A 247,513-nucleotide genomic window follows, 5' to 3' on the forward strand; every position below is an offset into this window, starting at 1 on the left:
GAGAGAGCACAGGCATCAGGGAAGGACAGAGGGAGAAACAGGCTCCACGATGAGCAGGGAGCCAGACATGGGACTCGCTCCCAGGACCCTGAGATCATGACATGAGTGGAAGGCAGCCACCCAACTGACCACCCAGGTGGTCCTCAAATATATATCTTATATCTAATATAATAGTAGCTGCTTCTGCTAGAGTTAGAAATAAATTTGTAACAAATACTCCAACTATGGGTTGGCATAGTCTCATAATTTTCCAGAAAGAAGTAAATCAATTCATAAGAAAGTAAAGTACATTTTATAATCTCCTTTTTTCCTAAACATTGAAATAATGAGTCATTAAGAAAGGTGCCTAGTGATGTATACAGAAAGTGACTAAAACATACAATAGAATTAGCAAATCAAACAGGATTTTGGACTCCTTACTCATCCCTACAGGCCAAAGCAAACAAGGGTGTTTTGTATTGTGCTTTAAAGGTCAATAAGTTCAGACTTGGCAAATTCAGGAGAGGCAGAGAGATGAAGAAACCAGGGCCTTTAGAACTGAGCCGCACCCCAAAATTCAAACCACAGAATAGGACTCAGATGTAATTTGTGTTTCTGCTGACTGGAAGGTGTCTTGGGGAAAGAACAAAACAAAACTCCCCACCAGGTGCTGGGTTTCAGAAAACTATTTTACCAGGCCATTTCAGGGAGAGCAAGTTTGATTTCAAGTTGTAATCGGAAGACAGATATCATTGTTTTTTGAAAATGACCAGAAAGCCTGTAAGGAAGTATTCTAGAGGCACCAGTAAACCTCGGGGCAAGAGGGAAGGAGGGAAAAAAAAGGAAATGCTGGGGTTTTTTTCTTTTCTTTTCTTTTTAATTTAATGTTATTTATTTGACAAAGAGAGAGAGAGAGAGAGAGAGCAAGGAGGAGAGCACAAATTGGGAAAGCAGCAGCAGAGGGAGAGGGAAAAGCAGGCTCCCTGCTGAGCAAGGAGCTGGAGGCAGAGCTCCACCCCAGAATCCAGGGACCATGACCTGAGCGGGAGGAAGGCAGATGCTTAACTCACTGAGCCACCCAGGTACCCCTCCTTCTTTCTTTCACTTAAAAAATGTTTTTCCTGATTATCCAAGTAAAACATGCTCATTGACTACACAGCTCAATGGACAGTTCTTATTTTGATGATCCAACAGCTTTGCTCTTTTCTGGGTGCATCATACTAACCATCTGGCCCTGGTGGGTACTGACGTCTTAAAAAAAAGAAAGAAAGAAAGGAAGGAAGGAAGGAAGGAAAGAAAGAAAGAAAGAAAGAAAGAAAGAAAGAAAGAAAGAAAGAAAGAAAGAAAGAAAAAGAAAGAATTCTGCTACAGCATGTGTATATAGGTTTACTTGCCCCAAATTCAAGCAGAACAGCCTCTGTCATCTCCCCTTGGAGCTGTCTTCTTTCATAAGCCTGCCTCCCTTTCCACAGTGATTGGTTTAAAAATAGATAGCGGACCCAAGTTGGTCAGTTCTCTGGTTACACACATCGTGGCCACTGTGATTGGGCAATGGCTGGACATGTGATCTAAAATCATCAATGAGAATTTTTCACTGGGATTGCTTTTGCTGAATCTGTCCCCTCCCAGTGTACACTCCCCACCCCTTGCCATCTCCCAGCACACACACACACACACACACACACACACACACACACATCCAAAAACTGGGGGGAACATTTTCTAATAGCAAAACTAGAAAATGTGAACCCAGGAACTATTGGCAGTAGAGTCGTAAGGCTTATGGAAAAGGCAGATATTTGACCCCAATGTGCAGAGATGAGCAGACAGCAGAGATGAAGAGGAGTCCCTTATTCCACTCATCTTGCAACTGGTTCAATGAGATGGTAAGTTTTCTTTTAATTAAGCTGGTTGGATTAGGGTTTCTGTCACTTACAATCAGAAGAGCCCTGACTGATACCAAACAAAAAAGTAGAAAGAAGCAGAGTAATACAGATCTATGATAGGCTATCCCCAGTGGCAATAATTGATAATGTTCTATCAAATGTACTTTTTTTTCCCTCCCTTTTGAGCTTTTCTTTATGTCATTTCCAGCATCATTGAAAATTTTAATGAGTAGTTGTAGTTTCTGCAACTGTTCCCATAATATTAGACTTTTAGGTTATTTCCAAGTTTTTGATGCATGTGGGCATACATTTTTGTTTGTGTCTCAAATTATTTCTTTGGGATATATTGCTACAAAGAGAATTACAGAATCAGAGTATGAATAGTGACTTTTGAAGTTTTTTTTTACTTTTGCTGAAAAAGTGATATATGATAAAAATTAAACAAGTTAAGATATTATAAAAGCAAACAAGTTTCTGTCATATGTGAAACTATTTGCCTTACTGCATTTTTGTCAGCATTAAGCATCATCACTATTTTATTTATTTATGTCTTAAATATTTTATTTATTTTTTTAAGAATTTATTTATTTGAGCGGGGGACAGAGGGGGATAGAGAGAGAGTCTCAAGCAGACTTCCCACCGACCACGGAGCCTGACATGGGGCTCAATCTCACAACCCTGAGATGGTGACCTGAGCTAAAACTGAGTTAGATACCCAACCTACTGAGCCACCCAGTCCCCCCCAGATTTTATTTTTAAGTAATCTTTACACTCACCATGGGGTTTGAACTCATGACCTCAAGATCAAGAGTCACTTGCTCCACCAACTGAGCCAGACAGGCACGCCAACATTATCATTATTTTAAATCTTTACTAATTTAAGGGCACCTGGGTGGCTCAGTTGGTTACACATCCAACTCCTGATTTTGGCTCAGGTCATGATCTCAGGGTTGTGAGACTGAGCCAGCATTGGGCTCCATGCTGGGTGTAGAGCCTGCTTGGGATTCTCTCTCTCTCCCTCTGCCCCTCTACCCACTCTTAAATAAAAAATAAATAAATAAATCTTCATTAATTTAATAGGAGGTAATAGTATCTCCTATTAAAAGCTTGCATCTTATCCATTCATGCAATCATTTGTTATCCAAGCACTCACAGTGTGGAGACAGTCTTCTGATCTTCTGACAACAGCGGTAAGTCACTTTCTTTGTCCTCACGGAGCTTTCATTTCTTTGATTACTAGTGAATCGAAACACTAAAACAGGAGCAGTTTCAAGTTATATTTTAGAGGAGGAATTGTGCATTGTCTCAAACTGTATTTATTTATTTACTAAGTAGGCTCCACCAGGAAGGTGGGGCTTGAACTCATGACCCTGAGATGAAGAGTCTCATGCTCTACTGACTGAGCAAGCCAGAGGTCCCTTATTTATTTATCTATTTGTTTATTTAGCTTTGTCTCCAACTTTTTAAGGAGACAGGAGACAATGGTAATTTAGAGATGATGTTGGGGCACCTGGGTGACCCAGTCCATTACCCATCTAACTCAAGTCATGATGTTGGGGTTGTGAGATTGAGCCCCAGGTTGGGCTCTACACTGGGCTTAGAGCTCGCTTAACATTCTCTCTCCTTCAGGGTGCCTGGGTGGCTCAGTGGTTAAAGCCTCTGCCTTCGGCTTGGGTCATGATCCCAGGGTCCTGGGATCGAGCCTCACATCGGGCTCTCTGCTCAGCAGGGAGCCTGCCTCCTCCTCCTCTCTCTCTCTCTGCCTGCCTCTCTGCCTATTTGTGATCTGTCTGTCAAATAAATAAAAATCTTTAAAAAAAAAAAAAAAAGATTCCCTCTCCCTCAGTGCCTCCTCCCTTTTCCCTCTTGAAGTAAGTAAGTAAGTAAGTAAATAAATAAATAAATAAATAAATATGATGTTTCTTGGGGCTCCTGGATGCCTCAGTCAGTTAAGCATCTGACTCCTGATCTGGGCTCAGGTCTTGATCTCTGCTCAGGTTTTGATCTTGGGATGGTGAGTTCAAGCTGCCTGTTGGGAGCTTACTTAAAAAAAACCACAAAAACGGAAATGATGTTTATCATTCATCTCTCTCTCTCTCTCTCTTTTTCAAGTAGGCTCTGCACTCCATGTGGGGCTTGAACTCACTACCCTGAGATCAAGAGCTGCCTGCTCTGCTGACTGAGCCAGCCAGGTACCTGGATGATGGTTATCATTCTGATTGGAAGTGGGATCCGTGGATCTGGAATGGAAAAGCGGCATTTCCTGACTCATTTTTATGACTACTTCCATTCTACTGCCAGTGTCTTTTGTCACCTTTAAGGAATAGGATTATCTCATTTTTTCCTAGGACATATGGCCACTCACCTAGAGACTATGTTTCCCTTGGAGAAAGGTACTAGGCTTGTGACTAGCTTTGGGCCTGTTACAGGTAAGAAGTGATATAAGCCATATCTTGATTGTTTCTTAGGAGGAAGCTCCTACTCCAGACTTCTTTTTTTCCTATGAGTGGGAAATGACAGAGATTGGAAATCAATGTTGAGGGTCACCGAGACCACCTGCCGGCTGGGGATCCTGGATGACCTGAGGACGTAGAAGTGCCTTGTCAACCTTGACTGGTCATCTCTGGATTGTTACCTGAAATAAATAAACTTCTTATTGAAGTCACTGTAATTTTGGGTCTCTGGACCAGCAGACTGGCCTGTACACTAATCGGTATACTTAGATAATGGAATATAGTATAAGTGCTACAGAGGCCTGAAACATCTGTTCTAGGTGGCCTGTACAGTGCCTGAAATTTGCTCGTTAAAGAACCCTCTTTCTGAGTTAAGTTTTCACAAAATAGCTTCTCAGATAATAAGAGATGTTGGGATAGTGCTAAAATTAAAGGGTTAGTGTCAAACTAGGATTGGGACAGGGAAGGTGCTATCACATTTCTTTACCACAAGCTTTCTCTAAGAATCTTCTATGCTTGTGTGCATTATGAAAATTCAAGAGTGGCATAAAATAATTCTTTGGAAAATACATTTCCAGAAAAAGCACTTCCAAAATTTAAGTGGTCATAATAAGTGACAAAAATTTAATCAATTTTTGTGGATTTTGTGAGAATTTCAAAGGACTGATATTCTTTGAAACACATCTTAGGAAAAGCAATTATCATATGATATTCCAAGAACCCTTTTTAAGGGTTCTAAAGGTGTGGTTTAAAAAGTAAGAGTTCCTGGGCATGAACATTTTTCTCTTCCTTCCTTCCTCTCTTTCTTTCCCTTTCTTTCTGTCTTTCTCTCTCTTTCTCTTTCTTTCTTTCTCAAGATTTTATTTATTTATTTGACAGAGAGAGAGTGAGTGAGCGTAAGCAGAGGGAGTGACAGGGAGAGGGAGAAGCAGGCTCCCCACTGAGCAGGGAACCTGATGCAGGGCTCAATCCCAGGACCCTGGGATCATGACCTGAGCTGAAGGCAGAGGCTTAACTGATTGAGACATCCAGGTGCTGAGCATGAACATGTTTTGTAATAGATTTAGGAAGTTTTTAAATTTGACAGTAATATTAAAAATGGAGCGAGCTTATAAATGGATTTGATAGTTTGGAGGAAGGATGGTAACAGGCTTGGTACTTTGGGGTTTCTGTAAACTGATTAGGTTACTGGAATATGTCCAATAAATCTAAATGTCTCGTTTCCCTGGGTACCGTTCAGTTATAGTTACAATAATGTTGCATAACAAATAAACCATAATATCTTAATGACTTATAAAACACATATTTTTCTGATGCCCAGATCTGGGGGTTGGCTAGGGTAGCTCTGCTTCGGACTGTGAGTTGGGTTCAGATCTGAACCACATGTTCTTCATTCCAACAGGTACCAAGGGCATGTTATTGTCATGACAAAAGTATAAGAGGGTGGAATCTCCAAGGGAACAAGTCAAACCATAATAGGCACATTTAAAGTTTTGGTTGATTGTTATATCCAGTCACATTCTATATCGGCCAAAACAAGTTACACAGTCAAACCCAGTATCAGTGAAGCAGAAAGAAATACAATCACCTCAAGGACAAGATGTTCAAAGTCGAAGAGCAAAGGATGTGGGTATATATGTATTGAAAGATTTGGTTATCTGCTTACCTAAGTGATTTCAGTTATAAGGATTAATTTTATTTTTATTTTTGTTTTTTTTAAAAAAGTTTATTTTTTTTTAGTCATCTCTACACCCAAAGTGAGGCTTGAACCCACAATCCTGAGATCAAGCGTTGCATGTTCTTCTGACTGAACCAGGAGAGCATTCCATGATTAATTAATTAATTATTTAAGCAATACGGATACACCCAAAGGTGTATGTCATGGATATACCTACAAAGATATTCTTGAAAGCATTTCTCATATTAAAAAAAAAAACCACAAAACTTGAAACAAGTAAAATTTAATAGTAGAGAATCAGTTCAATAAATTTTAACACACTCAAACAATGGAATCCTATGCAGTAAGTTAAAAGATTATTAGTAATAAGTCGCAATTATTATGTGCTTTGCGTACATCATATCGTATAATCCTTGTGAAAAAAGGTCTATGAGGCAGGTTGTATAATTATTCTGTTTATGGTTGAGGAAACAGATGAGAGGGAATTGGAAGTAATCTGCCCAGGGTCACTCAAATCCTAAGTGGCACTGTGTGAGGATGTTTTTTTGTTTTTTGTTGATTGTTTGTTTGTTTTAAGTAGGCTCTATGCTCAGGGTGGAGCTTGAACTCATGGCCCTGAAATCAAGAGAGTGTCATCCAGGTGCCCCTGTGATGGTTAATTTTAGATGTCAAGTCGACTGGGTCATGTGATGTCCAGGTGAAACATCATTCTGTGTGTGCCTTTGAGATAGTTCTGGATGAGATTAATATTTAAATCAGTACACTAAGGAAAGAGGATTGCCCTCCATAATGTGTGTGGGCTTCATCCAATCAGTTGAGAGCCAGAAAACAATAAAAAGTCTGACTTTTCCTCTCAGTAAGAGAGAACTCCTGCCTGGGGCACCTGGGTGGCTCAGTCCATTAAAGATCTGACTCTTGGGCGCCTGGGTGGCTCAGTGGGTTAAGCCGCTGCCTTCGGCTCAGGTCACGATCTCAGGGTCCTGGGATCGAGTCCCGCATGGGGCTCTCTGCTCAGCAGGGAGCCTGCTTCCTCCTCTCTCTCTCTCTGCCTGCCTCTGCCTACTTGTGATCTCTGTCTGTCAAATAAATTAAAAAAAAAAAAAATCTAAAAAAAAAAAAAAAATAAAAAAATAAAATTAAAAAAAAAAGATCTGACTCTTGATTTTGGTCAGATCATGTTCTAAAGGTCATGATCTCCGGGTCATAATCTTATGGTCATGAGATCAAGCCCCATGTCAGTCTGGTCTCCAAGCTCAGCGTGGAGTCGGCCTGGGATTGTCTCTCCTCCCTCTGCCCTTCCCCCCACTCTTTCTCTCTTAAATAAATAAATAAATCTTTTAAAAAAGAGAGAGAACTTTTGCCTGATGGTCTTTGAACTACGACATTGGCTTTTTTTTTTTTTTTAAAGATTTTATTTATTTGGCAGAGACAGAGAGACAGCACAAGCTGGGGAAGCAGGAAGGGGAGAATCAGGCTCCCCACTGACCAGGGAGCCTTATGTGAGGCTCAATGTGGGGCACGATCCCAGGACCCTGCGATCATGACCTGAGCCAAAGGCAGATGCTTAACCACTGAGCCACCCAGGCACCCATTTTCTACTACTTCTATACTTAAACTGAAATATTGGCCCTTCCTGGGACCTAAATCTGCTGGCCTCCAGACTGAAACTATACCATCAACTCTTTTGGTTCTCAGGTCTTCAGACGTGAGACCTAATCCATTGGCTCCCCTGGCTCTCAGCTTGCCGAATCCCCTAACCATCTTGGGACTCGCTGATCCTATAATCAAGTGAGTATATATATATATATATATATATGGTGATGCATTATAAGGAATTGGCTCACTTGATCATATATTATATATTATAATACTTGATTATTGGCTCACTGTGTGTATACATATATATATATACATATATATATAGCGATTGAGCAAAAGCTTTTGTGTGTGTGTATATATATATATATATATATATATATATGGAAAACTTCGCTCAATGGAGAAAGGGCAGTCTCTTCATCATACAGGGCTGAGAAAACTGGATTTCCCCTTCCAAAAAACAAAAACAAAAACAAAAAAACCAACAAAATGTTGGACTCTTATATTCTTATACAAAAAACAGTGCAATATACTGAAGACCTACATATAAGACCCCAAACTATAAAACTCCTAAAAGAAAGCAGAAGAAAAACTTCACAGTATTGCATGTGGCAATGATTTCTTGGATATGATGACAAAAACACAGGCGACAAAGGCAAAAATAGACAGATGTGACTACATCAAACTTAAAAACTTTTGTTCATCCAAAAGGCACAACAGAGGGAATGTAGTTAATGATATGTATAGTGTTGTATGGTGACATGTGGGAGCTGTGCTTGTGATGAGCGTATCATAGTGTCTGGAGTTGCTGAATCACTATGTTGTACACCGGAAACTAATGTGACATAGTGTGGCAACTCTAATAAAAAGAAGGAAAGAACACTTAGTTCATCAAGGGACATAATCAACAGAATGAAAAAGCAGTCTATAGAATGGGAGAAAATGTTTGCATGTCATATATGTGAAAAGAGATTAATATCCAAAATATATAAAGAATTCCTACAATTCAAGGCTCCCCTGTGCCTGACTGCCTCAGTCAGTAGAGCATTCAATTCTTGATTTCAGGGTTGTGAGTTCAAGCCCCACATTGTGTGTAGAGATTACTTTAAAATAAAAAAAATGAAAAGAATTTCTACAATTCAATAATAAATAACCAGATTAAAAAAGGGGCAAAAGACTTGAATAAACATTTCTCCAACGATGATACACCAATGGCCAACAAGAATATGAAAAGATACTCATTATCACTAGTCATCAGAGAAATGCAAATCAAAACCACAGTGAGGGGTACCTGGGTGGCTCAGTGGGTTAAGCCTCTGCCTTCAGCTCAGGTCGTGATCTTGGGGTCCTGGGATCAAGCCCTACATCAGGCTCCCTGCTCAGCGGGGAGACTGCATTCCTCTCTCTGCCTGCCTCTCTGCCTACTTGTGACCTCTGTCTGTCAAATAAATAAATAAAATCTTTAAAAAAAAAAAACAAACCTGCAGTGAGATAACATCTTACACCCAGTGAGATGGCTGCTACCAAAAGAGCAGAAAATAAGTTTGGCAGGGACACAGAAAAATTGGAACCCATGTGCACTGTTGATGGGATGGTACAATGGTGCAGCCACTATGAAAAATATGACCTTTCTTCAAAAAATTGAAGTTGGTAAGTTTTATGTATTTTTTTACCCCAATTAAAAACTTTAAAAAGAAATTAATAATTTTTTTAATTAGACAAAAGGAGGGTCATGCTTTGGAGCCAGCTCAGCTACTTACTTGCTATGAACATTTAGGACAATTACTTGTGTCCTCTGTGCTTCAGTATCCTGCAAAACTGGGATTGTAATTATACCTACTTCACAGGGTTATTTTAATGAATAAAGGAAGCAACACATGTAAGGGCACTTGGAAGCGTACTTAGCAAATAGTAAATATATATTTAATGTTAGCTGTTATTATCTCCAGGTGATGGGATTATGTATAAGATTTTTGTGTCCTGTGTTTTCTAAAGGAAGTAATCTTTCTTGCAATAATAAAAAGAGAAGTTTTTTTTAATAATGCTTTTCATGATGACCCATTGCCTTTGAAGTTTAAAATCCTTCTTAGAAAAGCTGTATCTCCCATCTAGAACATTCTTTCTCTCTGCCCTGCCAGACTACTCTATTTTTCATTTTTTATTTATTTACTAAAAATTTTATTTATTTATTTGACACAGAGAGAGCACATGTAGGCAGAGTGGCAGGCAGAGAGAGTGGGAGAAGCAGGCTCCCTGCTGAGCAGGGAGACGGTGTCTCAGGACTCGATCCCAGGACCTTGAGATCGTGACCTGAGCTGAAGACAGATGCTTTACTGACTGAGCCACCCAGGTGCCCCTTGAAATACATTTTTAAAATACAAAATATCTCTGAATTTTGGGTCTTGTACAGTGCTTCTGGATATGTTCTACATACTTCTTTTGTAGTTCTTTAGCTGGGATAATTTGTAAGTCCCTATTAATTCACTTAACTTAGTTCTTAACTTTTAGAGGGTGGCCTCTCCATCTTTGAGTCCCCGGTAACGAGCCTAGCACTTGACCTGTGAATGCTGAGGTTTGGTTTAAATTAAGTAAACTGGGGGCACCTAGGTGGCTTAGTCAGTTAAGCATCTGCCTGGATTTCAGTTCAGGTGATGATCTCAGCGTCCTGGGATTGAACCTCACGTTGGGTTCTGCGCTCAGTAGGGAGTCTGCTTGAGAATTCTTTCTCTCCCTCTCTCTCTGCTTGTGTGCTCTCTCTCTCAAATATATAAACAAGTCTTTAAAAAATTATATAAACTGATTCAAGCAGAGCTTTGGGAGCTTTTCAGGGTTCCTGATGTTTCCAGAGGCTGAAAGTGGTCCTTCAGCACAACTTTGGCCTTTGGTACAGGAACTTGGGCCCAAACCACAAGCTTGGTCTTATGTTTATATACAAGTGCATTGTCATTGCCAAGATTTGTACTTCATCGAATTGGCACCCGGAAGCACAAATCTCTGCTGAATGTTGCCATATTCTTCACAGCGGTGAAAACCAACAGTGGGCATCTATGACTTCTGTTCCCCCAGACCTCTGGGGGGAGGGAGTATGCATGTAAGGTAACACAATTGTTAGGCATATAAAGTAGTATTTAGGGTATTATATCAAAGGTTGCACTTAACTGTTTCCTTTTCTTTATTAAAATTACCTTGGTTTACAGACACATCTAGCAGTTTTCATGGAGAAACCTAACTAGCAAAGACTGAAAAGAGGTCTGTTAGTGTGAATTAATGAAAAATTTGGAGTACAGGAAAAAAAATTTAAAAGGCAGCTTTATTTATAGCCCTTATAATAGCTTAGAAAATATTTTCTTGTAGGAGCCATACGGGGATCTGCTGTGATAAACAGAAATGCTTTGTATTTAACATTTCAATAGCTCATGTATTTTAGAGTGCTTCTTAGGAATTTAAAGTGTTTGATAGTCTTTCACCTTCTTTCACCTTCGATACTTTACCTAGAGACCCAGTCTTGTTCATTCATTTAATTTACATTGTTAATATGCACCATTAAAATAAAATAAAGGCAAATTCTAACCTGATTTATTCCTCCTTGGAAAAACACAAATCCTATATTAACACAGCTTCACTCATACTAGGAGCTCAGTGTTACAACACTATCAACTTGCTACTGATGTGAAAATCTGTGCTTGTCCTTGGGAAGAGAGATGCGTGTTTGTTAAGACAGTAGAATATGACTGTATAGTGAGACTAGAAGTAAGGGACTCTTGGAGACTGTATGTATTCTGATAACTATTATGTGTCTATTGGAGAGATTTTGGAAAATCGATCTGGGATGATTGAGATAGGATCCTTCATCACTTTAGAATTAAGAGCACTAATGGTTATTCATGCAGGGGCAAGATTTCAATCATCTTTTTTCTCCCATTAAATGCTAACAAAATAAATTTGCCAAGGAATGAGTAATACATTTATAGTAAGATAGTCAAGGCCATCCATCTTTTAAAGAACACAGTAAGAATGTATTTATTAAATAAATAAAAATGAACACAAACTTGTATTAAATTCCCTAATTTCAACCAAATGTATATTTTGAGTTTTCTTTGGCACATCTCCTATATAGCTCACATCTTTTTTTTTTTTTTTTAAAGCCTTCTTTATTTTAGAGAGAGAGAGAGAGAGCGAGAGAGAGCGAGAGCGAGCCTGCTGGGGAAGGGGCAGAGGGAGAGAGAATCCTGAAGCAGACTCCCCAAAGAGCACGGAGTCAGTTGTGGGGCTTCAACCCAGGACCCTGAGATCATGACCTGAGCCAAAACCAGGAGTCAGTCACCCAACTGACTGAGCCACGTAGGTGCCCTCCTCTTATATTCCCAAAGCTTGCTCTTTATTTATTTATTTATGAGAGAGCAAGCAGGGTGGGGCAAGTGGTGTAAGAGAGAAGGGGCAGAGGGAGAGGGGGAGAGAGAGAGAATCTTAAACATGTTCCACGCTGAGTCTGGAGCTGAATTCTGGACTTGATTAAGACCCTGAGACCATGACCTGAGCTGGAATCAAGAGTTGGATGCTTAACTGACCGAGCCCTCACAAGCACCCCTATAGCTCACATCTTAAAAAGCAAAACAAAACAGGAAAAACCCAGAACAACCTTTGTTTTTCTATAGCTAATTTTTATGGTTTCACTACAGCTAATGACTTTTCAATGCATGAATTCTCTTGAAGGAAATATCTCAAGCTCTGGATAAGATGGGTGTGGGGAAAAACTACACTGTTAATTGTTGTCAGAGAATCCAACAGCTCAAATTCCACTCTCTAGTCCTAGATATCCAGTAGGGAAATAAAGCACACAAAGAAGAGAAATGGAGATATTCTCTCTTTTCTTCTGCTCATCTATCCTTCTCTTCCTATTCCCAACTTCACACACACACACACACACACACACACACACACATCTACTGCTCTTAGAAAAAGGGAACACCTTGCTCAGTTTTATTAATCTGAGATTTATCATTTATGATAAATATGATAATATCATTTATGATAAATATGATAAATAGCTTGGCTCTTTTGTGTCTTTAAAAGCCTTCGTGGGCACCTGGGTGGCTCAGTTAGTTGAGTGACTGCCTTTAGCTCAGGTCATGATCCGCGAGTCCCAGCATCGAGTCCCACATTGGGTTCCCAGCTCCATGGGGAGTCTGCTTCTTCCTCTGACCTTCTCCCCTCTCATGCTATCTCTTACTCTCGCTCTCTCTCAAATAAATAAATAAAATCTAAAAAAAAAATAAATAAATAAAAAATAAATAAAAGCCTTCCGTAAAATGCAAATTCCCAGAAAGAGGGGAGAAGTTTAAAAAAAAAAAAAAAAAGTTGGGTGCCTGGGTGGCTCAGTGGGTTAAGCCGCTGCCTTCGGCTCAGGTCATGATCTCAGGGTCCTGGGATCGAGTCCCGCATCGGGTTCTCTGCTCCGCGGGGAGCCTGCTTCCTCCTCTCTCTCTCTCTGCCTGCCTCTCTGCCTACTTGTGATCTCTCTGTGTCAAATGAATAAATAAAATCTTTAAAAAAAAAAAAAAAGCAAAATCGTGGGGGTCAGGGGGTTGGGTTCATTTTATCTTACACTGTTAAGCACCTACACCAGGGTTATCACTTAAGGTGTTTGGGGAGGTAGGGCAGTCTGTGAGAGAAGGGCAGAACACTTAGGGGGCAGAGAAGATACATGTTAAGAATGTGGAAGTGTATAGAGCCAGACCTGCCTCCTCTCTACACCTCTAAATAATCCTGGAGGGTCGCAGGTCATTGACCTTAGTAGTCATTATTTTATCTTACAACTGTAGTCCTCTGCAGATGACAGTGTATTTTTATTCTGTAATTGAGTTGATCTTCTTAACATGTGCAGTGGGGGAGGAAATACATTTTATTAACCTTTTTCTTTTCTTAAAGTGACATGGATCTCAAATATAAGGATACCTAACATACCCATTTCAATGGAAAATAATAGGTTCCATAGTGGTGAATTAATGTTTCCCAAATCTAAAAGCTAATCAGAATCCAGATTTCCTGATGTCTAAAACTCTATGTTCCATTTACTATTCCTCATAGACTTTTTAGACATCTACTCAGTTCACATACAAGTAATAGGAATACATCCACAGAGAGAATATTTTTAGAAGGTATATCTATACATAAGTATAAATAGCTTTTCTGTACATCATGGCTATTTTGAAACATTGATCTAAAAAGGCTTAGTGACTGTATTTTGTGCTAATGGCCCACTTGTCTGTCAAACTTTAGCCAACCTCTATCTTCTGGAACCCAGCCTCCGTTTGGAAGTAAGTGGAAAAAAACCTTGGAGCAGTAAGGAAAATAATGACCATAAAGACCATCCACTAATGCTAGAAGATTCAAAGAACCACTTTTGGGCCCAACCCTTCAACGTATTGATTTATTTTTATTTTTATTTTTTTTGTGTGCTCTAAATAGGGATAATGCTTTAACTAGTTTAGCAATGAAGTTTCTTTTTTTTAAAAAGATTTTATCATTTTCTAAGTAATCTCTACATCCAATGCGGGGCTTGAACTCACACCCCCAAGATCAGGAGTCACATGTTCTACTGACTGAGCCACTCAGGGGCCCTAGCAATGCAGTTCCTTGTTCCAGAGCAAGTGAAATGATTTAAAGGAAAGGATAACAGAGTAACTGTTGATTCAACAAATATTTTTTAAATGCCTACTCTTCTCCATTATACTGAATGCCAGAGAAACAGAGACAAAAGTGCAGAGAAGCAAACTCATAATAATGTTTTGATAGGTGCTACACTAAGGAAGACATAAATCCTTGTCAAATCACAGAATGGGCCACACAACATTCTGGTTATGGGGGTGAGACGGAGCTTGCTGGAGCACTAGCTCTGCTAGTGATGTCTAGTGAGTCTTGGAGATTGGGTAGAAAGGACCTTGTCCCTTTGGGCAACAGATGTGACTAGACAGAGAGGGAGGGCCTGGATCTTGGGGGCTTTGTATCTAAAGGGGTTTGGTTTTTTACTTTTTGGAAGATTTATTTATTTATTTTAGAGAGTGAGCGAGAACAAGAAAAATCCCAAGCAGACTCCGCCCTCAGCGTGGAGACTGATACGCACCTCGATCTCATGATCCTGAGATCCCCACCTGAGCCAAAACCAAGAATCAGATGCATAACAGACTGGGCCACCCAGGCGCCTCTGTTAAGGGGTTTAAATGGTACTTCAGGGCTGCCTGGGTGGCTCAGTCGTTAAGCATCTACCTTTGGCTCAGCTCATGATCCCAGGGGCTTCATGATTGAGTCCCGCATGGGGCTCCCTGCTCAGCACCCCTGAGCTCTCCCACTCCCTTTCCCTTTGCCTGCTGTTCCCCAGCTCATGCTCTCTCTCTCTGTGTCAAATAAATAAATAAAATCTTTTAAAAAAATAAATAAATGTTATTTCATAGACAGTGGAGACCATTGAAAGTTCTAAAGTGGAAAGCAAGGCTGAAATAGGTCTTGAATTCTGAAAGTTGCAACTGAATGTGATTGTAATGTAGCCTGGAATGAGGACCAGACACTGAGATACCAGATAGGAGGCAGTTGTAATAATTCAGTCAAGAAAAGGTAAATGGCAGCACGCCTGGCTGGCTCAGTCAGTGGAGCATGAGACCCTTGATCTCGGGATTGTGAGTTCAAGCCCCATGTTGGGTGTAGCGATTACTTAAAAATAAAACCTTTAAAAAACAAACAACAACAACAAAAGCGGTATGTGCCTAAACTATGGCAGTAACTCTAGAAATGTAGGGGAAGGAATTGATTCAAGAGACAGTAAAAGAGCAGCCATGGAGAGATGTAGTGATCTGGTGGAGGGGGTGGGAATAAAGGGAGAGAAGACTCCAGGGTGAGTCCCAGATTTTTGACTTGGCCGGTGGGTAAATAAGTGCTGCTATAGAATGAGGAGCACCGAGTGAGAAACAGGCTTAAAGCAAAGATAATAGTTTAAATTTTTCACATGTAGAGTCATAGATGACTGGGACATTCTGAAAATATCCATTAGGGAACTGGATCTACCAGAATGGAGTTCAGGGCACAGGTTCAGACTGGGACAATCCTAGCAGGAAACTGGCAGCTTTGGCTAACAGCGAGAGGCAGAACAGACAAAAGGCTTCAAGAGCACAAAATTCTGGAGACATTTAGGAAAAAAACTGCCATACATGCTTCAACAGCTCCTGAAGTATTTCCTGTCCAAGAGCTTAGGACAACATGACATAATTTCCTAATTCCTTCCCTCACAAGAATGGCTTCGGAGAACACTGTCTTCCGAAAAAAAGGCAGAATGACATTTTAAAGTGTAAATCAGGTTATAGCAATCCTTGGTTCTCTGACTCAAATCCGAACTATTTAGCACAGACCAATAAAGTTCTACTTGAGATCTGGCACCTACTTGCTTATCTCTCTGGCTGGATCTCCTTCTAAATGACCCCTAGGGTTCACACTGTGATCCAGCCACTCTGCTCCTCCCTCAGGGCCTTTGTACCTGCTGTTCCCTGCGTCTGGAATGCTATTTTTTTCTAAGTCTTGTGGGCTGGTTCCCTCTCATCATTCATACCTCTTTCTTGAAAGTTTACTTCCTTGAGACTTTCCTTGACCCGATGAATGTAATGTGTGTCTCCGCTTCCACCATTCCCCGTGCTCAATCTCATTACCCTGTTAAGGACTTTGTAGTACTGGCCATTATCTGAATCTATATTTATTTACTATCTACTTTCTGAAAATGTGATGGTGTAAAGATAAATTTCCACATTTATTATTTTTTTCTAAGTAAGCTCTACACCCTAGGTGGGACTTGAATTCATGACCCCAAGATCAAGACTCACATATTCTACTGACTAAGCCAGCCGGGCACTCCACATTTATTATTTCTTTAGGGAAGCAGGAAGAGGGGGATGAAAGTCTTGAATTCCCCTTGAGGGTTTTTATTTAGTTTGCTAGATTCTGCAGAGCCACAAATGTTTGAAGTAGGTCAGTGACCTGTCAAATGTTTTAAAATATTTGTTTGGTTAAGATGTTATAAAATGTAACCACTCCACAATACTCTGACCCTAGACTCACTGAGACACTATCCACTTCAACTGGTTCAGCTACATAGAAAATCGCTAAAAAAGTGAAGCGAATGACAAGAACATAAAAAAAGTTGAGACATACCTGAAATTAATTTGATGCCTTTAACTGGTTTTGTAACACGATTGTACAGTTGGTATCAATCTCCCTTATCCAAACCCCTCTAATTTAGTGTGGGAGGCACACCTCTTCAGAGATTATGTAATTTTTTTTTTTGAAAATTTTGTGTGTGTGTGTGTTTAATATTTTATTTATTTATTTGACAGAGAAAGCGAGAGATCACAAGTAGGCAGAAAGGCAGGCAGAGAGAGAGGGGGGAAGCAGGCTCCCGCTGAGCAGAGAGCCCGATGCGGGGCTCGATCCCAGGACCCTGGGATCATGACCTGAGCCGAAGGCAGAGGCCCAACCCACTGAGCCACCCAGGCGCCCCAGATTATGTAATTTTAAAGGTGGAATCAAATTGTAGCAGGACTGAGTCTTCAGTGGTGCAGCAGAGTCCGTAACTTCAGGTCAGTGCACTGGTGGACCGAAGGGCAGTGTGACCAGACTTCGGCTGATGGGAATGTTTGAAAGATGCATTATATCGAGCTCATCCAGTAAGGGTAGGAATAGAAAGGCCTTTGGATCATGGAATTTAATTCCACTACACCTTATAGAGTATGAGAGTCAGATTGTGGAATATCCAGATGAATAGGAAACATTTTTTTACATTAAAGAGGATGAAATCTAATCATTTAGCTTGGGGTAAGCAATACCATTAAGCAAATTGCATAATTTTGCACAAAAACCAACAGAGACTGTTCTAAAATGACTCCCGTTGTCCTTGGGCCTGCTAGTCTATGAAATGTTTGTGTGGGTTTTGTTTTTCTTTTTCCCTTCTTTTCTCTCCTCCCTACCCCCCACTTTTATTTTTTTTTAAAGATTTTATTTATTTATTTGACAGAGAGAGATGACAAGTAGGCAGAGGCAGGCAGAGAGAGAGGGGGGAAGCAGGCTCCCTGCTGAGCAGAGAGCCCTATATGGGGCTCGATCCCAGGACCCTGAGATCATGACCTGAGCCGAAGGCAGAGGCTTAACCCACTGAGCCACCCAGGTGCCCCAGGGATAAAGAACTTTTAAACACAATGTATGTATAAATATAAAGTTTATTTAGCATAGTGTTTAGAAAAATAAGTTCACATCATTTCAGAAAACAAATAAAACACTTAATTGTCCAGGCATAAACCCCTATTACAGTACAACATACATACTTTAGATCTCTTTGGTTGGGTAATTAAGCACAGAAATGTTCTGGGACATGCTCTGTGTGCCATCACCTAACAGTGCAGTAGAGAATCTGTTACCCCACCCCGTGATATACATTCTGAATAGATTTTCTCTTTGTGTAAGGCACAGTAAAACCATATTGAGTATATAACCGGTCTCCTCTAAACATACAGTACATGCAACAAAAGAACAAAAATTGAGAACCCTGAAAGCCAAGAGAGTCACATGCTACATAATTTTGATTAATAAAATGTATGGTTGTAATATTAAATTAACATGAAATGTATCAACTAGATACAAAATAACTCTTAGGCTCTATCATCTAAGTTCTAGGAAGACTTAGAAACATCTTTCGTAAAATGTAATTCTTTTCCCCACAAATGTCCTGAATTATTTATATTTTTATGATGAGATGATCTGTCCAAAACATTGTAAAAGAATGAATAACTTCTGACTATGTACTAATGCACACTTGCCTAACATGTAGCAGGCAGGCTGCAACACATGCCCAATAATCCAACTTTTGACATGCAAGATGCACGGGCATATACAGGGAGATTTAAGGTCAGTGTGCAATTTAACTACACATTTTTACCTATGGCTATAACGTCTACTTGCCTTTCATAACACAAGAAAGGCACTGAAACATGTGTACGAGTCAGTCTTTTCATTACTATAAATATACACGAGCTAGGAAACACTACAACACAGGTGTTCTTGCTTGCTTGAGGAACAAATGCACCGCCTCTTTAAATGATAAAACTGTTCTTTACTAGCTGTAACTAAGAGCTAAATGCCACATTCTGGCATCGAGTGCATCGAGAGCCTCACACCAAAAATCCTACAGCCAGCAGCAGGGGTTGGGGTTTGTAGGGAGAGTTTTTACCCCATTCTGATTCCTCTTTGGGGATCATTTGAGGGTCATTTGCAGCATCTTCAAGCATTGGTTTATGTAAGAGAAAGTCTGCCACATGAACTCCAAGGGTTCTAAGTCTGGCCCTTGGTATTGCAAAAAAACATTTGCAATTCTGTGCAAGGAGATCATGGGGTTTATCTTATTTCATTCACATATGTATGGGCTATAAACCAACTGGCCCTTATTTTACTGAAAGAATAGAAAAGAACAGTAAGTTCTTTATAATGTGCATTGATTCTTACCTGGTATATTGTGTAGCTACCTGGAGTCATTGTAGGGGTATAATTACATCATGTTAGGAGTATGAATGGATTTCCTAGGTAAGTCTTAAGCTTTGTGCTATCTTTCCTTTTTCTTAAGGGAAAAAAAGAGGAAGAATTGTGAATAAAAGAGAGGCTTATTATATTTTTGGAAGACATATGAAACTTTTCCAGTTATTTATATGCTATATATATAACTTTTTAAATCTTCCTGTTTCCCTTATTAGATCAGTATTGTAAAATAATGAACCAAAACTCTCGATATCTGCAGCCATCAAGTGAAAAAACATCATCTTCATGTAAACTACACTACAGAGCCATATAATTAATCTCAGTAACATGATCAGCACACACCTACAAAAAACAACAACAACAAAAAACAAGCTGAGTAAGGAGTGATGGAGTGGAAGAGAACTCTAAAACACCTGACTGTTAAAAAAAAAAAAAAGACGAAAAACTGTAGTTTCAGCAGTTTAAGAACATTCACTAATTCCATAAAAAAAGGGGGGGGAATCTAAGTTCTTTAACGAAACGATGGGAAGAAGTCTTGATAGGGCTCTTCATCTACGTCTGTGATTTCCATTTGGAATAACAAGAAAAGCGAAGTCCTCTATGGCCCTTATTCAACATGCTTAGCGGATGGGCCTGTTGGGATCAAGAGTATACTCTTTGTTCTGATCTTGAAGAGAGCAAGACTGGTAACAGCTTTATGTTCGATGACTTTAAGTCATCTTCGAAGACATCATTTTCTCCCATTTCTTGCTTTGCAGTCACCAAAAGACTTCACTCCCTACCTAAATGTATTTGCATTACTCCATTTTGTGTTCGGTCCTGATAGACAGAAACTATAACCACAGCTCACAACATTATCAAGCAAGCTTCTCAAAGAAACCCCAAAAGATTTACTTTTAAACAAGACATGATAATATAGTGCAAGTAACCGTTGTATGTCATCATGTAACAACTGATTCAAAACACCTAGAACTAAGTTTCATCAGGGCAGAGTTTTGCTCCAGAGAATTTACATAATTCTTTCTGTAGTTTAAAAAGGCTGTTTTCATAGTCTACAGAATTCATTTTACATGGTAATCTATGATTGTTATTTTCGTCGTAATGAAAAGCATCAACAATGTATCAGTTGATCATCCATTTACATCATAAATGTATGTAATTACATAAGCGAAACTTAATTCTGCAGATTTAAAGCAATTTTGTGGTGAAAATAACCCTGTTAGATAGAAAAGAGCCATCAGTGCTTTTGTTGACACTTCTGTACCTTAAGAATAATTAAAAGGCCACAAGGTAAAAAGGCACATAGAATTCTATAGAAAACATATTTAAATGAATCAGAGTTGCTAAATAAAGAACAAGGATGTGAAAAAAAGTACCAAAATTCCAATATTGGAAGTTAGATTGCCTGTTTCAGTGTTATTAATATTGACCATAATAGACTCCTGATAAAAATCATCACTTTTAAAATCCTACAAAAAGTAAAACTTTGTTGGAAATAACTATGTTCACTTCCTGTTCAAGCAATAAAAATAAATTAAACAGTAAGAAAACATTTTTCTTTTCAGTTCATAGTGTCTGAAGTATAAGAGAAACATATACAGCATAAATAAAATTCACTGTAATTCCTCAAATCCTGGCTTAGAGGACTAATATATTTACACTCATACTGAAGTTTGTTTCAGCGTTTTTAGTGGAGTTGCAAACTTTCTCAGCCCCACTGGACTATTAGCAAGCACATTTGGAAATGTGTAAAGACAAACCAAGACTTTCACAAAAAAGGCTGAAAAACAGAAATGCATATATTCAAAAATAAACCCTTACAATAGTGCGGAGTACCATTTATGCTTCTTAACCTCATCAATGCCCATGGAGTAAAAGTAAACAAAAAATAACTGTATTGTTTCTAAAGCCAATGTCAGGTGTATACAGTTTAAATTTAAAGAACTATAGAGTTCCATTTGACCTTAGAATTATATTAAGTCAACCAAATGATACTTTGACTTGGTATATTTCATCTTGTTCCTTTGTCTCCATCTATTTAAGAGAGAACATTCGTGAACGAAGCAGCTGCGGCAACGCAGTTCTACTCTTGTATATTTAACTGTGATCTTCATGCAGATCAATCCAGTCCCTCGAATGCATTTACTCACAAAACCAGTGTTTCCCTGTAAATGGGAAAATGCTTTATGTCCTCAGGGCTTCATGAAAAGATCTGTCTGCTGATGCCAGAAAAAAAGGGCGGGGGTGGAGGGGTGGGCGGGAACTCAAGTTTATAAGTCTTGCATATCTTCATCCAACTGGACAGTTTGGAGCTTGGCAAGCTCTTTTTTGTCTGTTTCCAGCTCTTCACAGACAGTCTCGACCATGCCCTCTAGGACATACTTGGATTTTGAGTCCAGCATCATTAAGTTGCTTGTGGCTTTGCCCTCAGAATTTGTTAAGAAATTCTCTTTTATGTTAGCTACTGATTGCAGAACCAAGCGATGTTCTCTGACAAAATCCTGGTGTACTGCTGGGGAAGGGTGACCCACCTGGTCTTCAGCCGTAGGAACAATTTCCCCAAGGGCAGCCTGGGTCATGGGGACTGACAACAGATCTTGACCAGCAATGAGGGAACAGTTCTGAAGAGTTGCATAGTTAGTGTTGCTGACAGATGTCACAGTAGACTTGCTTGCCACAGGTGCAGACATTGGCTGGCTCTCAGCAATGTCAGGGTTTAGCTCAGTGGGATTTAGTAAGGTAGGGGGAGTCAGGGAAAAATTATGAGTTGGGGATACGTTAACTAATGAGGAGGCCAATGGATGGAGGCCACTCCCCGAGATATTTTCAGAAGACAGGTTTGCATTTATTTGTGGATTCTGATTGACAGGCATCAACTGAGAAAATACCAGGCTCCTCTCCAAGCCCTCCTGTTTAACAGATCCTATAGTCTGGCCTGAATTAGGAACAGTGTATACCACTGCACTGGGAGCAAGAGAGCTCAAGAAAACCTTTCCTTGCTGGACTGTGGTAGACTCACTTGTAAATGTGCTCCCATCTGAAGTGCTTGAATTTACTGAAATATTACCTAAAAAAAATAAAGTACAGATTATCATTGATGAAATTGGTAAGGAAAGGGAAAAAAGGATACTTTTTACACACACAATTTTTCTCAGGTTCAGCAGAATCACCTTGAGCACTTAAAAGTACAGATTCCCAGGCTCTACTCCTGAAAATCTGACTCAGTAAGTCCTAGAACAGGTGTATTTTAAACTCCCAAGTCTGATGACACAGTGGGAGTGAGAACTACTGGTTTAGAAACCAAGTGTGATCCCCCCCTTTTTTCCAAGTTCTAGTTTCAGTCAAGTTTCTGGATCATTATTACCAACTTGATTTCTCTCAATCAGTTGACAGTTGTACCTAGCTCTGCCAGTAAGAACTAGAAAACACAAATGCAAAATAAAATGCCTTTGTTCAAGACAAGCTCAGGGGACGCCTGGGTGGCTCAGTTGGTTGGGCAGCTGCCTTCGGCTCAGGTCATGATCCCGGCATCCTGGGATCGAGTCCCACATCGGGCTCCTTGCTCGGCAGGGAGCCTGCTTCTCCCTCTGCCTCTGCCTGCCATTCTGTCTGCCTGTGCTCACTCTCCCTCCCTCTCTCTCTCTGACAAATAAATAAATAAAATCTTTAAAAAAAAAAAAGACAAGCTCAGTAACCGACATAAATAGAAATGTAGAAAATCCCTGTAAAATGAGTTGCCCTGGGGCTTGAAGTTAACCATATAAACCTGTACAGACAAGTTTCAAACTTTCACCAAACTAACCATAAAGTAATGTCAACAAAATATTCAATAGCTTTTTCTTTTGTTGTGCCAGTTCTGGATTTTCAGGATTGTGGTGATAGGAAAAATTAATGATAAAGTGTACTTCTAAAATTACAGATTAATGTAAATAACTAGAGCTAATGCTTCTCTAAAAGGTTCGTATTTTTGGCTCTCACTATAGTGGTCTACAGAGAGCAGAAGCAGAAAAAGAAACATAAATGGAAAGCTGAGAAGATGTTCAAAAATGAGGTAACTCAGACCATGGAGATGAATTAGACCCTTCCCCTCACTCCTGCTATGAAATAAAACACTTTTCTTTTTGAGTCTTTACACAGACACAGTAAAATGATGGCAACGATCCTGCCGCTATAAGAAAGGTGGACCTGAGGGAATTTTGTGACAGAATAATTCGGATGGGTTGTTTACTCTGATCTCAAATTAGATGTTCAGTAAACTATTATTTTGAGAAAACTGCTCAATATTAAAGGTAATTCACCTGAAACATATCCCTTCTTGAATTAGAATAACTGTTACCAAATAATTAGAACAATTTTTAATAATATATTACCACCTATATTGATAAATGTCACAGGGCTGTTTATACGTCTTCCAAACACTTTTTAAGCATCTTAAATTCAAAGAAATGTCTTTAAATGAAAAAAAAAAAAGAAAAGATTGCATTTAAGCTTTAAAAAAGATTTAACCACTAGAAAGTACTCTTCGTGGAAATATTGGTGTTAATAAAAACATTTCTATGTACGTCTGGGCTCTTCCCTAACATAAATGTTTGTTCCAGGCCAAACAAATGAAAAGGCTTTTATTTGACTTCAACTTAAGTATGCTTTAAAATTCCTGCTGGCTGCTAAACTGTAGCAAAATCATCTGAAATATTTATTTTGTTATGTGTTACGCATTATGAAAGTATTTGCCTATGTATATGTGAACAAAATGATTAGTTATTTTTTGAGAACCATAAATAATATGACAGGACATTTTCCCCAACAGCTACTGAAATATATAAATAAAATAATTTTGAACATGTAGACATTATAGCATATGTGAATGAAGGAAGAAAAGCAGATGTGATCTAAAACTTGATATTTAAGTGTAACTGCACCTGAATTATAACCTGGACAATAATTTCAAAATCAGTTAAAAAAATCCAAATGAAAAAGGACATAGGTGAAAAGCCTAACTTTGTAATGATGGTAAGGAAAACACCCCTTATTTTCTGAGATTATAAAGTGAGTAAAAGATGTAGATATTCTGGATTTCCATATAAATACTAATTATTGAAGGATAATCTCCGTTGTCTGCACATTTTAAAGCAAGCCTCAGTATCCATTTTTGAGAAAGCCTGAATCCCTAAATGCTTTATTGAGACCTGCAGTCCATAATTACTCTAAAGGAACGTTACTTCCTGGACCCATGTGGTTAAACTTAGGCCTTTAATGCACACAGACAGTCTAAGGATTGACAGCTCTGTCATTTGATCTTAGATTTTTTAACTGAAAATGCTATTCTTATTCACATTAAATGTCCCATTTTAAAAATTAGCTGTTAGTTTGCAATGATTTTCTATGGTAGCATATTTCTAGATTACGTATGAAAACTATTTTTGCTTTTTTCTTCTTCCCCAATGTACATCTCATACTTTTTGCTCAAATTTGTTGTCTTTAAAATGTTACCTACTGTTTTGGAAATTTCCTGAAAAGACAAAAAGGGGTTAGATCCACATTAAATTACTATAAAATGAAGCACTTTGACTTTCCTTGTGGTTTCCATATTTTTGCCTTAGGTCAGATAGTGACTTGACTTAATCCTTTCCAGAACTTGGAACAATGAATAAATACATGTTGTGCTTCAGGAGTTTTGTGTTTTTACTGCCCTTCTACCTGATAATTGATTCTACAGAATGAAATGTGTTCAACAACATTTTTTCCATTAATGCCTCCTATAAACTGAAGCAGATCATAGTTGTGAAAACAAAAAAAGTTGTGCATAAACGGTTATTTTTTTGGATAAAGCCATTTTATAGGAAGCTGATCTTTAAGGCAAACAACTACTTATTTTGGTTTCATAAAAGTCTGGACATTCAGATTCGCTTACAGGAAGCCAAACCTGCATTGACATCACCTACTCCTAAGTTTAAGGGCCTCTGCCACCTCCACTGAGATTCTAACCATTCCTGTTTCTATACACAAAAAATGACACAGAGTCATCAGACTTGCTTAAAGTCAGTGAAGAAGTGGCCTATCAGCTTCAGGCTTCCTGAATTTCAGATCAGTGTTTTCTTTAGAATACTGCCCTTGGTCAAGTCACAAACATATATATAATAAGGCTTATAGTTGCCTTCCTAAATAAACCCACATATTTAGGGGGGTGGGCATACATGCAGAGCAACAGACTCCCAGTCACACATTCCTCTGGTTTTCCTTTAGTTAGTTTTTCAGTTAGTTTTAATTATAGGAGGAACATGATTCAAACACAATTGATTCAGTCTTTTCAGCTTGCTCTTCTAAAACACTTTTTGGTCAAACAGAAAATGCTTAGGTAAAGTGTACACATTTCGTACCAATTGCTTAGACTAATTTTGTGTTCTTAGCAATATCATTAATTTTTAATCTTAAAATGTCAAGCAATGGGTTATTCTGTAAGCACCAATTGACTTATCATATTTCTATAATTGTAGAACTGGCAAGATTTGCTCTGAACTGTATTTTTCCATTCAGTTGTTAGGAAAACAAAAGCCCATCTCCATGATGCCAGAGAGCCAAACAAGCAGGATATTACACTGCTGTGGCAGAGGAGGAGAGACAGACCGAGGCTCTCTGCAGCTGTGGCGGCCAGTAAGGTACCTGAAGAGTAACATCAATCTATAGCTCTCACCAAACGCGTCATTTACAGCAGCTGGCTAAAACAGTCACTGGTGCATTATGGTACCGAATGAGACTTTTACCTTGTGAAGCGGCTACGGAAACAGAAGGCAGCTGCAGTGGAGAGAATCCAATGCTCCCATTAAGGAACTGGCTGTTCGTTCCGGAATTGGGGATCTGGACAATGCCATACTGGTTAATCTGCACGGGTGTAGTAAAAGTCACCACAGAGCCTCCGTCCTGGGAAGCCACTGTTTGAACACCTTCTCTTTTTACCTCAGTGCTGGGGATGAGCCCTGGGAATGACACAGGGGCACTGGAGCTGTAAGACGTGGTGGCTGCTGAGTTAGCTGAAGAACTCTGGAGGACTTTGAATTCCTTCACATCCTGGGAGGTAGACCCAAGTATGTCACTCATGGATATACCATTGCTCACAATGTTTGAGGCCATTTTTGGTGGGTTCAATGACACAGTCTGTGTATTCCCCACATTTAGTCCATTAAGGATGACTCCATTGGGTCCCTGAATGAAAGAATTACCATTAAGAAAGACAGGTGAAGTACTAGCGGGCACCAAGCTTCCGTTCAACAAAACTCCAGAAGAGCTTAATGAGATCTTAGCATTTCCAATTTGTTGCATGTATACTGGCTCCATGTGACTGGGAAGGCTGAGGTTGGCAACACTATCCGAGGAACTGGAGAGTGGATGAGGAGACAAGTCCTCATGGCCCTTGCTGGATTCATCTTCAGTGCTGGGATTGCCATCTGACTCACTGCAGAGAGAGGGAAAACCAAGACATTCCAGAGGTGAGAGGGATGATGTTCTACATAGTGCCATTTGTTTAGAAATCCAGCCTCTAACCCCATTAAAGTCAGTATTTAAGGAAAGCAGAGCAGGAAGCCTTTGGTTCTGTTTAAGCTATGAGACCTTCCAGCAGATTCGGACCATCCAGAGAATGTGGGAAGATAAACTCTCCTGTGCCGACCATTTTTACCAATAATAAATTCAGGCAAAGTCCAGAGATCTGGAAGATGTAAATTCAGCTAACAGGATTTACTATGAGAATTGTATATACATTTTTATAGCATTGAAGTTATTCCTTCCTGTTAAATTCGCTGCTACCTACACCACAGAAAAAACTCCCTAGATGAGGTAGGTGGTCAGTGGTCAGTCTTTCCTGTTTAGGAACTCCTTCCCCTCCCCTCAAAACCAATTCAGATTAGTGTGATCTTGGAGGGAAATGAAACTGCCAAAGGAGCAGGAGGTGGGAAGTGTTTTGTTTGTCAGTTAGTTAACAAGAGATCATTTTCTCACCTGCTCCCAAACTTCTACTCCACCATACTGACAACTCTCTCATTCAACAAAGTGGCTGTCCTTGATGTAGGAAAGGCACTTTCAACCCAAGAACTGTTATGTGCAGTCGCCTTTGAATCCAAAAGAAGCCATAGGGGCCTATTTAACATACACCATCCAGTGCCCTGGTGAGGTGGGAGGGAAAGGGTGTGGGTCACTCAGCAGCCTTGTAACCCCTTCCCCAGCACCCTCATTCCTTCTGCTCCAGGCTGGACTGTGTTCCTCACTCCTTCACTTAAGGGGAAACACCAAATCCGGGAAGGGGTAGTGGTGGGAGTTCCCATTTGGTCTGAAGCTGGGAGGGGGTGAAAGGGTCAATTAGTGGGCTGCTGGGAAGCGTGGTGCGACTTGGCCTCGTAGAAGATCCACGTCCCTCGCAGTGCCCGGCGGTCGGTTCGCTTTCAAGGGGAGGGGAGGGGATTACCCGGGCTTTGGGCTGCGGGGCCAGGAGCGCAGAAAGCGCTTTGATTTACGAGCTGAGGCTGAGCCGCCGTCGCCGTCTGCGAGGGTGACTCACCGGGGGTGCGGGTGGGAGGTAGATCCGGAGAGGGGCCCAAACCAGGCAACTGGGCCGGGGGCGGGGGTTGTGGCGTTGGGGCGGGGGGACGTACAGAGCCGGCGGAGTGTGGCTAGGGAGACGGGGAACGCGCTCAGCCGGGGAGTGGGGGCTGCAGGGCAGCTGGCCTGCGTGCCACGCCCGCTCCCCACCCCCTGCCTCTGGCCCTGAGGATTCCGACGGAGCTCCGAGCGACAGGATCCGCTGCCACAAGCTGGCGCGGGGTGACCAACAGGCCTCCTCTGGGTCTCCTCTAAAGTCTGCGGAAGGATGCATGCAAGTCACAGTGCGCGTTTTGTTTTGGTTACCGCGAGGCCCGGCTCGGACACAGCGCCTCCCTCCCTGCCTCAGGCGACGAGCGCCGGAGCCGGCCGGCCCCGGGAGGGGCGCAGGGGCAGGAGCGGCAAGGGCGGACCGCGGCGGACGCTGGAATGCGCGGGGTGATCACCTTCGCTCGGCCCGGACGCGCTCCGCGGCTCCCAAATTCCTAACCTGCGCAGAACCTCGAGCTGTAGGGTTCTTTCTGTTCTATGCCCGCGTGGCTTGAGACACCATCTCTTTAGGCGATCTTCTCCATAGTTCGCTCAACAATAAACAAAATATACCCTCCAGGTGTCTGACTCGAAAGGACGCACCAAAGAGGTGGAAACCCTATTTTCTACCAGTTGGGATCCAAAACTCTGCCAGCCCAAAAGTTCAAACCCGCCAGGGTGGGCACTCTAGGAGGTGTGGAGCTGATAGCGCCCCCACCCCCAATCGCTGTCCCAGGAGGGAGCCACGCAGGGTTCGGGGGCCGAGGAAGCAAGCCCTCCAGCCCCACTGCCCCGGCGGCGCTGAAATCCGATCCGAAGGAGTTCAGAATCAGGTTTCAAAACACGGCAGAGCCCAGCCCGCACCATCACCCCACGTTGCCGCGGCCGCGAAGGGAACCACAGCGGGCCGGGTGAATGATTAACTCTGTCACATAAAACCTCGACGTCCCCAACCCCCCTTCTGAAACGCTAGCCCCCACCAACACCCTCATTCTTCTAGAGCGGCCAAGGCGACCTCTAACGCAGGTTGCGGCGGCGGGGCGGGGTGGGGGGCGGCAGCCGAACCCGGGGCGCGGGGTGAAGGAGCTCGTGCACACGCCCGGCCGGTGTAACCCGCTGGAGGTGCAGACCCGGGCCCGCGCTGGCAACCTCCGTGGGCCTCTGGCGGCAACCAGAGCTGCCTTTCCGGCGCCTACACACGCTCCTGCGCCCCGCCAGAACCCGGGAGAGAGTGGCAACTTCAAAGCCAGCGGGATGGGGGTGGGAAACTGGGCGGCAGTGACCAGCCGTGGTGGGGGCGGGGACTGAGACCTAAGCGGGCGACGAGAAACTTCTGGGGGGAGGAGGGGGAGGGTAAGGAGGGAGGTTCCCCCGCCTCTCGCCACCGCCGCCCCCCCATCCCCCGGTCCGGGAGAGGTGGGGGGCGGGGAGAGGTGGGCAGCCGGACCAGGCTGGTGGGGAAGGTAAGCGCCATGTTTGCGAGCACTTGGAGGAAAAGAAAGCTGGGAAGGGGGTGGGGGAGAGAAAAGGGGAGGCGGAGGAAAGTTGGCGCTCACCTTTTGGACTGGGTCTCTGAGGGGTTCCGATCGCGCTGCCGGCGGTTCTTGAACCAGTTGCTGACCTGGGTGAGGGAGAGGCCGGTGATCTTGGCCAGGTGCCGCTTCTCGGCGGGCGAAGGGTAGCGATTCTGCTTGTAGAGCTCCTTGAGCGCGTTGCGCGACTTCTCCTTGAAACAATACACCGTCTCCTCGCCGTCCCAGATGGTGCGGGGCAGGGGGAATTTCCTGCGCAGCCGGTACTTGTCCACGGCGCCCAGTGGCCGGCCGCGGGCTCGCTCGGCCTCGGTGTAGCGCGCCTTGTACCAGAGCTGCTGCAGCAGCGGGTGGTTGGCCGACTCGAAGCTGTGGCTCTCGAGGATGCTGTAGAGCTCGGGGTAGATGCCCTGGTGGAAGGCCACCAGCGCCCGCGCCTTCAGCAGGCTCTCGTTGCCACGTAGCAGGTCGCTCTGGGGCAGGGACCACAGGAACCGGGCCAGGCGGTCCAGGTTGCCCCCCTGCTGCAGCGCCTCGCACACGCAGGCGACATGGTCGGGCGAGAAGGCCAGTGGGGTCTGCGCGGCGGCGGCGGCGGCGGCGACGGCGGCCGCGGCGTGGTGGTGCCTGCCCAGAAGTTCCGAGTGGAGTTGTACCTGATCCGCCGCCGCTGCCACCACTGCCCCTTCCTCTCCGCTCACCCTTGCGGCGGCGGCCGAGGCGTCCCCCGGCTCCAGGGGGAAAGGGGCTGGAGCCGGGGGGCTCAGCCCCGCCGCCGCGCCCCCCGCCACTTCTCGGGGCGCCTCCTGCCCTTCCGAGGCGCTTTCCATCCCATTCTCCTGCTTGATGTCCGCCGCACTTGCAATCTGCCCGGTGGGGGAGGAAGAGGACATTTTTTGTTGTTTATTTTCCTCCCTCCCTCACTCCCTCGCACTCTTTTCCTCTTTCTTTCCCCCTCTCTTACTCCTCCTTCTTCTTCTCCCTCCCTCCTCCCCCCCTCCGGAAAGCCCACTCCCTCCCTCCCGGTTTCGGCTGGATCTGGCCGATCAGGTTTCCCCCCGGCCACGCAGTCACCATTAAGATAGCTGCTAGAGCAAAGTAGTGTAAAAGGATAGCTGCTTTCTGCTGTTCCCCCAACGTGACTCCTCGGGTTGCTGCATACTATATGGCACTGGCGGCCGGGCCGGCCCGGCCGCGCTACCTCATTGGCTATTTCACATTCAGAGGGAGGAGGAGACACGGTTTCTATCCCTGTCGATCACCCGCCTCCCACTCCACCCCTTGCCTTTCCCTCTCCCCCTGACCCCCAGGCACCTATACCTGAAGGGAAACACCGACATTCTTTTTAGGCCATGCTCCTGGGCGGGAAATTACCTAATGTGGCCTGAAAACTGGACAACAGGCTTTTTCAAAGAGAGTCCCTAGGATTCCAGCGGGAATATTAATTGTGTGGCCTTGAGGTCCAGATGCTGAACTCTTAACAAAGAGACCACCGTCAAGCATCCTGATGACAAAATTTCAAAGGAGACGATTGAGAAGCTTTTAAATGTTCCTGTTTCCCCTTTACCTCCCTTTCCAAGATGACTTTATCAAGGATTTTGTATTCAAAAGGGTCCAGAATAGAATGTCACTAGGGAATATTCCAAGGGGAAAAGGTTTATGATAAACTAAAAGGGGGGAGATATTTGAATATCTTAGAATAATAGATGTATAAAGAGCCCACTGAAAGGACAAAAACAAGAAACCTTCAAAAGGCATTTAAGGTTCACTCACCTGGAGGTCTGGCAACACAACAAAGTTGAACAGGGTGCAACTAAGGATATAGACTGTTTAATCAATGTGTTTATCTCAGGGAATAGAGTGGAAGAGATCTAAGCTTTACATTATAATAAAGTATGGAAATTTAAGTCTTCAGTATGGACATTTTTCATGTAAATGTATGAATAGTTCTCTGGTGGTGATATTCTTGGTGGAAGCACCAGTTCTAAGTGCAGGTGTCTTCCAGGAGATCAATGCAGGATCAGCAGCCCTTTCAGCAGCACAGACAGATGGAAGACTGCCCTCTGGTTTGAGGTGAAATGCCTGGGGGTGGAGTCTGCTGCTGTTTGCAGTCATGTCTCTTTTATGGTTTGCATGAGGTCTTAACACAGAAAAGGATGAACCCATCTCTGCTTCTGTGATTTCTTTGGGTTAGTTAGGTCCATCTGCTGGTCGTCTTTCTCAAAATCCAACATTTTAATGACATCGTCCTAACATCATCTTTCAAGGTGGCTTTGTGTTGTTTCTGCTTCCCAGTTACCCGTAACTGCCTATTTCAGCACATTATAAAGAAGCTGTTAAGGTTACCTGCTGTCATGATCAGCTTGGTGAGATTTTGTTTTTGGTGGACAGGTTTGTTTCATTGCTGTCCAACCAAGATGTCATTCGATTTTGGACTTGCTTTTGTACTGTCCTAATGAAGACAGCACTGAAATCTCTGGCAGATTTAAAAATTCATAGTTATAGAAAAGACCATGGGTCTGTACCCCATGGAAATACGCAGTTAGGTATCCAGCTTTAGGACAATATCTGAGATTCACAACTTCCTTGAATTAAAAAAAATTTTTTAGAATAATTTTGACTTACAGAAAAGTCACGAAAAGAGTTGGAGAGTTCCCACCTACTCTTTACTTAGTTTTCCCTAATGTTGACATTTTACATTACAGTGATACATTTGTCCAAACAAATTAACATTGCTGCAATATTATTAACCAAACTGTAGACTTTATTTGGATTCACCAGTTTTTCCATTGATGTCTGTCTTCTATTTCACAATCCAATCCAAAATATGACACTGCATTTTATTCATTGAATTTTTAAAGCATATTTATCAGAGCAGAGTAGACAGGAGGTAGGATGGTTTAGTGGAAAAAATGTGGACTTGGGGATCAGCTAGCTAGATGTAGGTTTGGTTTTTTTAAAATATTTTATTTATTTATTTGACAGAGATCACAAGTAGGCAGAGAGGCAGGCAGAGAGAGGGGAAGCAGGCTCCCTGCTAAGCAAAGAGCCTGATGTGGGGCTCCATCCCAGGACGCTGAAATCATGACCGAACCTGAAGGCAGAGGCTTAACCCACTGAGCCACCCAGGAGCTCCTAGACGTAGTTTTAATCCTAGTTCTGCCTTTTATTAGCTACTTGATATAAAAAGTTGTGATGATTAAATGAGATAAGGTGTGCCAAAAAGCACCTGGCACATGATTAATCTTTGTTAAATATTTGTTTGTTAATGTTTGTTACCTTCCTCCTGATAGTGCAAAGTAGGAAACTTTTTCAGTTGCATATATCCAATGAAAACTCATTTGGCTATATTATAGGATGATCCAAGTTCAGTTCATAGGACTCTTCTTTATTTGGAAAACCACTTACTGGGTTTCTGCATGTCTTCTGAGCATATCTTTTGCCTCCAGAGCACCAAGTTCAACAGATCATATAGAAGTAACAGTGACCTTTTGTGAATTTGCAGCCTGTAGCTACAGTGGTATTGTATAGCTCCAGGAGGAGATTCCTGTAGAACCAGAAGTGAAATGCAACCCCCAGCTCTGGATTCCTTTAGCAGGCTGAGCCTCAGGCTCATTCTGGCAGCCATTCGAAGTGGGACCGGAGGTCCTCCACTTCAACAGGGTCAGCTTCTTGGGAACGGAAAACACCAGACTTGGCGTCAATCTCCGAGCACTGGTTTACAACTGATTTGTGAAATCGTTGACTGCTTCTATTCCCCACGTCTGCCATGCTGTAAACACTTGAGTCTGCTGTACTGATATGCTGTCCAAAGGGGTGTTATGACTTGGGAAAACAGAATTGAGGCTGGGGTTGTGTGAGGGTGAAAACCAACCTGCTTGCTTCTGGATCTTTTCCTTCCAGCCTGAAGATAGCAATGAGCGAATATGGAGAACTTTTGCTATTTTAATGTATTGAAGAAAATCTGGCTTGGCACAAATTTTTACTCTTTGCTTGAGTATATTTAATGGTGTTGCCGAGAGTAGAGATGTCCTTTCTCAAGGCTGACTTTGGCTGCCTTGGTAGAGGGATAGATAGAGGGAAGGCCTATATAACTGTATGGTGTTGGGCTCTTTCCATTTCTGAAGCTCATGTACTGGTACTATTAAGAAGTTAGGTTGGAAAGTAATTTCCCAGGTAGAGGGGGCGATCTAGTGTTATTTAGTGACCGATAGTTGGTGATACGCAGTCAGCATTTCTGAAGGATCATTCATTTGCCAAATATTTATTTGGTCCTGATTAAGTGCAATTTATTATATTAGGTACCAGATGATAGCAAGATGAATATTTTGGGGTCTCAGAAGGGCTTAAAATCTGGTGGGAGAGATAAAATACATCCATTAGGAAATACAGTAGAGGGTATGGGAGTAGTGAGGATAAAGAGGTTAATTTGGGGAGGATGAGGGCAATAGGGAGTGGATTTTTTTTTTCAGGATTTTATTTATTTATTTATTTGACAGAGAGAGAGAGAGACAGTGAGAGAGGGAACACGAACAGTTAGAGTGGGAGAGGGAGAAGCAGGCTTCCCGCGGCTGGAGGCCTGATGGGGGGCTTGATCCCAGGATCCTGGGATCATAACCTGAGCCAAAGGCAGATGCATAATGACTTAGCCACCCAGGCATCCCTGGGGTCTGGATTTTTTTGCTAGGTCTTTAGAGACAAGAATTTTGAGAGGACAAGGTTAGAGATCGATAGAGGAAGAGGGAAGTAAATGAGTAGAGCACGGAGCCATGAAAGTATGTGTATATTTCTGAAAATATTGAGTAATTCAGTCTGTCTGGGTTGTGGGGTTTGTATAATTGTGTGGTGGGAGATTAGCTTAAAGGGCATCTTGGGGACAGATTTTGAAGGCCTTTGAATGGAATGCTCAGTTTGCTGCGGCATGAAGCACCCAGTGGTCCAAGTCCACAGCAGGCTGTGTGTAATGTCATAGCCATGACACATAGCCAAAGTGTCCAGGGATGTACACTTTCCACAAACCAAAGCATTCAGAATCCTTTTTCTGGGGTTTTTCACATTTTAATGAAGAAAAGAATTTAAGACTGGTAGAGGGAGCCTTGGATGTAATGCTTGGAGTTCTTAGTAACCAAGCTATCTACCTGTGGAGAACATGGATGAGCAGTAGGTAGGAGGGAAGGTGACCTAGTGAGTCTCATGGGTGATAGTGGAGGGAGAAGATCCTGGCAGAGACTGAGCGAGTGCCCGGTTCTAGTCCTCTCCCAGGTGTAGCAGCATTCTTGCCTTTTTGGTGGTGCTGCAGATTTCTGTAGGAGCCAGAAACCCCTCCTTGAGCTAGACTCGACAAAAAGATGAATTTATTGGAATCTGATACCAAACAAGGTGAAAACCTGGAATGCAACTGGTTGAACTTAAAAGACTTGTTGTCCCATGTCACTTGCCCCTTCTCTTTTGTCATCAGGTTAGTTTTAGCCTTTCAAAGGGTTTTACCCAGAAGTTGGGAACCAGGGCTCCCAGGATTTTTCAACTCACATTTTCTGTCTTCTTACAGGGGTTCTCCTGCTTTTCTTTTAATGCCAATTTGAAAAATTCTAGGGAAGATCTCTGATTGGCCCAGTAAGGGTTGTATATCAACCCGTAGGCCAGAGGGCCAGGACTATGATTGGCAAGCCCATTAGAAACACAGAAGCCTGTTGGGGAGGAGTTGTTTTGCATTAGAAGGGGGGAGGATGCTATCTTTAGTCAAGGGACAAAACAATAAATAAATGTCACCTGAAGATGAGGTAAGCCCAGTCTGGATCCATAGCCTGGGGGCTAGGAAAGGAGGGTCTGCATTAGAGAAACATTGCCCCAGGAAGACAGCATCTGTAGACATGGTAATGCTAGAAGATGAGCAGATATGGGAAGAGAAATAGTGGGCCAGTTGGTTCACTGTTGGGCTGCTGCTGTCTTAATATCTGTAGGAAACCTGATAGTTTAGTAGTTTTTACAAAGGCTGAGAAGTTCCATTTGAATCAGAAGTCAGGTGCTGTGAAGGCTTTCCTCTTCAAAGCTTTCTGATCATTCTTAGTGAACCCTACAAGTAATAATGGTATACATTTCAGAGTTTCTATTATGTACAAAGCATTGCAGTAGGGCCACATGTTATGTAATTTGATAATTGTAGCAACCTCGTGAAGTGTATTACCTGGAGGAAAGTAGCTGAGGTAAGGGAGGGTAAGAAATTTGGCTCAAAAACAGGTCTGGGTCATTTAAGAGGAGTCTAAGTTCTTCCCATTACATTACCTCTACTTTATCTACTTTAGATACTACTACTCTTATAGTACTGTTAATAAAGGCTAACAGTTATTGAGCTCTTACTCTGTGCTAAGCACTTTAAATGAAATAACTCATTTAATCTTTACAAATACTGTCCTTATAGTACTGTTAATAAAGGCTAACAGTTATTGAGCTCTTACTCTGTGCTAAGCACTTTAAATGAAATAACACATTTAATCTTTACAAATACTGTCCTTGATTTATAGTTAGGAAAACTGAGGCCTGAAGCCCTGCAACTAGAAAGAGATGAAGACCACACTTGAATCCAGGTCTCTTGGAGGCAGAGGCCAGATCTCTAAGCACTACTTTCTACTGTCTCCAGCTGCATGAACGATGCTTGTCCAGTAAGAGTTCCAAGTCAGCCGTTGCTGCCATTCTTCTCTGATAAGTAGTTCACAACGTGGGAAAAGGATAAAGCTGGTGGCAGTGTTTCCTCCCACAGTCTTCAGTGCTTTCTTTGCCTTGGTGTCAAGATTTGTGCTAAAGGCAAAACAATTCACAAAGTGATTAGGGTCTCCTTTTCAAGGACATGATTAAAGAATAAACAAGAATGCCAACTTAATGGATGATGTCTCAGTGTAGTATTAGCTAAAAAAAAAAAAAAGAAAAGAAAAGAAAAGAAAAAAAATTTAAGAGAAGCGTAGAGGGCAAAGGAAGAGGGAAAGAATCTTAAGCAAGCTCCATGCCCAATGCAGAGCCTGATATGGGCATCAATCTCACAGCCCTGAGATCATGCCCTGAGCTGAAATGAAGAGTCAGGCACTTAACTGACTGAGCCATTCAGGCACCTCTTGGCTAAAAATTTTATTTGCTCACTGACCACATTTACTCTTTAACCAGAAGTTTCCTATTCTTTTAAAATATAAAGATCAAAAAGCTGTCTTTATTTTTATTTTATTTATTTATTTTTTAAGATTTTATTTATATATTTGACAGAGAGAGAGAGAGATCACAAGTAGGCAGAGAGGCAGGCAGAGAGCCCGATGCAGGGCTCGATGCAGGACTTGATTCCAGGACCCTGAGATCATAACCTGAGCCAAAGGCAGAGGCCTAATCCACTGAGCCACCGAGGCACCCAAAGTTGTCTTTATTTTTAGAGAGCTTCACTCTGAGTCATGTATCTGGTTTGGATGTGGTCTTTTTCAATAAGACAATAGCCGCACAATAAGCCTCCAGGTCAGCCTAGCATTTGCATTGCCTATTTTAGTAAACTTACATTTGGTTAGCTCCTGTTAGTGGACAATACTATGATCAAGCAGATGATATGATTTGTTTATTAGGCGAATCCCTGATGTCTACATTTTAATATAAGCGCTGTGCTGCTGTAGCTTGCTTTGGTCCACTGGTTTCTAGATGTGGTATCCAGCTGTTCGTCAGGTTCCCCCTCCGTAACCCATGGAAACCCTAACTGTATTACCACACCATGGGTTTTCTACTGAGTTCACCGTTTAAAAAAGTGGGAGTTGGAATGTTCCTTTTTATGTTTTTATTGAAAAGAGCAAAAGTGCTATGAAAAGGTAAAATGACTGTGTGTGTATATAGCTGATATTCTTTGTATGGGTTAATTCGAAAAACTTTGCATTGCCTACTTCTGATGGAATTTGGGTCAGATTACAAGATAATGCTTGGCTTAAAATTTTTTTCACAGTAAACTAGTATTTGATGGTCATTCATTCTTCACTGTACTTACTCAATAAAATATCAACAAATCCTTATTATGTGGTTGAACATGTGTCCCTTATGGAGGGAGGAGTTTATTCAATAGAGTTCTTTATAGACTTTGTTTTGCAGTCTTGATAACTGCATTGAATGTGGCTTACAATTGTCAGAGACATTCAGGCTCTCAGATCCTACAATTGCTGAAATAAAGTGTATACTCCTGGAGGTGTTGGGAGGGGGGTGTAAGAACCAGGTGACGCGGTTAAGTATGCTGGACAGTCTTGAAGCAAGTGGCTATCTGCAGAGCAGATGCCAGATACAATGTATAGAAGTAACTGACATTTAGTGAGAATCTGTAATATTTAGGGTCAGTGTAGGGGCTTTTGTTCTAGATCATTTTCCCAAACTTCTACCTGCCAATACATAGTATTTTCTGTGCTTGCATGAGTGTGCAAGTATAAAGGAGATTATAGATAGCACAGGCTATCGAATTGTTCAAAAGAAAATGCCAGTCTAAATTATTGATTATGTACACAGGGCATAAATTTTTGAAAACATGATAATGTTTCCAGACAGTACAAGATGGAATCTATGTCTTAGATTTCCTTAAAAAAATGCTGCTGGATGCATGGAGATGGAGCTTTGCGTACAATTTACCATTTTAATAACCCCAGCCGGAGATGTAAGGTAGTGTACTGGCCTACGGAAGGTAAGACAGAGCACCGGGTGCAGGACCGGAAAACTTGCTGCCGGAACCTTTGTGCTGCAGTGTCTCGCCTCCGGCCGGTGCTCATTCTCAAAGGGACCGTCTCAGCCGAGTGCCTGTTGGTAGGAACCCGCTTGGCGTCGGGTCTGTGGAGGTTTGGGGGTGCTCTGGCTGTAACTGAAGCAGGCGTCGGAGAGAGTCCATCGGAGAGAAGACGCCATGGACGATCAGGGCTGCCCCCGGTGTAAGACCACTAAATACCGCAACCCCTCCTTGAAGCTGATGGTGAATGTGTGCGGACACACGCTGTGAGTCGGGAGACCGTGGGTTCCATGGGGGGCGGGGGTGAGGCGCGCAGGGTGGGAGGAGGGAGCAGGGAGAGGCTTGGCCTCGGCTCTGGGGAGGAGAGAGGGCGTCGTTCGTTCCGACCCTGAGGAGGAACACGGGACCAGGAGCGTTGTTTCTGTGAACGGACTCCAGCCGCCAGCCCCTGAGCCGCGCCGGCCTGCTTGGGACTGCTGGTGCCCAGATGTCGTCCCCAGCAGTTTGCCAGGCTCCCCCGCTCCACAGCCCATGCGCTTCCACAGCGTGTTGACAGCTGGGGTCCAGCCGTGTCGCTGGCGAAGGGGCGGCGGATTGGAGTGTTTTCATTTCACGCGCAGTATTTTTATTGACAAGGGCGAAATTGCTCTGAAAACAAAATTCCTGGGAGTTTCTACTTGTGTTCATTATGGGGGTTGATTTGAAAACCCCCGTCTGTAAACCCGTTTGCCTTGACGGAGTTGGGTCAGATACTCTCCTCGCTGAAAGGGAGAAAGTCTAGATTCTCGGCAGTTAATTTTGGAGAGAGAATGATGGCTGGCGTTTAACGAGGCCACCATGTGTGCCAGGCACTGTTCTAAGCTTTTGCCATGAGTTGTCTCCCTTCATTCCCTCAACAGCCCCGTGAGGTGAGTACCCGTCTTACTCCCATTTCACAGAGAAGGAGGCCGAGACTGCTCAAGGTCCCTTATTCAGTGGGCCCTGCTAGAATTGGAACACACCATGTTTGACGGTGGAACGCGCATTTTGGGGAAGGGACAGGAAAGAGGGAGGTTGAGTTTGCGTATTTTGAAGAACAAGTGCAGGAATTGGTCAATATATTTCTTGTCACATTTTTTTTTTCTTTAAAGATTTTATTTATTTATTTGACAGACAGAGATCACAAGTAGGCAGAGAGGCAAGCAGAGAGAGAGAGAGGGAAGCAGGCTCCCCGCTGAGCAGAGCGCCTGATGCGGGACTCGATCCCAGGACCCTGAGATCATGACCTGAGCCTAAGACAGAGGCTTTAACCCACTGAGCCACCCAGGTGCCCCTCTTGTCACATTTAAAAAAAAATACATTTTATTTATTTATTAGAGAGAGAGCGCGCCCGCATGATGGGGGGCCGGTAGGGGCAGAAGTTATGGCGGCCAGTGTAGGGGGAGCAGACTCCTTGCTGAGCAAGGAGCCCCATGTGGGACTCATTCCCTTGACTGCTGGATCCTGATCTGAGCCTAAAGCGAAGACTTCACCGACTGAGCCGCTCAGGCGCCCCTTCTCGTCACGTCTTTATGGTCACATGTAGTATAGTAAAGGTGGTTTTATAAAGCACTTTGGGATTAAAGGTGATATATTATGGTGAGCATATATATATTCCTGTAATTTCTCTGAGGTTTCTTAGAAATAAAAAATGACATATAAGCTGCAGAGTGATAGACTAAGTCTTTGAGTAAGCAAAACTTGCATGATCAGTTGTAGTTATTATAATAAGGTTTATTAACTTGCTTAATTGGTACTTTTTCTTTAATTTTTTTTCAAATATTTAATTTATTTGATAGACAGAGATCACAAGCAGGCAGAGAGGCAGGCAGAGAGAGGAGGAAGTAGACTCCCTGCTGAGCAGAGAGCCCGATGCGGCCCGATCGGGCCTCGATCCCAGGATGATCCCAGGACCCTGGGACCATGACCTGAGCCGAAAGCAGAGGCTTTAATTCACTGAGCCACCCAGGCGACCCGGTACTTTTTCCTTATTTTCATTTTCTTTTGCTCTATCCAGTAAAGGGAATGCAATAGAACTGTGATTGAATGGTTTAAGATTAGAAATAAGGTAAAAGTAATAGAATGCATGGAAAAGGGGAAGTGAGATAAACAGTGTATAAAGACTAATAGGTTTTTAGGGAGATTTCGTTCAAGTTCTCTTCATTTGCCTGTAGCAGGTGTGTTGGTGCTCAAAGAAAGTGAATATGCTTTTTTGAAGGATACTAAATGTAATTTTCTGCCAGATGTTTCCCTGCTGAGCAGAGAGCCCCATGTGGGGCTGGATCCCAGGACCTCGGGATCATGACCCGAGCCTAAGGCAGAGGCTTAACCCACTGAGCCACCCAGGTGCCCCTGAAATAATTTATTTTTAATTAGAGATTGCTTTTGTTGTTTCCTTAGTCCTTCTTGTTTTCTCATAAGAGTTAAGAATTATCTAAGTTATTCGGGCCTGGCTGGCTCACTTGGTAGAGCATGTGACTCTTGATCTTGGGGTTGTGAGTTTGAGCCCCACGTTGGGTGTGGAGATTACTTAAAAAATAAAATCATTAAAAAATTGTCAAAGTTATTCTTGTGTTTCATTTATTTTGGTTTAGTTACTAACTTGTTAGATATAGCCCACATTTTATAGTTCTTTTTTGACTTGATATATGAACAAAATGAATAAGAGTATATAGAGTATTGGCTAAGAGAATAAACTTATGATTTTGAATTCTTTGCACGGTCCCTATATAGGGCTTTGGCTTTGGGCAAATTACTTCTTGTACTCATTTTTCTTATCTGTACGATAGAGGTAGCAGCACTACCTATATTACAGTGTTTGAGGATTAAATACTATATGCAAAATATTTGGAGGTGTTTTATAGAGTTTCTGTCTCTACTGTCAAAGATAGTATTTGTTTAATATTATCTATGGTATTTGACGCTATCATGTTCTTACTTGTGGGTGGTATATGTGCTAAGCAGAAATGAAATTGAAAACAGGAGTCATTTGGGCTACTATGAAGGACTTGCACAATAATGATTATATTTAAATGAATTCAAGAGACTAATAATATGCTAAAATGATAGGTTTAATTATAGTGACCCTATTGTGATAGAGTGAGTAGGAGTAGTGATTCATGAAAGATATGAAGTGTAGGATTATGGAAAGATTAATTAAGGTGTATGGTTTATGGGAGAAAATACAGGAGCAAAAAGGAGAAAGGAGGTGAAACATTCCGAAAATACTCCTCCCTTACCTGCTAGTAGTTGAGGAAGCATATTCAGTTCAATTCAGCAAATACCCAAATGAATTGATTACATGTACATGAAAGAAGTTTGGATTCCATGTTCGTTTGTTTTTCAATTCAAGGATGAGCTTTGTTTTAATTACAGAAAAGTGTGATTTTTTTCTTTTTCTTTTTCAGGACCACTTGTTTTAAGAAACAGGCCTTTCGTAGAAATCTTTCATAGAATTCTGGAACCATACTGATTTAGATCGAGTTATAACTAATTTTCATTCCACCAGGTCTTTAACAATAATTTAATTTTAATCCCAGCCATTCTTGACAAAACTCATCTCTGGAAACTTTAGATGTATTTGACTTTACTAAATCCACTTTTTTCATTTTAAACATGCATAAGACACAGAGTAGTAGAATAAACAAACATGTCCTGATATATAAAAGTCAGCATTTGGCCATATTTACTTAAGACCTTTTTCTCTTCCTTTTCTATTCCTGCTTCTCACCTACTGGTGAGTTTCTGAGAGTTACTACTATGAATTTTACTGATTGCATCTCTGTGGTATTAATATGTTCCTCTGTATTTTCTCTAAATTATTAGTTTTATTTATTTATTTAAAAGATTTTATTTATTTATTTATTTGACAGAGAAAGAAATTAGTAGGCAGAGAGGCAGGCAAAGAGAGAGGGAAGCAGACTCCTTGCTGAGCAGAGAGCCTGATGCGGGCCTCGATCCCAGGACCCTGAGATCATGACCTGAGCCAAAGGCAGAGGCTTAACCCACTGAGCCACCCAGGTGCCGTTTTAGTTGTAATTAGAAGCTATATCAGGTTAAAGCTCAACTTATTTATTGTTGGAAAGAATGACTCATAAGTGGCATTAATTTCTTTGTTCTAACTGATACTCTGGACTAACCTTTATGCAAATTAGGAAACAGTGTCTCCTTTGGGCAGGAAAAGTAGGAAAAGGGACTCATTCTTGGTAAAAGAATTTGAAAAAGGGGACTTTGTAGATATATTATTGTTAATTTCTAATTTTCTGTTGTGGTAGGAGAAGATTATTAAATTTCAGTCTTTTGAAATTTTCTGAAAACTTATTTATGGTCCAGCAAATGGTCTATTTTGGTGAGCAGTCAGTGTATATTTGAAAAAAATGGGGGGACCTGGGTGGCTCAGTAGATTAAAGCCTCTGCCTTCAGCTCGGGTCATCATCCCAGGGTCCTGGGATTGAGCCCTGCATCAGGCTCTCTGCTCAACATGGAGCCTGCTTCCCTTCCTCTCTCTCTGCCTGCCTCTCTGCCTACTTGTGATCCCTGTCTGTCAAATAAATAAATAAAATATAAAAAAAAAAAAAGAAAAGAATGTTCTGTGACTGCTGGGTGTATTATAAATGTCGATTTAGGTCAACTTGGTTGGTGGCGTTACTCAGATCATCTATATTTTACAAATTTAATTTGTGTATTCATTTTATCAATTACTCCAACTAGATTGTGGATCTGTCAGTTTCTCCTTTTAGTTCTGTTATGTTTCATGTATTTTGAAGTTCTCTTATTAGGTGCATAGATACTTAGGATTGCTGTGTTGTCCTGACGACAATCTCCTTTTGTCATCATGAAATGTCTCTTTTTGTCTCTTGAAGTATTCTTTATCCTGCAGTTTTTGTCTGAATTAAATAGTCATGTCAGTGTTCTTATGCTTACTGTTTGATGGTATATCTTTTTCCATCCTTTTACCTTCAACCAGTTTATATTACTAGTTAGTTAACATCTTGCTCTTTTATCTGGCCTTCAAATTTCTGCCTTTTAGTTGGTGTATTTGTCCTTTTATATTTAATGTGATTATTGATCTCATTGAGTTTAGGTCTACTTGTTTTCCGTTTTTTCGTTTTGGTTTTTGTTCTTGTTCCTTTCTTGCCTTATTTTGATTAATTGCATATTTTAAAGTATTGGCCATTAGCAATAGCTCTTTGTTATTATTTTAATATTGTAAATAGTTTTTGAGTGGTTCTCTATGTATAACAATGTATATCTTTATCAAAGTGTATTTAGAGTCACTATCTGACACTCTCCATTTTTCACTTCCCATTTAGCAACTTCTCAAACATGAACAATGTAATTCTGTTTACTCACCCATTTCATCTTTTAGGCTGATCATGTATCTTTTACTTCTATAAATGATTAAGTATTGTTATTTTTGCTTTAAATAGTTGTCTTTAAGGAAAAGTAGAAAATGAAAAAATAGTCTTTTTATTTTTATTTTTATTTTTATTTTTATTTTATTTTTTTTTTTAAAGATTTTATTTATTTGTTTGACAGACAGAGATCACAAGCAGGCAGAGAGGCAGGCAGAGAGAGAGAGGAAGAAGCAGGCTCCCTGCCAAGCAGAGAGCCCGATGCGGGACTCGATCCCAGGACCCCGAGATCATGACCTGAGCCGAAGGCAGCGGCTTAACCCACTGAGCCACCCAGGCGCCCCAAAAATAGTCTTTTTAAAAACATATTTTTTGAGATGTAATTCACATACCACAAAATTCATCCATTTTAAGTGTAGAGTTTGTGGCTTTAAGTATATTCTCCGAGATTGCTTCTATTACCACAATCAACTTTAGAACATTTTTGTCACTTCATAAAGAAACCCCTCGGTCACTTAGCCATTACCCTCCAAACAGTCCCTCTCCGCCATTGCCCCCCTCTAGCCTGAGGGAACCATTAATCGTTCTTTCTCTACGGATTGCTGTTTGAGGTAATTCACATAAGTGGGATCATTCAATATGTGGTCTTCTGTGATTGGCTTTTTCATTTCATTTCATTTCATTTTTAAAAAGATTTTATTTATTTATTTGACATAAAGAGAGAGAGAGAGAGCACAGGCAGGGGGAGTGGTAGGCAGAGAGAGAGAGGGAGAAACAGGTTCTCTGAAGAGCAGGGGAGCCTGATGTGGGTCTTGATCCCAGGACCCCAGGTTCATGACCTGAGACGAAGGCACTTGCTTAACCAACTGAGAACCCAGCCCTCTCTGTGATTGGCTTTTACTTAGAATTAATATTTTTATGGTTCATCTATGTTGTAGCCTGTATCAGCACTTTATTTCTTTCTGTTACTGAGTAGTATGCCATTGTATAGATATATCACTTTTTATTTATCCCTTCATTAGTTGATGGACATTTGGGTTGTTTTCACTTTTTGGCTCTTGTGATAATGCTGTTAGGAACATTTCATGTACAAATTTTTATATGCACAAATGATTTTATTTCTCTTGTACTTAGGAATATATATATATATATATATATATATATATATATATATATATATATATAAAAGATTTTATTTATTTGACAGAGAGAGCTCACAAGTAGACAGAGAGGCAGGCAGAGGGAGGGAGGGAAGCAGGCTCCCTGCTGAGCAGAGAGCCCGATGTGGGGCTCAACGTGGGACTCGATCCCAGGACCCTGAGACCATGACCTAAGCCGGAGGCAGAGGCTTTAATCCACTGAGCCACCCAGGCACTCCAGGAGTATAATTTTTGGTTCATATGATAACTAAGTTTTACTATTTCAGGAAGTGTAAGACTGTTTTTCAAAGTGGCTGCAGCATTTTACATTCCTGCTAGCAGTGTATGAAGGTTCAGTTTCTCTACATCTTTTGCCAGCACCTGTTATTTAACTTTTTTGGGGTTATAGCCATCCTGCTGGGTATAAAGTGGTGAAAAGTAGTCTTTTATATTCACCTACTTATTTACTGTCTTTGGTGTCCTCCTTCTTCCCTTTGCCTGAAGAATTTTCCATAGCATTTCTTGTAGGTCTGTTGGTGAATAATTTTCCTAGATTTTGTTTATCTGAAAGTGATATTATTTTGCTCTACTGTGTGAAGGATTATTTTTGCTGAATATGAAATTAGAGGTTGGCATTTCACCACAAGAAAGATACTGTTTTCTGATCTCCATTGTTTGTGATAGGAAGTTGGCTGTTACTCAGGTCTTTGGTTCCATTTACATAAAAACCTTTTGGGGCCGCTTTTAAGATTTTTTTTCTTTAATTTTTGTTTCTGGCAGTTTGAGTATGTTCTAGTTGTATTTTTGTTTGTTTGTATTCATCCTAGTTGAGGTTTGCTGAGCTTAGTAAGTCAGTATTTTATATTCTGTTGGAAAATTTTAGTGATTTTGAACTATTTACACTTTCTTTTTATTTTGGAACTCGAATTACATGTATGTTGGACTCTGACATTCTCTAAGTCCCAATGGTATGATTTATTTTTCTTCAGTCTTTTTTCTCTCTGTTCTTTAGTTACTTTCTATTGATCTATCTTCAAGTTCTCTGACTCCCATATGCCATTTCTAATCTTCTTTTAAGCTCGTTCAGTGTAATTGTTACTGTACTTTTTGCTCTAGGGTTTTCATTTTATTCTTTTTTGTAATTTTCCTTGCTTTGATTGGATGTCTTATTCATACATTCATTAAGACCGTATTTTCTTTTAGTTCTTTGAATGTATTTTCCTTTAATTCTTTGAACATATTTTGTGTTAATACTCTTAAAATATTTATAATAGCTGATTTTAAAGTTTCTATTTGCTAGATCCAACATCTTGGCTATTGCAGGGTTGGTTTCTATTGACTGTTCTTTTTGACCTTGGGTCACTTTTTTCTTTTTCCTTTTATGAATGTTTAGTACTTTTTTCAAATGTAAACTGGATCATGAGGCTGCTACATTTTAGAGATACTGGATTTTATCTTTCTCTCTGTGTGTTTTTGTCTGTATGTGTGTTTTAATTTTGTAGGTAGATCACTTACTGGCTGATCACCTTGAACTTTGTAAGCTTGGTTTTAATCTTTGCTAAGACAGATCTGCAGAGATCCCAGTGTGTTTCCTTACTCTAGTGGGACTCAATGTCCTAACTTTTAATTCCTTGCAAAATTTGTTGTGTCCTGATTTTAAGCTTTGTTAGGGGAGTCTGAAATAAGTCTTTTTCTAGGTTTTGGCCCTTACTCTTATTTGGTACCTTTTTGGTATTTCGGCTGGATGTCTAAAATGTTAAGGTGTAATGCGGTATCTCTACTCTGACTGGGTGGGAACTTCACAGAATATCCACCACTCCCTTTTTAAATTTTTAATTTTATTTATTTATTTATTTATTTATTTGAGAGAGGGAGGGAGAGACAGAGAATGAGCTGGAGGAGGGGGAAGGAGATAGGGATAAGTAGACTCCTTGCTGAGCAGGGAGACTGATGCAGGGCGTGATACCAGGACCATGAGATCATGACCTGAGCCAAAGTCAAGGGTCCGATGCTTAACTGACCCAGCCACCCAGGGGCACCTCATATATCCACCACTCTTAACTACCTTTTATTCCTCTCTCATCCACTGTTCTTTAAGCCTTGATTGGTTTTTCCCTGCACAGGTATAGCCTTTTTGGCCAAGGACTTATGGGGGGTTTCCTATATAGACTTCTGTACCTGCTGCTTTGCAGTTTTCAGCCATATCAACTGCACTGAACTCTGATCTCTGACTCTTCAGTTTACCATAACCACTGTGCCCTTCTTAAACTCTTACTTGCTGATCCTGGTCATGGAAATTGTGCCAGGTAGAAAACCGAGGCAATTGTAGGGCTTGCTTTGTTAGTTTCCCATCTCTGAGGGATTATAGTGTTTGTGTTGCCTATTGTCCAATGCCTGTAAACCTGTGTCTCATACATTTGTTTGTTTTATGGTTGCTTATGGTGAGAATACTAGTCTGGCATCAGTTAACTCCATCATGTTTTTAAGGAAATGCTGGCCTTAACTATTGTTGAGTCATTTGCTTCCTTAGTCTTAGTTCTATATGTACATGTTCATTTTCTTACCTCAAAATTGGCAGTTCCTTGTACCTATTTAACATTTCTTTTGTAGTTTCTAATTTTTTCACTACTTTAATTTTTCCCCCAGTACTTTTCTAAGCATTCCTTTTTCCTTTTTAGTGGAGAGAATATTTTCAGTTGATTAGAATATAATATTGCAGAACAGCTTCAGAAAATTAATGTCTCATATCTTTTGTATGACAATTGCAATAAACATCTCAAGATTATTTTTGTAGGGGTGATGGTTTTTGTTTTCAGTATGAGTTGATGTCCTATATTTTTCATAATCCAAATCTATTGAGTAGCGGAAAGAACACTGAGTCACAAGTTAGAAAATCTAGGTTCTTGGTGCACCTGGGTGGCAAAGTCTTTTAAAGGTCTGACTCTTGGTTTTAGCTCAGGTCATGATCTTAGGGTCATGAAATTGAGTCCCACCTAGGGGCTTCTTGCTCATTGTGGAGTCAGCTGGAAATTCTCTTTCCCTCTCCTTTGCCCCTCCCACTTGTGTGTGCGCTCTCTCTCAAATAAATAAAAAATTTTTAAATTTTTAAAATTTATTTGACAGAGAGAGAGAGACACAGTGAGAGAGAGAATACAAGCTGGGGAGTGGGAGAGGGAGAAGCAGGCTTCCCGCTGAGCAGGGAGCCCAATGTGGGGCTCTATCCCAGGACCCTGGGATCATGACTTGAGCTGAAGGCATGATCGCTTAACCAGCTGAGCCACCCAGGTGCCCCACAAATAACTATGTCTTAAAAAAAAAAAAAGAAAAAGAATATTTGTGTTCTTGGTTTGCCATAACCAGCCAGTTTTATGCCAGCCATTTAACTTTGAATTGTTTATTTGTTTGGAATAGATAATTTTTTTCCACCTTTAATCTCTTAAAATTTAGATAGTTTAGTCAATAGTTAATTAGAAGATTATTGTGGTCAGTAGTTTTGGTCTCTGAATTCACATCATTAATAAAACTCAAGATACAAAAGATTTGGGGCGCCTGGGTGGCTCAGTGGGTTGAGCCGCTACCTTCGGCTCAGGTCATGATCTCAGGGTCCTGGGATCGAGTCCCGCATCGGGCTCGCTGCTCAGCGGGGAGCCTGCTTCCTCCTCTCTCTCTGCCTGCCTCTCTGCCTACTTGTGATCTCTGTCTGTCAAATAAATAAATAAAATCTTTAAAAAAAAAAGATACAAAAGACTTAGTAATTTTTGTTAGTTGTGATTATTCTTTTCCAATATGGAGGAGAGTGCTGATCATTCTGTTTACAGAATATGATTACTTCAGTATGGATTGATTTTGTTTTATGGCTGTGATACATATTTTTTGGTTTGATGAGAAGTGATTATTAGTGTACTTTAGTCTTTAAGATGCAATATGTACTAATATATGTAGTTCCTTTTCTTATCTAGTGTAACCTAATGTTATAGTTCTTTAAAACTACAGTTACTAATATTTAGTAATTATGTTATTTGTAATGTGTCTCTTTGTATCTTATCTCCATGCTGCTTCTCTTCTTAACTTATCTCTGTTCTGTTCTTTTCTAATCCTTTTCTTCTTCCTGGCAGTCCTTTTTAAAGATTCATTTTACCTGGTCTGTGGCTTATATATATATGTCTCTCTCTCTCTCTCTCTCTCTCTCTATATATATATATATATATATATATATACATATTTTTTTTCCCCCTCCTGTTTTGGAGGAAAACTTTTGTGAAATTTTGCCTGTAGGTATCAGAAAATTGCATAGGAACCTTGGCTTCATGAATGGACATTCTTTGATTTCTTTCTTTAGAAGTTGTATTATCAAATTTGTGTTGTAAGATTCAAACAGGTAATATGAAGCTGTTTTTGAGATGTTCACACTCATTTGTTAAACTACAAGTTATTTTTTTCTGCAAGAACCTGAAATAGTAGCATATTACATTCCTTTAGGAATATAAGTATAAACAGAGATGGAATTATTTTCTTTTTTTTGAAAGTAGTTCTTTTTTAAAATTTTATTTTATTTAGTTATTTGACAGAGAGAGCATGAGTAGAGGGAGTGACAGGCAGAGGGAGAGAAAGAAGCAGGCTCCCTGCTGAGCAAGAAGCCCGATGATGCCAGGCTTTATCTCAGGACCCTGGGATTGTGACCTGAGCTGAAGGCAGATGCTTTACTGACTGAGCCACCCAGGCACCCCCAATTTATTCTCTCATTGCTTTTTTTCTGCTTTGGGCATAAACTATTAAATCTAGTTTATGGTTAGTGATTTCTGCCTAGGTTTGAATCCTAGGTTTGCTACTTATTAGCTGTGTGATTGAGGGAAAAGTAGTCATATTCTTTAAGCACTTGATTTCTCACCTGTACAGTGAGTTTACCAGTAGCCTGTACCTCACAAGATTACTGTGATGATTAGATTACACACAGTTCAACTAAGTTTAAGAATTCAGGTAAATTTAAGAGTAAACTTAATTTGTAATCAACTATAAGGAGTTGTTTTTAGTATTATGAATGTTACATAACACAGTTTTTAGGTTAAGTGTCAATCTTTTTGGCAGTTTGCTTCCTGTTTACCTAGTAGCTGGTCGCTGAGATAGTAAATAGAATGAGAATAATTGAAAATTTAATCTGCAATTTTAATGGTTTCATTCACATTTCAAACGTGTGAAGTCTGTTTTCAAAGAGAAAGAAGACTCAGTAGTAATTTATTAGTTGTTGTTTACTATTAAATATAAGTTTGTAGTCTTTCTTGTGTACACTCAGTAGAATTTCCAGATGACTGATACCCAAACTTGCCTCATCCTAAGAATCATCTTGGTTGCCTAATTAAATTGCAAATTTTTGGGCTCCACATAGATCTTTGGGGGAGAGACCTTGTATTTTATGCATCTATCTAGGAGAGTCTTGTGTTCAAGCAGGGTTGGAAAACAAGGTGTGCGTGTACAACAGTGAGTGTGGCAGACACGGTTCCTGCCTGAATTAGTTTTACAGTGTTTGAGCTAAAGGAAATTAGTTTTTTTCTCTTTGCAAGAAAGACAAGGGAAGTTTAGAGTTATAAATATATATTTTGTAACTAAGGTGTGAAAGTGAGCTTTAACAACTATGCCTCATATTTGTTAAACTATTTGTGGAAAAAGTACTATTACAGAAACAGAAACCAGGGGCACTAGGTGGTGCAGTCTGTTAAGCATGGTACTCCTGGGTTTAGCTCAGGTTGTGATCTCAGGGTTGTGAGATGGAGCTCTGTTCTGCTCTGTGTGGAGTCTGCCTGAGATTGTCTCTCCTTCTCTTTCAGCCCCTCCTGCTTGTGCTTTCTCTCTCTCGCAAATAAATACATAAGATCCTTTTTTTTTTTTTAAAGATTTTATTTATTTATTTGACAGAGAGACTGTGAGAGAGGGAATACAAGCAGGGTTGTCAGAGAGGGAGAAGCAGTCTTCCCGCTGAGCAGGGAGCCTGATACAGGGCTCAGTCCCAGGACCCCAGGATCATGAAGGCAGATGCTTAACGGCTGAGCCACTCAGGCACCCCAATAAATAAAACCTTAAAAAACAAAAACAAAAAGCAGAAACCTGAAATCCTGGAACCTGATTGTCACCATTCTGCTGATTTTTAGGGGAAGCACATATTTTTTGTGGATATATCCTAAAGTTTAAGAATTTTTCAAGAGGGGCTCATGGGTGGCTCAGTGGGTTAAAGCCTCTTCCTTTGGCTCAGGTCATGATCCCAGGGTCCTGGGATGGAGCCCCACATCAGGCTCTCTGCTCGGCAGGGAGCCTGCTTCCTCCTCCCTCTCTCTGCCTGCCTCTCTGCCTATTGTGATCTCTCTCTGTCAAATAAATAAATAAAATCTTAAAAAAAAAAAAAGAATTTTTCAAGATTAGCATTAAGTGAACAAAAATGTTTAGATGGTTAAAAATGCATAAATGTTTTTGTGAAGTAACCACTGAAGAGGAAAGATCTAAATATTAGCCCCATTAGGAAGGTGGAATGTGATGTCTGATTTGGCTGAACATGGAAGCCTGTGTAAAAGTACATCCCTCAAAGTGCTATTTGTTTTGTCAAAAGGATTGATAGGAAGTTGGCAAAGTCAGTTAATTTAAAATTGGGAGGAGTCTAGTAATCATCTTTTTAGTTCTTTTATACCTCTCTCCTGTCTTGTTTTATTTTAACAGATGGGAAAAACAAAGCCTGTTTAAGGTTAAATGGTTGCATTGCCCACCTGGTCAGCTCTACTTTTTTCTTTCTGTGTAAATCCTAGTTAAGAATCATTCAATTAAATTTTAATCACATTTGCTAAATAAAATTCTTTTTTTTTTTTTAAAGAAATTTATTTATTTGACAGACAGAAATCACAAGGATACAGAGAGGCAGGCAGAGAGAGGAGGAAGCAGGCTCCCCACCGAGCAGAGAGCCCAATGCGGGACTCGATTCCAGGACCCTGGGATCATGACCTTAGCCGAAGGCAGAGGCTTTAACCCACTGAGCCACCCAGGCGTCCTGCTAAATAAAATTCTTATTGATGTATTGCAACTAGATTGCATGTCAAACCCTTTTATTTATTTTTACTTTTTAAAAAGATTTTTATTTACTTATTTATTAGAGAGAGAGAACGCACAAGCACACAAGCAAGGAGAGGGCCAGAAGGAGAGGGAGAAGCAGACTCCTCCCTGAGCAGGGAGTCTGGCACTGGGCTCCATCCCAGAACCCTGGGATCATGACCTGAACTGAAGGCAGATGCTTAACTGACTGAGCCACCCAGGTGCCCCTCAAACCCTTTTAAAAAATGAAAATACAACAATATTATCAAAATCAGTTGGACACACTTAGAACAATTTTCTTTTTATATTTTAGTTTCCAGGATGTTAACATAAAAAAAAAAAACTTTAAATGTTCAATAATGATTTTTCTGCCAATCCTATATTTTGCTATATCATTTTATTTGAATGATAATATATAAACTCATAGTGACTCAAAGTCATAGTGTTTGGCTTTTGAGATACAAATGTGCAAATTGGGAAGCCTAAATGTGGTATTTGTACAATGAAATGATTTATTTATTTATTTATATTAAAAAAAAAGATTTTATTTCTTTATTTGACAGACAGAGGTCACAAGTAGGCAGAGAGGCAGGCAGAGAGAGAAAGAGGAGGAAGCAGGCTCTCCGCTGAGCAGAGCCCAACTCAGGACTCCATCCCAGAACCCTGAGATCATGACCGAGCCTGAAGGCAAAGGCTTAACCCTCAGGCGCCCCACAATGAGATGATTTAGAGGGTAACTAATTTTATAGTAATTTTACTTTGCATATTTCATTTTTTTTTTAAAGATTTTATTTATTTATTTGACAGAGAGAGATCACAAGTAGACAGAGAGGCAGGCAGAGAGAGAGAGGAGGAAGCAGGCTCCCCGCTGAGCAAAGAGCCCGATGCGGGACTCGATCCCAGGACCCTGAGATCATGACCTGAGCCGAAGGCAGCGGCTTAACCCACTGAGCCACCCAGGCGCCCCTCATTTTTGATTTGTATCCTAGATACATGCTTGTACAAACAAGTGTATTCTCCACAAAAAGAGAAGAAAATATAATATTCATGGACTTTGTTAGAACTGTTTGGAAGTATTAGGTTTTCTTACATTCACTGTTAGAATATATAGAAAAACAGAATTTTGAGATGAAGAAGAATGGTTGTATACCTCATTCTGCTTTCTTTAGAACATAAATATGATAGTGGCTATATCATTGAAAATTAATGAAGTCTCTATCAATATGGTGCAGTGCCTCTGCATCACTGATACATATATATTTAATGAGTCTGGTATTGTAATTTCAGGTAACCGAAGCAAACTGCATCTAACTCTGATTTACTTAAAAAGAATTCATTCCAGGGGCCCCTGGTGGCTCAGTGAGTTAATAAGCCTCTGCCTTTGGCTCAGGTCATGATCTTAGGATCCTGGGATTGAGCCCTGCATCATACTCTCTGCTCAGCAGGGAGCCTGCTTCCTCCTCTCTCTCTCTGCCTGCCTTTCTGCCTGCTTGTGATCTCTCTCTGTCAAATAAATAAATAAAATCTTAAAAAAAAAAAGTTCATTCCATTAAAATATAAATGTCTTAAAATCTTCTAATATTAAGTATAATTTCTTCATAAATAATTCTACAGTGTTTGCTTTTAGGCTATAATTAAGTTGTTTCTAAAGAGAGCATCACTTTTTAGGACTGTTTCAGATAATGTAACCAAAACGTGTCATTTGATCTTACTTCTTGTTACTGATCTGTGGACTTAGAATAGAAAATATGGGGGAAAAGTTTTTAAAAAGTTATAGGATTGTGGTGTGACATGGAAGATGTTATATTTTTGAGATCTGTTGGAGGATATATGAGGAACATTTTAAGGGTATATTTCTATATTTGATGTTAGGAATATAACTATATTTATATTCAGTCATATCTTAAAATGCTTTTATTTTAAAATGTGTATTACATTAGTTTATTGAAAAGATAATATTAAAAACATTTCTAAAAATTAAAACATTTGTGACAACAGAAAAATAGTTGTAAATATAATACTTCTACAGAGAATTTATTTTAATTTTTACCTTTTGATTCTTGTGAGTGATTCTACTTAGAAATCAGTTTTATATAAAGTGTGGTTTTCATAGAACTGGAACTTGCTGAACTACATATTACTTTATTTTTTAGAAATGTTCATATTGCCAGTCAAATGAATACATAATTGATATCTTACAATTTAATAAAATATTGTGTTAGCAGATGAAGATTCTTTATCCATTTTTTTTAATGCCTAATCAGATCATAATAAAAGGAGTGAGTTTCTTTAGAAAGTTGAGGCCAATAAGCAAAGTTTTAAAGACAAAAAGTTCTTACTTTTAAGGTAGTTTAAATATATTTCTAGGATCTAAACTATAGTATGTTACAATAGATCTCTGCATTATTTGGATTATGAATGTCTTATTTCTCATAATTGTATTTGGGATATTCATTAATATTTAATTCCTTATGGAAGTTAATTGCAAAAAGTAATCTATGTAATGTGTTGCAACTAAATACAAAAACATACAGTTTAAAGTAGGAATGGTGTCAATAATAATAAATTGCTACAGCTAGTATAAGTTTAGTGCTTGTAATTTCCCCTTGGGAAATACATTATTTGTGCCTCCTGTTTGCTTTATGTATTTTGGGTTTATATTATTTGGAATTAGCATAGAAGCTAACATGTTATATGTAGAAGTTAGAATGTAGCAAGCTAGAAATTACTGAACTCATATAGGCCAAGTGGATTGATTACTAAAATTCCTCACAGAGGATAATTAGTTACTTACGTAAATACTACCAGGATGTTTTGTTTTGTTTTTTTTTGTCAAAAGGAAGAGCCAGAAATAAACTAGTGCTTTTTGGCTATTCTTTTTACTAGCACTGTTCCCAATTATTGTGTTCATTTATGGGTTTTTGTTTTCTAGATTTTGCTTATAGAGACATTTTGGTACAGTGGTTAAAAGCATCAACTTTGAAATCAAAGAAACTTGAGTTAAATCCTTGTGCTACCACTTACTAGAGACCTGCAGCAAAGGCTTTTTTGACCCCTTGATTCCTAAATCTTAAAAATGGTGCTAAAAATAATGCTACCTGATTTACAGGCTTCTTGTGGAGATTAAGTAAAGGACAACTTGTACAACATTTGCTTGGCATTATTATTGCCTGGCATATAGCAGCTAATATTTATTGAGCACTTACTGTTGTTGTTATTAAGAGCAGTAATGTCAGTCTTAACTGTTATGTAATGTTTCTTTCTGAAAAGTTATAAAATAGTTGTCATAATAGAGAATCTTCAGTGTGCTGAGGGTACTGGTCAACCAGATGTAATCATAGGTTCTGTGCATATGTATTTGTTTTTTTGAAAATTAAATACAAATTGGATTGTGTTACATGAATTTCTGTGCAACTTAGTTCATTCATTTATCAATATATTTTGAATAACTTACGTTTGAGTATATAAATAGGTCCTTTTTCATGGTTGCATCTTTTGAAAATGCATTGATCACTGTAACCAGTCCGATATTAATGGAAGCTTTGGTTGTTTCCAGATGTTCAGTATTCCAGTTTTTCAGTTTTTCATCCTTATCTTTGTGCTTCCAGTTTTTCATCCTTATCTTTGTGCGTAAGCAAGTGTATCTGTGGAGTAAATTTCTAACAGCAAAATGTGTATTTAAAATTTTGTTAGACATTACTAATATTTTATTTATTTGTTTTACTTATTTCAACTTTCCTGAGGTGGAATTGACATTCATTAAAATGCATATATTTAAAGTGTATAATTTAATCGGTTTTGACATATTAATAGACCCAGGAAGTGATCACTGCAATTAAGATAACAAATATTTCTATCATTCCCCAGATTTGCTTATGCCTTTTTGTAATTTGTTCTTCCCTCTGCTCCTATCCCCAGGTAGCAACTGATTTGCTTTTTCTTAGAGTAGTTGGCATTTGCTGTATTTTACATAAAATTATAGAGTCTGTTTTGTTTACTTTTTTTGGCTTGGCTTCTTTGACTCCATTATTCTGAGAGTCATCTTTTATTGTATCAGTGGTTCATTCCTCTTTGTTACTAAATAGCATTCTTGTGTAGATACATAGCTTGTTCATCCACTTACTGAAGGGCTCGTTTCTGGTTACTTGTATTACAAAAGAGCTGCTATGAACTTTCATGTAAAAGTTTTTGTATGAACATGTGCTTTTGTTTCTCTTGGGTAAATACGGCAGTATTTACCATGTCTGGCTTGCATAGTAGGTATATGTTTAACTTTTTAAGTTTTATAGTTTTAGATTTTACATTTAGACTGTGATCCATTTGAAGTTAACTTTTGTGAATGGTGTGAGGTAAGAGTTTTGGTTGGTTGGTTGGTTGGTTGTTTTTCCTATGAGGATATCTAGGGTATCTAGCATTATTTGTTGAAATGCTTCTCCTTTTTCGTTGGATTGCCTTAGTGTTTTTGTCAAGAAGCAATTGACTAAATAAGTATGGGTCTGTTTCCGAGCCCTCTGTTCTGCTCCATTGGTTTATACCTATCTTTGCTAGTACAACTGAACTGTTTTAATTACTGCAGCTTCATGGTGAGTCTTGAGACCTGGAAGTGTAAGTCTTCCCACTATGTTTTTTATTTTAAAAATTGCTTGGTTATTCTAGGTCATTTACATCTCTGTATAAATTTTAGTATCAGTTTGTCAACTTTCGGTAAAAATGCCTGCTAGAATATTGATTGGGATTGTTTAGGGGAGAATTGCCATCTTGACAATATTGAGTATTCAAATCAAAATTTGATATATCTCTTCATCTATACAAGTCCTTAATTTCACTCAGCAGTGTGTTAAAGTTTTCAATTAGAGGTTTTAGACAAGTTTTATTATATTTATTTCTAGGTAATTTTATTTCTTGTTTCTACTATATGTGTCATTTTTTAAAAAAAACCTCACTTCTTAATCATTTGCTATTAGTATGTGAGAATACAGTAGATTTTTGTATATTAACTTTATATCCTGCAATCTTGCTAAATTCTTTTATTCTAATAATTGATTTGTAGGTTCTCCAAAATCTTATTTATTTATTTATTTATTTATTATAATTTCTACACCCAATGTGGGGCTTGAACTCACACCCCCAAGGTCAAGAGTTGAATGCTCCTCCAACTGAACTGGTCAGGCCCCTCCCCGCTAATTTTCTGTGTAAACGATCATGTCTGGAAAGGAAGGGCTGTTTTACTTCCTTCATGCCAACTTTATTTATTTCTTTACTCACTTACTTGGCTGTGAGGCAATGCCAGAACTTCTCCGATAATGCCAAATAGAAGTGCTGAAAATGGCATTCTTGTCTTGGTCTTGGGAGGATGAAGTTCAGTCTTTCACCATTAGATACGATATTTTATAGATTTTCCAAATATTTCCTTTATTAGTTTTAGGAAGTTCTTTATTATTCCTAGTTTGCTGAGAATTTCTCTCTTTTCCTTTTTAAATCATGAATTGGTTTTGAATTCTGCCAGTGCCTTTTATGAATCTGTTTAAATGACCATGTGATTTTTTTTCTACTTTATTCTGATAATATGGTGAATTACATTGATTCATTCTTGAATGTTAATTCAATATTGTATTCCTGGCTTTAGCATTAACATATCATGGTGTATTATTATTATTATTTAGCATTAACATATCATGGTTGTTATTATTATTATTTATAAGTATTAGATATGGCTTGCTAGTATTTTGATAATCATCTTTGCCTGGATATCTTAAAAATTTTTTTTGTAATGATCTTTGTTAGGTTTTAGTATTAGAATTACTGTGGCCTGGGCACATGGATGGCTCAGTCATTAAGCAGCTGCCTTTGGCTCAGGTCATGATCCCAGGGTCCTGGGATCAAGGCCCATATCGGGCTTCCTACTCAGCGGGAAACCTGCTTCTCCCTTTCCTGCTCCCCCTGCTTGTGTTCCCTCTCTCTCTGTGTCTCTCTCTGTCAAATAAATAAATAAAATCTTAAAAAAAAAAGAATTATTATGGCCTCATAAAACCAGTTGTATTGTATATTAGCTATTTCTTTGTAACAAATTATTTCAAAATTTAGTAAGTGAAAGCACAAATGATTTCTCACAATTTCTGTGAGTTAGGAGTTCTTTAGTGGCTTAGCTGTGAGATTCTGGCTCAGGATCTCCTACAAGGCAATGATTAAGGTATGGACTGGGTTCTGTAATCATCTGTAGACTACTGGAGAAAGATCAGCTTCCAAACTTCTGGCATGAGCTGTAGTCTTCTGAAGGCACGAATGAAGCTGTGGAGGATACAGTTCTAAGCCTACTTTTGAGACTTTTATGAGAAGTCCTGATTTCTTTAGTTTGTTGGTTAGAGGTCTCAGTTCTTTTTGTCCTAAGGATTTTAGTATCCTCCCGACATAGTAGCTTTCAAGAGAAAGAGGCAGAAGCCACAATATCATAAGCTAGCTTTGGATGTCTGACCCTGTCATTTCTATCACATTCTTTTTGTTAGAGTCCTAAGTATAGTTCATATTTAGGGTGGAGGGGAATTAGGCTTCACCTTTAGGTAAGAGAAGCATCAAAGAATTTGTGGATATATGTACGACCACACCAACTATATATCTGTATGTTCATCATTGTTAGAGCGTAATAAATCCAAGAGAGCTCCTGAGGATTCTTGCCTCCTGATTTTTATGCCCTTGCGGAATTTCTTCCCAAATGGTTATCAGAGTTGCTTGGGTCACCAATTGAATACTGTAGAAGTGATGGTTTGTCATGTCCAAGGGCAGGTCTTAAAAAGACTCTGCAGCTTTCTCATGGATCATTTGTTCTTGGGAAGGACAATTTCTCTGTTGTAAGCAGCCATATGGAAAGGCTTATTTGGTGAAGAACTGAGGCCTCCTGTCAACTGCCATGGTAGTAAGCGGTCTTAGATTTTCTGGCTTCAGTCATGTCTTCAGATGTCTGCAGCCTTGGCTGATGTCTTGACAAATAACCTGCTGTTGGATTCTTGACATTCAGAAACTGTATGAGATAATAAATGTTTATTATTTTAAGCTTGTAGGTTTGAGGGTATTTTGTTACACAGTAACAGATAGCCAGTACAGTCATTTCACCTTTATTGAAACAAATGACACATTACCAAAACTTGTATACTATTAGGGATTCTTTTTATGATAGTGGGGATAGATTTCCAGAGTCCTGTGTCAAACAAGCCGTTTTTCATTAGGTAAAGAAGTATTTCTTATTCAAGGACATACAGACAACTTTGATTTAGATGTAATCTAGGGAGAAACCAATGATACTGTTTATTGTAATTAAATTGTAAAGGTAAAAAATTTATTATCTTTAACTTTTTAATAGTAAGTCAGTGTTTTTAGTGATAACTTTGTAAACTTCCCATCATTGTCTAAGGTCTTGAATAAACTTTATTAAAATCCACAAAATAACAATTTGAGGAGCTAATTCTTTATAAAAATAGTCCAGTTAGTTAGTTAGTTAATTAATTAATTTATAGTACATTCCATGCCCAGTGTGGAGCCCAACACCAGCCTTGAACTCACAACCCTGAGATTAAGGCCTGAGCCAAAATTGAGTTGGATGCTTAAATGACTGAGCAACCCAGGCACCCATATAGGTTTATTTTTATAAGTGATAAATACAGTAGTGTTGAATCTTATATGAAATTTTTATTCTCAAGTTGTGTAAGTTAGAAATTATATATAGCAAAAGAAATACCTTTGGTAAAACCAGAAATTGTCAGTATGGATAAACTGTTTTTCACTAAGCTGAGCACAGCCAGTTTTTCTTTCAGCATAGGAATGAATCACTGTTTTTGCTGAACATCAGATAAAATATTTGACTCTTCTTTGGCATTGTATTGAAAAGACTTATCTTTCTTTCTTTTCTTTTCTTTTTTGAATATTTTATTTATTTATTTGACAGAGAGAGATGGTGCAAGCAAGGGGAATGGCAGGGAGAGGGAAAAGCAAGCTCCTGCTGAGCAGAGAGACCAACGTGGGGCTCAATCCCAGGAACCTGGGATCATGACCTGATCTGAAGGCAGCTGCTTCACCAACTAAGCCACCCAGGCACCCCAAGACTTATCTTTCAATGCAGTCAGATACGGTCTTATTAAAATAGAGGTATTTGGAAGTGAGTGCAAGTGAAGGAACAACTGAGTGGACATCTCTCATTTTATGCTCACTCTGGAGTGTAGACATAATTGAGAGGAAAGGCTGGTGATACAGGCTTCTTTTTTTTTTTTTTTTTAAGATTTTATTTATTTATTTGACAGACAGAGATCACAAGTAGGCTGAGAGGCAGGCAGAGAGAGAGGAGGAAGCAGGCTTCCCGCTGAGCAGAGAGCCGGATGCGGGGCTCGATCCCAGGACCCTGGGATCATGACATGAGCCGAAGGCAGAGGCTTTAACCCACTGAGCCACCCAGGTGCCCCTACACTTTTCTTTTTGAGGAAAGCATACACTATTAATTGTGATCTTTATTTGATAGACTGTTTAGTGGAATATGACACAAAGGGTTAAATTTTGTTGATTTCTGTATAGACAATATGGAAACCTCTGTTTATAATGAGGAGTCTTTGTCACTGAGAAGAGTTTCAGTTGTACTCAGCCAGTACACAACCAACACACACATTTGTTGAAGACATGTATTATAGAAAGAGTAACATAAAAAAGTTTAAAATAGAACTTCTATAATTTGGAGTGTGCTACAGTTGTCTGGAAAATTTACTGTCAGATTATTTGTCATTACTTTTGGAATATGCCTTATTATACATGAAATTCTGAACTTTTATAGCAGATCAATTAAGAAGTGATTTTTCCCATTGCTAAAGAGGCTGAATATTCAGAAATGACCACCAAGGAATTTCTTTAAATACTACATTCTTATATTTTACAATGTCTTATGGATTGCTCATCATTTAACAGTTAAGCTAAAGGATGGAAAGATCTGGATGCCAGTAGTAGGAGCTTCTTCTAATTAGAAATCAATTAAAGTAAAATTAAAGGAAGTGCAAATTTTTGGTATTACTGGGAGGATATAATTTAACTCACTAAGGTGACATTCATGTTCTCTTTCAGGCTGTACACCTGTGACCTAAAGCTGTAGTCTTGTGGGGGCTTTAGTTATTAATACAAAAATGTGTTTTATAAAATACAGATATGTTTACTTTAATACCATATAATTCCCTTTTAAAATGTGTAAATGCCTTTGCAAATTTTGGGTGAAATCTCTTGTACTCTTTTATATTTGGAGGTAGACAGTTTAAAAAGTATTATACAGTTTCTCTTCAATTTAGTTTTGTCTTATTTAAAGCATTAGTATAACTGTTTCCAAGAGGTGCTTGGGTGGCTTAGTTGGAATTGCATGCCACTCTTGATCTTGGGATTGTGATTTTGAGCCTCATAACTGGTGTAGAGTTTACTAAAAAAATTTTTTAAAAATAAAGGATTAGTATAACTGTTTGACCTGGGCTGGAACTTGATTTTAAGTTGTCATCAACTATGAATTCCCCAGTGATTTGCTCTCAAATTTCACTAAGAGATCAGGCTATGTTACCTGTGGTTTTAAGAAATCATGTGTAGCTTTCTGCTAATGTAGAAAATTTAAAAAATCATGTGAAGCTTTCTGCTAATGCAGAAATTTTAAGAAATGATGTGCAGCTTTCTGCTAATGCAGAAATAATTCTAACATTGAGCTTCAAGAACATGAAAATTTCCTGTTTGAAACTATGGTTTAGAAGGTAGTTTCTTTTATTATCTATGGAAGAATTAATATTTGAAAGTGAAAATTCACACTGATCAGTTAATTTCTTACTCTCATTTAGCTCTTTCCTCATTTTTTGGTTATTATTCCAATTTATATCAATTTATAGACTGTATTCAGGTGAATAGGAAAATTTTATCCAAATGAAGTTCCAAATTTTGCAGTATTTTTGTGCATTTTTTTCTTTACTATCTACACACACATGCACACGCTAGACTGACATTTTCTAGTGGTCAGTTGAGATACGACATTGAAAGGCATTGTACTGGGGAGGGGAGCTCCTGTGATCTCAGGGTCATGAGTTTAAGCCCCACATTGGGCTTTATGCTGGGCTTAAGCATCTGACCCAAACAGCAGCCATGAGTTTGGGGTTTTAGGGCAAGATTTTATTTCCTAGAATATCACCTTTGTTATTCCTAAATTATGTCAGAAAAATATAGGAGATAAACTGCAGTTTGATTTTATTTCATACTTGTTCATACCCTTGTTATCTTAGGAATTTTGGTTATGAGTCATGGAGCTTCTCTTTCTATCCTTAATCCCAGAATATATTGAGAAAAAAGTTAGGAACAGAGAATATGAAATAGGAGAAGCTGTTGATGCATTCACTGGATTTTTGTTTTGTTTTGTTTTGTTTTCTCCCTCTTCCAGGTAGTGCTCTAAGTTTGGTGCTTATTTCAAACTTTCTGTTCTTTTAGCATTTACTCCTAGTAGAGGTAATCTTTACCTAGAGGTCTCATAGCTAGGCACCGAGTATACCAGAGGGTCCAAGTCAGAAATAGGGAAGTCATCTAGTTTATGCTCATGGCTTATATCCAAGCATCATAAAGTCTTGCCCATACTGTCCCTAAATAACTTTCAGATCACAGGTTTTATAGTCATTCTATGATTTTAAAAGATTTTTTTTTTTGTTTACTTAGAAGAACAATTTCTACTTATTTAGAAATTTTGTTCTGTTAAGGGAATATACTCTCATGTGGTTTTAAGTCCTCTAGTTAGATTTTATTTAAATAATAGAAAATTGGATCCAGTTGGGATAGGGAGAAGATAAATGAAACTAAAATGTGAAAGATTAAAGTTGCATGCAACTTTCGTGCAGTTAGATAATGTATGTATTCCAAGTAGGTAATAGAGATTTATACCTTAATGAAATCATATGGTCATATTAATTTGAAATTTGCACAAGTGCCATCGTAGTATGCTTTAACTTTGCTTTCTTCAATTAGTGGTAGGTCTTGAGTATTAGCGAATACTACTTAACCTCCTTTTTAGCACTTAATTCTTTGCATGGATGTTTTGCCTATTGATGAGTATTTAGAAATAAGAAATTTTTATAGCTTTCTAAATTTTTTTTTAAATAAAGTGTACTAGTATACTGCAATAGTATATAAAGGTGCCTGTCTCCTCCCGCCACCCCCCCCCGTTCCCCCCCCACCCCCCCCACCCCGTCCCGGCTCTTATAACACTGAGGATTTCGTGAAGGCTAAATTAGTTTTTTTTTTTTTTTAAAAGATTTTATTTATTTCTTTGAAGAGAGAGAGAGATCACAGGTAGGCAGAGAGGCAAGCAGAGAGAGGGGGGGAAGCAGGCTCCCTGCTGAGCAGAGAGCCCAATGCGGGGCTCGATGCGGGGCTCGATGCAGCGGGGCTCAATGCGGGGCTCCATCCCAGGACCCTGAGATCATGACCTGAGCCAAAGGCAGAGGCTTAACCCACTGAGCCACCCAGGCGCCCCTAAATTAGTTTTAATATACTGTAGTTACACTTAAACCTATTGCATTTCATATCTGTATTGAGCAGCAGGTCTCCAATATGATTGTAAGAATATAGAAATAAAGTATTTTTTTCTTGATGTTTGTGCTTAAATTAAAGCAAATGCACTGGGTCAAGTTATAGTTTAAAATTGTTTGACTTAATGAGTAATAAAAATCTGAAAGAACATTTAGAAATATGGTTGTATGAAATATCTATTGTTTGTAAGCACTTTATCTACCTCTTATTTTTATAAAAGTGTCATATTACAGTTAGTATAGGATCTATTCTTTGGGCAGCTGGAACGCAGGACAAAGAAAAATCATTCTCCTCTTGTCCAGTAGAAAGTACATTGTGCACTCTGGTATCAGACGTGGGTTTTTTCAGAGGATAATGGATTCCACACAGGTGAGTCAGTCTTTTGTGTTTTTACCAGGTGCCTTATTGGTTTTCATGATGGCAGTCTAGGTGTTCTCATTCAGCAGCAGTTTCAGCCAATTCACCAAAAGCGGACAAAAAACAGAGATTCTCTCATATTGAGTGCAAGAAGTGAATTTCCTGAACTTTTGGCTATTGTACTTTTTCTTGCTAGGTGTTTATGAACTGTGACTCCTTTGAAAAATATATGCAATATATATAGTTTGTCCTTCCTTCCTAACTTCCTCTCTTTCTTTCTCTCTCTTTCTTTCTTCATGGACCCTGTGTCGTGATCTGTTTATGTAATTTAGAACATGAAGCCAAGTATGTTGACTTAGAAGTTCTTTTCTTGCCCATAAACTTAGTTAAGTAGAGTGGGAAGGATCCCCTGTTACCGAAGGTTATCCATGTCCCAGATTCTAGGAATAGGCAAGTTTGTTTATTTATTTATTTATTTATTTAAAAGATTTTATTTATTTATTTGACACAGAGAGAGATCACAAGTAGGCAGAGAGGCAGGCAGAGAGAGAGAGAGAGAGAGAGAAAAGCAGGCTCCCCGCTGAGCAAAGAGCCCGATGTGGGGCTCGATCCCAGGACACTGAGATCATGACCTGAGCCGAAGGCAGCGGCCCAATCCACTGAGCCACCCAGGCGCCCCAGTAGGCAAGTTTAGATAGTCATCTAAGGTTACCAATCATTTGATATTAACTTGGTCTTCTCATAACAATACTAAAACACATTTTGGCTTTTAGCTAAGGAAAACATTTCAGAGTAATCTTAATTAAGAATTCTTTGAAAAGATTTCTAAGTGAAAACTGTAATCTACCTGAGAATCCTTAATAATTGAGCAAAAGAAAGTACTTGCTACTTTAAAGTTTGGGATTATCCTTTTTTCAGGTTTGCGAGTTGTTTGTTTTTCACCAATTTTAGCACTAAGATATGAGCTTAAACTGTCTAGCACCGAAGAGCTTATTTTATGTCCATGTTTAGTAAATATTTCAAACAGTTGCAGTGAAATGTTATTTAGGTTGTCTTTCTTTTTTGGGGGTACATTTCTTTTTAGGGTTATATTTTCCTTTAAAAGTTTCATTGCTTTCATTAAAAAAATACTGAGTATGTGGCAAGCATACTCATGGTTACAGAATGATACTGTCTTTTGTCCTGGTCATTAAATTTCTTCAGTTATTGAATATAACTGTAAAGGTTTTATGGGTTGCTTTTCCTTCTTTACATCTTACTTTTTGTAAGTAATAGCTTAGTTTAAAAGTGTTATTTAACCTTTAGTTGTATTTTTAGTATATGTAAATAAATGGCCCAGTGGCTAATTTTGGGATCAAACCATCTAGATCTGTGAGTTGATAAATACCAATTCTGGTACTTTATATTTTGTAGCATTTTTTCAAACATTCGTATATTCCTTTTTTCCCCTATGTTTTATTCAGTTTTTCCCTTTATGTAAATCATCTTCTTGCTTCTCACATAGCAAATTGCTGCTTCAGTTTGAGTCAGTGGTATATCAACTGAAGACCATAATCTCTTTCTTTTGGAAATCTCATGCTTAATTCTCAGGAGAAATAATCCTGTAAAATTATTTGGTGTGATTACTGTACTTTCTGGGTAAATCTCATCTTTATGAGAAAATTTTTAGTTCTTTACTCCAATACTTTGTAATGGATTATAGTTGGTTTCAAATAGATTATCAAGAAAGTGAATGTAGAAGATATTTTAGTACATTCTCTGGTAAAATAGTTCTATGTTATATTTCTTTTTTTTTTTTTTTTTTTTTTTTTTTTAAAGATTTTATTTATTTATTTGACAGAGAGAAATTACAAGTACACTGAGAGGCAGGCAGAGAGAGAGAGAGAAGGAAGCAGGCTCCCTGCTGAGCAGAGAGCCCGATGCGGGACTCGATCCCAGGACCCTGAGATCATGACCTGAGCCGAAGGCAGCGGCTTAACCCACTGAGCCACCCAGGCGCCCCTATGTTATATTTCTTTAAGTGGTTTTTCTATGAGTTTTTAATATGTTTCACTGAAAAATGTGGCTATCATTTGGCTAGAAATTTATATTGAGCACTGGCATTATATTATATATTTCTTATACATTATAAGAAAATGAAACATGTTTCTTCTAGCCCACTTTGTAGTTTGGCTTATCAACTGCTGTATAGAGATAGCTTATTCTCATGTATAGACTTCTTAAAGCCAAAAATAACTTGTAAATCGTCTAGTATAATTTCTTGCTTTTATTGGATGAGAGAGCAGATTTTTCTTTTAAAGCTTTTCTGGCACTGAAATTTTCAGATTGGCCTCTTTCTCAAACTTATAAGTTAGTGATGTTAAAAATAATATCTAAAGAGTTGATTTATACAGTTCTCATTAGTGTTAATGAAATTTCTTTCTTTTTTAAAGAGAGGCTATCTTTTTTTTAAAGTTTTTATTTATTTATTTGACAGACAGAGATCACAAGTAGGCAGAGAGGCAGGCAGAGAGAGAGAGGAGGAAGCAGGCTCCCTGCAGAGCAAAGAGCCTGATGCTGGGCTCCATCCCAGGACCCTGAGATCATGACCTGAGTCGAAGGCAGAGGCTTTAAATTTAACCCCACTGAGCCACCCAGGTGCGCCAGCCCATATCATTTTATTTATTTATTTATTTATTTTTATTTTTAAAGATTTTATTTATTTATTTGAGAGAGAGACAGTGAGAGAGAACATGAGAGGCGAGAAGGTCAGAGGGAGAAGCAGACTCCCCATGGAGCTGGGAGCCCAATGCGGGACTCGATCCCGGGACTCCAGGATCGTGACCTGAGCGGAAGGCAGTTGCTCAACCAACTGAGCCACCCAGGCGCCCCGCCCATATCATTTTAAATGAATAAATAAAGAGGAATGGCTTATACTTTCCTAGAATGTGCATATATGTTAATTTCTTAGAATCATATTATTATGTTGGAAGAGATCTTAAGAGAGTATCTAGTTTATGTTCCTGTCTTATAGATTAATAAACTAAGGTACAAAGTGGTGGAATGGTTTGTCTAATCTTCCATGACCATAAAGAATTTTGTATGCTTTCCTCCACTGTGTTTTAATAAAGTTAGTGACTTTAATGCTAACTGACTTCAACTTTCATTTGGTTAAATTCCAGTTTATAAATGTGTTATATCATCTACTTTCTTATTTAGTGTCAGTTATCAAGCAGTGAAAACTCAGAATTCATGGGGAGTAGTAATTGAGCAGAATCATTTCTGTAAACCTATCATTATCTGTAATTTAGAATTACAATGACCAGGAAGCAGTGTTAGTGTAAGCATAGTTTAATACATCCGTATTAATCCACCTGGCAGAATATAACATTTTAACATACCTTTTAGATCCACAGTGATGGAAAAAATGATTAAATTGCTTATTGTCAAAACAAAGAACTGTTTTAGATATGGTCATTTAATAATCTGTTTGGCTTCATGTAAACTAGTTTTGCTTAAGCTTCAGAGATATAGTCATATGGATTTATCTTTCAATGACAGTTGTTTACTGTCTGGGTTTATGTTTAATGCAGGTGCTGGTGACATTTTGAGATTCTTGACTCATTGCCCAGCATGGAAAATGATTGGTTTTGTTGGCTATACAAAGTACTGTCTTTTAATGTTCACTTTTTAATGCAGTTAAATCTGACTGAATTATTCTGTCTTTATAGTGTTATTAAAGTGTTATGGTAGTATTGTGATCTACCTGTTCAACTACTGTATGTACGTAAAATGAAAAGTTTATACGTATGTGGTGTTTATTGCAGTAATGTGAAGTTTGAAAATAGAAAATAAACATATCAGATTTATAGCTTTATACACTTAAATTGTACAATACCATTATACCCCTCTTTTTCTGGAGGGCCTCTTTGTGTCAGTACATTCTTCCCTTTTTCTTTTCATTTCTTTCTTTTCTTTTTTTTTTTAAAGATTATATTTATTTGACATACAGAGATCACAAGTAGCCAGAGAGGCAGGCAGAGAGAGAGGAGGAAGCAGGCTCCCTGCTGAGCAGAGAGCCTGATGTGGGGCTCGATCCCAGGACCCCAGGATCATATCCTGAGCAGAAGGCAGAGGCTTTAATCCACTGAGCCACCCAGGTGTCCCTGCCCCCTTTTTCTTGTTTATGATTTTATGTCTGCAGTAACAGTGACCAATAGCTAAGGAAGCCTCTCTTTTTTATTTATTAGATAGTGAAGCTCATTGTCTTTTTTTTTTTTTTTTTTAAGATTTTATTTATTTATTTGACAGACAGAGATCACAAATAGGCAGAGAAGCAAGCAGAGAGAGGAGGAAGCAGGCCCCTACCGAGCAGAGAGCCTGATGTGGGGCTTAATCCCAGGACCCCAGGATTGTGACTTGAGCTGAAGGCAGAGGCTTTAACCCACTGAGCCACCTAGGCGCCCCTCATTGTCTTTTGATATTGTACTGCTTACTAACTGTCAGAGTCTCATAAATAGATAAAGCTTACTATAAACAGTTACAAGTTAATTGGTTATTTGGTTTTAGAACCTATACTTTAGCCTTTCTTCTTTTATGTTGAATTAATGAATGGGAAGAGTACCTTAACTAAGGCATTAGAGTTGAATTGAAAGTAGGGAAGATTTGAGGGGCGCCTGGGTGGCTCAGTGGTTGAGTGCCTGCTTTCCGGGCAGGTCATGATCCCAGAGTCCTGGGATTGAGCCCTACATCTGGCTCCTTGCTTTACAGGGAGCTTGCTTCTTCCTTTTCCACTCCCCCTGCTTGTGTTCCCTCTCTTGCTGTCTCTCTCTCTCTGCCAAATAAATAAAGTCTTAAAAAAAAAAAAAGTAGGTAAGATTTAAGACAGATTTAGGAGGTAGATTGAAAGGATTTGGTGATCTTTTGGCTATGAGGGTAGGAAGGAGTAGTCTAGGGGTGCCTGGGTGGCTCAGTTGGTTAAGCATCTGCCTTGGGCTCAGGCCATGATCCTGGGTCCGGGGATTGAGCCAGGAGTAGAGACTCAGTGGGAAGCCTGATTCTTCCTTTCCCTCTGCCACTCCTGCTGCTTGTGTTCTCTTGTTCTCTCTTGTTCTCTTGCTCTCTCTCTCAAATAAATAAATAAAATCTTAAAAAAAAAAAAAGGAGTAGTCTAGGATAATTCTCACATTTAGGATATTGATGATTAGGTGAAGAATGGAATTTTGAAAATTCAGTGCATTTCTTTCTGGAACAAGACAGGGAAATAGATCAGTAAATAGGCAATAAATTAACAAGTGGTAATAGCTGAAATAGTGGGTTTTGGAAGCTAGGTTGGTTATGAAATATAGTCTAACTAGGAGTTAGCTGATATTAGGAGAAAAAGGAAGTATCAAAGTATTGGAGGTCTGGGTGAGATCAAGGAGAGCAGTGTAGGTAATGAGGGATTGAGAACTGATAATTCAGCTTATGGCCAGAGTTTATAATATTTTTTAATTAATTAATTAATTAAAATTTTTAAATTTTATTTATTAATTTATTTATTAATTTGACACAGAGAGAGAGTACGTGCATACAAGTGGGGAGCAGTAGGCAGAGGGAGAGGAAGAAGCAGGCTTCCTGCTGAGTAGGGAGCCCTACTCCTGGTTCGATTCTAGGACCCCAGGATCATGACCTGAGCTGAAGACAGATGCTTAATGGACTGAGCCACCCAGGTGCTCCCAGAGTTTAGAATATAACTAAACAGGCAGATATTGCTGGAAAACTAGAGACAAGAAAGCCAAACACTAGACAAAAAAAGTTTGAGAGTAAAAGAATAGAGCTTCTTAAAATTACGGTAACTTTGGAAACCGGGGACATACCCAGAGTAGTTTATTGCTGAAGGATGATATTTACAGTTAAACTGAACAGGAAAATCTTGCCTCCTGTCCCACCTAAGACATACTGGGCTGTTAAAAAATTTTTAAACTTCATCATATGACTGGTTTTGGCAGAGGTTGGATCTAATTTTCTTTTAAGTGTGTAAATACTTTCCTGCATCTATACAACTTAAACCTGCAATCTTAGAAATAATATATATTTTATGATCCATCCATATTTTATATATATATTTATATATATATATAAACTTGACATACAAAAGAAAAAAAATTTTTAAATGAGGGTCTTAATTTTCCAGTATTTATTTTAGTGATGTTCTAAGATGAAGATTCAGTTAATGTAAAGGAATTCCATGTGTTAAATAATACAGACTACTCCCCCTCCCCTTTCTGGGTACCCATCTTGCTTTTCAAAATCTTTCTGAAAAACTTTCAGGTACAGGACAAAGAAATTTACTGAGTACTTAATACCACTCATTAAATGACTATTTGGATTTTATTTCTGAGAGGTTTATTAACATAGTTTAATAATTTAATTATTAAAAACAAATGTATTGGGTAGATTCTTGTGAGAACTTAAAATATATTACAGTTGACATTTGAAACATAAAAGAATAAGCATTTTTTAAGAAATAGGAAATGTTTTGAGATAATATGGAGAGAGTGTAGGGAATTACAGTTCAGTAATGAAAACTAATGTTTGTAGGTAAATCGTGTTTGAGAGTTTCTGTTTTAATAAGTTGTTAAGGTTTGGGTTCAGAGATCTGTTTCTCTTATAGTAAACATTTTTAATATAGGAACAGGTCAGGGAAATGGTTTCCATATGCTTTTTGAGGTGTTAACAATGCACTTTTGGATTGGGAATGCAATATAAACCTAAACTACATTCTGGAAGGTGAGTGGAGGAACATTTCAATGGTAATATGTACAAGAAACCCTTGTGCTTTGTGGATTTGTGACTTAAGGTTTTGTGAGTTTCTGGTACATGAAAATTACTCCCCCAGAAAACTGGAGTCTAATACACCTTAACTCTGTCTGGCCAGGTTACAGACTTAGTCTGGCCCAGTATTTGTTTTTACTACAGTTCATCCCTTTGGAATCTTTCTTGGATACACTTTCTTGGATACACTTAATTGAGGCCAGTTTTGGGGCATAATCTCAGGGGCATAAGATATATAAAACAATGAAGATGGCTAGGGGAAGCAAAAAAAAAAAAAAAAAATCCAAGGGTTAATTCATTTCTCAGACCCTTCTGGCATTTCTAATGATCTTGGAGACAAGAACAGTTAAGTTTTTGAATTATGACTGACTTTATCCTGCTTAAGGTTGAGTATATAAGTATTATTACCTGTTTATTAAGAGCTCTAAAATATATCCACTTAAAAATAGAATGATTGTCCTTAATGGTATTTGTAATTTTGAAGAGTTGCATGTTTAATAATTTTCTTCTTGGTTGGCTTTTAAAAGTCTTGGTTAACTTAAAAAAAAAAAGTCTTTTTTTTTTTTTTTAAATCTTTGTAAGTGATGTGATCCATAAAAACACAAGAAAAATTCTAGTGGGTTTTAGAGTTATATCTCTTAACAGGATTTTTCTAATCTTTCTTTCAGGATAACAACAAAGTTTTTCAAATGAAGGTAGGACAAGAGAAGGATTAGAATAAGCTAGGAAGTTTTTAAAAAATTACTGTCACTCCTACAGAAATGCTTACTGTGTCCTGGGCATAGTACTGAATGCTCTTTATTCATTATCTCATTTAATCTTTGTAATAAGTCTAATTGGTAGGTACTGTTAATATCCTCTTTTTATGGATGTGGGAATTAAGGCTTAGAGACTTTAAGTAACTTGCCTAAGGTAACAAAACTAGTAAATGGCTCAGCCTGGATTCATCTAGGTCTAATTGGTGACAAATCTGCTTCTAAATCACCATGCTATAATTTACTTCCCACAAACCCCATTTGTCTTTCTCTTCTCTATCAGAATGGGGGTCAATGGTAATGCCATACATTTTCAAAAAGTTATCCTAGTACCCAAGGCTCTAATGTTGAGTTTACATTAAAAAACCTTTTTTGCAAACAAAAATATGTGTATAACATGTTTAGCTTAATAAATAGTAACACCTGGGTACTTACCACCTAGATTAAGAAATAGGGTATTATTAAAAAAAAGAAGTAGGATATTGTTGATAACTTTGAAGACTTTGTCCTTTTAAAAATTATTTTATTTTTAAAAGATTTTTAATATTTAGTCTTAAAAATTAAAAATATAATTTTAGGGCACCTGGGTGGCTCAGTGGATTAAGCCTGTGCCTTCGGCTCAGGTCATGATCCCAGGGTCCTGGGATCGAGTCCCGCATCGGGCTCTCTGCTCAGTGGAGAGCCTGCTTCCTTCTTTCTCTGCCTGCTTGTGATCTCTCTCTGTCAAATAAATAAATAAAATCTTAAAAAAATAATTTAATTAAGTATTTAATTTTTTATTATTTTATTATTATTATTTTTATTATTATTTTCTAAGATTTTATTTATTTATTTGACACAGAGAGAGAGAGATCACAAGTAGTCAGAGCAGCAGCCAGAGACAGAGGGGAAGCAGGCTCCCTGCTGAGCAGAGAGCCTGATGCGGGGCTCGCTCCCAGGACCCTGAGATCATGACCTGAGCCGAAGGGAGAGGCTTTAACCCACTGAGCCACCCAGATGCCCCATTTTATTATTTTTTTCTAAGTGAGCCTTATTCCTCATATGGAGGTTGAACTCAAGATTCTGAGTTCAAGAGTTGAACGCTCTATGAAATGAGCCAGCCAGGAGTGCCAAGTTTTTATTTTTAACACATACAGTGTTATGTTAGTTTCCAGTGTACAGTATTATGATTCAGCAATTCTGTACATTACTCAGTGTTCATCATGAGTGTACTCTTTAATCGCAGTCACCTATTTTACCCATCTCCTCTATTATCTCCCCTCTGTTAATCATGTCCTTTCTTTGTCATAGTTCCTCCTTCTCCCCCAGAGATGTTTGCTACCCTGAATTTTGTGTTAATCATTCTTCCTTTTTTCTTTTCTTTATAGATTTGCTGCATATTGCTGGATTTGTAAGCAGTATATTATTTAGTTTTGAATTTTATGGACCTTTAAGCAGTATATTATTTAGTTTTGAATTTTATGTAAGTGTATGTATTACATATATTTGATTTTTTTTTAAAGTTTTTTTTTGTGGTAAAAAATAACATTAAGTTTGCCACCTTTCCATTGTTAAGTGTCTAGCTTAGTGGTGTTAAGTATGTTCACCTTGGTGTACCGGAGATTTCCAGAGTTTTTTCATCTTCCAAAACTGGAACTCTTAATTGACACGCATTTTTTTTTTTTTAAAGATTTTATTTATTTATCAGAGAGAGAGGGGGAGAGAGCGAGCACAGGCAGACAGAATGGCAGGCAGAGGCAGAGGGAGAAGCAGGCTCCCTGCGGAGCAAGGAGCCCGATGTGGGACTTGATCCCAGGACGCTGGGATCATGACCTGAGCCGAAGGCAGCTGCTTAACCAACTGAGCCACCCAGTTGTCCCGGCACGCATTCTTAATTCACCCACCCCCCCAGCCGTTATAGATACTTTCCTATTTTCTGTCTTTCTGAAAGATTTTGACTACTTTTGATACTTATATAAGTGGAGTCATATAGAATCTGTCATATTGTGACAATCTTATTTCACTTAACATAATGTCCTTAAGGCTCACCTGTTTTTAAGGCTGAGTTCCCTTATATATACTACATTTTGTTTATCTATTCAATCATTGGTAGACATTAGGTTGTTTCCGTATTTGGTTATTGTGACTCATACTACAATGAACGTGGTAGTCTGGTTATCTCTTTGAGATTTGGATTTCAGTTCTTTTGGATATATATATCCAGAAGTGGGATTGCTGGATCATCTGTTAATTTTTAATTTTTTGTGGAATCCCCATACTGCTTTCCATAGTGACTATACATTTTTATGTCCCTACTAGCAATGTACAGGGTTGCAGTTTATCTATGTGTTCTTTTTCAAGTTTGTTTATTTAGCATTGTTTTTGAGTTGTAATTTTGAGATTCGTCCATGTTGATATATATTGTTGTAATTTGCTCATTTCCAGTGCTGTACAGTGTTCCACTGCATGAGTATGCTATATTGCATTTTATTTATTCCATTCTGTTAATGGAAATATGGGTTGTTTCCAAATTTATTTTTCCTATAGGAAATATATTTCTATAACATTTTTGTATATGTCTGCTGTGTGCACATGGTTAGGATTTCTCTAGGATATACCTTGATTAGAATTATTAGGTCATAAGGCATGTGCTTGTTTTATTTTACTAGGAAGTGCCAAACAGTTCTCCGTAGAAGTTGTATGGTCTGCCCTCTTATCAGTAGTTTGAAAATCTGGTTTTTATATCTTTGCCAGGTTTTGGAGGTAATGTGTCTGTAAAGAGACATATCTGATAGATAAGGTCAGGATAAGATCTTTTTAAGATGGAGAGATCAGTTTCTAACAAGAATTTTGGCTATTTTACGGCACAAGTAGAGGACTTATCCTTAGTTAGGAATAGGGACAGTTTTTCAAAAAGAGCCTTTCTGAACAGATGACTTTTGGTTTGAGACTTGAGTAATGAGAGGAGATAACCATAGGAAGATTGGGAAGAAGAGAGTTTTTGGTAGAGAACACAAGTGCAGTTGTCCTAAAACTTGAATGATTGTGGCATGTTGGAAGGGCAGGAAGAAGAAAGACAAAAGTAGATTGATAGGACTTGAAGCTGAAGAGTTAGGTAGGGGTCATGTTATGTAGGGTCAAGCCTCTTGTAACTGAATTTTATGCTATTTAACATGAGGTGCCATTGGATCATGAACAGGGAATGAATGAAATGAGCCAATTTCTAATTTAAAGAGAATATTCTGGCTGTTCTGTAGAGAATAAATTTTGGGAAAGAGGCCAGTGAGAGTTGGGTTGATTCAGGAGAGGAAGAAAGTCATAATGAGGGAGAAAAGAGAAAGTTGCAGAACTGAAGTATTTGAGTAGAGATTAAAAAGTGAGATGCAGAGCACAAGTGGAGGGGAGAGGTTGGCTCTAGATAAGAGCAGGGATGCTTTTTTCATTTTAATATAAAGGAATACAGTTAATATGGTTAAAGAAGCAGATTGATGGAATTGGTGTTCAGAAATGAGATGAGTTTTGTCTGATTACATCCCATATTAATATAGTATGAGGCTAGGTCACCAGCTATGATTGAGTTGAGAATAAGAAATGTTGGAAGTCTGAAGAGAGAAGAGAGTATGAAATCATTTTCTCAGAGATTAGGAAAATGAATATATTTGGAAAGTGTGGAAGGAATGTCTGGTGATGTTGAATGCTCATTTGAGATCTGTGGTGATTCATGTCTGGTGATGTTGAATGCTCATTTGAGATCTGTGGTGACTCACAAGTAGGCAGAAAGGCAGGCAGAGAGAGAGGGGGAAGCAGGCTCCCCGCTGAGCAGAGAGCCTGATGCAGGGCTTGATCCCCAGACCCTGAGATCATGACCTGAGCCACCCAAGTGCCCCATGGTGATAATTTTTAAAGTGAATTCAGTCTGTAGGTTATGAGATGTTTTCTCCAGCAAAATTCAAAAGCTCAGTTAGAGGCATGGACTAGTGGATAGTTGGGTTCAATCGGAGAGAGTGGAGAGAATGACACGTGAGTTCAGTGTATTTGCAAAGGATTGGTTATAATACTAGATCCTAGAATGTAAACTTATGTAGGTTTGAACCTTGAAGGGGCGATGAATGGAAGAGTAGTAGGGCCAGTGGATGGGAAGTCTTGTGGTCAAAGGATAGAGTGATGGTACTTAATACAAGTCATCCGAAAGGAGTGGAAGAAGTGTTGGGAGAGTGGATGCTAGAAATAAAGAATTCAGAGATATGTCTATTGATAATAACAAGATTGAGGATTGAAGGTATGAGGTTGGGTGACGTAAGTGGGATGGAACAAGAGATCATTGAGGTTAAAGAAGTCAAGGAATTAGGTGCCTAGAATAATGGCTGGCTCATTTATGAGGATGTTCAAGTTGCCAAAAATGATGATAGGAATGGTGGTTAACAGGAAGATCATAAGCCAGATATAGAAAACGATATTTGGGAGAAAGAGGAGTTGATACTGTTAGGGGAGTCCATAAGTGAGGGTCAGGATGGTGGGATTCACAACTAGTATGGCACTGGTTGAAGTGTGTGGACAATATGAATACATATTGGGATTACTGTGGATCTTATTCACCATTCTGTGGAGGACATGAGAATAGAGTGAGTGTGATCATGACATGAAAAAAAGGTATACTGCATTTGAGATAGTTTAAGGGATTGCGTAGTGTTTAAAAAAAATTAATTTGGGTAATTGAGTAAGTGTGTGTGCGCTTATTTAGCTTTGGAAATTAGCTTTTTAGGTAAGATATGTGTTCATTCTCTATATAATCCCATTCTGACACTAATGCATACAAGATTATGTTTTTGGTGATAGGTATGCCAGTTGGTTAGAGATACTTTTTGTTTATGTGCTTTTTTTTGGTGGAGTCCAGATGATCCAAATGAAAATATTTGATTTAATGTAATGTGTTTTCTGTATACTTTTATTATTTATTTATTTATTTTAAAATGATTTTATTTGAGAAAGTGAGCACAAGTAGGGGGAGTGGCAGAAGGAAGGGGAGAAGCAGACTCCCTGCTGAGCAGGGAGCCAGGTGCAGGGCTCTATCTCAGGACCCCAGGATCATGACCTGAGATGAAGGCAGACACTTAACTGAGCCACCCAGGTTCCCTTTCTCCGTACAAATGGTTAGATGGTTGTGCCTAGTCTGCTGAGTTCAGTGGGCTTGGTGTGGGACTATACCAAAGAAATCTGAGAGTTCATTTTTTGGCAGTAGTCCAAGGATCGCACACAGGCCTCAAGGTCTTTTCTGAACGTAAACTGATGGTACTGGGTCTGTTTTGATGTGTTTATAAGGTCCTTATTTATTTTTCAGCTCATTTTCTGCTTTATTCTCATTCTGCCGAGACACTTTCAGTGATTTATATTTGGCTGCAAATCTTTTTTTTTTTTTTAAAGATGTATTTATTTGAGAGAGAGAGAGAGAGAGCACATGTGTGAGCCAGCACATAGAGGGGGAAGGGCAGAGGAAGAGGGAGAGAGAGAAAATCTTAAGTAGACTCCCCTGAGTGTGAAGCCTGACGTTGGGCTTGATCTCACAACCTTGAGATCTTAATCTGAGCCCAAGGCAGCCGCTTAACTGAGCCACCCAGGTGCCCCTCCATTAGTCTTTATACCATACCTGTTGTCTGGTTATTTTGGATCCTTGGGTTCAGAGGACAACAGGGAAGAAAAGGAGTCATCATTCTGGCAAGAGTAATTGATTCTGATCGTCATCATAATGAGGGTAGGGTAGAATATGTATGGCATTCAAGGGATTCACTAGGGTGTCTCTTGGTGTTCCCAATTCCATTATTATAGTTAATGTGTAAGTACAGCAGACACAGCTTAAACAGAGAATAGTAAATAGGGGTTCAGATCCCTTAAGAGTAAGGGTCTGGGTCATCTTGATCAGCAGAGGTGCTGTTGTTCAGTAAGGGGAAATTAGAGTGGGATGATGAAGATCAGTTTTGGCCAGGAAATCAATGGCAGCATTGGGGCTGCAATTTGTCCCTTTCTCTAGGAAGTTTCTCATGGAAATAAAATAAATAGAATCCTAAAGAGCATTTTCCAGCTAGGGAACTTATCTGAGAAGAAAGTGCACTTGTATGGTATAATTTGCCTGTTCATATAATCCATCCATTTTTCTGTAGCATTTTTTGTGTTATTGATTTATGGAACCTCTTCATATAGTCTGAATATTATCTTTAATGTGTGATGAAAAAAGTAACTTCCTCAGATTTGGTGAGTCTTTTAGTAGTATTTTGTTTTTCAATTTTGATAAAATGAAATTTATTGGTCTCCTTTGTATGTTAAAGTTTTTTAGTCACTTTTAGGGAATTCTGCTCTGATGTCATAATATTCTCTTGAAAGTGAATTTTCACTTTCATGTTTAGATTATTTATTCATACAGAATTTCTTTCTGTGTACAGTGTAAGAGAGAGGGATCTAGTCCCCCACCCCTTTCATCTAGCAAGTCAGTGGTGTCCCAACAATTTATTGAGTCCTCATTCCTTTCTACATTGATTTGTAATACTATTCTTTCCTATGCAGATTCCTGGTATACATGGAATTTTTTGGGGGGGGGGGACGGCATCCTCTCTTCTCTGTTCCTTTAACCAAAGTATATTTGATTCTTGAAGTGTGCTGGTATATTATTGGCACATGAATCTATAGACATCTTTTTGGGAAATCAATTTTACCTAAAGAATATGAAAAAATTTTTGAGTAATTGAATTACTAGTAATCATTTAAGTTTTTTTTTCAATGAAAATAAATAGGATTATATTATGGAGACAAATTGAACATTTCTAAATTCTTAAGATAAAATATGTAATTTGAAGAAATGTTGACTTAGTGGGAGACCATTTGAGACTCTTGTCTCCAGTCTTCCAGGATATACATTTTTCTCTGCCATTTGAGAGTACTTTGGTGGGAAAGGGTAAGAGCCTGCCTTGCATGCTTACATGAACTCTCTTTTTTGTCCCCTTAAAGTGTTCTCTTTATTGATCTGTGTTTAAATTGTGAGTATTGATACTTTTGTTTTTGCTGTGGTTTCTGCCTGGAATGTCATCCTTCTTTTGTACTTAAAAGCCATCAGATTTTTCAATTCCTGTATCTTTTCAGCCTGTTTCCCGAGTCCTTTCCCCTTGGTAAACTGTGATACTGGCTTTTGGTCCTTATAGGTCATTCCTTGCATTAAGTACTATTTTAATAGCTAATATATATTGAGAGTGTACTATGCCTGGTATAGTTCTAACATTTTTATCTGTATTAATGGGTATAAATCGTACTAGCTCTGTGAGTCTGGATCATCCATCCCCCTCCCCATCAATCCCAGTCCCTGGAAGGTATTATTTTTCTTTTTCACAAGGAAATTGAGGCACAGTGAGAGTTAATAATTTGTCTAGGGTTGCAGGCCTAGCAAATGACTAAAGAAAAGGAGGCAGAATAGCTCCTGGAATCTGTGTACTTAACCGTGCCTTCCTTCTCAGTTGCACAATAATTAATTGTTCAAGGAGTGAATCTATTATTTTTACACTTAGACACAAATTTGTACGATTGTATTATGGGCGTGTCCTCTTGCCTTACTACTTAATATATACCTGAAGATAGTGATCAAATCTTATACTTCTTTATAATGTGACTTTACGTTTTAGGTAGAACCACTGTGTATAATAACTGCCCAGTACATGTTTCTAGATAAGGGTCTGGTAGTAAATTCAGTTTGACCCTTAGACTTGGCATAGAGTAACATAAACCTTGTAATTCATTGTCAAATTGATCTAAGAGTTTTCATGTTAAGTAGTATCTGATGGTTTGTATATTCTAGTGCCACTGATAGCATTGTGAGATATCCTGGTTTGGGCGTGGTGGGGCTTAGCTAGATCTGGAGCATTTCATTGGTAGAAAGATAAGCTTAGGAATTAGGTGAGACATATTTCTGGCCTGCTCTTAAATTATGACCTTTTGAAAAAAGATCTATTTATTTATTTGGGAGAGAGAGTGAGAGAGGTTCATGAGCCAGTGAGTGAGTGAGGGGGCTGAAGGGTAGAGGGAGAGGGAAAGAATCCTCAAGTGCACTGCACTGACTGAGGAGCCTGACAACAGGGCTGGATCCCAAGACCCTGAGATCATGACCTGAGTCAAACTCAAGGGGCACCCAGGTGCCTAAAACTATAACCTTTGACAAGTCATTTGTTTACCATCTATAGAAATGGGAAAATCTAGTTTAGCCTTTATTTTTGAATCATGGTCTTTGTATAGACTTTTAAGCTTTCTGGAAGAAAAGTTGTATGCAATTCAAAGTAGTATCATATTCTTATACTTTGTTTTAATAACTTACATATCGTTATGTTGGTACAAATGGAAAAGAATGTTTTATCAGCATAGCTATGCTTTTATTTTTAGTATGAGAAATTTAAGACTAAGAAACATAGTTTTGTTTTTTTTTTTAAAGATTTTATTTATTTATTTGACAGGAAGAGACAGGGAGAGAGGGAGGCAGGAGTATGAAAGGGACAGTCAGGCTTCCCGCTGAGCAGGGAGCCTGACACGGATTCTGTCCAGGACCCTGGGATCCTGACCTGAGCTGAGGGCAGACGCTTAATTACTGAGCCACCCAGGCACCCCAGGAAACAAAGTTCTTAAAAAAAAAAGTTCTTAACGAAATATCTTTTTCTTCTATCACAGAACCTTATGTATCACATCCCTATAATACAATATCGTAGGTTATACTTGATGGAATTAAAATTTTAAGGAAAAGTCTGTACCATATATAAAGTTTGTAATTATAGGTGGTAGGGAAAAGTTACCGATAATCATCAGTTACATTGAAAGAAAATGTATGTATTCCTATTTGGAAAAAGAAAAATTAATAACCTTTGTAACAACTCAAGGTATCTAGAATTATCGAACTTGGAAGAAACCTTTAATATTTTATAAATGCATATTTGACTTTCTCAAAATTCCCTGTATGATAAGAGACAGAGCTGGAACGGCAACCTAGGTTTTCTGATTGCCAGTGCAGATCTAATTATATCGTTGTGTCTTTGATAAGTGACTTTTATGTGGCTAGTCATAGCTTTACCTTTTTAAAGAAATAGATGCTAGAGTAAAGGAATTATCTTTGTAAGAAAACTAACTTTTATGTGGCAAATGCTGGATTTATCATTTAAGGAAATGCATTCTAGAATAGGAAAACGTAAGTGACTTGATCTTACGGCATGTAGGTAGTTTTCACAGTGCTTTCACATATGTCTCTCATTTGAATAACATTTTTGGGAGAGAGTTAATTTAGAGATTATTGCTTTTGTGGGTAAGGTAATTGAAGACAGTTTGTTTTTGAAACGTCATTTAGGTAGTATATAATTTTAGATGCTTTTGTTTGTAAATAATAGGAAAATCACTCAGACTATCTTAAAAATTTATTGACCTATTACTGAAAAGTACAGCTGTAGATAAGGCGTGATCCAGCTCAATAATGTAACCATTATTTTGTCTTCATTCTATATCTTGGCTTCTGTTTTCTCTTCACAGTGCCGTCTTTCTAAGTTTGCATCTAGATAAACAAAATAGTTGCTTTTTATTATAGGTTTAGAGGGAATGGCAGGATCCCAAAGAATAAGAAAGTACTAATTTAAAAGGATACATGCAGGGCACTTGGGTGGCTCAGTGGGTTAAAGCCTCTGCCTTCGGCTCAGGTCATGATCTCAGGGTCTTGGGATCGAGCCCCGCATCGGGCTCTCTGCTCGACAGGGAGCCTGCTTCCCGCTCTCTCTCTCTCTGCCTGCCTCTCTGCCTACTTGTGATCTGTCTCTGTCAAAGAAATAAATCAAGGTGGCTCAGTGGGTTAAGCCGCTGCCTTCGGCTCAGGTCATGATCTCAGAGCCCTGGGATCGAGTCCCACATCGGGCTCTCTGCTCAGCAGGGAGCCTGCTTCCTCCTCTCTCTCTGCCTGCCTCTCTGCCTACTTGTGATCTCTCTCTGTCAAATAAATAAATAAAAATCTTAAAAAAAAAAAAATCTTAAAAAAAAAAAAAGGATACATGCACCCCTGTGTTTATTACAGTATTATTTATAATAGCCAATTTGTGGAAGCAGCCCAAGTGCCCTTAGATAGATGAATGGATAAAGAAGAAGTCGCCAGCACACACACACATGAATGTTACTCAGACATAAAACGGAATGAATCTTGGCATTTGCAACAACATGGATAGGGCTGGAGAGTATAATGCTAAGCAGAGTTAGTCAGAGAAAGACAAATACTATATGATTTCAGTTATATGTGGAATTTAAGAACCAAAACAAATGAACAAAGGAAAGAGAGAGAAACAAAAAAGCAGACTCTTAATTATAGAGAACAAACAGATGGTTACCAGAGAGGAGGTGGATAGGCGATGGTGAAGTAAGTGAAGGGGATTAAGTGTACACTTAACTTCAAGCGGAGAAAGACAACTATCATATGATCTCCCTAATATGAGGAAGTGAAGATGCAACATGGGGGGTTAAGGGGGTAGGAGAAGAATAAATGAAACAAGATGGGATTGGGAGGGAGACAAACCATAAGTGACTCTTAATCTCACAAAACAAACTGAGGGTTGTTGGGGGGAGGGGGGTTGGGAGAAGGGGGGTGGGGTTATGGACATTATGGACTTTGGGGAGGGTATATGCTTTGGTGAGTGCTGTGAAGTGTGTAAACCTGGCGATTCACAGACCTGTACCCCTGGGGATAAAAATATATGTTTATTAAAAAAAAAAAGTATACTTACCTTGATGAGCACTGGGTAATATATAGAATTGTTTAATCACTATATTGTACCCCTGAAACTAATATAACATTATATATTAACTTTACTGGAATTAAAATTAAAAAGAAAAAAGGAATGATGGGGAAGTTTTTTTCCCTGCTTTTTTTTGTCGTCATATCTCATAGGGGCATATTCATATCTCATAGGGGCATATTCGGTGGCTTGCTTATCTTCAATCAACTATACTGTTAAAGAGGAACCCATTCACTGCTTGGATTAAGACAGTCAGTGATCACCTCTTGATTTAGGAGTGAGGTCAAACTCATTCACATTGTGTGACTGGGAAATTCATAATTTTATTAGTTTATAATAGGAGAAGGTGTGCCTTGTTAACTGGAGAGGCAAACAAAAGATACCCTTCTCCCCCCATTCCTGCAGCAAGCTAATGTTAGAGTAAGAGTCCAGGCTTTTCATTCTTTGTTGAAAATGATAAATGAATACATAAACTTGACCTTATACTAAGAATATATAACTTTAATTTCTAAGTTTTTTTTAATTGATGTGAAATTCATATTGTGTAACATTAAACATTCTAAAGTGAGCAGTTCAGTGGCATTTTGTACATTTAAAAAGTTGTGCAACCACCACCTCTGTCTACTTCTGAAACGTTTTCATCACTGTAAAAGAAAACCCTGTACCCATAAAGCAGTTACTCCCCATTTTCCCCTCATTCCCAGTATCTGGTAACCAATAATCTCTTTTTCGTCTCTATGGACTTACCTATTCTGGATACTTTATGTAAATGGGATCATATAATAGGCAACCTTTTGTGTCTGCCTCCTTTCATGTGGCACAGTGGTTTCAAGGTTCATCCAAGTTGTAGCATTTATCAGTACTTCATTCTTTTTTATGGTTGGATAGTTCCATTGTATGTATATACCACAATTTGTTTCTCTGTTCATATGTTGATGGACATCTGGCTTCTGTCCTCCTTTGTCAGTAGTGCTGCCACAAACATATTTCTGTATGCATTTGTTTGAGTACTTATTTTCAGTCCTTCTGAATATATACCTAGGAGTGGAATTGCTAGGACATATGGTAATTCTGTATTTAACTTTTTGAGGAACCATCAAAATGTTTTCCATGGCATCTGAACAATTTTTCGTTCCTACCAGCCATGTATGAGGGTTCCAGTTTCTCCATATCCTCAGCAATGCTTGTTACTGTTATTGTTATTTTCTTTTTTTTTTTCCTTTCTCTCTTATTTTTGAATAGCCATCCTAGTGGATATGAAGTGACATTGCATTGTCATTTTAATTTGCATTTCCCTGATGTCTGATGATGCTCAGCATCTTTTCATGTTTTTGTTGGGCATTCGTTGTATATATCTGTTTTGGAGAAATATTGTTCACATCTTTGTCCATTTTTTTTTTATTAAAGATTTTATTTATTTATTTGACAGAGAGAGATCACAAGTAAATGGAGAGGCAGGCAGAGAGAGAGAGAGGGGGAAGCAGGCTTCCCGTTGAGCAGAGAGCCCGATGTGGGACTCGATCCCAGGACCCTGAGATCATGACCTGAGCCGAAGGCAGCTGCTTAACCCACTGAGCCACCCAGGCGCCCCTCTTTGTCCATTTTTTAATTGTGTTGTTGAGCTGTAATAGTTCTTTATATGTTCTGAATATTAGACACTTAGCAACTATATGATAAGCAGATATTTTTCCCATTCTGTAGGTTGCCTTTTCACTTTTTTGATAATTTCTTTGATGCACTAAATTTTAAAAAATTTTTAAAAAGATTTAAAAAATATATATTTATTTGACAGACAGATCACAAGTATGCAGAGAGGCAGGTAGAGAGAGAGGAGGAAGCAGGCTCTTCACTGAGCAGAGAGCCCGACGCAGGGCTTGATCCCATGACCCTGAGATCATGACCTGAGCTGAAGGCAGAGGCTTTAACCTACTGAGCTACCCAGCCTCCCCTAAATTTTTAAATTTTAATGAAGTCCAGTATATCTTATTTTTTCCTTTTGTTGTTCGTGCATTGGGTGTCGTATCTAAGAATCTATTGCCAAATCCACAGTCAGGAAGACTTTTTTTCTAGATTTTCTTCTTAGAATTTTTCTTCCAAGAGTTTGTTATATTTAGGTCATTGGTCCTTTTTAGTTAATTTTTCTAGATAATGTGAGGTAGCAGTCCAATTTCATTCTTTTGCATGTGGATATAACTTTGATTTTTAAAATAATGAAATAATATTTTTAAGGTTGTAAATTTTTTACAAATATTTCAGTTACGTACTTTGTAAATGTACCATTACAATTTGTAAAATTTATAATTTTTTTATCTGTATAATTAGTTGTAATAGGTTAAGAATATTGCATAAGATAGCATATTACTCACTGGTGTTTTATGTAGAATGAGTAGTGAATTTTGCTTCACCTTAAGAACGTTTCAGAAAGCTATTTTGTATTTTGTTATAAAAATAATGCTTCATATTTGAAGATAAAAGGGGCATTGTTAATATATAGATTATTTTTGGAATTAATTTCAAAACAGCAATGAGCAAGTGTGAAGAAATAGGTGGTTTTTTTTTTTTTTTTTTTTTAAAGATTTTATTTATTTATTTGACAGAGATCACAAGTAGGCAGAGAGGCAGGCAGAGAGAGAGAGAGGAGGAAGCAGGCTTTCTGCGGAGCAGACAACCCGATGCGGGGCTCGATCCCAGGACACTGGGATTTTGACCTGAGCCGAAGGCAGAGGCTTTAACCCACTGAGCCACCCAGGTGCCCCGAAATAGGTGGTTTTATCTTAAATTCTTGAAAATAAACAGTGGGTTTTTTTGTTTGTTTTGTTTTGTTTTTTGCCTAGCTGTGGTATCTTTGAAAGAAACAAATCTTCAAAGTTTTGATAATGTAAACACAGGCATTAGCTATAACCTTACTGAGGTTTTCTTCTTCATACTGAGTTCTAACTACTTAGATATTTCCATCCTTAGTTTAGGCCCTTTATGAAAACAAAAAAAAGTCTTAAATTCTGTTGGCTACATATATTTGAATAATTGGACAAATCACTAAGGTAGCTTTTATTAATGGAGTTAGATAACTTACCCTCTCCTAAAAACTCAAGAATACTTGTTAAAAGTAATGCTTATTTGTATTCAATATTAAAAATTTTTTTTTCAGACAAACCATAAGAGACTCTTAATCTCACAAAACAAACTGAGGGTTGCTAGGGGTAAGGAGGTTGGGAGAGGGGGGTGGGGTTATAGACATTGGGGAGGGTATGTGCTATGGTGAATGCTGTGAAGTGCGTAAACCTGGCGATTCACAGACCTGTACCCCTGGGGCTAATAATACATTATATGTTAATAAAAAAATTAAAAAATTAATAAAAAAAGAAAAAATTTAAAGAAAAGAAAAAAATTTATTTTAGAGGTAATTGTTTTAATTTTACTTTTAACGGTTTTTGAGAAATACTTTGCCCATAAATCCTTGTCATAGAATATGCTCTTGGTGTCAGTGAAAATGGAAGAAATATGTACCAATTTTATAAAAATATGAGAATTCAGGATGTTGAAAATTGCTGGAAATTTAAATGATAAGTGGAGGGGTGCCTGGGTTGGTTAAGTGACTCTTGATTTCAGCTCAGGTCATGATCTCAGGGTTGTGAGATTGAGACTTTCATTAGGCTCTGTGCTGGGCATAGAGCCTGCTAAGATTCTTTCTCCCTCTCTGTGCCTGCCTCTCCACTGCTAACATGCACATGTGCATGCAGTTTCTCTGTCTCCATCAAAAAAAGTTAAGTGGAAAATATTATTGTGTCTGCACAGTTTTAGGAATTATTTGGTCAGATGGAAAGGACTTGATAAATATAGAGATACAGCTAACAATTGAGTATTTACTATGTGCCAGACACTGGTTTAAGTTCTTTTATATATAATAACTCATTTCATTAAGTTGATTATTGGGTGGCCATTTGGTTTTTAAAAGGCTTAAGTTTTCTCTTTATTAGTGAAATTAAAAATAACTGTCTCTACTATCCAAAAAGTAAAAATCACTTACAAATTTAAAATATGATATGGGTTTCAAAGCAATCTGAGGAATAGGTCTCAAGTTTGTCTGTTATTTTATTAATTGAGTTTCTCTAGTGTTTATTGGATATTTAAAATGATTACTTGAAAATGTTAGTAAATGTTGAACAAACATTGGTGTACTTTGCTTTTCAGAAACAAAAATGTTAACATTATCATTGCTTTATAGACTTAATTTTTTAGAGCAGTTTTACATTTACAACAAGAATTGAGAAGGCAGTACAGAGATTTCTCATATACCCATTATCAACATCATTTATCAGAAATTATACCTTTTTTTTTTTTAACCAAGGATGCACCTACATTGATACGTCATTATCATCCAGAGTCCATAGTTTACTTTAGGATTCACTCTTTTTTTTTTTTTTTTAATATGGATTGCTTCAAGAATTTGTGTGTCATCCTTGCATAGGGGCCATGCTAATCTTCTATCTTTCCAGTTTTAGTAGATGTGCTGCTGAATTGAGCACTAGGATTCACTCTTACTGTTGTACATTCTTTGGGTTTGGACAAAAGTATAATGACATATATCCATCACTATAATACCATATAGAGTATTTTTACTGCTGTAAAAATCTTCTGTTCCCCTTTCTCCCCGCTGCCAGCCACAATCCCTGATCTTATTGTCTTGAATTTTGCTTATTTTAGAATGTCATATAGTTGGAATCATATACTGGGTAGGCTTTTCAGATTGACTTTTTTCAGTTAGTAACATGCATTTAAGTCTTTTCATGGTTTGATAGCTCTTTTCTTTCTAGTACTGAATAATATTTTATCATCTGGATATACTACAGTTTATGTATCCATTCAGCTACTGAAGGACATCTGGGTAGCTTCCAGGTTTTGGCAATTATGAATAAAGCTGGTAATAACACCATGTGCAATTTTTTGTGTAGACATAAGTTTCTACCTCCTTTGGGGGTAAGTACCAAGGAGCATAGTAGTAGTGAGTGTTGGCCCACTTGTTCCTGTAGGTAGTTGTGTGTTTATGCTTAGGGGCAGTGGAGGGAAAAGGTGCTTGATAGCTCCTTTGTTCCTGGCTGGGGTCTTCCTGTGACCCCTTCCTCTCCAGGATACCTCTGAGATGAGTAAATAGCTCTCCCTCCTGTATGCCACCCATTCTTTTTTTTTTTTTAAGATTTTATTTATTTGACAGAGATCACAAGTAGTCAGAGAGGCAGGCAGACAGAGAGGGGGAAGCAGGCTCCCCGATGAGCAGAGAGCCCGATGCGGGGCTCGATCCCAGGACCCTGAGATCATGACCTGAGTCGAAGGCAGAGGCTTAACTTAACACTGAGCCACCCAGGCACCCCCATGCCACCCATTTTTCAGACTGCTGATTCTACACCGTATCTCCATGAGCTCTTTGTTGTGCTGTCTTTTTCAGGGTGGCAACTCAATTTGCTGTTTCCTCTGGTCTGTCCTAGAACCAAGCTTGCTGATTTTTGAAATTTCAAGTTTTAGGTCCCTGTGGTTTTAAGAACTCAGTTGGGGCACCTGGCTGGCTCAGTTGGAAGAACATGAGACTCCTGATCTTGGGGTCTTGAGTTTGAGGCCCATGTTGGGTATACAGACTACTAAAAGAAATAAATAAAACTTAAAAATAGAAAAGGACATATGAAAGCTGGCTCCTGTTGTTTTCAAAACCAAATATTATGGGACTTTGTCTTCCTGGTGCAGGTTCCCTGATGTGACAGTCTGTTTCTCACTTTTCTTTCTGTGGGCAGCGCCTTCCAACCCCAGATGTCAGCAGTTATTTTGGCTCCCCATCTTGTCTCTGTCCTTCCTATCCTCTTTGCGGTGGCCTCTTCTCTACCTTTAGTTGTGGAGTTTGTTCTGCCAGTCTTAGGGTTGTTTTCTGGATCATTCATGTTGATATGAGTGTAACTTAGTTGTATTCATGGGAAGAGGTGACCTTAGGGTCCTCTTACTCCACCATCTTCCCAGCCTCTGCCTATTGTGGTTCTGAATGAGTATTTTATGTGATTCCATTTTCTCTTCCTTAGCATATCTGTTTTACTTTCTTTTTTTTAAACTTTTGATAGTAGCTGCCCTAGAGTTTGCAATAATACATTTATAGCTAATCCAAATCTGCTTTCACATAACACTATACTCCTGGACAGTAGTGTGAGAGTCTTGTAATAACAAAATAATACCATTTTCTTTAGATTATTGCTATTGTTCATTACACTTATATATAATCATACATTGACACATATATGTGTGTATGCACATAATGTATATATGTAAGCTTACATAATTAAATACATTGCTGCTGTTTTTATTTTGAACTAAATATTATTTGTTAGATTAAGAATAATGAAGTTACTATTTTACCTTGATTTATTTCTTCTTGAGTGCTCTTCTTTTACTTATATAGATCTGAGTTTCTGGGCCATTATTTTTCTTTCTTTAAAGAACATTTTTTTTTTTTTTTAAGATTTTATTTATTTGACAGACAGAGATCACAAGTAAGCAGAGAGGCAGGCAAAGAGAGAGAGGAGGAAGCAAGCTCCCTGCTGAGCAGAGAGCTTGGTGCAGGGTTCGATCCCAGGACCCTGGGATCATGACCTGAGCTGAAGGCAGAGCCTTTAACTCACGGAGCCACCCAGGCGCCCAAGTTGAATGTAATTCTTATCTTTGTTCTTTTATAAGTGAGGTGTTTTCCCCTCCTCTTTCATCATTTTTTTCTTTATCTCTAATTTTCTGTAATTTGGTAATGATCTGCCTAGAGTTTTTTTGTTTTTTTGTTTTTTTTTTTTTGGTATTTGTCTTCTTTGGTGTTCTCTGAGCTTTTTGGATCTATGGTTTGGTGTCTGTTGTTAATACAGTGGAGATTTTCAGTTGTTTCAAATATTTCTTTGCCTTTCTTCTCCTTGTGGTATTCCAGTTGCACATATCTTACAATTTTTGTAGTTCTGTAGTCCTTGGATATTCTCTTCGTTCAGTCTTTTTCTCTGGTTTTCAGTTTTTGAGGATTCTGTTCGTATATTTTTTTTGCTCAAGGATTATTTCCTCATCTGTGTCCAGTCTGCTAATAAGGCCATCAAAGTCATTCTGCATCCCTGTTTACATTGCTCACCTATTCTTGCATCTTGTCTACTTCATTTGTTAGAGCCCTTAACATATTAGTTATAGTTCCTTTATGTTTCTAGTTTGATAATTCTAACATCCCTGTCATGTCTGTTCTGAATTTGCTGTGTCTTCCAATTGTGTTTTTTCGCCTTTTGGTATGGTTTTTAAGTTTTTCTTGATAGCTAGATGTGATGTATAGTGTAAAAGGAATTTTTCTAAGTAGGCTTTTAGTAATGTTGTGGTGAGGTATCCTGGGGAGGGCAGTGGTCTATATTCTTGTGATTGGATTTCAGGATTTTAGTGAGCCTATGCTTCTGGACTGTGCAGTTCACAAGTGTCTGAAAGTGGTTTTTTCCTCCTCCTAGTTAGGTGTACTGGATGGCTAGAATTGGCTACCTTCTCACAGTTTAGTTAGGGATAGCATTTTTTACATTTTTGCAAATTCCTTTGTTTAAGGTTAAGAGAAAACAGCTAGATTGTGATATTTGCTTCTGTAGTGATCTGTATTGTTACATGTTATTTCTGTTGAAATACATGGAGGTGATACGGCCTCCCATAGAAATATAGTTGGAAAATGGAGGAACCTGTTGATAGCTTTTCATATAATATTCTTTGGCCTACTTAGGTAAATTTTTATTTAGTTTCTTTGAATCATTGTGAAAGTAAAGGGGATATCTTACTTAGTGTAGGACCAGCTTTTCTGGATATTCGTAGTACTAACTGAATTTGCCCTTAGCTTTCCCAAGGTAGACTTATAGTCATGGTCCCTATAAAGATACTTCCTGGCTTGGTATACTAGCAGTTTGTTTTCTTTAAATTCTTGAAAACTCTGAATGTTCCTGGTGGTCATGTTGTGTTCCTTTACTATTCATATAATTGTTTATCAGGTCTCCCAGTGTACAGTTTTATTTCTGAGGCCCTTCATAAAGTTAGCTAGAGGACTTTCCTTTTAATTTCTAACTGACCTTCACTCTGTTTCGTCAACAGATTTGAAGGGGCATTGAGTCTCTGCAAAACTTGGATCTCAGCATCCAACACTATAACCTCCACACACTTTTTGGCTATTCTAGGTCAAAACTGTTCATCAGTGGCAACAAGAATGGGTTCAGAAGAGTAAAGTCCACATATTTTAGGAAATATACTCCACTCAGGATAGTGCATTTGGAACATTCATTGGCTTGGAGCATTTGGAGTGTGATGTGTTAATGCTTGCTGACCTAGAGTGTGCAGTATAATTTGTTGAGCTATTGCTTATTGGCTGAGAGCTTATGATAGTATTCAGAGTATATCTTTATTATAGAGTTTTATTTTTTCTTTCTATTTTGATCACTATATTATGAACCCTTATGCACAAAGTTTGTGTTATTTTCTTTGTATCCTTAATAGAGTGGAAGATACTGGTTTTGGATATATTGAGTTCGAGGTAACTTTTTTCTAAATAAAAAAATGTACCCGTGGGATATCAAAGAGGAATTGTGCAGTAGGCAGTGTCTAATAGGAACTCAGGAGAGATATTTGGGCTGGAGGTAGACACTGGGGATTGTTACTTAGGTTATTGTAAAAGTTTTGAGTAAGGATAAGATTGAAAGAGAGAATGTGGAATGTGAAGCAGACCATGGTCACTTCTTGCTAGTTAAATGATTGTAAGTCAGTTATTTGACTTTGTAGTGCTCAGTGACCTCACCTGTAGGATAAGGAAAATCATAAAGATCCCTAATACATGTTATCTTTCTAACTTCCTTCATACATTTCCATCCTTTTTCTAGAAAATACATACAATGTTGTTCAAGAAAGCATTTAAATTTGGGTTAGGAGTTTACGGACACGAGGGCCAAAAGGGAAATTAGATGTATTCCATGGTCCTTGCTGTCTGTGAGGAGGATACAAATCCACTTTTTGCTGTGGGGGGTGGGTGCTCATGTTTTCTTGGCACAGCTATACTAAATTACTAGCTCTTTCCTTTTTCCCTGTATATAGCTCTATTTTTCTGGCTCAAAATGGGCTTAAACATAATATTTGAATTTATGCATTGTATTATTTGCTTTTTAGTTGTAGATTGGCATGCTAAATGGTAATATCCAACAGAAGATCGAATAGTTATTAATTTTGAGTTCTAAGACAGTGGAAAAAAATGGGTTTACATAATTTCTTTCTTTTTAATTTTGAGAGTAAATTTTATTCCCCAAAGTCTATGAGGGGAAATTTATAATGTTTTATAATGTTCTAACACTTGCAGGTCCAGTCCATCCCTTCTATTTTTATGGATGAATTCTTTGTTTGGTATCTTGAAACACTATGTTGCAGTAGTTTTTGTCCTTAAGCTTTGGAGTAGATGGATTATGAATTCCCTTTTACGTATAAAGTGATACATACCAATTTAACCTTAGATTACAAAAAAGTTATTTACCGGTCTTAGAAAATTTAGGTAGCATATTTTGAGAGAAAAAATTACCTTAATTAATATGTAGCTCCTACCCTATAGAGTTCAGTACACATGAGTTTATGGAATAATTTATTACAGGGAAAATTTTTTCTTTAACAGAAGTTATTACTTGTTTATCTTTCAAGACCATAAACTTCTTTTAATTTAACTCAATTTAATTTAATTTATTTTTTGAGAGAGAGTGCATGCACATGAGGAGGTGGGACTAGGGGGGCTGGCAGAGGGAGAAAGCAAGGAGCCCCATGTGGGGCTCTATCCTAGGACTCTGGGATCATGACCTGAACTGAAGGCAGACTCTAAACTAAGTACCCCAAGACACAGACTTCTATTCTGAGTTGTTTCAGGAAGCCAGTGAGTGAAAGAAGAATGGAAAGTCCTGATAAAACTACATGACTTCAGAGACAGTCTTTAAATACAAAATGTATAATTACTTACCTTTTTAAAGTCAGCTAATCTATTTTAATAGCTATTGAAATTCTGCATGAAATAATAATTCGTTTTGAGAAAGAAAAGCAAGTAAGTCAGTTAAATATCTTGACAAAGGAATATATGCAGTTAAATTTTCATATAAGAAAACAAAATCTAAAAATACATTGTTTAGAATGAGAAGAAGGTGGGCACCATTCTGGTTTTTTAAAAACAAGAGAAAACCATAATGATATCTTTGAGAGTGGGTAATGACTAAGGATTTTGGCTTTTCCAGCAAATTTTCCTGTGCTCTGGAAAATATCAGATTTTGTATGAAAAACTTTCTTGCACTCTTGGAGGCCAGAGATTGTCCATATGCTGCTGTTTTGGTTGCTCTGTTGCCAGATGCAGTGAATTAGCAATTATTAACTTTTTCTTTTGTAAGTACTTTATAAATATATATTTCATAAATACGTAGAAAAATTGGTCATATAAACTCTAAAAGTAGTATGTTAGTTGTGGTAAGTGAGATAGAGAATGGAATGAAGTAGAGCTTTAAGTTTTTTTCTCTGTGTGCTTGTATATTTGAGCTCAAGAAAACAGTTATTTGTTCTTATAGCAGTTAAATCAGAAAGGGAGAAAGTTGTATAGGAAAATAAATTATTTTAAAAATTCTTAAATACTGTTGAAATCCTTATGATTTAAAGTAGATTTTAAAAAAAGTAAAGATATAGAACTGATTGTGGAAACAAATATATCTAATATACAGTATAACTTTTAGAAATACCTTAGTGTTCTGTATAACCTTGTTTTTAAAAATTTTTTTTTAAAGATTTTATTTATTTATTTGAGAAAGAGAGAGAGAGAGAATGAGTGGTGGGGAGAGCAGGGAGAGAGAAGAGAGAAGCGGACTCCTTGCTGAGCGGGAAGCTTGATCCCAGGACCCGGAGGTCATGACCTCAGCTTAACTGACTGAGCCACCCAGGTGCCCCTGTATTGTCTTGTTAAATGAATTATCAACTGAGTCTACTCTCCAAGACCTTGAAATATAGAATACTATTTGTGGTTTGATGTTTTTGAGTATTTTTGGTGGCTCCCTGCTTATAAATATCTTTAATCAGTGTAGTTTTATTTATTTATTTTAAAAAAAGATTTATTTATTTATTTTGAAGAGACAGCAGGAGTGGAAGGAACAGAGGGAGAGGGGAGAGAGAATCCCAAGCTGACTCTGGCTCCGTGCACAGCCCAGCCTGGGGCTCAGTCTCGTGACCTTGAGATCATGACCTGACTTGAAACAGTCAGAGGTCCATGCAGGCATTTCTAGTCAGTGTAGTTTTAAAGTATGCTCATTTTCAACTTCTATAGTTAGATTTCACTTTCTCTAACAACAAAGATTAGGGGAAATGCACCATTCCCAATCTTCTGAATCCTGAAGTGAATTTTCTGGGGTTTTGTTGATCTTGATAATGACAACTGTGATCTGTGTTCTCTTAGGATTTTTTTTTTCCCTTTCTAATATTTGGTGGCACTGTTAAGATAGAAACATGCAAAGGTAAATGTTATTATTTTACTAATAGCCAACCTTAAAAATTCTTATTTCCTTGTGTCCCCTTATTCATTAGATTTTCTCTTTTCACCTCTTACATTCATTTTTAAAGTATGTATAGTTTTTTCAGTACTTATTATCTGTCAGGCACTGGGGATAGAGAACAGATAGGCCAGATTCCTGCTCTCATGCAGTGTAAATACATCCTCCATCTTCATAAAGGTTACAGAAAATCAGCACATAAATAAATAATTTCAGGGCACCTGGGTGGCTCAGTTGGTTAAGCATCTGTCTTTGGCTCAGGTCGTGATCCTGGCTGGGGTCCTGGAATCAAGTCCCCTGTTGGGCTCACTGCTCTGTGGAAAGCCTGCTTCTCCCTCAGTGCCTCTCTCTGTTTCTCATGAATGAATGAATGAATGAGTGAGTGAATGAATAAATAGAATCTTAACAAAAAATTCAAACAATGCTAAGAAAACAGTGATTAGGACTCTTGTAGCCCTCTTGTGTGGAATTGGGCAAGATTACAACTAGAGGACTGTATATCAAAATGTTTAAATATTAGTTAAGAATTAAGCTACACCCTTGGCATAGTCTTGAGTTCCCATGCTGTCCACTTAACTTCCTAGGGCTGCAACCTCAAGACCCAGAGGCTGAAGGAACTGTTATTTTCTTTTAGCCAGGCTTTCTACTTTTTAGTCTGATTAGTAGCATGGATATCTTGGGACAGGGCAAGGATGGTTGAGTGGTGCGGACCCATCAAAAACAGTGTGAACTGATCCTGTCAGATCCCTAGGAATCCAGTATAAGAAGCTAGCCTCTCTAGGTCCTTGTTTTTCCAACTTAAGACTTCAGGAAATTCTATACTCTTTGCCAAATTGTACTTCCCAAGAAGAAAGGAGGGAATGCAGTTCTTCTGGTGGATTTGGGGCAGCCAACTTTTACTGATTAAAACTTTCATAAGGGACCATTCCTTCAATGATTTCTCAGAGCAGAGCAGTGGTGATTTTTTCCCTTTATCCATAGATACTGGGGTACCATCAGTTTCTTCTCTTTGGCCTGGGGCGGAGCAGGGGTAGAGAAGCCCTCTTTCAGCTAGCACTTCTCCCTTGCAATTCCTCTTTGTTCAGTTGCTTACTGTACTTTCCAAAAAAAACCCCAAAAAACCTCAAGACAAAAAAACAACTTCCTTATAAGGCTGAAAGAGAAAAAAAAGTCTTTGTTTTAGTGATTGTAGTCTGCCGAGGGCTTTAAAGTGTAACCTTTCTTTGGTGGAGGCCTTTGGTAGAGGCCTTTCTTGCCTAGATCTAAGAGTGTTGCTGGACTGAGAATGGAGGTGACCACAGACCATTCTTTTACATGCCTCTTTGACTTTTCCCTATCCTGTTACCTCTGAATCTGCCTAGCCCCCAACTCAGTTGTTTTAATTCGCAAATTTGTTTAATTTGTAAAATGGAACTGGCATCATTTGGATACCTGGATTTAAAAACTAAGCTCCAAATGTAAATAAATACTATCTAAAAGTTCTTTTTTGTGTGAGAGTTTTATGTAGCAATGATTAATTTTCCTGTCTCTGCTCCCCTGCTAGAAAAACACACCCAAACAAAAAACCACCAAAACAACAAAAATGGTAAAGTATATACAAAATTGTTCTGGATTTGAGAATTGGCTTAAAGGTTACCTTGTATTTTCTCCTTACAGATGTGAAAGTTGTGTGGATTTACTGTTTATGAGAGGAGCTGGAAACTGTCCTGAATGTGGCACTCCACTTAGAAAGAGCAACTTCAGAGTACAACTCTTTGAAGATCCTACTGTGGACAAGGAGGTTGAGATTCGGAAAAAAGTCCTAAAAATGTAATTGTTATTGTTTGACTGATTCAGTATACAAAGAGGACTTTAAGAATTATTTCAATAATTGCTGTAATTATTTACTGATGGAAATATGGAAATATGGACAGTTAGGCAAGTGAATAATTATAAGTTCATCTATGCATTTGTTCAACAGAAATTTATTAAGTACTTAGATAATATCTAGCTTTTGTTAGAGAAGAGTAGATCATTTTGATTGATAGCTTTACAATTTGTTTATTTACTGTTTGTTTTTTAATTTAGTTAAATACATATTGAGTACTTTCTGTGTGCAAACGCCGCTGTGTTATGCATATTAGTCACTAGGTACAAAATGAGTAAAATAGCTATGAACCTTGCCCTCATAAGGCTTTCAGTATAGTAGTGTAGGATTGCACGGAGATAGATAATAAAGCAGGCAAACTAAACAACTGTGTGTTTATAAATTGAGAAGAATATTATAAAGTTAGTGACTGAGTGTTGGTTGGGTCACTGATACCAGGTAGGGCCTCTGGAGGTATTTAAGTTGAGATTTGAAGTCTGTTAGAGAAAAGAATGTTACTGGGGTGCCTGGGTGGCTCAGTGGGTTAATAAGCCTCTGCCTTTGACTCAGGTCATGATCTGCTTGTCAGGGAGCCTGCTTCCTCCTCTCTCTCTGCCTGCCTCTCTGCCTACTTGTGATCTCTCTGTCAAATAAGTGAATAAAATCTTAAAAAAAAAAAAGAAAATAATATTACCTATAATTTGTTTTCATATGTATCTCTATATATGTACATAATATATTTACCTATAATTTGTTTTCATATATGTGTGTTTCATATATGTGTGTATGTACATAATATATTCTTTATAGTATCTTTTTCATTTATAATTTAGTTTTTACTCTTTTTTAAAGATTTTATTTATTTGAGAGAGAATAAGAGAGCGTACAAGCAGGGAGAGGGGCAGGGGGAAAGGGAGAGGGACAGACTCCCCACTGAGCAGGGAGCCAGATGCAGGGCTTTATCCCAAGATCGCAGGATCACAACCTGATTTGCTTAACTGACTGAGCCACGCAGATGCCCCTAGTTTTTACTCTTTGTGAATAGTTTTGGGTTTTATTTGATCTGTCCTTTTATTGAAAGTCACCTTATTGTTTTTGAAGTTTAATGAATTAATATATAAATTTAATGTATTATTGTATTTTTGGTGGTATATGTCTCAACTTAGGTCACCAATGTTTTAAAGATTTGTTTATTTATTTTGGAGAGAAAGAGTGAAAGAGTGCTAGCAGAAGTGGGAGGGACAGGGGGAGAGAGAGAATCTCATGTAGACTCTGTGCTCAGCGAGAAGTTTGATGTGGGGCTTGATCTCACGACCCTGAGATTGTGATCTGAACCAAAAGCAAGAATTGGACCCCCAACCAACTACACCACCCACGTGCCCTGTAGGTCGCCAGTGTTTTAGCAGCATCTTTCTAGGTATTTAACATGTGTTACTTTATCGATGTTCCAGGCTGCTCTTTTATTATATGTATTGCTTCTGGGAAATAGTCTCTTTTGTTTTTTATTTCTTTCTTAAAGATTTTATTTATTTATTTGAGAGAGAGCGAGAGCATGAGAGAGAGCTAAGAGAGAGAAAGAGAAAGCACAAGCAGGAGGTAGGGTAGAGGGAGAAGCAGACTCCCCGTCCAGCAAGGAGCACGATGTGGGACTCCGTTGCAGGTCCTGGGATCATGACCTGAGCTGAAGGCAGGTGCTTAATCAGCTGAGCCACCCAGGTGCCCTAGATAGTCTCTTTTATATTTATTTATTTTTATTGAGCCCTTGTCATTTTCTTATTCTTCACAAGGATATTACAGTATTTACAGAATTTCCTGATCTGGTATTCTTCAGACCATTATTGTCATGAAAAATAGGAAGGTATTTTTTTGAATTAATTTTTAGGTTTCTGAAAATTAGCAAATCTATTTATAAGAAGTAAATTGGGCTCCTAATTTCTTTTTCTTTCTTTTCCCTAAGTTTTAGAAGGATTTAACATATTTTATCATCCTTTCTTGATTCTGTTCCTTCTCTATAATCGTAAGAATTTAAGAACAACATTCTTGGTCTGGTTACAAACATGGTGTCAGGAAAACAGTGTTTTACACAGTAAGCAATAAACTATTCTTTTCTATATGTCATGAATAAAATATGTGAAAAGAAACCAATTAGATAATATTGAAAGCAAGAGATATGTAATATGTTGAATTTTTTTCTTCTATTGAAGATACAATAAAAGAGAAGAAGACTTTCCTAGTCTAAGAGAATATAATGATTTCCTGGAAGAAGTGGAAGAAATTGGTATGTTTTTTGATGCTTGTGTTTTTGATATGATACCCTGTGTGCTTTTATCTTTTACATGCCTAAAAGATAAACATCTCACACAAAATCTCTAATAAGTTTTGTTGTGATGGCTGATGTTTTACCTCTCTACTTTCTGTTGTACTTAATCATGTTTGTTAAATTGAAGCCATACTTAAGTAATAAATGTTTTGTCTCAGGAAAAATAGTATCACTTTTATTCCCCTGAGATTTTATTTATTTATTTGAGAGAGACAGAGCACAAGTGGGGGAGTGGGAGAGAGAGAGGGAGAGGCAGGTTCCCTGCTGAACAGAGAGCCTGACTTGGGGCTCGATCCCAGGACCCCGGGATCATGACCTGAACCAAAGGAAGACACTTAACCAACTGAGCCACCCAGGTGCTGCAATAGTATCAGTTTATAGATGAGAAGAAAGGCTGTATTTGTATATATCATCTATATGTTCAGGGGGTATTAGAGTAAACACAAAGAAAAAGTACACAGATTTTTTAAAAATAGGATTTCTGTTAACTGTGTATGATGACTAAAGCCACATGGTTTTTTTTTTCATTTATGTCTCTGTGCATACAGTAGTTTGAAAATAGTTAGAAGCAGTTGACTATTGAGTGGCATTTTTAAATTAGTATTGTTCTAGAATCAGAGGCTAGAGTAATCTTAGCGCCTTTTCTTTCTTTTGTGATTAGTTGGAAGGATACATTCATCAAAAGAAAGAATTATTTTTGCTTTTTTTTTTTTTTTCTTTAAAGATTTTATTCATTTATTTGACAGAGAGAGACTCAGTGAAGGAGGGAGCACAACAGGGGGAGTGGGTGGGGGAGAAGCAGGCTTCCCGCAGAGCAGGGAGTATAATGCTGGGCCTGATCTCAGGACCCCGGGATCATGACCTGAGCTGAAGGCAGATGCTTAACGACTGAGCCACCCAGGTGCCCCTATTTTCACTTTCTTATTTAAGATTTCACAGATGTTAAAAAGCCTGGAAGTTGTTATACATCAATTAAAAAAATTAATTTTTTTTATAGCTGCCATAATTATTATTACTTAATACAGGTATGGAAATGAAACAGAAATTACAGATTGTGGAAATAAGAATGAGACTTAGAGAATTAAACAAATCATCTTTTTTCTTCTTCTCTCAACCTGGTAACCAAGCTGTATTTATGTTGTTTCATATTTAAAATATGAATATAACAGATTGATTGTTCATTAGAAGATTTATATAGAGAAATGGAGTATTCTGATGCCTTTAACTTCTTTACTAACAGAAAAATCCAGAGAATATTTTATTTCAACTGTTATGGAAACTTTTCTAAAATATCTAAGTTCATTTGTTATGTCATAGCAAATAGCATGTACAGAATATAACTTAACCTTTTTGTGGAATCTTTTAGTGCCTTGGAGCCATTGTTTTTTCATTCTAATTGTATTGATTGCACTTCATTTGTAATCTTACCAATCCAACCATCAGTGGCTTGGATTTTAGTTGAAAAAGAGGTAGAATGGTAGAATTGGGAGTGCTAAGGCAAAGTAGAAAAGTTATGATCTCAACTGAGAAGATAAAGAATTCTGTGAGAACTGGGCAAGTGTAGAATTCTGGCTGTATATAGATATTAAGTATAGGACAGGCACTTGGATAGTAGCAGGAAGAAATCCAGCTCGCATTTATTATAAAGGCAATGTGATTAGTTAAGAGTCTGGTCAAGCAACAAAGAGAAAGGAGATTATAGATGTCACAGAGCAAGGTATACTACATGGTTACAAGTCCAAGCAGGCAGGTAGGATGGTTACTCTAAAGAAATCAATGGACAAAGAAGGTGGGGAAGGGAGGCGGGGATCTTGATTCTAGAATAAGGTTCTGGTTGAGCCATTATTTTTAAACATACATATTTTTCTATGGGTTGAATTAGTTGGAAGGTATGAACAACTGGGGACCCATAGGTAAGACCATGTTTATGTCCAGAAGCAGGAGCCAGGATTGACAGGTAAGAGAAAGACTGGCTATTACAGCTGTACCATATGTAATTCTTCCCTTAGCAGAGGAGAAAATTGTCTCGGAGCATTTAATTTGAATGTGATTCTGCTATCACGTATATTCATGAAGGACTGTCTTCAGTTGCAGTTATGTCGAAGCTTTCTTAACCTGCCTCCACTGAATTGACGTATTGGGGTAACTGACATTTCCCAGTCCTTCCATAAAATACACTGATTGAGGCCCAAAACATAAGAATACACGATGAACCTCGTTCATTAGTAGATGTCTTCAATTCATCTCTGTACTTCTCTTCAGTTCATTTGAATACTGAAAGTTGTTTGTGTTGGTAACCAGGCCTTATTTATTTATACTTGTAATTAGGTAATTTAATTAAGTAGTTTATATGGTTGGTGGAGAAAAGTACACAAGTGAAGGTTCCTTCTTTAGAAAATGGAAACTGAACAATATAGATGACAAGTATGGTTTATATAAGAAAGATGCAGTTAAAGATACTAACTAGACATTGGCTGTATGTCATTAAGTTAGAGAGGGACTGTATACTTACTATATATGTTTTAAGTTAAAGTATTTAAGGAGTGTGTATGTGTGTTGCCCTCCCTTAACAGACTTTTGTAAGTAATCAGCTACTAATTTTTTTTTTTTAAAGATTTTATTTATTTATTTATTTGACAGAGAGAGAGAGGGAGAGAGAGAGAGACAGTGAGAGGGAACACAAGCAAGGGAAGCAGGAGATGGAGAAGCAGGCTTCCCACCAAGCAGGAAGCCTGATGTAGGGCCTGATCCCAGGACCCTGGGATCATTACCTGAGCCGAAGGCAGACATTTAACAACTGAGCCACCCAGGTGTCCCAGCTACTAATCTTGATCCTGCTGGATAAAGAGCCATTCTGATTGTATTTGAAGATATTGATGAAGTTTGGGGTCTAGCCTCTTGGACTTAGACTTTATTTTCTGAACTTCAGCAAATACTGTTCTATGTGAACTACTTTACTTGCAGGGCAGACTCTAAAGAGGAAAAATAATTATGTAAACTAATAACTATAGTATAATGTGAAAGTAGTATAGGCATTTATAAAGTGTTATGGGAATACTGATAACATTTCAACATTGGGAAATAGAAGTATAGTTTGATCAGAGAAGAGGTCGTATTTGAATTTGACCTTAAAAGATGGAATAGGAGTTTACCAGGTGGGAAGAGGATGGAAGAACATTTTTAGCAAAAGACAAAATTACAGAGATAGAGGGTATTGAATATATTAGAGAATGAGCAAGTAATGTTATAAGTCACTAGAACATGGGGAATGACTAGAAATGAGGCTTGAGAAACAGACTAGATCTGAGTTAATGAGAGCTTTGCAAGCTGAGCTGTCAGGGTAAGATTTTATTCTATGGTCAATAGTGAGTCAGCAGGATAGTGTGGTAGTGATGTGGATTATTGACAGGTGAGCTTTGAGTTTGGGAAACATTTTTAAGGGACCATTACAGCAATTTGAATAAATAATGAGAGCTAACTTTAGTCACAGGGATATAATGAGAGTAGGGTGTAGAGGGGTAGAGTAGATAAAGGGGATGTTTTAGAATATTCAAGGACTAATTTGATATAGGTGGTGAGGTAGAGCAGGCAGGGATGAGTTAAAATTGATGATCTTACACAGTAGTATAGTATTAATCAAGAAGATAAAAGCTGGAGAACAGGCAGTATTTTTTATTGTTTTGTTGGGTGGAGAGTAAAGCAATGATGGAAAGACTAGTTTTAGCACTTTTAAGTTTTGTTAGGGTGTGGCCGCACCACTGCGTTGTGTGTATTTGTTTTTAATTGTTATGGTATAAATAAAACTTCCTTTTAAAATCTTGTTTCAGTAGCTGTCTGCTTTGTGTTTTATTCATGATTTCAAAGATGATTATTTCAATGTCCATTCTATCTGTATTGGCTATCTCTGTTAATCAGAAGTATAAAATGTTAATTTAATGGGCACCTGCTAAGTGCCAGACTATGCTGTATTCATATTGTCTCGCATAATTTTCACAACTCTGAGAGGGGCACTTTTATTCCTTATTTTGCATATGGAGAAGAGATAAAGGGAGCTTAGATTACATTGCTAGTAAATAATGGAGCCAAATTTTGAACATAGGTTTTTCTGACTCTCAGAGCCTATGAAGGTGCTTGCTAGTCTCAGAGTAGTTACTAGTCCGTGTCTAAAACATGGGATGGTAATTGGGGAAACAGTAGGAGATGAAAGAAGAAGAAGTAGATTGGGGCCATATTTTGAAGGACCTTAAAGAAGATTGAACTCAGTTATAAAGGTCGAAGGGTTCTATTGAAGATGCTTAGGCCTAGAGTGAGAGGAATAGAGTTGATAGAAAGGCTAAGGAGTCAGTGTTTGAGGATTTATAAGTTGGGTATTGGTCATTTGGTTAAATAAATTTTATTTTGAATCCTTATAATGTCACAAATATAAAAATTTTAAGATATTGTAATTTTGAATAATGGCATAAAAATTATAATAGAAGGGGCACACATGAAGATGAACTTTCTTATAGCATTAACAATAAGCTCCTTTCTATGGTTATGACAATCTAAACATAAAAATTCTTGTTTCCTTTTGGCCCCAGGGCTTATCTCAAAGGTTTGTTCTTAGTTTCATAATAAATAGATTATTCTTTTGGTTCAGGGTATGCTTATTTTGAAAGGGTGAGAAAGTCCTAAGGGCTCTAATTATAAATTCTGGATGTCAAAAAGACTTCAGAATTGTACTTAAATAACATTAAATCTTTCAGAAAATACAATAGGTTTTTTGTTGCCTTTTAATACTTGAGTAAGGCAGGTCAACATCTGAGCTATACCAGCAGCCAGATAAAGGGGCAGATGATTGTTACAGAAAATTATCTTGTATTCTTTTTTCTTCAAGACTATTATACCAACCTGAGCCATTATGGCATGAATGAAGCTTGCTTCATCTGAAAAGTTTTTAAGATAGTACTTTTACTTTAAAAAAAATTTTTTTTTCTTCTTATTAAGGGAAGTGATTTGTATTATTTATGATTATAAATTTTATTGTTATTACCTTGGCTTTCCAAATGAAAAAAATGAAATGAATTGATTATTTCAGTTTTATTGGGATTGATTATAAAGTTTTAAATAAGCATGAGAGAAAATTGTATACAGATGAATTTCACTTAGGTTTCAACTTTACCTATTTCTGGGTTCTACTTAATAGAAAACTTTGATCAGTAGTACTCTGTCCAGCTTGCTGATAAACTTTGTGTTTTCTTTAACTGGTCTAAATATTCTATTAAAGTTCAATATAGGATATCAGTTTGATTATCTTTGCTTCTCAGATTTATAACCAAAAGAAACAAAGATAATTTTTTTCTTGTATTTTGTATCCACTTGCTTTGCCATTCTATAGAATTCAATTCTGTAATTATATTCAATTCTGTAATTATAAAGTTCATTTTAATCTGTAATTATAAAGGTAATTATAAACATTAGCATTAGTTTATTTATTTTTTCCTCTTGTGGTAATTCCACAAGTATTTCTTGAGCTCTTACTAGAGCTTTTTTAAAAAGACTTTATTTTTTAGAGCAGTTTTAGGGTCATAGCAAAATTAAGTGGAAAGTACAGAGTTCCATATACCTTCTACCACACACATGCACAGACTTCCCTGCTATCAGCATCCCCCCACCAGAGTGGTAAATTTGTTACAATTGATGAGCCTGTATTGACATATCATTATTGCTCAAAGACCATAGTTGATGTGAGAGTTGTACGTGTTGTACATTTTATGGGTTTGAACAAATATATAATGACACGTATCCACCCTTATGGTATTGTACAGAATAGTTTTACTGCCCTAAAATTACTCTGTGCTCTGCTTTTTTGTCTCTTCTTCCTCCCCTAACTTCTGGCTTCTTTGACTTAGCAGAAATAACACATTTATGGTTCCTCCTTGTCTTTTCATGATTTGATAGCTCATTTCATTTTAGTGCTGTATAATATTTCATTGTCTGGATGTACCACAGTTTATCCATTAACCTGTTGAAGGACATGTTGGTTGCTTCCATGCTTTGGCAATTGTGAATAAAGTTGCTGTAAACATTTGTATATGGGTTTTGTGTGGACAGTTTTTAGTTCCTTTGGATTAATACCAAGGAGTGTGATTGTTGGATAAAATGGTAAGAGTATGTTTAATTTTGTAAGTAAGATACTGTCTTCCAAAGTGTTCTGTCATTTTGCATTCCTGTTGGAATGAGCAAGAGTTGTTTTTTCTTCACATCCATGTCAGCATTTGTTGTTGTCAGTGTACTGGATTTTGGTCATTTTAATGGGTATGTACTGGAAATTTTTTATTGAAGTGTTGGGAGTGATAAAGATCAATCAGACCTAGAATCTGCCCTCAGTTGATACTCTGTTAGGTCAAATAGATATGTACATTGAAAGTAATTTTATAGGGTAGAAAATGGGTAAGTGCCACCAGTGTGATATTAAACAATATATTGTGGGCATTCAGGGATGGAGAGATTGTACCTGCAAAGTGAGTTATAAAGAAGAGTTGGTGCTTAAACTGCGTATAGAATGCTGAGGCAGATACGGATATCCATAGTTCTGGGTTGAGGTTGGTACTAAGATATGGGTACTCTGGGAGCAATATGATCACAGTTTGGAAGTAGGTAAGTGTGGAGCCTGTGCTGGTGCAGAAGAAGAGTTGAACTGTGCTAGCAGTGTTTTTCTGGCATTGAGAGGAACAATACAACTAGTATTGTAGGAAGAAGTTCAGGCTTTGGAATCAGATAGTCTGTGCTAAAATCCTGGTTACAACATTTACTGGCTGCATAACTTGGGTGTAGGTATTTAATGTCTTTAAACCTTATCTGTAAAGTGTGAATAATAGAAGTACCTATCTCATAAGGTTATTGGGAGGATTAAGTGATGTATTAATTAAGGCCAGATGCTGGACATAGTGCCTGTCATATATACTTCATAGATACTTGGTACACAGTGTAGAGTGTATTCTTCAAGCAAAATTTTGAAGAGATCACTTGAAGCAAACAAATGAAGCAAAGCCTCTCTGGGTAGAATTGCTTAGTCTTCCCGTTGGTTCTTGAAGAGACTCTGAGGAATCTGCAGAACTCAGAGTAGGAAGGGAAAAGCATTAGATTTTCCTTTTTCAAGGCATTGTGGAGGCAGAAGCAGTGAGTGAACTGAGTGACTAAATGACATAATCAGTACTTTGTTTTAGTAGGGTTAATTGGTTAAAAGGAAGGACAGTTTCTTTAATAAATATTTCTTCAGCAGGTAGCACAGTGCTAGATATTATTTAATGCATGAAGCAGGGTAATTTTAGTTCTCCCCTGTTGTCACTTGATCATATAGTGTCCTACATTATTACTTAAGTTTATGTGTTTTGGGGTGATCTCCCTAATGAGAGATCTTTAGTCTTTGAAAATAGGAAATTCTTTGTATGCTCGCAGCACCTGTGTTGGGATCTGAATAGATAATCATTGAGTTCTTGTTTCCATTCCTCACTTTTTTCCTTATGTCTGGATAATACAGAGATTGTATAAAATATGGTCTTTGAGTGCAAGATAAAGTGTAAGTAAAGAATGCTGTAGGGATGCCTGGGTGGCTCAGTGGGTTGGGCCTCTGCCTTTGGCTCAGGTCATGATCTCAGGGTCCTGGGATAGAGCCCCACATCAGGGCTCTCTGCTCAGTGGGGAGCCTGCTTCCCCCTCTCTCTCTGCCTGCCTCTCTGCCTGCTTGTGATTTCTCTCTGTCAAATAAATAAATAAAATCTTAAAAAAAAGAACACTGTGTATGCGTATGCATATTATATGTAGTAGAAAAAGATTTTTGTATAAGCTGTAAATAATGTTTTCAGCATTTATAAGAGAAGGAAGTTCTTTCTAGTTAGGGAAGTTGGGGAGAATTTTATAGAAAAGGTAGTTTTTGAGTAGACATTTAAAGATTGGGTATAATTTCATTAGTAAGAATGGGATCAGGCATGCCGACAGAATGGTGTGATCAAAGGAACTAGAATAGGAAATGTAGGGGACATTTGGGAAATGCAGACTGTCCGCTTTCAAGAGAGGTCTTTAGGAGAGAGAAAAATAGTTAAAGCTAGATTGTGAGGGGTTCTGAATTCTAAAAGTGTTTGATTTTTTTTTTTCCTAGTAAAATGGGGAAAGGCAGAAGGGAGGAGAGGACTATAGGATGGTAGAGGTGCAAGGTGATTAGAGATGTGCTTCAGAAATATTAGTGTGACAGCATTGTATGTTATGAATTGGGTTAGAGTGTAGGATCAGATGCAGAGATTCTGGAGATAGGAAATTAAGTCAGAGATTATTAGAAATGATCTGGGAGAAATACCATCTGGCTTGTTATATTGTCAGGGCACTTTGAGAATAAGGACAGCTTTAAAGAGATTTTGGTGGTAGCATCTGCTGTTTGTAGAACGCAAAGGAGAGGGGGTCAGATGAAGATGCTAAATCTTGGTGTCTTAGTATGATAATCATTATCATACTAATGGAGGAACAAATATAACAAGGAGGAACAAATTTGGAGATAATTATGTGTTTGGCTTTCTGAAATGCACTTTGAAATAGTGTCAGCATTTTCTGGCATTTATTTGGTTGAAACTATGGAAAGTGATGAGATTGCCCAAGGAATAGAGAGGGAAGGAAAGAGGGCAAAAGCCAGAATCATACAGGTTACGTAGAGACTAAGAAGAACCAGAGACGGAAACAGGAAGGAATAGTTGGAGTAGTGGGAGACAGATCAGGAGAATGTATTAAATTAGTCAAGAGAAGAAAGTGCCTAAGGAAAAATAAGTTATTGATATTGTTAAGTGGGCATAGATACTGAGGATGATAGAAGTTATAAAAGATGATTGGCAGAGAAAGACAACTATCATATGATCTCCCTGATATGAGGAAGTGGAGATGCAACGTGAGGGGTTTGGGGGGTAGGAAAAGAATAAATGAAACAAGATGGGATCAGGAAGGAGACAAACCATAAGTGACTCTTAATCTCACAAAACAAACTGAGGATTGCGGTGGGGTGGGGGCTAGGGAGAGGGTGGTGGGGTTATGGACATTGGGGAGGGTATGTGATATGGTGAGTGCTGTGAAGTGTGTAAACCTGGCAATTCACAGACCTGTACCCCTGGGGATAAAAATACATTATATGTTTATAAAAAAAAATTTAATAAAGTAAAAAAAAAAGAGATGATTGGATTTGGTGGCTCAATAGATGACCTGTTAAATACAAGAAGTCAATTGTGAGTGATTGGCAAAGATAGCAGAATCACCCTGCATTTACAAGTGGGTCACAGTTGACTTTCTAAGGGCAGTTGGTAGTTTAGAGCCTCCTTCTTAGTTTTTTCTAGGGGCCAGAGTGGGATTTATGCGGAGTGCCTTAGTTGCATATTAACCAGATTCCCTGGTTTACCACAATTACTATTTTCTTTTCTACTTTGTGGTAAAAAAGCTGGAGAGGTAGCTAGAGGGCTGTTGTTTCTCAGTTTCCCTCGTTTTTTTCAGAGTTTTCAAATTGCATATAATAGAATTGATGATTGGTTTTGTTTTTTTCTACACATGTAGGTGAGCCTGGGTTTTTAACAGTGATTATGATAAGTTGATGTTCTGAAGTCCTTTGGCCTTTTGAGGATCAGATTGGTCTTTAGAGTATGTTTGATGCCTTACTCAAAAAAAAAAAAGGTAACCCTATGTTGGGTTCCCAATGTTACTTTTCAGATCTATAAGCCTCTGTAAATCCAAAAGTCTAGGAACTATTTGACTTTCTCTGTCTGGCTTATTTTACTTGTGTAATACCTTCCAGGTCCATCCATGTTGTTGCAAATGACAAGATCTCATCTTCTTTTTATGGCTAATATTTCATTGTCTGTATATGCTATATCTTCTGTATCCATTCCTTTATTGATGGACATTTGAGTTGCTTCCATATCTTGGCTATTGCAAATGATGCTGCAATAAACATAGGGGTGCATATATCTTTTTGAATTAGTGTTTTTGTTTCCTTTGGTAAATACCCAGTAGTGGAATTACTGGATCATGTGGTATTTCTGCTTTACTTTTGTGAAGAACCTTCATATTGTCTTCCATAATTACTATATTAATTTACATTCCCACCAACAGTGGATGAGGGTTCCTTTTTCAATGTATCTTTGCCAACATTTATTATCTCTTTTGATTTTTTAGCCTTTCTTACAGGTGTAAGGCGATATCTCATTGTGGTATTGATTTGCATTTTCCTGATGATTGGTGATATTGAGGAACTTTTCATGTATCTGTTGGTCATTTGTATGTCTTCCTTGGAAAACTGTTTATTCAGTTCCTCTGCTTTTTAATCAGATATTTGTATTTTTGGTGTTGATTCGTATCAGTTCTTTATAAATTACTTGTATTACTCCTTATCAGATACATCATTTGCAGATATCTTCTTTCATTCAGCAGGTTGCCCTTTTGTTCTGTTGATGGTTTTCTTCACTGTCCAAAAAGGTTTTTGTTTTGATATAGTCCCAATGCTGTATTTTGGCTTTTGTTTCACTTGCCTTAGGAGACTTACCATATGATTTCAATTGTATGTGGAATCTAAAAAAACAAATAAATGAATAAACAAAGTGGAATCAGACCTATAAATATAGAGAACAAACTGATTATTGCCAGAGGGGATTCACAACATGGGTGAAGGGGAATAGGAGATTCAGTCTTTGAGTTATGGAATGAATAAGTCACAGGGATATAAGGTACAGCATAGGGAATGATATGGATTTTTCTTTAGACAGGTTGATGTAAACACTGTAAAGGATAGGGTAATGGGTTAGTACTTTATAATATGATTTGTATATACCAATAGAGATGCTTTTGGTTGTTATTCAGAGTATCATAGTGACTAATTTATATATGTAAACTTAGAAGGGAATAAGGCATTATTTTGAGTCAGAATTATATAAAAAATACAAAATTATTACAAAATTAAAAATTATAAAATATTCTATCTCATTGAAAGCCTATCACTTTTTTGAACATACCTCAGTGGCTTTTCTTACAAAATTATTTCAGTCTTTTTTAAAAGATTTTTATTTATTTATTTGATAGAGAGAGATCACAAGTAGGCAGAGAGGCAGACAGAGAGAGAGGGGGAAGCAGGCTCCCTGCCGAGCAGAGAGCCCGATGTGGGGCTCGATCCCAGGACCCTGAGATCATGACCTGAGCTGAAGGCAGAGGCTTAAACCACTGAGCCACCCAGGCGCCCCCAAAATTATTTCAGTCTTAAGTTTGGGTGCCAGATTATTCTTTACTAGTTAAGCTATACTAGTTAAGCTATATTCTATTCTAGACTATGTGGGAAATAATTCAGGCTTGCGTCCAGCCATGTTGGAGACCATTGGAATGTGAATAAAACTTGTTTTTTCTGGGGGTACCTGGGTGGCTCAGTTGGTTAAGTGTGTGCCTTTGGCTCAGATTGTGATCCCAGGATCCTGGGATTGAGCATTGGTCAGTGGGGAGTCTCCTTCTCCCTCTGCACCTACCCCCTCCTTGTGTTCTCTCTCTCTCTCAAATAAATAAATAAAACCTTAAAAGAAACTTGATTTTTTGCTGTAAACTATACCAATGTATAATATTTTTTATTCTTTTGGATAATTTTTCTGTTTGTGGAGCATAGATCTTTTCAGTATGGATTCTGACCAGTGTAGTAGATTACAGACTTACTCTTTTTACTTAAATTTAAGTAATCTTTTATATGCTTTTAAAGTTAGACTGGATCCTTTAAAAATCAAATCTAATATGATTATGACAAGCATATATCTTAGGTTTTCTGGGGGGTGATATAAAGGTTTAGATGTTCTGTGTGGTAGTCTGACAGTCTTATAGTTGGCTTTGAAAACATAGTTGCAGAACTAGAATAAGCCTCTAAAATAGCCAGTAGGTAAAAGAACATAAAAAGAGCTGTAAGTAGTAATCTGAAGAATTAAGTCACTCTGAGGAATTTTTTTTATCTACTCAGGATTTGTATTAAAACTATATTTTATGTCATTGTTTCCTATTTCAGTTTTCAACTTGACCAACAATGTGGATTTGGACAACACCAAAAAGAAAATGGAGATGTACCAGAAGGAAAATAAAGATGTCATTCAGAAAAATAAGTTAAAGCTGGTTGGTTGCTAAGTATTTTCTTCTTTTGTATTAGAAATGAATGCTTCCATATGATCCCTGAAAAGCTATCTTCCTCTAAAATGAATTAAATTTACAAAGAATTTAGCTGAAATCCAGATCAGAAATACTGTATATGTATATAGGCACATAGATAGGAGGCACACTGTAGGCATAACAATTTTGATGGCATTATTAAAATATATTCTCTAAAGGAAGAACTGTGTGTATGCAGAGATTTGTCTTAACTTAAACAATTTAGCTGTTATTTCTTTAATACTTGCCTTTCTAGTTTTGGAGGAAAGCAGAAGTACTTATTTTTGAGGTACTTTATCAGGAATTTATGATTGTTAATCAAAATGATAAAGTCGTATCTGGATCACATAGCTTGTGTTTTCATTTTGTGTTTAGAAGTACTTTCTCCTTATAGTCTTACAAGTGTTATCATTTAGATACTTTCCTGCCTTAAAGCTCTCAAGGAATTGACACTACATTCTCCTTCCATTTATATCCAGTGACTTTCTTAGAAAGTTGTCTCATTTCTGAGAGGATCAATGTGCCATAAAATGACTTTCTTTGCCCAGTAGCCTTCTGTGGGTACATTAGAAAATACGTTCAAAGTAGATAATAGGTAACTTGTTGCACTAGCCCCACTTAACTCATTAATAGAAGGATATTCCTTTCACGTGAATACTTTTTTCATTTAGCATTTTAAGCTTGGAAATACTAAGAATTGCTGTGAAAGAATAATCTAATTTCAGGTAGCTATTTATTTTAAGGCAGAAATTTCTAATTATCTGAAAACTATAGGTTTTTGAATAAAACAAATACTATATTTCAATGGGAATATTTGAGCTGCTTTTATTCATTTTATTCTATTAATTATAATACCTAGCTATGTTTTAACTAAGTGATTTGGTTAGTAACTCATTAACATTTATTAACTGATCATTCTATGCAGAATGTTATACCTACTAGTGATACTGACCCAGGTATTTGGTATTGGCGCAAACATACAGACATAGGACCACATTTTTTAAGACAGTGCTAGTTGACCTATATCAGTAACTGTGGTATCACTGAATAGAGCTTAGCTCACTTGTGGCCCATGAAGCATGGACTAACTTACATGGCTGGTGTCTAAGATAAGATAGCAACTTGCTTTTCATGTCTCTGTGAATGTTGAAGTCTCACTGTTCTAAAAACTTCAAAGTTGTATCAAAGAAGAAAAAAAAGTCTTTTGCATGATTAGTTATATAAAGCGATTCATTTTTGATATAGAAAAACTATACTGACATTTCTGCTAAGGAGATCTTGTTTCATGGAGGCAGTACCTATCATCAGTCATTGTGAGCATGGAGAAACTGAATGTGATCTAATCTTGAAATAGAGTCTTAGTGAAGATTACCTTAATATTTAGTCTATTCTCCTTATTTATTAATTGAACTACAGTTGACACAAATTGTTACCATAGTTTCCAGTATACAATATAACGATTCAACAAGCATATACTATATGCTATTTTCATAACAAGTGTAGCTATCGTCTGTCACCATACAACACTATTATAATACCATTGACTGTATTCTCTATGCTGTACCTTTTATCTCTTAGTTTATTCATTCCATAACTGGAAACTTGTATCTTCTACTCCCCTTCACCCATTTTGCCTGTCACCCCACCCCTTGCCCCACTGGCAGCCACCAGTTTGTTCTCTGTGTTTATAGATCTGTTTCTGCTTTTTGTTTGTTTGTTTATTAATTTGTTTTGTTTTTTAGATTTCATATATAGGTGAAATCATGATATTTGTCTTTCTTTGACTTCTGACTTATTTCACTTAGTATAATACCGTCTAGGTCCATCTGTGTTGTTGCAAATCACAAGATCTTATCCTTTCTTTGTGGCTGAGTAATATCCCTCTGTGTGTGTATGTATGTGTGGGGGTATGTGTGTAGGTAAACTACATCTTTTTTATCCATTCAACCTTAAGTGGACACTTGGGTTGCCTATTTAGAGTAGCCATATCTGGGCTGCAATAAATGCTGCAAATTCTAATGCTGCAATAAATATAGGGGTGCATATATCTTTTTGAATTATTGTTTCATGTTATTTGGGTAAATATCCAGCAGTGGAATTACTGGACCATACGGTATTTCTATTTTTAATTTTTTGAGGAACTTCCATATCATTTTCCACAGTGGCTATTCCAGTTTACATTTCCACCAGTAGTGCACAAGAGTTCCTTTTTCTCCACATTCTGGAAAACACTTGTTACTTAAAATTATCTTAATTTTTATTTTCAGTTTTCTAGATTCTCATGAGCAGTAGAGATTGCTGTGTAGAATGTCTGTCAGTTTAGCAAAATAAAAAAAAATCAGTTCAATAAATTTGTTGAACATTTGCTAAGCGTATTATACAGAAAGATGAATAAGAAGCCAGGTAATTTCAATATAATATCATAAGCATGTGGAAAGTGCTGTTGCTTGTTATAATAGGAGTATAAGGAGGAATACCTAATCCATTCTGAGAGTATTGGGAAAGGCATTCCAGGTGAGATGATGCCTAAATGGGAGCCTTAAAGGACAAGTAGAACTTGACAAAGTGGAGAAGATGGGACAAGGGTGGAAATATGGATGCTGCACAAGGACATTCCAGGCAGAAAGAAATCATAAGCAAAGGCAAGAAGGCATGGGTAATCAGAGTTCTGAGAGGTTTTAGTAGCTTTATATTGCTGAAGTTCAGTAGAGAGAGAGTTGAAGTTGGAGAAGTAGAAAGGGCATAGGTCACATAAGGAAATTTATCATGAAAAGTAATTTTGGCTTACATAGTTAGACCAGTTAGAGAGAGAGAGAGAGTGTGTGTGTGTGTGTGTGTGTGTGTAGAGGGAAAGAGTAAAGTGGCAGGAGGGGCAGAGGAAGAGGGAGAGGGAGAATTCTAAGCACACTCCACCATGGGGCTTGATCCGGAAACCCTGAGATCATGACTGAAATCAAGAGTTGGACATTTAACTGACTGAGTTACACAGGTGTCCCACTTGTTTTTATGTTTTAATAGGTGAAGCTTTTCTTTAAATGAAAGCTTGCTTGGAATACTTTTGTTAAAGTGATAGTGGGAAGAGAGAAGCTGAATTTCTATCTGTTTAATCTCTTCTGTATTGTACCTTAGGCATCTTATCAGGGAGTTCCAAGATTACTTGGAGTAATGTTTTAAAACGTGTCTGTGGATGATTGTCACTGAAGGGTTTTAAACCAAGTGGTTATAAGGTATTGTCTGTGTTAGTATAAATGTAGTGGTTTGGTGGAGGCTGAATTTGAGAGAATCAAGCTTGAGTTTGGGAAACCAGTGGGAAGTTATTGCAGTCATGTTGGTGAATTTAAAGGTGACTTAGAGAAGAAATGGAGAGGTGAGAATAAATTGGAGAGATAGTTTGAGTTTAAAATAGCAAGTCCTACTGATGGAGTAGGAGTGGGAGGTGAAAGCAAGGGAGGTTGATTGGGTAAGGTAGTATCAGGAAGAACACACAAAGATCTTTAGTTTTCAACATGCTTCTGTTCTCTCAGTCCAGTACATTCTTCATTGTCCCCACAGTGTTTGATTTTTACTGATGGCTGTCCTTCCAGTTATTCATTCAGCTAGCTAGATAGCTAATCAATATTTATTGAGGCCTACTATGTCCAAGATGCTCACATATTCTATTTCAGTGAGAAAATTGAGGCTACCAGTGTCTCATTGTTAGAAATGGTAGACTGTTGGTCTGAATCTCATTTGGCCTGTTGGCAGTGTTTGGTGTAGTCTTCTCCTTTGATACAGAAACCCTGTACCTTAACTTCCATGGGACCACTTGATTTCCTCATCCTGCTGCTGTCACCTTCCCCTTTCATCTTCTTAAAGAGGCTTAGCTTTCCTTCCTGACTCTAAAACATAGTTCCTTTCAGGGCTTCTCTTTATGAATTACCCCTTTAAACTAATTACTCTCAAATGTTTCTGTAGCACATTGTTTTTCTCTTGAAAAACATATATTTCTCTTGGAAAACATTATACTATAATAGATATTTATTTCTTGATGTATTATAGGCACTTTTTTTTTTTTTTTTTTTTTTTTTTACATTTCACTGAAAAGTTTTTTTTTTTTTTTTAAAGATTTTATTTATTTATTTGACAGAGAGAAATTACAAGTACACTGAGAGGCAGGCAGAGAGAGAGAGAGAAGGAAGCAGGCTCCCTGCTGAGCAGAGAGCCCGATGCGGGACTCGATCCCAGGACCCTGAGATCATGACCTGAACCGAAGGCAGCGGTTTAACCCACTGAGCCACCCAGGCGCCCCACACTGAAAAGTTTTTATTGGCCTTTTGGATAGAAACGGGAATTTATTTGCCAGGAAGGATGATCCCATCATACTTCTGCTGGAACCAGCGCATGGCCTCCTCTTTGCTGATTCTGTGTTTGGCCCCAGTGCAGCCTGTCCTGCGCTTCTTGTCTGCGATGCTGAAACCTGGCCTACCCAGCACCACATAGAAGTCCAGGCCGTAGATCCCAATGCTTGGGTCATACTTGATACCCAGATCGATGTGCTCCTGGATCCCAAAGCCAAAGTTTCCAGTATCAGAGAAGTTATTTTTTCTTAACTCATACTCTCGAACCTTTAGACCTTTCTCCAGGATTTCTTCTGCCTTGGCCCCACGGACTGTGCAGTGGACAGCAATCTTTTCATTTCTCCTGATACCAAAGGATCTAACCGTGTATCTAGCTTTGGAGAACACGGGGGTCTGGCCTGTGAGCTGCTCCAGCACCTTGGCTGCCCGGGTCAGTCTGTCTCCACTCTCCCCCACGCAGATGTTGAGGCAGAGCTTGCGGATGCGAAGTTCCCGCATGGGGTTCTCCTTTTCACCTTGATCCTGCGCCATGGTGGAGAACAGGAAGAGAAAGTATTATAGGCACTTTTAATTCAGCATTCCAGAGCTGAATTTTTAAGTCTTTACCTGTTGTTTTTACTATTATGTTCTTCATCCAAGTATTCAAGCCATATATGGTCTATCTTCCTATACTGTTGATGGTCTCTCCTCATCATTTTTCAATTCTGGTTCCCCTTGCATTTCTATTATTATTACCTTATTTAGGTCTCTCATCATTTCTTGTCTAGGTTATTGAAATGTTTTTCTAACTGGTTTTCCTGTCTTCAGTCATGACCTGATTGATTTGTATACTTTACTGCATCTAGTTGTCTTTCTAAAGTTATCCCTCAAATTTCCTTAATGTTGTCCTGATTATCTTAGTACGGCTCTAGTTGCCTTAGTATGGCATTAGGACCCTCCATGATCTGCCCTCTGCTTGTCTTTTCAGTTTTACCTAGAACTTTTCCCCACCCCCATACTTCATGACTTGGCCATACCATGCATTCTGGCTTTATTCATGTCTTTGCACCTTTGTTTTCTCTGCCTGAATAGCTGTCCACTCTCCAATGGGGGCAAATACCTACTGTTTTTGAAGTCTTAGCTCAACCTCTTAGGTTTCCTAGGGCTGCTGTAACAAATTGCTAAAAACTGGATGACTTATAACAATAGGAATTTATTATTGTTCTAGAGTCTACAAGTCTGAAATTAAGGTGTCATCAAGGTCATTCTTTCTATAAATGCTCTAGGGAAGACTCCTTCCTTGCCTCTTCTAGTGCCTGGTGGTTGTCAGCAATCTTCAGTGCCTCTCTGATTTGTACCATTGTCTTCACATGAACTTCTCTTTTGTGTCTCTCTCCACGTTTCTAGTATGATCCCTTTTTAACTTGATTACAACTGCAAAGACCCTATTTCCAAATAAGGGCACATTTATATGTACGAGGAGTTAAGACTTCAACATGTGTTTTGGGGGGATACATTTAACCCACAATACTGTGTATGAAATCTTTTCTTTCTCTGTGTGTCCTTTATCACTGCAAGGAGAGTTTACCCTCTATCAATTCTGTTTTCACCGTTCTGTTTTACTATAAGACTTACTTTTTCTGCTCATATGTCTCCAGTCAAGTAGTTTACTTTTCCAACTTTCATATCTCAGCCCCTAACCTTTTACATTTATTCCTACTAATTATTCTGTATCAAGTTTGAATTCTCTTTTCTACTGAGTTAGAGTAGCAACCTTGCCAATATAATGGCAAGTTTGCTATGGAATGGAAAAGTTTGTAAAATTATAGGGAGAGATGCTAATAGGATGTAGCAACTGATTTAAGGGGAATGCGGATGGGGAGCAGAGAGGGAGTAAACAGAGATGAATTTATGGTTTTAAATGGAGTTGACTAAGATGTAGGTGTGTACTTAGTGGACATAAGGAATATAGGAGTATGATCAGCTTTGGGAGACCAGATGCTAAACTGAGTTTTGGATCTAGTAGTGAGTTTTAATTGTAGGTAAAACATCTTTTTGTTTGAGAACTTTGTTTATCTAATGTATGAATTGAAAAAAAATCTAATAGAGCGTTTTATATATTATTTATATAGAAATATATTTTTCTTTGAGGTCTTTGTTATTCATATATTCATGATGCTCAAACCTATTATGTTGTCTTCCTCCATTTTGTATTTTCTTGAGGTGCCATAATTTCTGTGTTCTGTCAAAAAAAAGAGCTTTAAAATAAAGCCATTTAGATTTTACTGTATTTTTCATTCATAAGAATTAAAACGCAAAGACTAGGTATATTAAATTGCTTTGAAGTATGACTTAGAGTTGGAATAAATTTCAGAGCCTGGAATTATTTAATATTCTGAGGAATTCCATAAAAGGAGAATAAGTAGAACTGTGGTTCATTCATATTAGCTTTGAATTTTGACTTTTTCAGTGCACAAATTTATATGCTTATCTTAAAAAATAACTTCAGTTTCTTACAACTTCCCTTAAATGCTATTTGAAACTCTAGCCTCATGAAGACTTACATTTCAGCTTAGGAAAAAGAAATTCAGTACAGTGATAAGTTTTCATTATCTGGAATGTTTTGGAAATTGTTTCTTATTAAATAAGTCTTTTTGATGGAGTGTTTCCATTAGTAGCTCTGTATATAGATTGTCTCTTTGTTGTATTCTTGGGTTTTTGGTTTTGTTTTTCTTGTTAAATCTTCTAAAATGAATGACTTGAGGGTGCCTGGGTGGATCAGTGGGTTAAGCCTCTGCCTTCAGCTCAGGTCATGATCCCAGGGTCCTGAGATTGAGCCCCACATTGGGCTCCCTGCTTAGCAGGAAGCCTGTTTCTCCCTCTCCCTCTCTTTTACTTGTGTTCCCTTTCTCTCTGTGTCTCTCTCTGTCAAACAAATAAGTAAAAATCTTTAAAAAAAATAATGGTAAGTGTCATTCTCTTTGACAGTACAATGTCCACATTAAATAAAATGAACTCTAGTTCCCTCAGAGTAGAGATACTGCTCTGTTAAACTGTAAGTGACTAGATGTTTTATGCTTCTAAAAAGGATAGTGTCAGAGTGTAGTTAGGATTGATTCTGGTTACTAAATTTATTCCATGTTGTATATAAATATTTCTGTTTTAGACTCGGGAACAGGAGGAATTGGAAGAAGCTTTAGAGGTAGAAAGACAGGAAAATGAACAAAGAAGACTGTTTATACAAAAAGAAGAACAACGACAGCAGATTCTAAAAAGGAAGAATAAGCAGGCTTTTTTAGATGAACTGGTATGTATTAATGCTAAGTGCATTCAGAGTTTATCTTTCCTATTTATTATGCTGGATAATGGCATTTAAGTGGCATTTCTACTGGTATATTCAAGGCTGATATATTCAGCTTCTGTTCCTTCATTAAAAAAAACATTTTGTCAATATCTGTTTTATTTTCAGATGAAAGAGCAATATAACTGATGTAAGACAGTATGCTATTAATAGGTTATTTATGTGTTTTTAAGGTTACTAACTGAAACTCATTGTTTTCAGAGCAATTTTCTCCTGATTAATACTGGCTTTCTTATAACTAGCTCATTTTCAAGTATTTTGGCTTCATGGTGAAATTTGTAGTGATTCTAGTTACTCTGTGAGAACTGTGTTTCATATTTTTGCATGAGCAAATGAAAATGCCATTTTCAAAGAAATGGCAGTGTTTTGTTAGTTGTGTTTCCCAATAGTTAGCTCCCGAAGTATTCACCATTGTTAGATAACAGCAGTAATAATAACTAAGGTTTATGAAGTGTGTCACAGATTCGACAATATATTACTTGATGCTTATAAGCTGGGGTGATACTGTTAAAATCACAGTAGAGGGGGACGCCTGGGTGGCTCAGTTGGTTGAGCGGCCGCCTTCGGTTCAGGTCATGATCTCAGCATCCTGGGATGGAGTCCCGCATCCGGCTCCTTGCTCAGCAGGGAGCCTGCTTCTCCCTCTGCTTCTGCCTGCCACTCTGTCTGCCTGTGCTCACTGACTCTGACAAATAAATAAATAAAATCTTCAAAAAAAAAAAAAATCAGAGTAGAAATGGTCCTCTCCAGAAAAGTCTATTTGCATTCTTCCCTTTCCTTGTCTGTCCATAATTAATTTCTATGTTGTGTTAACATACAACTTTAATTCTTTGGTCTAGTTGATATGGTGTATCTCTATGATGTACATGTGTATATTTTTCCATTCTTCTTTTGGCCAGAAGTTAGCTAACCAGGTATAAAAAGAGAAAGCAAGAATTAATATTAGAAGTAGGTGAAAAAGTAATGGAAAAGTAAGAGGGCATTAATGAGGCTTAGGTGGAAAATGCTTATCATAAACCCTTTCTACTTTGTATAAATGCAGTATAAATTGTTTTCTAAGAAGATAGTAGCATATAAAATAGAATGCGGTATTTTCCTTAGCAATTTCCATTAATTTTTCTTGAAACTATTAAGTGTCAGTTGTGGCTTTTAACAGTTGAAATGACACATGTTTCACATTTTTTGTTGACGTTATCTTGTGAGAAATTAAAAACTTTAAAGAATGAATTAGTAAATATTGATGTTAAAATTATTTTATTGATATGTTTTTTCCCCATCATTTTATACAAAGAGGAACACACTTTCCTTGGTAACCCTTCTCCTTTGTTCAATTAATTGAATTAATTGTAAATATAGAACTTAGATATAAAATGAAAATACAGTTTAGCATTAAAAAATATTGCATCTAATACAGTCTTTAGATTTAATTTTGAGGTTAGCTAGCTTTGCATAGCAATTGCTCTTGCATATTTTTTTTAGTCCTCAAAGTACTAAGTTTTGCTGCCTCATTGAGCTGCTATTGGCACGAAGTTCCCCTTTAATTCAGTGGAGCATGAAGCAAGATGTGAAACTGCCAATGTTGTATGTACATTGTGTATAATCTGGAGTTAATATTGGTTTTTGTGAGACCTCCCTCCCCCCCAACTACTTCCTGTTTTCTTCACCTGCAAGTCATTACTGCACATACTTTCTTCACTATTTAGATCATGTAACATAGTGGTTAAATAATCCTTAGCAATTTACTGTATTCATTAGAACAATTAATTATAACAGATTGCTCTAGAATATCAGCATGTTTTGAATTTCTGGTTTCCTAATTTTAAAAATTCTGTTACTTTAATTTTTTATAATAATTAAATTTCTTTGTTAAAATATGACTATACATTTTAGTCCTTATTGACTAATTGAAAGTATTTAATAAGTTTCTTCTTATCTTCCTAAATCCCTAATAAGTGAAAAAGCACATTCTATTTCTTTTTCTATGTTTGTTCATCTTTTAGATTCTATAAAAAAGATAATATTGGCATTTGTAAATATGTCTAGAACGCTTAAATCCTAAAATTATTCTCTGGATCTAATTTAAGCAAAGTATTACTTAATAGAACTTTTTCTCCTGTTTTGGGATTTGGTTTTTGTGCTAATGGTCACTTTTTAACCTTTGAAAAGCATTACATTATACTGTATGTGACAGGATTTTAATGTTATGGTCTTAATGTTTATGGCTTAGCATTTACCATAATGTTGCCCAAAAGTCCATTTATTTAATCCTAACTGTAAATTCAATTTTTTTTTTACAGTTTGGAAAAAGATTTTTAAACAGGTCCTGACTTATTAAATCTTTTTATATTCCTATTTGAAAATTCTCTTCAGTTAGGTCTTAAATTTTGTTAAGGGCTAATATTGTTGTCAAATGTAGTAGCTGATTTTTATTAGGAATATTGTTTGCCAGATGGCTTGCTTAAAGTCAGTTAAAATAATCTTTAAAAACTGGTCATTATAAAGCTTTTAATGAGTATTACAGGCAGTCTTATTAAAATTTCTTTAAATATTAAACAGTATACCTTCAGGCAATTAATGTAAGTTAGAGAACCTTTCAAGATAGACTGGAAAGCTAAGAAAAATTAAATAACTTGCAAAGCTGAATCTGCATGTTATGTATTCCTGAGAGCATGTATGTTCCCATAATTTATTTTACTCTGCAGATTTTGTTGTTGTTAGCGCTCCTGCTTAATTCTTATTTAGCATTCTCAAAGATTTTCAGACTTTGGCGTTTTGAATACTAAAATGGAATAAAGCAGATTGAAGTAAATTGTATGCCTTAATGTCAAAATTTGTTTTAGATTCCTAGAACATTTATTTTTTATTAAATTTCATTTGTATTACTAAGACATTTTAATATTCAGGCCCTTTTCTATGTGAAAGCAAAAGCAGGATTAAAACAGGCCGAAGTATTGATTAGCAACCTTTTTGAAGTGAACGCATCATCTTGCTTTTACACAAGGACATTCACTTACTAGAAGAAATACCAGGTATGGAAGAGCATTTGAGTCCACTTATACACTAAATTGAGAAGGAATGCCAAAGAAATTTATTTTTCTTCTGTTAGGTTTTACATATGAAAAGATAGTAATGGCTTTAATTAAATTAATTAATTAATTAGACAGACAGAGATCACAAGTAGGCAGAGAGGCAGGCAGAGAGAGAGGAAGGGAAGCAGGCTCCCCCCTTAGCAGAGAGCCCGATGCAGGGCTGGATCCCAGGACCCTGGGATCATGACCTGAGCCGAAGGCAGAGGCTTTAACCCACTGAGCCACCCAGGTGCCCTAGTAATGGCTTTTAAAAAGTACTTTGGGCCATAGCCATTTAAAATCTCTTAATTTTACATTTTATTTAAGATTCTTGGGGGGAGGAGCAGAGGGAAAGGGACAAGCAGACTTCTCACTGAGCACAGAGCCCAGTGTGGGGCTCACTGTCATGACGCTTAGATCCTGACCTGGTCTGAAATCAGGTGTTGTTCACCTGACCAACTGAGCTACCCAGGCGCCCCTTTTTAATACCACCCCCCCGATTTATTTATTTATTTATTTATTTGACACACACACACACACACACACACACACACACACACACACACAGAAATCACAAATAGGCAGAGAGGCAGGTAGAGAGAGAGGGGGAAGCAGGCTCCTTGCTGAGCAGAGAGCCCAATGCAGGGCTCGATCCCCTGAGATTCATGACCTGAGCCGAAGGCAGAGGCTTAACCCACTGAGCCACCCAAGTGCCCTAAAATTTTTAATGGAAATCTAGAATAGCTGCAGAAATTCACAGTATTATACTGTTACTAATGAAGAACTAATGCTTTATTGTAGAATATGAAAGATATTCAAGTATATTTTCATAGTATCTTTCATTCATTCTCCTTTATTATTGCTAAAGGCTCTAAGGCTCTATTTTATAAATACAATTTGTGTTCTTCTGTTGAAAAAAATTTAATCTTTGTAAATTTCTCTTGCAAAGCACTTCTTTTACCAAATCTTTAGGTACAAATGCATTCTAGGACAATTCTGTTGAAATAAATTGCTCGTTACTCAAATTACTTCTGTACTGTAGCCTTAAAACAGTTTCTTTAACTATGTTAATTAAGTACATTTGTGCCTTAAAAATATTCTTAAGTTGTAAGATTTGGAAAGAAACTTAGATTCTGCTATATTTTTTACTTTCATACTATGAAATGTATAACAGTATAGTTTTCTTTAAGGATTAAAGTCTAGGTATTTATTACTTTAAAAATCTGTAGGCCATTTGAAGAATATGTGTTTTTTGTAGGTAGCCTTGGTATAGGAGATAGAAATGTGTTTGTAACCTTCATTTTTGTTTACACATATAAAGTATTGTGTTTGTATATATTATCTCCTTCCTTCTTGGCTTTCTTGTGCATGTGGGGGTCTGCATACATTTAGTTTAGACCTTAGTGCTACAGCACTTTAAACATGTAGGATAACTTCATGTTAAACAGGATAAGTAAGCCTGTGTATAAAAATTTTTTAGTAATTTGCTTGTTATTAATATGTATGTGTGCAGATTTGTGTAAATAGTAGCTCTGATTTCATATCAGTATAAGATATTAGAAATATTTACTATCATTTTGTTAATTAAGAAAATCTAGAGTTAATTTCTAAAAATAAGTCCATAAAGGAGAAAATAAATATGTTTTTGCTTTTAGTTAACAATTATTCCGTTGTGCACAACAGAACAAGGATCATTTCCAAACAGCCTCAGGTGAAATATAATAGGAAACAATTGCAGACTGGTCTGAATTCACTGGTAGAAGAATGTGTCTTAGATAAACATCTGATCTAAGTTATAGTACTTTGTATTACTCTTTTTGTGATTAGCTCTTAATTTTTTTTAGTTTAATAAATATGGTTGGCTTTGCTAGATGAAATAAGGCCCTGTTATATTGTCTTTAATGTGGATTTTATAAAAATACTTTTTTGCAGGTTATTTTGATTTATGAATCTCAAACAGCCTTTTCTTATTATGGAATGTTAAAATTTTTTGTGAAGTGTTCTCCATAAAGTGAATATTTAGGTTGACATCAAATGCTTATGAAAAGGCATAATTTAAAATAAAAGACTTGTTGCTCATTAGTTTTTCCTTTTTAACTTTCATATTGCACTTTTACTTTTCTTACAGGAGAGTTCTGATCTCCCTGTTGCTCTGCTTTTGGCTCAGCATAAAGATAGATCTACCCAGTTGGAAATGCAACTTGAGAAACCAAAACCTATAAAACCAGTGACATTTTCCACAGGCATCAAAATGGTAAGCTCTATTTTAATTACTTGTTTGAAGAATGTATTTTAAGGATTGCACTTTATAACTTTATATTGATTTCTACAGTTAAATTGGAAGTTTCAGATGTTTAAGAACATTATCTCATCTAGGCTAGACATGTAGAAATGTGAAAACATGCAGTGTAAAGGGAAAAAGGAAAGAAATTGTTTTCAAAGTACACAACACAATTTGTTGTACATGATATTGGGTTTGTGAGTTTTTTTCTTATTCTACATAAACTTTTAAGCTGGTAGTGTAGAAAAACATTTTTTTAAAAAGATTTTATTTATTTATTTGACACAGAGATAGAGAGAGTGAACAAGCACAAGCAGGGAAAGCAGCAGGTAGAGTGAGAAGCAGGGTCCCTGCTGAGCAAGGAGCCTGATGTGGGGCTCAATTCCAGAACCCTGGGATCATGACCTGAGCTGAAGGCAGCTGCTTAACCAACTATGCCACCCAGGCACCCTGTAGAAAAACATTCTTAAAAGAAAGTGCAGGGACACCTGTGTGGCTCAGTTGGTTGGACGACTGCCTTCGGCTCAGGTCATGATCCTGGAGTCCCGGGATCGCGTCCCACATCGGGCTCCCGGCTCCATGGGGAGTCTGCTTCTCTCTGACCTTCTCCTCGCTCATGCTCTCTCTCACTGTCTCTCTCTCAAATAAATAAATAAAATCTTTTTAAAAAAAAAAAAAAAAAAAAAAGAAAATGCAGACTTCTGGTTCCCGGTATGGCATGTAAGAAGCTTGGATATTGCCATCCCATTCTAACAATGAGTAAAAAGCTGAACATACTGGGCGCCTGGGTAGCTCAGTGGGTTGAGCCGCTGCCTTCGGCTCAGGTCATGATCTCAGGGTCCTGGGATCGAGTCCCGCATCAGGCTCTCTGCTCAGCAGGGAGCCTGCTTCCTCCTCTCTCTCTCTCTGCCTGCCTCTCTGCCTACTTGTGATCTCTCTCTCTGTCAAATAAATAAATAAAATCTTTAAAAAAAAAAAAAAAGCTGAACATACTGAAAAATCCAACAACTTTTCTTAGATCCATGATTGAAGAGAGGTCACAAGGCAAACCACTGCCCTTAAAATTGGAGAGATCGGTAGAGAATACAGTGAATTACAACTTAACTAGAGTAGCAACCTCATGGGGAACTAGTGCTGGTATAGGTAAATCTATTGTAATTGTAACTGACAGATTGCTGGAGGCTCAGTGTGGACAGCCCTAAGAGTTCAGACCTCTGCTGGGGAACCACTTATTGAGGGCCCCTGTACTTGTGTGAGTTTTTACCTCTTGCATCTCTATCACATTCTCTCAGTGAATATTAGAGAAAAATCCCCTCTTGCTTTTAGCAGAGAAAAGGAAAAAGGAACAATTTTGAAATATACCAGAGCATTTTGTTCTTATTAAGGCCTACCCGCAGGAGAAACTATTTTGTCAGAGCCTAAACTACTGGAGTTTATGATAACCTGCCTGATGTAGGGGAAAGGAAATACTCTATTCCAGTTGCTCAAGCCTTCTGTATGGGAGAAGGGAAACAACACAACTTCAGCCTACTTTAACCATCCTGCCCTGACTAAGGGGAAGTGGGATGGGTTGAGAAGCACTTGTGAAGTTCACAGTCTTAAAAGCACAGGCTCTCCAAAGGACTGAGACCTGATCATAGAACAGTAAAATGCTCTGTCACCCCCACACCTCACCACCACATTGCTAAAGGCCTGTTTATAGTGGTGCCTCTTGCCTAGCCCATTATGCTTTGGCTGTCAAGAAAAAAAATTACAAAACATACCAAAAGGCAGAAGACACAGTTGGAAGAGACAGAGCAAGCATCAAAATCAGGCTTAGATATGACAGGGGTGTTGGAATAATCAGACTGGGAATATAAAACAATTGTTATTAATATGCCAAAGGTGCTAATGGATAAAGTAGACAACATATAAGAAAAGTGGGCAATGGTAAGGAGAAGGATGGAAATTCTGAGAAAGAGCCAGAAAGAAATGCTAGAGAAAAGAACTCTAACAGAAATGAGGATTAGCTTTGATGGGCTCATTAGTACACTAGACACCCTGATGAAAGAATCTATGAGCAAGAGGATACATCAACACACTTCTTGAAAACTGAAAATCAAAGAGAAAAAGACAAAACCAGAAAAAGACAAAACCAGGAAAAAACAAAACCAGAACAGAATATCCAAAGACTGTGGGACGACTATAAAAGGTGTAACACATGCATAATGGGAATACCAGGAAGAGAAGAATGAGAGAAAGGCACAGAATATTTGAAACAATAATGACCGAGAATTTATCAGATACTAAACCAAAGATACAGAAAGCTCAGAGGACACTAAGTAGGATAAATGCCAAAAGAACTACACCTAGGTGTATCATTTTCAAAAATCAGAAAACTGAAGATGAAGAAAAAAGCCACTTGTCTATAGAAGAGCAAAAAATACCTTGGGGAAAAAATACCTTGTCTATAGAAGAGCAAAGATAATAATTTTATCTAGCTTCTCCTCAGAAACCACACAAACAAGAAGAGAGTAGAATGAAATATTTAAGGTGATGAGAGAAAAAAATCACCAACTTAGAATAATGTACCATACAAAATTATCTTTTAAAAGTGAAGGAGAGGGACACCTGTGTGGCTTGGTTGGTTAAGCGGCTGCCTTCTGCTCAGGTCATGATCCCAGGTTTCTGCGATCGAGTCCCACATCAAGCTCCTTGCTCAGCGGGGGAACCTTCTTCTCCCTCTGTCTGCTTCTCCTCATGCTTGTGCATTCTCTCTCTTTGACAAATAAATACAAATCTTAAAAAAAAGAAAAAAAGTGAAGGAGAAATTGGTGTGCCTGGGTGGCTTAGTTGGTAAAGCATCCAAGTGTTGGTCTTGGCTTGGGTCATTGTCTTAGGGTCATAGGCATGAGCCCCACCTTGGGCTCCTATGCTCACGGGGGAGTCGCCTCTGCTCAAGGATTCTCTCTCCCTCTGCCTCCCCTCTGCTCTTGCATGCATGATCTCTCTTTCTAAAATTAAAAAGTGAAGGAGAAATAAAGATTATCAGACAAACAAGGAGTCTTTTGCCAATAGGCCTTCCTTGCAAGAAATGTGAAAAAAAGTTCTTTTAGAGCTAAGGAAAATGATACAGGCAGAAACTTAGATCTATTTAAAGGAAGAACATCAGAGCAGAAAAGAGTGAAGGTAAAATAAAAACTGGTTTGTTCTTAATCTAACAGCAGTTTGTTTAATAACAATACTGTATTTGAATATGTTTGCTTATGTGTATGTGTATACACAAACATACACACACTTGCTTATATATAAGTAGTGAATGACGATGATGCGCTTATATATAAGTAGTGAATGACGATGATGCAAGATACAGGAGGAAGCAGTTAGAACTATCTTATTATAAGGTAGTCACACACCCATTTTTTTTCTTCCTAACTGCCCATTCAGGTACCCTTTTTTTTTTTTAAGCTTTTGTTTATTTTTGCGAGAGAGAGAAAGGGAGAGAGAGAAAGCATTCGTGGGCCCACGAGTAGAGAGGAGGGGCAGAGGGAGAAGCAGACTTGATCCCAGGACCCTAGGATCATGACCTGAGCCGAAAGCATATGCTTAACCGACTTAGCCACCCACTCACTAAGCTACTGTTTTTTGATTTTTAAAATTGCCTATCTTGTTTGTCATATGTGTGCCGCCTATTAGATTATAACATCTTGAGGGCAGAAGCTGCATATTTAAACTTTGTTTTATATGATTATGAGTATGTGAGTACCTGAATAATACAAAATATCCCTGATCAATTTTAAATTTAGAAATTTAGGAAGTATTAATACATTTTTATATAATATGAAGAAAAAAATTACTCATTAAGGAATTATGAAAGCTTTTGAATTAAGAGACAGTACAGAGAAAAGAAAATAGGCATGGAAAGACTCAGGAACAAGGGCATTACACTTCAGCTTTACCACTTACTAGGTGTCTGTGCATGGGTAAGATATTTCTTTGTTCTTTCTGAGTTTGTTTCCTCATTGGTGAAGTTGAGGTAATTTTTACTTTCTATGATTATTTGGAGGATTAAAAATGTATATACAAAATATTAACCAAATGTATCTTTAATGTTATCCTTTTTTTTTTTTTTTTTTTTTTTAAAAAAAGAGAGGGAGAATTGGGGGAAGATTGAGAGGGAGGTAGAGGGTCAGAGGGAGAGAAAGAATCTTAAGCGGGCTCCATGCCCAGTGCAGAGACTGATGCCGAGCTTGATCTCATGACTCTTGAGATTATGACCTGAGCCAAAACCAAGAGTCAGCTGCTTAACCAACTGTAACACCCAGGTGCCCCATCAGTAATGTTTATTGTTATTATTATAGTTAAATATCTAAGTGAATTACATAATTTTTTTTTTTACTTTGTATAATTAGGCAATAACAGATTTCTAAGATTCCTGAATTTGAGGGAATTTTATGATGAATTTGTTATTTTGATTCTTCTATAAATCCGTGGTAGTTCTGTGACCATAATGTTTTAAAGTTTTTTAAAATTTATTTTTAATTAGTATATATATATATATATTTTTTTTTTTAAAGATTATTTATTTATTTATTTGACAGAGAGAAATCACAAGTAGATGGAGAGGCAGGCAGAGAGAGAGAGAGGGAAGCAGGCTCCCTGCAGCGGCTTAACCCACTGAGCCACCCAGGCGCCCTTTAATTAGCATATATTAAAGGTCATTCTTTGTGATATTCAGGGACTTCACAAATATACAGTTGTATATCTACCACCATAGTCATAATATAGAGTAGTTTCATCCCTCCTCAAAATTCCTTTGTTCAAAATTCCTTTGTTTCATTTCAAGTCAGCCTGTACTTCTAGCCCCCTAGCAACCAGTGGTTTGTTCTGTGTCTCTACTGTTTTGTGTTTTCTAGAATGTTATGTAAATGGAATCATACATACAGGCCTTTTAGGTCAAGCTTTGTTAACTTAGCAACATGTATTTGAGATCATTGCATGTTGTTGTTGTTCCTTTTTGTTGAGTAACCAGTTTCTTTCTTTATCAGTTGAAGGATATTTGGATTTGTGTTTTGTTTTTTAATGATTATGAGTGAAGCTGCTGTAAAAATTTGCATGCAGTTTTGTGTGTACGTAAGTTTTTGTGTCTATTGGCTAAATATTAAGAATGAAATTGGAGAATTATATCAAAGTGGCTGTACCAGTTTGCATTCTCACCCACCTTTTATGAGTGTTCCAGTTGCTCTGTTTCCTTGCCAATGCACAGTATTTTGTGTTCTAAAAGTATTGTATGCGGGGTGCCTGGGTGGCTCAGTGGGTTAAGCCTCTGCCTTCGACTCAGGTCATGGTCCCAGGGTCCTGGGATCGAGCCCTGCATCGGGCTCTCTGCTCAGTGGGGAGCCTGCTTCTTCCTCTCTCTCTCTCTCTCTGCCTATCTGCCTACTTCTGATCTCTGCCTGTCAAATAAATAAATAAATCTTTAAAGAAATATTTTATGTATTCTAAACAGGTGTGTAATATTATTTCCATTATGGTTTTAGTTTGGATGTTCCCGATGACTAGTGAAGTTGAGCATCTTTTCATGTGCTTATTTGCTATCAGTTTTTCATTTGCTCTTAGCATTTACTTTTTTTTTGCCCTGTTATTTTTAATTAATTATTTTTATTAACATATAATCTATTATTTACCCCAGGGCTATAGGTCTGTGAATCGTCAGGCTTACACATTTCACAGCACCCACCATAGCACATACCTTCGCCAGTGTTCATAACCCAACCACCCTTAGCATTTACTTTAATACTTCAGGTATCATTTTAGAAAAGGTTGTGACCTTATTGTTTATTCTTTTTTCTTCTTCCCTCTCTTACAACTTTTTTGTTTTGTGTAATGTAGTGTATGTACACAGAAGTACACAGACCAAAATATATAGCTCAGTGAATTAAGATGTAACTATCACAGAGGTAAAAGAAAAAAGTATTGTCAATGCTCTAGAAGTCTGCCGTACGACTCCTTAGACTTGGTTAGTACCTGTTTTTTTCCTCGAAGTAGTCACTCTTCTTCTTCTTCTTCTTTTTTTTTTAAGATTTTTAAAATTTTCTTTTGAGAGAGAGAGAGCGTGAATGAGGGGAAGAACAGAGAGAGGGAGAAGCAGACTTCTCACTGAGCAGGGAACCTGATGCGGGACTTGATTCCAGGACCCTGGGATCCTAACCTGAGCCAAAGGCAGACGTTTAACTGACTGAGCCACCCAGGTGCCCCAAAGTAGTCATTCTTCTTTTATGGCTTCTTCTTGCTCTTACAAATAGCTTTAACATCTAAGCATATATGTCTTAATCTGATTAATGTTGGGCCTGTTCATGTTATATTTGTGAGACTCATCCATGTTTTTTGCATATAACTCTTTTTTTCCTCTTTTCATTATTGGATAATATTGGAGGAATATACTACTATTTATCTGTTCTACTGTTGCTGGATGATTGGATACCTTTGAGTTTTTGGTATTATGAATTATGCTAATATGTTAATATATGTTTCTTGGTGCACATTTACACACATTGTTTTGGTGGCTATTTACCTAAGAATAGAGATATCAGGTCATAGTAAATATGTTTGTTCATTTCAGGCAATGTTGCCAGATCATTTTCCAAAGTGGTTTTTGCCAGTTGTACTTCTACCAGTAATGTTCTTGTTGTTCCACATTTTTGTCAACACTTAATGATTTTCTGTCTTTTCCAGCTTTACTATACTGGTGGGTATTTAGTAGTGTTTGAATTGTGATTCTAATCTGCATTTTATTTTGCTGATCACTGAGCATTTGCTATCCTATTTTCTGAAATGTCTGATCAAGACTTGCTAATGTGTAGAAGTTTTTTATGTGTTCTGAATCTAAGCCTTTTATTAATTATATGTGTTGTTGGAATTTAAATTATTTGCTGGGTCATCTGGTTGGCTCAGTCAGTGAAACATATGACTCTTGATCTTGGGGTTGTGAGTTCAAGCCTCATTATTTGGTGTAGAGATTACCTCAAAATAAAATCTTTAAAAAATTATTTGCTGTCTCTCAAGGGATAAGGATTCTTGGTTGTGTGATTTCAGTAGTGGCATTTGTAATCTTTTTTTTTTTTTTTTAAAGATTTTATTTATTTATTTGACAGACAGAGATCACAAGTAAGCAGAGAGGCAGGCAGAGAGTGAGAGGGGGAAGCAGGCTCACCGCTTAGCAGGGAGCCCGATGTGGGGCTCGATCCCAGGACCCTGGGATCATGACCTGAGCCGAAGGCAGAGACTTTAATCCACTGAGCCACCCAGGTGCCCCGGCATTTGTAATCTTTTGCACAACTTCATACTTCTATTCCAATTTGTTCTGAGAAATGAAAGTGTTTTTTTTTTTACCTGCCCCCCCCCCCCCCCCCGCCCTCCAAAACCCACAAGCAATTTAGGAAAAAACAAGAGTTTTTTCATTCTGCGACTTATTTGTTTTCACTTTCTTGAGGGTATTTTTGATGCCTTTATTGTTTTACTTTTTTATTATCTACCTGGAATTTTTTTTTTTAATATGGTGTATGATAGGTGATCTAATTACTTTAATGCTTGTTGAGATTCATGTAACCTAAGTGTATGATAGAGTACCTATTATTATTGTTTGCTGTAACAACTCAGCTTTTGGTTCAATGGCAGGTGAAAATTTTAAATGTTGCAGTTTTTATGTGAATTTATTAAGATTACTGAATGGGGAGACTGAAGAAAATGTAGATGAGAATCCAATGTTTATGTAGTTGAATGTTTTTATACTCTTTGGAAAAGCAATCCTAAAATACAGAATGAAAGTAACATTTATTGAGCACCTATATCCCAGGGGTTGATTTCATTGAGCAAGTGTTGGTAAGGATGCCAACATTGCTTAGAACTTTGTGACTTTTGATAGTTCTTTTCAATATAAGTTGTCATCTTTTGTTTTTATATCTCCATGAAATGGTATTCTTATTTTTGCAGATGTGAAAACTGAGTCTCAAAGAAGTTAGATCACATTTAAAAGATGACACTAAGACTCATTCTCTTTCTGTTATACCTCTTTATTTAATTAATGAGAATATTAAGAAACAATTTATAAATTCTACTTCAGGTGTCTTTGTGATTTAAAGAGAGCTAGGATTTGAGTTATTGCTTCTAACAGTGGGCTAATTGTGTGGACTGGGTAATGTAAGGGACAGGAGCCAGCACAATGACTTTTTCTTTTCCTGATCTGTTCTACTTAAAGAATGTCCAACACAACAAATGAACTCAGATATACTGAACTTGGAGAAGGTCCAAGGAAGACATACAAATGTGATAAAGGGTTTTAGAAATAGATCCTTTGAGATGTGACCGAGAAGACTAAATTTATTTATTAAACCCAGAGGAAGATAAAGGGCTAAAAATTGGTGTAATATAATGAGTAAGAAATTAGGATTTAATTATTATGTATTGAGATATGTAGAGTTGAGACAAGGAAAGATTTTGGTTAGGGATGTTTACATATATTGTACATGATGAATCCTTTGAATTATATTTCCTAGGAATTAAACTCTCAGTGGGAGGGGACATATTAGGGGTAGAATCTTAGAAAATTATTTGTAAATTTGTGACTTGACTTTCTTAGAGATTTCCACTTAATCACGGTCTTATGCATGAATAGGAGAGACTTCATTTTTTTTTTTTAAAGATTTTATTTATTCATTTGAGAGGGAGAGAGAGAGAGAGACAAGAGAGTACCAAGAGGTGGAGGGAGAGGGAGAAGCAGACTTTCTACTGAGTTGGGAGCCCAATGTGGGGCTTGATCCCAGGATCTCGACGTCATGACCTGAACTGAAGGCAGACACTTAACCATCTGAGCCACCCAGGTGCCCCAGGGGAAACTTCATTTTATATATATTTTATCTTTTCTGCGGTGATAGTTTTGAGTCTTTTTTTTTTTTTTTAAGATCTTTTTTTTTTTTTAACTAATCTCTATACCCAGTGTGGGGGCTCAAACTTAGAACCCTGTGATCAAGCTTTAAATGCTTTACCAACTGAGGCAGCCAGGTACCCCTGAACTCTTAAAATAAGAGTCCAGTGTTGTTTCCCAGTCAAGCATTAGCTATTTTAATTTCATTGTTTTAAATCCCAGCAATATAATTTTAGGGTCTTCTATTTCTTCTTCATTTCATGAGTAATTCTTGTTTTTTCCCCAAAAGAATAGATCTGGCTACTATTCCTGATTATATCATTCTCAGGTGAATTTATGAATAGACTTCAAAAAACCAGGGTTTTACCCCCATTTGTTGCTAATTTGTGTAGTTAAATCATTAAATATCCATACAGAAAATCAAGTAACTAAGTCTTAGACTTGTCTTTTTTTGGCGGGGGGGGGGGGGGTAGAGGTAGAGGGAGAGAGAGAGAATCTTAAGCAGGCTCTATGCCCAGCATGGAGCCAGTCACAGGGCTGTGTTTCCTACCTTGAGATCATGACCTGAGTTAAAATCAAGGGTTGGACGCTTAACCGGCTGAGCCACCCAGGCACCCCATCAATCTTTGGGAGGGAAAAAAGCCGCATTGGTTGGGTCATAAAATTAGGAGCCAGACTCTAAGGCTGGGAATATGGTGCTTTTTCAGATAAGATGGTGTTCTAAACATCACTGTGCTTTTGTATGCAAACTGGAAACAAACTAAGTCACAAAGGTAACCTAAGAATTACTTCTAAGTATAGCTTTTGGTCCTTTGTGGGTGATTACTGGGGAGTAGTTTAGGAGAATCTGCTATTCATTGCTAAAGGGGAAAGTTGTTTGAGTATTTTAACCCTGATGTTTAAAAAATTTTATATAATCTATGGGTAAGCGAAAACAGAGCTCATTTGTGGTATACATTGACTTTGCTGATCGCAACAAATACTATTTAGCTATTTATGTCAAGCATTGTGTATTCCTCTGATCGCATTTGAGATTAAACTCTTTGTTAAAATGTTACAGAAAATTAATGTCTAGTTGTATCTGAAATAAAATATTGTATTGAATAGTCACTTTTGTCCTATAAAGCTATAAATTTGAACCAAATAGCTTAAGACTATTATGCCTAAAAAATGAAAAAATACTTGACCAAATGTTATTAATCCTGTTTTTTTAAAAAAGATTCATTTATTTAGTTTAGAGATAGAGATAGAGAGAGAGAGCTCACAAGTGGAGGGACAAGGAGAGGGAGCTAAATCCTCAAGTAGACTTTCTTGTTGAGCATGGAGCTCAATCCCAGAACCTTGATGTCATGACGTGAGCTGAGAATAAGAGTCAGATGCCTAACCCACTGAGCCATCCATGGGCTCCATTATTCCTTTATTTATTTATTTTTTTATTTGACCGAGAGAGATCAGAAGTAGGCAGAGAGGCAGGCAGAGAGAGCCGGGAAGCAGGCTCCCCGCTGAGCGGAGAGCCTGATGCAGGGCTTGATCCCAGGACCCCGAGACCATAACCTGAGCTGAAGGCAGAGGCCCAACCCACTGAGCCACCCAGGCGCCCCTTTTTTTTTTTTTTTTTTTTTTTTTTAAGATTTTATTTATTTCAGAGGGGTATAGGGAGAGGGGGAAGCAAGCAGACTCTCAGCCAAGCAGGGAGCCCTTATGTGGTCCCGGTCCCAGTCCCAGGACCCTGAGATGATGATCTGAGCTAAAAGCAGATGCTTAACTGATTGAGCCACTCAGACACCCCTAATTCTGTTTTTAATAGACAGTTTGCACTTAGGTAGCAAATCAAAGTGTGGGAACCAAAGAAGTCATGTGTCCTTTATCAAGTCTTGTGAAAATGCAAGTAGTATTTGAATTCTTTTTGTTTTTATCTTTAAATGTGTTTTCAAATATTAGTAAAATTAGCATTAAAATAGCCTTATCAGTTGTTATGCATTATGAAATCCATCCATACATAAGTGATTGAGCTATTTATTACTTTCTCTCTTTTTTTTTTTTAAAATTTTATTATTTTTTTAAGATTTTATTTATTTATTTATTTGACAGACAGAGAGCCACTGAGCCTTTATTACTTTCTCTTAACAAATGTCTCTAGCTGGGACACTTGGGTGGCTCAGTGGGTTAAAGCCTCTGCCTTTAGCTCAGGTCATGATCTCAGGGTCCTGGGATCAAGCCCTGCATCAGACTCTCTGCTCAGCGGGGAGCCTGTTTCCTTCTCACTCTCTGTCTGCCTCTCTGCCTACTTGTGATCTCTGTCTGTCAAATAAGTAAATAAACTCTTAAAAAAAAAAGTCTCTAGCTAAAATAAATAAATAAATATCTCTAGCTATTTTGTTATTTTGACAAAATTGTAGTTTATTCTAATTTTCGCCATAAATATCTTCAAAGAGTTTATAGGTAAGTATATAGAAGTTTTGTTAGTTCGGACCTATTTTTTTTTTTTTTAAAGATTTATTTATTTATTTGACAGAGAGAGATTACAAGTAGGCAGAGAGGCAGGCAGAGAGAGAGAGGAGGAAGCAGGCTCCCTGCTGAGCAGAGAGCCCGATGCGGGACTCGATCCCAGGACCCTGAGATCATGACCTGAGCCGAAGGCAGCGGCTTAACCCACTGAGCCACCCAGGCGCCCAGTTCAGACATATTTTGAAGGAAATGAAGATTCTTTTTTTTTTAATTTTTAATTATTATTATTATTTTATAAACATATAATGTATTTTTATCCCTAGGGGTACATGTCTGTGAATCGCCAGGTTTACACACTTCATAGCACTCACCATAGCATATATCCTCCCCAATGTCCATAACCCCACCACCCTCTCCTGAGCCCCCTCCCCCCAGCAACCCTCAGTTTGTTTTGTGACATAAGAGTCACTTATGGTTTGTCTCCCTCCCGATTCCATCTTGTTTCATTTATTCTTCTCCTACCCCTCAAACCCCCCATGTTGCACCTCTACTTCCTCATATCAGGGAGATCATGTGATAGTTGTCTTTCTCTGATTGACTTATTTCGCTAAGCATGATACCCTCTAGTTCCATCCATGTTGTCGCAAATGGCAAGATTTCATTTCTTTTGATGGCTGCATAGTATTCCCATTGTGTATATATACCACATCTTCTTGATCCATTCATCTGTTGATGGACATCTAGGTTCTTTCCATAGTTTGGCTATTGTAAACATTGCTGCTATAAACATTCGGGTGCACGTGCCCCTTCGGATCACTACGTTTGTATCTTTAGGGTAAATACCCAGTAGTGCAATTGCTGGGTCATAGGGTAGTTCTATTTTCAACATTTTGAGGAACCTCCATGCTGTTTTCCAGAGTGGTTGCATCAGCTTGCATTCCCACCAACAGTGTAGGAGGGTTCCCCTTTCTCTGCTTCCTCGCCAGCATCTGTCATTTCCTGACTTGTTAATTTTAGCCATTCTGACTGGTATGAGGTGATATCTCATTGTGGTTTTGATTTGTAGGAAATGAAGATTCTTATAAATTTGGATAATCCTATGCTTGAGTACTTTAATAAGTAAACCTTTTATAAAATGAATAGTTGCTCATGATTAAAATTGTAAATTTGAATTTTATTATTTTAAAATTATTTAAAATGGGTTGTCCATATGTTATTATTATAAGGGGTTCACATTGTGGCTCCTCTACTATATACATTCTAGCTTTATGACCTTGGAAAAATCAGTTAACCTGATAAAGCCTTAAGTTACTCAGTTCTTTTTTTTGTTGTTGTTCTTTTTTTTTTTTAAAATTAAAAATATAAAAACAAGTTTTAAATAAAATCCCAGTTAACATACAGTGTAGTATTAGTTTCATTTATACAGTGTAGTGATTCAGCTCTTCCATACAATGTCCAAGGCTCATCTCAGCAAGTGTATGCCTTAATCCCCATCACCTATTTTACTCACCCGCCATCTACCTTCCCTCTGGTAAATATTAGTTTGTTCTCCATAGTTAAGAGTCTGTTTCTTGATTTGCCTCTCTCTTTTTCCCATTTATTTGTTTTGTTTCTTAAATTCCACATATACGTAGGAATCATATAGTATTTGTTTTTCTCTGACACACTTAGTTGGCTTAGCAGAAAATCTCTAGCTTTGTCCATGTCTTTGCAAATGGCAAGATTTCATCTTTTTTTTTTTATGGCTGAGTAATACTGCATTATATGTATGTAAACATACATGTATTTTTATATATGTATGTATATACATTCTACATCTTTTTTATTCATTTATCAGTTGATGGACACTTGGGCTGTTTCCATAATTTGCCTGTTAAAAATAACGCTACTATAAACATTGGGGTACATGTATCTCTTTGAGTTAGTATAGGGTTGTTGAGTATTTTTTTGAAATAATTATGTAAAACTCAAAATTCCTAGCCCATTGTAAGTATAAATGGGTATAGATATAGGTAAAAACTATAATAGACCAGTGAATTTTATTGTAGATAGGGTTTGTGACTTTTTAAATTTATGCCATATATTTTTTACTGAATATTTTACTTAAAGTCCCCCAAATGCCTTTAGAAACCTTTTTTTATACTCCACATTTCTAGATAACATTTCAGTTGTGCTATGGACATATAAGAAACTGAAATATTTGTGACTATAGTTGGTGAGACATAGAAATAACTAATTATATACTGTGAGCTTTATATTCTTTCCCATGCCTTACCATGGTGAAGGGAAAAAAGCAGTTAATGCTCAAACTATTGACTATAGAATTTATTGCAGTGGCTGAATTTATTCCAGGAAACTTGTCTTATGGCCTGGACATGAGCATAGGCAGAAATAATGAATCAGGGAGCTATGAGTTATATCAGTTATTTTGATTATAATAGGAACAAGTTAAAATCAGTAAGATATGAATAGAAACTTTGATCCTTTAATCGTGGTATGGAGGACTTTCTAGATATGTGAAAATGTGGAAATACTCTTAGTCTGGAATGCAGAAAGAATGGTTTCCTGATTGAATTAATATAATAAAGAAGCATTTTTCTACAGTGTTTTATACACTTTATTTTGTATTGCTTAAGGTAATGAGACAAATTTTTCAGTCTTACAGATGCTTTTATCAGGTACCAGTCAGCCTATCACAATGGGGTTTTATCAAGTACCTATTACCTTTGCAGGGCAATGTTAGCTGCTGGTGTTGAAGATAGGATAATTTTAAAAGTGGGGAAAAAGAAGGAAGATGTGATTAAAGCAGTCCCTGAATATTATTTCATTTAATCCTCACAAATATCTTGCAAGATTGATAGTGATATCACTGTTTATGAGGAAACATGATGACTCAGAAAAATTAAGTCTCCCATACTCATAATTCTGCTGAGTGGGAGAACTAGGAAAGGCTTTGGCAAGTCTGACAGATTTCAAGTGTTTCCTCCTACTTTACCTTAGTGGTCTTTGTCATCCATAAGTTGATTTTCTAAGTGGGACGTAAAAACTAATATGTATAAATTAACTGAATGGTATTGTTTCTAAATACAGTGAAGTTTTCTACCAAGGGACCCAAATTAAATAAGTCCTTGTGGAATATGGCAAACTAGAATTAAGCCTCGAGACATGTAAACTTTAAGAAAGATGGAAGAAGAAAGGCATTTCATATTTAAAATAGATATATAGGAACATTCTGAGCAAAGGAATGGAGGGAGTGAATTTAGCTTAGTTCATTCCATGGTTCCCAGCCAAGAGTTTTCTTCTGATGAACCTGCACAGTAATTTCAAAATGCATATCCTTTCTTTGGTTGCTGAGGTTATGCTATGAAATTCAAATACCTAGAATTATTTTCACATGTCAATAAGAGCTTTTTAGTAGTAATCAGTAGTAATAAGTTAAAGGTTACTAAAATTGATACTTGGAAATGCTGAAGTAAATTCATTTTTTTGTGTTTGCTTAGGACTATGATATATACAGTATTTTCCTGAGAAGTCTGGCTGCCACAAATGTTTGGCAGTCTTACAAGACTACATCTGTACATGTATGTGCATGACCAAATAATTTCTGCTGTGCTTGTCAGTGTGATACACTAAATTTAGTTAAGCAAATTTATTTTTTCTTTGTAGTTTTATCAGTGCACGAACAGTATTGTCTTGAGCTAATTTAGTATTCTTGTTACTGTTCATCTAATAATATTTGTAGGAACATTACTATTTGGACTATAGTGGGAAAAGTACTCTTAGGTTTTTCTTTTGTTGATCATTTTATTGTAAGTTCCTATATAATTTTACTTGTTATTTTGTTCATCTCTAATTTATTTCTATTACAGACTCCTTTATGTTAGAATATAATTTACCACACCTTCTGGGGCTGTGGCTAAGTTTGAAAACTAGAGATTATATTCAGTTATTTTTGGAAAGTCTCTTTTTAACTTTCTTAACATACGCAGTTGATGGAAAACTTATAATACGCTCTCATTCTTTCAGTGCCCTTTCTCCTCACATTTTTTGCACTAGAATCTTCTCTCTCTCTTTTTTTTTTTTTTGCTGAGGCACCTCCTCACAGCCTTCTGGCACCTCCTCACAGCCTTCACTGGGGAATGGAGAGTAGAGCTAAGAACATATTGCTGCTGTCTTGTCTTCGTCTTCATCAGAGCTTTTCCCTGGTGCCATGGCAGTCTTGAAATCTCCACCCAGCCCCTGCATTGGTCTCAGGGTGGTATAGGATTCATAACTCCTAGAAGCTTGAGCTTAGAGGGGTTAACTAATTTTAAGGAAAACAAAGGCTTTCAGCTATATCATAATTTAAATAAGATTCTCTGGGTTAGCAAAGCATCATAGCATGGCTGGTGGACTTATTAGCAAACATATGAAAGATGTTATTTATAAGTTGAGAAGTTCTTGTAGGATTTCTAGTACTGTTCCCTTTTTCATTCCTGATACTGGTAATTTACATCTTCTCACTTATTTTCTCTAGTCATTTTGAGTGGAGGTTTATCAATTTTCTTGGTCTGGTCAGAGAACCAGTTGTTTATGTTATTATTTATTTTCCAGTTGCTCTTCTATTTTCCATTCCAGTGATATTTACTCTTCATTATTTCTTTCATTCCCCTTAATTGGGATATAATTTGCTCTACCTTTCTATTTTCTAAATGTATAAGCTTAGATGATTGGTTTGAGACTTTCTGATTTTTTTTTATTACCAACACTTAATGGTATAAATGTTCTTTTAGCCATTTCTTTAGTTGCATCTCACACATTTGACATTTTATTTTGACAGTTTGAGTCCTCTGAGAGGCAGTTACAAGATAGATTTAAATGTGCAAGAAATGTGTTAGGGAAGATGCCTGTGAGAGAAAATGAGGAAGCTGTAGGAGACTGAGAAAATCATTAAATGGTGATGTGGGTTTGATCCCAAGTGAAGAAAGAAAAAAGGTTAGGTAGGGGCACCTGGATGGCTCAGTCGGTTAAGCTTCTGCCTTTGGCTCAGGTCATGATCCCGGGTTCCTGCGATTGAGCCCTGTTTTGGGCTCCCTGCTCAGTGGGAGTCTGCTTCTCCCTCTCTTCCCTGCTTGTGCTCTCTCTCACTATCTCTGTCTTTCTCAAATAAATAATAAATAAATAAAATCTTAAAAAACATTCTTACGAGGGAAGGCAACATTAAAAAAAGAGTTTGGGTTGAAGTATCTCAGACTACAGTATATTTTTCTCTTTTTTTTTTTTCGCTCTCTTGTTTTGTTACACTATAGTATATTACTAAGGAAAGTTTGGCAAGGCAGCTGGGGAGTTCTTGTGACAGAGATTTTGGCACAGGTGTGTGGTATTCCTGCCTCACTCAGTCATTGGCTAGAAGATGGCCTTAGTGCAAATGCGGAGCTGAATTTCAGAGTGTAGCAGCTGGGACCCTTAGCCCATTATGCTCCTGCAGTTGGAAGATGAGAGGTGCATTCATGTAGCCATCATAGTTGTGTTTTCATTTTCATTTAGTTCAAATAATTGAGTAATTTTTGTTTTGATTTCTTGCTTGACCAGGGGGTTATTTAGAAATGTGCTGTTTAATTTCCAAATATTTCCAGATTTTCTAAATACCTTTTCGCTATTGATTTGTAGTTTAATTCCCTTGTAGTGAGAGAGCGTTCTTTGTATGATTTTAGACATCTTTGATATATTGAGACTTGTTCTCTAGCCCAGAGTATGGTCTATCTTGGTGAAGTTCTTTGTGAATTTGCAATGATTGTGTTATAGTCTTGGGCAGAGTACTCTGTAAATCTGAAGTTAATTGGCATTGTTAAGTCTTGTTTCCTCGTTGATTTTTTTTTCTTTTCTAATTGAGAGAGCAGTGTTGAAGTATTCTAGCATGATTGTAGATTTAAAAAAAAAATCAACTTTGCATTCTATATTTTCAAGCTCTGTTTTTAGTAGCCTAGACATGAATGGCAGAGGGAAAAGCAGATTCCCTGCTGAGCAGGAAACCTGAGGTGGGGCTTGATCCCAGGAACCTGAAATCATGATTGGAGCCACCCAGGTGCTCCTAACTACTTTTTTTTTATGTTAATATAGTCATTCTACCTTTTTGGTTGGCGTTTTCACGTATGAGTTGCTTTCTTAATGTGTACAGTTGGATCTTGTTTTCTATTCTCCCACACTGAATTCAATTACACATAAGTTATGGTGCTTGATATTGTTATAAAGTTCATCAGTGCTTTGCTGATTATTTTTCTAGTCTTCTTCTTTTTTTTTTTTTTTTTTTTTTAAAGCTATCATTTATTTGACAGAGAGAGAAAAATCACAAGCAGGCAGAGAGGCAGAGGGGAGGAAGCAGGCTCCCTGCGGAGCAGAGAGCCAGATGCGGGGCTCAATCCCAGGACCCCGGGATCATGACACGAGCCGAAGGCAGAGGCTTTAACCCACTGAGCCACCCAGGTGCCCCTAGTCTTACTTCTTTTGTGCTTTAGTTAACTACAGTTGCTGCGCTTTCAAGGTCACTGATTTTTTTTTTTTTAAAGATTTTATTTATTTATTTGACAGAGAGAAATCACAAGTACACTGAGAGGCAGGCAGAGAGAGAGAGAGAAAAGGAAGCAGGCTCCCTGCTGAGCAGAGAGCCCGATGCGGGACTCGATCCCCCTGAGATTATGACCTGAGCCGAAGGCAGCGGCTTAACCCACTGAGCCACCCAGGCGCCCAAGGTCACTGATTTTTACCTGGCTTAGTTATCCTTCTTGTTATTGTTTTTCTCTCTTTCTTTCTTCTTTTTTTTTTTTTTTTTAAAGATTTTATTTGTTTATTTGACAGAGAGAGAGATCACAAGTAGACAGAGAGGCAGGCAGTGAGAGGGAGAAGCAGGCTCCCCACTGAGCAGAGAGCCTGATGCAGAGCTCGATCCCAGGACCCTGGGATCATGACCTGAGCTGAAGGTAGAGGCTTAACTGTCCAGGCGCCCCTTGTTATATTTTTCATTTTGGGTAGTGCGTGTTTTAAATCTCTGTATATTCCATTTGAACCTTTCTTTTTTTTTTGAAGATTTTATTTATTTGAGAGAGAGAGAGAGCATGAAAGGGGCGAGGGGCAGAGGGAGAAGCTGGCTCCCAGATGAGCAGAGGGCCTGATGTGGGACTTGATCCTGGGACTCCAGGATCATGACCTGAGCCAAAGGCAGTTGCTTAACCAACTGAGCCAGGTGCCCCTGAATCTCCCCCCCCCCCCAAATTTTATTTATTCATTTGAGAGAGAGAGAGAAAGTGAGAAAGTGCGTGCATGAGTAGGGGGGAGAGGCAGAGGGAAAGGGACAAGCAGACTCCCCACAGGGATCCTGATGTTGGGCTCTGGGGCTCGATCCAGGACCCTGAGATGATGACCTGAGCCAAAGGCAGATGCTTAACTGACTGAGCCACTCAGACGCCCCTGAACTTTTTTTTTTTTTTTTAAACAAAAGATTTATTTATTCATTTTAGAAAACATGCCTGTGCTTGGGGAGGGGAGGATTAGGGGCAGAGGGAGTCAGAGTCCTAAGCCGACTACCTGCTGGGTGCAAGCCCCAGGAGGAACTCAGTCCCATGATGCTGAAATCATGGACTGAACCAAAACCAAGAGCCAGGAGTTGGACGCTTAACTGACTGGGCCACTCAGGTGCCCCTGAGAGTCTTTTTTTTAAATCGCCATTTCTCTCATCATGTTCATGTTTTTCCTCTACCTTCTTAAGCATGTAGAGCATATTTATAATAACTCTTTTAGTGTCCTTTACTGCTAATTTAATCAGTTTTTATTTCTGTGTCTTCTGTTGACTGATTTTTTTCTCCTAGTATGGGTCATATATTTTTGCATTGTTTTTGAATACTCAGGTAGTTTTTGGTATTCCAATAAATATTTCCAAGCTCTGTTTGGGATTGTAGTTAAGTCACTTATAATCTGTTAGATCCTTGCAAGGATTGTTTTTAAGCATCATTAGGGTATAAAGGAGAAGATTGGTAGGCTAATTTAGCTCCATTTTCAAGTTGATGCATTTAGAGGACTCTGCCTGATGCCCCATGTATTGAGACCTTTTACCTTGTTCTTTGAGAATATGAACTATTCTGATAACTGTGTGAACTTTGGAAATTGTGTGACCCTTTGGGTCCCAGGTTATTTTCTTGGCCTTTTAAAGTTTACACTTTGTCATGTCATATCAATATCCGAGCATAAATTAAGGACTTACTTTGTAGATTTCTAGAGCAGAATGGGCAAATTATAGCACCCAGACCAATCCCCCCTACCACCTGTTGCTCTAACAAAAGTTTTATTGGAATATAGCCATACTCATTCATTTGTATATTGTCTTTATTTGCTTTTATGTTTTAATGAGTTGAGTAGCTATGACAGAGATTGTATGGCCTACAAAACTTAAAATATGTGCCCTTTACAGAAAACATTTATTGACTCCTGCTTTAGAGTTTTCTTTCTGTGCAGCATTTTCCTCTCTAGTAATCTACCCTGGAAATTATTGCCACCCTGACATCCATGACATCTGATCTCAGTCTTTTGACTCCCTGGCTTTTTTTGGGTTCCTCACATATCATGGCCTGGAAATTGCCTCCATGTAGTAAGCTGGGGCAGTATAGGACTCACTTCATTTGCTTCCCTTCCCTTGGAGATCATAGTCCTGTACTGGCTGATAGTCATTTTCTAAAACCATTGGTGTGTGTGTGTGTGTGTTTGTACACACACACTGGGAAATGGGCCATTCAGTCATTATTATTGTAAAATGGCCATATGCAAGAAAAGCAGAATAATATTTTGAGATTCATGTTGTTTTGTTTATTAGGAATTACTTTTCATTGCTATGTGGTATTTTGTTTGAATATATAGTTTAGTGATTCTCTTATTGATGAATATCTGAGCTGTTTTGTTTTGTTTTGTTTTTATCTTAACAAAGCTGCTATACTTTCTTGGATAAACTCACCCAAGATTTTGTGAATCTGTCTTTTAATTTCTCTTGGGTGAAATACAAGTGAAATTGCTTATTTGTAGGGTAGTTATTTGTTAATTTTAGAAGCACATATCAGTCTTTTTCCCATTAGTCGTTACATAGTTTTATACTGTAACCCATAATATGAGAGTTTTGATTGTTCAACTTTTTGTCATCATTTAGTGCTGTGTGTTTTTAGCTATTTTGGTGGGTGTTTAACAGTATCTTACTGTAATTTTAATTTGCATTTCCTTTTGAACTAATGGTTTTGAGGACTTTTTCATTTGTTTGCCTTTTTAAAATCTCCCTTTGTGATGTCTCTTCATATCTTTTGTCTATTTAAGTAATTGGAATGGTGTCCTTTTATTATTTATAAAAGATTTAAAAATATGTCATATAGGAGTTTTTTGGTCAGATACTGTTTAATGAATTTCTCCTAGTCTACAGTTCACTTTTTTGGTTTTTTAATCATTATCTTTTGATGAGCTGAAGGTTTTAATTTTAAGGAAATCTAAATTATGGTACTTTTTTCTTTTAAGGTTCGTTCTTTTTGTATCTTCTGTAAGGAATCTTTATAGCCTTAAAGTCATAAAGATACCCTTTTGTTTAAAAGCTTTAGTGTTTTTGCTTTTACAGATAGGTCCCTGGTCCATCTTGGATTAATTTTTGTGTATGGTGTGAAGTACTTGTTGAGGTTCTTTTTTTGTGTATGGACATCATCCATTTATTCTAACACTATTTGCTTACAAGACTTTCTTTGCTCCATTGGATTGTTTGCATACATTTGGTACCTTTGTTTATAACCAATTGTCTGTATGTAAATGTGGGTTTCTTTCTGTTCTCTCTATTCAGTTCTTATAACTCCCTATCTTGGTTACTGTAGCTTACTAGTAATTCTTGAAGTCAGGTAGTGTAAGTCTCTGAACTTTGTTTTTTTTTCAAGATTGCTTTCCACAGATTCAAAATTTTATTTTATCTTTTTCTGTAGATTCAAAATTTGAGAGTCAATTTGCTAATTTTTACAAAAAGGGATTTTGTTGGATCTATAGATCAATTTGGGGTGAATTGAGATCTTAATAATATTAAGCCTTGAAGTCTATGAGCTTTAATTTTTAAAGTAGATATCGGCTATTTGGATTTTCTATATTTTTTTGTACATTGCATTTTTCAAGGAATTGGAGTGTATCACGATTTATCATATATACTGACATAAAGTTGTTTATAATATTCCCTCAAAATTCTTTTAATGCCTGTATGTTATAGTGATGATCATTTAAAAATTCCTCATATTCTCGCCTGGGTGGCTCAGTCAGTTAAGTGTCTGCGTTCGCTCAGATAATGATCCCAGGATCCTGAGACTGAGTCCTGTATTGAGCTCCTTGCTCAGTGGGGAGCCTGCTTCTCTCTCTGCCTTCCACTCCCCCTGTTTGTGCACGTGCTCTCTCTCTCTCTCTGAAAAATAAATTAATAAAATCTTTTTTTTTTTTTTAACATTATTTATTTATTTATTTGAGAGATCACAAGTAGGCAGAGAGGCAAGCAGAGAGAGGAGGAAGGGAAGCAGGTCCCCGCTGAGCAGAGAGCCTGATGTGGGGCTTGATCCCAGGACCCTGAGATCATGACCTGAGCCGAAGGCAGAGGCTTTAACCCACTGAGCCACCCAGGCGCCCCTAAATTAATAAAATCTTAAAGATAAAGAAATTCCAGGGTACCTGGGTGGCTTAGTGGATTAACCCTCTGCCTTTGGCTCAGGTTATGGTCTCAGGGTTCTGGGATGGAGCTCCGCATGGGGTTCTCTGCTCAGCAGGAGCCTGCTTCCCCCTCTCTCTCTGCCTGCCTCTCTGCCTACTTGTGATCACTCTCTCTCTCTGTCAAATAAATAAATAAAATCTTTGAAAAATTCCTGATATTCTCGCTTTTATTTTGATCAGTCTAGCTAGAGGTTGTTGATGTAGTCAATAAGCCAGTTTTTTTTTTCTTTCTTTCTTTCTTTTTTTTTTTTTTTAAGATTTTATTTATTTATTTGACAGAGATCACAAGTAGGCAGAGAGGCAGGCAGAGAGAGAGAGGAGGAAGCAGGCTCCCTGCCGAGCAGAGAGCCTGATGTGGAGCTCGATCCCAGGACCCTGGGATCATGACCTGAGCCAAAGGCAGAGGCTTTAACCCACTGAGCTACCCAGGCGCCCCAAGCCAGTTTTTTTTCCTTAAACAGTATTATTGAAGTATAATTTACACACAGTAAAATTCACCTGTATTTAATGTACATTTTAATGACTTTTAGGGATATTAAAGATACGTGCAGCCACAATCTAGGTTTAGAGTATTTAATCACTCCAGAAATATTTCCCTGACAGTTTGCACTTAATTCTTGTTTACACTCCCAGCCCCAGGAAACCACTCATCTGCTTTCTGTCTCTATAATAAAGTTGTCTTCCTTATACATTTTCTGTAAACGGAATTATGCATTATGTAGTCTAACTTCCTTAATTTAGCATAATATTTTAATGCTTAATCCATATTACAGTATGGCTTTGTCTGGCTTTAGTGTCATGGCAATGTTGACCTCATATAATGAGTTGGAAAATATTCTCCTCTGTTTTCTGGAAGATCTTGTAAAGGATTGGTGATATATCTTTGTTAAATATTTGGTGGATTTCCCAGTGAAACCATCTGACTTCAGCTTTTCTTAATGGGAGGATTTCTAAGTACTGTTTTAACTTCTTTACTTGGTATAGGTCTATTCAGACATTTTCTTTTCTTTTTTCTTTCTCTCTCTCCCTTCCTTTCTCTATCTTTCCCTCCCCCTCGCATCTTTTAGTAATGTCAGTTTTCCTATGAATTGGTTCATTTCATCTAAGTAGAATTTTTATAGGGTCAGAAGAGATCTCCCCTTTTCATTTCTTCTTATGGTAGTTTGTCTCTTTTTTTCCTTTGGTCAGTCAAGCTATCAGTGTGGCAATTTTGTTGATTTTTTTCAAAGAACAAACCTTGGTTTTATTGATTTTTTTTTTCTCATTGCTTTCCTTATGTCTGTTTTACTGATTTCCATTTCAGTATTATATCCTTGTTCTACTTTGGGTTTACTTTGCTTTTTTTCCCCCCTAGTTTCTTAAGGTAGGAACTTGGGTTGTTTATTTGAGATCTTTCTTACCTAATACAGACAGTTAAAGATACAAATCTCTCTATATACTGCTAATATGTTGCACTAATATATTGTGTTTTCATTTTTATACAATTGAAAATATTTTTGTCTCTTGTAAGTTTTTGTCTTTAAAACTGTTTTGTTATTAGGGTAACCCTTTTGGCTCTCTCATGGTTATTGTTTCTGTAGTTTATCTTGTTATATACTTTCTCTTTCAATCTGTTTTATGTCTTTGATTCTAAGATGTGTTTCCTGTTGGTAGCGTATAGTTGGATCTTATTTTTCCAGTTTTCCATTCTGATTGGCATGCTTAACCCATTTATACTTAATGTAATTATCAGTATGGTTTGATTTACATCACCATTTTTTGATATTTGTTCTCTGTATATCTTGTAGTCCTTTTTGGTCCCCTCTTCCTTGTTCATTGCTTCCTTTTGTGTTAAGTACTAGACATTTTTCTGTTGCACCTGGTAATTTTTTTACTACGCATATTTTTTGTAATGTTTTAGTGGTTACAATATGTATCTTACTGCTTCCTATTATTTAATTCAGTACCAGTAATATAGAATCTTTGATCCAGATTAGTTGTTTCTTTTTCATCTTCTGTATGGTTATTGTCGTGTATGGTATGTTTTGTTATAAGCCAACGATATAATCTTACATTTTTTGCAGCCATTTTTCAAATCAGTTAAGAGAAGAAAAGAGGAATAAATGTTTTCATTGAGTCTTTTATATTTACCTATGTAATTCCAAGAAGTGTTTCTTATTTCTTTGTGAGAATTTAAGTTATTGCCTGCTGTTGTTTCTTTGTAGCCTGAAGGATTTCTTTATGTTTTGGGGCTTTTTTTTCTTTTCTTCTTCTTTTTCTTTTTCCTAAATGCAAGGGTACTAGCAACAGTTTTTGTTTACTTGGAAATATCTTTTATTTTGCCTCTGTATTTTTGGATAGTTTAATTGGAAAAACAAGTCTTGGTTGACAGTATTTTTCTTTTAGCACTTTGAATATATTCATTCCACTATATTCTGATTTCAGGGTTTCTGATGAGAAGTCAGTTGGTAATCTTTTTGGGGTTTCCTTTTATGTAAGAAGCCATTTTTCTTTTGCTACTTTCAAGATTTTCTCTTTGTTTTTCTGTATTTATAGGCTCCCCAGGGCTTCAACTTCTCTACTTTGTCACCCTTTATTGAATTTAGAGTTAAGCTTTAAAAGAAAAATTCCATGGATTTTCATTGTGTTTTAAAAATACTTATAACCTAAGCTTATTTTTTGTATGTTTGCTTTTTCCTCAAGTCTTCATAGTTTTGAAATTCAGTTACACTTGTTTGTGGAGGGGCTACTTAAGCATCTTTGCTAGTGAGAAATGGTAGAATCCTAGTTTTCTTGTTTTATTTCATTTTGTGGCATTATATATTGTTGCTTTCAGATTTTTCTCCTGCCTTATGAGATTTTGTACACATAGATCCATGTATACATATTTTCCATATATTTGACAGATAAAAATCCATATATAGAAATAAGGCTTATAAGAATAGAAGGTATTGATTTTTCTTAAGGAATATATGATCTTAATATATTTTCCTTTTCATGAATATTAAATGATAATCTTTAAGACTGCATAAAAGATACCACAGCATATTTAGTATTTGTATTGAGGCATGTGTTAGTCTCTTTAGGAGTTTATGTCCATAAATAGTTAGTCTGGACTGCGTCATTGTCAAGTAACATCTAGGACTAGAATTCCCAGCTGGGTACCTTAATTTCGCTGCCTTATTCTTTTAGAAGTGTTACTATGAACTATAGGTAGGCAACAAAAGGAAAGAAGGGGAGTGGGACAAAGGAAAAAATAAAAGACAAACAGATGTCAGGGAAATAAAAATTATAAAAAATTTCTTAAGTTTTGTTTGTTTTGGATACTTTTTTTATTTAGCACATGGAAATACTTTGCACGTTTGAGAATTACTGACTTCCTATATGCTATTTTTGAGAAACAGCAAATCATTCATGTAATATAAACACAATTATTATTTTGCTGGAATTTTTCATTTCTGGGCTTTATTTTTTCAAAAAATAAGTAACAGTGACTTCTTTCAAATCATGTTATGACAATATATTTGGAGGATCATAAATATAAATTTAAATTGAATGGTGCTAATGCAAGTAAATGGTAGGCATTCATTCCGAACTTTCTGGGTCTAGCCTGATTGAGTTATAATTCTACTCTACAAATGAAAGTTATTAGTGGGAATGGACTTTTTAGGGTACATCTTAAGTTAGTATAGTGAATTTTGAAATGCCTTTGGTTTTAGATTTCTATATTTGTAATCATATTAAAAGATCTTGTGATTGAAGAATATTTTATATCATTTAATATACTTGCATGTAAATATGCAGCATAAATGTTACTAGTTCTAACTTCCCCTTTTTTAGCTGATATGTTCTCTCAGCCCAAAAGGAAACTAAGAGTCAGAGTGAGAGTATAAGCTTTCAGATTCTAAGTTCAATTCTTTTTGTTTTCATGGTGTCTCTTGAGTTAGAATGAAAAGTAGGAGAGATGGAAAAAGGCAGAAATGAAAATAGTAAGAGAATTTGTTATAAGAAGTAATATTGGATCTGAATCAGCCATATAATCAGTGGTAGGCACTCTTACATTGCCCTTGTATATGCTTAGGTTCTTGAATGAGGATTATTGATAATGATAGGGCTCTGTGAAATAGTCTTTTTATTTCTGTATTACTGATTTTAGTTTTAGAAGTTAAAGCCATAAATGTAATTACGTATTTCTGGGGCAGGGCCTCTTATCTTTGAAATGGTAAAAGAATGTTGCATACTTTTCTATTGCTGTCACCAGTTCTAGCAAAGTTCCATTATGTTTTATCAAAGACTATCAGACTTTCCCCTGTTTTTTTTTTTTTTTTTAAAGATTTTATTTATTTATTTGACAGAGAGAAATCACAAGTAGATGGAGAGGCAGGCAGAGAGAGAGAGAGAGAGGGAAGCAGGCTCTCTGCCGAGCAGAGAGCCCGATGCGGGACCCGATCCCAGGACCCTGAGATCATGACCTGACCGAAGGCAGCGGCTTAAACCACTGAGCCACCCAGGCGCCCCTCCCCTGTTTTCTTTATAGTGGCAACTTAAATCTTCTAGTAGGAGCATTTGAGTTGAGAAACTAATGGGGAGTAATTGCAGGCTCCTTTCACTCTGTTCAGTGTTACAGAATGTGCCTTTTATTTCTCTGTTGTTTTTTTTTTTTAACCTTTTTACAGAAGATAGGTAGGATAGCAATATGATTAGGAATAGATAAGGATTTTAATGTTAGTGGGTTAAAATTCTGGCTGTGTGAGTTAATGCTTATAGGACATAGGTAAATAACTTCATTCATCTGGAATAATATAAACCTTATTCACTGGAATGTACCTTGCAATGTGGCAGGTTTTTTATTTTATTTTATTTTTTTTTATTTTTTAAGTCTTTATTTGATAGAGAGAAGGAGCATGGGGAAGGGCAGAGGGAGAGGGAGTAGGAGATTCCCAGCTGAGCAGGGAGCTAGACGTGGGGCTCCATCTCTGGATCCTGGGACCATGACCTGAGCCGAAGGCAGACCCTTAACTGAGCCACCCAGGAATCCCTCAGCGGAGTTTTTTTGAATGATTTTCTTAGGTACTATCAATTATAAAGACAAACTCTTTTCCGGATGTAACATATTTGTTTTTTCCTATATCTATAAATATGAATAGCACAGTAGTTTAATTATTTTTTTAAAAGAAACTGACAATAACAGTAAAAGGGGAAGAGTGATTAAGTGATTAATTCCAAATATAAGATAAGCCTTAGAACTGGATATAGAATTGCCCAAAATTTTAAGTGGTCTAAAGACAAAGGGAGAATCATCTATTCTAAGTTACAAATACTAAAAAGTATTAATAACTCTTTAAAATCATTGAAGGATGACATAAGGAAAATTTCATTTTGCAGATAGTGGGAACCCTAAAAGTAACTCCATTCTTTATCAGGTTCACATTTTATAATAATTTCTATTGAGCAGATATTGTCTGCTTAATATATACATTAAAAAACCTTCGATCTAGCCATCGGTTGGAATTATTGGTGTCAGAAATCAAGAATTCAGAGTCAATCAAAGCCTTAAATCAACTCATAGTTAAGAAACAATCTGGTGCTTCCTTTACTAAAATAGCTTTAGATTAAGAAGCTTCCTAAATGTGACTTTGTATTTTGTATTACTATGGTGATAATATGTCAATGCATTTTTCTCAGTCAGAACATACTTTTCTTCAGTAAGAATCATATATCTAGAAAGTGTTATGAGACAAAGAAACTAAAGAGAAGTTCTGATATGGTTTGTGTATATTAACAATATACATAATATTGTATAATAATAGAGTTTTATCTGTGTTCTCTACATTTCATCTCCATTTAGTTAGGTGTTTATGCATTTGTTTGGGTACAGAGGCATATTTAAAGACGGTTTTGGTGCTTTGGCCTATCTTGGTAAACATGAGGTGTTTAGCTAGAGACAGGGATATTGAAGGAGGGATTAAAAATTCCAGTGGCTGCTAAGACTGGAGGTGGTCTTTAACATCCTGTCTACTTCTGAGATTGTCTGAATTTCATTTATAGACACTTAGATTTTAGTCAGGGCTTCTACCTTTCCAATCTTTATCATGGTACTTCAGTTGAGTCTTTGTGAAAAATGTTAATGCTTTTTGAGAGTCTTTTTTTATATAGGGAAATATGAAGATGAAAAAAATGGCCTAGATAATTTGTTGACACTTGCTAAGAATCCAAAAACATTAAGCAAGATACAAAATGATCAGTGAATATTTCTTAGCACATGACTTTAAAAGGTAACTGCTGGTTTGTATTTTGTCTGGAGAAAAAAGTTTTACAAATGTTCTTTTTGAAAGCAATAATAATCTAATAAAAACCAGATGTCCACTAAGCAAAATCATGCAATGCAATTTCTTTCTTCCTAACACCTTAGAGATATCAGGAAGTTTTGATTGCAGTGAGATGCAGGTTGGTGACTTAAGATCAGGGAAACACATTAGGAGTCAAGTCAGCAAGTTTGAGTGGAGTGTTTCCAATTAGGAGCATAGTATTACAGTGTTGTGGGCACATATAATGCCTGGGAAAGGCACTGGGTGCTGGGTAGGAATGCAAAAGGCAAAATGGGAGAAGTTAAAATTTTGGAAATTGGGAATTTTTGCCTGAGGTCAGGGTTGCTCCCAGGGAAGATGAAGTAAACTTCTTTGTTTTCTCTCCTGTATGACTCCCAAGGCTCAAGACTAAATTTAAGAAAATTAATTTGCTTTATGTATTGTTGGCCTAGGATTGTACCATCATTTACAACTTTGTTTCTGTAGAAAGATGCTTTGAGTGAGTTCTAACTTATAAGCAGACTTTTGATGGGTTACCATTCACATGTTGATTGCCTGTGGTGATTTTATCTGGTGCTGGTGACTAAGAAGAGATGGTCTGTGATACATTCCTTATCTTCATGAAGGTGATGATACAGTAGTAGTAGTAATAATATCGGTAGCATTTTTGTAGACACTTGACTCTCTATGTCCTTGAAATATATTTTATTTGATCCTAAAGATAGTTGCTTAAGGTAGAGCTGGGCTTTGACTCTTTTTAGGCTCCAAAGCCTGTGTATTTTGCATGGTTTTTTATAAGGTGACACACAAAACGGGGAATTTAAAAGAATAGGATATTATAGGCAGGTAATGTATTTGTTTGCATTCTTGATGGAAAGATGGGCTATAGATGGGAAAGCTGTTGTAGTGTGAAGAATCACAATAAATGGAGACTGGAATTGTTCTTAAAGCTGCTTTAAGTTATTTGGAGGTTAATCTGGGTTAACCTTCTTGATGTTGCCACTTAGGGTTCTCTGGATGTTGTTTTTAATTATAGTTATGACTTAATCAAGAGTAGTTTTGGATATTTTGGAAATCATGAAGTATATACATTTCAAAATGAGTTAGAGAGCTTAGGCATTTTAAAAATACCACCAGTGTTGACATAGTATTGGAACATAGTGTAAAATCAGGTCTTGAGACTTTTTTACATATTTGATTCATACTCTGTAGTTATTCTCATCGATTTTAATATTGCCTCATGTGGTATAGATTAATATAATGAATGAAACTGGTTAGTAATTTTCTTGCATGCTAATTATGTCTAAAGATCTAATGCCTGCAAAAACACTTAACATTTAATATAATTCAGTTTTTTCTGAAAGATCATATATTCTGAGAAAAAATGTTTTGTTTCAGCAATGAATGAAAAAAATGTCCAAATTCATTAACTTGTACTTGTATGCTCTAGACAGAGGAAGAAAATATTAGGGATATAAACTGTTTAAAATCTCCTTTCTTTGAAGTGAAACAACATGGGGCGCTTGGGTGGCTCAGTGGGTTAAAGCCCCTGCCTTCAGTTTGAGTTATGGTCCCAGGGTCCTGGGATTGAGCCCCGCATCAGGCTCTCTGCTCAGCGGGGAGCCTGCTTCCTCCTATCTGCCTACCTCTCTGCCTGCTTGTGATCTCTGTCTGTCAAATAAATAAATAAAATCTTAAAAAAAAAAAAAGAATTGAAACAACATGAATATGTTGCTTAAAATGTTAAACTTTAATGAAAGAAATTTCTTATTTAACTCTTCAGTTATTTTGTCTTTATGAAATATATTTGGTGCCATCTCTGAACATGTTTGTTTCTCTCAACTGTTGAACCCCTAATTCCTACAAATGTATCAGATTTTTTCACCGTTAAAAAATCAGTTCAATAGTCAATTTTTAAAAATAATTCTTCTTTAAAGACTTTATTTATTTGGTATATAGAGAGAGATTACAAGTAGGTAAGAGAGGTAGGCAGAGAGAGAGGGGGAAGCAGGCTCCCTGCTGAGCAGAGAGCCCCATGCGGGGCTCGATCCCAAGACCCTGAGATCATGACCTGAGCCAAAGGCAGAGGTTTAACCCACTGAGCCACCCAGGCACCCCCAAAATAATTTTTTAATTATAATTTTTTTATTCCAGTAAAATACACATAACATAAAACTTACCATTTTAACCATTTTTAAATGTACAGCTCAGTGGAATTAAATACATTAATATTGTGCAACAATCACTACCATCAATGTCCATAACTCTTCCTCTTGTAAAAATTTATGCCTGTTAAACAGTACTCCCACCCCCTCCATAGCTCTACAGACATTTTTTTCAATAATGAAAAAATGAATAATGAAAAATGAAAAGAATTTAGAGCAAGGAAATAGTCACCTGAATCAACATATCTTAGTTTCCTTTAAGTTGAGCAATTAGCTGATAAGCTAGTTTGTACCTGACTTCCAGGATAGAATATTTTTGAGATTATATTAGTTTCTTTGTTTTCAGTAAGCCAAATCTTGATAATATATCAATTAGCAAATTCTGAAGAATCGATGTAAATGGTGTGGTAATTCCTGTTATAAGAGATACTTCTTAGAACTCCTGAACTCCTCTTTCCCCCAGGGTATCAAATCTGCTGTTGAATCGAGGAAGTTGCCTCGATACCAAGACTGGCATCAGTCTTGTGTATCTGAGCTAAGTTCAGAATTGTCTAGAATGGGAAGTGTTTCTAAAACACTATGGGAAGGCTAATTAAAATTGAACTTTGGAAAAAAGAAAATAGAAAACAGTGTAGAAGTAAAGGTCAGTGTTTTCTGTCAAATGTTTTTGAAAGATTTATGTAAGAGTACTCTATTTTCAACCTGTTAAAATATGGATCCTTGAAGACGTATTTATTAATTGCATTGACCTTGCTAAAAACAGCAAGGCAGGTTGCTAAAGACAGCAAGGCAGGTAATTATTTAGGTCGGAGTATTAGAAGTATTATTATTTTTGAATAAATATTAAGAAACTAAACTTAACATCTTGGTACATATGCTCTGTGTGTTGTTAGCTTTTTCCTAATGTAAAATGAATCTCAATATGCCATATGATTGGTGACAAATAAGAAAGTCTTTGTGCAATTAAGAGAAGATCTGTTTACTTAAGAGCTCTCAAAGGTTGTAAAAGATTATACTTGGCTATATGTGAAGGATAAATGTTGTGCAATAATGCCCCTTAGTTCCCCTTTTATAATAAATCTCAGCTGTGTGTTCAGCACAAGGGCTCAGTGCCAAAAAGAACAGGTTCAGCTTGTCTGTGAGGATTTGCACCACAGTAAAGTGCACAACTGCTTTTGTAAAGGTCATTGTAGAGGTCACAGGCATGTATAGTTGAATGAAAGCAACTTTAAAAACATGGTAGAACAGATAGTGTTATTTAAGATTTGAGAATCAATGTTAACTTAAACCATTAAAAGGATAGAAAAATCAAAAAGAGCCCTCACATATTCACTTTCTGTTTCTGTTTTCAAAGGGATTTAAAACAATTTGTCAACTTGGGCCAGCATATTTTAAAATAACTTCATAATTGCTTTTTTCCCAAAGATTGATTTATTTTAGAGTGACAGCTGGGGGGCAGGACAGAGAGGGAGAGAAGCAGACTCTCCGCTGAATGCAGAGCCTGCTGTGTGAGGCTTTTGATCCCATGGTACTGAGATCATGACCTAAGTTGAAACCAGGAGTTGGATGCTCAACTGACTGAGCCACCCAGGCGCCCCCATAATCACTTTCATAATAACTGTCCAGACTTGGAAACATTGACTAATGTTTGTTAAATTCTGAGGAGTGTTCTGAACAGAGTTCGTATAATAAAGGTAGGACATGACCATGGTAAAATGAAGTGTGTGTGTGTGTCTGTGTGTGTGTTGGGGGGTGGGCCCAAAGGAGCATGGATGAATTCTAATGAAAATGCAGATGTGATCTAAAGGAGAATGTCTCCAGGGGTCATATTTCTTCTGAGGTTATTATTGAGTTAAAATTAACAACAAAGAAAATGCTGTCTTATATTTCTATGAATCTTTTCCTCTTGATATGTCACCAATTCTATATACATGTGTGGTAAGTGGAAATAACTCAGAAATAGCAGGTGGAGAGACTATAAGACCATGATTCCAGGCAATGCAAGTTTTGAGTTTAGTGTAACGAATACCAGAAAATGATAGAACTAAGTAATTGAGTAGCTACAAAGCTTACCTAGAGTTGTGTTTTACATGGAGTTGTATCTGGTCATAGAGTGACTGTTTCTTTTTCTTTTTTCTTTTTAATGGTGATGAAAATGGCAGGCAGCCATTGTTTTCAGTATAGAGATTAATTAGTAATCTGTTAGAATATGCTTCAGCAAATGCAGCTGATTGGCAGTAGCACCTGTCTCAGCAACTGGTAGAATGTTAGTGCTTTCATCAAGCATGTAATTTCCAGAAGGGCTTCAAATCTGTGTTCATTAAAGTCTCCCATACTAATTACTTTCTTTGTCCTCTGGGGCACTGTTTTACTAAATGTGTACCTCTCTATTTTTATTTATTCATGTAGGTATTTATGTACATATGAAGATTATAAAATAATTTTTTTAATTTTAAAAAATAAATTATGTGGTAGTCTGTCTACTCTTGTATTTGTGGAACCACCATTTATGCTTACTGAACACATAATGCTCCCACCTGAAAAATTTACCAGAATTGTGATTTCTGTGCATTGCTTTTGTAATTCATATCATAAATATAAAATATATCTGTAAATTTTGAAAAATGATCTGTTAAAGTATAGTAAAATGTGATTTAAAGGATGGGATATTATAATCAACTGTCTAGAAAGGTAGTTTATTTCTCATTGTTAGGAAGTCTTTTTTCTAGTTGAAATAGTCTTTCTGGGCCATATTTCAAATTATATTCAATTTACATGGATTTATAGATAAGGCACCAGTGTATTATTGTTTGAGGAAGGTAGTATTTTTGCTTGTTATGAAAAGAAGCCTGAACTACTAAGAGAGTATTTAAAAGAGATGAAGAAAAAAATAAGGATGAAGCACATATCTTGGTATAGGTGAAATTTGCATCATTCTCAATGTATTATGGAAGAATTGAATGTGAATATTTTCTGAAGGTAAAATTACATGTTTTAATGAATGAGGATAATTTTCATTTAAAAACTAACGATATACTAATATATTTTTTAAAGATTTTATTTATTTGAGACAGACTTTTTATGTTTCATAAATATAAAGATAAGTTATGAAATACTTAACATAGAATCAGTTCTGGTGGTGTATCCTTTCTGTCATACCTTCACAGTGCCTATCATCCACTAAATGTTTGGATAAATAGCTGAATTTTCATATTCCAGACCTGTAACAGCAAAGTGCTTGGTGGATTTTGGCAGTATAGGCTTTAAAATCTGGGTAGGTTACTTGGCCTTGGGAAACATCAGTTTCTTTTCCTGTAAAATAGGCAAAATAATAATTATTTCAAATGTATGTGTAGTGCCTAGTACAGTGCACAGCATATAGTAGATGTTTGGTAAACATTTTTGTGTCCTTCGCATGGAACCCCACTATTAATAATCATATTCTGTATATGCATGACTTTAGTAAAAGACAGTTTAGGCAAAACTGCAAGTGAAAAGGGAATCAGAGAATCCTAAACATTCTATTCTATTATGTATTCAGAATGTAGAGTTTGGGGTGCCTGGCTGGCTCAGCTTGTGGAACATGTGACTCTTGATCTCAGGGTTGTAGGTTTGAGACCCACGTTGGGTGTGATGATTGCATAAAAAAATAAGATCTTAGGGGAAAAAAGATGTAGCTCTAATTGCATGGTGGTTTTTGTGAAGGTGGTGGCAGTGCTGATGATGGTGGTGTGGTTGTGTGTGGTTGAAGAGAGCAGTTTGGGATGGTTACAGTATTCATACCATTTGTTTCCTTTTAGGACAGAAGGATAAACTCAGTTCCAGCTTGGCTTAGGTTTTTACTTATTTTCTATAATGGAAATGACATGGGAACTGCTCGTTTTGTAGTTAAATTATCTCAAATAGAATTAAGTTTGTTATATAGTTTTGGGGGATGATGTCTTTGGAGTAGGGGATTGGAGTAAGTGGGATACTGTGGGTCATTACAAAACACTTGTTCATTCATGATGCAAACATTCCTAATATGTACCAAGCAGTGTACTAGGCACAGGAAGTTTAGTTCTGAATAAAGTGAGATTTCTTTAATTATTCAAGCTTTCTGCTACCTTTTCACTAAAAAATATTTCTCCTCCAGAAGACTAATAATCTTCCTTTATGGTATTTTTTGTTTTGCTAATATAATAGTAGTATTTGTAGGGAACTATATAAAGCAATTTTCTTACTTTATTACATTCAGAAATGTAGACTTATGTATAAATTGCCATTATGATTGGTAACTAAAATTTCACCTAAAGTGGCAAGATAAGAATTCTTTCTGGGAACTGTTTTTGTAATTACTAAAAGCAAATTAACTAAAATGCTGTATGTCTGAAAAGTTTTAAAAATTTCCAGCAAATTCTGTTTTTCTTATAATTAATGTGGACTCTTTTAAGGAGGCAAGTTTGTCTCACCGAATAGTCTTCTTGATGTTTTTCTTTTCTGATCTTTTTATAGAAACAGATACGATTTGCTGGACACTCTGTCCTCTTGGCAACAAATGGTAGTTCAGTAGCAAGACAAGCATCAGAGAAAGAATGTAAAAATAATGCTTTCAACACTACCTCATTTTTCAGTACTTAAGGAAAAATAAAACCTAGAACCGCAAAAATAAAAGAAAATAAAATATCTTCCCGGGACCCTATTTTTTCTTTAAGCTACTGCTGTATCTATTTTCATTTTATCTTATAATTTAATAAAAATAATAATCACGTTTGCTCAGTGTTTCTACTTCCTCAATTCTCATTCTTTCTTCTATCATTTATATTCTTGCTCCTACTTTCACTACTGTACTGAAGCTGCCCTTAGAATTGAATTCCCTTCACTAGAAATGATCTTTCTTCCCTTCCATTTCAGCCCCATTCAGCCTTCATAGTCCATCTCAAATGTCATTTTTTCCCTAAGGATTCAGTTGAATGAACATTTAAATACCTGTCATAAGTAACCAAGTCGTATCATACGTACATTTAACTTATTTGAATTCAACTAAAGTTGAAAACACAAAACTAGGGAGAAAAGTATAGTTGGCAAAAACAAGCCAACTGCTTTATCTATCTGCTTTTGCACAGAACACACGGTCATCTATTCCAGTGCTGGAGGAAAAACTAGTTTATTTATATAAAGCAATTACAGTATGTATAGAGCAATGTATAGTTTACTTTATGGGCTATTTAAGGGATTTTTTTTGAGAGGTTATTTTGACCACTTTTTGCCTTTTTGCCTTCCTCTGACCTTAGAACCTTTAAGATGTGACTTCACTGTTGCAGCTTTGTTGAATTTAAGTCAGTCACATTACTTAGAGTCCTTCTATATAACATTTGGAGTTCTCTGATTTTTTAGGTGTAGAGCTAGCTGAGGCAGAGATAACTAGCTTGTTAGTTTCTTTCCTGTCTTATCTTTGCATTTTTCAGGAGATAAATTTGTATAAATGCAATTTTAGTCAAAACAGGTAGAAGCATGGGGGGCAAATGCTATTCCTTTGTATTTCATGTTCATCTCTGTAGTTTGAGACCCTTGGCTTTCTGAAAACTAATGGCATATGTCCACAAACATATTGTTGAATTTAGTTTCTATATGAGCCATAGTAGTTCTACACCAACACAAAGGAATTTATAGAAATGCTTTTTAAAAAATATGTAGAGCTTGGTTATGATGATATTTGAGATATTTTATTAATATTAATCTTTTTAAAAGATATTGTTTCCTAATTTCCCCCCATTTTAAGTATCTACATATGCTAAATTTTAAAGTTTTTTCTCAAGGAATAATTTATGTTTGTGTAACAGTAAGAAACAAAATATAATAACAATACAAACAAATATATTTGTATAACAATAATAATTTTAAAGCAATTATCATTAAAGGATGTTTTTCTCTGTGATTTTGAACACTAATTGTATGTTGTAGTGAGGGAATTACAAATGACTTTAGTTAACAAAGCTTAAAGTAATTCTACTATAGTAACTAGATTGTGATGAGGTTTCCAGTGCCAATGTGATAGAAATTGTTTTTGGAGACGTGGCTTAGGCAAGCAAGGGTATAACTCTTTTAGGACCATTTGCTTTCTAATGATGAACAAGAAGCTCAACTCAAGCCCAGCTAGATATAAAAATTCTTCTTTAATGTTTTAAAGCATAGATTACATATTTGAATGGAACTGATCATCACTAAAGAACTAGGAAAATATGGTGCTATTCCTAATGTATTCAGGATGAGGCATTTTTCATACTCTGAAAAAACCTGCCTTTTTTTGAGAAGGAAAATTCTGAGAAAAATTGGTCCTGTAACTATTAGGCACCGTATTTTAAAAGATAGGGAATACTCATAAAGGCTGATTTGTGAGAATCAGCATTAGAAAGCTGAAAAGAGCAAACCGTATAATTTTTATTTTTATATTTTTTAATTTTTAGAAAAAGGTATATTCTCTTCTTTACAAAACATGCATTCAGAAAGAGAATGTAGTCTCATGATTCTAGTAGAGACTTGAGAATCTGGGGATTCATGCTTTTTTATCTCACTGGCTGTTTCTCTGGTCATATTTAGAATAAAATTATTCTACATTAAATTTGGGGAAAATTATTTTTATTTTTATGACATATTATGAGGTAGTGGCTTTTTTCTACTTAGTGGTCATGAAGTCATAGCAGGTTAGATCTGGAAGAACATCTAGACCAACCCCCAGTTCACTTCCTACATCCCCATTTTAGATTATGAAAATGAAACTGAGAATTTTATCACCTCGTTCATTTTATTTTATTTTTTAAAAATAAGATTTTATTTTTAAGTAATCTCTATATCTATATATCCTGTGTGGGGCTCAGACTTACAACCCTGAGACCAGGAATCACATGCTCCACCAACTAAACCAGCCAGGTGCCCCTCCCTCAGTTCATTTTAGTTTAGAGGCAGTGCCAACATAAATATAGAGTTACCTCTTACCGTGCAGGGTCTTATCCCTCATTGACCTTAATACTGTTTACTATAACTTTTTGAAAGAAATTAGAGAAAGCCATTTGTATGGGGGGAAAAATGAATTGTACTTACCATAAAATTCTGCACGACCAGGAAGTTATTACTATGCAGCTGTTGCAGCGATGACAAGCTGATATCACCCTAGAATGACCAGAACAGCATAGTATAAAAATTGCTCTGCTTGCTACCCCAAAAATTTAAGAACAACTGAATTACCAAGAAAATATTACTTAGAGTGAGCAGATAGAAGGCAGTGCCAGGTATATAATTCACTATGCTGTTGCAAAATTGTGTGAGAATACATACACACACCACACAATTAAAAAATCTATCTATATCCATATACAGATGTGTACATATATATGCACAAATGAAAAACACATGTATGTATGTGCACATACATATTTAAATTATTAGGACACTAACCAACATAGAAATAGTATTTCAGAAAAAACAGTTGATGTTCTAAAATGCACCCAAAGATCCTTTCTTTGGAAATAATAACCAGGATTGTAGTGGTTTAATGCTTCAAGAACACTGAAATATTCAGGCTTTTAATTCCCTTTGGCAGTATGACACACCCTGTAGGATTTGATAAATTTAAGATGTGAAAGGACTTAGTTTATGAAGACAACTACCACTATCACTGTTTTCTTTCTTTCTTTCTTCTTCTTCTCTTTTTTTTTTTTGGTTTGTTTTTTGTTTTTGTTTTGCATTTAGATAATTCAGAGACTTAAAAGCAGAAAGCACAATCTCATCAGAAAGTTATTGGAATATAAGCTCCCTGAGTGCAGGGCTTGTATCTGTTTTGATCACTGCTGGAGTTTTTACTTTTGGACATAGAGTTAGTATTCAGTATTTGTTATGTGAATGGGTGATGATAGCCACGGGATACCACAGTATCATCTGAAATTTTTTTAAAATGAATTCTTAAGTGGCTAAAGACACCTTTCCAGCCTAGGGATAAAAAGCATTCACGGGCTTTCTGTAGTGGGTAAGTGAAAGAAAACAATATTAAAGTGTGGAGAAGGTGGAGTTGTATTCCTTATGTGCCTTTATAGTACATGTGATTAACAAAATTTCAATTGTTTATGCTTAGTAAGAGCATTCTTAAATTTATAGAATATGGAAACCTGACTCTTAACAGTTTTCCTAGTGTTCATATTGGTATACCTTTTGGCCATTCATATGCCCTTTTATATTATTCAGGGTTTGAACAAAGCATCAAGTAGTTCTTTCTTGCCAGGCACTGTGCTGTACACATTGCAGCGAACATAGGGCTTTATAGTCTAATGGGAGAGATAGATGTTAAACAGATAACTCTATACAGTTTAACAAGCTTATAGGGCTTATTAGCAAATATACTAAAGATGAGACTAGCCTGGCAAGTAAGTCATTTAAGCAAGACAGAAAAATGAAGAGTCCTTAAAATTGTGTTGAAGGATTTTCAGAATCATTCAGTCTATCACCCTTAATTACTAATACTTTATAAATTACAGCCTCTTCTATGGTACTTAGCAAAAAATTATATACTGATTCTATGAAAGGATGTTTTCATTTTTAGTATTTTTCAAGTTTCTATTTATTTTTTTTAAAGATTTTATTTATTTATTTGACAGACAGAGATCACAAGTAGGCAGAGAGGCAGGTAGAGAGAGAGAGAGAGAGAGGAGGAAGCAGGCTCCCCGCTGAGCAGAGAGCCCGATGTAGGGCTCGATCCCAGAACCCTGGGATCATAACCTGAGCGGAAGGTAGAGGCCTTAACCCACTGAGCCACCCAGGCACCCCTCAAGTTTCTATTTTAATTTCAATTAACATCCAGTATTATATTACTTTTAGGTGTACAATATAGTGATTCAACAATTCCATGTATCACCTCGTGCTCATCACAACAAGTTCATTCCTTCATTTTTAGTATTTTTATTATTGCTTATTTCAACAGCCTTATACTAATGATTACTATCATTAATATTGCTATTGCTATTGCTTTATTTTTATTAGAAAATAATATATTTTCTTTAGTAATGTTATTGTAAATGGTTGCTACATTCCAAAAGTGTGTGTGTGTATCTCTTTTACTTTCCTCAGTAATCACATCCTCAGTAAAACTTTTTTTTGTTTGTCTTTTTGATTATAATCAATCTAGTGGGTGAAGTGGTATTTCGTTGTGGTTGTAATTTGCATTTTTCTCAAATGTTGAGCACCTTTTCATGTACTTATTTGCCATTTGTGTATCATCTTTGGTGAAAGGTCCATTAATTCAGCTGTGATAGATCACTAGTGCATCATGTAGTTTGATTTCCTTAATCTGATAATTTGGATAATATAATACTTACTGTCTTGGTGGAAATAGCACATTCAGTTACTAATTTGCATCCAGATTTGAGATACTCTTTTGCCTCCAGTCATTTAAAACTGCCAACACTGGGGCACCTGGGTGGCTCAGTTGGTTGGGCATCTGCCTTCAGCTCGGGTCATGATCCCAGGGTCCTGGGATTGAGCCCCACGTTGGGCTTCCTGCTCAGTGGCGAGTCTGCTTCTCCCTTTCCTTCGGCTTCTCCCTCTGCATATGTGCGCATGCTCTCTCTTTCCCAAATAAATAAATCTTACTCAAAAACAAAAACAAACCCCCAACACTTTCCTCATAGGACTTGCATGACATTTTGTCTATTGCTGACTTAATTTTAATTTTAATTATGTCAATGATTGCCCGTAAGTTCTTTCCCAGCTTTAGATTTGAGAAATTCGGCATCTCTCTCCACACCAAGTTTTTTTGGGGAAAGATTGATTGACTGTTACAAAGCTAAGTTGTGCATCATTTATGAACTTTGTTTTTATCATTCTCATGGTAAACAGAATTACCACTGAGTGATGTTTACTGTTCTCTAAATGCCATAATTTAAAAAAAATCCTTTTTGAGCCTGCGTTGTTTTGACCAAATCTAAGTTATTAGAATTTGTATAAAAATTTATCTTGATCTAGGGTTTACTTACTAAGATCAAACTTTTAAATTGAGCAACCATCACTATATTATCTAAAAATAAGATATTAAAAATTATATGGTAGAACCCATACTGACAGGAATTAGGAGATTTGATTCTTATTACATGACTTTTGGAAAATTTATATTTTAAATGGTTCTTTTTTCATAAAATAAGGAAGTTAGGGGAGAAGAACACAGACTTTAGAATCTAACAGAACTGGCTTCTAATTCTCAACCTGCCATTAATACAGAGTGACCTTGCCAAGTCACATATATAAACCCCTGTTCCTTATCTGTAAGGTAGGAGTAATAGTATTTATCTCATAAAACTGTTATGAATACTAATGAAATAATGCATAAAAAGTCCTTAGACCAGTTCTGGGCACTGAGTAGATAATGTTAACTGTTATTATATTAGGTGATCTTTTATGTGCCCACAAACTTGCAGAAAAGATTTTGCATTATATGATGTCATAACTTTAGTAACTTGGGCTTTATTGTTGGTATTTAGTGAACGATCACTTTTAGTATGTTTCCACTATAATGGCTTAAGAGAGTCTATCTTTTTGAATATTATTTTCTTTGGAAAGTGTTCTAGCTCTTGAAAATACCCATTGCGTATCATCTTTTCTGGGCCTTGCATGATTTATAAAATGCAAATAGAGTAATTCAGTAGGACTCTAAATTTTCTTCCTTTAATTTTTCTTTTTCACCCCCCCCCCCCCCCCCCCCCCCCCCCCGCCTAACAATGTGAATTTTTTTATCATAATATTCTGGGATTTTTATATCATATGGCAGGAGAATTTAGTACTTCGCAGCTTATGAAGAAGACACTTTGAAACAGGAATGTCAAAATGTCACTCAAAATAACTGGCTTAGGCAGTCCTTTTCTTAACCTGTGTAACCCCCTGTGCTCAGTTTCATTGTTCACAGATTGGATTTCTGTGAGATAGTGTAAGATTTAGTTTGACAGTCTGATGTTTATTTAGAAAAGCTGTGAAACATATGGAGGTTAAGGGTTAAAATAATGTTAACAGACTTTTCTAGGTATTTCACTTCTTTTTTTCCTGTGTATTACTCTCGCCAGGTAGATGAGTAAATAGAATATCTAAAACCCATTTTTTAAAAATTGTGATAAAATATGTATAACATAAATTTTACCATTTTAACTCTTTTTAAGGTTATGTTTGTTTTTTTTTAAAGATTTATTTATTTGAGAGAGAATGAGCAAGAAGGGAAGACTGAGTGAGAATCTCAAGCAGACTCCATGCTTAGCTGGAGCCCACCAACATGGGGCTCTATCTCAGGACCATGAGATTATAACCTGAGCTGAAACCAATAGTCAAATGATTGACTGACTCCACCATCTAGGGCCCCCAAGTATATGGTTCTTGATATCAAATACATTCATATTGTAGCGTATCCATCTCCAGACTTTCTCAGACTTCTCCAACTACAACTCTATACCTATTAAATACTAACACCCCATCCCCTTCTTGCCTCACCCTAGCTTCTGGCAACCACTATTCTACTTTCTGTTTCTATGAGTTTGACTACTCTAGTAACCTCAGGTAATTGGAATCATATAATGTTTGTCTTTTTGTAAGTGGCTTTTTTCACTTAGCGTATTTTTAAGATTCACCTATGTTTTTTTTTTTTTTTTTTTTTTTTAAGATTTTACTTATTTATTTGACAGAGAGAGATTACAAGTAGGCAGAGAGGCAGAGAGAGAGAGGAGGAAGCAGGCTCCCTGCTGAGCAGAGAGCCCGATGCGGGACTCGATCCCAGGACCCTGAGATCATGACCTGAGCCGAAGGCAGCGGCTTAACCCACTGAGCCACCCAGGCGCCCAAGATTCACCTATGTTTTAACATGTGTCAAAATTTCTTCTTTTTTAAGGCTAAATAATATTCCATTGTGTGTATATGCCACATTTGGTCTATTCATTCATCCATCCATGGACACCTGGATTGCTCCTGTGGCTACTGTGAATTATGATGCTGTGAACATGGGTGTGCAAATATTTGTTCTATTCTTGCTTTTACTACTTTTGTGTATGTACCCAAGAATGGAATTTTTGGCTCGAATGGTAATTCTGTAGTTAATATTTTGAGGAATCATGATCCTGTTTTCTATAGTGGCTGTGCCATTTTACATTCCCATCAGCAATGCACATTGGTTCCAATTTTTATACATCCTTGCCAAAACTTGTTATTTTCTGTGATTTTTTTTTTTAAGATTTTATTTATTTATTTGACAGACAGAGATCACAAGTAAGCAGAGAGGCAGGCAGAGAGAGAGGAGTAAGCAGGCCCCCCCAGCTGAGCAGAGAGCCCGATGCGGGGCTCCATCCCAGGACCCTGGGATCATGACCTGAGCTGAAGGCAGAGGCTTTAACCCACTGAGCCACCCAGGCACCCCTATTTTTTGTGGTTTTATTTGTTTGTTTGTTTTGGATAATAGCCATCCTAAATAGTCATGGGTGTTAAGTGGCATATCATTGTGGTTTTGATTTGCATTTTCTTAATGACCAGTGTCGTTAAGCATCTTTTCATGTGCTTAATGGCAGTTTGTATATCTTTGGGGGAAATGTCTGTTCAAGTCCTTTGTCAATGTTTGATGAAGGACTTTTGAGGTCACCTCGTCAGGGAAGCTATTAATACATGATAGTGAACTAGCTAGGATGATGCTAAATGGGATTAAAACTTGTTGAAGAGAAAAACCGCAAGTCAGATGCAAACACTGTCATGTTCCTCACTGCGTCAGTTGCACTTTAACACTTTTAAGTCATGGTTCTTATTTGTTAATTTATGTAAATAAAAGAGAAAAATGTACTGTATTAGTAATTTAGGGGAAAAGGAAACTAAGGGAGGTAACAACAGAAATCAACTAGAAAATGGTGGAACAAATAACTAGAGGAGCTAGTTTTTGTTAAAAAGTTAGGAAATAAAGAACTTGATGAACACTATACAAAGATAAAGAACAGAACTAGACTTAGAATCTGAAAACATGAACAATATAAAAAATAGGGATTTTTGAAAAATAGAATCCATGCTCAGCAAAAAAAAAAAAATCTACGCTCACATGTATGATAAACCTCAGTTTAATGATGTTATATGGCTGAATGGCATTTTATTTTGTATCTGTGTAATCAAATACAGTGCTTTTCTTTTGGTTATTCAGTAATTATTTGTTTTCAGAAAAATCCTAGATGTTTTATTCAATTTAGTTTATAGCACAAAATCCCCTGTGTGTGTATGTAAGTAGATATCATATACACATTTTTGGTAAGTAACCTTGATTTCATTGTGAAGACTTAAGAGAGTAGATGTTTATGTGGCAAAATTTTGTGGAGGATAATTTCATTAGTGTTTTTCCCTAATTAGGGCTTTCAAGAAAACACTGATTTTACCAAAATTCTCAGAGCTGTGTAATTAAGTAGGAAATGTGAGGAGGGACTGAGCTTTTATATTTGCTGAATTCTACCATTTATGTTGAATAGCTATATTCTTTAAGGCTGAATTTGAATGTAATGATGGATTTGGCTTGCTGCTTTTATTTTTATTTATTTATTTTCAAGATTTATTTTTTTATTTGAGAGAGTGAGTGAGAGAGAGAGAGAACACACAAGCCTGAAGAGAGGCAGTAGGAGAGGGAGAAGCATACTCCCCACTGAGCAGGGAGCCCGATGTGGGGCTCCATTCCTGAGATCATGACCTGAGCTGAAGGCAGCTGCTTAGCCAACTGAGCCACCCAAGTCCCCCAGTTTTCTTTCAAATTATATGTAAATTACTATATAAAACTAGTTTAGGTTTATAAAAGTATGAAATGTGGATTTCAGTAATATAATGAATTGTACCCATGAATTGGCAGACTTCATGGATAATATTTTTTAATTTTATTTCCTTTTAAAATTACTCTACACCCTGTATGGGGCTCAAACTCAGGACCCTGAGATCAACACTTGTATGCTCCACTGGCTGAGCCAGCAAGACCTCCCCATGGATATTTTTATTTTTTATTTTAAAATTTTTTTAAAAAATTATTTATTTATTTTAGAGTAGGGGAAGGTCAGAGGGAGAGGGAGAGAGTTCTAAGCAGACTCCATGCTGAGCAGGGAGCTGACTCAGGGCTCAGTTCTAGGATCCTGAGATCACAATGTGAAACCAAGAGTCCAATGCTTAACTGACTGTGCCACCTAGGTGTCCCAGGATAATATTTTTAAAGTGAGGAAAGAGTTTTGTCTGAAAAGATGTAGTAATATGGAAGTATTATTAACAGGTATCGCTTTCCTTCATTTTTCTAACAGGGTCAGCATATTTCATTAGCACCTATTCAAAAGCTTGAAGAAGCTCTATATGAATACCAACCACTGCAGATAGAGACATGTGGACCGCAAGTTCCTGAGCTTGAGATGTTAGGAAGACTTGGGTAAGTGTCTAGGGACTTCTTTTTGATGGACTAATGTTTGGCTTATCTGTTAATATTTAAGTTTATTTAAGTTTAAGTTACACTTTTAAAAAAATTCTTAGATTTTGAAGTTTAGAACTTTACTCTTTTGTGAAAAATGAATGCCTAATAGTAAGTGTACACATTTTTTTTGTATGTTTTATTAGGTCTTTTAAGATTAAGATTGGTTTGTATTTTCTTTTTTAATGATGTTGTTGGCAGCTATATCGAAGTAACTGTTCATTTGCAGCTTACTCTGTAATTTTTTAAAAATAGGAGCTTAATTTAGTCATTAGTAAGCCAGTAAAAATATGAGTTGACTTTGCCATGAAAAAGAGTAGATTTATGCATTGTCTGCTATTTACAGTATAACTATATTTATGAGAAATGAGCCACAAAATATTTTAGTCAAAGGTATAATGTATGGCTGGCCCAGTGGCTCAAAAGCCATATTATATGCATCTGTTTTGGAAATGAACCTGGGATGGTGACAGTTTTGAGCGATGGAGATGATCACAGTCTGTCTCAGGGAAGCAGGTGGTGTCTGTAGTATACTTGAAAAGTGTAAACCAGACTTCATTGGGGAACAATTCATGTCTGAGTCTGGTATCTCAAGTTAAAGTTTTGAATGAAAAGATGATCTAGAAACCTTTGCTTCTTAGCAAAGTAAAATAATGTAAAGAATATAATGTGAACAGAAATAATGGGTACAGTGAAACAAGTGATTAAAAAGTAACTTAAAAAGCACCCTAGCAGCAAAAACAAGATAAATAATAAAACAAAAAAAAAAAAACCCCAAAACCAAAACAACAAAAAAACCCTGTATGCGTCTTCAATACCAAAATTTTGAACGTGACTCTTAGTATTATACATATGCAACTGGAGCCTCCAAGTTCATGACTATTAAAATGATAGATAATTCGCTAATTTGCTATTTAGTAGATCTTATTATTTCTTTAGTTCTATATTTTCTTAAGGTCCTACATCTTCCAAACATGAAGCTAAGGAGATGTGAAACAAAACCTTAAAACCCGTTTGAGTCTGAGATAACAGATTTACTAAATAATTTGTGTTAAGTGCTAAAATTGAAGCTTGAGATAGACAATATAGGGTTTCAGGATGTAAAAAGTTAATAGTGTTAAAGACGTTGGTTTCTTATCTCTTATTGGGTTAACAAGAGCCAGAATTCTAGATCTTTAAAATAAGTTTTCTTAAAATCTTTACTTTTATTTTAGTGAAGACAAAGTATTTAAAACAGTATTCCTTTGTTACAGGGTTTTTTCATTTTCTAATAGTTTTGTCATCAAAATTACATTTGAAAGATTATGGAAATGGGCATAATAAATGGGCATAATAACAATGCACAAGTAAAATGTGTGACAACAGTTAGTGCCATAATAAACAGTTAATGCCCATAACAGTTAATGCCCATAATAAATGGGCATAATAACAATGCACAAGTAAAATGTGTGACAACAGTTAGTGCCAAGGATAGAAGAGGAAATAACTTGTTGTAATGTTCTTACAGTGTACCGGAAGTGGCATAGTTGTATCTGGAAATAGATTGTAGTAAGTTAAAAATGTTTAATGTTAACTCTTTAGCAACTGCAAAAAATGTGGGGGGGGGGAAAGAGGGATGGTCAATTAGTCCGTAGCAGAGAAAAATTATGAAATCATAAAAAATATTAATGAAAAGGAGAACAGGAAGAGAGGGTGACAAAAATAAAGAAATGAAGCAATTAAGAAATAATATGGTAGTAGATTTAGTCTTAACTCTGTAATTACCTTGCATAGAAATGTTCTAAATCAGCACTAACCAATACAACTTTCTGAAATGATAGAAATAGTTTAGGTTTATGCTGTCATGTATAGTAGCCCTCAGTTTCATGTTTCTGCTGAGCACTTGAATATGTCTAGTGCAATTGAAGAACTGAATTTTATATTTTATTCAGTTTAGTTTAAATAACCATGTATGATGAGTGGCTCCCATATTGGATAGCACAGATCTGAATATTCTAAGTAATAAGCAGAGATTGCCAGATTATACCAAAAATAAGATTTATTTTATGTTTTCTAGAAGGAACTGGCATTATATTTAAAAATATAGTTTCTCTGAACTTTCCAAGTTTCTCTGTACTTGGATCTATAATCTGTTGTTTTTATTTTGTAAATATCTCAACCATTATTTCTTCACAGATTTTTTTTTCATCAAAGGAATTCTTTTTGATCTTGCTATTTTTATATCTAGCATTTCCATATCATTCCTTTTTATAATTTTCATCTCTTTTCTGAAATTCCCTGTTTATACATGTTCTCTATCTTTCCCCCCCTAAGTCTTTTAACTTTAAAGTGCCGCTTTGATATCCAACATCTCTTGGTCTGGTTCTGTTGATTAGTTTATGTCATGATGATAGATTTATTTTTCCTGCTTTCTTGTATTTATTATAATTATTGTTTGAGTATTGGATATTCTGTGTGACAGAACAGCAGAAACTGAGATTTATACCCTGAAATATTTATGTCCTTTTTTTCTGTCAGGGCATTAGGATAGAGAATTGAGTATTAAGTAGATAGTTTGATTTTAGTTTGGGTTTTGTTGTTCAGTTGTTGCTCATAGGCTTCAACTTCTTCCAGATAGTCTCTTGCCACTTTGAGTCTAGCATGAGGGTTGGAGTGCTGGAGGGATTTTTCAGTCTTGCTCCAGTCTGTTTTCAGCAACAGGCTCTGACCACCTGAGCCACATAAGGGTTCTCTCTTGGTGCTCCTCCGCAGCCACAGACTGCTTTTTCCTCTTGGAGTAAGTTTTGTGATGGGAACAAGGGGATTTCTTAGTTCTCCTGTTCCAGCTTTTAGCCTTAGGAGGTCTTGGGTACCAGAACCTCAGGGTAGGGCTTTCTTGGTGTATCTGTCTCTTTCCTAGAGGTGAACAACTTTTGTTTCTTATTTTGGAGAGCAGGCAGGTTTGCTTTTCCTCTCCCAGCCCCACAACTGAACTCTCTTATGTTGGTAGGCATGGGAAGTGTTGGCTGTAAGACAGTTTTTTGTACCCCTCCCTCCCCGCCCACTTTGCATCATTGTGTTAGCACAGGTAAGAATTGGTTTCTTCCCTTTCCTCAGTAGCTGTAAGGCTTTTGTCTGTGTCAGTATAGAGTTGAGGAGGGCGACAGAAGGTTTTCTACTTTTACCCCAGTGGCAGCCAACCTTTGCCTTTCCCAGCAGTTGAGTCCTGGCTGTTTGTTTGTTTTTAAGTTCATTTTCTCTTGTATTGAGTGTTCTGTTATTGCCAAATTTTATTGGGTCTTTTCAATGGACTATCCCCCTTATCTTCCTCTTTTAATCTGCTACGGTGGTGCTGTTGCTATATATATGTGTGTGTATTTAACTAACTCTTAGAAATTTGTATGAAATAGATGTAGCTTGCTTTTTTCCCAATAATTTTGAGTAAATTGTTAAATTTAATAAACATTGGCAACTCTTCTGATTGTTTGGATCCCTTTTTGGTTTCCTTTTGCCTTTACCATTATGATTTAGATTTTAAAATGTAGGGTAAGTGTCCATTAGATAAGATATAACCATAGCATTTGTACTTTTCCCAAATTTTTTGTACATGAAATCTTATTTGAACCTAAATAAAGGAGGCTGGATCGTGTGTGTGTGTGTGTGTGTGTGTGTGTGTGTGTGTGTGTGTGTGTTGGTGGGTGGGGGACTTTCATTAACCATTGAGTATTTAGAATACAGTTAGTTCCAGAATTTTTTTTCTTTTTTTAAGATTTTATTTATTTATTTGAGAGAGAGAACACATGTGCATATGCACTGGGGTTGGAAGGGGGCTCCCTGGCAGAGGGAAAGGGAGAGGCAGACTCCCTACCAAGTGGCAGGACTCCATCCCAGGACGTGGAGATCAGGACCTGAGCCAAAGACACACTTAACTGACTGAGCCATGTAGGTGCCCCCAGAATTTCTCGAAGTAGACTTTTGCTTTTCTCAGCAGAGACTATACATATATTCTGTCCCACAATAGTTACAAGGCAGATTGTTGTGATTTCAAATAAGCATGTATGTTTAAGTTAATAAACCTTGATGGTAATTGTTTCTTTAGCCATTGGTGGCTAAGTAGTGTAGGAATTGCTAGATCATCAACATTGATATCAGAATTGCTAAAGAAACAGTGACTTTTTCCTGATTTAGAACTATTTATCTACTGGGAAAGAATTCATCCCACATCTCTTTAGCCTTCTACCTTGAGAAAGAGATTGTATTCAATACAGACAGCTTTAGTGTTTGGAGCTTGGATTAGCTCAAGCAGTCTTTTTGGTAATGTTCTGACCTCATACTGAAACACCTGCTAAAATAAATTCTAAATTGATTTCTTATACTAGTAGTTCATTTTCTCTTCTGGAATTATTATTTGAAGCTATGTGCTATCTTATTTTTTCTTATTAAACTTTATAAATCTAAGGATATATCTTTACCTAATACAACTTTCAGAAACATTTAGAGAGAAACTGAAGAATTTGTTCTGTGAAGTGACTTTTAAAAAAATGATTTATATCCTCAAAGGTGCTGCTTTTAGGGTAGAAGGAATATAAATTTAAATTGACTAAAGTAATAATAATTATACATCTGTCCTAAAAGTTGTCCATGTCTTGCATTTAAATAAGTCCCATTTATCCCTTTATGGTGAGATCTCCCCCTTTCCCCAGTCCTCTAGTTTCTCTCCTCTCTCTTTTCCTATTACAACAAAATTTTCCATTTTATATTATGTTATCCTACAGAGGGAACAAGATCAATTTTTCTAGAGGCAAACAGAATTAATTACTTATTTTTATTTTCTTTTATCTGCTTTGAAATCTGTGTGACTTGGTGAAGTTAAGAAGGCTACACTTTGCACTTTCACTTTAGCTAGTGCAGAAGTACAGGTGCAAGCACTTTCAGAATAATTTTAATTATATATTTTGGGGAGCAGGTGATTTAAGATCTTGGGTAGCATCGTGTCTCCAAAGAACTACATTTTTTTCCGTAATATATAACTTTGAGAAAGGGTGAAATCAAAAGTACATTGTCATGAAATTTTTGGAGGTTTTTTTTTTTACTAAGATCTTCTTTACAGTTAGTTAAACTTGAGAAGCAAGTTTAAATGAAAATTTTTTATTCAGGAGGGTATTATGAAGGTATAATTATAGTTCACATTGGACTGGTAGTACTCTTCTGGTTTACTTAAGGCAATATGTAAACAAGTTTATTAATTCTCTGCCAGTGGGAGAATGCTTTGGGAAAACTTAACTGCTAATTGAAATTCCCTAGACAATGGCTTTCGTGGTTAGTCTAGTATTCTCATTGATTGGCACTCTGAGACTGTCTTTTTAATAATCAACTGGATTTCTAGTTAATATTTTACTACCCTCCATCCAAAGATGAGTTATTTCCTTAACTGATATAAATTATGAGTGCTTACCAATTTTGTTCATCAGTTTCACATTATTTAATCAGATACCTCTACTGCTTTAGGAAGATGGAAGTGATTTATTCAATATGAGCTTTTCACTTGTGAGCTTATTACAAAAATGAGGAAAAACTTGTTTTATAAGATGAAATAGGATCTTTATGATCTCTTCTATTAATACAACTGATACAAGTGTGTGCTATCAGTTATGATAGCTTTATTTTTAAATAAATCTTAAATCTTTTCAAAGATTTTTAAAAAATTTTATTTTATTAAAAGATTTTATTTATTTGAGAGGGACAGAGGGAGAGGGAGAGAGAGAATCCCAAGAAGACTTCATGCTGAGTGTGGAGCCCCATGTGTGGCTCGATCTCACTAATCATGAGATCATGACCTGAGCTGAAATCAAGAGCTAGATGTTTAACTGAGCCACCCAGGAGCACCTTAAGATTTTTATTTTTTTAATTATTTTTAAAGATTTTATTTATTTATTTGACAGAGAGAGAGAGAGAGAGATCACAAGTAGGCAGAGAGGCAGGCAGAGAGAGGGGGAAGCAGACTCTGCTGAGCGGAAAGCTGGATATGGGGCTCAATCCCAAGATCCTGAGACCATGACCTGAGCCGAAGGCAGAGGCTTAACCCACCAAGCCACCCAGGTGCCCCAAGATTTTTATTTTTAAGTAATCTCTACATCCAGTGTGGGCTCGAATTTACAACCCCAAGGTCAAGGGTTGCATGCTATCCTGACTGAGCCAGCCAGGTGCCCCAAGTTGTGAGAGCTTTAAAAAACAGATTTGAAGTCTGATGGTTTAAGATCTTGAGAGCTTCCTTACCAGATGCTAAGATTAGTTAGCTATTACTGCATAATCAATAGTGAAAAAATGTGTGACAGTAATAGTTGTATTGAATTGACTTAGTTAACTAGAAACTAATGATAATTAGAAGATAGTTTTTTGTTTGATTTCTATCAGCACCTATTAATTTTGTTTTCTTGTGTAGCCATAGAACGCCTTAATAAAACCAACCAACCAAAAGTAGCTAACCTATTAACAGATCCATTACTATTGGCAAAGCATTTAGAAGTGTTCATTCATGAGGAAATAGGATAGGGTATAGTCCCCAGAATAGAAGATCTACCTTCACAGTAACCTTGGAGATGCTTTCATGACTTTTCTTTTGTCTTAAGAACTGTATTTTTTTTCCAATTGATAAATTAGAACTTTAAATATTGAGAATTTGAGATAAGACATTGAACCTGTTCTATCAAATTTTTTGTTATAATACTGTCTCTCTTCTTAAGGACTTCCCCACTGTTGCCATGGAAGACTAATATATCAATCTGGTTATGTCTCTTTGGTTTTAATGTATCAGTCTGGTCATGTCTGTTTGTTATTAATATCTTTCAGTAGCTCATCATTACCTGCACAATCTGAACCCTGACTTTATATTCCTATACCCTACCTCCTTATACTTGGTGTTTCTTAAGAACCTTATGGTGTCTCACATATTTTTGTGTTGTTAAACATGCTGTTTCCTTTCCTTAGAATTTTCATATTGTCTTTATATTTGTGGCATAGTCCATCCAGTAATTTCTTTTCCTCTTACCTCCTATGTGTGAGAATTTCTTTTTCCTCTTTCCTCCTATGTGTGAGTTGTCTGTTTATTCCCCATTGTCTCCTTTTTTTATTGGGATAATATTGTTTTCCTTTATTTATTTATATGAGTCAGCTGTGTAATAAGGCTATTAACTCTTGGAATCTTAAATTCTATTTTATTTAGGGTGCCTGGGTGGCTCAGTGGGGTAAGCCTCTGCCTTCTGCTCAGCGGGGAGCCTGCTTCCTCCGCTCTCTCTGCCTGCTGCCTCTGCCTGCTTGTCATCTCTGTCAAATAAATAAATAAAATCTTTAAAAAAAAACTATTAAAAATTCTATTTTATTCTTTTTAAAAATATTTATTTATTTATTTTGGGATGGGGGGTGCAGGGAGAGACAGAATGAGAGAGAGAGAGAATCCCAAGCCAATTGTGCACTGAGCACAGAGCCCAACGCAGGGCTCTATCCTATAAACCTGTGATTATGACCTGAGCCAAAGCCAAGAGTCAGATGCTAATTGATTGTGCCACCCAGGCACACCTCATTTTTTAAAATTCTTTTAAAAAAAGATTTATTTAATTATGAGAAAGAGAGAGCGAGTGCATGAGTGGGAGGGGCAGAGGGAGAGGGAGAGAGAATCTCAGACTCTGCACTGAGCATGGAGCCTGATGCAGGGCATTATCTCACCACCCCAAAACCACTAAAACTAAAACCAAGAGTTGGGTGCTTAACTGAATGCACCACCCAGGCACCCCTTAGTTTTTTATTCTTACATTGTTTATGATATGCAGTAGTTTTAATTCTGAGCAATGGTTGTATTGATGATGTCCTATTGACTTTCCATTGTTCTTCCACTAAGGAACTCCTAAACCAACATGAACTTTATGTATATTTATATTCTAATTTTTGCGTGGCTTCAGTTTTTTATCTCATCACTAAATCCATATGGAATTTATTTTGTTTATAAGGAGCTATAAACGAATCTTTTTTTTTTCAACATGGTAAACCAATTGGCCCAGACCAGTATGTCTAATAATACTTTTTTTCTATTCATGTGTTTACTAATATAGTAAGAGTTTTTCTCCACTGCCCTTTCTTTTGCATTAATCTGTTTCAGTTTTTTTTAACAGTATCATATAATTACTAATTTAAATTCATGATATGTTTTAATATTAAGTGATGCATTTATTTTTCTTTTGTGTATCAAATTACCACAAATTTAAGTGGCTTAAAACAACATCCATTTTTATCTCATTCCTTTTCAGTGTTTATAAGTCAGCAGTCAGTGTATGGGTTACCCAGATCCTTGTAACTCCAGTGTCGCATGGTTGTAGTAAAAATGTCAGCAGGTGCTGTGGTTCCATGTAAGCGAGGCTTGGTGGGTGGGAGTTGTCTTCCAAGCTTTTATACTATTGGCAGAATTAAGTTTTTCACAGATGTCGAACTCACGGTAGCTTTCATCTTCAGTGCCAGCAAGAGAAAAATCACTTTGAATCTCTTCCTTTTAAAGGTTACTTACCTGATTAAGTTTGGCTCACCTAGATAATTTCCCTTTTTATTAACTCATAGTCAACTGATTTGAGATCTTAACTATATCTTCAAAATCCCTTTTGCCATATAATCTCAGGAGTGAAATCCATCCTATCAACCCATGGGGAAAGGATTTTTGCAAGGATGCACATAAGGAAACCTCAGAATTCTGCCTACCATGGTGGGACAAGTCTTCCTTTGCTATTTATCTTTTTCACAGTAGTCTTAGCATTTTTATGCATTTATTATCCCAAGTAAACTTTGTTGGCCAAAGCAGCAAATTACTGTACAATTCTTTCAAGTTTTCTATACATTTGGAAAATTTCATAATAAAGTGTTGTGAAACAGGTAAACAAACCAAAGCCCGCCAACTACTTAACTAAGAATAGCCATTCTTCTCACTACTTAGATAATAACCAAGCACAGCTCCTTTTGGAATTTTATTTGGAATTGCTTTAAACTTATAAACTGATTAGAAAAGAAAGGGTATTTAAAATTCATTGAGTTTTCATATATCTCACTTAAAAATTAATTTTTTATTATAGTTTTGATACTGTTAGAAAATTATTTTCATTGTGCTTTTTGATTCTTAAATATATTTTCATTTTGTGTGTGGCTGCTTTACTGAACGCTTAATTATTTTCTTCTCTTAGGTGAATGTCTGGGTTTTATTTGGAAGTGAATCATCTGAAAAAATGAATTTTTTCTTTTAAATGCTCTGTGTCTGACTTCAGTTTTGTATTTTGTTGAATTTGGCTAGAACTTCTTGACCTGGTGTTATCTGGTTCTGATAGCTGCAGTTTCTTGTTTCTGATGCTTCCAAGTGTTTCATCAGTGATTTTTCTTACCACTTTGGAGAAGCATTTTTTTAAGTCACATTGAAGAAATTGCTGGGTTTTGGTCAAGGTTATGGGTTATCTAAAAATGAAAAAAGGTGTTTGTTTTATCTTTGTTTTTGATGCTGTCCACCTAAGTTTATGTTAGTTTTATAAAAAGTGTTAACGATATTGAAAAACCAAAGAATATGGAAAAATTAAAAAGTCACAAAAAAGACTGCAGTATGTATGTGTATATAATATATGATATATGTCATATTTTGTAATTATATTCATAATTACAAAATTAACTTTTTTTCACTGGCTGTGACAGGAAAATGTCTTTAGTATCTGTTTTTCTTGGCATTTGAATTAGAAATCAACTCACACATCTAACATGAACCTTTATGCTTAAAGTTCTAGTCTGGCTCTAGTCTGGTAAGTTTTAAATCTTTTTTATGCATTCATGGAAAAAATATGTTTCTGGTTGAAGCAGTTGTCAAACAAGCTTCTTTCATCGGCAGTCAGACACAGGGCAGCTGAATGAGGCTGTTTAGTCTAGAGTAAATGCTCACGAGATTATAAGGTCACTGAGGAAATGTAATTATGCAGTTGTTTCCAGAATAGTTTTTTGTAGTAAGGACTTTGAGACTATTAAATCATAATATTAATTAAAATACATATATTTAAAAATTAATCTTAGAAAACAGCACTAAATAAACCAAATTATTTAGTTTAAATAATAAAATCATAACAAATTATTCCAGTGAAATATAGTTTTAATTCAGATTTTTGCAGTTTACTATTGGAATTTGGTCAGTTCTTCCCAAATCATTATAAAATTCAGTAGAACACATACACACACACACACACACACACACACACACACAAATATATAGTTGTTTCCATTGGAAAATGAAATCTTACAATATTTAGCTCATGCTAATTGAGAAAACAGTTGGTTATTTAACAATTCCTTTACTTTTGTTTTTCATTCAGTTATGGAGTGCCTTCTGTGTAGCAATTACTCTTCTAGGTACTAAGAAAATAGCAGTGAGCAAAACAGAGAGAACATCTACTGTCATTCTGCTGGGGTGAAGCCAACAACTAAAATATACTAATGAATCTTTAGATGGTAATTAATGTTTCAAAGACAAATACAGAAGGCTAAAGGGATATGTAGTGATTGAAAGAGAGTGCTATTTTTACGTAGGTACTGGTAGAATCTTTTGTAGGAAGATATTTGAACAGACATGAATTAAGCAAAGAAGCCAATCATGTGATATCATGGGGAGAGTCAGAATGAAGTGTAACTGCAAAGATCCTGAGGTGGGAGTGTGTATGAGGAGGAGAAAGCAGGCCAGTATCTGGAGCAGAGTGAATTGGGGAATGGTAGGTGATGAGATCAGAGTGGTAGCAGGTTTTTTAGGTAAGGAGGCAGGCTGTGCTCAGTTAGATCACAGAGTTTTTAAGGTAATGGCCAAGACTTGGGCTTTTACTTTGAAGGAGATGGGAAGTCATAAGAGAATTTTGAACAGTGTGTCATAGAACTTACGTTTAGAAAGGGTAATTATAGGAGAATTAATAGGATGAAAACAAGAAAACTTGCAGCAGTCCTGGTTAAGATGGTAGTGACTTATATACTAAGATGGTAGCAGTGTAGTTGCTGAGAAAACGGTCAGAGTATGGATATAGTTTTGATACAGAGACCAGAGAATTTTTGATGGATTAGATATAGGGAGATAGAAAAAAGTTTTTCCCAAAGTTTTTTAATCTGAGTAACAGAGCTGCCATTTACTGTGATAATGGAGACTAGGGGGAGGGGTTCTTTGAGGCAGCGTAATTGTGCCAATTGCTTTAAGTTACTTATCAAATATCTTATTAAAAACTATTTTGAAAAAATGTTTTGAAAGAGACTGTAAGAGTTGGAGAAAAACCCTAGAGATAATCTGTAGGAAAGTGAACTGTCTTGAGGCCACTATAGACAAGTGAGGCCAGAGAAGAAAACTCTTCCCTTAGTCACATCACTGGTTCATGCAAAGCTAGGACTAGCTTTTTACTTTGAAGGAGATGGGAAGTCATAAGAGAATTTTGAACAGTGTGTCATAGAACTTAACGTTTAGAAAGGGTAATTATAGGCTACTTTTATAGGGTAATTTTAGGCTACTTTTTCTCTGTTGCACTGCATACCTTTGCCATGTACAGAGCTTTCAAAATCTGAATGAGCTTTTTAAAATTTTGCTTTTAGATTATTATAATTTCAGATAGTATATTAAGGGCAATGAGTTCAAGTTATGTAGCACCTTTATATTCTCAAAAGATTATTCTTTTCTTTTCTTTTTTTTTTTTTTTTAAAGATTTTATTTATTTATTTGACAGAGAGAGATCACAGTAGGAGAGAGGAAGGGAAGAGATCACAGAGAGAGAGGAAGGGAAGCAGGCCCCCCGCTGAGCAGAGAGCCCGATGTGGGACTCGATCCCAGGACCCTGAGATCATGACCCGAGCCGAAGGCAGCGGCTTAACCCACTGAGCCACCCAGGCGCCCCAAGATTATTCTTTTCTAAGCATAAGGCAAGTTCTCAGTTTTCATTCAGCATTTTTTTGTGTATGTGCATGTGAGCAAAATAGGATTGAGTTGGGCAAAGTGACTCACAAGCTTTTGGGGTGGAGCATAGGTAAAGGTGAGCTGATACTGGAAGAGTTACAAGGGTGAGGCATTAGGAATAGTCTGTCCCAGGTGCAAGCAATAAGGACTTGAATATTCTGTCAAGAAATTTAAAAAATAATAAAACCAGTTGAAAGTCAGTCTGTTTTCTGTCACCATGTACTAGCAGTTCTAAACAATGTCTGTTTTCAAATACTCCTTCCTTAAAAAAATCTTTTGTTGGTCCAAGTTCTAAACAGTTGCTGTTGTTACTTTTGAATTTAACAGTATGTATGTAAATTTTCAATTAGTACATCTTTATTTTTTGTTTTTTAATAACACTGTATTGCACACAGAAGTTAATTCAGAGAACTCCCAGTTTTATATGGTCAGCCCTACACTCCACATCTCACCATCTCCAATACCTATGCACTCAGCTATATTAAGCCTCATTCGAGAGTGAGCTTGTGAGGTTTTAGAATCCTTCCAGATTCTTTCTGGCAAAATTTTTATTTCTAACTCCCCTATTCTACTATAATTTCCAGAGTTTAAGTATTAGATTTGGAGTAAATGTCAAATAGATCGATATAGCTCAGTGATTGTAAATACGAAAAAATAAAACTTAAGTTCTTTGAGTATTTATTTGTGTTTAAAAGCTTTTCAACAGGGGTACATCTGGAAGGTGTTACTAGAATCAGTCCTAAAGAAACAAAGACATGAATAGTACTGCAGTTTTTGTAATTTATTGTGAAATAGATATTTTATAAAACTATCAAAGTCATCCTTATCATTAAGATATTTCCTAGCTATTTGGATATCTGTTGCTTCAGGAAAGAAACTGGAAATTAAAATTAACTGAACATATTCTTCCTTGTTTATGAGCAAGATAAACTTTTTAATTGAAGTATAATTAACATTTGGTATTTTACTAGTTTCAGGTATACATCATAGTGATTCAGTATTTTTATACATGACACAATAATCCCCATGCTAAGTCTAGTTAACCATCTCTTTCCCTGCAAAGTTATTACAATATTACTGACTATATGACCTATGTTCTGCATTATATCCCCATGACTTACTTATTTTTTAACTGGAATAAGCAAAGATAAATTGACAAATCTGGTCTTACTGTATACTGAACACAAATATGTGGAGATCAATTTTATTTTTATTTTTTAAATTTTTTTCTTTTCAAATTTTTATTTAAATTTTATTTAGTTAACGTATAGTGTAATAGTTGTTTCAGGAGTAGAATTTAGTGATTCATCACTTACCTGTAGCACCTAGTACTTATCACAAGTGCCTTACTTAATACCCATCACCCATTTAGCCCATCCCTCATCCCTGTTCTCCATTACCCTCAGTTCTCTGTCATTGAGAGTCTTTTATGGGGGGTACATGGGTGGTTCAGTCAGTTAAAGCACCCAACTTTTGATCTCAGTTCAGGTCTTGATCTCAGGGTCATGAGTTCTGTGTTGGGCTTTATGCTGGATGTGGAGCCTACTTTGTAAAAAAAAGTCTCTTACGGTTTGCTTCCTTCTCTCTCTCTTTTTTTCCTTCCCATATGCTCATCTGTTTTTGTTTTTCAAAACTCCATATATGAGTGAAACCATATGATATTTGTCTTTCTCTGACTAACTTACTTGGCTTAGCATAATACACTCTAGCGCCATCCACATTGTTTGGCAAAATTTCATTCTTTTTGATGGCTGAGTAATATTCATTATATATATATGTGTGTGTGTGTGTGTGGGTGTGGGTGTGGGTGTGTGTGTATGCACACACACACACCCACACCCACACCCACACACCCCTTATCTTCTTTATCCATTCATTAGTTGGTGGATATTTGGGACATTTTGGGCTCTCTCCATAGTTTGGCTATTGTTGATAATGCTGCTGTAACCATCAGGGTGCACATACCCCTTTGCATCTGTTTTTTTTGTATCCTTTGGGTAAATAGCTAGTATTGCAGTTGTTGGATTGTAGGGTAGTTGTATTTTTAACTTCTTCAGGAACCTCCATACTGTTTTCCAGGGTGGCTGCACCAGTTTGCATTCCCACCAACAGTGTTAAGAGCATTCCCTTTCTCTGTTTCCTTGCTAACACCTGTTGTTTCCTGTGTTGTTAATTTTAGCCATTCTGACAGGTGTGAAGTGTTATGTCATCGTGGTTTTGATTTGTATTTCCCTGATGATGAGTGATGCTGAGCATCCTTTCATGTGTCTGTTAGCCATCTGGATTTCTTCTTTGGAAAAATGTCTATTCATGTCTTCTGCCCATTTCTTAACTGGATTATATTTCTTAACTGGATTATTTCTTAACTGGATTATTTGTGTGTTGGTGTTGAGTTTGATAAGTTCTTTATATATTTTGGATACTAACCCTTTAGCAGGTATGTCATTTTTAAATACCTTCTTCCATTCCTTAGGCTGCCTTTTAGTTTTGTTGATTGGTTCCTTTGCTGTGGAGGAGCTTTTTATCTTGATGAAGTCCCAATAGTTCATTTGTGTAGGTCAGTTTTAATGAACTCATCAACAAATTTGCAGAGGTCAGAGCTCAAGCAAAATATTTTGAGTCCATTATGTACTTAGAAATATTTTAATGTTTTTGAAAATTAATATATTTAATGAGTATTTTCTTTTCTTTTTTTCTTTTTTTAAAGATTTTATTTACTTATTTGATAGACAGAGATCACAAGTAGGAAGAGAAGAGAGGCAGGCAGAGAGAGAGGGGAAGCAGGCTCCCCGCTGAGCAGAGAGCCCGATGCAGGGCTGGATCCCAGGATACTGGGATCATCACCTGAGCTGAAGGCAGAGGCCTTAACCCACTGAACCACCCAGGCACCCCTAGTGGGTATTTTCTTTCATCTGTTAGTTTTTACCCTCTTTTGTGATATAAATTGTATTTTTATTTTATATTAGAAATTTTTTACTGGCATAATTACATGTACAAAGTCTAATAAAAGAAAACTCTCTGTGTATTTTCTGCATTGTTACTCTCCTTTTATGATTATTACAGAAAATGGTTTTGTTGTGTATAGAAGTAGGCATGGTAAAATATGGATCTGCTCTAGTTATCCAATATTCTAGGTATGTAACTGATTGGTAAGAGTTGGTCCTGAGGACAGGATCCTGTGTCACATGTTTCTAGGACCAAAGCGTCTTGTCAGTTTAGGCTTAAAAATGAATTTTTCATATTTGGTCTTATTTCTTTGAGGAAAATGTGATGACTTAGATTTTGCTTTATTTGAGGCATATTATACTCAGAGACTGAGATTGTATTTGCCAATAATTTATTTTTTAAATAAAGGTTTATTTTGGAAATTATAATTTATAATAATATTTCACAAGTCAATGGTATATAGGATAATGCCTCTTAATAAGCCAATAAATAAATATTCGAAATCAGTGATAAATTAATTACAGTATTGTTTCAGGCAAAGGAGAAGTGAAAGAAATAAGATTCATATTTAGTTGAGGTTTACCTTTCTATGAGTTGGTTCTCAGAAGAGTCAGTCAGTCTTTCCAACTAAGATCTAGGTATCACCTGCTGGCTTAGGTCCCTTGCTGCTGTAGCATGTAGTGAATGGCATTGGTGTTGGCAGGCAGGGTGGGCTGTTCTGAAAGTTATTATTCTAGGGACTATTTACACAGTTTACACCACTGCCTATGATGAGTCGCCTTGCCAAGGCAGGAACAGATGTCCCTTCCCTTCCTGGGAGTGCTGCATGGTTTAACACCATTGCCAACCAAGAGGAGCCTGGTTATGGCAGGAGCAAGTATCTCAAGTATCTTCAATCTTTGAAGAGTTCTTTAGATCAACAAAGAATAGCTTTGTCCAGACTGATCACTCCTCAGTAAGACCTCACAAACTCTTGGTATTTAAAGTTTAAATGTTCATTACATTATAGCTGCTCTTCCATATGTTACTATCAGTAAGTCTCCAGCAGTGCCTGTCAACAGTTGAGCTATTGAGTACTTAACCACCACAACAGGTGTCAGTGACAACATCCCAACACTGCTTCTTCAGTGTAAACAAATTTGCCCTTAGATCAAAACAACTTAAGTCATAAACAAGTGGATTTGAAATCATAACAAACCAATATACAACAGTTAAAAAAAAAAAAGTAATGGTCAGGAATTAGATCTTACTTAGGTCAAAAACTTGTGGTTGTTGAATCTGGAAAACAAATGGATATGCTTTTGGGGAGCAGAATAAACATGGCTGATTAATCATTTTTTAGCTTATGAAAGAAAGATTTTTTTAAGGAATACTGTTTTTGAAAGGAAAACTGACAATAAGATGGTACAATGTGGATCAGATGACCAGGCAGGATTAGACTCTCTTCATGCTGAAATGTTTTGGTGTGGGGAAAAAAATGCTGATTGGTTCTCTGAAACTTTTGATTATTTATTTACTGAGAACAAGGTACTATTTCAGGTAATTTTTCAAAGCCAATGAATTGTTTTTCTTAGATACTGTATACCTCAGTATAACTTTTTTTTTTTACTCTGCCCAGCTTCTAAATCTTAGCTTTTTTTGGTTATATTTATCTGTATATTTCTGAATAACACAGTTCTGCAGCAGTTTCTTGATTACTAATTTTAGACTTGTCTCTTCACATCGCAATGTGAGAGGTAAAGATTTAGCCCTCTAAAACTCCTTCCTGGGGCTCCTGGGTGGCTCAGTGAGTTAAACCTCTGCCTTCAGCTCAGGTCATGGTTTCAGGGTCCTGCGTTGGGCTCTCTGCTCAGCGGGGAGCCTGCTTCCCCCGCCCTCTCTGCCTGCCTCTCTGCCTACTTGTGATCTTTCTCTCTGTGTCAAATAAATAAATAAAATCTTAAAAAAAAAAAAAAAAAAGAAACCCAACTCCTTCCCTGGCTTTATTTCAGTCCCCCCATTTTGTCTCAATAGAGTTATGTCATGCTTTTTAAATTGAATCAGTATTCACTATTTCCATGGTGAATATGTAAATACTATTTTCAGTTGAGCCACATATAAAAACAGTGATTTTGTTTCTTTAGCTTTCTCATAATAATGTTGCCTGTCCTCATCCCCCCCCCCCCCTTTGGACTTAATCAGCATCTTGCCTACGTCATCAAACCCTAAAATCATCTTGACTTTTCTGAGACTAATGGATATGAAAACAAAACAGAATATCACCGTTTGTCAGCGTCTTTCCTACCTTAGCAAGCCCTAAAGCTATCTTACCCTTTCTGTGGCTAAAAAATATGGAAACAATAGAATAACCATTTGTCACTTCTTTTAACCTTCTTACTCAGTGTAGATGGCACTTCAGTGCTGTTTTTGTTAACAACTTAGTCTTTCCTGCCCTCATGTTTGCCAGTGTTGTAGGCATGCAATCTATCTGCTTTGCTAATTTATGATGGGTAACATCTGGGCTTATGGGATAGCTGCTTTCTAAGTCTTTAAAAAATGTTCTGCCAAGGAGTGATGAGCTGTCTTCAGATTTAGAGAAAATTTGGTCAACCTTTTGGTTCAGTTCAATTAATTGTTTATTTTTACATCATCTCCTTTCTTCCAAATACCTTAGGATATACACTAAAACTATAGCAAGTTAATTATGGTACACAAACATCAAAGATAAAGAAATGTTGACACACATTCTTTCAGCAAAATGACAGAGTTTTTGTTCCATGTTATATATTGTGGAATGAAATCCATCCCATTTAAAGAAACTAAATGGATGAGGGTATAATATTTCCTGGAGTGCCTGGGTGGCACATTTAGCATCCGACTTTTGGTTTTGGCTCAGGTCGTGATCTCAGGGTTGTGAGATCCAGCCCCGCTTTGGGCTCCGCACTTTGTGCAGAGCCTGCTTGAGATTTTCCCTCTGCCCCTCCTGTTCATATGCTCTCTCTTTACAATAAATGAATAAATCTTTTGTTTTTAAAAAGAGAAAGAATATAATATTTCCTTTTTGTCCTTAAAAATATACCCTTTGGTGACTCCAGCTGGGCATCAGGAATCTGTTTTGGGGTAATGAAAATGTTCTAAACTGGATTGTGTTGATGGCTTTACAACTCTGTAATTTACTAAAAAGGATTGAATTGAAATTGAAATTTAGTAAATGATTAAGACTACATTGATAACTCACTGATTTTGGGGTTTGAGAAAATTACCTAGGGTATTTTCATAATTCTCTTAAGAAATGATGCCAAGGGTGCCTCAGTCGTTAAGTGTCTGCCTTTGGCTCAGGTCATGATCTCAGGGTCCTGCGATCAAGCTCCATCCACATCAGGCTCTCTGCTCAGCAGGGAGCCTGCTTCCCTTCCTCTCTCTCTGACTGCCTCTTTTCCTACTTGTAATCTCTGTCTGTTAAATAAATAAATAAAATCTTAAAAAAAAAAAAAAAAGAAAGAATGCCGGAAAAAGATGTAATAATTTGAACAATGTAGTATAAAAACTACAAAAAAAAAAAAAAAAAAGAATGCCGGAAAAAGATGTAATAATTTGAACAATGTAGTATAAAAACTGAAGATTGATATGATAGTTGTGATTTATTTAACTATTCTTCGGTTGGTTCCATCATCTTTTGTTCGTTGTTTTAGGTGGTTTTTTTTTTTTTCTTTTTTTAAGCGTTGTAGGGAATAATTGAAATAATTCCTAGGGTTGTAAAGCTATAATGTACTTCTATATATAGTAAAAATAAGGTCAGTAAGATCCCATGATATATCTTACATTAATAAAATGATTTAGTGAGCTTACATGGTAATTTCATTATGACAATTTAAAATTAAATTTACTTTATGTTTAAGCAGTTTACTGAGGTATAGATGACATACAATAGACAACATATATTTAAAATACACAGTTTGATGAGCTTTGACATGTGTACCATCAAGATACCTGTCATTCTCAAAAGACTGCTGGTGTCAATTTGTAATTTCTCCTTCACACCTCTCAGGCAACCACCATGGAAATTGTCGTATACTTTATTGAGCTGTATGAGTTCGTTATATATTTTGAATATCCACTCTTTATAGGATGTATGATTTACAGATGTCTTCTATTTAATAGAAGACAATATAACAAATATTAATTATTAATAAATGACTGATTATTATAAATAATAATTATTAATAAATAATTAATAATAAATATAAATTAAAATTTAATATTTTGTTTTGTTGATGATGTCGTTTTCTGTGGAGATGCTTTTCAGTTTGACACAGTCCCATTTGTTATTTTTGCTTTTGTTGCCATTGCTTCAGAAGCTTACCACCCATGTCCTCTTGTAGGAATGTTATGGTTTCTGGTCTTACATTCAAGTCTTTAATCTGTTTTGAGTTAATTTTGGGGTATGGTGTAAGATAGTAGTTCAGTTTTCATTCTTTTGCGTTTGCTGTCGATTTTGCCCATTTCTTTACTAGATTTGTTCTCCTACTGAGTTTTGACATTTTGTATATATGCTATATTCAGATTTTTATATATTCTGTTTATCAGATACATGATTTGCAAATTTTCCTCATCCATGGCTTTTTTTTTTTAATCTCTTAAGTGTCTTTAAAACAGAAGCTTTAGTTTTGATCAAGTATAGTTTCTCAATTTTTTTTTCTTATATGGATTGCACTTCTGGTGTTACATCTAAGAAATTTTTGTTTAATACTAGTTCAAAATAAAATTTCCTGCCTTTTCTTCCATAAGTTTTGTATTTTAGGACTTAATATTATTTAGCTGTGTGATCTACTTATAGTTCATTTTTGTATATGGTAAGTATGATTTGAAGGATTTGTTTTTTGCATATGAATATTGAATTGTTTCCACACTGTTGAAAGGACTATTATTTCTCCATTAAATTGACTTTTCACCTTTGTCAAAAATCTGTTGTCCATAAATGTGTGGATCTATTTTTCAACTTCATTTTGTTCCAGTGGTTTGTTGATCCTGATGCCAAAACTATGTTGTCTTGATTGCTATAGCTTTTATAGTAAGTCTGAACATCAGTTCTCCAGTTTATTTATTTATTTTTTTACAAAGTTGTTTTGACTGTTCTGGGTTCTTTGCATTTCCATGTAAATTTTAGATTTAGTTTGTCCATTCCTACAAAAATATGCTGCTAGTTTTTTTTTAAATAAACATTTTATTTTATTTTATTTTATTTTTTTAAAAGATTTTATTTATTTATTTGACAGAGATCACAAGTAGGCAGAGAGGCAGGCAGAAAGAGAGGAGGGGGAAGCAGGCTCCCCACCGAGCAGAGAGCCCAACGCGGGGCTCGATCCCAGAATCCTGAGATCATGACCCGAGGCTTTAACCCACTGAGCCACCCAGGTGCCCCAACTTTTTATTTTAGAACAGCTTTGTATTTATAGAAATATTGCAAAGATAATACAGAAAATTTATACCCCATATAATTTTCCTATTATTAAATACGGTTAATAGTAACATGACATATTTGTTATAATTAATGAACCAATATTGATACAGATTTAGTAATTAATGTCTGTACTTCATTATGATTTTCTTTGTTTTTACCTACTGTCATTTCTGTGTTCTAGAATTTCATCTAGGATACCACATTACATTTAGTAGTTATGTCTCTTTAGGCTCCTCTTAGTTATGACAGTTTCTCAGACCTTCCTGTTGCTGAGGACCTTAATAGTTTTAAGTAGTGGTCAGGTATTTTGTAGAATGTCCTATTATATGTTTTTCTCATAATTAGACTAGGGTTATATGCTCTTTCGAGGAAGACTGTAGAGATAAAATGCCATTTTCATGACTTCATATCAAGGGTACATGCTGTCAGTACATCTTATTAGTGTTGGTGTTAACATGATCATGTAGCGTTTGTCAGCTTTTTCCACTGTAAAGTCACTCTTAATCCCTTTTCTTTCTTGCACTCTTTGGAAAAAAGTCATTATGCACTGTCCATATTTAAAGTGTGGGGAGTTCTGCTCGATTTTCTTGAGGGTGTTGAATCTACATAAATTATTTGGAATTCTTCTGCATTGGAGATTTGACACTTTTCCCCCATCTATTTATTCAGTCTTTTCTTTTTTTTTCCCTACCACTAAGGACTCGTGAATGAACATTTTACACTTTGGATTATAGTCAGGTTTTGGCCACTTGAGGTGTTTTAGTTAGCTCTAGTGTCTAGTTGTCATTCCCACATCATTGTGTTCTTTTTTTTTTTTTAATTACTTCTTTACTTTCTGGCACTAAAAGATGCCTCAGGCTCATCATATACATTTCTTGACCCAGTTCTAGAATCAAACATTCTCCAAGAAGCCTTGGTCTCTTTTATTAGAGAATAGTATTAGAAACTAATGTCTGTGCTGTACGTATACTTGTGTTACTGGGGATCATTGCTTCTAAATTCTATCAGAAGTTTGACTGGGATTGTATTCAATCAGTAGATCAATTTGGAGTGAATTGGCTCTATTTTAATAATAGAGTCTTCTGATATAGGCAAAAGACATAATTTCCCATTTATTTAGTCTTTAATTTCTCCCACCAGTTTTAATGTACATATTTTTTGTATATTTTTGTCAGATTTATCTCTACCTTATATATTTTTTAAAGTTTTTGTTTAAATTCCAGTTAGTTACCATATAGTGTAATACTAGTTTTAGGTTTACAGTATAGAGATCCAGCACTTACAAAGAACCCCAAGTGCTCATCACAATAAGTGTACTCCTGAATCCCCATCCCCTGTTTAACCCATCCATCAACTGGTGAGTGGATAAAGGAGATGTGATATATATATTTTAATGTTATTGTAAGTGACATTTAAAATTTTTTTTCAATTTATAATTGCTTTCTTCTGGAATGAAGGAATAATTACATTTTCTGTGTTAATCTTACAGCTTGCAACCTTGCAGAACTCACTTAGTTCTAGTAGTTTTTTGCAGAGTCCACTGAGTTTTTTGTGTGTTTTACATGTCCTTTGCAAATTCGCTTTCATTAGGAACATAAACATTTAGGATTCTTATAACCTCTTCATTTATTGGCCTCTTTATTATCATGGAATTATTCTCTTTATTTCTGGTAATATTCTTTGCTATGAAATCTAATTAATTTGATATTAAAATAGCCACTACAGCTTCCTTTTGACTAGTATTACATGGTGTGTTATGTTAACATGTAATAAGCTTTAATTGTTATTTTAAAATGAATTAATATTTTCTGATTTTTTAGTTTCAACTTTTCTATAAGATTTATTTATTTATTTGAGATAGGAGAGGGGAAGGCAGAGAGAGGAGGGGGAGAGTCCCAACCGTGCTGTGCACTGAGCTTAAAACCTGACATGGGGCTTAGTTTCACGACCTTGAGATTATGACCTGAGCTGAAATCCAGAGTCAGACGTTTTAACCAGCCTCACCATCCAAGTGCTCCATTTTAATTTTGAATGTAGAAAAAACAGGTATGTATAACCTGCCTAAACAGAACCTCTTTTAAGAGTCCTCGGTAATTTTTAAGAGTGTAAAGAGGTCCTAAGGTGAAAAAGTTTGAAAATTACTGATCTTTTATTTTTTTTTCATTAGATAATGCAACTTTTGTTGTAATCATCTGTTCATTCGTTTGTTCATCAGATGTTCATTAAACCCAGTTTATTTTTAGGAAATAAAAAACAAGCATATAAGACATGGTTTTGTTCATGGTTTTGTTCATCAAAGAACTCTTGATATAGAAGAATTGAGGGATATGATGATGGTATGTGAATGAATAGGATACAATGCATTATGTGAGATATATGCTCTCATAGTGTCACTGTGCCTAGCACAGGGTTAAGCAGCATAGATTTAGTGTTAAATATACCTGACTTCAAATCTAAGCTCTGTAGCTTAGCTATGAGAATCTATCTCTCAGGATTGTTTTGATTATATAGCTTAATTTATAGTATTTAAGGCATAGTACTTTCAGTACTTAGAAAACATTCCATAATTTCTGCATAGTACTTTCAGTACTTAGAAAACATTCCATAATTTCTAACTGTTGTTGTTGTTTTGATAGTAAAGGTTTTATGGAGCAAGGAAGGAGAGGTATAGGTCACATCTGGCTTTAAAGGCAAGGGAAAGGTTCATGGAGGTGGACACTTGTTGAATTGAGTCTAATTTTGGTTTACCAAGATTGTGGGCTAGTTAACATAGGCAAAAGGAATGCCCCATAGTAGTTGGAACGATAAATTACCAAGAGGAATAATGTCATCTCTTCCTCTGTTAATTTATCAAATATAGGTATAGTAATTTATCAAATATAGAGGTAGTAATTAAACCAATCTATTTAAAGTTTATTATCACATTAACCTTTTAATGTAGAAATTAAAAGAACATACTTTAGAGCTACATTGGTTGGGTTTAGTCAATACTGGATTTTTCATTGATTAGTTCCCTTGGCAGTTTGCTAATCTCTCTGTGCTTTGTTTCCCCATTTTCTTTTTTTTTTTTTTTTTTTTTTTAAAGATTTTATTTATTTATTTGACAGAGAGAAATTACAAGTACACTGAGAGGCAGGCAGAGAGAGAGAGAAGGAAGCAGGCTCCCTGCTGAGCAGAGAGCCCGATGTGGGACTCGATCCCAGGACCCTGAGATCATGACCTGAGCCGAAGGCAGCGGCTTAACCCACTGAGCCACCCAGGCACCCTGTTTCCCCATTTTCAAAATGAAGATAATATTAGTGCCCATGTCAGAGAGTTGGGAGGATTTAATGAGTTAGTAAATGATAAATTCTTACAATAATACCTGACACGTGGTAAGTACTATAGAAATACTAGATATTTGAATGATAAATGCTACCATTGGAATTAACATTTGTTGCTGGGAATACTGTTAATATGTAGTGAGCTCTGTTAATATTGAACTGAAACTCATTTTTTAAAGTTTAAGTTCAGCTTAACTTTGTTGATGGATTTTGTTTTTCTTTCTCATTTGATTGTCAAATTGCATTTTCAGGCCAAAGATGCTTTAATATAAAGACACTTGTTAAATTATGTAGACTAGGTCATTTAATTGATCTGCATGATCTGTATCAATTTTTTTTCAAAGTGAAGTTTTGTTTTTAATCTCAGTACTATTTCAGTTTCTACAATCTTCTACTATTTGTTAAGTATAATGATTTTTAAAGACCTATAAAGAATAATTATACCCTAGAGTTTGTTTTTTCTAAGTTTATAGGTAAATGTTAAAATATATAATTTACACATATCATACCTATGAGAAATATTTTCTAGTCAATGGTATGTGACAGATAGTAATCAGGGAATGCTTGTTAAAGACTTAAACAGATAAGAAGTAAATGAGATGACTGTGCTAGGAGGTCTTTGTCATTTATTTTTTGCTTGTTATTTGTTGTAAAGAACACTTAATGAAAATTGTTAAGTGTTTTTAATTTTTTATTTTTTTATTAACATAAAATGTATTATTGCCCCAGGGTACAGGTCTGTGATTCGCCAGGTTTACATACTTCACAGCACTCACCGTAGCACATACCTTCCCTAATGTCCATAACCCTGTCCCTATGCCCCTCCCCCTGGCAACCCTCAGTTTGTTTTGTGAGATTAAGAGTCTCTAATGGTTTGTCTCCCTCCTGATCCCATCTTGTTTCATTTATTCCCTTCCTACACCCCCAAACCTCCCATGTTGCCTCTCAACTTCCTCATATCAGGGAGATCATATGATAATTGTCTTTCTCTGATTGACTTATTTCGCTAAGCATAATACCCTCTATTTCCATACATGTCATCGCAAATAGCAAGATTTCATTTCTTTTGATGGCTGCATAGTATTTCATTGTATATATATACCACATCTTCTTTATCCATTCATCTGTTGATGGACATCCAAACTTTCCATAGTTTGGCTATTGTGGACATTGCTGTTATTAACATTTGGGTGCACGTGCCCCTTCGGATCACTATGTTTGTATCTTTAGGGTAAATAACCCAGCAGTGCGATTGCTGGGTTGACGGGTAGCTCTATTTTCAACTTTTTGAGGAACCTCCATGCTGTTTTCCAGAGTGGTTGCACCAGCTTGCATTCCCACCAACAGTGTAGGAGGGTTCCCCTTTCTCCACACACTCGCCTGCATCTGTCATTTCCTGACTTGTTAATTTTAGCCATTCTGACTGCTGTGATACCACCTCATTGTGGTTTTGATTTGTATTTCCCTGATGCCGAGTGATGTGGAGCACTTTTTCACATGTCTGTTGGCCATCTAGATGTCTTCTTTGCAGAAATGTCTGTTCATGTCCTCTGCCCATTTCTTGACTGGACTGTTTGTTCTTTGGGTGTTGAGTTTGAAAAGTTCTTTAGAGATTTTGGAAACTAGCCCTTTATCTGATATGTCGTTTGCAAATATCTTCTCCCATTCTGTCAGTTGTCTTTTGGTTTTGTTAACTGTTTCCTTTGCTATGCAAAAGCTTTTGATCTTGATGAAGTCCCAATAGTTCATTTTTGCCTTTGCTTCCATTGCCTTTGGTGATGTTCCTAGGAAGAAGTTGCTGCGGCTGAGGTTGAAAAGGATACTGCCTGTGTTCTCCTCAAGGATTTTGATGGATTCCTTTCTCACATTGAGGTCCTTCATCCATTTTGAGTCTTATTTTCATGTGTAGTGTAAGGAAATGGTCCAGTTTCATTTTTCTGCATGTGGGTGTCCAATTTTCCCAACATCATTTGTTGAAGAGACTTTTTTCCATTGTACATTCTTTCCTGCTTTGTCGAAGATGAGTTGACCATGAAATATGTTAAGTGTTTTTAAAGGCAGCTTTGAGTTTTGTAAATAATGACTTCAGTAATACAATGTAGAGTTTAAATTAATCACTTAAATATTTATATTCACATTGGGGGTAATATTTCTGTGCCTATATTGAAGTGTGGGTCTTTAAAAAATCAGCAAGAAAGGTCACTCTTTTAATTATATGTTGGCTAGACCATTAATTGAAGGTACTGTGAAGTGTGTGATCACTTACTAATTCTTCATTTTTTTGGTGGGAACTCAGGATCACAGGCTAGGATTCAGGTTAACCATTTTGAGATGTGCCCTGAAAGATTCATATTTTCTTAAAAAACACTTCCAAGTAGAGATTATTTAATTTTCTTTAGATATATAGAAATTGTATTTCCTTAGAAAAAGGAAAAATAATCTGGAGATTGAATTGTTAGGAAATTATTAGACATGTGTAGCTTGGTGACTCTTTTAACCTTTCACATGTAAAACTTGTTGGTTCTTGGGTTAAAGAACCCTCTATTTATAGTTAACATGTTCTATGATTGTCACCTAGGTCTGTTTTCTTTTCTGTCTTTTTATTAAGTAAGGTATAATTCATGCTTTAGTTTTTCTAAATCCTTCTGCCATGAATCTTCTAACTAAATTAAGCATCAAGCATAAGAAACATTGAATTTTATAGAAGCTTCAGAAATTGTCATTTATTTCAAAAAGAATAGAGATTATAAAAATTTAAATTTGAAAGAAAATGTGTATAATATAATATGCTAAGACAAGTAAACTTTTTATGTTCTAAGAATCTTCTCCAGTCATTTTGGAGTCACGTGTAATTTTCTTAAGAGGTTGTATTAAAGTAAATAAGTTCATTAAGTTTTTTCCATTATAAAGGTAATATGTGGGGGTGCCTCGGTGGCTCAGTGGGTTAAAGCCTCTGCCTTCGGCTCAGGTCATGATCTTAGGGTTCTGGGACTGAGGCCCACATTGGGCTCTCTGCTCTGCGGGAAGCCTGCTTCCTCCTCTCTCTCTGCCTGCCTTTCTGCCTCTCTGTCAAAAAAATAAATAAAATCTTAAAAAAAAAAATAAAGGTAATATGTGTCCTTTATAGAAAAACTTAAAAAATATAAGTAAACAGAAGAAAAATTGCCAGTGTTTCTACCACTGAGTGTTTTTTTTTTTCAGTATGCAAATCATAATTTGTCCGTAGTTCCTATCCTTGGGAAAAAATTACTGAAATCTCCTATGCTGTTTTCTTATCATTTTATCATCTAAATGTTGATTCCCTTCCTCCTGGTTTGGAAGAAGCCCATGTCACCACTTTTCAAACAAATATTCAACAAGTGAAAACTAGATAGTTGGTTCTGCTGGTATAGACTCACAGTATATTCAAGCTTTGCCTCTATTAAAGTTCAGTTATTTTTAACATGGTAAGAGTGAAGTAGTCATTATTCCGATTTGAAGGTAATGTTGCCATGTTTGTCGTCGTTGTTGTTTCTTTGGATAACTGGTTTTCAGTGTAAAAACATAAATCCTAACAAGTGGGAGTGGAAAAACAGGGATGGTTTTCATTTGCTACAATTTCCTGTGAGACATGGCTCTAAACAAGGCCCATATTTACACAAGACAGTATAGTTTTACATACAGTGGTGTATTCAGCACATTTTGAAATTCTTTAACCAGTCACCTGTATTTAATACTTTCATAGTAAATGTGTTTAATAATGCTAGGTGAAATTTGAAATAATTTTTAAATAATTTTACAGTAGAAACACCAGTTAAATCAACCTTTTGGTAGTAAATGTCGGGAAAAAAATTAATTATTTTTGCTGCCACTGCAAAATCAATTGTGTAACTGTTCTTTTTAAACTGACTTACATTACTAAATTCTAAACACTACACTCCTGTAACTTGTCAGAAGCAAGTTTGAGTTAATAGATATTTTCAGTGATGTAATGGGAACTTTTGGCAGTGGGTCAGAATATAATGGACTGTGATTAATGTTTTAATAAGTACTTTTCTATTGCTCATGATGTAGAGGAGAAATAGTTTCCTGCTTGGATTGATAGGAGAATAGCAGGTGTGCATATAGTGTTTTATAAAAAAAAAAAAAAAACCAAAGAGAGAGAGTTGGATTATTTTTCTTAGAATAACATTCATTTTTTTTTAATGGTTAAACTTTATTATCATAGGAGATGCACATGTTTCCACAGAAACCTGCAGTTGATTTTGAAGAATACAATTAGGAGATGATTACAGACTAACTAATTAAATCTTCTAATTTGTAGCCTTTGTTTTCTTAAGAAGCTGTAACTCGGAAGTCTGTGTAGTTTGATGTTACTTCTTATTATAAGTTAAAGGAAATCAGGGATCTACTTAAATCAGAGGACATGGGAGTTCTATGCTTCTTTGTTTTTAAAACATTCACATTGTCAGAAATCAGAAAAAAAAAGATTCAACTTTGAACATTTTTCTCTTAAGGCCAGGAAGTTCAGATTGATAGTCAAATGGAATAGTGATCATGTGAGAATTCTCCATTGCAAAGGGCACAAGTTCAACCTATAAACTCAGTCAAGTTCAGAAGTTTGGAAAGTTAAACCCAGGAGATTTTGTGTCAGCCTTGGAATTTGAGTAAGTGAAGACAAACCAGAAGAAATACTGGTGTGCCAGACTTGAGGATTTGGTTTGCAGTTTTCTGGTTCTTTCATTTTTCTTAGTTTAATTTTGGCAACTTATATGCAGTTATGTATGGGTTTTTGTTGTAGATAGAGCCCTAGGGCTCAGTAGATACACTCCATTGAGGATAATATTGTACCACTGAAAATACCCTTTGCTGTTTGTCTGTGAAATACACATAAAATTGAGCATTCCAAATGTGCATTACTCTGGGAGAACATTCGTAGTTGTCATCAGAGTCTCAAAGGGATCCTGATCCCAATAAGGGATCTGGAATAATGGTTCTCAAACTTCGGTATTCATCAGAATCAGTCGGAGGATTTACTGGAGAGGAAAAAAAAAAAAAACACTGACCACAATCCAGTGTTAGAACATTTCCATCACCCCAAAAAGATTCATCATGTCAGTTTACTGAAGCAGATTGATGGGTCCTGCCTCCACGGTATCTAATTTAATAGGACTGGAATGGAGACCCAGAATTGTCATGTCTTTTTTTTTTTTTTTTAAGGTTTATTTGTTTATTTTAGAGAGAGAGAGCGCACGTGCGTATGTGCAAGAGCAGGGGGAAGGGCAGAGGAAGAGAATCTCTAGCATACATACAACATGGAGCCACATGTGGGCTGGATCTCATGACTGTGAGATCCCTGACATGAGCCCCTGAGATCATGACCTGAGCTGAAATCAAGAGTCAAATGCTTAATCAACTGAGCCATCCACGTGCCCCCAGAATTTCATATCTAACAAGTTCCAAGTGATGCTGATGCTGTTGATTGGGGAACCATACTTCAAGGATCACCGGTTTAGCGTTGGTAAATAGCTTCGTAGACCTTTTCCTGTATTCATGGATAGCGTATTATTTTATAAAAACACATATACTTGCTATGTTAGTTTGTTACCTCTTTTAACTTAATTATGTTTTGACTATCTTTCCATATTTATCCATAGCATCATTTAAAGTTTTCCATATCATAATTTAAGCAGTTCTATATTAGATAGAGATAAATCTCACTATGGTGATTTAGGTCATTTTTCACCTGTTATTTTATAAATAGATTGTTGCAAAATTTTTGTGTAATCTTCCTATTATTTCATTAGTAAAAATCCCTGGACTGAAGGATAGAAGTGCTTCTGAGGCCCATCTGAGGTTAAAGGACTTTTAACATCTGGCGTGTGAACATTAATAAATATATGACCACTGCTATAAAAAAGAAGAAATGTTAAAAGTAAAATAAAAAAGCTTGTTTCAGGAAATATGTGTTTACGTTTTGTTGACCCAATCGTTTGCATCTTTCTTTTTCTTTTTCTTTTAAGGTTTTATTTGTTTATTTGTAAGAGAGAGCACAAGCAAGGGGAATGGCAGGCAGAGGGAGTATTTGATCCCAGGACCCCAGGATTATGACCTGAGCCAAAGGCAGATGCTTGACTGAGCCACTCAGGCATCCCAATAGTTTGCATCTTTTTTTTTTTTTTTTAAAGATTATTTATTTATTTATTTGACAGAGAGAGATCACAAGTAGGCAGAGAGGCAGGCAGAGAGAGAGAGAGGAGGAAGCAGGCTCCCTGCTGAGCAGAGAGCCCGATGCGGGACTCGATCCCAGGACCCTGAGATCATGACCTGAGCCGAAGGCAGCGGCTTAACCCACTGAGCCACCCAGGCGCCCTAGTTTGCATCTTTTTAATGATGAAAACTTGTTTGACCAGTAGATTTTTCTAAGTTATTAGCATTTATGTCAATATTTGTAACCATAATTTCTAAGAGTAATAATAGTTATTTTTTTTTAATTTGGAGAGACATAACCTTATTACATACGTAAGTTCACATATACATAGAACTTACAAATTGCACAAAAAATTATATTATGAAGCTTCTGCCAGCATTATAGAGCTGTTCAAATTCAGTGCCTGATTTTTAAAAAAATTATGTTCTGTGCCTTGAAAATAGCAAAACTGTGGTATAGATTATGGTGGGAAAGTACTTTTTTCTGCTTAGTGTTATAGTTAGAAAAATTAACACATTGTTTTTCAGTGTGAGAACTAAATGAAGTACAGTAGCAACACCCCCCTCTCCCCAGTCCATTCTTGCTTTCTGTGGTTTCAGTTACCCATGGTCAACCAGAGCTTGCATGCAGCTGGTCTTCCTTCTGACTTATTATCAGAGGGTCAATAGTAGGCTAATACTGTGGCACAATTCCTGTCATCTAACTCACTTCATCTCATCATGTAGGCATTTTATCTCATGTAATTAGAAGAAGAAGGGTGAGTATAGTATAGTAAGGTATTTCTAGAGAGAGATCACATTGGTATAACTTTTATTATATTACATTTGTTCTAATTTATTATTGTTGTTGTTAATCTCTTACTGTGCCTAATTTATAAATTAAACTTTATCATATGTGCGTGTATATATAGGAAAACCACAGTACATACAGGGTTTTATCTGTGGTTCTAAGCATCCCCTGGGGGACTGGGGCAGGGAACAGTACTGTATTCATTCATCTAATTTAAAAAGAATGAAGAAATAAGGATATATATTAAATCTCTTTGCTGTATTGTTAAGCCATCCTGATAGACACCATCCCCACCCCCTACTCTGAAAACAAAATGCTAAGTGCATAGAGAGAAAAATTATCTGAAAGGTGTTCCACAGATGTGATCACTGTATCTAGCACTGTGGATCTTGGGTAAAGCAAACTAGGGAATAGATAAGGGAAAGTAAACAAATTGGAGAAAAGTTGAAGCAGGTAGTAGATCAAATGCAGTCTGTCCTGTTTAATCACCTGTTTCTAGAACACAGACATATCTTTAACACAAATTAACTCATATGTGAATGTTATTAGAGGAATGATAGCTATAAAATATGAGAGTCATTTTGGTTCACACATGATATTCTCCAGTAGATAATGAGTTATATTATCTAGTAATAGCAGCTGAACTCAGACATACAGATACATTAACACAGATGAATGCAAGCAGCAAGCCACAGAAAAATGAATAACGTACTATACAGGATGCCCATTCTCACCATGTTCTTCCTTTTGGCTTAGCTTTGTCATGTACTGTCTCTTAGAAGTGCTGTTTTTGGAGTTCTCCCCAATTTTTATGCATTTGCCCTTGTTTTCATGAGTTGACACCCTTACCCCTTTCTTACAACTCTTTCCCATCAAATTACATTTACTTTTTTCTTTATCCTAAAAGGTATATTTACTATATTACCCATTTATTTGGAACTTAATCCACCTTTTACTTTAAAAAAAAAAAAAGATTTTATTTATTTATTTGACAGACAGAGATCACAAGTAGGCAGAGAGGCAGGCAGAGAGAGAGGAAGGGAAGCAGGCTCCCCACTGAGCAGATAGCCCGATGCAGGCCTTGATCCCAGGACCCTGGAATCATGACCTGAGCTGAAGGCAGAGGCTTTAACCTACTGAGCCACCAGGTGCCCTTAATCCACCTTTTAAAATAAACTATGCTAGTACTTTTGGGAGGATTATTAATGTTTTTGTTAGTACTGTGATTATGAATTTTGCATAGGTTTTGTGTGAACTGCCTCAGTCCTGTTTTACCCATAATTTGGGGTATGTATTTTGGCAGAATGTGAGGTCTTTCAAGAGCACTTAAGTTATCACAACTCCAGCATAGAGATATAGGCCTGTGGTTCATTGAGTCAGAGTAGGCTCAGGCAGAAATAATTAAGCATTTGGAATTGTCAGTGTAAGAGATCTTTTGATAGAGATTACCTCTTTTTTAAAGATTTTATTTATTTTAGAGAGTATGTGTGAGCAAGTGAGTGACGGGAGGGGTTCGGGGAGGGGCAAGCGGGCTCCATGCTGATCGCCTGGCCTGTTTCGGGGCTCAATCCCAAGATCCTGAGATCATGACCTGAGCCAGACCAAGAGTCTGAGAAACCATGAGTTGGTTGTTCAACCTACTGAGCCGCCCAGGCGCCCTGATGGAGATTCAGTCTTGATTGTAGAGTTTGAGCACAGTGCTCTTCATTTGGCCTTATGCTCCCTTTAGAAACCTCTAGGATCTAAGAGGTCTTCTCCAGTCATGAGATAAACTCATTACCTCAGAAGTCACCTCTGTTCTGTCCACAGAGTAGTCAGTTTGCATATTCAAAAAGAGAACTTTATCCTCCGACCTGACGGGAGCTTTCTGAGATACAATTTCTTTTTCGTAGGGTATCCTTTCCTGGCTCTGGTAAAGGTCCTTAGGCTGATTTACTCACTTAGGCCCAGACATCAAGTACTCTCTTATGATGATGCTTTACTCCTTTGGTAAATTTGAGTATGCTGCCACCAAAGACTTAAAGTCACTAAAATATCCCACAAAAACCCACAGTGCTTTGTTGCCATATAATTTGCATGCTATAGATTTCACCCATTTTAAGTGTATGATTCAGTTAATTTTGGTAAATTTACCAAGTTGTGCAGCCATCACCACAATTAAGTCCTGATTCATGTATATATGACCAGTGCAGTCCCATTCTCAGAAAGGGGCCCTGTACTTGGAGTTCAGTGCTCTTTAGTCATCATCTTGAAATTCTTTTTTTTTTTTTTTTTAAAGATTTTATTTATTTATTTGTCATAGAGAGAGAAGCGAGAGCAAGCACAGGCAGACAGAGTGGCAGGCAAGGCAGAGGGAGAAGCTGGCTCCCCACCAAGCAAGGAGCCCGATGTGGGACTCGATCCCAGGACGCTGGGATCATGACCTGAGCCGAAGGCAGCTGCTTAACCAACTGAGCCACCCAGGCGTCCCATCATCTTGAAATTCTTAATAATTTTATCTTTGAATTCGTGTTTTGTCAGTGAAGTCTGATGGAACGGTGGAGCATACCTTAGTGGGCTTGGAGCCACATACACTTGCCTGCCTCACTGCAACATGTTCTAGGCCATTTTACTCCCTGCCCCTGCTCAGTTCCTGCTGCTGTTGCCACCACCAGCAGGGCTGTGGACACAGGGAATGTCAGGACTGGATGTATGTGCCCTACATGCCTGGGAGGGTCTTCACTCAGTATCATCATGCTCGAAGGAGCCCAGTTTTAAGTAGCAAATAGAAAGTACTATGACAGGTCTAGAGAAATCACTGAAGAAAGAGAAAAAAAAATATTTTTGAGCATTTTTATTTTGTCCTGGGCCTGACCACAATCCAGTGTTAGAACTTTTCCATCACTCCAGAAAGATTCATCATGTCGGTTTACAATTATTCTCCATTTCCCATCCCTAGACATGGGCAACCATTTTCACCTCCTTTTTGTCTCTATAGATTTGCCTATCTAGACATCTCATGTAAATGCAATCATATAATATGAAGTCTTTTGTGTCTGGCTTCTTTCATGGTTTTGAGTTCATATTGTAGCATATTTCATTTCTTTTTGTTGCTGAATAATATTCCATTGATGGATATACAACCCTTTATCTATTATCTGTCTTATCCATTCATAAATTGATGGACTTCTGGGTTGTTTCTACATTTTGGGCATTATGAATAATATTACTATGAATATTCATATAGAAGTCCTTGTATGGACTTATGTTTTCATTTCTCTTGGGCATATACCTAGCAGTAGGTATAGGAACTACTGTCCAAGGCAGCTGTAACATGTTTTAACATTGCCCCTAGTGTGAGGGTTCCTGTTTTTCCATATCCTTAGCAGTGTGTGTGTGTGTGCACGTGCACAGGGTGAGGGTAGGAGTCAGGAAGAGATGAGTGGGCTTCTGTTTAGCTTTTGAAAGGTGCAGAATATTTCCAATCCCCAAAATAGAATAAGTTTCTAAGAAATTATTACCCTTTTGTCCTGGTATGAGCATGGTCCAAAGGTATTATTACTTGTCATTTTAAAAGATTTTATTTATTTGTTTGTCTGTTTGTCTATCTGTTTAACAGAGAGAGCACAAATGGGAGGAATGGGAGGGAGAGGAAGACAGAGAGGCAGGCTCCCTGCTGAGCAGGAAGCCTGATGTGGGGCTTAATCCCAGGACCCTGGGATCATGACCTGAGCCGAAGACAGATGCTTAACCAACTGAGCCACCCACATGCCCCAGGATTTTATTTATTTGAGGGAGAGAGTGCATGCATCTGTGTTCACAAGCAAGGGGAGGGGCAGAGGGAGAGGAAGAGAGTGAACCTCAAGCAGACTCCCCACTGAGGACGAAGCCTTACTCAGGGCTGGATCTCAGGACCCTGAGATTACGACCTAAGCCAAAATCAAGAGTCCATTGCTTAACTGACTGAGCCACACAGGCACCCAGTAATACCTGTCATTTTGATTGTAACTGTTTTAGTGGGTAAAATGTAGTATCCCAATGCATATTTAGTTTACGTTTTCCTGTTGACTAATGGTGTTAAACATCTTTTTATATCCTTATGAACCATTCAGATACCTTTTTTGTTGAGATACCTGTTCAGATCTATTGTCCATTTTAAAATTTGTCTTACTAAGTTGTAAGAGTTATTTATATATTCTGATATCAATTCTTTTTTAGCATCATAACTTGTCAGTATTTTTCCCAGAGTGTGGTTTATTTTTTCACGTGTTAATTGTTTCTTTTGAAACATAAATGTAGTTGAATTTTTATCAAATCCAGCTTACCAGTTTTTTTCTTTCATGGATCATGCTTTTGGTGTCTTATCTAAGATGACTTTGCCTACCTGAAGGCCTTGGAAATTTCCTCCTATGTTTTCCTCTAAACGTTTTTATAGTTTTAGTCTTTAAATTTAGGTCTCCGATTTATGCCAAGTTAATGTTTTTGTGATGGTGTGAGATACAGGTCCAAGTTCATTTTTTTGCATAGTTACCCAATTGTCCCAATACCATTTGTTGAAAAATTATCTTTTCCTCATTGAATTTCCTTTAAAGCCACATGTTTTGCATATCATCCTCAGTAATTCTTATTGTAAGCAAAGCTATGTGACTGTAGAGTCTTGAACTTTTTCTTGACCTTAGGAATATTGTTTTGTCTTTGAATTATATTTTTAGCTTTGGACCTCTCTGGAATAGTAATAGTGAGTGTTAGACGAGGTGTATATTAAGCTTGAGGAATGTTTAATTTTAAATGTGAAAACTGTAAGGAAACATTTCACATCTTTGCTGTCAATTTATAATTAAGTCCTGAAGTAAATATTTATTATTACTCTTTTAGATCCAAGAGGGTCTCTGATTCCTAAGTCAGGAAACATTTTGACAGGAACCAGCTTCTTTCAACCTCAGACACCTAACCTTCTAATGCCAAATGTCTCAGTCTTCAAACTCAAAATATTTGTATTCACAGGTCAGAAAAATATAATATGCTTTGGTAAGGCAAAATTGGCTCCCTTAGTTGCTTTGCCAGGTTGAAAGTTAGAGGTCATTGAGGCAGTGTTTAGTTTTGGCTGTGTTACAGATACTATCATCAGTTAATTCCAGAGTATTTACTTAAGACAACTTCCTTCAAAATCCTTATTATTAGAGATCCATCTTCCTCTTAATCTTTTTTTGTCAGTTTTTTCCCTGTAGATTGTAAGTTCTTCAAAGTCTGGGAATATCTCTTACTCATTTTTGTGTTTTCATTTCCTTGCACCCCACTTCACCTCATCCCACAGTGCCTCTTCAAGGCAGGTGATTCTGAAATGGCTTTATTTTTAAATTTTTAAATTTTACTTATTTTTTTATTGCTTCTTTAATATAACACTAGACTTAAATTAGTAGTGTTTTCTTGAAGATCTTCAGATCTTTAATCCTAAACACAGTTGCCGTATGGTATTTTGAAGATTTTAAAGTCAATCTTTTGCTGCTTCATAAACTGTTTTCTGTGTTCTGAAACCATCTCAATAGCATAAGAATGTTCTTGACATAACTTTCCTGTAAAATCATCTGAATCATCTTTCCCTGAAATGACTTTTTAGACTGAAGAGAATTTGAGAGCTATAACAGAGAGGCACGATAGTGCCAAGTGCCAAGATTATTCTTCTTTGGAAGTGTATTAAGTATAATTGTGCTGTGAGCTTAAATTATGAATACCAACCATCCATGGTTCCTTCCTCAAGAGCTAATTTGTGGAGATGGAGACTGTCATGTGAACAAGTATATCATTATTTGGGAGAGGGTCAAGGAAGGCTTCAAGAGATGGTAGAATTTCAGCTCTATTTTAAAGATTAAATTTGAGTCTGCCAGTAGCATGCTTATACCATTCTGTTGGAGGAGAAAGAGTGAGATTTAAAAGAACATGGTGCTTTTGACAGAAATATAAGTAGTTCAGTCTGACTAGAGCACAGGGTTTTTAACAAGGAGTGACAAGAAACTGGTTAGGATTCCAGAGCATCAGGAGTCTTATTTACCATAGTAAGTATTTTAGGTAATACACATTTTCCCTGTTTACTTCCCATTTAACTCTTAAATTACTGTCTTAAATCAAGGTTGAAAGACCACTGTGTTTTTCTGTCCCCTCTATATGGGTTTTGGAATATATATATATATATATATTCATATTCAATTTTTCCCCCCCAAGGTTTTCTTTTTAAGCCATCTCTATACCCAATGTGGGACTTGAACTTATACCCCCAAGATCAAGAATTGCATGCTGTACTGACTGAGTCAGCCAGGCACCCCTGGACCATACACTTTTAGTAATTGGGAGCAGTTGAAGAACTTTTAATAGGTGACATACTCAGATTTATATTTTAGAAAAATACTTCTCAGAGCAGCAGTGTGTATGATGTATTAGAATAGGCTAAAATAAAAAAAGAGCCCAAAATAGAGGGGTCTGAATAGTGAGGATGGAGTTAAGAGAATGAATCCAAGAGATTTAGGGATAGAATTAATAGGATTTGGCAACTGACTTCATGTGGAGAGTCTACGAAATTGCCAAAGTTTTTGGCTTGGATGCCTGCCCAACTCTGTGATGACTTTCATAGAGAGAAGGACTCCTTCGGAGTTTTACATGGCCTGCAGAATATGACACTTGGACGTTAAGTCTTTATGGGTGAGAGCTACAAACATCAGAATGTTAAGGCAGCTGCTTCAGGCTTTATTTCTCACTGCTTGCTCTTGTTGTCTACTGTGTTGAGGGAGGTCCAAGGAGAGAAGTCAGAGAGGGACAGAGATTCCGTTACTCTGTTGCTCCAGAATACTTGCAGCTGCCACTTCCTTCTGATTCACCACTACCACTTGCCACAGCTGCTGGGCTGGATAAAAGTAGGTAGACTGTAAAAACTTCTGCCTTAACACAGACTGTTGTTAACGTTGGATGGAACTTAAAATTTTGTATTCAGGTAGTTCTCCAATTTTTGTTTTAGTGTCCTTAATTTTAAAAAAATCTGTGTGTGGTTATTTTAGACCTAAATTTTTTATTTAATAATGCTGAAACTGTTAGTATTTATGATTTAGTCAGTGTGGGTGAGTACTGCTACCTATGTTAAAATCCATATATATGTATACATACATAAATATATATATTATGAATATGTAATTTAAAGCATATATTACAGCTGTGGAGTTCTGTTAGCATCTGAGAGGAATTATTTACTTGTCAAGGTAACAAATTTTTTATATATTCTGAAAGTTTTAAAAAATACTGGTGAGTTAATTATGTACTCCTTTAGGTACACAGCTAACTTTAAATTTACACAACTATTTAAATCTTTCGTTTGGTGATTTTGGGAATAAGCATGCTATTTGTCCATAAGATAGCTTGTACTTTAATGTTTGCCTTTTTAGAGTGTTCAGACTTCTTCCTATTACTTATTTTTCTCAAGTCCAAACTTCATACTCCAGGGATAATACTTTTAATCCTCTTTCTTTCTTTCTTTCTTTCTTTTTTCTTAAGATTTTATTTATTTGATGGAGAGAGACACAGCGAGAGAGGGAATACAAGCAGGGAGAGTGGAAGAGAGGGAGAAGCAGGATTCTGGCTGAGCAGGGAGCCCGATGCAGGGCTTGATCCCAGGACCCTGGGATCATGTCCCAAGCTGAAGGTCGCCACCCAATGGACTGAGCTCACCCAGGAGCCCCTTTAATCCACTTTTTACTTAATTACCAAGTTTTTTCTCCTTATAGTATGTGTCTTTAACTTTGCTTTGTACAGGCGCCTTGCGCTTTCCTGTCTAGAAAGGTAAAATCTCTTTTTTTAATTTAATTTTTTTTCTTTCTCTTTTGCTCTTCCTCTTTATTCTGCAGTTGGTAATCTGTCTGAGGAACAAAAGCTCTTTCAAAGACTGTCTTTGGGTTTATTATTCTATTTGGTTATGTTTGTTTGTAATCTAAGATACAGTTATGTCATCTTTGTAAACTCTGTAGTCAGTGGCACAAAATATTTTATTATATCATGTTAATGTTCTTAACCTGCCCTCTACCCTTACATTTCTGCTTTCTTAAAATGTGGAGAACAGTATCATCTTCGTTGGGTGACTGGAGCCAGTCCCCATCATTTTTATATGCTACATGGTCTCCTTCAGTTGTTTGATGGATTTCTACATGTGTAAGTTTACATTAGTGTTTAAAAAATCACAGCTTTATTTTTTTTTTTAAGATTTTATTTATTTGTCAGAGAGAGAGAGAGAGCGAGCAAGCATACAGGCAGACAGAGTGGAAGAAGGAGAAGCAGGCTCCCTGCGGAGCAAGGAGCCTGATGTGGGACTCGATCCCAGACGCTGGGATCATGACCTGAGCCGAAGGCAGCCGCTTAACCAACTGAGCCACCCAGGCGTCCCCAATCACAGCTTCTTTTAAAACACGTTGCTCCTTTCAGTATAGTTACCATTATGCTAATGTTATTTTTCTAATGGTCAGCAGATTGATTATTTGCCATTCATTTTTAAAACTTTTTTTTTTAATTGAGGTATAGTTGATACAAAATGTTACATTAGTTTCAGGTATTCAACATGGTGATTGGGTGGTTCTATAGGTTATACTGTGCTCACCACAAGTGTAGCTACCATTCATCACGATACAGTGCTGTTGCAGTATCATTGACTATATTACCTATGCTGTACATTTCGTCCCTGTGAGTTATTCATTCCATAACTGGAAGTCTGTACACACTCTACTCCCTTCATCCATATGGCCCATCCTCCCTACTTCCTCCTGGCAACCATTAGTTTGTTCTCTGTATTTATATCTGTTTCTTGCCTTTGATTTTTTTTTGTTTTGTTTTGTTTTTTAGAATCTACATGTAAGTGCAATCATATTTGTCTTTTTCCTTCTGACTTATTTCACTTAGTTAATAACCTCTGGGTCCATCCATGTTGTTGCAAATGAAATTGCCATTCATTTTTAATTACAGTTTTATTTTCCATAACTTATTTGATAGATGATACCAAACAAAAAAAGATGATAGAGAATCCTTTTCATTTTATGTACTCAACTATATTATTCATTTTGCTTCCTTCTTTTTTAGCCTTATGAAAGACAGATACTTTCAAATTGGAATGATATTGGTTCCAGTTGCACATGGGAAAAATGAGGTTTTCTTACCAAAGCATGCAGACGCTTTCTTTTAGTACTCATACTTTGCCACCCAGTGACATCAGGAATGTATTATTACTTAACAGGAAATGACTTCTCTCAAACAAGTGTTATTAAAGTCCTATTACTTTTTTTCTTATATGAAGTGCAGTCTAAAATTAGACTGACAAATTAGTTTCTTATTCATTCATATTTCTTAAAATGTTTCTTTTTTTTGTATAAAACACTTTTTAAGAGAATAATATTTAGTTTTTCTTTTTCCTTGCAAAGCTACAACAACTTTAAATTATGCCATAAGTATTCAGTTTTGGTTCATCATAAATTGGTTTGCATCCCAGAAATGTAATTCCACTTAGTATAATATTTCATTTCACTTTAGGAAGAAGTTGCCATTTTAAGAAAATTTGAAGGGTTTTTTTTTCCCTTAAGGCTATTGAGGTTGAATGATTAAATATGGTTCAAAATGTCATAGAAAGAGTGTGCAAGTATTTCAGCTATTTGTTTTTTGCTTTTCATGCTTCTTTAAGTGCTAGCTACATTTTAGTTTACCCCTTTAGAACATTAGTTGTAAGGGGTTTACAGTTATATGCATATAATACTTACATTTAATGTCACTTATTTAAGAATCTTAGTCTACACTATTGACATTAATTCCCAAGACAGTTAAACACACTCTACAGTTGTTATTTTACTATTTCTTATCCTGTGCTCTAGCACTTAACCATTTTTAAAGCCATGTTCAGAGGTTGTGCTTATTTCTGAGTAATTAAACAGTCATGATTTTGTCTCACAATTTCAAATAGCATGTTTTCTATTTCCTGAAAATTGGATATAATAAATATAATAGTAATCTTAAAAATAAATCTTTGAAGGTACACAGATCACTTTGCAAATAATAATAAGATGCAGTGTAGTACAGAAGTTGTGAGAAGGATTTTTGGAGTTATATTGCCTGGTTTTAAATCTTGACTGTGTTTTTGCTGATTTATTACTCTGGACAAGTTGCTTAATCATTCAGTGTCTTTGTTTCCTCCTTTATGAAATGGATATAATAATAGCACGTAGCTTGTTCTGACTAGTTGAGACAATGTATCTAAGACCCTAGAATACTAACTGGTAGGATATGAAAATACAGTATGGAAAAGGCTAGTCTCTTGGAATCTGTTTGTATTAGGTGTGCTGTTTTTAGAGCTACTGAGTTTTCCTACTTTTCTTTTTTCCGCCACCTAATTTGATCAATTAAGTGTATCAACTCAATGATAAATGGTTGTATTGCCATTCTTCCTTATAGTTTTGGGGTTTAGTTAAATGTTAGCCTTTGTTTTCTAATTATTGAAATATGTAGTTTAGTTTTGAGGAAGACTGCTATGGGTTTTTAATGTTTTAAAGTAGACAAAGTAGCAGGTAAGAAGTTTTGTCCCAATGATTTCATTTTTGCTTTTAACAAAATAATGGGCAATGTTAGATAAGAATTTAAGGAACCAATCATAGATAAGAATTACCACTTGATCCAGTAATTCCACTACTGGGTATTTACACAAAGAAAACAAAGACACTAATTTGGAAAGATACATGCACCCCTCTGTGTATTTCAGCATCATTTACATTTACAATAGCCAAGATATGGAAGCAACCCAAGTTGCTGTGATATCCACAGACAAATTGGACGGAGAAGATGTATTATATGTGTGTGTATGTGCGCGCGCGCACACACACACACACACACACACAGAGACACAGACACAGAGGCAATGGAGTATTATTCAGCCATAAAGAAGAATGAAATCCTGCCATTTGAAACAACATGAATGAACCTAGGGAGTATAATGCTAAGTGAAATAAGTTGCTTAGAGAAAGACAAATACCATATGATTTCACTCATGTGGTATTTAAGAAACAAATCCAATGAGCAAACAAATTAAAAAAGTGATAAACAATCAGACTCTTAAATACAGACAATAAATGTAGTTGCCAAGGGGTGGGTGGGAGGGCTGAAATAGATAAGAGAGGATCAAGAGCATACTTAACCTTGAATAGCATTGAATAATGAATAGAATTGTTGAATCACTATATTGTATACCTGAAACTAATATAACACTGTATGTTAATAACACTTCAATTTTAAGAAAAGAAATTCAAATGAAAAAAAAGTAATAATGATAATCCTGAAAAAAAAAATAAAGAATTTTAAGGAACAGTGTGAAGAAAAAAAGGTAGGGAGCATTATTGACAATTCCCCACTTATTTATTTAATGACAGTTTTTGTTCTCAAAGGAGGAAATGATACACCTTCCTTTGTCATTTAAATAAAAAGCATAATCACATCTGAAACATGTATCTCAACAATTCAATAGCTATTGACAGTCTACAGCCATCCACATAAATTTGTCTTTGCCTTGTTTCCCTCCCTGTCTAGATCTATGCTAAGATAATCCTTTTTTTTTTTTTTAAGATTTTATTTATTTATTTGAGAGAGAGTGTGAGATATCATGAGCAGGGGTGATTGGTAGAGGGAAAGGCAGACTCCCTGCTGAACAGGGAGCCCGATGTGGGACTTGATCCCAGGACCCCAGGATCCTGACCTGAGCCAAAAAGGCAGACGCTTAACTGACTGAGCCACCCATGCACCCCCGAGACATTCCATTAAGAAGCTCTATCCCACCCTGTGATAGCTTGGATATAGAAGTTTATAGCTTCTATGAATTTCCCCCAAAAATCTCCTCATATTTTCTTAAGGGTTACAAAAGGAGGGATAGTATCACCTACCTGCAGCTATAATCTCAAGTCATTTTTGTTGGATTTGCTTCTTCTCTTTTGTTTTCTTTTTCTGTTACTTACAGAAATTCCTTCCCATACTTTATGGAAGGCTCTTTTCTTCTACATTTCAGTGCTCATGGGAGGAGATCAGTGTTTCATCTTTTTCTCAAGTTTATTCAAGAGTTTCTCTTTAAGCAAATAAAGAGTACAAACAAATACAGATAGTGTTTTCCATGAAAGTAATTCTGGTAAAGTAGAATTTTTTGTACCTTAGTACATTTTTATTTGTGGTGTTTATTAGTTATTTTTTTCCTTTTTGTATTTTAAATGGTAAGAAAATTCAAGCATAGGTTTAGGGGAGGCAGTGGAGTTGCCCTGCCTAGTGGGTTCTAAACCTTACTACATCACGTATTATGTTGTAAATGTTCTATAACATTTTATAAGTGTCTTAACCTCTCTAAGTCTCAATTGCCTCGCATCTAAAATGAGAACTATAATATCTTCTTTGTAGGGCTGTTGTGTGGAACAAATGAGATAAGGGTATTAAGGGGCTTAGTAAAATACCGTGCATATAGTAAGCCCTTAATAAATGATAACTGCTCTTGCTGTTGTCACTACCACCACCACTGCTGTCCAGTGCTACTGCTGTCCAGTGCTACTGCTGTACCCACTGCAATTAGATAGTCGTCATCTTTAAAAACTAAAGTGTCTGGTTAAATGCTTTAAGCATCTACTTATTGATATGAGCAAAAAAAAAATATGTGTGCCAGATTATCTTAGATTATGATATAATGGGACTATATAGTTCTGATTTGGAAAAACCAAATTATATACTGTTCTTTGTTTTGTTGTGTTGTGTTTTGGGTTTTTTTTTTTTTTTAAGAGAGAGTGTTTTGAGAGAATAAGAGTGGAAGTAGGAGTAGGAGTGGAAGAATCTGTAGCAGAGGGGAGGGAGAGAATCTTAAGCAGGCTCCACACTTAGAGCAAGTCCGATGCAGGGCTTGATGCAGGCTCACAACCCTGAGATCATGATGTGAGCTGAAATCAAGAGTGGGATGGTTAACTGCCTGAGTCACCTAGGCACCCCTGTTTTTCTGTTTTCACTTAGATGTTTATTAAAGGCTTATAGTTTATCATTGATATTGCAGGAATTATATATATTTTTATGTATAAATATGAATTTTATTTATATATTATAATATTGAATATATATTTTTATATATGTGAATTTTATTCATTCATTCATTCATTTATTTATTTATTTATTTTTAAAAGACTTTATTTATTTGAGAGAGCGAGAGAGAGAGCATGAGAGGGGAAGAAGACCAGAGGGAGAAGCAGACTTCCTGCCGAGAAAGGGGCCTGATGTGGGACTTGATCCCAGAACCCTGGGATCGTGACCCAAGCCAAAGGGAGTCACCCAACCAACTGAGCCACCCAGTTGCCTGAAAATTTAAGTGAATTTTAAATGAATCTCAGAAATCACCTAGGTAAATGTTTTCCTCCACCATGCCCTCCTTTTTTTTAGCCATGTAGGACAACTATTTCTAGAAAAAAAATTCTCCTGAAGAGAATGAATTACATGGTTACATAGTTAATGGCCACTTTCTAGGCAGGTACATTTTCTTTTTAATATTGCAATTAATATTAAAACCTTTATGGTAAAGTACAAAAATATATTTACATGCGGCATTGATGAAAAGTTGGCATTTGGTTCTTACTGATGCTCATTTTGCATTAGTTGAAGGAAATGAAAAGTATTTTGTATTAACTTCCAGATATGTTGCTGTTATTCCCTTTAATCATAAAGTAGTATCCTCTTCTATGTTCCTGTATTTTTAATCCATTTAATAAATATTGTGAGTACATTCAAGGGTACATGATGTGTTTGACACTGAAAAACTCCAAGATATATTAGACCTGGTTTCTGCTCTCAGAGCCTACAGACTAGTCATATAAGTAACTCTAAGAAAAAATAGTCCTGAATGTTTATAGCAGCAATGTCCACAATCGCCAAACTATGGAAAGAACCTAGATGTCAATCAACAGATGAATGGATAAAGAAGTTGTGGTATATATATACAATGCAATACTATGCAGCCATCAAAAGAAATGAAATCTTTCCATTTGCGACGACATGGATGGAACTAGAGGGTATTATGCTTAGCGAAATAAGTCAGTCAGAGAAAGACAACTATTATATGATCTCTCTGATTTGAGGAAGTGGAGATGCAATGTAGGGGGCTTGGGGGGTAGGAAAAGGATAAATGAAACAAGATGGGATCGGGAGGGAGACAAACCATAAGAGACTCTTACTGTCACAAAACAAACTGAGGGTGACTCGGGGGGGGTGGGTAGGGACAGGGTGGTGGGGTTATGGACATTGGGGAGGGTATGTGATATGGTGAGTGCTGTGAAGTGTGTAAACCTGGCGATTCACAGACCTGTACCCCTGGGGCTAATAATACATTATATGTTTATAAAAAAATAAAAAAAATTTTTTTTAAAGTATTAAGTGAGGAGAGCCATAAAAAAACTAAATAAAGAGTACTCTTGGGGTCCAGAGGAGGGAATAAAACTAATTTTAAGCATATGTAGTCCTAATTCCTAACATGGAATACTGAATACACCTGCTGTTTGCTAGATACTATATTAAGCATTGGTATTACATTAATTTCACAGCGACCCTATAATGAAGTGTCATCATTGTTTTATAGATAAGGAGACAGGGTTTAAAGAGGCTAAATAACTTGTCAAAGTCCTAAAGCTTTGGAAATAAGATTTAAACCTAGAACTGACTCCAAAGTGTATATTCTTCCTGTTCTTTGGAAGAAATCCAGGTAAGCTTAAGTTTTTGTGAGGAATTCCAGTTGGAAATAGGTAGGATTTTGGCATGTAAAACTGAGGAAGTTAAGAGACAGCAATGCATCAGTCAGTAATGAAGCTTGGGTGCAGAATTGGTTGCAGGAAAAGGAATAGTGGAAGGTGAGGGTAGGAAAAGGTGGGAATTAGATTGTGTCAGGTTGAGGAATTTGAACTTTCTTTACTCTCAGACTTTACTAGAATCTTATGATTAGTGCTGTTGTAATTTGGAGGTGAGTCATCTTTGTATTTCATACTGCTTAGTAGAAGATTTAGAGAGTGGGAGAGGCAAAGAATGAATCAGAGTTTTGTAGAGAAAAGGGACTTCAGACTTCATTTCTCTCAAAATTATTATTTTAGACACAAAGAAATTGAAGTCTCAAGGGATTAAGATATGTTGAAGTCATATAGTGCAGTGAATTAGATTTGTATCCAACAGTAGGAACAAAAATATGAAGAAAAAGTTAAAATTCTTTGATTAAGGTAAGAGAGTCTTAAAAACAACTGAGAGAGACCAAGAAAATTGCATCGTCTCAAGAAAGTAGTTAATCGAAGCAGGCATGCCATCGTCTGCTTTACTGGCTAATCTGAAAAGTAAAATATACTTTGATACGAGGTTTCATTTGTTATTTTCAGGAAGGACTCTAGGAAGAAGACATAAATTTGTTTGCTTCAGTCTTATATTATCACCACTAGTTCTACAATTCACATATTCCTTCTCTATACATATGTTATAGCATAGAGAAAGGGAAGCAAAACAAAAGTAAAACAAAGCAAAAAAATAAAACCCTAAATGCTATTTTTTATGTTGTTTGCAACTCTGTCCATTTTGATTACTTTTTTTCTCTTTTTAACTCAACAGATACATTAGGTGGTCAAAAAATAGGTATCAAAACAGAATAGGATGAAAAGAGACAATGACAAAGGTTGATGAAATGCCAGGAATAAGTACAAATTGGAGGAGAAGGAGAAATGAAAAAGCAGTATATTTTGTATAATAGATTTTGGCCCTCACAGATGCTGCTGTTTTCAAATTGTAGGATTCAGTATTAGATTTGAAAGTCACTTCAAAGGAGAAAGTTTACCATCAGGCTTTCTTAGTTATTTATATGAATTCAGTGAGTAGATAGCCTGATGAAAGGAAGCCCAAGGAAGCCCTTACATTTAATTCTTCCTTATTCTTTCTCATGTCTCTTCAACATTACAAAATGTGAAAAAGGGTCAAATTTAGAATAGATTGTCTGAGAAGCTCAAGTTTAAAAAAAAAATTTAATGTGAATTTTGGACTTGTAATTTATTTCTTCTATTAAATAATTTAAACTGTATGTATTATTAAGAACATAATATAACCTTCTGCCACCTAGTGCTAATATTTGAATTATTTCTTTGAAACTTTCTAGGAAATCCTTGTTAAGTACTGGTAATTTTATAGTATTCCAGTTAGTTTCATAATACATAGAATGTTTGTTTTATTTCCAGATTTTATAGTGTGTAGTTCTTGGTGTGACTGTTTTATGTGATTTTTAAATAATAAACAATGATGAATTTAACTAGTCAAAATTTTGTTCAGTTGTACAACTACTTTATATCTCATCTAAAAATACTTCTGGTTCCTTTTCCCTTGGTCTCTTAGTCCATAATTTGGGAAACTGTATTAGTGAATGGACAGTACAATTGACAGGATACTCTAAATAAAGTAGTTTAAAATGTAGAATTACTTTTTTGTAGCTAGACTGATGAAACAAAACATTGCTTCTTGTGAAGATTTCCATTGTTAAAAAATAGATTCTGATAAAATAGAAGCATTATGTATATTATTTAATTTCTCACTTAGTTAAGTTTGAAGAAAAGTGTAGTGTTATTGAAAGTCAATAAAATGAAAGCTGCTTCTATATTCAGAGGTGGGGAGTGGTTGTTGAAATCTTTTTTCCACATGCCACTAAAATGTTTTTAAGCTGACACTTTTAGGGGAACAGACTCAGAAGTAGAGTGGTTTCTATGATTGAAATGATTTTTATTAAGTTGTCTTTCTTAAAGACTTTAGCCACAGTTGCTTCTTATTCTTAATCCACTAATAATAGTTTAGGGAAACCTGTTATTCTGGACATTTTCTATCTTATTCTCAAGCAGTGTCCAGAAGCAAAATCCTGTAATTTGTTGAGGATATTTAAGCTTGTTCATCAGTACCAAAATCAGATGTTGGCCTCATCATTTGTAGAGTCTTGGGGAGCGGGGCCCTGGTGTAATTCCTTGCCTTTTTTTCCCCCCCAACCTGGACTTAAAGTCTTATTTAAAATAGTGCCAGTCAAACAGTAGTCCTGCAGTACTGGCATTTGTTTTTCTACCACAGCAGTGTAAGACAATCTGTGACAACTATCAAAATAGTAAGATTTTTTATTTTTGCTTGATTTTGGATGCTTAAGAGTCTCTTTAATTTTGTTGTATTGATACTTACATCAAATGGAATTTTTAAAAAATCAGCTCATTTTTATGAATAAAATGGTAGGTAGAAATTTGCATATCATGACCATTTTATGCCCATTACAGTTTATTTTAGAAATTAAGGGGTGCCTGGGGGCACCTGGATGGCTTGGTGAGTTAAAGCCTCTGCTTTCAGCTCAGGTCATGATCTTAGGGTCCTGGGATCGAGCCCCACATCGGGCTCTCTACTCAACTGGGAGCCTGCTTCCCACCCCATTCTCTGCCTGCCTCTCTGCCTACTTGTGATCTCTCTGTCTGTCAAATAAATAAATAAAATCTTAAAAAAAAAAAAAAAGAAATTAAGGGGTGCCTGGCTAGCCCAGTCGGAAGAGCATGTGACTCTTAATCTTGAGGTCATGAGTTTGAGTAAAACATACTTTAAAAAACATATGTAATATCAAGGGGAAAATATATCAAAGTCAATTGAAATGAGTGTTTTGAGGCAGATAAAATTCACTATTCAGAACATCATAAAACATAAGTATATGCTATCCTTCATTATCCTTAAATAGCAAAATAAACCAAGTAATTATCATCTGTTTATTCTTCTATGTTAATATTGGAAAGTTTTTGTCATATTATTAAAGGAACACACAGGAGAGAACCTTAGTTCTTTTCATGAAGCCTGTGATCAATGAACTAATGAGTAGATTTTCTGCAGACAGGGACTGTGACAGCAGCAAGACATCTCTTTACCTTCTTTACTAGCAAATCTTCCCATATTTGTAGGATCAGGGACATGAGTAAAAATTTGTGCTTTAACCCGCAAAATAATTCCAACTAAAATTCTGTCATTACTCTTTCAGAGCTCTGAGTATTCATTAGTTTTTCATAATCCCAAATAGTCCAGTTTTCACTTGTTCTTGAAATTTATAATCCTGATTATCAGTATTCAACATTTCTCTTTCTGCAAGTTATTTATATTAAAGATAATTAAATTTGCAAGATTTTAATACCAGGCATAGAATATGGTTAAGAATGCCAGGAATGAGTTTTTGTTAGTAATTTTAAACTACAAATGTAATAGCCTGATTACTCCAAGATGCATTAGGTAAGAAGCCTATGATTTCAAAAAATCATAAATTCCAAGGACTGTGCTTGTTGGCTCTTGATGCCTACTATTCCAAATGGTAAGTTTAATACTTTAAAACAATGAACTTAATATACTCTTTTCCTCACCCTGTGTTGAATATTATAAAGGATCAAAATAAAAATTTGGTAAGATTGGGAGATGCTTTCTCCAAATGTACTTTTAAAAAATGTTTTATGTAGATTCCAGTTAGTTAACATAGAGTGCAATATTAGTTTTAGGTGTTCAATGTAGTGATTCCATACATCACCCAGGGCTTATACGACAAGTGGAAAAATGTACTCTTTAATCCCCATCAGCTATTTAATGCATCGCCCCACCCACCTCCCCTCTAATACCATTAGTTTGTTCTCTATAGTTAAGAATCTGTTTCTTGGTTTGGTTCCCTCGCTCTTTTTTTCCTTCCTTTGTTCATTTGTTTGTTTGTTTGTTTTTTAAGATTTTATTTATTTATTTGACACAGAGAGAGCATAAGCAGGGGGAACAGCAGAGGGAGAGGGAGAAACAGGCTCCCTGAGGAGTAGGGAGCCCGATGGTGGGACTCGATTGCAGGACCCTGGTATCATGACCTGAGCTGAAGGCAGACACTTAACTGACTGAGCCACCTAGGCATCCCATTTGTTTCGTTTCTTAAATTCCACATGTGAATGAAATAATATGATATTTGTCTTTCTTTACATAATATTCTCTAGCTCTGTCTATATCATTGCAAATGTCAGGATTTCATTTTTTAATGGCTGAGTAATATTCGTGTGTGTGTGTGTGTGTGTGTGTGTGTGTGTGTACATGTCTTCTTTACCTATTCATGAATTGATAAACATTTGGGTTCTTTCCATAATTTGGCTATTGTTGATAATGCTGCTGTAAACATAGGGGTGCATATATCCCTTCAAAGTAGCATTTTTGTGTTCTTTGGGTAAATACCTAGTAGTGCAATTGCTGGATCATAGGGCTGTTCTATTCTTAACTTTCTGAGGAAATTCCATATTGTTTTGCATAGTGGTTGTGTACCAGTTTGCATTCCCACCAATAGTGCCAGAGGTTTCCCCTTTCTCCCCATCTTCATCAGTACCTGTTGTGTCTCGTGGTGTTGATTGTGGTCATCCAGATGTACTATTGAAGTACTATCTGCAAAAAAATCAAAGATTTTATTTTAATAGTACGTTTTAACACTTTTGTAGAGATACTAATAAAAATTCATTTTCTGGAAAGATAAAAAATGGCAACAAAAACACTAAACAGCAAGTAAATAGTGTATGTTTTAAATTGAAATTATAATTCAGAAGGGTGTATTACTGTTTTATTTTTTACTATATAAAAATATATCAGAAGTTTTTTAAAAAGAATTATTATTTGATATCTGTGCTAGCCAGAGGTCAATTTATAAACACTCTCTTTGAACACATAGGAATTCCTTTCCCCTGTCTCCTTTGAAGTGGGCTACATGGGTTGCTTCCACCAATAAAATCTGAACTTTTCAGAGCAAAAGCTTTCATGGCTGTGTTTAAGATTCTCCATATTCTCTTCCTCCTGACTTAGTAATCATGGAAGCAATTAAGGTGGGGTCTCCCATCAGACTGGGTCCCTAAATGACTATGATGAGTGGTACTTCCCATCCTAACCTACATTAGACAGTGTTGGGAAGCAATAAGCCTCTGTTAGATTAAATCACTGAAATTTAGGTATTATTCATTACTACTGCAGAACTGAGCCTATCCTGATTGATACAATGCTTTTTTTCAATAGAATTAAGTTGTTAGACATTACAGTGAATATTACAAAATATTAAATGATTTATTTATTTGCAGATGTGTTTTTAACCTGCTGGTAGTTTCTTATTTTGTCATTTGACTTTCCATAAATATTTTAAAATTTTATTATTTTTTAAATGTTTACATTTAAAAAAAAAGATTTTTAATTTATTTTTTTGAACCAGAGAGAGAGAGAGAGAGAGATATCATGAGGGGTCAGAGGGAGAGGGGGAATGAGAAGCAGGCTTCCCACTGAGCAGGGAGCCTGATGTGGGCTCAGTCCCAGCACCATGGGATCATGGCCTGACCTAAATGTAGACACTTAACCAACTGAGCCACCCAGGCACTCTAGTTTAAGATTTTAAAGTGATCTACACCCAGTGCAGGGCCTGAACTCATAAAACCAAGGTCAAGAGTTGCATACTCTACGGACTGAGCCAGTCATGCGCCCCTTTTTGACTTTCCATAAATTTATTTAATTGAATAAAAACCATGTGTGTTTGTAAATCAACATGTGTGATTCTTCTGATGAATGTTGAACATATAATTCATCTTTCAAGTTTAACTGCTATAGATCTGTGAGACACTTTATAAATTGCTATTGAAAATGATTGAAAATTAACTGAGTAAATGTGCCTTCATTAATACTAACACTGTGATATAATTTCAGAGCACTTCACAATTTCAAACACATCATCTCATTTGATTCATAACTACAGTCCTGGGAGATAATCAGGGCAAGTTTAATTACCATCATCACATCCATTTTACAGGTGGGGAAGCTGCTGCAAAGCCATTTGCTTTAGGCCATATGGCCTGTAGGCAGCAGAATTAGGATGTCACCTTCTGGCTGATCTTTCATCTGTTTGTTTTTGTTTTTCTTATCCTCTCATTAGGATCAATTATATGTCCAGCATTTGGGTAGTAGGAGGTGGGGAGGAGGGAAAGGAATTTTCATTTACTTTATCTTTTTACTCCCAAACATTTCTGTCAGAGATAAAAATTATCCAAAGCAGATAAATGCATCACATTCACAATTTTTGTGTTTCTAGGACTTGTTCATATCATTTAGGTGATACAGTTTGTTGTCCTATAATTGTTCATAGTTTTTAGTTAATTACATCTTTTTTTTTTTTTTTTTTGTCAGTCTGGCTAAAGGTTTGTCAGAGTTGCTAAGTTTTTCAAAGGACAGTTTGTTTTTATTGATTCTCTTTTTGTTGTTGTTCTCTCTTTTATTTATGTTCAGTCTAGTCTGTGGTTAGATGGGAGGGCTGGCGGCAGTGGGGGTTTGGTGAAAGAATTTACCAAGACAGACCAAAAAAGATGAAAGTTGATTGGATACACTGCAAGGGAGCAATAGGAGGGAGAGCCTCTGTGAGGAGATGGTGGTGAGGGGCCATAGTTAACAGTGCGGAGTGAGGGTGTATGGGGATGTATGCAATTTTCCCTTTTGATAGTCTTGGGAACTGTTCTTGGTTGTAATTGGTCAGTTAGGGCCTATGGCTATTTTGAAGTGGGTTGCTTTATGAACTTGTTTGCATTTAGTTCTGTGGTGGTCACTGTTGGCCTTTTTTTTGCCTTGCTCAAGTTTACATTGCTCAGGCCTGTTTAAAAGCAGCCTCTACATTCTCTGTATCCTGTAAGTTTTGGGTGTTGTATTTTCATTTTCATTCATCACTATGTATTTTCTAATTTCCCTTTGGATATCTTCTTTGACCCATTGTTTAAGTTTATATTGTTTAATTTCCACTTTCCTTCTTTTATTGATTTCTAACTTCATTCCATTGTGGTCAGAGAGGATGCTTTGTATGATTCCAGTCTTTGTAAAACTTATTGAGACTAACATATGCTATGGCCTAGCATATGCACTATTCTTGAGAGTGTTCCATATGCATTTAAAAAATATGTATATTCTCTCCTTAACTTTTCTTCCCCGGCTGTAGGTGGTCTATTGTATGTCTGAACTGTAATTTTTTCCTTTAAGTAGAGATGAGTGCCTTGTCTCAGTCCTTTAGGTAGCCCTCAGACAGGATAGAGCAGACAAACACAATAATTTGCTTATAATGTGTGCTCTGCTCCCTCTGGAACCATGAACCATGTTTCCACACAGGAAAGGTAGGGTGCTGAGCTGGGGAGGGTGTGGGGCAAGGGCAAGTAAACAGGCCACACAGCTTTCCTGTTTTTAAGTTGCCTTTTTCTTGATTAAACATTCCCTTGGTTGCTGTAACCTTTAGCTATTTTCCAGAGTTCTGACAAAGTTGGATTGGCAGTTTTAGCTTGTTTTCAGTGTTTCTGTAGAGGGATGGAAGCTTGGAACTGCCTTTCCACCATTTTGCTCATGTTCTGGCTTCTCACTGACTTTTATAATTCATTTATATATCTTTGACTACCATTATGCAATCACTTTCTAGATAGTCTTAGATGGTCTTAATCATGTTTTTGTTACCCCCTTTGGATAGGGCAGTATCTATTATCTTAGGCGAATTGAAACTTCTCTGAGCCTTAACTTTTTTTTAAAAAAATTGAGGATAGTCTCCTTTCCTCCCCTCTTTCCTCCCTCATTGGGTTCTTACGAAGAGCAAAGAAGAAATTGAACATAAAAGTATCTTTGTAAAATTAACCTAAATTGTATAATCTGTTGATGTGGAACCATATCAATGGCTTGTTTTCTTTTGTCATTGAAATATGAATCATCAAAAACCATCAAGTAGAAATAAATTACACAGGGAGCTCTGTGAATCTCTTCTCTGTTCAACATTTTTTGTCAGCAAATTATGGTTACTGCAGAACATGCATATTTTTTGGATCACTGCAGACTAAAATGCTTGTCCTTGAGCAGAGAAAGAACAGGAAGCAAACTAAGGGAAAATTCACATCACTAAACTTCTTCCAGTTTTCTGTGATCAAATCTGAGTTTAAACATTGCCAGTATTAAAGCATAAATTGATTAAAATGCTGTGTAGTTTTCTGCATCTTAGACATCATTCTTAGTCTTCTGTTTTCTTTATACTCGTGTAAATTTCCATTTTCTTTCTTTCTTTTTTTTAAGATTTTATTTGTTTATTTGATAGTGAGAAAGGGAACACAAGCAGGGGAAGTGGGTTAGGGAGAAGCAGGCTTTCTGCTGAGCAGGGAGCCCCATGCAGGCTTGATCCCAGAACCCTGGGATCATGACCTGAGCCAAAGGCAGACACTTAACCACTGAGCCACCCAGGCCACCCCTAAATTTCCATTTTCTTGACATAAGACCCTAAGATACTCTGCCAATCACTAGAAAGTATTATCCTCTTAGAGGAAAACACAGTAGGATTGAGAAGATGGACTGTAGACATATTTGTACTGTTTGATTATAGTGTTATTGCTGCTTTTTTTATTAAAAGACTCCTTATATGCAAATTAAGAGCATGATGTACCTTTTGGAAAAAAGCTTGTCCTTGTATTTTCTACTTGGTGTACTGTTTATTAAAATGCAGCAGTGTTAAACATCTTTATTATATAACTACAATGGTATTTTAATATTTGACACTTCATGGTCTTGATTGTTTTATATAATGTTACTTTATGTAGAAATACAGAATTATTCCATAGACATAGTTTACTGTATTCCGTCCCTGAATATTTCTAATTTTTGTTCAGTGATTTGCCATCCTCTTGAAGAATTCTCCTCCTGCATTCATATATTACAGCTAATTAAGTGTTTGAGTTTTATATATACCACTATAACACACTGACAGATATTTCAGTAGACTCCATTATATGGGAGTCCATTATACTGATTTGAGCATACTGAGGTATTTTAAAAATACTAAATGTGAGTGCTAAAGCTAAACTGAAGTTTCTTGTTTGGGTAGTATCTAAAGTGTTTGCCCCAATTAGCCAACATGTAACCATTTTTTAAGTTTGTAGGATATATTCATTTATACCAGCATAAAAGCTGATTTCTTCCTGGTTCCGCCTGGGTGGCTCAATGGGTTAAAGACTCTGCATTCAGCTCAGGTCTTCGTCCTGGGCTTCTGGGATCGAGCCTCGAATTGGGCTCTCTGCTCAGCGGGGAGCCTGCTTCCTCCTCTCTCTCTACCTGCCTCTCTGCCTGCCTCTTATGATCTCTGTCTGTCAGATAAATAAATAAAATCTTAAAAAAAAAAAAAGAATTACAAAGCTACAAATTGTCCAAGTTCTGGTAAGCCAGGCACTTCAGTTTTGGTTTTGAGAACTAATAGTTTTCTGTGAGAAATCATCTCTGGTTTTCTGGCTAGTACTGGGAACCATTTTATTGTCTTAACTATTTATAGAAAAATAAATAAGGAAGACTCCTGAGTGTTCACGTAAAACATAGCTATTAAGGAGTATTAAGTCTTTGTTCACTCTGAGGGAATAAATGTTTAGAAAATTCTTACTGTAAACATGATTATAACAGTTTCCCAAAGGGTAAAATAAGTATTTGGTCAGCTAATGAAAAATTCAGTCAGCGCAATTAAGCAGCTAATGTGAAGACATGGATCAGAGTTTCAAAGCTACTTAGTACCACTTACTATCATCATGTAGGCTCAAGTGCTTTCACTCATCAAGTCTCAGCAGTGTACTTTTCTTGCTCAAGGTAAACTTCATTAGGAGTAAGGATATTTCTAAAACTATAGCCTCCTCCTGTGTTCAGAAATGTTTTTTTGAAACACAGGTAGCACTTTCAATTTTATAAATCCATCTTTTGAGATGTAACAATCTGTTACAGAAACCTTAATATGTAAGATAGTAGTCAGATACTTTGACCTCTGCCTAGAGCTCTTTGCCAAGAATAAGATAGTGGATCTTTAGGTGAAGGAATCCTATCAAATAAGTATATTCCTTATTTTTGTTTGGAGTGAATTTGAATATGAAATGGATTTAGTCTAAGGAACACTTTATAATATGGGCCGAGACCCAAAGTTAAATGAATATTTGGTCATTCTTCTCTGTAACCACAAGACAAGATCAGCATAGGTCATTGAGGCACTTTCTAATATTCTTTTATAAGCATGTCCATTATCCTTAATAAATGAAGATCACATGAGTATTTTTAGTGTTTTAATTATATTGTGACAGTTTATGACGTTAAATACACAGAGCAATTGGAAATTTAAAAAAATACATGAGTTGTTAAATTTTTTCTGAGTACAGTTGAAGAAAATCTTACAACTGAGCAGATTGGAGACACTCAGCAATCATTTTTACGTATTGCTGGCTTCTCTCTTTTCCCAGTGGCTGTCCCAGATCACCAGTCTTTTACATCTCACTCCCACTTGCCCTCTTTCACATTTAGCAGCTAACCTTTCCATGTACATAGAGAAAATAATCTCTCTCAAAAGCCACACACTAACTATAAACTTATCTTTGTTTGCAGCCACTGTTAAGTCCTGTCCCTCCTTAGAAAGGCAAGGGGCCTATCCTGCATTTGAGGCTAACCCTGCTGTCTGTGTTCATGGCTCCTTTGCCCTTTAGCTCTGGGATATCACGCCATCAATCAAGTTGGTCTCCACCGGTCTTTCAGATCTTCTCTTCTGCACTGAAACTTTAATTTACCACATGAATATATATTCAGATTTCTGTCTTGAAACTTAAATTCATCACTTTGTCAATCCTGAATGTTCCTGTAACTACTGTTCCTTGTACCATATTCAACAACAAACTACTGAACAAAGTTTTATGCTTGCTATCTCCATCTCCACTTCCTTATTTCTGATTAATTCCCTAAACTTAATACAACTTGACTTTTATTTAGAATCCAGTTTTGCTCATTCACCATTGACTTCCCAATTAGAAAATTTAGTGGAGTTCTTGCATTCTTTGCTTTGTGACATAACTGCCTTTTTGTTTTCTTTCATTCTCTCTGAATTCTCCTTTTAAATCTTTTTTGTCTAACTCTTCTTCCTCTCTTAAAGTTGTTACTATGCAAGGTTCTTCATTGATCTTTTAGTCTCATTCAGTATTGAGTACTTACTGTGTGCTAGGCTTTGCCATAGGCACTTCTTTTACATTGTTCCTTATAATTTGTAACAACTCATAACTTTCCAGAGTCCACTACTAAGGGATAGTCTGATTTAATACCAAATCTGTTTGATTCTAAAGCTATATAATAGTAGTTTTCAAACTTTTAAAAAAAGTTAACATATAATGTATTATTTGTTTCAGGGGTAACGATCATTAGTCTTACACAATATCCATACCCACCACAACACATACCCTCCCCAGAGTCCATCACCCAGCCACCTCCCCCACCTCCTGCAACCCTCAGTTTTCATCCTTCTTAAAGAAACAGAATGGTTTTTAAAAATCTTACTTAGGACCTCAAAATATAAACAGATGAAAGCAGAACTACTCTGTTACAGTGGAGGTGACAGATCCAGCTTGGCTCTCCTCCCCATCCTGCCTAAAGGCACTTAATCAGAATCCAGTGACTCTGGGAAGTTCTCTTAAAAAGTACAGTGATTTATATGAAGTCCCAAGCCTGTGTTAACTTTCCTTGTTTTAAAACTCAGGTTTCCAACTTGACCCTGGACATTTTTATCTTTCTACCTGCGTGTCTGACAAGTGCCTATTTTATTTTTTTTGAATCTCCAGTGGAACTTGGCTTCTTTGTGAAACCTCTTCTAACTGTTGTATGTCCTGGTGTAGTGAAACTTCCTAGCCTAGCCAAACTTGGGAGTTCTTAAAGATTCCTCTTGAGTCAGTCTCACATATAATTGGATCATTAAGGTCCTTAAGGACATAGCCCCTAGAGGTGCTCATAGTCATTTACTTTGCTTCCTTTTCACCCTCTTTTTCTTCCAGTCTGTTTTTCATATGAACATTTCTTTCTTTCTTTTTTGTTTTTAAGATTTTTTTTATGTTGTTTATTTGTCAGAGGAGAGAGAGTATGAGCAAGGGGAGGGGCAGAGGCAGAGGGAGAGAAGCAGGATCCCTGCTGAGCAAGGAGCCTGATGTGAGACTTGATCCCAGGACTCTGGGATCATGACCTGACCCAGAGTTAGATACTTAACTGACTTAGCCACCTAGGTGTCCCTTATATGAAGATTTCTAAAATTTAGGTCAGATTTCATTACTCACCTACTAACACTTTCATAGGTGCCCGTTATCTATTTTAAAAAATATTCAGGGCATATAAAGTCGCTTCATATTTGACACTCAGAAAATACCCTGTTCTCTCAGGCCTCAAGCCATTATATACTCTTGTCCTTTCTGGAATGCCTTCTTTGCCTCTTGATGGCAAATTACCATTCTTCCTTCAAATATCAACTTATATCTTCTGCAAACACTCCTTTCTTGAGGCTTCTGGTTCTTCTGCATTTAAAAATTGCTCGTTTTCATGTCTTTCTTCACACTAGACTTTGAGCTACTTAGGAACAAAGACTGTTTTCTCATTTAACACCTAGTGTAATACTGATACATAGTAAGTTGTCAAGATTTATTAATATTCATTGAATAAGTGAATTCTTTTTTTTTTATTGTTATGTTAGTCACCATAAAATACATCATTAGTTTTTGATGCAGTGTTCCAAGATTCACTGTTAATTTACAACACCCAGTACTCTGTGCAAGATGTGCCCTCCTTAGAATAAGTTAATTCTTTCCAAGAAGATCAAAATGTTTAACCATGATCTAGTATCAGCTGCTTTATCTGCTTTATCTGTTAAGGAGACAGTGGGATAAAATGGTTTTAAATGTTCCCTTCCAGTTTTAGGCTTCTGCATTATTAACCTTACTGTACTACCTGTATTGTCTTTACTCGGTATTCTCATTTTTTTAAAAGATTTTATTTATTTATTTGACAGACAGAGATCACAAGTAGGCAGAGAGGCAGGCAGAGAGAGAGAGGGAAGCAGGTTCCCCGCTGAGCAGAGAGCCCGATGTGGGGCTCAATCCCAGGACCCTGGGATCATGACCTGAGCTGAAGGCAGAATCTTAACCCACTGAGCCACCCAGGCACCCCACTATTCTCATTTTTTAAATAAAACATTTAAAATTTATTTTCTGTAACCACATATAGGATTGAATAATCTTAAGTGCATCTTAAAATGATGGGATTTTATCCCCTTGGTATTTATATAATTTCAATTAAAATTTTTTCCTATCTTTAGTTTGTTTAATACCTTAGCTTTTACAATTGGAGGCCAGTTAGGGACAAAATATATCAGGAGTAATCTTGGCTTGGATTTTACTTCCTTTTTACTTTTATGTTGATACATACCCAAAGCATAATCTAGGGATGAGAAAACTGTGTCTTACTAACTTTGAAATGACAGATGGAAATTCATTTTTTTCCCCAAAAGTAGAATTCAAGAAAACAGTAGGGTTCTTTTCTTCCTCTTAACCTTTTAAGGTAATAAAATAAGAAATCTAGGTTTACTGTAAAGAATTTTTATAATATTGAAGCATATTCTGCACATTTAAACTGTTAAAGCTTCTGATTTTCAGAATAAGTCATATGTAACTGATTAGAATGTGTTTTTACTTAAAATATTATACCAGCATGTGCAGAGTTATAACACATTGCCAAAAAATGTAGTCTGGAAGCAAAACAGAAAACTCAAAATAATGCTATAATTTTTTAAGTAAGAGGAAAATATTTTCTTTACACATGAAGATTTTGGGCCAAATGGTATTTAACCAACTAACTCACTAGACTGTTACAGCACTCTATTGTAGAAAAGCTTCAGTTTTGGTAAATCTGATTGCATTAGCATATTACTTATGATAATGGACATGGATTACTTTTTTCCCAAAGCGATGCTGTGATTTAGCTTTTGAAAGAAAGCTCAAGTTTTCTGTGGGCTTAAGTATTAAAAGTGCTTCTTAAAAACTTCAAATTGTTGTGCATTAAGCCAGGATTCTTGGCGTTTTTTCAGATTTTACTACTCATAGTCACTTCTGCCTTGAGTAGATATTTTATGAACCTGTTTTTACTTGCTAGAAAATAGAATTTTCCATAATTAAGAGAAAACATAAGTTATTTTATCCACTTGACTTTGTCTTTGCTTGTTATTGTTTGCTTTAGAGATTTATCTAAGTTATTGACATGATTTGGATTCCAGTGTATGAAATAGAGCTTTTGAGAAGGTGCTTTGAATGGAAAAATAAATATCTTACAAAAGATCTTGCTTTGGGTGTGTTTAGTTCTGTTTGAATTTCTTGTTTTTCTTTGCATTCATAGCTATATTCCATTTTATTATGTAGCTTTAAGTAAAAAAGTGGTTAACACTGAAAGTTTAGGTTATGAGATAGAGGATGTTAATCTCAAACCATTTTCAAATATACCTATTTCAGAAAATGCTCATTTATGCTTTAAATAAAGTCATTTTACACTACACATTATATCCCATCTCTCTGTTATTATAGGCATCTTCTGATTTCCAGGAAACCTTATCTTCCTTAGGGACTGATGTGCAGTCTGTCTTCCATTCAATCCTGTGCTGTTTTTCCTCTGCAGCTTCATAATATGTGGTGATAACTCTTTTCATATCCTTTGTATTTTTAATTGCCTTTTGTTATCATGGCCATTCTTTTTTTTTTTTTTTAAAGATTTTATTTATTTATTTATTTGACAGAGAGAGAGAGAGAGAGAGAGAGATCACAAGTAGGCAGAGAGAGGAAGGGAAGCAGGCCCCCTGCTGAGCAGAGAGCCCGATGCGGGACTCGATCCCAGGACCCTGAGATCATGACCTGAGCCGAAGGCAGCGGCTTAACCCACTGAGCCACCCAGGCACCCTGTCATGGCCATTCTTTAGGTCTGTATCTTAACTAGGAAAACCAGAATTTTTATTTAATTAAAAAAAACTATATACTCTGCTTACAGGTTTGGATGAGTTTTTAAAAAGTGATGACTCGGGACACCTGTCTGGCTCAGTTAGTTAAGTCACTGCCTTTGGCTCAGATCGTGATCCCAGGGTCCTGGGATTGAGTCCTGCATCAGGCTCCTTGCTCAGCAGGGAGCCTGCTTCTCTCTCTGCCTCTGCCTGCCACTCTGCCTGCTTGTGTGCACGTGCTCGCTCTCTCTCTCTCTCTCTCTCTCTCTCTCTGACAAATAAATAAATAAATAAATAAATAAATAAAATCTTAAAAAAAAAAAAGTGATGACTCTTTAGTGAGTAGATATTTATTTTGTTATCAAGAAACTTATCTGACAGGGGCACCTGGGTGGCTCAGATGGTTAAGCCTCTGCCTTCAGCTCAGGTCATGATCCAGGATCCTGGGATCGAGTCCCGCATTGGGCTCCCTGCTCATTGGGGAGCCTGCTTCTCCCTCACTCTTTGCCTGTCACTCTGCCTACTTGTGCTCTCTCTCTCTGTCAAATAAATAAATAAAATCTTTAGGAAAAAAAAAATTTACCTGACAGGGAACTTGTAACTATAAATAGCCAAAGTACTTACTTAGAGATAAAGTGCTATGCAAATTAGGAGGAGCAAAGAAGTAATTCTACTGGGCAATCCAGAGGAGGTAGAATCTAAGAAAACTCTTAAATATTTCAAACATAGAGAAGTATAGATAGTAATATTATTGTTATATATGTAATATATATTAAATATATAGTTCTGTCACCCAGAATTAACAAATGTTATTTTCAGAAGTTCTAAAGGTTAAAATTTCTCCTTTCCTTGAACAAAACAAAGGATTTAGAATGCTTAACCTTAGACTTCCCCTTCTACTTTCCTTGTTATTGTTAGCAGTTTGTGGCAATAGTAGTGGTAGTGGTGGTATTTTTGTCTCATCGTCTTTGTTCCTTATATCCTGCTCTTCCCTTTGGGGTTTAATTTTCTTCTTGTTGAAATATCCTTTGGTTCTTTCCTTTTTGGTTCTTTTAGCTCTAAATTCTTCATGTTTTCCTCACATAGTCTTCTACTCACTAATTTTTTTCTTCATCTATCAATAACCAACTGCTTAATCTGTCCATTGAGACTTTTATTCTAAGAATTGCCAAGAAAATGCTTGTTCTTTTCATTTTGTTGATTTTTTTGTCTTACGGCATCTATTTCTTTATTCATCTTTTCTAACATGAAATATGTTTCTTTCAGTTTTTCCTATCTGGGTGTGGTAGTCCTGCGATTGATTGTGTCTTCTAACTCTTATAAAAGAGACGTATTTCTTTTTTTTTTTTTTTTTAAACTGTGCATCTCTTTTTAGTAGGTGTTGTAGTCCCGTGAACCTTGGATTGAGATTATTTGCTTTGACCAAACTCCTGTTAGCTTCACTGGATCTTGACATACTGTTATTCTTAATTTCTTGGAAATGGAACAGACTTGGGTATTGTGATTTTTTTTTTTTAAATGTTTAATTCTTTTCAGTCCATGCCCCTAGACTTTGTTGTGACTATCCCAGGCCAGTGAGCAGAATATTCCCACAAGTTAGCTTATAGATGTGATGACATTTTGTAGATCCAAGTTATATGCAGGGAGCCAACCCCAGTTCTAGCTTCCTACATCTGAGAGGATTGAGGTCTGTTTCCTCTCACTGTGTGGGTATTGAATGACTGGTACCCAGCACCTTCCTGAACTTCCAAGCTCTGCTTATGCTCTGATTTTAAGTTCTTGTATAATTTCTAGCACCTGAGAGTTTCTTTTCTTGCTTTTAAGCTTAGTTTATTTTATTGTTTTTGTTTTGTTATTCCATATATAACATTTCTTCGTGACATAGTTAAAGCTTTTCATGTCTTTGTTCAGAATTGAGGCATTGACATGGCTTTGGAAGACAGGCAATGGTGAGGGCATTCCAAGATAATGAAATAGCTTGAACAAAGGTATGAAACAAGTAGTTATGATGCTTTCATAGAGAATAACTGAAAACCTCATGGTTGGTTTTGGCTTACATTCAGGGTACATGGAGACGATTAATGGGAGATACATTTGGAAATGTGGAGATTGGAATCATGTACAGTAGGCCTTGAGTGGTAGGCTAAGGAACTTGGACTTTATTCTCCATACAGCAGAGAGCCAATGAATGTTTATTTGTATGAGAGTGATGCATAGCTTTGCCCTAGGAAAATTAGTATGATAGCCAGGAATGGATTGGAATGGAGAGAACACCCTGGAAATAGGGAGACCGGTTAAGAGAGTATTAACTGTAGGACATGGAAGAGGAAACAAAGAGCTAAAATTAGGTAACAGTAGCAGCTTTGAAGATGACATGAGACATAAATAGATATTTGTAGAGAGATACTGTATATAGATTTCTCATTGGTGTGCAGGGGGAAGAGGGTTCCAAGATGACCCTAGGAGTATGTTGGAACTATTAAGAGAAATTAAGAAACACAGACAAAGGGCTAGGTTTGTAAAGGAAGATGAGTTCAATTATGAAAATACTGAATTTGTGGTGCCAGTGGGACACCCAAGTATGAAAGGCCACCTAAGCAGATAAAAATACTGGACTATAACAAAAAAGGGCAGAAGACCAAAAGATAAGATTTGTAGGTTTAGTAGAACAGAAGTAATAAATGAAGCTATACATTTCAGAGATAGTCAAGAATAAAGATGAGAAATGCCAAGAAGAAAACTAGTAATTAGGAAGCAAGTGGCAGAAGAGAAATTTGAGGAATCCTGTGTGAAAGTGGTAAGAGTGTGACCCAAATTATAGGCATTGTTATAGAAATCACAGGCTAAGAACGTTTTACAGCTGGAAGCTATCTCCAGATTTAGAGAGGTAGAAGAAGATGTTGAGGAGGATGAGGACAGAACAATGGTCACTTAATGATGAGAGTCAAAATACAGGATGTGAGAGGAAATAATGTAGCAATTTAACTTTTGAAATAAAACTTACTAAGCTGAACTAGTATTTGTGAAACGCAGATCTGTACATATGTCTATGTATATATAAATGTATATGTATATATGTAAATTTTTCCCATTGCCTTTTAATATAAAAGTATTAGCATCCTTGGATTATTATTCTGTTACTCTGTGATAAAAGATTAACAAGCAGGACTACTCCTTACCTTTTGTCTAATTTAAAAAATGTAAACAAAACTTCCACTTGATTCTTTATACTTAGGCTACAGCAAAATGGGGAGGAAAGAAGGCAACACTATTATTGTTGAAATAGATGTGGGAATGGACAGTACAGTCACAGAGTTGGGAAAGGAGAGGTATATATTAGTTAGCTGAAGGTAACACACTTTGAAAATTTATTCCTTGTGAGAGTATATACTTTGTATTAATAGTATCAAAGAAAATATGTAGGGTGGTCAGGCATATATACTTTATTGAATATCCGTTCTTCACCAGATGTATTACATACATTTTCTTGTAATGTTAGTCTGCATTTCTTCTAAATTACTATGAGGTATTATTGTCTCCCTTTTGCAGATGAGGAAATGATGATGGAAAAACTAAAGCACTTTGCAAATCATAATGTTAGTAATTGTACAAGGAGACATTCAAACCCAAATGTATCTGTTTCTAAAATCTTTGTCCTTTCTACCAAAACCATCATGTCCTTATGTACTTACGTGGGGTACAGGGAAGAAAAGGGAATGGTAGAGGGGAGAAGTCTGAGGTTGTTTATTTTTAACTTAGAGAGTTTGCACTCAGAAAAAAGAAAAAAAACCCCACACCAATAAGGAGAGTCCTTCTGCAAACTTAGGAGGGTGTTTAACTACCATTGGACAGACAGAGGAATTGGATTTGGTTTATACATCTAGACTGTTACCTTAATATTAGTCACAGAAAGCACTGTATGTTTCCTTTTGGTAAAGAAATAGAAATCTGCAGCATTATCATGGGGGAAAACTTTAGAGTATCAGGGCTTTGCGTGAGGTCTCCTTGACCACCTAACTGATTTCATCTGCCACTTAATTTTTGCGGCTCTAGTAGATAACTTTTTAACTACTGATCAATACTTAGACTTGCTATTTAGATGTATATTCTTCAAAGGTTTCCCTACAAATAAATCTGATTTTACTAACTTCTTCCATCTTAAATTAATATATTGATCTTGCTTATAAACCAGTACAGAGAACGATATGAATGTAACATATTGTAGTTTGTTTTGTTTTGTTTTAAAGAAAGCTTGTGCCCATGGGGATTGTGGCTGGGAAAGAGAGAGAAACTCTTAAGCAGGCTCCATACCTTTGGTGGGGCTTGATCTCATAATCTTCAGATCATGACCTGAGCTGAAATAAAAGTCTGATGCTTAACTGACTGAGCCACCCAGGCAGCCCACAACATATTGCAGTATTAAACATATTTTAAGATGAATAATTGTGTTTAACATGAATTATTACAAATGAAATAAAAATAGTAACATTTTATGAAACCAAGACCAACTAAGAATGGTTTGGTGTTCGCATGCAGATTATTTACTAGATTAGTGGCAGTTAAAGCTGTGACTATGCTCTTTTGCACTACCTTTTTTTTTTTTTTTTTGGTATTTCATACATAGAAAAAATATATAATACATATTTTACAAAGAGTAATAATAAAACAATTGCTGAATTGTTCCATTCTCATTGTTTCTCCCTCCTCTACTCCTTCATTTTGAATGAATTCCACTCATTAACTTAAGAGATAGAGCATAGGGCGCCTGGGTGGCTCAGTGGGTTAAGCCGCTGCCTTCGGCTCAGGTCATGATCTCAGGGTCCTGGGATCGAGTCCCACATCGGGCTCTCTGCTCAGCAGGGAGCCTGCTTGCCTCTCTCTCTCTCTCTCTCTCTCTGCCTGCCTCTCTGTCTACTTGTAATCTCTCTCTGTCAAATAAATAAATAAAATCTTTAAAAAAAAAAAAAAGAGATAGAGCATAACCAATGCTGTAGAAGTCCTCTCTGTGTGCATTTTTCTTCTCTTCATTGTGGTCCCACCTCACCTCACATCAGGGATTCAGTCACCCTGAATGGGCTGTTTATCATTTGCTTGCTTTCCCCCCACCCCCACTCTTTGGTCATATCTATATATTCCATGTGTAGTTTGCATTTCTGAATTTTATGTAAATGGACCATGCTGTACATATTTTCTGTAACTTACTATTTGTTGTTGTTTTTACTCAGCGTTATATGTGAGAGTAAACAGTGTTGATAACATGCATGAAGCTGTATGTCCTTTGTTTTCAGTGCTGTACAGTATTTATTTGCCTGTTTTCCTCTCTGTGGACATTTGGATTGTTTCTTTTGTTCTTTTGTTATAAGAAACACTACTGCTATAAATGCCATGAAGAGAGCCTCTGGAGCCTTCCTAGATGGAGAAATTTAATAGGTTTCCCATCTCTGTGTCTGCTATTATTATCTCTTCAAAATTACAAGAAGGAGTCAGGTACAAGTAGCAGGTTCTTACTCCTTTCCAAGCAATTTACAATCTACCTCCTTTGCAAGTCTATAAGAAGAGAGCGCATGAGGTATTGGTAGGGAATGGCAGTATTTGCATTTACCACACCTTGAACACATACCCTTCACTTCAAAATATCTTGCCTTCTGTATTAGTTGTCTAGAGAAACAGAACCAGTATGGGAGATAGATGGATGATGGATGGTAGATAGATAGAGAGAGAAAGAGAGAGAGAGAGATTTATTATTAGGTACTGGCTCATGTAATTATGGAGGGTGAGAAGGCCCATGATCTGCTGTCTGCAGGCTGGAGACCCAGGAAACCCAGTGGTGTAGTGCAAAGGCCTGAGAGTGAATGGTATAGATGTCAATTGAAGTCTAGATGCCAGTCTGGAGCACCAAAGGGCAGGAGAAGATCGATGTTCCACCTCAGTCAGGCAAACTGAATTCAACCTTTCTCGGTCTTTTTGTTATTCTCTGGTCCTCAATAGACTGGATAGCTCACTCACGTTGGGGAGGGCCATCTGCTTTCCTCAGTTCACCAATGCTAATTTCTTCCAGAAACACCCTTACTGACTCACACAGAAATGATTTACCAGATAATCTGGGCATTCTTTGGCTCACTCAGCGTAGTTTTATGTTTACACATAATATTAACCACCATGGTTTCTTTTGTCATATCACTGTATATTTCGTTCTCTAGGCCTTTGCCTTAGGCCCTTCTCTCTCTTCTCATTCTGTCTTCTCTCCCTAAATACTAGCATTTACATGATGGTTTCAAATACCATCTAACTACTAATAACTCCCAAACAGTTAATAACATCATCCCATAATTTTCTTCTTAGCACTTGGCCCATATACCCAGCTGCCACTCTGTATCTCTCTTCTATAATCACTTCAGACTTAAGTCCAAAATAAAACTCATGATCTTTCCGTTCTCTTCTCCTCCACCCCAGTTTGTTTCTCCTGCAGTTTTCTGTCTCTGTGAAGGTATTTTCCCTGTTCTGTTTGACTAGATAACCCGGAGTTGCTTTTGCCTTTACTTTCTTCTCCCCTTCTCTTGCCCCCATAACTACTAGTTGTTTGGGTATTTTTTGTTGTTTTTGTTTTTGTTTTTTAAGATTATTTATTTATTTATTTGACAGAGAGAGAGAGAGAGAGAACAAGCAGGGGGAATGACAGGGAGGGGGAGAGGGAGAAGCAGGCTCCCCACTGAGCATAGAGCCCATCTGCAGGGCTCCATCCCAAGACCCCGGGATCATGGCCCATGCAGCCGCTTAACCACCTGAGCCACCCAGGTGCCCCTACTCAGTTGGTTTTTAATTGCCTCGTGAAGCAGTATTTCTTTATTTCCTCTGCTGCCACCCTAATCCAGGTACCATGATCTTAAGCCTAGAATAGAGAAACTCTAAAGGGTCTTTAAATAATCAACTCGTGCTTTTCTCTCATCCACTGTGTAGCCAAAGTAGCTTACATTATCAGGTTCCTAACAGTAACTTTCCAGTGGCTTCCCATTGCCCTTTCAATAAAATTCATAATTCTCAAAATTTCTTTTGAATACTTTCTGCCAACATCTCTAGCCTCATCCTGAGCCACCTTTCCTGCATATTTCCAGTATGTGCTCCGGCTCCTTGCTGCTACGTTCTTTTCTTCACTGGGTTGCTAAATAACTCTTCCTCATCCTTTGGGTCTAAGCCATCCTTTGGGACTGTCATTTCCTTAGGGAGACCTTTTCTGAACTTGTTCATGTTGGCTTCCTTTTAATCTACACTGATAGAGCCCTGACTTTCTCATTCATAATATTCGTTATTTAACATCTTTCTTTCTCTGCTGAATTACAAGGTCCATTAGAACATGGAGTTTGCTCTTTGTTTTATTCTCAGAGTTGCTTCAATACCTGGCACATAGGAGACACTCAGTAATTTTTTTTTTTTTTTAAAAGAAGGTATGAACTGCATACATACAAATTTCTATATTTGCCTTTCCCACCCTTGGGGAAAAATTACCATACTGTCTTTATAAAGATGTGATGAAACTTCTGGCATGCAGCTGTTACTAACATGGAATTTATAGTAAAAAATTACATTAGACAAGCCAGAATGAGACACTAGAATTTTTAGGAACTTAGAAACTAGGATATTTATTTTTATGATCTCTATTGTATTTCTACCACAGAAGTGATAGCTCTTTCCTCCCTGGGATATACAAAATCTGTGTATGATTTGTTGTTTTTATGACTCTGATATGATTTGTTTATTTTTAGATTTTTCATGAAATTTTGCTTTCTTTCCTCTGATTATCTTGATTAAATTCATGAGTATCTTAATGTTTTAAGAATCAATAAGTAAAAGCATTATTTATACCATTTTTCTGCTTAATCTCACTTAAGCATATAAGAACAATACTGAAATTAGTCAAACATATTATAACTGAGATAAACATCTAACTTTGAAGAATATATTTAAGACTTATTGCTACCGTGCATTATCTGTTTTCATGGATCTTTTCAAGTTTATCTGATCACACCTGATTCCTGAGATACTCTTGTATTTATCTGTATTATACAGATGGAGTGTGTCCTTAGGGGTCTGTCAGTTGAGATACCCAGAACTACCAACAATATTGTTCATAGAGTATGTTACACTTAAATAGCTATATCTTTTATGCATTCAGTCATTTTTCCTTTCACTATGTAACTTTGGTAACAGCTACCCTGTCCTCAAAATGCCTAGTGTATTATTTGGTAGCAATAAATTGCACACTTCAGTTATAATTCAGAAAGGCTTATCTGAGCAATCTGTATTCAGCTGTACACTTGGGCACTGCATGTGGCTTTTAATTTCCAAATCTGAGCTTTGGTGTTCAGATGGTGTAAATGTCTGGAATAAATTGGTTACTAGATTCCCAAGTATATTAGTATAGATCTAAAATAGCTTTAATAATTAGTTTATTCAAGTTGTGTTCTCATTTGCAGGTTAGATAATGAAGTGAAGAGTAATCCCATGACTGTGGTTTGTGATATTTTGGTTTGAGTTCATGAAGCCTTGGTTGGTATTTTATAACCAAACTGCCCATAGAATTATGGACAGTAGTTCTGGCTTGAAGTCCTTTCCTGACCATTTATATTGGAGTATATGATTATCTGTTTCCCTGTGTAGACAGTTTGTCTGTTATTCTGTCATCATGATTAAGTTAGGACACCTGAGCACTAACCTCTGTTTTCAGAATATTTCTGCTTTTTAGTGATAATTGAGCATACTGTTGTTTGTCTTTAAATCTGTTGAGATACATTTCACGTTGTTAATGTAAATCTTTTATAGCCTTAGCTGAATACAGTAGCTCTTGGTCTTGACATCTGAGATCAGCTGGTTCATGTCTCTTAATGGCACTTAGATTTGAATTTTGTAGGCTGGGAGGCAGAACTACTTGGAACTGGTCTGTTTAATGCATGGTGGCTTTAAATTCAGGCTTAAAAATGGGCCCACTTATAAAAAGAAGGTCTTAATCTGTAGAGTTCTCTCTAGAGCAACACTATGAAGTTAAAAACTGTTGGACTCTTTTTTTTTAACCGTCCATTGGTCCTGGTAATTTGAGGTGAAGGAAACTAATACGAACTTAACATTTTCATTTCAGTTTGAATTCCAAGATTCTTTGATTCTCTAGAGTCAAAGTGTTTCAAGGGTTTTCATGAGGAAGTTATGACTGGAGGGGAAGAGTGCTGCCTCTCGGTCTTGAGTGACAGCCCCTGCCCTCTGCCCCTAGCTGAGAACTCAAAGCATTGTTGAATAGCACTAAAATGAGCTGAGTCCAAGACTTTAGCCAGATGGTCGATATAGGGCTTTTAAAGGAAGGGAAATAGTAAAAGAGTAATCTCAGAGGAACTCTCTTATGTTAAAGAACTGAGAAAATGAAGTCTTTCTGAAGCTAAGTGTAAATTATACCACCTTCTTTGAGAGCAAAACCTGCTAAATGTAACAGAAGAAAATGACAGTGCAGAAAATCAAAGTTCAGGAACAAACTTTCAAGTGTGGTTTTTGAATGCTTAATCCTCTCTTACTCCTCTCTCAGGATCCATTGCGTCCTTTTCCTCCCCCTCCTCAACTCTGTTTGAAAGGGATTTTGATGGGTAATGGCAAAGGAAGGCAACTTTAGACAGAGTATAAATTAGGGCACAAGATACCTTTGTAAAGGAATTATCTTAGACATGCTTTTGAAAGCATACTTTTTTTAAGTCATTAAGAAAATAATCAAAGGTACGATTTGTAAAGCTTTGAGTTTATTCTGCTTTCAGTAAAAATAAGGTATAGATACCAAAATAAGCAAACCCTTTTTTTCTTTCCTCGTTTCTGCTTATAAGATTTACAGGTATTTAAAATAAACCCATGAAAACAGAAATACTGTCCTGGGATTGGCTAAGTAGTCAGAGCAATTACCTCTAGGCTCCGAAGTCCAACTGAGCTTGACTTTTGGAAGTAAATTTGGCTAAGACTTCTTCCTCATTCTGTTCTTTAAAGGTGTACATGAAATGATACTGACCTTTGCCAGAAACCCCAGGAATCCTATTCAGTGATGTACTTGTAATGGTCATGAAAGAATTAAAACAACACAGATGTGGATTAATGGGAGAAAGTAGGCAAAAATGCTAAATTCTCATTGTGTGGTTTCAATGTGGCAGATCCTTTAAAATACTTCAGTGTACCACAATAATTAAAGGGTTTAAGAACATTAAAATACCTAGAAAATAAAAGCCAACAGTTGACTAACGAGAATGAACTGTGTTTTACTTTTTTAAATTGGAATTAATGTAGGTTGCCATGGTGAAAATAGATTGAAATATTTAACAGTAACCGTTTTGTGCAGCCCTAGAGATCAAAAACAGTAATGTAAATAAGTAGGTCTTTAAAGAATATACTCACAGGCATGCTTAATGTAAATGATTGCTAGAAGAGAAATGCATTTTCTTCAGTGCTACACAAAGAAATTTTAATTTACTTGATTTTGGCAGCAAGAATCTACAACTTAGCATTAGCAACTAAAATTTTAAAATATTTGCTCATTGCTCTGGATTATGACTGTTTAAGAATTACTATTTTCAAACACTAATTAATCATTTTAAATAAACTTTTTTATACATTTATGGCATCAATGAGTATGACTGTTTATTACATTTTACCTATAAAAAGTTGAACTGTTTTATATACTCTTTATGGAAGCAGTGCACAGTCATAAATTAAAAGATGCAACTGTTTTGGATATTTTACTGGTGGTCCTGTGTTTTCCTGCCAGCAGTGCAGCTGTTTCAGGTTTCTCAGGATAACATATAAAAAGCTGTATGTACACTGCAAGTTTATGCTTGAATTGCCAAGCCAGAGATGGTATGACTCAACTTTCCCAGAAGCAAGTTGTACCAAAATGTGATGAATCAAAACAACCAGTTGCACAGTGGTTTGTATTACAGCTATGAAAAACAATTCTGTTTATGATAGTTGGCTTCTTAAGGTTAACAGACATTCTCCTGTGGTACCCGAGCTTTACCATGAGTGAACAGCCATTGGAGCTAAGGCTGTGCTTTTGAGGGTCTGAGAAAAGGAAAAAGGGTAATATGGCGGTATCTGGTGTATGGGTAAAATTTACCTGGAAACTCATACTAGGAATGGAATGTTTCATTTCTAAGATACCTGTAAAAATATTACTAAATATTACTTATTTGTGTGATAGTTATTGAATTCTCAGTGAACAGAAATTGATTTTATCCTGTTCCAGGTTTATTTTTAGATGTCTGAGATGACTTATTTAACTTACATAATTTCTCGTGCATCATAATATTAACAGTGGACATTTTATTGTGTCCTGGGATGTAATAAGCAGATACTTTCTTTGTGGTAGATTTGGTGAATCCCTGTTTACGTTCAGTGGGACCTAAGTTTCTATCAAGAGTTTGACAATGAAATTGGTATGCATCCCACCAAGGTTTATAAGATGGGATGTAGAGAGAAAATACTAGAACTTTTGTTGAAATATTTTTATCTCCTCCTTTAAATATTTATATTTTATAATATACTTCTTTATATTATATGTAATTATATACTGTATAACTGTTAATACAATAGGTATATGGTTTATAAATAAGTACACAAATTTTGGAGTAGCACGCTCAAATATTTTTACTGCTATAAGTATACTATCAAAAGTTGGCGGGGGGCGCCAGTGGGTTGAAGCCACTCAGGTCATGATCTCAGGGTCCTGGGATGGAGCCCCACATCGGGCTCTCTGCCCAGCAGGGAGCCTGCTTCCCTTCTTCTCTCTCTGCCTGCCTCTCTGCCTACTTGTGATCTCTGTCTGTCCAAAAAAAAAAAAGTTTGTGGGGAAGCCAGGGTGGCTTAGTCAGTTAAGTATCTGACTTGACCTCAGCTCAGGTCTTGATCTCAGGGTCATGAGTTTGAGCCCTTTACTAGGCTCCACACTGGGCATGCAGCCTACTTAAAAAAAAAAAAAAAAAAGTTTGTAGATCATTGCTCAGTAAATATTAATTTCCTTTCTCCTTCACTTTTCCCTTTCACCCTTGGCAGAGAAGCAAAGAATTGAGTTAACACCTTGATTTGTTGTAGTGTGAATAAATTATAGCCAATTCTGGGAGCTTATCCTGTGTCTTACTTTGACCACTTTTTCTATTTGGCCTCTTACATTGCCATATATTTTTTAATCACACAACCTTATTAAACATGGATACAAATGAAAAACAGACTTGTTATTATGTTAGAAATAAGTTGCTCATGCATCAAGACTTTGACACACAGGAAGTTTGAATGAATGAGTAGAAAAGTTTCCAAGTTATTAAAATGTTCTGGTACCTGATTTATTCATTTGCCATAACCGTAATTCTAAGGCGGATGAAGCTCCTTTACTTCCTGAGGCCTGAAGAAACAATGTGGTTTCTTAAACTAGGCATTGAAGCAGAGCTGGAAATATTTGTTTTCCAACAGTGCTGTTAGTCATGCTAATAAGTTGACCTTCTTTGGCTAAGATTGTCCCATATTTTAGGTCTCTTTACCTTTATCAATCTAGAAAGGTTTAATTGCTAAATAATATATATATATATGATTGAAGAAAAATGGTACACTGTCTTTTGAGATCAGTTCAGAAGACTTTTGTATTTACTAATTGGGACTGTTGAACTCAGGCTGTCAGAGATTTCTTGAGCATGTAATTTTCTAAGGGTTCACTTCCTGTGTAGAAGGAGACAATACATTTTTGTAATGCTGAAGTATATTTGAAGTAACTAGTATATTCTCTTCTCCCTCCTCCTTTGAAGTATTTATTTTAGAATATATTTATGTAAAGTATTCAATATTTATGTAAAAATATTAATACAATAGTATTATGATACCAGGTGTTTATACCAGGTATGATACCACCCCAGGAGGTGGGGCACCTGGGTGGCTTAAAGCTTCTGTCTTTGGCCCAGGTCATGATGCCAAGGTCCTGGGATCAAGCCCTGCATTGCGCTGTCTGCTCAGCAGGGAGCCTGCTTCCTCCTTTCTCTCTCTATCTGCCTCTCTGCCTGCCTCTTGTGATCTCTGTCAAATAAATAACTAAAATCTTAAAAAAAAAAAAAAAAAGAAAAGAAAAGAAAAAGAGTATGCAAGGAGGACAGTAGCAGTTAGGTACCCAAACAACAACCAATAAACTAAGTTCTGAAAATTGGGAACAGTGAACATTTTAATAGCAAGTATTATTTTTGAAACCTCCTTAAGAGCTGTTTTTAGATCTTAATGTAATTTGCTTTATAATTTTGTTTAACAAACTGGTTTAGGCACTTTCTATATATAGTCAGTGTGTTTCTTTAAAAGGTAATAATGCATTTAAGAAGTCTGAACATTTCAGTCTCAGAATTCTGCTTTAAAATATGAATCAGTTTTATTATTATTTTTTAAAATGTTACCAATTTATATGTGCTTTCTGTGTCACTGTTACACTTTTTGTTTTGTTTTAGGTATTTAAACCATGTCAGAGCTGCCTCTCCACAGGACCTTGCTGGAGGCTATACTTCTTCTCTTGCTTGTCACAGAGCACTACAGGATGCATTCAGCGGGCTTTTCTGGCAGCCCAGTTAACCTTTATTTCTCCTTTATAAGATTTGGACCTAGGAGCCGAACCAGGGAGCTAGCAAAAGAAAAGCAGACGTGTAAAAATATAGCCATGTGCAGCTGCCCAGCAGCAGTACACCAACTAGCAGCTGTGTTAAAGTATTTATAAGAGAAAATTTCAGAACTAAGTTGAGCAATACGGTGGATAAATATATGTGAAAAAGATTTATTTTTTACTTATATTTTTCTGAGAGGGATTGAAGCTGTAAACTTTATCTGATGGAAGACATGAATAATTTACCTATGTATGCTTGAGGTTGACAGACTTGTAAAATCTTTTTAAAAATAAAGCTAGACTTTATATGAAGTTCTGTGGTTTTTCTCTTATTACAGTGTTTTACTTGAACACATTTTAAAATGCCATTTTGAATACGACATTTAGTGTTAATATCCAAGTCTATTATTTTCTCTCATAAAATGTTCTCTTTTTTTCCCTATGTTCTTTAATACTAGTCCAGACAAGTGAATATATTTACTTCTGCCCGCAGGTTGTGGCAAGTAAAACTTGACCTGTGATAATGCCACTCTCTTGATATTAAGGACTCAGTGCCTGTTTTGAACAGTGGAAGGTGAGACAGACCTTGATCAAGGTATTATAGTTCCCAGCTGTGAGCCACACTTAGGATAAACCAGATGAGAATATTAACCTACTTTTAATGACAAATTCAAAGAAGTAAGTTAATAAAATTTAATACTTAAACGGCACCTTTCACTTCAAATGTGAGCTCATTTTATGATGAAACCTTGGAGACTGGAATGGATACATTTTAAACAAAATTTCTCTGAGTAAATTGCAGACTCTGATTCAGTTTCTATTAAAACTTCAAGGGCTTTTAGTAAACCTAGGATTTTGCTTAGAGTTGGCAGTAGAGAGGATGGATATTTGTAGCATCTCAACCTTATACGAGGCTGTTACATAGACCACTGGGCCTGGGACATAGTTTCTCAAGGAAATTAAGGGATTTCCTATCAAATGTTCCTTATAACAGATGTTAATTTTATGGGAGGAAAATTATGTGAAATAAAATTTGTGGTTACATTAGGGTGGAATATCCATATTTAACAACTGCAGCTTATTTGCCTAGGCAGGTATTAATTTCAGGGATACATCTTTATCTTTTACAATATGGTTGACCTTGAACAATGCAAGTTTAAACTGTATGGATTCACTTGTATGTGGATTTTTTTTGTATGGTACCTTATTATTTTAACCTTTTCTTTTTTCTAGCTTATTGTAAGTATATAGTGTGTAACATACAAAAACATGTATACTTGACTATTATGTTTGTGTTAAGGCTTTTGGTGAACAGTAGGCTATTAGCACTTACATTTTGGGAGTGTGGGAGTCAGAAGTTACATGTCGATTTTCTAGTGTGTGTGTGTTGGGGTGGGGGGGTTAGTGTCCCTCATCCCTGTGTTAGTTAGCTGTACAACTGACCTTTGAACAGTCTTTGATAACTAAGAAAACCAAGGCATCAAATAATTGAGTAGGCTCAGATCATATACACATTAGAAAAAAGCCAGAATTAAAACTGTTTGTTTTTTATTTTTAAGTCTAGTTCTGTCTGTACTTTACAGGCTGCATCCTATTTTTCATTTCTATTAGCATTCCCCAACTGAGGATTAGGATTTTAAGTATAGTCTATACATCTGTTCAAAGAAGTGAGAACATTGACTTAAAGTTAAGACTTTGCTGTACAGTATCCAGTCTTTACAAAAGAAATACTATTATTTGTTCTCAGTACCTTGTATAATGTATTTAAGTGAATGAACTAATTAATAGAACACTTAAAAGGCTTTTAAAACATTTTTTGAGCCTACCTCATTATTGTGGAAATTGCCTGCATCTGATTTGGCAAATAAATTGAATTCGAAAACCTTTATACATTTGTAAATATTTTGCTCTTATTATTGCTGTACTTTGTTCGATAGGCCAAATAAGTTGTTAATTGACCTATTAGATGAAAGAGAATGGTGGAAGGTAACTTAATGACAGTACACTAAATCACAGAAATACTCTAAATTGATGAGGTTATCCCCTATCCCCCAGTGATTTTTCCTCTCCGAGTCAAAAGGCTGCACAAGTCTATCATATACATCAATTAAGTCTTTTAACCTTGTACAACACTAGCCCAGAAGCAATAGCTAACAACTGCTGAGCATTATGTATGCGCCAAGCACTGTGCTTCATGTATTGTGTATTATTACTTAATCTTTACAATGCTAGTATTTTTTCCCCCATTTTAACAGATGGAGAAGCTGAGGCATAGGGAGGTTAACTAACTTCCAGAAGGTTAATCGAACTTAAAAGTAGCGGAGTGGATTTGAACCAAAGTGGTGAGAGTCCATGCTTTAGAGATGAGTATCAAACTGGCAAGCTTATAAACAATAGCTCTGTAGAACCAAGTCTGAGTAATCAAACTTCCTAAGATTTCCAGGAAGTTTTACGGATCAGGTGTCTAGTTATTTTATGGCATATAAATGACAGCAACTTAATGACCTTATTTATATCCTTGAGAGAAGTTCTGAGAAATTCATTATGTAGAACCTCATTTGTCCATTAACTACCTTCCTTTTAAACAGATATTAATAGTATTGAATACATTTACATCATAGTTGGGATGCACTATTAGTGTTCCTTAATTTCATTCAATAAATATTTGACCTAAGCTTCTCTTAGAAATTATCCTTAGACTGTTAACTGGTGGTAATTATTTCAAAATCCAATTAAGGTGGCAGGAAACTTGTCAAAAAGCTAAGAAAATTTTAAAAAAATTGTATCTGGTAAGCTCTCCAGCTGTCATTTTTTAGTGGACATCAAGAGTTCACTTACCAGGTATCATGTTAAAAACTTTAGGGTGGGCCTAGATTTAAATAATGAAATAATCATACATGCACTTAGCCACTCTGAAGGAAAAGGGGAAGGAGTTAAAGTGTTAATAGAGAGACTGGATGTTTGACCAAATAGAGGTAAGAATCTTATCACTTTCCATGTATGAATAAAAACATCATTTGTACCCATATTTAATATTTATAACCTAGCATATCACTGTATAATACTGGGAAAAAATTCTTACTCCTACCTGAAAATTAAAATTCTCTTCACCTAGATCAGGCCAACTGTGGACCCTTGGCCAAATCCAGCTGCTGTCTTTTTCTGTATGCTTCATGAGCTAAGATTGATGTCTACATTTTTTAAGGTTGAAGAAAGCCAAAATCATATACTTTTTAACAAGTGGAAAGCATATGATTTTCAAATTTCAGTATCCATAAATAAAGTTGTTTTGGCATATAGTGTTTATGTATTGTTTATGGCTCTTCTGGGGGGCTACTGCAACAGAGTTGAGCAGCAAAAGAGACCTTATGGCTAAAATACTATTTGGTCCTTTACCGAAAGCTTTCTGACCCTTCACCTACATACTCCTCACTTGAAGGGAAGGGAGGAGAGGAAAATTAGAAGTCCCAAACTGGTAATCCCTGGCTGAATTAGCCTCCTAGGTCTTGCAGAGGAGAGGTTTGGTTGAGTTTCAAAAACCATTTTTAAGTGCCGTTAGAGAAGGGATGAGAGCTCCAATTCATTACTTTCCTACACTTCTTACCATTTATTGCCTTCACTGATTTATATTACCTGCCTCACTTCTGAAGGCATTTGAGTTTGTAATGAATGATTTAATGAGTGGTCCTCAAACGTTTTTTGTAGGACCAGGCAGGAAGTATTTTAGGCTTTATGATAAAATAATTGGTACAATGTTTTTAATGAACAAAATTCAAAATATAATTGGGTATATGTAATTACATTGTTTGTAACTCCTTTTGTGGGGGAATAACACTTGTTCCTTTAATTGGGGTTCCAAGTGTTTCCTATCATCAAAATCAGTTGTAAATGACCACCTGTTAATGGTTATCTGTAATAAGATTTTACACATTTTATCTCTAAAAATGTATTTTCACACAAATAGATACTGCCAAATACTGGCATCAGTCCAGAAGCATAAGATTTTAACTGGGCATATTCATCACTTGGAAGGCATTTGTAAAACCTGTTAGATTCTTCCCTTGATATTTGCTTTATTGTCATTACATAGTACATTAATCACTTCCAATTTAAGGTAGAAGCTCAATTATAGGTGAATGGATTTTGAAATATGTAAATTTCCTTTCTTTGCATTTTCACCAAGGTCCCAAAAATGCTGAACACAGAAAATGTATCCACTGCTAATTTGAGGGAAATCTTTAACTTTTGATAGCATGAGAAATGTGTAACACAAGATACTGTGATTCAAATGTCAGTTGTTGAAATGACCAGTTTCACAGTGAATTATAATTTTAACCTTATAATTATAGGTTAAAATCTTTAAGAAATACTAGTATGTCATTAGCAAAAGCTAATTTCCAGAGCCTTTCAGCGTTCTAGAATGTTTAAGAGTGGTTCCTCTTTTTTTTTTTTTAAGATTTTATTTCTTTATCAGATAGAGATCACAAGTAGGCAGAGAGGCAGGCGGGGGGGGGGGGGGGGGGGAAGTAGGCTCCCTGCTGAGCAGAGAGCCCAATGCAGGGCTGGATCCCAGGATGCTGGGATCATGACCTGAGCCCAAGGCAGAGGCTCTTAAGAAAAATTTCAGTCTTGACCCTGAGCTCAAAAAACTTCAAACTTCACAATTGCTAAGAAAATCAAACAGGTTGAGCAGTTTCTGACAGAATTCAATCATGGTTAGAATCCATGAAAGCAAATGAAATTCGCCATTGACACATGACAGTTCAAATGTCTTCTGCAGGGTACTTGCTGGTGAATAATAGAATGAATAACCACAGGTTTTATATATGCTACATTTTCACAAGCTTTATATATTTTTCCAACCAAGTCTTTTTCTACTTTGCAGATTTTAACCACTGGGTTGTAACACATCATAGCAGATGCCACTTTTGGTTGTACAGAATTGTTTTCTCACCTTCTTTAAAAATACTCCCCCTAGTTGTTCCATGCAGAGTATTCATGGAAGCTCATTCTTCAGTAACTTCAGACTAAGCACTGATGTCTCAAATGAGACCTGAGCAGTATTAGTAACATCTGTCAATTCAGCAAGAGTCAAGCTCATTTACTTTCTTAATTGACTTTGCTCACAAAATCCTAAACTCTTTTGAGCAACTGTCTTGCCCAAAGGCCAACAGTCCTAAACAAATTTTCTCTGGATACATTTCTTTGGCTGCTGCATTCAAATACAATAAACTTACCATCAGTAAATGGCTCTCCTTGCTTGGCTTATAAAAGTGTCACTTGGGAGACTTACTTTCAAGTTGCGCCCTCATTTTCAGTTTTTATTTTATGAAGAAATTCTATGTTCGGATATTTCCAGATTAAATTTCTAGTTTTTCTGACAGTTGCTTGCTTGTGAGGGAAATCTGTGATGAGTACCGCTATTGGTAATGTCAACATGTATTGTATTTTAGCTCAGGTATATATGCTTTGTTACCTAATTCAGTATCAAAATAGTTCACACTCCACTATGCTTTTAAAAGTACATCATAAGTCCACTTTTCTTGTTTTGAAATAATGAATATACACT

General features: G+C 36.7%; 3 protein-coding genes and 1 non-coding gene across 5 annotated transcripts; 1 reads left to right on the forward strand and 3 right to left on the reverse strand.

Moving 5' to 3' along the window:
* Nucleotides 1–18,210: 18,210 nt before the first annotated feature.
* On the reverse strand, nt 18,211–30,460 carry SIX4 (SIX homeobox 4). 2 transcript variants are annotated; one of them, XM_032344401.1, is made up of 4 exons: nt 30,383–30,460; nt 29,333–30,174; nt 25,919–26,607; nt 18,211–22,224 (listed from the first exon to the last, which is right to left on the reverse strand). In XM_032344401.1, exons 1-4 carry the CDS (start codon nt 30,383–30,385, stop codon nt 21,428–21,430), a joined length of 2,331 nt encoding a protein of 776 aa, XP_032200292.1. In that variant the 5' UTR covers nt 30,386–30,460; the 3' UTR covers nt 18,211–21,427. The 2 variants fall into 2 exon arrangements, with proteins under 2 accessions (XP_032200292.1, XP_032200291.1); XM_032344400.1 differs by lacking the exon at nt 30,383–30,460 and having other exon boundaries at nt 29,333–30,257.
* Nucleotides 30,461–38,067: 7,607 nt separating this feature from the next.
* Nucleotides 38,068–242,256, forward strand: MNAT1 (MNAT1 component of CDK activating kinase). Its single transcript, XM_032344409.1, has 8 exons — nt 38,068–38,296; nt 95,074–95,226; nt 97,468–97,541; nt 109,624–109,727; nt 117,243–117,383; nt 122,634–122,759; nt 167,623–167,744; nt 241,796–242,256. Exons 1-8 carry the CDS (start codon nt 38,208–38,210, stop codon nt 241,914–241,916), a joined length of 930 nt encoding a protein of 309 aa, XP_032200300.1. The 5' UTR covers nt 38,068–38,207; the 3' UTR covers nt 241,917–242,256.
* On the reverse strand, nt 86,271–86,373 carry LOC116592141. Its single transcript, XR_004286332.1, has one exon. It is a non-coding gene; the product is annotated as a U6 spliceosomal RNA (small nuclear RNA).
* On the reverse strand, nt 114,050–114,645 carry LOC116591480 (60S ribosomal protein L11-like). Its single transcript, XM_032344410.1, has one exon. It carries the CDS (start codon nt 114,626–114,628, stop codon nt 114,092–114,094), a length of 537 nt encoding a protein of 178 aa, XP_032200301.1. The 5' UTR covers nt 114,629–114,645; the 3' UTR covers nt 114,050–114,091.
* Nucleotides 242,257–247,513: the final 5,257 nt, after the last annotated feature.

Source organism: Mustela erminea, chromosome 5 (genome assembly GCF_009829155.1).
Source record: "Mustela erminea isolate mMusErm1 chromosome 5, mMusErm1.Pri, whole genome shotgun sequence".
Lineage (NCBI taxonomy): Eukaryota > Metazoa > Chordata > Mammalia > Carnivora > Mustelidae > Mustela > Mustela erminea.

Bases quoted from the DNA above. Each gene is read 5' to 3' on its own strand.
- SIX4 (XM_032344400.1), bottom strand. From the start codon at position 30,201: ATGTCCTCTTCCTCCCCCACCGGGCAGATTGCAAGTGCGGCGGACATC. The intron at 26,608-29,332 runs GTGAGCGCCAAC...CTCTCTCTGCAG, and splicing joins TCAGAGACCCAGTCCAAAAG to TGAGTCAGATGGCAATCCCA. The intron at 22,225-25,918 runs GTAAAAGTCTCA...TATTTTTTTTAG, and splicing joins TTCCGTAGCCGCTTCACAAG to GTAATATTTCAGTAAATTCA.
- MNAT1 (XM_032344409.1), top strand. From the start codon at position 38,208: ATGGACGATCAGGGCTGCCCCCGGTGTAAGACCACTAAATACCGCAAC. The intron at 109,728-117,242 runs GTTGGTTGCTAA...TTTCTGTTTTAG, and splicing joins AGAAAAATAAGTTAAAGCTG to ACTCGGGAACAGGAGGAATT. The intron at 122,760-167,622 runs GTAAGCTCTATT...TTTTTCTAACAG, and splicing joins TTTCCACAGGCATCAAAATG to GGTCAGCATATTTCATTAGC.
- LOC116591480 (XM_032344410.1), bottom strand. From the start codon at position 114,628: ATGGCGCAGGATCAAGGTGAAAAGGAGAACCCCATGCGGGAACTTCGC.